This window comes from Cnephaeus nilssonii (genome assembly GCF_951640355.1).
Source record: "Cnephaeus nilssonii genome assembly, chromosome: 12".
In the NCBI taxonomy this organism is placed as follows: domain Eukaryota; kingdom Metazoa; phylum Chordata; class Mammalia; order Chiroptera; family Vespertilionidae; genus Cnephaeus; species Cnephaeus nilssonii.
The window spans coordinates 24,439,329-24,727,686 of NC_137083.1; the positions used below are offsets into that span (position 1 = coordinate 24,439,329).

Below are 288,358 nucleotides of genomic sequence, written 5' to 3' on the forward strand. Positions count from 1 at the left end.
TTGGCATAAAATTTCTGTTAACTATTTCCTGTTTTAGAAAAATAGCAAAGCTAGTTACATGTTCATGGAAACATGGAGATACATGGAAAATCAATTCTTCACCCCAAGATTTTCTCTTGTTAGATATGAGATGTAATTCATTTACAATAAAATCAGGAACAAAAGTGTTAATGAAGGTGCTACACAACATAGTTCAGGTTGGTACGGACTGGGACTTCCTATTTGCCATCTGAAGAAGCATTTTGTGGAGTTTGTGCTGGGTAGGTGGCAATTCATATTGCTCAAGAAATGAAATTAATTGCTGAAAAATGCCTCTCTTTAAATATTTACAATGGAACCACTGCCAAAATGTCTTTGTTTGAAAGGTAATATCCAAGTCATATAATTGATAATGCCATGAAGGAGGCAAGGGAGAGATTTTTAGCTCTTCCTGGGTATTGTTTGTTTGTGAATATTTAATTTCTTTCTTAGCGCATGATATAAAACAAGCCAAGTGTCCCTTTTTGAACCCTCCATAGTCTCATGAGCTACTGAAGTGCCTACTCCTGAATAGATCTAGCCTGCTTGAAGCCATCCTAGGCGAGCAAAGTTCATTAATTTCTGTATAGTCTGAAATCAGGCTGCAGAAAATTTTAGATATCTGTATCTATGTATGGTACATATAAACTGGTCAAATTTTATAATAAATTTTAAAGGTCTTTTTTATCCAGTCATGAAACAAAGCATGGTGTCCAAATGGAGAGCACTTCAATGTCGTTTTCTAAAACAGTTTTTGTTTACTTCTAGCCACTCTCTAGGTGAAAGTTATAAAACTAAATAGGAGGGCTACATTTTCTTTTTCTTTTAAAATATGTTTTATTGATTTTAGAGAGAGGAAGGAAGAGGGAGAGAGAGAGAAACATCAACAGGCTGACTCCTGCATGCCCCCTACTGTTGATCCTACAACCCCAGCATGTGCCAGAACTGGTGACCTTTTGGTGCATGGGACTGTGCACAACCACACCGGCCAGGGCGGAAGGGGTACATTTTCTTTTCATTATGAGCCTCATTTTGTTTTGCAGAGCACAGAACTGCTGCTAGCTTAAGTTCTGTTAATGAAAAGTAAGGAAGTGTAAAAAGGCAAATTCAGGAGTAGTTTGCTCTGGAAAACCCAAGTCAAAATTGATTACACTCAGAACAGAGCTGGTTTTCATTTTGCTTGGTTAGGAAAATAAGAGGGAAAAAATGTAATAACATAAGCCTCCAGCTCAATCGCTAATATGAATATTACAAAAGTGTTCATTACCTAACTAGAAATTTGCAAAAAATATATGTGGCTATGATACATTTCATATAGTTGAAATATAATTTTGATTTATTTTCCTATTTAATGCCAAATAAGAAACAGCAAATTAATAGACAGTACCTTTTTAAAATACAGCCTTATGTCAGTAAAAAATAATCTATTCATTGTATTGGAAATGTGAGTGTAAAAATAAGGGATTTTATTTTCTGGTTTATTTCTTTCACGTCCTTGAAAGCAGAATTGTTTCATGAACAGCAAAGACACAGGAGACAATGAAATACAAGTGCTGTGTAAAGACAGATATCTTCATTTAACAACCAGCTGCTATAAAAATAAATTATACTGTATGACTCAGGGAAGTTGTTAATAATTCTACTTTGTTTACATTATGCTTAGAAAGCAACATAGCTTAATGAGATCAGATATTCAGCTAACGGTGTATCTTGGAGTCATAATGTTTTCAAGCTCTGCCAAAACCGTAGGCAGATTGAATGTGGGTAGTTTTACTAATAGTGTTTTCAAAAGAGGAAATGATTAAGGCTCTGCTCGGTATAGGAGCTATGCATTCATTACCTAAGAAAGAGTATTAAGTACACACAAATTACTGAGCTGCTTACAAAGGACACAACTCCAACAATGTAATGGGAAAACATCCAAGAACCATGGAGATATTTTTATTTAAGAACTATGAATAATAATAATAATAATAATAATAATAAAAATCTATAGAAAGCCCACAATAACAATGACCAAGTATCTAAAAAGTTATGCTGTCATCTTCTAAAGCAGGTGAACAGTGTTTAGAATTCCAATTTCCTATGAAATTGCTGAAAAATGCCTATGAAATTAATTGCTGAAAAAATTTATTCCTACTCCCTGAGCTTTTGGATAGATTATTTACAATGAAGTGGGCTAGAGTCAGTGTTTCATTTTTCTGATTCAGAAAAACACTGAACTTCTTAACTTTGGAGTTGCCTACTTGATTTTTTAAAATAAATGTGATATTCAAGTAGAAAACACTCACTGTCATCCACCCCTTTTTGAAGGACATGGTTGATTGTTAATATGCTAGAGCAATTTCTCACTGTCTTAATGAAAAATGCAACAGTGAGTTTAGTTGCCTTTAATGTAACTTTAGTTGCCACAACCTGGATGTCTCTAGCACATAACATTTAATGAGCACAATCACTCCCAACAGCAGAATATATAACAGCAGATTCTTTGCATATTTTGTTTTACCAAAATTGACTTAGTATTATTTCCTCTCTCCTTCTACACCCATGCTTTGCAAAGTGCCAGAAAAAAAGTAACCCTGAACACCCACTTTGCCAAATTAGTGAGAAGGCAGGATCTGTGAAATGTAGAGATTATTCGCTTTGTACCAGTAGAACACATCAACTGTGTGCACTTAGCTACCATGTCAACATATGAGCCTTTTCTAAGCGAAAGGCACAGCATGTGTCAGTACATTCAGCTTTACATAAAAAAATAAATCTATAATAATAAAAGCATAATATGCAAATCGACCGAATGGCTGAACAGCAAAATGACCGTCTGGACAACCACGCTATGACACGCACTGGCGCCAGGCCAGCCAAGGCGGGTGCGATGCAATTGGTCAGGAGGCCCTGCCATCACCCCACAATCACCCTGCAAAGGGAGGCCCAGGCCACCAGGGTAATCAGTTGGGGCAGGGGGCTCTGCAATTGCCCCAAAGAGGGAGGCCCAGGCCACCCTCTGCAGGGCGATTGATGGGGGGGGGGGGGGGAGGGGGAGCTCCACGGAACCGGGAAACTGGAGGTGTGTGGCAGTGAATGTGGGCAGCGCCAGGCCAAGGCGGGTGCAGGTGGGAGGCAGGGCTGCGAAGCCAGGGCTGCGAAGGTGGCAGCTGGGGGAAGGAAGGCCTACCCTTGCACAAATTTTGTGCATTGGGCCTGTAGTACATTTATAAATAAATAAGACAAGGGCAATAAGAAAAACATATTTTGCAAAGCTTATTACTAACTAGTAAGGAGAGGATGTGATACTATTTTGTTCATGCATCCAGAAAGTGGCAGAATTTCTAGAGATGGAGGGAATATACATAGTATAATCTAAATTAGATCTAGATCCAGAATGGCATTGCCTACCTTAAAGATGATGCTATCAGGTGAGTATAAACTGGCAAAATCTGATGCTGTAAGGTATGTGTGTGGGTTATTAAGCCGTATTACCTCCCAATTTGTCTATGAAATGAATCCAAGTTAAAGGAGCAAAAGGAAGTGAGTATTATGGTGGTCAGTCATCATCCTTTCAATTCCTATCTAGCTAGCATTTATAGAAGCTTCTGAGAAATACATTCATAGGCTGTTTCTTCTGATATAAAGAACTGTGTCTGCTTTGGTTATTATTGCTGCATGACAAATCACCCCAGTAGTTTGGTGGTCAAAACAACAATAATCATATTATTATATTACTAGTGACCCGGTGCACGGATTCGTGCACGTTGAAAGGAAGTTAAGTAGAAGGTGGCCGGTGGGGCAGGACTGGGCGAGAAGGGCCAGACACGCGCTGGAGCCAACCTCCCTTGTTCCCTCCCCGGTGTCTGCAGAGTGAGCGGGGTCCCTCCAGCAGGTGGGGTCCCTCGGTCTGGCCTGCGGGGATCGGCCGAAACCGGCTCTCTGACATCTCCCAAGGGGTCCCAGAGTGTGAGAGGGCACTCTGCAAAGTTGCTGTCGTACAGGGTGTGGAACACAAATGCAAGTGTGCAGTAAACCAGATTGGGGGCCGACAGTGCCCAGCAACAACATAACCCACAGCCATGAAGGTGAATCGCGTGGCCCCATGAGGAATTGGGCTCCCTTCTCTTTGGTTTCAGGGTGCGTCACCTGAGAACCGCTGCTGCCAAGTCACTGCAGCTCGGCAGCTCCTGCGTTGAGCGTCTGCTCCCTGGTGGTCAGTGCATGTCATAGCAACCGGTCGGACAGAGGAGGGACACTTAGCATATTAGCCTTTTATATATATAGACAGTTTCTGTGGGTCACAAATTTGGGATGGGCTTAATTAGGAGGATGTAGTTTGGAGTCTTTTACAAGGTTATAGAGAATTAGTAGCTGGTGTGGAAACAGTGGTCTGGAGCAGTGGGGGCTAGCCAGGCATCTTTCCCTATCTTTCTATTTCTCCACCTATACATCTTCATACAGTGTCAGAGCTCTGTGTAGTCTCTGGGGGTGGGGGGTGGGGGGCTAGTTTGGGCTTCCCACAGTATGGTGGCCTCAGGAAAATTTGTTTGCATGGTGGCTCAGGATTTGGTATGTGTGCTCCATCAAGTAAGGTGGAAGATAAAACTTTTGTGTTTTTTTTTCCTGATCTAGGCTCTGTAGTCACATAGACTTCTACTCCATTTTACTGGTTACAAGAGGATAATTAGACTTTGCTTCTTAATTTGTTGTGGCAAGATTTAGAAGATCTTGAATGCCCATTAAGATGGCCATCTTTGGGAAATATCGCCACAGTGTATTTTACTCTGAAATGGTTATCTTTGCTAAATTGATGATGTGATATTTTGAGTAAAAATAAATGTATTCTTTGCTAGTAGACTATAGAGGATGAATTATGGCAAAAAATTAAATACTTTCTTGAATCCGTGAGGCAGGACATATTCTTTGTTAGTGATAACTCCATTCCATGGAATTCCAGTAGTTTCTCACACCATTAGTAGGTCTCTGTTATTTCTTCAGCTTCAGGCCTGCTAGGATGTTGAAACAGATTCACTTTTTTTAATTTTTAATAAATCTTTATTGTTCAGATTATTACAATTGTTTCTCCTTTTTTCCCCCCATATCTCCCCACCACCCGGTTCCAACCCCCCCCCCCCTCTGCTCTTACCTCCCCCCCGTTGTCCTTATCCATAGGTGTATGATTTTTGTCCAGTCTCTTCCCATACCCCACACACAGACACCCCTTTCCCCCTGAGAATTATCAATCAACTCCCATTCTATGCCTCTGATTCTATTATGTTCACCAGTTTATTCTGTTCCTCAGATTTTTAATTCACTTGATTTTTAGGATCACTTGTTGATAGATATGTATTTGTTGTTCATAATTTTTATCTTTACCTTTTTCTTCTTTTTCCTCTTTTTAAAGACTACCTTTCAGCATTTCATATAATACTGGTTTGGTGGTGATGAACTCCTTTAGCTTTTTCTTATCTGTGAAGCTCTTTATCTGCCCTTCAATTCTGAATGATAACTTTGCTGGGTAGAGTAGTCTTGGTTGTAGGTTCTTGCTATTCATCACTTTGAATATTTCTTGCCATTCCCGTCTGGCCTGCATAGTTTCTGTTGAGAAATCAGCTGACAAGTCATATGGGTGCTCCCTTGTAGGTAACTAACTGTTTTTCTCTTGCTGCTTGTAAGATTCTCTCTTTGTCTTTTGCCCTTGGCATTTTAATTATGATGTGTCTTGGTGTGGTCCTCTTTGGATTTCTCTTGTTTGGGGTTCTGTGTGCTTCCTGAACTTATAAGTCTATTTCTTTCACCAGGTGGGGGAAGTTTTCTGTCATTATTTCTTCAAATAGGTTTTCAGTATCTTGCTCTCTCTTTTCTTCTGGCACCCCAAAAATTCAGATATTGGTACACTTAAAGCCATCCCAGAGGCTCCTTACGCTATCCTCACACTTTTGGATTCTTCTTTCTTTCCGCCTCTCTGGTTGGGTGTTTTTTTCTTCCTCATATTCCAGATCTTTGGTTTGACTCTTCGGGTACAGTGGTCTACAGTTGAGTGCCTGTATATTCTTTATTTCAGACAGTGTATGCATAATTTCTGACTGGTCCTTTTCCATTTTTTTGGTATTCTCATTAAGGTCCTTGAAGGTCTCTTCAAGTTTCTCAGCGGTTTTTAGAAGATTCTTGAGTAACCTTATAAATGTGGTTCTGAACACTGTGTCATCCATTAGTTTGCTTTCCTCCATCTCTCCTACTCATGACATACTTCGGTGTCTCCGCATTTTGGCTGCCTCCCTGTGTTGATGGAGTGGCTTTCTGTGGTCAGTGACCTATAGGGGCCAGTAGCTCAGCTTCCCCAATCACTCTAGGTGGTCGCTCTTGGTACACCCCTTTGTGGGCTGAGTGGAAAATCTTGGTGTAGTTAAAAGCCTTGATTGCTGTTGGTATACTGGGAGGAATTGACCTCCAGGCCAATTGGTTGTGAGGACCTGCTGCGTCTATAATGGAAGAATTGCTGTGGAGACACAGTAGGGCTTTGGTGCTCACTGTGTCTGCCTCTTGAATGTGTCCCTTATGAGAGTGGTTGAAATCTGGTGTCGTCCACACCGACCACTAGATACCCTAGTGTCTGGATCTCCAATGGGGTGCAGGTCTGAGGCCTCCCAGCAGGAGCTACAGCAAGAGCTACAGTTTTCTCCTCTTTGCTTGCGTGGTTTTGGAGCAGTCTGACTGGAGCTACAGTTAATTTGGTTGAGCTGCCACAGAACAGGCCATTTATATGTAAAAGCCGCTGTGTGGAGCCTGGGCGGGTTTGTAGAATGTGCGGGGCGGGGTCTCAGGGCGTCACTAGGCTGGGGCGTGACGAAAGGCGATGGCTGCCGTCAGCTGTCTCTGCCTTTCTGCGTTTCCAAGTCCCCGTGTCCCACGCTCCAACGCAGCAAACCCTGATTGCTGGGCGCACCTCTGCAGAAAAGTCACTCTCACTCTCCGACCGATGGCCGAGAATCTAGCTTCTCTCCGTAGGCATCTGGGTCCCCCACAAGTCCTCAGAAACTGGAGTTCAGAGTGATCGGGAGTTTGTCTCCCTTTGGTTTGAAGAAAAGCCGCGCGCCCAGTCGCCCGCTGCCAGCCCGCTTTGCGCGCGCCTCCGTACCTCAGCTCTCCAGCGTTTGCGCTCCCTTCTCTTCTTAGTTGTAAATCTACCACTCAGCCAGCTTTCCCGTGGTTCTGGGTGGTAGACGTTTTGTTTTTTAGTTGTATTTTTGAAATTGTTGTGTGAGGCGGCAGTTTAGTTGTTTAACTTTGCCGCCATCTTGGTTCCTCAGATTCACTTTTATGACAAAGTTCCAGCAGGAGTGGGAATAACAAAAAGATGAAAGTCATTTGATTCAATTAGGTGAGAAAAGAGGAGAAAACTGATGCCAGCACTGAAATGACAGAGGGGCGGGGCTGTCTGAGGCCAGTCTGGTAATGCCTCCTGGTGTCACTGTCCCTTTCTGTGAACCAAAGGGGAGCAATCCAGACTTGCCTCACAGAACAGTGGTTAAGCAAAGCTAAGAAAAATATTTGGGAAACAATTTTCAAGGACATGATTATATCTGGATGTCAACAGAAAGATGCAATTATGACACCTGAGCTGGCCTGCCTACATGCCTATGGCATGGCCTTTGTCCTGGGAAGATGAGCCCATAGACCTATCACCCAGACAGTTGCTTTGAAAGTTTTTTTCTCTAGTCGGGATGGATTTCTTCTAAGCCACCCACATTCCTACCTGGTTGTGCCTGGAAAGGGCCAGCTCACCGATTTTAAAGCATTACAGAATATTTGAGTCAGAAGCCACCTCTCCAATACCATTAAGACTGACAAACTGAAGCCCTTCTGAATGTGATCTTCTGAGATGAACACTACTCCAAAATTGCAAATCTATAGTATATTTAAGGTATATTTACTATGAGGCCTCAGAGGCAGGTTGTGGTTGTGGTCATACTGCTTGGTGTTTAGATGAAGATGACCATTTATCTTGGATACTCTCAGCTACCTTTCTATACCCATTAAATAATTCCTGACTTTTGAGATACTGAGTTGGGGGTGATCAAACCCCAACTGATCTTTAAAAAGCAGATTAGAAATATAGCAATTATTGCCCAGTTAGGAGATAAGAAAAGTTTCTAACAACCCTTTAAGGCAAATTATTTACTTGCAAGAGGCTCACCTGTAAGGCAAGCACAGCTTGATGCTTTTGTAAAATCTCTTCTAAAAAGAAGCTGTATTTAAGCAATCATCCATTTATGCCATTTATACCGGCAGATAACTGCACACCACGCAACACTTTGTACTTCTCTGAGAAAATCTGAAAGAAACAGATTTTCCTAAAATGGGATTTCAGTGATATTTTGGGTTAAACACAGTGCTTCTATTGTTTTTGTAATTTAGAGTCTTTACTACCAGTGAGCAAAGAAAAGCAATGATTCCAGAGACTTTTGTAAGGCAGATAATATGGATGGTATTTCACACTCTTGTGTTATTCCTAGTAAATAACTTCCACTGAGCTAATTAGCCTTGGAAAGAATTTCAACTCTGTGTACTAACTACACTATTGAAAACTGGGCATAAGAACAAGTAAGATGCCCCTTGAATAAATAACATGCCATGAATTCAAGATGCATCAAAGTGGCATAACCCCAGACTGAAAGACTGAGCTGCTCCAAATAGAAAATTGATATAAAATGCAGGACTTTGAAACAAAAAACTCCTTCTGATTTTTTACTCAGCAATTGCTTGCTGTGGTTTCTCAATGTGAGCTTTGTATAAACAGATTAACTTCATTTTCTAAGTGTTTCCAAAGAGCCTGGAAATGAAGAATTAAGTACTGCTTCTGCCCATCCGTCAAAACCCAACAAACTCTTCCTCAAGCTCAACACCTGTTGTTGAAAATCTAACACACAGTGGCCTTCATCTTCTATGCCAACAGATGTGAAGATGCCCAGAGGTCCCTCAGATGTTTGTGCTTCTGAGCCTCGTGGGGGCACCAGGAAGGGGAGGGAAAATGATTCCGGAATTCCAAAGGTCACTGCTGGATTGAAATAATGAAAATTGCCCACATGTCGAAAAAAACTCAGATGTGATTACTGGAAAGTCTGGCAATTAGACCAAGAAGAAATGACTGGGCTAGAGTTTCATTTATACTTAAAATAAAATAAACGAGAAAAAGAAAGAAAAGGAAGATGTGCCTGGTGAGAGAGGAACAATTATTACATCCTCCAGCCTTTGGGCTACCACAATTAGCAAGTTCAAACATAAAAGTAATATTTACCTGTACCAAAAGGGGTCAAGTGTGAACTGTCATCTGAAAACAAGTCTAAGAATTTATTTTAGGTAATTAAAGAAAATAGAAATTAGGGTAGTTTTTTTACAACAAAAGAAGACGATATTTATTTGAATTTTCTTTCAAGGCATCTATGGTGTCCGATAACCATTTTATTACAACTATTTTATTCGAGGATAACTTTTCTTTCTAATGTATCTCTCCCTGCTCTTCACTCGAAGGTACTGGAACTCTGCCTGGTGATGCTTACATGATTATATGTGTAAAAATACCATGTACTTTCTACACCAAATAAACTTGAGAATTATGTGTCACAACCTCTGCTTTGCAATCTTTTCACTCTGGGTTAGTTAGTAGGTGACCTAGAGGCACCATGGGATACAGCCCATGTGGTTTTGAGACTCAGTCAGAGCTTGGTTCCAACTCCAGCTGTATGGTCTTGGGCACATTTTTCCTTTATTTGTTTATTCATTCACTTAAAGTGCAAGCAAGTATGGAGTTTAACTGGAAAGCGACAGGCTCTGGGTATGTGCTGTAGTTACACAGAAACTGACATCCTACCCTCCCAGAGCTTTTGGGCAATTTCATTTCATTGTGCTCCATTCTAGAACAGAAGTACAGCATGACCTGGGGACTTCGAGGAGGGGCCACCAACTGAGTGCTGAGGGTGGTGGTGTGCAGTGAGGCAGGGAGGTCAGGAGATGATCCTCAGAAGATTTAAGACCTGGACCAGAGGCTCAAGTAGGAGTTAGCCAGTGGAAGGGCAGAGAGGGGTTGTGGGAAGAGAGCTTTAGACAAAACTATGTGAAGACCCCAGAGGCACTGGGTCTGCAAATACTACTTTGGTGCCCTTTCAGTCCAATATATGTGTTTGGACACAGAGAAAAAAGCAGAGTTTTGTCTAGAGCTAGACTCCTTGGAGACAAATTGCAGAGATGATAAACTTGGTATAAAAATCACCTGGAGGTTTTGTTAAGTGCAGTTTCTCGTTCAGTAGGGTTAGGTGAGCCTGCGGTTCTCCATTTAAAGCTCCCAGGTGATTGCTGATTCCTGCGATTCAAGGACCCCACTTCAAATAGTCAGGTCTTAAAGCACTTAAGGGAAAGCCCAATTCAGGGAGATGAATTTCCTGAAAGTTTTAGTATTTTGAATTACTTAACTTCAAATACATTCTCTCATTCTCTCTCTCTCTTTTTCTCCCCACCCATACAAAGCTACACAAATTGTATAATAACTGATCAAATAATAGAGAATGTAGAACTATTCTGGTGATTGTTATCAGTGGAGACTGCAAATGGATTAAACACATAGTCTGTCCACCATGACCTTTTTAATGTTTAAGCACTTTTACATTTCTTTATATATATATATATATATATATATATATATATATTTGTATTGATTGCAGAGAGGAAGAGAGATGGGGAGAGAGAGAGAGAGAGAGAGAGAGAGAGAGAGAGAGAGAGAGAGAGAAACATCCATGAGGAGAGCGAATCATGGACCGGCTGCCTCCTGCACGCCCCCTACTGGGAATGGAGCCCACCACCCGGGCATGTGCCCTTGACCGGGAATCGAACCCAGGACCCTTCAGGTCCGCAGGCCGACGCTCTACCCAGTGAGCCACACCGGCCGGGGCAACTTTTACATTTCTTTTTGGTATGTTCCAGTCATTAGTGAAATTTCAGAGTAGCACACTCAAATATAAGCTGTCTTTAAAATCCAGGAAGGTCGACCTGGTGTTGTACATTTCCCTTCATGGGGAGAGGCTCAAGGTGCATCAGTAGGTCACTTCTTTAAAGGGAATATCTCAATATGCTCTTGAATACTTCCTCATGGGGCAGACCTCTGTACTTTCATAGGTTTATTTCTCTGTCCTGACAAATGACTTATGAAGATATCTGAGGTGCTTCCTTTTCCCCACTCATCAGATCCAGGTAGTGTAATGTCACCAGGTAATGGACTGGGGTAATGTTTTGTGGGATACCAATGCAATCAAAGTCCCTAAAAGAATGATTCAGAGGTATCTGGGGATTTAAAGCCATCACTTTGCTTATGTTTGTCCAAAAATCCCACCCCATTCACCAGAGCCCTACACTTTCCCAACCAGTCGCCTATCTTAGCAAAAGAGACCTGGTGGTCTAGTATATTCAAAGGAAATAGCAATTCCAACTGCTACGATCAAGCCTTGGCCTGATTCTCAGCCATATCTGCCCCGTGGCTACATGAGATAAGGAAATCTAAAGGCACCACAGAGGTTTTCTGGTTCTCCATCAATACCTTGGGTTGGAAATTCAAGGTTTGACACTTACCATTTTCTTCGCATGCATTTTTCAGAGCAATCATAAGTAGCCATTCCACCTCATCTTCGTAATCACCATCGTCACCATTGCAACTAAGCATCACAGTCTTTATCTGTCAGTGCCTTGACTTCTACCTTCACTCAGTGCCACCACTGGTGATCATCTGAGTGAACATGATGCCGCTGTTTGCCATGGAACACCAGAATCTGCTAGTGTCTTGGCACTCTGCGCACACTTCAAACAGAAGCAACCCAACCCCAGAATTCCATTTTGAGGGTCTATGTGTCATTCCCTATACCTGGTACCAACAACTATTTCAATCAGAGTCCCAGATGCAATCACAGCACACTCACAAGGTCTAACTCACAGTTGTCTCAAGTGATGCCCATCAATCTGTGCTGGCTGGAAAGAGCCTATATTTTCTTCTACTAACTATATATTACCTTTCATAGTGAGTTTTATAAACCATCTAGAATTTACCTCTGTATATTGTACAGATTTTTTTCTCCATAGAAGAAGTCAGTTTGCCATCAACCTTCCTAAAAATCCATTACTTCCCCACTGATTTGTGATATCACCTTTATTATATACTAGTAGCCCATTTGCAGGAAGAATCCTGCAAGTGGCCTCTACGGCCTCGTGTGCTGCAACTGCCTCCGTCATTATGGCCACCGCGCCTGCACCCGTGCGCCGCTGCCGCCTGCCTGGCTCCGCCCCGCCCCGCCCTTCCCTCTGGCAGCCACCTTGCTTTCCACTTTTCCTCCCTCTTCCTTCTAAATTGTCTTCATCTTCACTCCTCCCTCCCTCAGCATATGCAAATTAACCGCCATCTTTGTTGGGTAATTTGCATACACCCCCTGATTGGCTGGTGGGTGTGGCTTGGGCTGGTGGGCATGGCTTGGGCATAGCAAAGGTGCGGTCAATTTGCATATTACTATTTTATTAGGTAGGATCAAACTGCTATAGATGCAGATGTCTGTTTCTAGGCTCCACATTTTATTCCATCAGTCTATTTGTCCATTGTTTACATTATCCTGTGGTATGCCTGAATGTATGGTAGGCTACTCATGCACCTTATATTCATCCATATACATGTCCGATTCAGTTTATTAAGTTCTTCAAACAATCCTGCATGTTCAATTACCAAGAGATGATTTTAAACTGCCACCTAGGGAGGGTGAGTCTGGTTATCCTCTGTTTTTCTGAGCAAGGTGTACCATTCAAAGATAAACTGAATTACTCATTTGTCACTTGTGATTTTCCTTCTCCACCATTCCCCACACAGTGCTCCATCTCTCCTTATGAGCACTCTGGCTGGTTTGGCTCAGTGGATAGAGCGTCGGCCTATGGACTGAAAGGTCCCGGGTTCGATTCCGGCCAGGGGCACATGCCCAGGTTGTGGGCTCAATCCCCAGTAGGGGGAGTGCAGGAGGCAGCATATCAATGATTCTCTCTCATCATTGGTGTTTCTCTCTCTCTCTCCCTCTCCATTCCTCTCTGAAATAAATAAAAATATATTTTAAAAAATAAAATAAAAAAATATATTGAGCAGTTTTATGGTTGAATTATGTCTCACTCCAAATTCATATGTTGCAATCCTAACCCCCAGTATCCCAGAATGTGATACATTTGGAGATAAGGTCTTTAAAGAAGTAATTAGGATAAATGAGGTAATTAGGATGGGTCCTAATAAAATATTACTGGTGTCCCTATAAGAAAAGGAAATTTGGACAGAGACACAAGCAGAGGGAAGACCATGTGAAAACACAGGGAAAAGATGGCCATCTACAAGCCAAAGAGAGAGGCCTGAGGAAAACAAAACAAAACAGCCTGCCAACACCTTGATCTTGGACTTCTAGTTGCTAGAATTGTGAGAAAATAAATTTCTATTGCTTAAGCTACCCAGACTGTGATACTTTGTTATGGCAGCCCCAGCAAACTAATACAACCAGATATTCAAAGAATACTAATTGAAAGGGGTGCATTAAACTTTAGCCTAGCTCTCATGCCCCTATGCCTCAATATTGCTTTGCTCAAATCTGTGGCTTTATTTTTGGTCCTTTTAAAAAAATTTTTTTAAGGCATTGACCTGCTTGTCAACTGGTCTTCCTCTATGAATATCTATGTGGCACCTAAAGTTCAAATGCTCCAAATCTATGCCGTAACATTTTTCATCAATTCTGCCAATCTCTGCTGGCCTCTACCTTATATAATGGCCATGGCAAGACCTAGGAGTCACCTTAGACTTCTGCCCCCACCCTCCTACACATCCCTTTAAATACACATCAAAAGAGTCTATTTATCCTGATTATTTCAATCTCGAAATGCTTCTCGCCCCTGACCTCTTCCCATCTCAATTACCACTATGCTGGGTCAGGCCCTCATTATTTTTTGCCTGGGCTCTGCTAAAGATGTCTAATTGGTCTCCCCAACTGCATCATCTCCACTTCTCAATCTATTCTTTATATATCCCAATATCTTTTTAAAACATGTCTGATCATGTGACTCCACTCTTTCATGATTCCATTACTTAAATGAAAATGTTCTAATTCCTTAGCAGGGCATCCAATGCCTCTTATAATCTGGACTCAACCTACCAGTTTAACTTCTTTATTACTACATCTCACTCTTTCCAAGTACCTTTTAATACTGCCACACCAATCTATTTATACTTCCTCCAACACAAAACATACTCTCACACCTTCATGTCTTTGGTCATGTTAGTATCTTCCTGCAATGTCTTTCACCCCCATTCTATTGTTAAAACTCCACACATTCTTTGAGAACCCCCAAATTGGTATTTTTTTTTTCAGAAAAGTGTTTTTGGTACTGCCACTTGTGATTGACAGTTTCATACTTCATACCCCCCACCCCACAATGGTATTTTGGAATCCCCTTTCCTTCATATTTATCACATTTTGTTTTAGTCTTATGTCACTGGGCTTCCCCGGTAGGTGATAAGGTCTGTGAAGGCAGGGGCAATATTTTTGTTTATTTTCCTATACCCACCCAAAACATAGCAGAGGTTGTACATTACAGTTGATCTGTAAATAATCTGATGAATAAAGACAGTTTGCCAACTATCAATTCTATAAGACTTTTGGAATGTCACTAATTAATTTTAGTCCACTCATTTTGTGGAAAATAAGGCTTATTCATTCATCAACCCAAATTATTAAAAAGCTCATTTCTTTTTTGCTATAAAGTAGCATTTAGAAAATATTATGAAAAATGAAGTGCAAGTTAATCAGAATAGTGAAAACTAAATTTTCCCTGAAATGTCCTCAGAATTAAAATTCAGAGAAACCATTCAGAAGGCAAAAATGTGATTGCATTTGCCAAATTAAAAATATTTTTAGTAATATTTTATGGTGATTGCCAATCTTCTTGGGGCTTAGGCATAGACTATGGAAGTAGCAGGAACACTTTTCTAAATCTAGAGGCAAAGCATTGAAAATAGCCTTATAATTTGAAAGACTATATAGCAAAACATATAACATTTGAGAAGTAGTCAACACTAAATACACCCAAACCTTTCATTATCTTTACTTTCTTTCCCAATTATTACCATTTACTGCTCAGACAGGATCCTATGAAGTCCAGGCCCAATCCATTAAGTATTCCTAAGTGTGGTATCCTTCTGCCTTAGATTTTGTTTTTGTGTTTTGTTTCTTGCCTTTTTTGGTTTCTGATTCCACTTCTTATTGTAGAGTCCAGTTAGGGTTGGAGAAAACAGAGGCTGCTCAAATTTAAATATTTTATACAACTATAGTGTTTGCTTTTTACGGACTCCCCAGTGCTTCCTTGTAGAGACCTGGGACTTCAGAGTCCACAATTTGAAAATTGTTCACTTAATAACTGAATTCAGCTTTATGGAGGAAACATAATATTTGTTTTGCTCTGACAGCATGAGGTCTGAATGTCTGCACTTCGTAGTAGTTGATAAGCAACTCTTCACTTAATTTCTTAAAGCTCAACAAGGAGAGCCTCTCTCAGTGGTGCTTAAATGAAATCCAACCAGAAACTTTAGAGAAGGCAAAATATTTGGCATCCTCTACTTACTCAGTTATAATGCTCTCTGTAGATATGGATTCCAATTCTCCACCTGTGTCCATATAACCTATAGAATGAATAAGGGAAATCTTGATGAGAGAAAATTCAAATAACATTGTAATCTCATATGATCCCCACAAGAGCCCTAAGGGGCAGGATATTAGTAGGTAAAACCATGTGACACTGCCATTTGTACAAGTAAAAAAATGGTTGACATCAGCAATTTCATAGGATTTAAACTTTATTATGAATATCTTCATTTTACAGATGAGAAGCCTGATGTTTAAAGGTCAAGTAATGTACTAAGGTTACAGGGCTGTTAAGTTATAAAGGCAGACCTGGAACCTAGGAACGTAGTATGTATCCCAGAGCCTTGCTCTTTGCCAGACTATACTGCCAGGGAAGAAACACAATTAGGCTAAGAGAAAAAGATGCCCACTCCACCCCACCCCTACCCCTTGGCTCACTGACACAGCAGAGAGATGGGTAGCATTTCTTTATTGTAGTTATATTTATGACTCATAAACACAGATCCAGACTTGTGCAAGCATATACATTTTAGTTTCCTCCCCTGTGAGCTTTAACTGTGTTAAATAAACAATGGTTTTATAGCTCTTGATCCACGGGGATGAAATTGCCTAAGACATGGATGGCAATGGTTTTAAAATACGTAATGTTTTAAGTCGCCAAGGCTGTGACTGGCTGGAAGGCTCTCACACTGCCTTAGGGTTGTCTCATATGTTTTTCCTCTTAGATGGTAAACTGCTCAAGCACAGCTACCCATTATGTTTGAGACTCCCTCCCAGGCAGTATAAATCAGTGATTACTGACCTTTAGGACAATGGTATGGGACTGAAAACATTGGCCCAACCATAGACAAAAATATAGCTGCCTAGATAGAGCAGCTCAATCAAAAAGTTATCTGCACATACTCCTACTTTCTGTAGGGAATACCGCATGCTTCATTTCACTAGTTTTGCTTTCCTTTTTTGGAGGGTTGCTTTTTAAATATATATATATATATTTTAATACTTTTATTTTTAATTTAATTTCTTTATTGTTGAAAGTATTACATATGTCTCCTCCCCCCACCCCCATTAACCTCTCCCGGCCTGCTCCCACCTCCCAGTACATGCCTTCAACCCCCTACTGTCTGTGTCCATTGGTTATGCTTATATGCATGCTTATAAGTCTTTTGGTTGATCTCTTATCCCCCATCCCACCCTAGAGAGAAGGCAGGGAAGGTTGCTTTTAATTCCTTTCTCTTTTAGTTTGGCACTTTGTAGCTACAGTCAATCCTCTGCACCCCTGCCCCGGCCTACCAGAATGAGGGCACTTGATTTCTGCATCAAAAGTCCAATAGTATATAGAAAGTCATTCATTGAGAACTAAGGGGCCTGTTTAAACAGTGGTGGTCATGCAAATTAGTGTGATTGCTGGCCCAGGTCCTGAAAGGAATTAAGTTGAAATGAATAGAAACTAAACTATGAGAGAGTTTGATTTTAAATTAGGTTTGAAAGCATGTGTTTCCACCCTGTTACCAGTTGTTGTTTTTTCATGTCACTATCATGAATTTACCACCACCTTTTGCCTTTCTGAGGTAACCACCATTTTGAATATTGTGTTATTATATTCCTTGCTTTTCTTTATGGTTATATCACATATGTATGTATTCTTTTAAAATTTAATTTATTTTTTTCCATCACCACTTATTCTCTCTTCCACCAATACCTCCCTCCCCCTGCAAGCATAACACTGTTGTCCATGTTCATAAGTTCCATCGTTTTTTTCCTTTTTGCTCAATCCCTGCCCCTCCACCAACACTCCTCACCCCAACACTCCCCACCCCAACACACCCCACCCCAACAGAGCTGTATGCCTGCTCTCTGTCTGTGGTTTAGTCTTTACTTTGCTTGGTAATTCAGTTTGCTCATTAAATTCCACATATGTATTTTTAAATAAGTCACTGAATTTCATGAGCTTTTATGATTCAATTCATATGATCCTGTATGAACTGAATCATATCTACATTATGCTTCTGTGATTTGCCTTTTTTTGCTCAACATTATGGTTTTCAGATTAATCTGTGTTGTGTATAGCTGAGTTCTGTTTATTTTTATTATTGTGTAGTAGTCTATTATTTGAGCTCAATTTTTATATCCACACTCCTGTTGATGAATATGAGGGTTGTTAAATTTTATATTAATATTACATTAAGATATTAAATAGAAAATTTCTTAAAAAGCTATTTTTGAATTGTTTGATAAGATTCTCATTTTGTTTAAAATGGCTACACGCAATTCCTAATCAAGGCTTTGAAATTTAATCTCTTAAAATTCTTTATAGTCATCATCAACAAGAAATTGTCATAAATTTCCTGATAAAACTTTTCAACTTTTTTTGCAACAATATTATTTTAAGAATCTAGTAGCTATCATTTTCTTTCATGGACAAATGTAATACTGGAGTTCTTATTTTGTGGCAGTACAAAGGGATTTCTAATTCAACTGAAATTTTCTCACCTGTCAGAATGGCTATTATCAAAAAGTCAACAAATGACAAGTGTTGGTGATGATGTGGAGAAAAGGGAACCCTTAGTCACTGTTGGTGGGATTGTAAATTGGTGCAGCCCTTATGGAAAACAGTATGGAGATTCCTCAAGAAAATAAAAACAGAACAACCATACAACCCAGCAGTTACAACTTCTTAGCATTTATCCCAAGAAGATGAAAACACTAATTTGAAGAGATATATGCATCCCTATGTTTATTGTAGCATACATAGCCAACATATAAAAGCAACCTAGATATCCACTGACAGATGAATTGATATAGAAGATGAATTATATAATGTTGCTCAGCAATAAAGAGTAAAATCTTGCTATTTGCAACAACATGGACGGGCCTAGAGGATATTATGCTAAGTGATATGTCAGACAGAGAAAGTCCAATACCATATATGATCTAACTTTTATATAGAATTTTTAAAAGGAAAACCAAACAAAAACAAAAAGGACTCATAGAAACAGATCAAACTGATGGCTGCCAAAGGGGAGGGGAGAGGGATAGATGAAAAGATGAAGGGAAATATAGTCAATAATATTGTGGTAACTTTGCTGGGTGACAGATGGTTACTAGACTTAGTGTGGCAATCACATCGTAAGGTATATAAATGTTGAATCACTATGTTGTTCATTTGAACCTAACAATATTGTATACCAATTAAACTTAAATAAATAAATAATAAAAACAACAAAATAATATGATAGTTATGATACAACAAGGCCTCTGTGCTAAGAATTTTTAGGCAGGAAATTGTAGTATCATGAGGGTATAATCCACATGATACTAAGAAGGTGAACAAAGATGAGTTAGAGTATGAAAAAAAATTTTCTCACCTGTCAGAATGGCTATTATCAAAAAGTCAACAAATGACAAGTGTTGGTGATGATGTGGAGAAAAGGGAACCCTTAGTCACTGTTGGTGGGATTGTAAATTGGTGCAGCCCTTATGGAAAACAGTATGGAGATTCCTCATTACTAATGTATACTATTAGTATCCCATTTTACAGAGGAGAAAACTGATGCTTAAAGGTACATGTATAGTTCGTCTTAGGTCACACAGATAATCAATAGAATGAATTTGCATCAGCTCTTTTTAAATAGAAAACCTCCACTCTTACACACAAAGCTAGTGAGCATAAATTAGTGAGTAAGGGTGCATGGGAATCCTAGCATAGCATAAGGCCCAATAGGAAATAAAGGGTAATAGCAACAAACTCAGAAAGCCTAGAACAACATAAAATGAACTTATAGGAATTCAGAAGATGTTTAGGAAGATGTTTATTAATAAGTTATTAGCAAATAATGTCTTACTATGTAAGGCCAATTGTGGAACTCAAGGGTGATATAAAAGGAGCTCAGTGTCACCACTGAGACCTTGAGCCCCCATAGGGTGCTAGAAGAATTTAGCTGTCCCTTGCAAGGAAGTATTATTGGTTAATGAATAATCACACTTGTAATGAAGAAATGCATGTATTGTACACTATTAGCTGTGTGTGTTAATTCTTTAATTCAGTGGTCACCTTAGTAGGTAAGCCAGTGTACTACATCATGTTAGGAATCCAAAGACAATAGAATTGACTTAAGTCTAGCAGACTATATATACAAAGAATGTGTACATCCACATTAAGTATAAAAGAACTATTTATTAAACTACATTTCATTTTCAAAATTGAGCTATCAGCTGTTAAAGTGTGTTTACATTTTTGGGGACACCTTATATATAAACCAGAGAAGTATCTGCTAAGTTTGTTTGTAGTTTACAGATGGCATCATTTTTTGTTAACTTGGTCATGCATTTTTAAAGAAAGAATTCGTTTCCATTGTTGTTAAAGAGAAACATCTTAGATCTGGTTGTAGATTTGGTAAGGTTGGAGTTACACATGAATTAATCTGCCATTTACAAAGATGTCTATAACAGGGAATGCCCCCGCTTGAAGTATAGTCAGGCAACCTAATTTCATGCAGGCAGCTTCCTTTTCTGCTTGTGGGAAATGCAGGTGTTGGCTCTTGCATTATTTTTTAATGTTATTTCAAAAGCTATTTGTGTGCACCGTTGGGTGCACCATTGTTCAGTTGCTTTAACAATAAATAGCAAAGTTGTTGCTAACCTTATAGGAATGAGGGCTATTGCAACTTCGCTTTTCCAAACTAGAGGAACCAACTTCATTAAAGAAGAGAAACTAAAGGCTCCACTTCTCTCCTTCTTATCCCTCATCACTGCTGATCAAAGTCCTTTCTCCTATACCCGTGGTCAGCAAACTGCGGCTCACGAGCCACATGCGGCTCTTTGGCCCCTTGAGTGTGGCTCTTCCACAAAATACCACGGCCTGGGCGAGTCTATTTTGAAGAAGTGGCATTAGAAGGAGTTTAAGTTTAAAAAATTTGGCTCTCAAAAGAAATTTCAATCGTTGTACTGTTGATATTTGGCTCGGTTGACTAATGAGTTTGCCAACCATGTCCTATACAATCTACCAACAGAGACTGGTTTGCATGAAATTGTACAGTGACTGACAGGTCATTCTCTGCAACTCAAGCCCTGGCTTTGAAACTTACTAGCTCTGCTACCGTGGCAGGTTATTTCACTTTCCTCATGTATAAAAGTGGGTTCAGTAACATGTCTTACAGGAACAGAGTAAATATTAAATAGGATAATGCATGAAAAGTGATAAATGTATTATCTGGCATTAGTTTCATGTTAAACATTGAGATGAAGCTGAGATCCATCTGCTCCAGTCTTATAGCAGCAGAGCAAAACCAGGAAATTTGAAAAAAACAACAACGATATACTGGGTTCTTTATTTTTATTTAATGAGCCCCTTGAAGAGGACACATAGCTGTTAGCAACACTTATAAATCCCCTTTTCTCTCACATCCACTCGGTTACTTGACTCCCGCTCCACAAACCCTCCTTAAACTCCCTCTGCAGTCACAGGCAAAGAGCCTCTCCTCCTTTCAGTCTCCCCTCCGCTCTCAATTCTGAATCACAGAATCCCAAGGAAAGATGCATCTCTGGGGAGATCAGGGGAAGAAATGGATGGGCAAAGTAAAAATTCCCTTAGTGGTTAACTACTGTTTGATGGTGGTAAAATGGCCAGAACATTATTATACAAAAACCACTTTCCCCAATCATATTTTATCCGTCCTGATGCCCTTTTAAAAATTATCATTCATTCAAACATTATATAAGGTTCTGCAGCCAGATAATTGAATCACTAACCCGTCAAAGGAATGACAGTTTGAATGGTCATAGAGGCAGGTAATTTTGGGGCAGGATGCTCCAAATGCTAAGTAATAATGATAAAAAAAGTAATACTATTTAAAGCACGCTGTGCTTTCTTACTGCACTTTACAACTTGTTTTCACCTAAGTTATCTCATCTTATTTTCCCCCTCCCCCCAAATCTTATGAGGTTGGTGAGGTGAGCATAATTGTCTCCTTTTTAATAAATGAGGACACTGAACCAAAGGAGATGAGTATAATGTGAGGTGCTGCAGTGAGGGGCTTTAGACGTAGAGCCAGATGAGAGCCCTGGACACTGAGGAGGGAGATGGACAAAGTAGAGGTGGCAGAGAGGTGCAGGAGGAGAAGGTCCCTCCTAGTCTACCCTGCCATGGACCATGGGGAGGAGAACATCTCATTTGGTTCTGATGCCTTAGCTTGCTGATTTTGCCAGGTATTCTAACAGGCACTTTGTGTGCACCAGAATGGAAATTAATCTGCAAAACTCATTAGTTTAAGAGAAAAAAAATCTATTAACACTTGCCTTTCTTCTACTATGATATAAAAACGCAAATGAGTTCATCAAAGAAAAACTATATTTAAAAAAAAACACAGGAAAGATTTTCTTAGGTTGATTATTAATAACAAAGAATTGTTAAACATGTCTGTTGTGGTTTTAGAGCACAAGGACACCACAGTGAAGTAAGACCTTTTATCCCCCAGTAAAGAGCAATGGTACATTTTATTCAATACGTTAAATTACATAGACATTAGCCACAACATGTTGATTCAGCTTCACAGGAAATGAAAATCAATACCATCTGTGTGGACAGCCACTCCACATTACCCTAGCACACACTGTAGTGTGTTCACTGCGTCTCAGCTCCAAGACCTCACTTCACTAGAATGCCATTATTGTAAGTTTTTAAAAAGTCACTTTAATATGCATATAAAAATCCAAATCAAGAAGAGATTTTTGAATCAAGATTTCAGCAGCAACTTTTTTCAGCTGCTTTGAACTTGCCTAGTGTTTGATAAATTCTGAAATCATCAATGGATACAGACCTTAAAAGACTATGAGACATGGCCCACGTGCCTAGCATAGAGCCTGGATGCTCCTTTCAAATGTATTTGTCCTTTGTGGGCTTTGGAATTGTGGTGGTGTTATTAATATGTCAAATCTTTCAAATCCAGACATGGGATTTTTATTTATTTTTAAATTTATCTTTATTGTTGAAAGTATTACAGATGTCCCCTTCTTTTCCTCCATCGACCCCCTCTAACCCGGTCCTGCCCACTCCCCAGGCCTTCATGTGGGGGTTGGGGTGTGGGAAGAGATATTAACCAAAAAATTATATGTATATATGCAGACATGGGATTTAAATTGATTTTTTTTGGTAGGTTTTGATCTTTCTTTGAGTTACTCAACTTGTGATTATTGTCACATGCCTGTGCAGGATGGTTGGTGGGAAAGGGTGAACACTTGCCTCTAGGTAATTACATAGGGCCTCATTTCTGGTTCTTTAATCCAAATTTCTTAACCTACTCCTTTTGAATTGGATCATCGGTATAGCCATGACAATTCTACAGCTTAAAAACAAAGTCATTTTTAAGCTATTTGAACATGGCAAAAAAAAAAAAAAATCTGAACAATTTCTGAAAGCTCAAAGCAGGTACTTTCTTCACAATCAAGTAACGAAAATAACTGAAGAGATTTAGTTCAAATTGCAAATAAGTTTGCCTTTGAATTGAGATGAGGCAAGAGAAATATCACACTCAAAGGTCAAAAGGAACATTTTAGAGTAAGTTATAAATAGAAAAAAAGGGATTTAGAATGGAAAAGCTGAACTCAACAATAAGATGGGGTCATGACACCCTGGTAAGTATTTTTTATTATTTTTTAAAGCTCACTATGTTAACCCAGGACTTTATTTTCACTGACCTTAATTGAGAGTATTTTAGTGATTCTTATTCTCTTTCCCTCCCTCCTTCCCTCTCTCCCTGTGTGTGTGTGTTTAAAGGACCAGGGAATGATACTTCGTAGTTTGTTATGTCTTGGTTCATAGAAATTTAAAGCATATAAAAAGCTTGGGTCAGATATTATCACTTTATTCCATGCCTCTCCCTAGAACTTTTATTCTAAAACTTAATATTTCTTAGTGGAATTTGTTTGTGGCTGGTATGATCTCAAATTCACAGGAGAACTTTAGAGGAAGATAGCTTATGTCATATTTTAATTTTTTATTTAGAGCTTTCCCCAGTTTCTTTTGTAGTAGATTCCTCCTTTTCATGAACCAGAGAGCTCCCTATGTCCATTTATGTGTCGTTAAATGCAGAGGTTGCGGTTGTGAGTCTAGAAAGCAAGTCATCTCTTCCTGCTTTTAAAGCCAACAATTTATCATGTCCATACCCATATTATTCAGCATGAGTAGAGGGATCTGGGACCAGGGCATGGCTCTAGTACATCAGAGGAAAGAACCAAGAAGTCCCTTCATTTACTTGTTCTCTAATACTCTTCCGTTCTTTATATAGATGTGAGTTTCTGACCTATATCATTTTCCTTCTCTCTGAAGAATATCTTGTAATGTTTTGTGTGAGGCAGACCTACTGGTGACAAATTCCTCCAATTTTCGTTTGTCTGTGAAAGTATTTTTCTTTCACTCTTGAAGGATAATTTCACTGGGTACAGAATTCTAGGTTGGTGTTTGTGTTCTTTCCAGCTTGCATGGTTTCTGAAGGGAAGGCTAATGTAATTCTTATCCTTGTTCCTCTATAGATAAGATAAGATGTTTTTTCCTTCTTTGGCTTACTTCCAGATTTTCTTTTTGTCTCTGATTTTATGCATTTAGAACATGATATACCTAAGTATAAAGTTTTGGGTATTTGTCTACGTAGTGTTCTCTGAACTTCCTGGATCTACAATTTCATTTCTGTCATTGTTCTGATTTTTATTACAACTTTTAATCAGATTTAAGTTTTAAAAACATAACATATACAATTCATGGTTTTAAAAAACAATGATGGCACCTTATAACCCAATAATATTCTATAACATTTCATATTTAGCATTCTTTTGCAATGTTTTGAAGATCTCCTTCACATAAATATTTATAAAAACAGCAAATCTGCCTTTTTATTTCTCAAAAAAGAGTTCAAACTCTTATAGTAGTTAAATCTGAGTCACTCTTTCTATTACAAAATACAATTTTCACTATTTTGCAAAAGCCAAAAGAAAGAAAAAAAAGAAAAGAAAAGAAAGGCCTCCAGGCTCAAACTTGACTTAATTTTTTTTTTTTTTTTTTAGTTGCAAAAGAAAAGCTGCTATTTTTGTGCTGGCAAAATTAAAAAGAATCATTAAAATCAAGTTATTCTTATGTTTTTAAAACAATGTTTGTTTTTAATGTGCCAATAGCTGAATGGTGGGAAGCCCATGGGAGCAGGTATCAGAGTGGAGAGAGGTGGGCTCTTGTTTAGGTCTGTCCAAAGGAAAGTCTCCTCTCCGAGCTGTGGTTTTCTATCTGTAAAATATGCACAATGCCTGTTCTGACTGCTTCACAGAAAAAGAAAAGGGAAATCACAGATTTTTTAAACTGGAATAATCCTCAGAGATAATTCTGGTTTTTTTTACAAGAAGACAGAGGCCAGATTAGGTTGAAAATTTTGCTCAAGGTCAAATATCAAGGGGACACAAAAATCACTGTATTTACATTTGGCATTTACATTTACAGTGCTAAGCTAATATTTTTATTTTTATAACCCCAGTGAATTCTGTGTAAACTCGTTATAACAGTATGAGCCTTGTGGGCCACTTACTAGTACATTACAATAACATATTTCTGGGACAGTAATCTCTTGCTGGTATAGAAAATGACTGTTTTTTAAAGTGGGATCAATCTCTATCCCCACAAACTGTCCAATAACTGCATTAACAGTTACTACATGTTGCCTTTTCTGATAAGTTACCAAGTTATTTGAATGTAAAATCTATAAGCTGAGTCAGGGTCTAGTCTATGACCTGAAACTTAAAGATGTTGGAGTTAGCAAAATGAGTAGCAAGGATATTCTGGGCATAACAATCCCAATGGATGAAGGAACTGAGAAGTGAAAAAGTGATGTGTTCATGACATTACAAGTAATTTGCTATTGGGCTCATCCTCTTCCAATAAGCCATTTATCTGTGCTGTCCTTCTCAAAGGTAAAAGGAAGAATATGGAGGGTGGGCAGGGTATAGGGGGCATCTTTAATTTCTTACTCTTCTCACAGTTAATAGAAGTGCTACTGATTCTGCTAAGTGTTTTTGTGTGCACGTGTGTGTGTGTGTGTGTGTGTGTGTGTGTGTGTGTGTGTGTTGGGGGGTAACAGAAAATGAATGCAATACATAATTGATAATATAGTATGTTAGCAGATGGTAAGTGCTTTGAGAAATATTAAGCTGTAAATGGAAGAGGGGAATTCAGGGAGAGATGTTTTAAATATAGTGGTCAGAGTAGGTTCCACCCAGAAGATGACATTTCAGTAAAGAGTTGGATGAGGCGATGAAGGAAGCCCTTTGGTTATTTGGAGGAAGGATTTTCTAGGCAAAGGGAACAGCCAGTGCCAAAGCCTGGCATATTCAAGGAGCCGCAAGAAAGTTAGTGCAGTTGGAGCACAGTGAGTGAGGAGGACTCATAGAAGAGGACAGAGAAGTTCCTGGGGGACCCAATAACTGTCTAGGCCATGGTAAAGCCTTCAGTTTTTATGCTGAGAGAAAAGGGGAGCCTGTGAAGACTTTCGACCAGATGAGTGGCCTTATTTGACTAATGTCGGAGAAGGACCACTTTTTGTTGATAATAGAATACGTGGTGGAAAGAGAGGAAGCTGGGAGAGCAGCTATAAGGCTATTGTGATGATGCAGATGAGATAGATGGTGATTGCCTAGACCAGGGTGGCATGTAGGGGCTGATGAGGATTGGTCAGATTCTGGGAGTGTATACATTTATTTTTTGCAGTTAAACAATTTTAAACAAATTATTATAAAGTTTAGTCTTTTGGTATACAGGTCTAAGAATATCAACACTTGGATAGACTTATGTAGCCACCACCACAATCAGAATATAGAACAGTTCTCCAAACTCCCCAAACTCTCTCAACCTGTCAAACATTTTGCTCTCTGTCACTGTAGTCTGGTATTTTCAAGAGTGTCATATAAATGGAATCATGCAGTATGTAACATTTTGAGACTGGCTTCTTTCACTTGGTACAATGTTTTTGAGAGTTATCCAAGTGGTTGCTTGTGTCAATAGTTTGTTCCTTTTTATAAATGAGTAGTATTTCATTATATGGTTGCATCACAAATTGTTTATATATTCACTTGGTAAATGACAGTGGGTTTTTTCCAGTTTGGGGTGATTCTGAATACAGCTGCCAAAAAATTAGTGTACAGATTTTCAAGTGAACATGAACTTTCATTTCTAATATAAATGCTCAATAGTACAAGTGCTAGTCTTATGGTAACTGCATATTTAATTTTATGAGAAACTGCCAGATTATTTTTCAGTGGGGCTGTACCATGTATTTCCACTAGCAATGCATGAAAGTTCCAGTTGCTTTGAATCCTTTTCAGCATTTGTTGTTGTCAGTATTTTTTATTTTAGCCATTCTGATATGTGCACAGTAGTATTTCATCATGGTTTACATTTGCATCTATTACTTTGCATTTCCCTATGCACCTATGAGAATGGCTAATTATGTTGAACATCTTTTCATGGGCTTACCAGCATGGAAACCATTGTGATATTGACTATTCCCTTATAGAGATGTTTATTCACATAGAGAAGAGAAATCTTATAAATTCATCAAGGCAGTTAAAAGTTACAGATACAAAAATCTTAGCCCTTTGCGAGAGTTCCCACGCCCTGTAATGGCTGTGAAAACCACATTGAGAAAGCGATACTAATCATCCACAGTGGTCTAGATTGTAGGGAAAGTCAGCTAAGAAAGATGAATAAACCACAGTGTACTGCCAGGACGAATCCTAGAAGCTGAGCAAAAAGTGGGTCAAAAAATTGATCTTGACAGATGTGTCAATCAGATTGGAAGTACCTAAACAAGGGCAAAATAGAACCATAAGAAAATCATAAAAGAAAAGCTAAAAATCAAAAGGTTTTGAAAACCATACAGGATGCTGTAGAACAGAAAGGATATTAAATACAAAGGATGAGGCTGTTGAGCTGACCAAGATTACAAAGAAAATCTCTCTGGAGTGATAATAGTGAAAAGGGACACAAAGATTCGAGGAGATGGGCTCAGGGTACATAGTCGGGGGATTTCCAGTAAGCTCACCACATGCCGGGAATTAAAGGAGTGTGGTTGACAGAGAAGAATAAAATGTTATTAGGGAATGTGTCTCTTTGTGCCAAGTGCTATCTTCTGAAACCAAACAAGTGGATGAGTGAAGGGAAGATTTGCAGTTGGATGAAGAGCCTTTAAAAGGTACATGCCTGAATCACAGAAATCAGACCCTGGCAAAAATGCCTGTTGGGGGATGGAGTTCACTTTCTATCTCAGTGCGCTATCGCTCCCGGCAGGTGGTTGGCAAATGCCGTGTCCAGTCGGGTTCCAGGCTAGCAGAACAGTGTCTTGGGCACAGCAGGCAACCTTTCAATTACTATATAAAAACCCAGTCATTAATACTCATGTATTAACCATTTTTTGACAGACGGAAAAGGAACTGAGGCCCTTTGGAATAATAGTAGAGAGTCTCTGAGGAAAGTGCTCAGGAAGACAGTGTACATTTACTATAACTGGCAGTGAAAACAAATACAAGACCAGCAACAGAGGAGGATGCCTGCGGGCATGGTTAAGAACTAAGGGACTGTCCAATGCAGAGGTGCGTTGGTGAAACTATAAGTGGGTAGATGTTTGGTTCAGCAGAAACCACTGCATCAACACAGGTAAGTAACATGAATGAATGACTCACCCTCCAGTAAAATAAAATCTAATCTGGAATACTGATGAGTTCTATATTAGCTTGTCCAATCATATTTTGTATCATTAAAGAGGATTATTATGGTGTAGTATTTATTTAAAATGATGGTGGGGTGGGATCATTTGTAGAATTTAAGTTTTGTTCTAGAAACCACTCCCCTGCCCACCTCATGCCAAAGGTACAAAATAGAGCCTCTTGTATTTGTATAGGGAGAACACAGAAGGAAGTAGTTACAGCAGAACTCAGAACAAACCTAAGGCAACAAATAGAGTGCAGGCATTCTGGTTACTTTTTCTGAGGAAGTTGGGAAGAAGCAAACATCCTTAAGAGCCCTGCTTTAAGGGAACATGTAGCAACTTCAACTTCAATGACTGAGCAAACCCACCTATTGCCTTAAGAGCCCAATCAACAGAACCCAGAGAAAAAGACAACTCAGATCCCAGAGTATCCGTTTAAGAGTTTCACCATTTCCTCAGTGGAGAGCAGCATCTCATTTGAAGTAAAGCATCTGAAAATAATTATTCATAAGTAGTAGTATGTGGGTATGTATTATATATATATATATATATATATATATATATATATATATATATATATATATATATCACAGAATATGCATAGTTCTCATTCCTTATGATGAACATTTTTTGTTGTCTTCATAACAAAGTCATCTATTTCTAAAAATAAATATCTGAACTGGAAAAATTCTCAGTATAGCAGTCAAAATTTTTATATGTAAAGATGGAAAAGCTTAGTACCCTATGGTTAGACCTACTGGTTATACTGTGAAAAACTAACTAAATTCACAATCTTGCCAGTGGGAGGATTTTTTAGCAAAATACAGCCTATAGGTTTCTTGGAATTTTATCTGTATTAAAAATCACTGGCAGTTGAAACTCCTCCAGTCAGACAGACTAAAGCTTGTTGCAGAATTCTGTTGGTCATATCCCTACTTTGCTGGGTCCAATGGACTATTATTGGCCACACCCTTCATGAAGACATGAGCCTGTGGTCACAGCCGATTGTCTTGAGTCATGTGATCACACACTTTCTTCTTAGCTATCCTTCATAGTTGCTATGTAATAGGTGAAAAAGAATCTAAATGTGTGACTTACTTTATTTATTTGTTAACTAGATATAAGAAACTAGAGATCTCCCAGCTTTGGAAAGCTTCCATAAAGGCTAATAGGTAAATATAAAGCACCTTTAAATAGAATGAAAACAACCAGAATGATAAAAGAAATAGCAATGTGCCAAAGATGAAAACAAAACCAGAGAGTACTGTAACATTATATTCTTCAACTACAACAAAGAGGAAAATTTCACTTTTGTTCCTTTAACTGAGGAGGAACATTTCATCCTGAAAACTACGGATGCTTCCCCTGAAAGAAAGTCCCATGACTTGCAGGTTTAAAAGTTTTCTAAATTATTATATTAGCAGTAGTAACTAAAACACATCAAAGCTTGATCTTGTCAAGGTAGGTGATTCTACATGTATCTGCGAATATATTTATCAGAACTGGGCAGCTTAGCAGCACTTTCAAAACTGTGCCTTTCAAAATATGTCACATCACCAAGTTGATTTCTGATCTACACTAATAAAAGAGAAACATGCAAATTACTGTCACTCCAGTATGACCAACAGCCAATCAGAGTGAGTATGCAAATTAACCTGAAAAGATGGCGGCAGCCCTGCCCCACAGCCGCTCCGGGCCTGTGGGAGTCAGAGAAGTCTGGCACCAGCGCCTGAGGCTGGCTGCAGCCAGGGAAACCAAGAAGTCACCTGCCCCGTGATCCCAGGCCACAGCCAGCCACAGAAGGCGCCCACCCCACGTCCTCCTGCCCCATGTCCTGGGGAAGATGGAGAAACAGGGCCCCAGCACCTGAGGCTGGCTGCAGCCCGGGAGACAAAGAAGCCACCTGCCCCATGATCCCAGGCTGCAGACAGCAGCAGAAGCCTCACGTCCGCCCGCCCCACGTCCTGGGGGAGACAGAGAAACCTGGCCCTAGCACCTGAGGCTGGCTGAAGCACGGGAGACGAAGAAGCCACCTGCCCCGTGATCCCAGGCTGCAGACAGCCGGAGAAGTCGTCCACACTGCATCCCAGGGAAGACAGAGAAGCCGCCTGCCTGCGGTACAGGCACCAGCACCTGCGGCTGGCTACAGCCTGGTAGATGGAGAAGCTGCCCACCCTGCAGTCCCAGACACCAGTACCTGCGGCTGGCTGTGGCCCGGGAGATGGAAAAGCCGCCCACCCCATGGTCCCGGGTGCCAGTACTTGTGGCTGCAGCCCAGGTGAAGCTACCTGCCCACCATCCCCTGTGGCTGTAGCTGGCCTGGGCACCTATGGCTGACCAGAGGGAGGGAAGCCCGGATACCGGGTACCTGTGGTAGGCTGGAGGAGTGAATCCTAGGTCCCAGATGCGGGGCCGAGGCAGAGGTGGTTAGGGGCAATCAAGCCAGCAGGGGAGCAGTTAGGGACAATCAGGCAGGCAGGTGAGCAGTTAGGAGCCAGCAGTTCTGGATTGTGAGAGGGATGTCTGACTGCTGGTTATCCCCTGAGGGGTCCCAGATTGGAGAGGGTGTAGGCCGGGCTGAGGGACACCCTTCCCCCTCACCCCTTGCCCCCCTCCCCCTCCGTGCACGAATTTCATGCACCGGGCTACTAGTTTCATAATAAATGAGTGCAATTTACCTGGTCCTTTACCATTTTTGTTAATGTATGGCAGGCATTGTTGATATAAATCATAAAAATGTAACGATAACATCATGACTTGATTTTCTACACTTGTGTATATTATTTATTAACTTTAGGTTTCTAGATATAGTCATACCCACTTATAATATTTTAAATATAATAAATATTATGTAACACAGAATCTAACTGACTTCCCTGACTGGAAAATTCATCCTCAATTGGGAAATAGAGATTTAACATTGATAATAATAATGTAACCCTCATATGATCTGATTAGTTGACAATTCTGATCTTAAATATTCTGTCACATTAAGCCATAGTACTATTCACGTTCCTTCAATAAACTTTGCTTTTTGTTAGTTTTTCCATTTCAAAGGTCCTCTAGAATTTGTGAAAGAGGATGGGGAAAAGCATGTTTTCATAAGGAATCAGAACATCCTAATAAAAGAGTAATATGCAAATTAACCATCACTCTGCTATACTCACAAGCCATGCCCACCAGCCAATCAGGAGCGAGTATGCAAATTAACCCAACCAAGATGGCTGCGGCCACAGAGAGAGCAAGAGTCTTGGGTTTCCCAGGCAATGGAGGAAGCCAAGCTTTCCGCACACCCTGGCGGGCCCAGGCCTCCACTCAAGGCTACAAAGTTTCAATTATAGAAGATAAATAAATCCCAACAAAAATGGCGGAAGCCATGGAGCTGGAGAGAGCAGAAGGCTTGGGTTGCCCCCGGTGATGGAGGAAGCCAAGCTCCTGCAGCCCTGACCTGCCTTGGCCTCCGCTACAAAGTTTCATTTATAGAAGATAAATAAATCCCAGATACCAGGGCCTCCGCTTGGGTTGCTGGGGGGCATGGCTGGCCTGCAAACCACCACAGGCCCCTTGCCCAGGCCATCCCATGCCCCAAGGGAACCCTCACCCTGATCTGGGACACCTTTCAGGGCAAACCAGCTGGCCCCCACCCATGCACCAGGCCTCTATCCTATCTAATAAAAGATTAATATGCAAACTGACCATCACTCCAACACACAAGATGGCTGCCCCCCTGTGGTCAAAGATGGCTGCCCCCATGTGGACACAAGATGGCCACCACAAGATGGCCAGCAGGGGAGGGCAGTTGGGAGGGACCAGGTCTGCAAGGGAGGGCAGTTGTGGGCGATCAGTCCAGCAGGGGAGGGCAGTTGGGAGGGACCAGGCCTGCAAGGGAGGGCAGTTGGGGGCGATCAAGCCTGCAGGGGAGGGCAGTTAGGGGGGACCCAGGTCTGCAGGGGAGAGCAGTTAGGGGTGACCAGGCCTACAGGGGAGGGCAGTTAGGGGTGACCAGGCCTGCAGGGGAGGGCAGTTAGGCATCAATCAGGCTGGCAGGCAGAAGCGGTTAGGGGCAATCAGGAAGGCAGGCAGGCAAGCAGTTGGGAGCGAGTAGTCCTGGATTGTGAGAGGGCAGTAGGACATCCCTCGAGGGGTCCCATATTGGAGAGGGTGCAGGCTGGGCTGAGGGACACACACCCCGTGCACAAATTTCATGCACTGGGCCTCTAGTGAATTAATAGTCTTCTTTTGTTCCCAGAAAACTTCAAGAAAATCACAAAGATAGATACAGCAAGATAACAATTTAGTGAGAAAGCCACAATGAAAAGATAGAAACAGTTAACAAAATGAACTAGGAACCAAAACATTCACTGTTAAGCCCTATTTTATTGTGAAAGATGGTGTCAAGTTAGGTTCCATGCTTTTGAATGAATGACCAATGCAAAGAAGAAAATGCCCTCAGCTGTGTGCACTGCAGGGTCTTTATGGTAAATGGAAATAGAGTGTCTCAGAAAAGCACAACTATTTCACATTCTAGGACTAGAAAGAAGTTTCTCAAAGAGTCTGCACAGAAACCGTCCTGAACAACATGCTCACATCAATCCCAGGAACAAGTTTCCCAGGACTGTTCCTTAAAACACCCAATGGAATCAATTTAGTAAAAGCAATTTTATAGAGGAGATGAGTAATGGGGGGTTAGTTTACCGGGATCCACTTCCTCAGACCTGTGAAGGCTTACAAAAATAATTGCTATATAAACATAAGGATATGAATTCTCACTAATGATAGTCTTATAAAATAACAGTAAAACAGCTTCCTAGCACATGAGTTATATTTAATATTCACTTTAAAATAGTAAGTGCTTCCATTATCCTTGTTGAAAAGCTCAAAATACAAATTTTGGCTTTTTCATATATTACCTAATTGTAAGAAATTATTTATAATAATTCCTTAAAAATAAACAACTGAGTTCTTGTAACTCTCCTTGATTTTAAAATGTTCCCATTTTCCTAAATATACAGAGAGTTAGGGTTAGGTTAAATAATCTTTAAGATATTTTTAGTTTCAAACGTAATGGCTTCAATATATATCATGATGTCCCTTTCTTCTTCTTTTTTTTAAGCAAAGAACCATTCTTATTTTCTCAGAAACCTCAAAAGGCAAAGGAAAAATCAGTATATTGATCCCTGCAATGGACTCCAATGTTGTCCTAGCTTCAGAAGGTGTCCAGTTACAGAGAAACATTTTAGTAATCGTAAGGTTCAGACAGACCTTATGTGACCCTATTCATTCCTGACCAGCAAATAGTTTTTGTTTAACTTCGAAAGAAACCAGACAAACTCTGCAAGGTTACTTGTAATCATGACACCATTCTTAGAATTGCCATGTGCTGGGAACATGCCTTCTCGCTTCCTCGTTCTATCTACAGTATAAATCTGAAGGACTTTGTTATGGCTCTTACACTTGGCACATCTTAGGCCTATTTAGAACATCAACACCATCAATCACAAAATATGGGGCCGACCAGCTGGATGAACCCTGGCTATCATGCAGGGGTTATTTGTCATCTGGGCATGTCTGTTTGGTATATAACACTCCTTCAGTCCCAGAACAATTTTCCCCCTCCAAAAATATTCTCTTTGATTCAGGAAACACGTGATTAATAAAGGACAAGGGTTTAAAGCCAGAGGTCAAGGCTAAAAGTCTTAACCAAACAAGTGCATTGCTTACTAACGTTTGCATCAGCAGTCAAAAATTTCCTTGAAGAGCTCCTGCTCTGAAGAAACACACGTCTATTCTTAAATGCTGTAAATTTCAAGGGACTCCAGCAACTATGTTCATCTTGGGGGATTTATTTTAAAATAATGTTGCACATTTGAGAAATGTTTTGCTGCAGAATAATAACACTGCATCAAGCATTTAAAAGACCCATTACAAACATTTACAATTTAATATAAGAAATTAAAGTTGAACACACATAGTTAAAACAATAAGATGTATAAAGAAAATTTGTACTATAACATCAGAACAATTTGCATTAAAATAGTTTTCAACGATGTCTATTTATACTAAAATGGATTTAAAAGCAACACTCCTTCATACTTTTTTGTCTTATTTATATGCCATCTACAATACTTTTCCATTAGACAGTTGTTGTTTTTTTATTCATGTTTCCCCTCCTTCCACCCAAAGAACCTTGTTTCATGTTTATAGAATATCGGGCTTTCTTCTTTCTGGGCAATTGTTAGAGTTCTATTCTGTAATAATATTTATTTGATATTTATGAATTGTTTTTATGTCTGTGATGACAGGAAAAAGAGCAAATTTTCACAACATAAATAAAATTATTGGTCAAGCTTTACAATTATCATAACATTGACTTACGATAATTGTAAAGTGACTCCATTTCTCAGTATGGAAGAAGGGATTGAATGTTTATTTTACTGGAATTCTAAAAGGAGTCACAAATCCCTACTGGAAATAAACAGTTTCCAGAAGAAAACTGATAAGTAGATTGCATGATGGTGTTGATGATGTTACAAGGCCTAAGGAGCACATGTCAGTCATCGCTTTATTTAACTTGTACAAACATCTAAATTCTCGCACACACGCTACCTGAGGTAACCAGACTCACTAGAATTCAGCTTTCTTTACCTCTCTGCCAAATGCCAAAGGAATACAAGTAGAAACTCAGTACAAAACATACTGTATTAAAACTATGAAATCCACACTGGCAATCCATTTATCCTGTAGGCTGCCTTATAATCACGGCCTGGGGCATGAAGGGGCTTTTGATGCCATCAGGTCTGACTTCTTAGCCTATTGCTGGAGAAACTGAGCCTTCAGAGGGGAAGTGGCAGAGGTCAGGCCAGAACATTTCCCTGTACAGTGTCCCATGTGCCATGGTATAAATCCTTCTTACGGCTCAACTATTGGTACAGAGTATTGGGATAAATCTAACATGGTCACAGCTGGGCCATCTGTTGCTCCACTACTTATGCTAATATGATAACATTGTGCATTTGACTGCTGATGGGGTCTTCTTGGCACTGCACATGCATAATGTTCTCAGTTAACTCAGTTGACCCTGTTAAACAATGACAATGTGTGTGAGGCCCGAATTTGTTAGCATTCATTGTTACAAAAACAGGGTTACTGACCTTGTCATATTTAACAGCGTTGAGCAGACACAGCACTGCGGATCCTGAGGGCAAATAAAGAATTTCCAGTGGTGATGTAAGACCTATGCTAATTAGTTTCTCCCTTCATTCTGCTTCTAGGCACCGGAAAACTGTACAGTTTGGCTAGAAGACTCACTAAGCCCTGAAGTAATAAAACGCAAGAATTTTTATAAATAATAATAAAAAATGTGTTTCAACATGCCATTTCCTTTCTGTATAAGAGTTGCTTTTGCAGAACAGTGTGCCTGGGGTGATCACTCTATTTTTGCTCTTCCACATTCTGTCCCCAATAGAACTGAAACAACAATGTAGTTTGATAACCACCCCCCCACTGCCACCATCAAAAAAGCATAAAAATAATCATCTGTCTATCTATATCCCCTTAAAATTATTTTCCTAGAAAGGAGTTCTTAAAAAGTGCTACCATACTGTGACTAAGATGAGAACTGTATATGAGGCCTAGTTTATATAGCTAAGCATTTGGATATGGGTATTCTTGCCTCAGTAGAAAAGCAAGCTAAGTTAATTTTTAACAATGCAATACTGCCTTGGTACATCTTGTTCTCTCTTTCCCTCAGGCTCTTACACGAATGAATCAGAAAATTGCTCCCTTATGTTAGGCTTGAAGTCTGCACCTGTGATAAATTCACATGGAACTGGAATTGGGGGTGTGGGGGTGGGGATAAATGTCAGCAAAACTAATAGGATGATATATCTGAGTTTGAATTCTCAAATGGACTAGCTAATGCAGAGACCATCAACGGGAACGTTTTCGTAGGCATATTGTTTCACATCTAAAACTGAAATTAGGATATATAATCATGTTGATCAGCTGTCCTCAACTTCTGAGTTTTTGATTAGAAGCATCTGGCTCCAGATTTTAGGAAACTCAGATTATCAGACATTCTGGAAATTTTGGCATGCCAAATTTTTTACTTTACCTTCTTTGGGTATCCTGGATCACTTGCCAAGTATTAAAACAATCTCCATGTTTTAGACATGTTAAGAGAGATCATGAAAAGTAAGCAAGTCATTGAAGCAAAATATAGAAAGCAATAAAGAGTTGAAAGAAAGGGAGAGATTAATGACTTCTGGATTTGCAAAAACAAGCAGAGTTTTTGATGTTCTAGACAAGTGGGTGAGTGCGAGGTGGAGAGAGCACAGGTCAGTATAAAAGTGGGAAGTATAATATAGTGAGGAAAACAGATACGTAGAGTTGTGTCCAGGTTCTGAGATGGCTTTTCATTCATGAATGGAGTGGTTGGAACTAGTCAGGCTGCCTCACAATGAAGCAAACTTGTTTATGAACTTTCACATCTGCTTGATTTATATTGTGCAGTATGGCACTGATGTTTTACGGCAATATTGGCAGACATGTGAGCTGCATTCTAGATGAAGACATCTGTCTATTTCAAAGATTTTGCTATCAGAGGAAGGAAAAAAAATGAGAAAGAAGTTTGGGGCTCTGAGAATAAGACACCTCGGTTTTATCAGCCATGAAGTACACACCAAAGGAGGGCAATTATTTGCATATTGCAATGGAGACTGGTTAAAATCCAATCAATTGAATCCAGATGTGGGTTTCTTCTGAGATTTTTTTTTAAAGTGAGGGTTGCCAAAACTTCATGGGAGCAGAGACCACAAGCTAACATAAGCCAACGGACTCTCAAAGTACAAGGAACATTTTTGGCTTATGAGAAATCTTACTTCTTTAAGCTTGGTGGCTGAAATAATAGAATAAACTGGTCTATGATAAATTAGACCAATGGCTAGCCCTTGCCTAAACAAAATCTTCCAAAAATAACTCTACAAAAAGTGTTCCTGATATGATGTTCAATCACATATTTAAAGAACACCATAACTGGTAGTTTATGCTCTTTTGAAAGGAAGTAACCTCCAGGAAAGGAATCCATGAAAATCCATCTCCTGGCACATGGGGATAATAAATGGAATTTGAATAAAATGTCAAAGGTGTGTTTTTTAAAATTTTTAATTGCTCATAGAAATGTCACACCCCTTAAGAACCTAACAGGAAAGTTCTTTAACTTTAGAAACTGATTAGTTAAAAAATATTAGAAAATAATTTTTAGGGAATTCTATTGTTCTTACGTTTTCTTTTCAAATGTGACTAATTTTGATGAGTCAAAAATCTTACCTTTCCCTTATGACCAGTATTCTTGAAATAATTACTTGAGAACTAATGTAAATAGCAGTATGAGTAAAAACATTCTCTTAGTCAATTTTCTAAATGTATTGAACACTTAAGAGTAAATAAAAGGAATAATTTTTCCTTATCATCTTGGCAAATCAATGTGTTTTCATATTTCTACATTCTCTTAAATTACATATACGTACATTTTAAAGGATATTACAGGTATGCTAGAATATACTTTCCCCCCTAAATAATAACTTAATGGAAGTCTTTTCATGTGACTGTTTAGGTATCCTTGAATGTCCTGGATTTATGGAATTCAATTTATGTATTTATTAATCTGGCTAATTATTTGATAAGAACATTTTTTGTTTGTGTTGAACTAGAACTTTCCCCCCGAAACCTCAAATAAAACACAGAACTTGTTTAAACTCCTTTTAGAGCTCTGACTTTTTTCCTGTACTTGTTTTAGATCACTTAGTGTTACTTAAAAAATGTACAACCAAATTTGAGAATGAGAAACTCAGAAATTAGAAAAGTGCTTCCTTAGAATGAATCCAATCCACTTCAATTTCACTGAATTCAAGTCAACCCTAAGCTTGTTTTCATTGTGGTAGGTATTATAAAGGACACAATTTACTTTTGTTTGGCTCCTTTGATAAATGAATCTTGATAAATGACATTAGTCCTCTGAAGGCAGTGAATTAGGCAAGAGTGAGTTTAAGCTTCCTTTAATGAGTGGAAATAGAGAGAGAACTCTTTCTGGACTCATACCATGTATCACAGGCTCTGTGCCACATTAAGTCTTTCTTAGGCTATTTAGCGGTGAGCAGAGGGGCTTCCTGGGCATCTGATCAGTGCATTTGCACAGGACACTGCACTCAGGGGGTTTAATGCTCTGCAGTTACTGTCTGGAAATTCTTAATAATTGCAGCTTTGATTTTGTGTTTTGAAGGTGCAGTCCAATAGGATAATGGAGCATGCATTGGGGCTTGAAGCCTTGACTTACATGCTGACCCATGTCTTGCCACCTCCACACTTCCCTGGACAGGCTCTCAGTCTCCCCCACACTCCCCACCACCAGGAGCTGCATGCTCTGCCTGACCTTCCTTCCCTCATCTCCACCCTGCACATAGAAAATAAGCCACCCTCCTCCTGATGTACAACCAACACAGGAGGGAGGCCTGTGTTCCATCATTGCCATTCATACCTGACGGGGACCTAGGCATGAGCATGGGGAGGGAGAGGGTCAGGTGTGCATTTCTCGGGGACATCCTAGTGCAGGGCAAGATGGTAGCTGGCAGCACTATAGCACAATTGGGATGACTGGCCGAATTCCTTTCCCCATCTCTAATCCAGATACTACCTATATTCCAACACAGAGCTTACAATCCCTTGGGGGTTGTCCATTTGTCCATAAATTGGGGAGATCTACATACCCACCCCATCCAGGGCCCCACAGTTCCATTTTTCACTGAGGTTGAAAATCATGCAACTGCCTCTGACCTTGAGGCAGGTATTACTGCCCTCCTATTACTGATGGGAAACAGGAGACTAGAGAAGGGCTGGTAAGTGGCAGGGCAGGTGTTCTCACTCTAAAGCCCATTCTCTCTCCACCATGGTGTGCTGTACCACCTCCCTTGAGAAGCAGCTGGGTGAGTGAGAGGGGCCTCAGAGTGCTGACTTCCCCAGGCATGCCCTTTCCTCTGGGGTGGCCTGGAGGTGACCAGGAGGCCTCTCTTAAGAACACAGACCTGTACTTTAAAGGACAGTTTCTCTATGGTTTCTTTTAGTGGACAACTGTCAGCACTTCAAGGAAACTCAGAGCTCCAGGCTCACTGTTATGATTGAATTGTGCCCTTCTCCCCAAATTGATATCTTAAAACCCTAACTCCCAGTTCCTCAGAATGTGACTGTATTTGAAGATATGGCTTTTAAAGAGATGATTATGCTCTTAGCATATAATGGAGTCAAGACAGTCTCTTCAATAAATGGTGTTGGGAAAATTGGACAGATACATGCAAAAAAATTAAATTAGACCAACTTACACCATACACAAAAATAAACTCAAAATGGATAAAGAACTTAAACATAAGATGGGAAATCATAAAAATCTTAGAGGAATCCATAGGCAGCAAAATTTCAGACATATGCCAAAGCAATAACTTCACCAATACAGCTCCTAGGGCAATGGAAACTAAAGAGAAAATAAACAAATGTGACTACATCAAAATAAAAAGCTTCTGCACAGCAAAAGAAACTACCAACAAAACTACAAGAAAGCCCACTGCATGGGAGAACATATTTGCCAATGTTATCTCTAATAAGGATTTAATCTCCAACATTTACATGGAACTCATACAACTTAACAAAAGGAAGATAAACAATCCAATCAAAAAATGGGCAACGGACCTAAATAGATACTTTTCAAAAGAGGACATACAGAAGGCTGAGAGACATATGAAAACATGCTCAGAGTCACTAATCATCCGAGAGATACAAATCAAAATGACAATGAGGTACCATCTCACACCTGTCAGAATGGCTATCATCAACAAACCAACAAATGACAAGTGCTGGCGAGGATGTGGAGAAAAAGGAACCCTCGTGCACTGCTGGTGAGAATGCAGACTGGTACAGCCACTGTGGAGAACAGTATGGAGTTTCCTCAAAAAACTAAAAATGGAACTCCCATTTGACCCAGTGATCCCACTTCTAGGAATATATCCCAAGAAACTAGAAACACCAATCAGAAATGATATATGCACCCCTATGTTCATAGCAGCACAATTCACCATAGCTAAGATTTGGAAACAGCCTAAGTGCCCATCAGCAGATGAGTAGATTAAAAAACTGTGGTACATCTACACAATGGAATACTACGCTACGGTAAAAAAGAAGGAGTTCTTACCATTTGCAACAGCATGGATGGAACTGGAGAGCATTATGCTAGGTGAAATAAGCCAGTCAGAGAAAGATAAATATCACATGATATCACTCAATTGTGGAATATAGTGAACAACATAAACTGATGAACAAAAATGGATCCAGAGACAGAGAAGCATCAATAAGACCGTCAAACCTCAGAAGGAAGGCAGGGGAGGGTGGAAGAAAGGGGGAGAGATCAACCAAAGGACTTGTATGCATACATATAAGCATAACCAATGGACACAGACACTAGCGAGGTGAGGGCACGAGCGGGGAGGCGGCAATGGGGGGGATAAGGACACATATGTAATACCTTAATCAATAAAGAAAAATTAAATTAAATTAAAAATAAACAGATGATTATGTTAAACTGAGGCTGTCAGGGTGGCCCCTAATTGAACCTGACTCTATAAGTAGAGGAAATTTGGACACACAAATTGACACCAGGGATGGGCTTACACAGAGATAGACCATGTAAGAACAAAGTGAGAAGGTGTTTATCTACAAGCCAAGGAGGGAGGCCTCAGAAGAAACCAAACCTACCAACCCCTGAACTTGGACTTTTGGACTCCATAACTGAGAAAGTAAATTTCAGTTAAGTCACCCACTCAGTGTTATTTTGTTATGGCAGCCCTAGCAAACTGTAGACCCACTAAAACCCTGATATATTAATACATCAATGTTCTGATGGCCTAAGCAGTACAACATGATTCTACTAAGCACTATAAAAATGAAGAGCTATCTATAAAACCCATTGGACAGGACTTGAAAATTCTGTAGGGCAGAATTTTACAATACCAGGATAGGGGAATGAGAAAGAGAAAATGGAATGAAGAAAAAAGAAAAAAAATTAGGACACTGTATGTAAGGAACCATTTAGCTATTGTCTCACTTTTTTTAAAAACATAAACAAGTAATACATGAATAGTACATGTTCATTGTAAAAACATTTTTTAAAAGTCTAAATCAGTGGAGTAAAATATCTGTGTCTTTCTTTACCTCTTCATTCCCTATCTCAATTCCCACCTCAGTAGTAATTACTGATTGGTATACTGTCTCAGACTATTTAAAAAATGCATTGAAGGATATATGTACAATATTTCTATATATGCTTAATTTTGATTATAAGATAAATGTGGTTATATAATATGTATTGCTTTGTGATTTGCTTTTCCATTTAGCAGTATGTGTTAGGAATTTTTCTATACCTATCACATACCTTTATCTTACATAATTTATTATGGAATTCAGAAAACTCCACAGTATGGATGCTATATAATTTATTTAACCATTTCCTTACTGATATATATTCAAGATGTTTTCAATTTCTTATGATTACAAAAAATAGTGCAATGAACATTTTTGTATATATATATTATGACATTTAGATTTCTTCTTGCTATATTTCTTAGTCACTCCCCTTACTCCACTTCTACTTCTGGATTCCTTTTTGGAATGTCTGGCTAAGACTATCTTTTCCTATCTGGATTGGGTATATAAAAATAGGCTGAGATGCTTTGTCTTGAATGCCTGCATAACCAAGGTTATGTATGATTTCCTGTTTCCAGGGTAGAACACGAAGAAAGTGCTTTAACTGTTGAAGCCACGCAGCATGCCACCCCTGGAGCCAGGCAGATGCAGGCCACAGAGGAAAGCTTAAGCTGTTGAGCTTAACACTTTAAACTCACTGTGGTTTCAGCGGGAAAGCCCATACAGCTGTGGGCTGAGGCATGACTCAGTGTCCTCCCTGCACCCAAGGGGACAGTGCCAACTCAAGGGTCAGTGCCAACTCAGGGTGCCCATCTCTCTGGGATGGACATGCATGGATGGTTTTGACCAATGAGGCGGGGTAGGAATACCCTGATAAAGGCTGGGCAGCACTTCCCTATTTGGATGCTCCAGTTCAAGGGGCCTCGTCTGGTGAATAATGGTGCCTTATGTTATGGCTGCATAAAGCATCTAGTGAGACTTTCCTAAGAATAGCCAAGTTAGTTTTACTGTGGTTCCGTAAATACAGTCTTTTGCTTAAAGAAATAAATACCTGGAATGATTTATTCTAATAGCCTAATGGGTAAAGAGGCACACATGTTAAAGAACAGTATTTAAAAGTTTAAGCATTTCAAGATGGGTTAAATATATTCTATCACTAGACTTTGGGCCTTCCTTCCTAACCTTGAAAGCATTCTGAATCCCTTCTAGTGTCTGAAACCTTCCAGCCTCTGTTCTGTTTGGCAGAACTTCATGCCTCTTGGCTTCAGGCAGCAATTTGTCAAGAAAGCTTGCCATTTTGGCTTACTTCACCTTTATTTCTTGTTTCCTCCATCCACTCAGGCTTCAAAAGCTTCTAATGAGCTGTTTACCTTAATTATTCCAGCAAGGACTTCATCTGGTCTCGGGTTCTCCCACTTCTGAGGATCCAAAGTGCCTACATCTTTCCTATTAGGAGAATCTTTCTATTTTTCAGAAAAATTCATTTCCTCACTTCCAGTCTGTGGCTTCCATAGTTGGGGTTGGGGCAGGGGGTGAAAAGAAAACTGGCAGTAGTCTTGGGCATCTGATTCTGAGCCACATCTATTACATTTGAAGAAAAATAAAATTTCTAGCCCTGGCCGAGTGGCTCAGTTGGTTGGAGCATCATCCCATACACCAAAAGGTTGTGGGTTTGATTCCTGGTCAGGGCACATACCTAGATAGTGGGTTTGGTCCCTGGTTGGGGTGCATATAGGAGGCAATTAATCAATGTTTCTCTCTCACATTGATGTTCCTCTCTCTCTCTGAAAAAAAAAATCAATAGAAAAACATATCCTTGGGTGAGGATTAAAATAAATAAAATAAAGAAAACTAAAATTTCTTACAGAGCAAAGAGAATTCTTAGGCCAGAATTCACAGACCAGCTACTGAGGCAAACACAAGATTTCAACACAGTCTGGGCTTAGCTCAACTCTACAATTCTCAAGACTTCAGAGGGATAGTGAGTTGGCATCCTTTTCCTTTGCCCTTTTTCATTTTCTATCACATCTTTTAGCTCATGAGCATATGCAGGCAACTTAAGCTGCCAGGTAACTTGAGGACAAAGTCTAGTCGTTGTGAACATGATTTAGGTTAAAACACAATCATGAATAGATAGGTTCCCTGTGGGGCCTGGCTTCTTACTTACCAATAATTAAACAAGTGATTCTGAGTTTCCCTATGCTATCCATGGAATAAAGATTCATTATTTTATACAGATACATTGTTTACTAATGAATTAAATGCTAGCACCTCGATGAATAGCATTCTTTGTATTTAAATTTTTTACTTATGAAAATGTTTCAGCAAAAGCTAGTGTCACTAGCTTGTGCCCTGCTGAACCTAAGAACTACCTTTCTCAGTAGGTGCCATTATGAGTGACACAGCCTGGCCACTTACAGAAGTTTCTACCATAAAGATTTGAGCACCTTGGTATTAAATTTGAATTTGGAATTGGCTAAGCCCTAGGCTTTCCAAGCCTCACAAGATACAGTATGAAATGCATCACTTAGACCTCCTTAGTTGTCATGGAGCATGAGTCCTATTTGCTACCTTTAAAACAGAGTTACCTTTAAAAGTAGACCAACTACTTAGTCCACTGTGAGACTGTCCAGCCTGAGCATTCTGAAGGGTGGTCTGCCAATTACACAAAAAGGAAAGACTCCGAGGATTATTTTAAGCACGATGGTTTGTTTTACTTGGAAGTTTTCTACCACTACGTTCTTTAAAAATCCTCATACATTTTTAAATTTACTTAAAATTCTGCTTTTCTATTTCTCATTTCTATCACTGCTTTAATTAGCCATAACAGATTGAAATGAGGTATCATAGAAAAACTTTGCATGTTGAGACTAACAATACTGCAATTTATTCCACGTGATGATTCCTACCTTCCCCCTTCTCCCCCCGCCCCCCCTCCCCGTAACTGTCTGAGTCACCAGGCATAAATAAATATGTAAAGAACAGGCTTTTATATTTCTGGATTCTTAGATTCTGAAATAAGAATATTAGTCATTTAGTTCCAATATTTGTGAATTAACCCAAGTGTAGTAGTCTTTATTTTGCACTACTGACTGAAAAGCAAGTTCTGGTGTGCCGCTGAAGAAGCACTCCATAAAAGTACTGGTGTGGATAAAAAAATAAATCAATAAAATGAAAGTATATGCCACCAACTATTTGCATATGATAATCTCACAAAACGTTCCCCTTGAGAAATACCTGAGTGAAATTAATTCACAATCAGCAGGAACCCAGTGGGAATGTGTTCATCAAAATAAATAATCCAAAATTATTCTTGGGTTGTGAAGTTTGTTTACTGCCTTAACTGAAGTGTGTATCAAACATAAGTGCATTAGCATTGGCTGTGGGTTAGGGGAATCAGGCATAGCCTTCCCTTCCAGTGTTTTTCATCCATTCTGCTGTTTATATTTCTTGGCAAAAGGTCCAAGCCACAAAGGTGTTAGTCCCAATATTGTGAGAGTGTGTGTGTGTGTGTGTGTGTGTGTGTGTGTGTGTGTGTACGTGAATGCATGTATTTTTGGGCATTGCTCCTTCTCAAGAGGAGCCTGAAATGTACAGTTGAAATCTTGAAAACTCGATAAGAATTTGTTTTTTGTTTTTTAAATTCAATACCCCTATATAGGTGAAGAGCAATGAGTATTCTTAGTCACAGAAATAATCAAAGAGCAATGAATATTCTTAATCACAGAAATAAAGAACATTTCTTCACACTAAGAAATTCCCAGGGCTGATGACCAATCTTCAACCTGTCCATACCTATATGTATGAAAGTCTTATTTATTGAACACCTTTTGCTTGGCATTGGGCTAGAAAGAACTGGACAGACATTGTTTCATGGAATTCTCACAACAACCCTGCAAGGGATATATCATTGTTTCCATTTGAGAACAGGCTCAGAAAAGTTAAGTTCCTTGCCTATGGTCTTGCAGCTATAAAATGTCAAAAGCTGGATTTAAGCCCAAGTGTGTCTGGATTCCAGAGCCAGTGTTCTTAGCCACGATACCCTCCTTCCTTCCTTGTACTCCTCTTGGACTGCATAATTCTCTTTCAGAACTCTTTCCCTCTTAGTTGTCTTTCCCTTCAAGGCTACTTCAATGTGCATTCTAACTGGATTTGGCCTGTATAAAAATGTTGCTGGGTGGCCCTGGCCAGTGTGGCTCCAGTGCACAGAAGAGGGAGGGAGGGAGGAAGAGAGGGAGGGAGGGAGGGAGGGAGGGAGGGAGGGAGGGAGGGAGGAAGGAAGGAAGGAAGGAAGGAAGGAAGGAAGGAAGGAAGGAAGGAAGGAAGGAAGGAAGGAAGGAAGCCCTAGTCCTTTTGGCTCAGTGGATAGAACATTGACCTGTGGACCAAATGGTCCCAGGTTCAATTCCAGTCAAGGGCATGTATCTAGACTACAGGCTCCTCCCTGGCCTGTGCCCTGGTCGGGGCTCATGCAGGAGGCAAGCAATTGATGTGTTTTTCTCACATGATATTTCTCTCTGTCTTTCCCTCTCTCTTCCACTCTCTCTAAAAAGGCAGGGGAAGGTTGAAGAGAGGGGGGTAAGAGATCAACCAAAGGACTTATATGCATGCATATAAGCATAACCAAAGGACACAGACAGTAGGGAGGAGAGAACATGTGCTGGGGGAGGGGGGGTTCAACCGGGGAGAGGTCAATGGGGGAAAAAGGAGACATATGTAATACTTTCAACAATAAATAATTTAAATTAAAAATAATAAATAAATACAATGACAGAAAAAAATCAATGGAAAAATATCCTCGGGTGAGGATAAAAATAAATAAATAAATAAATAAATAAATAAATAAATAAATAAATAAAATGGATTCTTAAAAAAAAGAGATAAAGAGGGAGGGAGGGAAAGAAAAAAGAAAAATGCTAGAGGGCCACTTAGCAGAGAGCTTGAAAGGAGAGAGGAGAGTCTAAAGCATCGTTAAGTTTCTGTATAGCCTCTAATGTAAATTGCTCAGAAATACACAGTATTTGTAAGTGATACTACCTATGTGTTTCCACAATGACACCCTCCTAGTTATCAGAAGACTCTAAAAGGAAAACCAACACCCACTGATACAAGCCATTAATCTTTCTTCTTTGTTATTCCTAGCAGGTCTTTCTCCAAATCATAAACTTCCATTCGATCTAATAAAAGAACTAGGTACTACTACTTAAACCCAACATCTCAAATATAAAAAACTATCTAAATTTGCCATTTGGAAGCCTGGGAGGCATTAGAAAATATCCTCTGGGTGCTTTACTCTTACTGTAATTTAGTTAAACTCAACACTGTGAAAAGGATAAGGAAATCACATTAACATATTTTTGTAAATATGATTGTCCACAAATCAATGGAAAACTACATTTAGACCAATTTCACTAAATGGTTCTCTTTTCTGCTAGTGTCTATTACAAATCTAAGTAGCGAAAATGGGGAAAAAAAGAAAGATGGAAAAAGAGTTTTTTTTTAAGACAATTGCATGATTAGGATTTTTCTATAAGACTGCACAAAGAAGCTTCTTCAGTTAATTCATGTCTCTACTATAGCTTTACTCAATCATGTGAAAAAGCAACATCATTAATTACACAAGTGAAAGGAGGCATAGAAAAAAGACTGCATCCTTTCATTAGCTTACAAAAATACAATTAGTAATTATTAGTGATTTCCTGGAGAAAGTCCAGAGCTGAATTAAAAATATCACTAACCACAGAGGTCTTCATTGGCCCCGTAGAGAAAAAAAAAATGCACTGCTATAAAGCTAATCTGCTGTACTTGATTTTAAAACATTAAAGGATTAATTCATAAAACAGCTACATAACATTTGTCAAGCTTTTAATTTTCTTTTGTGATCTCTGGGAAACATGAAGAAAATCCCTCTTTCTAAGTAAAATGACCTATACCAGTTAGTCTAGAATGACAATGGTTATTTCTTCATTCAGAAGTCATGGATGTCCTACCCTCAAAATGAGATAGGGTTTTTTTTAAAGGCTTATTCTCTATGTCAATTTTGACACAGCTTATTTTAATGGACATGTTTATGCTGATTCCAGAAAGATGGGAACAAATTTTCTAAAACTATCTAGAATCTCTAGGTCAATTTTACTACTGTGTCAAATATTATTCAGCATCTTGGTATCCAAATATGTTTAAATTATTAAAATGGGTTGTTAAGTTCAACTTGCTGGGGTTGTGGAGACAGGCTCCTGGGTATCCAGGAGGTGCTTCCATGTTGATTTTTTGGGACTGTCCCTCCTTGTGTCCCTGTTTGAAGAGACATATCGTGCCGACCTTCCTCCAGGTGTGAGTATGGTGAGGGATGAACTCGTCCTGTCAAACATGTGGCTCTTTGAAGGCAGGTGTGTTTTGAGTGGGAAGAAGCAGGGTCAGAAGAGCTCTCCGCTGGCATCAGGCAGAAGGGGAAGGAGGCCCAGTTTGGGGAACATGTGGAGCAGGACCCAGGGGATTCTCTTATTCATATTCATCTGCTTGCTATTTATACACAATTTCAATTTGTTTGATGATTGTTCTCCCTTTTCTCTATTGTTTTTAACTTTTTTTTTGGTAAAAACAATAAACTCAGTGTTGGGAAACTGCTAAACAACTGTAAAATTTGTTCAATTCTTGATTTTTTCAGAATGAAGGTGATCTGATTGGCTTTTTCTCTGGCATCAGGTTTTAGTCCCAGTTTATATTCTACTGTCTGTCCACTTCCCTGATCCATCCCTTCTGTTGGGGTTTGAACACTTAATTTAAGGTGACACCAATAATTGTCAGGATGTTAGTCTGCTACTCAAAAAAAAAAAAAAAAAAAAAAAAGAATGTGACAGGATGCCCTTCACCCACTTCCTCCCCTCCCCTCTGTGTGGAGGAGTCATTTAGTCAGCTCTGCTGAACACGCGTCTTCCCAATTAAGACACACCTGCCTCAAAGAGCCATATGTGTGATAGAGAGTGCTCATCCCTCACCACACCCGGAGGAAGAATGGTATTGTATGTCTCTTCAAACAGGAGTGCAAGGGGGGACAGTCCCAAAACATCAGCATGAATGGGTCTACTGGATACCCAGGGGCCTGTCTACACAACCTCAGACAGTTGAAATTAACAACCAATTTAATAATTTAAACATACTTGGATACCAAGATGCTGAATAATATTTGACACAGTAGTAAAATTATCTATATAATACATGGATGTGGTCCCTATGGGAGCCCATCAGTCTTAGTAGAATGGTTCATTTTGTAAATCATTCACTCTGAGTCATTTTAAGTTTCCAGAACCTCTCCAGGAAGGAATCAGAAGCACTGACCTCCATGGTCTTGAGCATGTGAGGTAGCTGCAGGAAGGAAACAAAAATGATGGACCAATTATGGGCCATGGTGGAGAGGTAGGAAATTGAAGAGGGGAGAAGACCAGGAAGATGGGACACCTGGGAACCAGTCTGAGGACAACTTGGTATGAGCCTAACGGTAAACCTGTGGAGCGTTTACACTATTTTGTGGGTAATTTGTGCACTGGGACTGCACCTTCATGTACCTACAGACATTGAAGGCATTGATGCAGGTATAGATATATATTCAACCTAAGATCCAAGTGAAAATATCTGGTATTATTTGTTTTCCACTTGACTATGCTGGCAGGGAATTTAATAGTTAAAAGTTAAATCTGTGCTAAGCTATGTTACAAATACCCTGAACAAAATGAGATGCAACATCAAATGGTCAGGGTTGGGATTCTCCAGTCAGGTCTGAAAGCGACAGAATCACCCACTGCCCCAGAGTGCCTACCTCACAGGTCTAGACACAGTTGCTGGCAGGCTAGCAAGAGTGGAGAGGTGCAGAGTGCATTCAGAACAAAGGCCTGTTTGAAACCACAGGGTTGTGTTTTTTTTTTTTTTAATTTAATTCTAGAGACCAAAATTAAAGCTTCCTTAGAGTAGTTTTACAATTCTGAAAAGAACTGGTTGTTCTAAAGCCACACCTTGGTTACTTCCTCAGCAATTATTACAATGAAAGATCATTGTCAGATGCATGTTTAGGAAAAGGAAAGATACCCACACTGTAGTTTGCCTGATTCCACAGGGGCTGGGGTTTGGGGCAGCCTGTTTATAGACCTGGCACAGTCCTGTGGGCATATCTCACAGTGAGGGTCTGCCCTGCAGCCTATAGATCCTTTTCAGTTTCAGAAATGGGGAGGAAGGTAAGGAGCTTAGCCATTTTTGTGACACACACACACACGCACACACACACACACACACGTGCACATGCATAGACACTTCCAACTGCTCTTAATGGGGAAAACATTTATTTTTATCATGTAGACATGGCCAAAATTGTCTGAACCCAATACAGAACATATAAGAAGATGTAGCCCCTTCTTAAGAAGTATCTGTTATTTTTTTATTGTCCAATGGAGATAAGTACATACAAGGATCCTGAAAATGATATGACTTGGATGCAAGTCCCTGCTTGGAATAACTACTGGTTTTCAGGAAATGGAAGAAATACTATAAAACGGAAGTAAATTTAAACTTTCTATGTGGGTCTTGATGAAAAAAAGTGCCCGAAATGGACACACTTACTCTAGACTTCAGTTTAAGTATCAGTTCTACAATGAACTGATTGTAAATGTGTTTTTTTAAAAAAATCTTCCTTTGATATTTATCTGTAAAATGGGCACATCAATAACCATTTAGCTACTGCCTAAAGTTTTCATGAGGGTCAAGTGCAGACCCTGAATTAGTCAGGGTTCTTCAGAGAAACAGAACCAATAGGAGATATTATAACTAGAGGCCCGATGCACAAAAATTCGTGCAAGAGTAGGCCTTCCTTCCCCCTGCTGCCGGTACCGGTTTCTCTCCAGCCCCCACCACCAGACACCCGGGCCCGGGCTTCACTCCAGCCCTGGCTTCATCCGGAAGGACATCCAGAATGACGCCCAGAAGGACATTCTGTCTAATTAGCATATTACTCTTTTATTATTATAGATGAGAAATTGGCTCCTGAGACTCAGGAAAGTCAGTGCTGTAATCCAGTCATAATCCAAAGGCCTAAGCCCGGATAGCCTATAGTGTAAATTCCCTCAAAGGACAGGAGAGGATCAGTGTCCCACCTCAAGTAGGCAGGCAGCAAGGAAAAGGGACACATTTATTCTTCCTCTGCCTCTTGTTCTGTTCAGGCCCTTAACAGATTAGATATTGCCCACCCACACTTAGGAGGGTAATTTAATCTACTGAGTCCACAGATTCAAATGCTAATTTCATCCAGAAACACCCTCATAGACATACCTGAAAATAATGTTTAATCTGGCCACCCCATGGTGCAGTCAAGATAAAATTAACCACCACAACTATTATAGGAGGTACATGAAAGTAAAATATTGGTGTATAAACTATGCAGGTGAACAAGAAATAAACATTATATTTAAGCTACAATACATTTTTGGGATGTACAATTTGTTTTAGCATGTTTGCCCACACCAACGTGGTGTACTGTCTATTTTCTTCCCAGTCTATCATTTGTAGCTGACCACACATCCACAGTATGTTTTTGAAAGGCTGCTCAGAGAAAGATGTACATGCAAAGAAGTCTCAGAAGAGAGGCCAGAAAATTTGGAGTAAAACTAAGGCAATGTGGCATCAAGGAAGCTGAGGGAAGACAGTGCTTTAAGAAACTTCTGTCTGACAAATTGAAAGAGGCTGAGACCAGTGCTGAATTTGCAGAGAGAACGGTTGCAAAACTGGAAAATTGAATTGATGACCTGGAAGAAAATCTTGACCAGGCCAGAGAAGAGAATGTTGGCTTACATCAGACACTAAATGAACTTAAATGTACACAACCAAAACAGAAGAATCTCGTTCCAGTAGAAGCTCCTGACTGCTGTGACTTTCTATTCTCTTGTAAGAAGTTTCTTTTGTTACTGCAGATGCGCAAATTATAAATATGTGACCAGTCCTGGCTGGGTGGCTCAGTTGGGTGGAGCATGGTTCTGTACACCAAGAAGATTGTGGGTTCGATTCTTAGCCAGGGCACATACCTAGGTTGAGGTTTCGATTCCTGGTTGGGGTGTGTACTGGAGGCAACTGATCAATGTTTCTCTCTCATGTCAATGTTTTTTTCTCTCTCTTCCTTTCTCCCCCTTCCTCTCTCTCTAAAATCAACAAAAAACGTATTTTGTATCAGAGAAACTTTGAGCACTAGTTAAATCTAATTCCTTCCTTTTTTTTCAAATGGCAAATATAAGAAAAATAAATAAACAAGGCACAATCAGTCATATTTCATACTATTGAGAGGTCTAATTGAAAGAGGCCTGAAAAATAACAGGTGCTTGATGATTTGTTGGTGCTAAGATGTCTCCGGAAGCAGGATTCCACAAAAGAAGTATTAGAAAATTTTTGTCTGATAAAGACAACTTATTGGAAAGTGCTGGCCTAAATGTCCATCTTCTGCTAACAAGTGTGTCAAGTCTGTGACAAATTTGGAAGATGCCCACCTATACCCTTGAACAACAGCAAAGCACAGTTCAGTCCTGAAATGTTGATCCATACATGTATGTAGGCCTGAACATCTGGGTGATTCCAGCTCAGCCCACTAGGATTTATCAGCAGGCAGGTCCTACAAACCTCTGTTAGTAAGTGTAGAGAGCCTACATGGCCATTCAAACCTGAACTAACTGCCCTTCCTAAAAGGCACAACATTTCCAAGCCTACTAGTTAGTCCCTGCTGTCTGAACATGACATATCAGCTTACCATTTCTCACCTATACCTTATTCAACTCTCCTGTTTTCTCAGGTAAGCCTCTAAAAATTACTTCTAGGAACAGAACATTCTGTGTTACTGAAGGTCAGGACAAATAAATTCTCTTGCTTACAAGAAAAACATAGTAGAATTCTATTGCACAATCCCAGCTAAAGGATTAAAATAAAGAAAAAAAACCATATTAATTCTTTAAATTAAATGGACATGGAGATAATTTACCCACAATAAAAGTGAGAGATGGGAAGATATTCAGACATGTTGAAGGACATCAATACATGTACTCATTAAACGTATATGGTGCTGTACTTTAAAAACCTGGAACTAATGGTGACTTTTCTAATTATCCATGACATGTGAAGTCAATTGTCCTTAATACATTGGAATGACACATTACGAATGAATAGATATTAGAGTTTTCTGCTCTGCTGCTCATAGGAACATCTGCTGAAGAAAGGACAAGCACTTGGATATGTCACCTTATGTATTATGGGAAAAAGATAATAGGAAAAGTTAGAGTCATTCTGTGCTACTTGCTTTGGGTAATTCTGAGCATGAAATTATTCTCTGAAGAAAAATTTTGTTTCTTAAATTACAGTATATATTAAGTTTGAACTACAGAGTTAAAAAATTATGTATTACTTGATTCAAAATGCTTATTAGTTCCTGGCAATTAAACAGCATACATGCTAACCATTTTAAGGTAATTTATCTCTAGTTTCTTTTTATGAACATATTTAGAAAACCATCTAGAATAAAAGTAGGGTCTACTCACTTATTCCTGCCTGTTATATACTATCAAAATTATAAGGTATCTGTTTTCTTCCATAATCATTCTATATTTTTTCCTATTGTTAACTAACAAATTAAGGGAATATTCACATTTTGAACAGTGGGGATTATCCAGAATTCTAAGACTTGCTTCTTTTATATAATTTTGAATTGATCACACAAAAGTTGCTTTGCTTTTGCATCTACAGGATGTCCATACAATATGACTGGCAAATAATCCTGATGTCATCAATACTTTCAATTTGTAAAAAAAATAAAATACTATTACCTATGTTTCTACACTTTATGGACATCCCACACATTTGATCAGACCTTCTGTATAAAACAGAAAGTCATGGAAGCTGAAAACACGACAATCTGTTGAGTCTAGTTCTGACACATGTACCATATTGGTACATAAATACTGTCTTATGAACTCCACCACACTCCTCTCTTCTCTTGCAGTGATTGTTACTATCCACTTGGTAGTCTTGTCATTGCCAAATGTCTCTCCCTGACTCTGGAGAGTGAGTTCTTCTAAATAGACCCCTGTTTAACTTTTTGCTGGGTCCTCCAAGTGCATTGTGTATAGTTGGCTTTCAGCACATTTTTGCTGAATGACTTCCAAGTGATATAAAGCATATTCCATTTTGCTTTAAAAAATTAATACATATAGTTTTTTATATGAACATTTTCCAATAATTTTCCTAGATGATGTAATAAAACACTGTATGTAGCCCCAGTTAATTGGATTAGGAACAAGGGGGGAAATCTTAGTAAATAATTAGATATTATTAGCTTTGACACCAGAGTGGAGAACAGTTTACATCTTACCTTATAATAGACAAATATGCAAATTGACCGCACCTTCGCTACGCTCAAGCCACGCCCACCAACCAAACCACGCCCACCAACCACGCCCACCAGGAAACCGTTGCAGGGACGCTGGGGTGTGGCGGAGCCCAAGGCCGGGAAAGCCTCAGGCGGAGGCTTTCCCGGCCTTGGGCACCAGCGGGAAGCCTGCACGGATCGCAGGAAACCATTGGGGGTCAGCTCCTGCGATCCTTAGCAGGGATGTTGGGTGCGGCCGAGCCCAAGGCCACCGCCCGGGGCCAAGCCCTGACCCTGAAAGAAGGCAGAAGGCGGTGGCCACAGCCAAGGCCTGGGTCCCGGTGCTGGCAGAAAACTGGTGCAGGCAGCCAGGTGAATGAAGGTCTATTGCACGAATCTTCGTGCAAACGGGCTACTAGTAGTATTATATAGGAACATAACGATGGAGCTGATTTTGTCAATAGTTTTTACGTTTCCACATTAGCCTTTAAAAAAATCATGAACCAGTATGCACAGTACACGTGGCTATTTTTTTATGGTGTGTGGTGGTTTTCTCAAATTCTTCGCTAACATATTAGTGGTGTTTGTATACATGTACTCATAATAACAATATAATGTGTTCCTATTTAATATAATTCCTATGTGTTTTCCTACTCTCTCCTGGGTCAGAATATATCTCTGACTCTATCTCTATATGTTTAACTTTCCTAGCACTCCTCCCCACCAAAATCCATTACAGTCCTCTGTAACTTATGGAGGTTTTCTAAAAATATCGCAACTAATTGGTTTATGTAATTGAATGCTATTCCTGATGTTACTATTCTAAAATTTTAGTTATTCCCCTTATGCCTTAATAAGTTCTTTGTAGTACCCCTTTTGTAGGGATACATACTATCTATATATATAAAAGCCTAAGCAACCGAAAGACCAGTCGACTGTTCGCTATGACATGCACTGACCACAGGGGGCAGACACTCAACGCAGGAGCTGCCCCCTGGTGGTTAGTGCACTCCCACAGCCAACCTCCCGCGGCTGGCCAACCTCCTGCGGTCCCTCACCCCAGCCGGCCAGCCCAAATGGCCCCGATCAGAACCTCCCACAACCCCTCCCCCTGGCCGGCCCCGATGACCCTGATTGGCCGGCTGGCCAACCTCCCCTGGTTCCTCCCCCAGCCAGCCAACCTCCCACAGTCCCTCCCCCCGCTGGCCAACCTCCTGTGGCCCCTATTGGCCCTGATTGCTGGCCAGGCCGAGGGACCCCACCTGTGCACGAATTCGTGCACCAGGCCTCTAGTATATAATAAACTCCTTTCCAACACTTCTAAATAAAGCCCATTGGATGGCTCCCTATAAAGATGTTGTCATATTGTGCCAAATTTCATTCCATGACAAATTATGATGCAGTAAAGCTTTGTTGGTTTTTTTTTCATCATAAAACCATTAGTATTCTTTTTGTATGACTGAAACCTCATGTTGGTGGCCTTGAAACTATTTTCCTCAGCAACATTAATAAGTTGTAAGGACACCCTATGGAATTGTGATGATTCATTTCATGTCAGCTTGATTGGATTAAGGGATGCCCAGATAGTTGGCAAAACATTACTTCTGGGTGTGTCCGTCTGTGAGGGTGCTTCCAGAAGAGATTAGCGTTTGAATCCATACACTGAGTAAAGAAGATCCACCCTCACCAATGTAGGCTGGCATTATCTAAACTGTTGAGAACCCAAATAGAACAAGAAGACAGAGGAAGGGCAAATTCTCTTGCTCTCTTCTTGAACTAGGATGTCTATCTTTTCCTGCCCTTGGACATCAGAGTTCCAGGTTCTTGGGCCTTTGAACTCTAGAACGTGCACCAGCACCACCCTTACCTCCACAGGTCTCTGTAATTGGTATGGGAATTACACTATCAGCTCTGCTGGCTCTCAGGCCTTCAGACTAAGACTGAATTACTCCATTAGCTTATAGATGGCACATCATAGCATATCTCAGCCACCATAATCCTGTGAGCCAGTTCCTAGAATAAATCTCCTCTTATTTATCTCTAATATATCCTCTGGAGAATCTTGACTAATACAGGAATTCCAAGCTATTGATTCTACAGTTGAGCCTCTGGGAAGTAAATTGATCACCAGTGGCTGTGAATTATGTCATTCTTTTGTGCATCTTTAATAGCCTCAAAGCTCATACAATAACAGGCCTGAATGGAATCTTGAAGGTCATAGATTCACTCCACCTAATGCTTGAATAATCCAATTTTCACATGCCAGTCCCATTTTTAAAGTATTCAAAGATATCATGTTATGCCATCCTCCCCAAAGACTATGCCAATTCAGATTAAGGAGTTAAACTTGATGACTTTTCCTCATGTGATATAGTTTCAAATCTCCTTAACCAGCTGGGTTACTGTCACTGGAAAGTTCTCTAGTTCATGTTAGAACAGCATAGTCTAGAAAACTTGTAGTGCCTTCACTTGTTCTTGATAACCACATTCATTTGTCCAATCAACAGCTACTGAGAGTTTACTGTGTTCCAGGCACGGTGCTGAACATTGTAGAGAGGCAGGTAAACACAACAGATACAGCCCCTGCCCTCCCAGAGCCTGCCACCTGTATATGGTCAATCTGTTAATATAGGGCAAGAGGTAAGTCAAATTTTGGCCAACACACACACACACACACACACACACACACACACACACACACAAAAGTACCTTGGGTATTAAATAGTAAGTATAATAGAGTAGAAAGAACAAAGGCCTTAAAGTCAGACAGATAGACCTGGATTTGGATGCTAGCTCTATAGTTTATTATATATTTCTTTATTATAAATTATATATGTAAAACAGGATATGCTTTAAAAATACTGTGAACCTCAAAGTATTTCTTAACCTGTTAAATGGGTATAGTAATACTTACCTCATAAGGTTGTTAGGACTAATTAAAATAATCAATGCACATCGTTGGTGCATAGTAAGTATTCATTTTCATCCTGCTTTTTTCAGTGATTTGTAGAATGCTAGTGTTTCATGAAGAAGGGTGTTGTGGTCAAAGAAATAGAATTAAGCAAAGCTACATAGGTTTTCTTTTTAATTGATCTTAGAGAAAAGGGAAGGAGAGAGAGAGAGAGAGAGAGAGAGAGAGAGGGAGAGAGAGAGAGAGAGAGAGGGAGGGAGGGAGGGAGGGAGGGAGGGAGGGAGAGAGAGAGAGAGAGAAACATTGATGTGAGAGAGACACATCGATCAGTTGCTTCCCCCATGCTTCCAGACAGGGGATTGAACCTGAAACCTGAGCATATGCCCTGACCAGGAATCAAAACCACCACCTTTTGGTGTATGAGACAACACTCCAACCAACTGAGTCACACTGGCCAGGGCACTTAGCTTTCTTATTAATTAAGAGCATTTCACGTGTTAACATGCTTTGTGAATCTCTAAGAGGATATGATTTGCTACAGTTCCCAAACTCATATGACCACAGAATCCTTCTTGGGTAGTACACAGAATAACATCTTGTGCTTTTTTTCTGAACATGGTTTGAGAAATGTTTTCCTATTGGGATCTCTGGATATGTCTCTCTGTCCCCTGGGTCGGCATGCCTGAAAGCATGATCGTCCCTCTGGATCCTGGGAGTGGCCCATGCAGGACAGTTTATTCTGAGCAAGCACAAAGAGGGCAAATACGTATTTTCCCTCTGCTTCAAGTGAGAAAATGGAGTCAGCAATGAAGCAAAGGCTTAAGTCTTTTTGTCTCATCTACGATGTTTAGGTATAGTCCTCAGGTTTGGGAAACCCTGAGGAATTACTCTAATGAAAATACTATAAGAAATAAATTACCAGGAAGAAGGAAAACTGAAGACATTATGTGGTGGGCTGGGCACAGTCAAGCATGCTGTCCCCTTTCATGAAATTAAATATTGCTGTTTATATGATGGAAAATCTGTGTTGATTCATTCTCATTAAGGCTCCAGCAAGTTCATCAGAAAAACTTTATAGAGACCTTGGGGAAAACTCAACAGGGGGAATTTCCTGTTGGGGGCTGGAAGTGGGGATAGAGTATTTTCCCTTTATTGAGGTTTGCTTTGTTAATTGGTGTTTGAAGAAACCCCATTTATTTCATAGTTGAAGCTAAGCAGAATTAATGTTAATTAAAAAATCATGTTAGTGTTCCCAGAGCACATTCAAGCTGTTATTTGGGAAAAGCCTTGTTCAAAATACTCTTCTCATACCTTTGTTTGCATGGGGAACGGAAGGGTGAGCAGTTTCAACAGGGCAGGAGAAGGAGCTGCCAGTTTATTTCTAGAACACAGCCGGGTGTGTTTCAAATGACACACAAAATAAAGAACACGCTAAAAAGTACCAAAAATGATCTTTTTTTTCTCCACTAGGGATAGAGTCAACTTTGAGACTTGTAAAACAGAATGGTGTAGAGTGTGTGTTGCAATTGGTGGCAATGGGTGGGGAAAGGTGTACTGGTATTCTTGATGCGTGATTTACAGCCTTATTAGTTAGTTGAAGTAGACTGTATTTTCTTTTGCTTGCATAAATCTGTACAGGGGTCTTTCCATTGAATATTCTTTAAAGGACTATATTGCTTCACCCACAGAGGACTTCAATAAATAAGTACGTTGCCATCAAATCTCTGAGGTCTATAAACTTCCTTTGGGTATAATTAAGTTGGATGGCTCACTAGATCTAAACAATTACCTCAGACAGTACAAGGGGGAAAAGTGAAATACTGTATATCTTTTTCTGCAAATTCTGGAACCCTCTGATTATTTTTGTAAGGTGTGAGTTACATGCTATAGAATAAGAATGTCAAAAATTGAGTTACACTTGGGTACAAGTAAACTATCACTAACAGAAATTCTGAAACATGAAATGACTTTCAAATTCAATGAAAATAATTATTAGGCTGTTTATTTATGTATTTCTCATTTCTTTCTTAAAACAAATGAAGTGGTTTATAACCAAGATCACAAATAAGTTTGATAAAATAAACCCAGGAATTAGAAATGGGTTCCACAAAAAGGGGCAAAAGCTAAATATGCTAACCTCACAGGCTCATAGAGCTCTTTTGACTGAGAATCAGTCAGATTCTGAGCTTCCAGAAAGGCAGAATTCAAAGGGAAGCATCAGAATTATTATCATTAGAAATGAGGAAGCATATAAACAAATTCCTTTTTGAAGGCAAAGTTTTTCTGGCACTAAATTTTAAAGGAATTACTCTGCATGTGCTTTTCTTTCAGGACATAATTTCTCTTTTCAAAATTATTTTTTAGGCAGACAAATGATTCACGGGTATATTTAAACAATACAGAAGCACACACATTAAAAAGTTCAAGTTCTCCTTTACTCTTTCAAACTCACTCTCCCACCTGGAGGAGACTTCTACTAAAAGTCTGGTGTGTACCATTCCTGACCTTCGTCTAAGACCTCGTTTCTCCCTCCCCTCCTCCATGTATAAGATGAGATCATATATATATGGATTATTCTTTGTTTGCTTTTTTTATCTTTATATCGGGAAGATCATTCATATCAATATAAATAGTTCTATTTTGTTTTGTAAAACTACTGTATGGATGTTCTAAAATTTATCAAAACCTTCTCCTATGTTTGAGTTGCTTCCAGTTTTTTTTAATATTACAAACAATAGTATGATAAACACCATATGCACATTTAAATATTTTTGTGCAGTGGATATGACCTATACTTAGAAGTAAAAAAAATTGGGTCTGAGGGCATGTGTGTAACAAAATCCATAATTCTCAAACTTTGGTGTGGGTGTTGTTGTTGAAGGTGTTAGTGCTCTTTGGGGAACCTTCTTACATATTGTTGAAGATAATTCTATCATACGAACACTTTTCCTATCATATGACAACATTCTATGTAGATGATCTGATAACACACCAGGATCTCACATGTCAAAAAGTCAAGTGGCATTCAAGGACCAGCTGTTTCTGAGGATTTTTGTTTCTAATGTTTTGCAAGCTTGTCCATTTATTTCTTTCCCCCCACTTTTATTAAGATACTAGAGGCCTGGTGCATGAAAATTCATGCACTGGAGGGTGGGTCCCTCAGCCTGGCCTGCCCCCTCTCACAGTCCAGGAGGCGAGAGGTGACCCAGCGATCAGGGGAAGGCAACACCCCCATCACACCTCTGCTGCTGCCACTGCAAGCAGCACAAGCCTCAGCCGGCCCTGGTTACCTGAGCCTTGGGCAGCCCTGGGTGGCTAGACAGGTGCCATCTGAGGCTTTCCTGCACCTCGGGCCAGCCCTACGTGGCTGCGGGGCTGAGGGGACTGGGGGACTCTGGATGCAGGCACGTGGAGCAGCTGGACCCACCTGGGGGCGGGCCTGGCTGTGCTGTGCACCTGCCACCCCGGCAGGGCTGAGGGGACTGGGTGCTGCCATCTTGTGGCTGTGGGTGCCGCCATCTTTGAGGGCGTGTCAGTCAATTAGCATATTCCCTCTTTATTATATAGGACTAGAGGCCCAGTGCACGAAATTCGTGCACTCAAGGGTATCCCTCAGCCCAGCCTATGCCCACGTGCAGTCTGGGAGCCCTCAGAGGATGTCCTACTGCCGTGGAGGCAGGAGAGGCTCCCGCCACCACTGCTGCATTCACCAGCCTTGACCCTGGCTTCTGGCTGAGTGGTGCTCCCCCTGTGGGAGCACACTGACCACTAGGGGGCAGCTCCTGTGTTGAGTGTCTGCCCCCTGGTGGTCAGTGTGCATCATAATAACCAATCGTTTTGCTGTTGGGTCGATTTGCACATTAGCCTTTTATTATATAGGATAATTGATATATAGCATTGTGTATGTTTAAGGTGCCCAAAGTAATGATTTAATACACATATTTGTTGTGAAGTAATTATGACAATAAGGTTGGTTAACACGTCCAGTATCTCACATGTTATGTGTGTGTGATAAGAACATTTAAGAATTACTTTCAGCAACTTTCAAGTATACAATACAGTATTGTTAACTACAGTCACCATGGTGTACATTAGCTCCCCAGAACTTATTCATCCTATAACTGAAAGTTTGTATCCTTTGACCAATATCTTCCTATTTCTCTCACTCCCTCCTCAACTAACCCCCAGCAACCAATTCTACTCTCTGTTCCTATGAGTTCAGCATTTTTATATTCCATACATAAGCATATCATACAGTATTTGTCTTTCTCTGTCTGACTTATTGCACTTACCATAATGCTCTCAAAGTCCATTCATTTTGTCACAAATGGGAGAATTTCCTTCTTTCTCATGGCTGAATAATATTACATTCTATATAAGTAAACTAGATTTTCCTTACCTATTTCATCTATTAAATATGTTCATCTATTTTTTGACATCATTCATGAACAGATAAACAATATTTGTAAATAAATAAGGAATAATTTGAGTAATTTTTTCATTCAGAGTGAAAAGTCTAAGTAGAAAAATCTAGAGGCCCAGTGCACAAAATTCGTGCACTCGGGGAGGTGGGTGTCCCTCAGCCCAGCCTGTGCCTCTCGCAGTCCAGGAGCCCTTGGGGGATGTCTGACTGTCAGCTTAGGCATGCTCCCCAGGGAGTGGGCCTAAGCCAGCAGTCAGACATCCTTAGTGCTGCCATGGAGGTGGGAGAGGCTCCCGCTGCCGCTGCTGTGCTCACCAGCCATGAGCTTGGCTTCTGGATGAGCAGTGCTCCCCCCATGGGAGTGAACTGACCACCATGGGGGAGCTGCTGCATTAACCGTCTGCCCCCTGGTGGTCAGTGTGAGTCATAGGAACCAGTCATTCCACCCTCAGGCCAAAACTGGCTCTCCAACATCCCCGGAGGGGTCCTAGATTGCGAGAGGGTGCAGGCCAGGCCGAGGGACCCCACTGGTGCATGATTGGGGCCGGGGAGGGACGCAGGAGGTTGGCCAGCTGGGGAGGGACTGCAGGAGGGCTCCAGGGAGTGTCTGGCCCATCTTGCTCAGTCTTGATCTGCCAGATCCCAGCAGCAAGCTAATCTACCAGTCAGAGCATCTGCCCTCTGGTGGTCAGTGTACATCATAGCGACTGGTCGACTGTCTGCCCCCTGGTGGTCAGTGCATGCCAACACAAGCAGTTGAGCGGCTTTAGCATATCATTAGCATATTACGCTTTGATTGGTTGAACAGATGACCAGACGACCGGACACTTAGCATATTAGGCTTTTATTATATAGGATGTTAGATGAATCCCAGACTGATAATATTGTAGATATTTTCTTAGTTGTTTATATAGTACCTAAAAACAGCAAAACATCCAACAAGGGTTAACCAGAAGAAGAAAAAATCTAGATTCAAAGCATCTGCTGAAGTTCTCTGAGGCAGATTTACAGTGCTGGCTCATTTCCTATTCTCTCTTCCATCCTTGAGTTCTGATTCTTCTTAAGTAAGACTACTGACTCTCAACCCCATCACCATCTAATTAACTGTCTACTCCAAATTACCTCTGGGGGGAACACAAACTGGTCTGAATCCATAGAGTGAAAGTGAAGCTAACTTTGGACTTGGTACAATCGTTATGAGTAGAAAGCCGTTAGGAATGATACAGTAGACTGGCCTCCCTCCAACAGTTTTTATAAAAGGTCCCTTTCATATCACCTTGATATACTCACAGCACCTGGCCCAGTACATTGTGCATATCTGAATGGTTTGGGCCAATCTCCAACAGTACAACTTACAAGGTAGACTAGGGAAGTGTTTACTTGGTCAGACAAAAGTCCAGTTTCTGAGATACAACCTCAGCCTGCTGGGCATCCAGTTCAATCCCATAAAATCCTTATCCTCCTCAGTTTTAAGGTCTAACGTGCTCCAGCAAGTTCTGGATTTCATTGACTCATGTGAATAGTTCCTATCTCACTTCTTCATGATTACATTCCTCAGGATAAGAATTATGCTTTTTCTGGGCAGTCCACGCCTGGCTGCATCTGAAGACCTAAAGAATCTGTGCCTCAAACTCATTCCTTTTCTATGACCATCTGCAATACTTCTTGGTAAAAGTCTATAGTTCTAACTTGGTAGCATGAGGAGTATATATAACTCACTTTCAATCTTCTTATGAATTCTTTTCCCATCACTTTATCCTTTAAAAAAAAAAGTGACCTTATTTGAAAATAGGGTTATTGCAAAAGTAATCAAGTTAAGATTTAGGGTGGGCCCTAAACTTACATTTTGGCCACCTGGAATACTAGCATTCCTTCTCCAGAAAATCTTCCTGACACCTACTCTCACTTACTTTTCTGTTGTATCACCTCTATGCTTTATTCTTGTTTTAACTTCCGACCTCAGCATACTACAGATATCTGTCTTAAAGTCTGCCCCATTTAGCCACTTCTTCCTTTTCACTTTGTTACTTCCCATTCCTCCTTCATATTCCAATTAGTCTCTGGCTTAATCTCTGCTTTTCCCACAATCAATCTAAGCAAAAAGTCCCAAAGATCAAAATTAAACCAGGTCCCCTTCCTATTTGGTGACCCTTTGTGTTATCAGCTTATTTTTCAGCATAGTCATAGAAAAGAACCTCAAAGATATGTCCCCATTTCATAGTTTGTATTATCCATTGCCTTGAACCTAGACAGGCTCTCTCTGAGCCAAACACACTTATCTTTGACCTGAGGCACTATACTCTAGTTGCTGCTTGGAATATGATTAGAGAAGTTGGGACTAACTACATGAAAGGCAGTCTTCTATTTTTATGTTTGTTCTTTTGCATTACAAATCCTAAGGGATGGTCTGTTCATGCCTCACTGGGCCCATAATTGAAATACCACTGGGAGATTTCCCCATATTTACTGACAGTTAGATTAACTGCTGTCTATTTCTGGCTCTGAAATGACTTTTTCTTTCTGTGAACTTGAACAAATAGTGTTATAACTCTTTTCCTTTCGTTATAAAATGATATGCTTATTGCCTATGGATGCTGTTAGGCTTAACAAGGTTGTTACCATTATATATTAATCTAAATTCTAAAGCATTTCATACTTATTTTTATTAGTTGTGCTGCAATACACTTCAATTCAGAAGGCATTTATTTATTTATTGGACACCTGCTATTTACTAGCATAGTGCTACATACTATTAGTAATCTATAGCTCCTTAATCAAATAGTAAATGTCCAATATATATATTAGATTGATGAAAGTATAAGATAGGGTTCCTGTTTTTAAGGAATCCAGAGTTTCTGTAGTCAGGAATACTTTGCTTATTTTGGGCAAAAAGCAATTTACATAAAAATGTTTTCAGGCAAGTATAGGGATTAGTGAGGATAGGAGCAAAGGAAAGGACAAGGAACTAATATTTATTTAGTACTTAATATATACTAAACACTTTACTAACATTATTTTTCGTTTTATTATGGTAAGAATACTTAAAATAAGCACTAATCTCTTAAATTTTTAAGTAATTTTTAAGTTTGCAGTACTGCTGACTAGAGGTACAATGTTGTAAAGCAGATCTCTAGAAGATAACAATTTTTCTTAATTGAAATTTTAGGCCTGTTGATTACTCACATTTTATCCTTCCCGTGATTTTGCATCCTGCAACTTTATTGAATTCATTTATTAGTTCTAACAGTTTTTTAAATGTAGTCTTTAGAATTTTCTACATGTAAGATCACATCATCTGCAAAAAGGCACATTATTACTTCTTCCTTTCCATTTTAGATGCCAGTTTTTTTCTTGCCGAAGTGCTCTGGCTAGGACTTCAAGAAGTATGTTAAATATAAGTGATGAGAGTGGGCATCCTTGATGTTCCTGATCTTTGCAGAAAAGCTTTCAGTTTTTTACTATTGAGTATGATGTTAGATGTGGGATATATATATATACATACATATATATATATATATATATATATATATATATATATATATATATATATATATATATTTAGAGAGAGAGAGAGAGAGAGAGAGAGAGAGAGAGAGAGAGAGAGAGAGAGAGAGAGGTCCGGTGCATGAAATTCATGCACGGGTAGGATCCCTAGGCCTATATATACACCCACGTAGATGCCTAGCAGCTAGCAAATCCTTTTATCCTCTCTGTTAAGATGTATCCTGGTTTCAAAAATGTTAAAATTTGGAGAAAGGAGTATGTCTACAAATGGAGGAAATACAGTACTTTGAGTACCATTGAGGACTACTGCAGAAGTGTTTGTAACAGGCAATTTTGGAAAAACAGAACGAAACTCAAATACATCCTCTGTCTCATTCCGCCCCTGTTATTTGAGCAGGTAGATCGCTCCACAGCGACCAGGTCCAGTGTATCTGGGACCCCAAAATCAGTCCTAGCTCCCTGGAAAGGAAGCCGACCCAACTTTTTGAAGTTTTGGGGGAAGTGTATGTGGTTAATGGGCATCTCATTTTTCAGCTGTGACTGGTGCAGAGCAAGGGGCTGCATCCTACCAATTGGAGCATGTGGGAAATATCCTGCTTCTGAATATATAAATAGTAAATGTCTTGTTACCAAAGTGGAGAAATTTATGAAATGGTTAATGACAGAGAAGCTTCTTTTAGAAGATGCCCCTTCTCACTATTCCCAGACATGGCTCCCTCAGACTGACGACAGGCAGGGTGGCCTCCTACTCACCAGATCTGCCTTGGACACTGGTAGGACCAGAGATGGGGGCGTGAGAGCACTCGCTCTTGAGGCTTTCAACTCCAGAAGGTGTCTGTTTGGAGGAGGACTGATAACAGATTTTGTTCTTTCTCAGCCTTCTACAGACAAACCATATTCCCAAGCAAAACAATCATTCTTCAAAAGATGCCCAACGTTCACGTTGGCCTCCGGACGGGAAGTGGGTCTTCTCCAGATTCCCAAGAAGAAGCGACCTAGGGTGGGTCTGCTGCTCCTGATCAACCAACGTGGCCTTTCCCCGCCGCACCTCTTGGAGCTGGGCTCTGGGCCCGCAAAGGGAGAGGTTCCCTGAACCCACTTCCCGCACTCCTAGGCTAGGATACATCTTGTAGGAGGCGGCTTCAGTGCCAGGGCGGCGGCCAGGTCCTCTGGTGCCCTGCCTCCTGGGCTGCAGTCCGACGTCTCCCAGCGCCCAGCCTCGGACATGCCCCTGCAGTTGCCTGCACCACCGGTCGCCTCAGCACAAGCCCCAGCAGCCCGGGGTACGGCCCACCCAAGATGGCCACCTGGCAGCCCGGCCACCATGCCCACCACTGCTGGTAGCTCTCGCTGCTCGCTCACTGCTGTGCCTTGTCCACTGGGGTGGGGGCGTGCTCCGAGCCACTCCGCCCCTGGTGTGCACCTGCTGCCCAGAGGCCCTCCCTCCCTCTGTGGCTGGTTTCGTGGCTATGGGTGCCGCCATCTTTGTGGCGGAGTGATGGTTAATTTGCATATTACTCTTTTATTAGATTAGATGGTCTTTAGTATGTTAAGATACCTTCCTTCTTCCCCTAGTTTGTTGAGAGTTTTTAATTATGAAAGAATGTTGAATTTTGTAAAATGCTATTTCTGTATCTATTGAAATGGTCGTGTGATTTTTATGTTTTATTCTGTTAGTGTAGTGCATCACATAAATTGATTTTCATTTGTTGAACTATCTTTGTATTCCAGGGATAAATCCCACTTGGTCATGGCGTATAATCCTTTTACTGTTGGGTTCTGTTTGCTAGTATATTACTTTGTTGAGAATTTTTTGCATCTGTATTTATCAGGGATATTGGCCTGTAGTTTTCTTGTGGCATCACTGGCTTTGTTATCAGGATAATGCTGGTCTCACAAAAAGAGTTTAGAAGTATTCCCTTCTCTTCAAGTTTTTGGAAGAGTATGAAAATGCCAGGCATTAATTCTTTATATGTGTGATAGAATTCACCAGTAAAGCCATCTGGTCCTCAGCTTTTCTTTGTTGTTGTTCAGAAGTTTTTTTATTATGGATTCAGTCACTATATTAGTTATAGGTCTGTTCATACTTACTATTCCTTCATGATTTAGTCTTGGTAGGTTCTATGCTGCTATGAATTTATCCATTTCTTCTAGGTTAGCCAGTTTGTTGGTGAATAATTGTTCATAGTAGTTTTTATGATCCTTTTTTATTTCTATGGCATCAGTTATAATGTATTCTCTTCCATTTCTGATTTTATTGAGTCTTCTATCTTTTTTTCTTAGTCTAGGCAAGGGTTTGTTATTTCCTTCCTTCTGCTAACTTTGGGCTTAGTTTGTTCTTTTTCTAGCTTTATTCATAAAGTTTATTTGAGATATTTTTCAATATAGGTGTTTGTTGTAAAAAACTTTCCCTTAGTACTGCTTTTGCAGCATCCCATAAATTTTGGCATGTTATGGTTTTGTTTTTATTTGTCTAATGTATTTTCTAATTCTCTTTGTGATTTCTTCTTTGATCCAACGGTTGTTGAAAAGTGTGTTAATTTCCACATATTGTGAATTTCCAGTTTTTGTTTCTGCTACTGATTTATAGTTTCATTCCACTGTAGTAAAAATAATGTGGAAAAGATACTTGATATAATTTCAATCCCCTTAAATTTGTTAAGACATTTTGTGACCTAACATGTGATCTATCCTAGAGAAAATTCTGAGTGCACTTCACTCATTCAACCAGTCACCTATAGAGTCTACCTGTGTCATCCCCCTAACCATCCTCTCCTATGTCTTCACTGCTCTTGCCTCAGTCTAGGTTCTCACTACCCATCACTTGAACAATAAGAGCTTCCTAATGGGAATCTCTGGTTCAAGTCCCTTCCTGTTCTATTTCACCATCCCCCAATTCCACCTCCCAACATTGCTATCCTGGCTTTTATTATAGAACCTTGTCTAAGTTGATTTCAATCAGTTGTACCATCTTAAAAACTCATTTCTACCCTGAGAGTTCTAGGCTACAATAAAGCCAATTTTTCTTGTTATTCATTAAAGGTACCAAACTTTTTTGCACCTTAATCTTTATACAAACTTCTCAGCTTCAAATAAATACCCCTTTTTTATTTTTCTCCTAAATAAATGTCTACATACCCTCAGAGAATGAACTCAAATGCAGTCACCTAGTGAGCTCTTCCTTAACTCCTTGAGACAGAATTATTTATACCTTCTTCTGTGTTCACCTTCCCACCTCATATATGTACCTATTATTACTTTTAATGCACTGTGAAAATTTTGTTGTTCATACTAATGATACTCCTTTAATTTGAGGGCTTCTTTTAAAAAAATGTTTTAACTGATTTATTTTGAGAGGGAGGGGGGGAGAGAGAGAGAGAGAGAGAGAGAGAGAGAGAGAGAGAGAGAGAGAAACATTGATTGGTTGCCTCCTACATGCCCCCTACTGGGGAACAAGCCCACGACCTCTTGGTGCATAGGACAATGTTCCACTAACAGAGCCACACTGGCCAGGCTTGAGTGCTTCTTAACAGCAAGGCCATTTCTTAGCATCTGTTTTATCCTAAAATATTTTAAATATTCACAAAAGCATAGTTAATAATATAATAAACACCCATCGACTCACCTTTTGGCTTTGTCATGTTTGCTTCAGATCTTTTTTTTTTTCTTCAGATCTTTTTTAATAAATAGGATATTACAGATATATTGAAGACCTCTGTGTACCTTCTCTCATCCCATTCCCTGTCTTGCTATAAGTATCCACCACTCTGAATGTGCTATCTCTCATGCCCACACATGTTTTTATGTTTGCTACATATGTATGTATCCATAAACAATAAATTTGCAAGCTTTTAAAAAAAGCTTTTTTAAAAAAATGGTATCATCCTATGTGTATCCTTCCGCAATTTAATTTTTTTTTACTCATTATTGTGTTTGGGGGATTTAGCCACATAGGTAGATGTTGTATTCCTTCATTAATTTTAACTAGTACATAGTACTGTTTTATGAGCATAGCCTGACTTATCTGTTTTTCATTGATCTTTAGGCCTTTGTAATTTTTAATATCTGTCTCCTTGAGGACATACAATGGTTTCTCTAGAGTATAGAAGTGTTGGGTCGCAGAATATGAACATCTTTCACCTCAGGACATATGGCCACATTGCTGGTCACAGTAATTACACTTATTTAGGCTCCTCAGCGTAGAGAATTCCTCTTGCTCCATTTTTTCCCTATTGCCTAACAAGAGTCTGGCACACAGGAGAGGCACTACATCTGCTAATAGTCACTGAACAAAAAGTAAATGATGCTTGAATTTATAGAAAGTGAGCTAGAAGTAACAGAAATACAAGTATAGTACTTTTAAGTGAACCACCAACAATAGAAGGTCTAGATGTGTGCTATTTAAATGTAAATTAATTAAAATCAAATTAAATTAAAATTCAGTTCCTCAGTTATACTAGCCACATTCAAATGCATGATTGCCACATGTGGCTGTTGGTTGTTGGCTACCACACTTGGCAGCATATATAGAGAACCTTTCCACCAGGACAGAAAGTACTATTGGACAGTGCTGATAGAACAATAGGTCTTTCTCCTTTCCTCTCTTTCCCTATCTCTCACTCTCCACCCTCCTCAAGCACCTAGGACTTGTACAGTATCTTCCGAATATCTCGAATTCTCACCAAGCATGCCTTCTTGGGTTGAAATCCTGTAAGTCATAATCTGTCATCTGATTTTTTCATTTTGAAAAATTATGATAAATATATAGAAATCAAATTTACCACTTAAACTATTTTCAAGTGTACAGTTCAATAGTATTAAGTACATTCACAATGTTGTACAACCATTACCACCATCGATCTCCAGAACTTTTTCATCTTCCTCACTGAACGTCTATAATCATTAAACAATAATAACCCATGTCTCCTTTCCCCCAGCCCCTGACAACTACCATTCTACTTTCTCTCTCTATGAATTTGACTCCTCTAGACACCTCATATAAGTGGAATCATACAATATTTTTTCTTTTGTATCTGACTTATCCCAGTTAGCATAATTTCTTCAAGGTTCATCCATGTTGTATCATGTGTCAGAATTTCATTCCTTTTAAAGGCAGAATAATATTCCATTTATGTATATACAACTTAACATGATCAAAGCCATGATTTGTAACTTGTGGTACCAACATTATATGGATCCTGCTGGGTAACTAGTATGCCCCACTAGGTCCCCAGTCCTGGCCCCTTGCTCAGCGTGGAAAGCATACTTGACAACTCTATCATGACTCTGGAAGAACCAACCTTCACTCCCCCTGTTAGTTAGCAGTGTGTTTTCCTTTCTCAGGCTTTAGGTAGCCGTTTCATTTCTAAGACAAGGGGGAGAAAAGACTTCTGAGACTCAGTTTGCAGCAGGGGGAATTGCTCTACAAGCAGAGTGGGGGTGGGGAAGAACTTTTCTGGAAAACAATGATTCTATTTGGCTTTTTCAAAAGTACGTATTACCATAACAAGAATGACTCAGCTGCTAACAAAAATACAGTCACAGAGAAGAACCTGATTGAAGCATAATTGATTATATTGGACAATTACAAATGCCCTTATTAAATAATTACATTTAAACCACATGATAGTTTTATAACTGATTTATAAAAACAAAATTGTGAAAGTTTAAGTGACATAATTGTTCTCAGTATCACTACAATTTTCAAATGAAGCAATTTAGCCTTAGGAGCAATTTCACTTTTCATTGTGATGTTATTTTGGTGTCAGGCTGCAAGCTTTTGTTCCACTTGAGTTCTAGGAATGAGGATTAACCCTTCCCTCTCCTTGGCTGAGGCAAGATTGCATTTTTCTAATGTACCAGTCCTTCACATTTTGCTGCAGACCCAGTAGATTATAAAAAGAATGATTTGCAGGCCTCCAACCATTTATATGATTTTCATTTAATGAGAATGTGGTAGCTTCTGTATGGATGTAGGAAATAGAAATCTTTCTTAGATTAGGGGTATCTGTGAACTCAGAACAAAAATGGCAAAAACAAATTATCTTCTATTTTAAGGTATCAAATAATGATAAGACTGCAAGGTTTTCTCTAAAAATTACGTCCCCACTGGAAACAGTATGGGAAATGGTCCAGTATCTCTGGTACATCTCCTAGAATGTTAATCAAAGGTCTGTATTTTCAGATGCATGAATAAAGGGCCTCAGAACATTCAACAGATAAAAGTCAATACCATTAACATTCCTTTATTTAATTTCTGTGAATTAAATCATTTTATATAGCTACTGTCTCCATATCACACACAACTCCCAAGGCATGTTCTACACAGGTAATAAGAGCTAAACCTGCTGTATTTCATTTCAGTCTTGTTGATAGCATTTATCAGCAAAATCTGGCTAAAAACAGAATATGCAACTTAAGCCTGATCATAACTGGGCTGCAGAGGAGGAGAGTGGGGGATTATCCAGAGACTGGAGCACAAATATAAGATTGTATTGTCATTGTGTGCTATAGGCCTTTGGCAAACAGTAGTGTAAGCCCCAGCTGACAGGCCTTTTCACAACTGACAGAGGAAAATATGAAATTTAAATTCTTCATGACAGATAAATCTGCTGAATGAAAGGAAGACCAATAGGATAACAGTGGGACAAAAAACATATTGCTTTTGGGTAACTCCCTTAAATCTACCTCTTTTGTAAACATACAAAATAGGCATTCAATGAATATCTTCTAAACTCCTACCTATCAGCTTTGCTAAGCAAGCTGTTAAGTTGGAATGATAAAATAAGCATCTTTTCTTCAGCAGATGAATACAAAGTCTTATAAAACAGGGGTGGCAGATTAAATTTAATATGTGGGCATGAAAGACATTTCCTGAATGACTATCAACTGGAGTGGATTTCTTGAACCAAAGTTGACATGTTACTATTGTAGAAGGCTTATTAATTGAGATATTAAATTTACCTAATCTACCATGATTGGGATCTTTGTCAAATTAAAAAAATATATGACTATAAGTAATTGCTCTTTTCTGTCAGTGGGTTGGTCCCAAGTCCATGAAATGTAACCAGAGACCATCGCTTAGGATTAATATCATTGGTCTTTCTATTGGTGATACATACCTTCTACCCTTGTCAAGGGCCCTGGGGCCTCCAGGGGTCTAGTGTTCTTTGCCTTTCCCATGCTCATTTAGCATTGGCATTTTTCCCTAGGAAAATTCATTCTGGTTGGCTATACTAGTTCTGTCCAAGTCCAGTGGCAGCCTCAAATCACGAGACACCATATGAAACTAAGGAAGGTTTCTTGAGTAGCTTTTTAAAAATTCTTGCAGCTATTTGGCTATTTATTATGTAACCGCACTGCTCTTTGGTATCTCCTGGAGGAAGCTTTCTGAGCAGCACTACTTCTAGGGGGAGGAGAGGGATTAATACAGACTTCTTAATGCAGCCTGCCTCCTTTATTAATGAATGGCTGGACTGCCTTGGCAAATCCCAGGGAAAGTTGATAAGTAACGTCTGGTTAAGATAGCCCAAAGCAAGTTTCAGGACCTAAGAGCAGATCTGCCTTGAACTGTCAGTTTCCTTGGCTGCCATGTAATTCATAGCTAATCTCCAGCACAAAAATCAAGGTGAGAATGAGAGACAGTGAGGGGGTGGGGTGGGGGTAAGAACAAGAAGGAGGAGAAGGAGGAGGAGGAGGAGAAGGAGGAGGAGGAGGAGGAGGAGGAGAAGGAGGAGGAGAAGGAGGAGGAGGAGGAGGAGGAGGAGGAGGAGGAGGAGGGGAAGGAAAGGACAGGGGTAAGGGAGGAAGGGAAAGTGGGAAGGAGGAACATAGAAAGAATGAATGGATGAAAGGAAAAATGAAGCAGATAAGGCTGCTGAGGGTCCTTTTTCTCTGAGACTTCAAGCTCTAACCAGTGTGGGTTCTTCCTCCAGCCAGACACTCTCAGAATGACTGGCAGCAGGACTAGGGCACAGTCTCAGGCCATGGGAGTCTCTCAGCAGCCACAGGAGGAAGAAAGACAATGAGAGACCCAGAGTTAGAGACTATGAAAAGGAGGAAAAAGAGGAGGTGGGGGGTGAGGGGGGAAGGGGGCGGGGGGAAGGGGAGGAGAAGGGGAGCCAGCCTGGAGTCTGAGAGAAGAATCCAGGCGCCACAATGTGTGTAACAGCTGCCTCAGGTATGCTAGCCAGTCTCAGCTCGTTCCCAGCTCTTTCTGGCAAGCCCGAGGCTCAGGCGTGCGCGCGCACACACACACACACACACACACACACACACACACACACCACACACACACAGAACTGTGTCGGTTGTAAGAAAGTTTTTGGCCTGTCCGCAACAGTGCCTTTCAGATTCTCACTGAGAGACCTGGGCTTGCTGGGCACTGCTTTGCATGATTGTGGTAAAATTGCCTAAGACCTTGGTAAATAACAAAATCTACTCAAATACAAAGGGATTTAACTTACTCTAAAGATTATTATGTTTTGTCTGCTGGATTAAAATTGCTTCCAAAGTTATTAGAGAAACTCAACATTAGCACTTACCTTTCTATAAAGAAACAAACCACACACACACAAAAGTCCAGCATTATACGGTAATTATCCAAAATGCTACCCCTTGGAATAATAAGGATGCTGTGTGTTTACACTGCATCTTTCTTTTCCAAAGAATTCAAAGAGCTTCACCACCCATATCCCATTATTCCTATCAACAATCTTCAATGAGCTATGCGGGTGGCAAGGATAATTATCCGCATTACATGAGAGTAACTGAGGCACAGAGGGACATTCAGGATCATACAGTAAAGATATAGCAATTTTGGACTTAGCATATAAAATATTAATTATCAAGTGTTTTGCTATTTAAATATATGCTCCTCTTTTCCATCATGATTTTCTAAAAAACAATTTGCAGGGTTTCCTTTTCTAGGGATTTGTCTCTGACCTCGATTTGGTGTAATCTCTACCTTAGCATTTTTCAGTGTGTTGTAATACTTCATTTCTTTACCTGCCTCTTTCCTGAAGTTATATTCTTCTTGAGGTCTGGGACTTGCTCATCTGTGTATTTCCAGTGCTTGGAACATGACTGATGCTGCTTAAATGCCTGTTGGTTGAATGAATGAAAGAAAAAGAATAAATGAATGAATGGACAATCTTCTAAGAAGAGTTCTTGACAAGGTAACAATAAATGCGAATTTGAGCTTAAACTAAGTATCTCCCATCTGATTTTATCTTTGCTGTGACAAATATGTCCACCTCACAGGCCTTCATTTCAAAATCCATTGAATACATTTAGAGCTAATTCCTTCCCTGCCTGGGCTGTTTGGTTTATTGTTTGGAACAATAAACTAAGACTCATGGAAATACTAGGGCTCCAGATGGTCTATTGTAATTATTTCCCCCATAGCCTTCTTTTTTGATGTCTAAGGGAAAGCATTTAGGTGTAAAGGTTTGGGGAAGTATTAATATATAGTTATTATGCTGTCCTCCAAACCCTTTCCTCTGGGTATTGAAATTTAAAGCCAGGTTGTTATTTGGAGTGAGGAGGGGGTATGGACCCCAAAATAACAATGGAAACAATGATTACTCTTCAAGGAGACTACAAATTTAACTCTCTTTTATACATTTTTTTCAGTGATCAATACAAAAAAGGCAGGGTAATGTATGTTAATCTTTACCAGATGTACTTTATGTATCCCCTTACATTGGAAGCCTAGCAGGAGTAGAATGTCACAACAGACATTTACTGAAATACCTGGGGAAATGTAACAAAAAGTGTTAGAGGAAAATGGTCTTTCAGCTAAATTACCTAATATATTTGCTAATGGTATCTGATTTAAAAGCCATAAAAATAACAAGTTAAAAGCACATTAGAAGATGTGTTATATTTATAAGTGTTTGTCACCTTGGCAACAAAAGCTATATTCCAAATCTAACACTAGCTATGATGGGCCAAGACCTTTTAAAATTGGTAAATACTTCTTTATGGCAATGATCTGCATTCAGCTACTGAATGTGAGAGCTAGAAAAGGCAAGTTCTTCATGGCATAGTAAGCTGTTTGCTAGCTTTCGACTATGGATAAGCTTTTTCTTTCTATTAGCAACTGGTTTATTCTGAACAAGAAAAACAATGCATTTTCAAATAAAGCATCAATCTTAATTATTCCTTTCTTGCACTAAAAAATGCAGATATAATAGCTTGGAGATTCCTAAAGGTAGAGTTTATTTATCAACCTTACACTTCAATTTATCAACCATAACCTGATCTTTGTTCATGGATGAAATACCACACGTGCATAATATAAAATCGACCTTATGGTACAAAAATTCATTCTCCTAAGTATCTAGATGGAATATGTCTAGTTAAATAGGGATCATGCACTAAGTAAGTTTTCACATACATTTATCTCCCAAGTGAGATGCACAGGACTGAAAAATTATCTTTTACTACGTCTCACTAAAATTCTGCTTCCTATTGTTGCATTTAGTGAACATGATGATTTGGTGATGGGACCCATGATTTCAAAGGTGGATTGTGGATACACTTGAAATAGCTTTAGAGTTGGACTCTTACTATTTCCCCTAATTTTTAAAGCTCCAATCTGATTTCCAAATCCTATAAAAATAGTTTGGGTTACGTGCCAGTCAAAGATTATAATTCGAAGAGTCTAACTAGATTCCCATGCGGTTGAACCAATTTTTAGAAGTAAACCATGGAAAAGGTCTGGGTAAACACATATTCTCTGTGGGCTGTCGCTGTTCACTTGGAGCCCAGACAAGTTGTCTCTGCAGCCAGCTTGGGAAAACTCACGCCCAAACTTGTGATCTGTGATCACGCTCAGCAGGTTCTCAGATAGATGGGCCACTGGAAGGGCCTAAGACCATCACCCACAAGCCACTTTCTCTAACACAAGGAGGGTATTAGAAGAAATTAATAAAAATTCCCTACCACATCTGTCCACACTAAATATCTCCAGGAAGTATGTCATTCTAAGAAAATAAAATAGTGCGCTAGAAGAATGTTCTATTAGAGCAGTGGTCGGCAAACTGCGGCTTGCGAGCCACATGCGGCTCTTTGGCCCCTTGAGTTTTTAGCAAAGGCCAGCTTACAAGTACCCTAATTAAGTTAATAACAATGTGCCTACCTATATAGTTTAAGTTTAAAAAATTTGGCTCTCAAAAGAAATTTCAGTCATTGTACTGTTGATATTTGGCTCTGTTGACTAATGAGTTTGCCGACCACTGTATTAGAGGACAGAATTGGCTTCCAGCTTAGAATTAATAAACAAAAGTACTAGCTTTGAGTTCAGTTATAAACCATGTGAACAGAACTGGCAAAATACATTCAAACATAAGTTAACCAGATTTACCTTCCATTGACTGAGGTCAAGAATTACATGGATTGACAGGTATTCCAACACTTAAACATAATTTTCATTTGATTGATAAATGTAACTAATCTTTTGAGATTGTGTTCCAGTTAAGTCTCCTTACCAGTAAGCCCTTTGCTTAACTCCTAATGAATCAAACTATCAAGCCATAATTTGTTGAAAAACAAAAAAAAACATTTTTGCCTTAAAATGAATTTTAAATAAGCCTAGATGAAAATTATTGCATCTGGTTTAAAATTAATCACATACCATATTATTTAAAGCAGTGACTACATCGTTTCATCTTACCGTCCAGAAAGATGAAGACTATCTATAGCCTGAATTTCACCAAATATAGAGAAGCAGGATACTTCATATTAACTATCTTAGCTGACTAAAAAAATCCAACACGCATCATCACTCAAATTTCTTCCTTAGGGAATAATAAGCCCATGAGGGAAAAGATTGATTTTTCTCAACTTTATATCCTCTGCATAGTAAGTAAACAATAAATATTTGTAGAATTGAAAATAAATGTTATATAAATGAACTTCAGTAGGACTCTTTTATGCATTAGCCATGATACCTACAAGTTAAGAATGACTAACTACTAAATATGTAGCCAAGAAGAGATGTAAGAAGTAGGAGTAAAACAAAATAACATGATCCATTTCCATTTTGTTGATGCTTATGTGTAGACATATTTACCTTTTATATTTTAAATATATTTTATTGATTTTAGAGAGGAAGGGAGAGGGAGAAAGAGATAGAAACATCAATGATGGAGAGAATCATTGATCGGCTGCCTCCTGCACACCCCATACTGGGGATTGAGTCTGCAACCTGGGCATGTGTCCTGATCAGGAATCAAATCGTGACCTCCTGGTTCATAGGTCAATGTTCAAAGGTAAGTATGTTGCTACAACGGCTGGGTAAATATATTACAGATTTAGAAGATGAGTAAAAATTAGGTAAGGTGCATGGAGCCACTGGAGTGAAAGTTGTAGGTTTAAGTGAGTAGGAAACATAGTTAAGTAGGTAGGGTGGGGCCAATTGTAGACAAAGGAAACTAACATTTGAGGAGTACCAGGCCTTGCATTCTGTTTCCCTCTGATTATTCCTCATGACAAGACTGGTCATACCATGAAGTGGGCATGGGCACGATCATCTTTACTTATAGAAGGGAAAGAGTCTCAGAAAGTTCAGAAGCCTGACTCAGTGGCTCTCAGCAAGTGCACAGCAAAGATGAGATACAATCCAACATTCTTTCCCCTCCACTATATTGTATTGAAAACCAGGCAGGAGGATATAGAAATTAACTCACATAGTAGCAATGGCATATAAACCAAGTATAGAAAAGTTGAATCTAAATAAACAATTTTAAAATACAAATGGCTCAACAGGACCCTTAACTTCCCAGGGATTTTTCTATGTGTGAAATGAGCTACACTATCACATAATCATGTTCTTAGCCTCAACAGGGCGACCGGATTAATTTTCAGTTACAAATTTCAAAGTGGTACTGATTAAGATTTTGCTGCTTCGGGTGTTACTGTTCATCATTCCAGAAAACCCCAGGTCTGATTTCAAAAACATAAAATATTCCAAAGGCTGATCTCATTATGGGAATTTAGACATTGTCTTTTATTGGCCATCTGACAAATATGCTGCTACCCGCCTCCTTTTGTGGTTTACATGCTGCTTCCGTGTACACAGTACTGGCATCCCATTCGGAAGTCGATTGTTGTGCTTTGGTTTATGTTTCATACAACAACTGCCCTGAGCCACTTCTAAGAGATGATAATAATGACAAATTCGAAATTTTCTCTCCAGGAAAGGAGGCTGTGGTGAAAATGTGAGATGGCATTTAAGCAACTACCATTAAAGGCCTTTTAATTTCCTGTTGACAAACACGATTTTCCAAATGAGTTAGAGTGAAGTTTCTGGGCTGACAGCCATGCAGCCTATCTAGGACTGTGTTTTCTGGTTCCATGAAAGTGCTAATGAAATCTCTCTTCTTCTGTTGCTTATTTTTCAGAGAGAAGCTTACTGCCTTGAAAACCACAGTGCTATTTGGCTGGGTTCTGATTCCTCAGTTTCCATTCTCACCTTCCTCTAGAGTTCCTTGCCCACATCTCCAAGACTAGGCTCTCCTAATCCCAAACACCACTTTTAGACTGTAAGGAGCACTGACTCCACACTCAGCAGCCTATGTATCATTTCAGGGAAAGCAGCCTAGTTCTTAGGCCCCTGCCCTGTAACCTGGAGTTTTACCTTGTTCAGGTGATTCAGTCTCCACCTCGGTCTCCACTAACTTTAGTAAATGTTTTCCTGTCTTGGATGCTGCCTATCTTTTTAGCTTGCTCAATATCCGCCTCTCTTAAGAGTGGATCTCTGTCGAGCTCTTGTTAACATTTCCTCTCTGGCCTCCTATTATACTCAGAGTCTGGGACTTTCCTGGGGCTCAACACCTGCTTTTCTGCTTGTCTGGATTTTTAGCTTTGTTTTCAATATCATTTAGTACAATGCCCTCATTTTCCAGACAAGACAATAAAAATGTAAGAAAGTTTGGGGATTTGTCCAAGGTCTCAACACTAATCACTGTAACCATTGGCTAAAGTTATTAGATGCCTCCTCTCAAGAGATTTTTATTTAATATGTCAAGAAATCTTATAGAACGTTCTCCCCCAACTTCTTAAAAATGTTAAATAAAAGTAAAATACCTATTCTTGTTCAAAGGTAAGAAACACATTTAAAAAATGCTAACATTGTTTTATCAGTTATCCCATTTCTAAACTGATATTATGATAGACCTCCATTTTATTAAAATTGTCTCTTTCTCTTCAGAAGAATTTTTGCTGTAGTATAAAAATGAGGATTTTTTCCACTTCAAATACTTGGTTTTTGCTATTCTGGCTTATGAATTCTAGCTGAGAACTTGATCATTTTATTTCTCAATTTCTATGTTTTACCTCCATCCCAATTTTAACAGTCCTTTAATTCCTGGGAAAGAATCGTTCACCATTTTCCCCCCTAGGCCTTTACCATATCAATAGTCTTTTGATAAGTCTATTACATTTGAAAACAACTTATATTAAAATATAAACTCTCAGTGATTTTTAAAAAATCAATACTGTCTTGTGTTTTACATGCATATATGGGGACTAGAGATATTATGTCTTCTACAAAGGTTTTCATTTAATAGAATTTATAGTAAGTAAAGCAATAAAACCCTATCACTATGGATAACCTAATAGAAAATGGAAATGATAAGACATTACAATGAGATCGGATGTGCTGAGAATCTGCGTTCAATTTTATCCGCCCATCCCTCCTGCTTTCTTCTAGAATGCTAAAAGATCTTCCTTATGTGCCACTCACCTGGTCACTCTCACACCTGCTCTACATAACACCTGTTAGTTCATAACTCTGTGTTCCTTTTATGTCCCAATCATTTGGATGTGACTCTGTGGCCATATGCACGGCATCAGGACGGACCAATCTCAGAGGCATCTGACTTTTATCTGACTGTAACTTTGTCTTTCAGGAACTAACTGCAGTCAAAGACAAGGCCAGTCTTTAGTTGTTTTGTTTGTTTTCTTGTTTAAGAATGTCTTCCCTATGTAACCCTACCCAAAAGCCTTAAAGCTATATTTTCTTCACAAAGTCTTAAAATTTGGAAGTTTTGCCATTCATAGCTACATCACTAAACCATTTTGAATTGTGTGTGTGTGACAATAAAGTGCAATAGGCTTTTTTTTCTTTCCATAACTAGTTTTATCAGCATATCAAAGAGACCAGCCCACTCTTTCCTCACTGGTCCTCATTGCCAGCCCAATTATACATGAAGTTTCCATTTCTATGTGAGTCTCTACCTGGATATTCCATTCTGTTCTGTTGGTTTCCCCAAAGTAACACTTACTTTACCTTCTTTATCATTGCTTTAGAATAAATTGATATATTATTCTACTAGTACTTCAGGGGTATCTTGACTTTTCTTAGTTTTTATCCTTCCAAATATATTTTAAAATCAACTTTTCAATTAAAACAGTTTGCTATATCAATATCAAACAAAAATTATTATAGGAAAATCTCTTTGATTCCTTGTAAAATTTGAATTCTTATGACAAATTGTATTACTCCTGTATTCTTGATGACATCAGTACAGTGCTAGAGATACAAATTTACAGGGGAGAGAGTCTCATTGCCCCAGTTAAGGTCAAATGGCTGCTTCAGCCATGGTGTTAGTCATGGGAGGGCATGGTCCCATGATTGACCTTTCCCAGAAACTCCTAAAGTAGAGAAGCAGTAGATGTCCAAAGGACAGAGTGCGAGGCAAACAAAATATATCAATTGTTTGTTCCAGTGCACTGGTCTGATCCTAACCTTGCCTCAAAGCCCTATCTTTTGGAATGAATACTTATGCCATAAATCTTATGTAAAACCCTAAAAGTAAAACATACTTGGTTTTGTCAAAATTATAGATCTTTCAGTTATATAGGTAAATTTTGCTACATGTTTTAAATATCTAATTTTACAGGTATAGAAAATGAGGTTCTTTAAGGAATATAAAGGGTTTCCTTTGCATTATATCACACAAATGAATATAGGACCATATCTGTCGGCCTGTCTTCTGGAAGTGTTCCTTTATATGCTTTAATAATTAGAGTGTTCTTTAACTAGCTTTCTTATATAGGAAGTAATTTTGGATCCTCATCCATATATAGCACTACGCACAGCACATTTCAGAGAGCAGCCTGACTTACACCTACCTGCCTTATCTGATGTTTGCATCTGTAAGGCCCCTGAGCTGTCACAATGACAATGTTATTTAAACTTAATGACAAATGGAAAGTCACAGGCCCCCAGAATATAAACTTTCTCTCATACTGCTCAGGAAAAACTTCAGGTCAAGATACTGGAAAGAAAGTTGCTGCTAAGGTGAGATTGTGACCCACAACTTCCCCAAAGTAACCAAGGGCTTAAACTATTACCAATGTGAATTACTCATTTGCTTGGCCAGGGTTTGAGGATGATCGAAAGAAATTCTTTATTTCTAGGTCTCTCTCTCATTCTCACTTTTCCTTCCCCTTGCACCTCCAGTTATGATGGTGTTACTAATTACAGTTCTTTACTCTCTCCAAGGTCTCCTACTCCCCTGGCCCACCAATGCCCAGGCCATGTGACCTCCTTTGACCAGCTGGATGCTTACACATGTCATGGACACTTAGGCTTGAAATATGTTGGTGCATTGGAGCTTGCTCTCTCTTGGGCCTCTGTCTTTGCCATGAGAAAAGCTAATCGAGGAAAATGGGGACCAGAGCATCCAGACTGCATCGGAAAGAGAAGCCCAGGTGATCTCAGTCAGGCTGGGGCATCTGACTTCCCTCCTGATTTGCATATGCATGAGTAAGCCTAGAGAAGAGCAGAGCTGAGTCACAGATGTGTGATAAGTATGTGCTTATTGTTGTATGCCAGAGATTTTGTGATTGTTTAGTATTTGGCACTAGAGGCCCGGTGCACAGATTCGTGCACCAGTGGGGTCCCTCAGCCTGGCCTGTGCCCTCTTGCAATCCCCTCTCATAATCCGGGACCCCTCAGGGGATGTAGCAGTGCTGAAGTGGCAGGCAGCCAGGGAGGAGCCCTAGCTGGGGCCCCCGCCGCACCACTCCTGTTCATCCCGGCCCTGCTGTGCCTGCCTCCGCTGCAGCTTGGTAGTGATGCCACAGAGGCGGGAGAGGCTCCTGCCGCCGCAGCTGTGCTCGACAGCCATGAGCCCGGTGTCTGGTGCCCGACAGTCAGCTGAGCAGCGCTTCCCCTGTGGGAGCATACTGACCAACAGGGGGCAGCTCCTGCATCGAGTGTCTGCCCCCTGGTGGTCAGTGTGCATCATAGTGACTGGCCGACTGGTCATTGGGTCATTGGGTCGCTTAGGCTTTTATATATATAGATTATTACAGTGGTGGCTAATGGATTCACTCCCAATTCCCCACTCCTCTCTCTTCCTCTTTCTCTTCCTCTCACTGTTTTTCCCGGTGTGTCTCATCTTTGATCCTGGTCCCTTTGGTATACCAGTTGTCCACTAGATAGTAACATAAATCTCAGGTGATCTACATTTGAAGTTTATCACAACAAAGAAAAGGAGCCCATATAAAAGGATTTGAGTAGGCGATTCTTGTTAGCAATGTCTCTTCTCTAGCAGGCATTTCTGAAATATTTTAATTATTCACTTGTATATGTCACTATCATTGTGAGTAATTTTTACTATAACACCACATATGACAAATCAAGGTATATAAAAAATGGTATTGAGGGTAACTCTGACTTGTAAGCCATTTATCATCCCAAACATATTATGGGATTTCCCAGGAAATAATTAATAATGGGAGGAATCTCAAAAAAATCTAAACCCCTATATGGTATATATATAACATCTTTTCTTCCCCTTGGTCTCTTGTTTATTTTTTTCTTTCTTCCTCACTCTCTCCCCAGCCTGCAGCCTGTCTACTAAGGAGCAGTTTGCCAGGCATAGACTTACCATTCCTTTTTCTCCTTTACCATGTAAATGTCAGCTGAAAATATTCCAAATTCCAGATACAATATAATCATAATACTACCACTGTGCTTCTGGATGAATTAATCATAATGAATGAAATTTTTCTTGATTTTTGTATTCCAAGCCTGGAAGCATAATTCAATTTCATCTTTGACTTCTGTAGCCTGAAGCAACCACTTAAAACTCAGCTGTCATAAAGCTTTTGGAGAGAGATCAAAAAACATTAAATAAAAAAAAGATCTAACTTGCACAAAGGCATAAGAGGAAGTAGAAAAATATATCAAAAGAAGAGCATGTATATATGTATAAAAGAAGGGCACAATAAAATATTGTTTGTTTTCAAATATGAAAATAAAATGTGATAACACTGCCTTAAAGAAATTTTTTTACCTCCCAAACCATCTGGAAATAGTGTTAGACATAGACAAAACACACATTGAAACACTGAATGGGGACATTGAAAGTCTCAGTGAAAACTAAACTAATTTGAAATCTATCAGAACTTGTTTTCACCTTCAGAACTAGTAAGTCATTATGAAAACTTCTAAGTTATTCCTCTTGAAATCATATAACTATAACATGAACTTTTTGTTCTCTTTGTTTCTAATATAAGGCCTTTCCCCTTGGGGGCCCTCTATGTATGAAGTCAAATTGCTTGCGGTTTAATTTGTAATATGTAGTACTTATTGTTTTCATTCATTGTCAAAATAAAGATAACCATACAGAAAAAATATAAGAATCTTCTGTAATCCCAGCATCTAGAGATTATCAGCTAATGTTTGGTATATATAATTTCACTAGAGGCCCGGTGCATGGATTCATGAATGGGTGGGGTCCCTCACCCTGGCCTGCGCCCTCCCGCAATCCAGGACCCCAGGGGAGATTCTGGCCTGTCGGGATCAGGCAGAAACCAGCAGGCCAACATCCCCCAAGGGATGTAGCAGTGCCAAAGTGGCAGGCAGCCAGGGAGGAGCCCGAGCTGGGGCTGACGCCATGCCACTCCCGCTCATCTCAGCCCCACTGTGCCTACCGCCGCAGCTGGCTCACCAGCCATGAGCCTGGCTTCTGGCTGAGCGGTGCTCCCCCTATGGGAGTGCACTGACCACCAGGGGACAGCTTCTGCATTGAGTGTCTGCTCCCTGGTGGTCAGTGTGCATCATAGCGACCGGTCATTCCGGTCGTTCAGTTGTAATGGTTGCTTAAGCTTTCATATATATAGATTATTTGTTCCCTGAGTTGTGTGTGTGTGTGCATGTGACAAAATTGGATCATATAATACATACACATTGTATTTATGTTTAAGAAGATATCAGAAAGTTTTCATAATGTTCAACTTTTTCCAATTAATGGCTATATATTTCAAAGGACTGAAAACTGAAATATGCTCAGAAAGAAATAGATACTATTGATGGACATCTAGCAGAGAACAGGATACTGGAATAGCCTCAGGGATGAGCTCAGTTTGTGCTTGTACTTTGAGAATATACCTTAGATCTCTAATATTCTTTGAATGACAGCTATGCAATCTTCTGTGTGTGTGCATGTACGTGTGTGTGTGTGTGTGTGTGTGTGTGTGTGTGTGTATTAGAACTATTTTAATATAATTATACATATCTGCCAAGTCCAGGAAGAAAAAGTTTATGCATATATAACTTTTCCAGTTAACATTGATCTCAGTTTATAAATTCATCAGGGTCAGAGCAATTGATCAATGTATCTTTACTGCTAGGCTTACCAACAGTAAATTACAGATGAATTAGTGTCCTTTCATTTCTCTTCTCTCACTCTCCTTGTCCAGACATTTTGTTGTAAAGTTTCAGTACAGCTCTCCTCCAGCCAAAGGTAATCTTTTTAGATAAGCATTCGGTTGCTTTGAATTTTGCTTATAGTTATAACCTATTTAATCACAGAAGAACCCCTGTAGAGGTGGAGTTCAAGGTTGCATACAATAACAGGAGATCACAGTTTTGAAGTCTAGCACAGATTAAAAACCACTGATGTACCATTTATATAAGACGCACACTGATTGTCTCTTAAACTACATATTGCTCCTTATGAATATTAGTTTTTAAATAAAGTAGTGCATCTAGGACAATCAGTCGCACAATTCACACAGTCCTGAAAAAATTTTCAGTGCCAACTAACAATTGGTCATAAAATGTGAGTGAATTTGAGACACAGTCCATTCCTAAGATTCAACCAAGGATTGGCTAAACCACTGGAATATCTCTGCTTAAGAAGGCCATGTCCTTCCCTCCTTTACTTCATTATTTAGTTTTGCTTATTTTGGTGGTGTTTGGTTGCACATGGCTAGAATGCTTTTGATCACTTTGAGAACCAAGAAAACCAATGATCTAAAACTATGACAGGATCTTAGATTGGTTTGTCCATTTCAGATTGCTGGTCAGTGGGCCCCTCTAAGGACCTTCATATTTCCTTCTATGCCTCCTGGAACATTGATCAGAAGATGAGTCTGAGTATCATCTCATCTAACTCTTTTAACCAATACCTGGCTAAAACTGGAATGTCCAGCTCAGTATAATTAAAAATCACCCACAAAAAGAGGTTCTACAGGTCTTCACAAAACCTGGAATTTCCACAAGAATGTCTGATCTTTATAATCCAAGCAGTCAGCATCGAAGTTAAGCTTCTAAGAGGCAGTTTGGTCCTTACAATCGAAGCAATAAGTGGTTAACTTAAAACCTAAGCTTGAAGCTCCATATCCCTGGGTAGAAAGAGAAGCTGGGAACTGATTGAGATGGCTGGTAATTGCATTGGTACCCATAAGGCTGAGTGTGGTCCCTGGTCTGGGAAGCTGGTGCTACATAGGGGTCAAATAAGATCCATAGTCCATGCCCTCAAAGTAGCAAGTTGAGCCAGCATATCCTTGACTATAACCTGAAGCCTGAGTATAGGTCATTGGATAGGACCTCTGCATGCAGGAAGAGGAGGTGGACAAGGGATCTGACAGTGAGGAGATGGAGGCTGGGCTCCAGATAGACACAGGAGCACTGCTGCTGGAAATGGCTGGCACTGCGGTGCTAGAGCAGGGAGTGAATTGGCCACTTGTTCTACTCTCTGAACTCACTTCCGGAGCTGGAGATAGCTTTTGTTTATAGGCCTCACTTTGTTTTGACCTCCATTCTGTTGTTGCTGCTGCTGTTGGTGGCACTTAGCTCTTTGATTCTTAAACCACTACCTGCACCCTGGACTCAGGCAAGTTGATTTTTAGTGCCACCTCCTCCCGCATGAAGATACCTCGGTACCAGGTCTTAGCAAACAGTGCTTCCAGCACTTCTAGCTGCTCCTGGGTGCACGATGTCATCTCCCGGCACTGTTTCTGCGGGGTGGCTGCGGGACAAGAAGCCCAGGGCCCCGGGTAGCCCACCGAGGGGTGCAGCAAATCCATGCCCAAAGTGGTCAGACTCAGTCCACTGACTGGGTAAGGCAGTTGCTTAAGATAAGACATCATGCTAAGGTTGCTAGGAGGCACAAAGTCAGCCCAAATCAGGGGCGCCCAGCCAGAAGGTCCTGCTTCAACTGGGGTGGACAGATTCAGGGTCCTTGGTGGGTGGGTTTGGAGTGGTAGAACTTACAGCTGCATGGGAGGTTATAAAAAAAATTAAATTATCCTTCAAAATTCCAAATAGCCAGCTAGCAAAGTAGACGTAATGAGGGCTGCTCTAGCAATTTTTATTTTTAATAACAGTGGAGGCTGAGTTGGAGCTGAGGTCAGTTCTGTTCTCAAGGAGCTTTGCTCTGAAATCTTAAACTTCATGCTCATTCACCATGATTATAAGTCCCTGAACCCTAGAAAATGGTGAGCCTATTTTTTTCTGGGAAAATGGTTCCACTCTGAGGAGGCTTTTTCTGTATCCTCTGAGGAGGTATTTCTGTATTCACCACCTTGCTGCTGACACAAGTTAGACATAGCTTTCAATGTTACTCATAGTATCCACCCAATCATAGGCATCCATTCCATTGGGACATGACAGGAGCCTAGTGATTTAAAAGAACATTTCCATGCTTTTTAGTGGCAAAATCTGGAGAAAGGCAGCAATAAAGCAGCTGACAATACACAAAAAACACATTGAACAGTCAATACCTTCTATTCACCCATACAATAATTCCTGGGCGGAATTAGCAGGGAGGAGTCAAGAAGGAGCGGAGCTCATGCAAGTCTAAATCCACAACAAAAGAGATGATGCAAAGAAGCCTGAGCAAGAGGGATGGGAATAATTATTTGATCAGAACTATGAAAATATAACACAAAAGCCACAGGAATCTATTGAGGTTGAAGGGGAGAAAGTGTAAAAGAACCAAATGTGTTACATTACAGGAACAGGCCTCAATCCAGAGATGAAAGGTGCTTTGGTGGTAACTGAGGACCCCCAGTGAAGCAAATCCACTTAATCTTTGATCACCTCTAGCCACAGTAGACTAACTGTGGGTTTAATTTTAGGTTGAGTCTATGACCTCAGGAGAATATTTGTTTTATATGTTCACCCCATAGAGATTTTTAATAATAATTTTATAAAATGCTATCAGCATTGCTCAAACCCATTCTCCACTAATACTAGGTACACAAAGCGCTGTATATAGTAGACATTTATTTACTCATACTTCTTAAAAAATGAAAAACTAAATATCATACTAGTTATAGTTACATATGTGTCCAATTTTCCAAGAAAAAAAAATCCTACTGGTTTGTAAATTGGGAAACAACCATTGTGATGACATTTCCCACCCATCCACCCCAAAGTAGCTGTGAACCAACTCATTGTTCATTTGATGTGGCAATTTTCACAATACAGAATCCCGTGGAAATCTGGAACTGATTTCCAGTGATACCCACCTTATGACTCCATGAATCTCTAAACAAGTCCCAAAGGACACTGTTAAGGATTAGAAAAGTCTTCCTCTGCCTCAGGATACCATTATTTATTTACACAGAGGTTTCTATCTATTTCCAGTAGAAAATAGCAGCCAACAGGGCTGTTGAGCGACAGTGTGGTCCTATGCAAGGTCTTTCTGCTATAGCACTTTTCGAAGCATTTCTGAGAGATTACACTCATAACTGAACAGGAGAACCATGATGAATGTTTGGTAACAGCTCTAGCTCTGTGTTCCCATAAGACTCAGCAACAATGTCAGGTGACAGAAATCTACTCTAGTCTCACACATGGTTGCAGGAACCACTTCCCTTTCCCTAGGAATAAACTTACAGAGTGCTCTCTTTTTGGACTTTCTAGAGAATTGGACTTTTTAAATTATATTTCTTTTTAAATGGAATTTCACCTGTCTAAGTTCTTCAAGGACAGGTGCCACAGCATACGTTTTCCAGCTACAATGGTTGGCGTGGGCCAACTGACTTACAATACACTCATTGTGATTACTCAATGATGATAAGACTTACTGCAATGTCTCCCTTCAGCATCCCTTTCTCTGCCCATCCTGGGAAAAGCAATGCTTGTTAGATGCTAGATAAGTTGCTCTTTACTGTTTCTGTCAGGTATCATTCACTGGCGGACAGTAATGTGCCTTATGGAGATATGGTGAATTGCCTGTTTCATGGCACTAATCTGAAAGCATCCTTGAATTCAATTCAACAGCCTGACTGCCAGATGGCTCTCAAAACTATGTTAAAAAAAAAATAAAAAGAATGGGATTCTTATCTGGGAAGTGCCATACTGTAAAACTATAAGGATGGAATGCTGACTGACTGATGGGTAGATAATGTTAAAACAGGAAAAGCAAAAATAGATTTGCTTGGAGGGAAAAGAATTACTTAATTTATCAAATTTGCCTTCTTGTATGCTTCCTAGATTTTTAAATAGAATTTATCCATTTTTGTTAAAAGGATAAATGGTCTCACCCAAACATAATTATAAAGTAGTTGAATCTACGTCTCTCACTCATCCCTTTTCTAACCTCTCTCCCACTCACAGAAGCCACTTGTCCACACCATGTTGCCTGTGGTCCTCCCATTTTACCTCTGCCTCTCCCAGTTAAGTATCATTTGAGAGAAGAATCTGATACTTTCATTCACATGGAATATAACATCTCCATCAGAATGTGAGCTTTGCAGAGCAGATAGGTGTTTTTTTTTTGTTTGTTTGTTTGTTTGTTTGTTTGTTTGTTTTTGTCTATTTTGTTCATCGGTGGATCCCAAGCACCTAGACAGGACCTGGCATATAGTAAATACTCAATAAATACTTGTTGTTGAGTGATAAGACTCAATGCTTTTCTAGATCTAGAAGTAAACTTAGTTTTTAGTATATATTCTCATGTGTGTGTGAGCGTGCATGTGCATGTGTGTGGCGAAGAGAAAGAGATCAAGTGTGCTATAGAAGCCGAAGGCTTCAATATCTTGAATTTCATACCTTTAGAAGTAAGGGCAATATGTACAAGACAAAACTGTGGAAATACTCTCTTCTATAGTCTCTTCTCCTGCTACTCTTGAGTGGGAGAGAAGGCTGCCTTAAGGGTACCCCTGTGAGAAGGTGAGGCTATGGTGAGAAGCTATAAGGCAACCAACTTTGTTATGGGCTTGTTCACACCCAATAAAGAAGGTGATGCCTGCCGAAACCGGTTTGGCTCAGTGGATAGAGCGTTGGCCTGCAGACTCAAGGGTCCCAGGTTCGATTCTGGTCAAGGGCATGTACCTTGGTTGCGGGCACATCCCCAGTAGGATGTGCAAGAGGCAGCTGATCGATGTTTCTCTCTCATCGATGTTTCTAACTCTCTATCCCTCTCTCTTCCTCTCTGTAAAAAATCAATAAAATATATTTTTAAAAAAGAAAAAGAAGGTGATGCCTGAGATTATGTCAAAGGCTGAACTTCATCTTCAGTATACATGGCCCAGTAGAGCCAGAAGCCCAACGCCAATCACCTGGAGAATAAAAAATAGTTTTCTGGAAAAATTCTTTGGTACCACCTAGAACTTAATTTCTGACATTGCTCTTCTTGGTTCCTGAGTCAGTTTCCCTCTGAACTTTGGATTTCTAGAACAACACTGGATAGAGCAGACCAATTTTCTATGAATCCCCTTCCTTTTCTTATGTCTTTGCTTCCCAGATTACAAATGTAACCTGACCCTGGTCATACAGGTGTCATTTTATTATAATTACTAAAGGCCCAGCACACAAAATCACGTGAAACCCAGACCTGCCCGGCCGGCGGGACCCCAGACCCACCGTGAGCGAGTAGCTCGCCACTGCAAGCCACCACGCCGCGTGAACCCCGCCTCGCCGCGTGAGCCGCGAGCCCAGCCCCGCTGCCACGAGCAGCTCGCGGGCCAGGGGGAGGGACTGAGAGGTGCTCCATGCACCTCCTGGCGACTGGTCGTTTGGTCATCCTGGCGTTCCGGCCATTGGTCTTTTATAATATAGATTTGTAAGATTATTAATGATTTCAATGTAAAAGGAAAAGACAGGTAAACAAAAACTAATAAATTAATAAATATAATAAAAATTACTGCAACAAAAAATTTACGAAAGACTTATAAGAACAATTCATAGAATGTCCTCTCTTTTATAGAATCTTTTCCAATTCCCACAGCAGAGTATGGCTTTGTCTACCCAGCATCACTTGTCTTGGGTAACTGAACAATCTTTGCCCCTTCTTTTGGGGGAGCTGCCCCTCCCATACAAAGGACTCAGAATAATACATACAGTTATTGCTTAAGTCCCTAATATGACCCCAGCAACCCCAACACAGCACTTCCCAGAGGTTCCATTTACTCTTTAGATTCCCTGCATAGGAGCTTTTCTACAAGCTGGAAATTTGTTTTATCTTTGTTGCCTTAGTGCAGGGGTGGGGAACCTTTTTTCTGCCAAGGGCCATTTGGATATTTATAACATCATTTGCAGGCCATACAAAATTATCAACTTAAAAATTAGCCGGCTATATTTGGTCAAACATTTTATTAACTCACCCCTAATGCCTTGGCAGGGGCAGACTAAATGATTTGGGGGGCCTTACATGGCCCACGGGCTGGACGTTCCCCACCCTTGCCTTAGTGCTTACTAGAGTGCCTGGCACATAATAGGTACTCAATAAACACTTGTTAAATAAATGAATGAATTCAGAGAGAGTCCCATTACTTTAAAAAGATGGTGTGATGTTGTTAAGTTCTAGGGAGAAAGCAGAATTAGTTTATTCTTAATTTTTATCTTTCTTGGCAAGAATGATTTCCAAACAAAGTGGTAGATAGACATTATAGAGTAGTGGTTCTCAAAATGTGATCACTGGACTAGCAGCATCAGCATTACCTGGGAACTTGGTAAAAATGCAAATTCTTGGGCCCCAACTCATTCTATTGAATCAGAAACTTGGAGGAAGGGCCCAGAAAAGTATGCTTTAAAAAGCTCTGCAGATGATTCTTAGGATGCTAATTTGATGACCAGTGGTCTTTAGAAGTAACAGAAGCAGTAAAAGAATATAGCTCTTTCCATTTTGATAAGCAAATGTAACTAGTCCAAGATACTTTATTTTCCAATGTAGTGAAAGAACTTGCTGGTATGATCTTCAAGCCAGCATTAATTTTGGGGGGGACATAGAAAATAAGAGAGAGCCCTAAAGGGTATTTTAAAAGAAGGATGGAGGAGATAATTTTCAGAAATTATATACAATCTGAGGTTGATTTCTGGCAAAATGTTGAAGTTGTTTGCTAAACAGATGATGTATGAGCATTTGGAAAATGATGCAGGGATCACTAGAACTCAACTTGGATTAACTAGGAAACCTGATGCCTCAGTCATTATTTATCCTGTTTTAAAATATACTTTTATTGATTTCAGAGAGGGAGGGAGGGGGAGAGAGAGATAGAAACATCAATGATGAGAGAGAATCATTGATTGGCTGCCTCCTGCACAACCCACACTGGGGATTGAGCCCGCAACCCGGGTATGTGCCCTTGGCCAGAATCAAACCTGGGACCCTTCAGTTTGCAGGCCAACGCTGTATCCATTGAGCCAAACAGACTAGGGCTATCCTGTTTTAATAGGGTAAAATACATTGTTAGTTTACAGACCAATTTTTTTTTAGCAGTAGGTATGCCAAATAAGATGATTATTGTCCCTCTTATCACACTTTATTTTCATCTTTTTTGTTGCACGTCTCTCTTCTCTACGACACTCTAAGCTTCTTTGTAGCCCCAATGCTAGCACAATTTCTGGTACATAATTTCACATTCAAAATTTCTACATAAATTGAATCAGGAGATATCCTTGGATAGAAGATAAAAAGAATATGGGCTGGATAATAATAAATGTAACTGGATTTTAAGCTGATTAAACAATAATAACCAAGAGTATTAATAAATGTAATTTTTATGTTTGGCACCTCGTTAGTATTTGATAAATAATTGTTGAATGAAATTATGTCAACATGAAGCCAGTTGAGTGTCACAACAATTTTTGGTCAGGTATTACTCAATATTTACACTGTAACCTAGTTATAGATGATCAACTTCTCCAATAGCTTAATGCAAGTTATTTATAAACTGACAGAATAACAATTCAAATTTATCTCAACATCCTTGAATGCTAGTAGAAAACCAAGCAGGTAAAATTGAATAAGGATATATGTAAATAGGTTTTTGGGACAACTTGGCTCAGTAACAAATGTAAAATATCAGGTGGCAGTTATAGACATTTGTCACTTTGCCTTCTCTCATTGATTCTCTATGGGAACTATCCCTTTCCACTCTCAATGTGGTTAGGGTGGGGCTGAATCTCCCCTCAATTTCAGGATTGACTAAAACTTGGGCCTTGCCCATGAGAACACTCCAGCCTCCCAGCTTTTATATTTGGATCAGGAATAGGCTCATGACCTAAGCCAGGCCAGTGAAAATTTGGCTGGGATTCTTAATGAAACTGTATCAACCATCATGGTGCCCTAGGTTGGAAAGGACAAAGGACAAAAGTTCAATTTTTCATAATGATCACCATGCTCTGCTACTAGTTGTACATTCTTTTCTTTTGGGATGATGTGCTCAGGGATGCTCATCTAACAAGTGGCAGAGGTTCTTAAGCTCATTTCCTAATAAAACCATCCCTTAGCCCTTTTTAGATACAAATGTATGTGACTCTAAGGGTAAAGGGAATAAAGTATTGGGAGATGTGTGTGTGTGTGTGTGTGTGTGTGTGTGTGTGTGTAGAGAGAGAAAGAGAGAGGGAGGGAGAGGGAGAGAGAGAGAAATTGAGAGATCACTTATGCCATCATATGACCACCTGAAACCAGGCATATCTGGAATCTTTCCCTGGACATTTCATTTACACACAGAGCCTCCATAGAATTGCACAGGATGTGTACTGCACAGCCGGCACAATTATATGTGGCAATCCTAATTATATAAGACAATAAATTGTCCTTTTTTTTTCTTTGACAATATGTAAAGTTGTAGTGTGTCTAAGAAATGAGGCTCATTACAATGTCTTGCTAAGCAGCAGCTACCTAAGAACCACCTTACTCTAGGTATACACTGATGTCCAAAAAGACATTGGTGGATGAGTTCCAGTCAAGATGACAGAAAAATAATATTAATGTCAACTGTAATTTTAAAATTAAAAAAAACAACACAGACAAGGTAGAAGCCATGAAACTTGAGTTTTGTCTTTTTTCAGGAGTTTTGTCTTTGCATTGGATTAGGTCAAATTCTGGAGCAAATCTTCTCCTATCTCCTCCCCCTAACCTTCATTCCTCCCCATCTCTCTAAGAGGAGGGGGACAGTAAAATAAATAGATAATTATCTGTCCAGAGCAAATTTCCAGAGAATGAGACTAAGAGTGAAGTGCTACCTTGGTTATCCCCTGAAAGATTCATATTGGGGAAGCTATTCCTATTTATAGGCCTGAAAAAGAAGCTACTGAGAACCAGGGTGGAGAGAAGTGAGGAATCTATCCATCTGACATTTAAGTCAACTCCAGGTTTAAAGAACATATCTGAAGATTTAAAATAAGTGGTAATCCAAGCTTCAGTACAGAACAGCTTACAGATGATTGTGATTTCATCTGACATTTGAGTGACTTATTTACCTAAGGAAAAACAAAGGTGGAGGAGAGAAAATGCAATACCATCTGCCTGATAAACTCTACCCCTCTCATTCTTAATCTAATTCCCCGAGGACATTACCCTCACCTCTGAAAATTCCAAAACCCAAATTTCAATTCTTTTTCTACCAAAATACCCTTCAATTGGACTTTTTAGAGTTCTATTTTAATAAATAATGAAAGCAAATTTCTGAGGTTACTCTCCTTAACTTGAGGGTAAGGAGCCCCCAAAATGTTTACCTTAGCATCTTTACCCCCACCCCAGTGCCATATCCATAACAGAAACTCAGTAAATGTGTAGCCAATGCAGGAAAACTCTTTCTATTTAGCTACACAGCTTCTTGTAGCGCCAATGATTTCTTGAAATGTTTTAGCTATCATCACCATTTTTCTTATTTTTACAGGCTTAGTACATTTATTTCATCACAATGCCAGCTAGCTTTGGGGAGTCTAGGCCCCAATACGTTACAGAACTGGAATGATCTATCCCTGCCAGATATAGAAACCAGAGGTTTGCAGTTACAAATGAATACAAGTCTCTTGGTGTTGAAATGCATTTACACTTGGCAAATCATTGCTTCTTGTTTTTAGAATAAAAGTTTCTTTAAAAGGCTCAAAAAGCTTCTTTGACATCAGTTAACCTGTAAAAAACACCATTTTGATTATTTAAATTTAAATGAATAAAAAACACATAGGTTAAATTTCCCTTAAAATACAGATGGTTTTTTTAAAATCAGAAGGAAAAGGTGCTTGACAAAAAGCAGGTTAGATTTTATTGAACCTCAGACTTTTAAACAATAGTGTAAGTTGCGTGCTGAGCCCAAACCATGGTTATTAAAAATATGATTTAAAAAAATAAAAGCCAAAAAAGATATTTAACATAAATACTCAAATTCTCACCTATAAAATATTGTTAACTATTTTGACTTTAAGAAAGTCAACTTAATGGATTCTACAGACTTATAAAATTCTTTGAAATTATAACCCAAGCATGTGGCCTAATCCTTTCAGACCTGTTCTTTTTATGAGCTACAGATCATCTTTAGCCTCTTTAAAGCTGGGTGACATGCATTATTATTAGAAATGTTCCCAGATAATTTTGACACTTTGTTAAACAATAATGTTAGCTATTATGTTTTGTTGTCATCTTTTTATTTTCCCCCAAAACACACAATTAATCCATATTGCTTGGCTGGTACCATCCAGTTTTCATTATCCTTCCCCACCTTTCCCATCCCTTTTTGTACCCCCTAACTGAAGAGTCTCTTAGAATATTTTCTCTAGGAAAATATGCATGGTGTTAATTTCATGACTATATCACAATTTAGGGAAAACAATGCCTCAGTTTTCTATGGCCAGTACCATTATCAGTCATCTATTTGTCCAGGCATAATTAATTAAATATATATCATTTTCAGTATTGGGCTAGGCCTATTAGTGGAACGCAGATAGGTACAATCATTCAATTTCTCACAGGGCTTACTAAGTGAAATTTGAATGAACCATGGGCTCTCAAAAATGGCAAGAAGTAATCTGGAGGTAGACTCAGAGATCCGATCTTTTCCACCTACCGACAGCATCCTCTTTCTTACCTTTCCCTGCCTTTCACCCTCCCAGTTGAAATTACTTTGAGAAGACAAGAACCCTAGCGATGGCCAACAAAAGCCCCATATTTTGGAGAGTATCACTGTGTGCGTGTGTAATGTATATATACCTGTCTATATTGGCTTAGCTTAAGTTATGCTGCAATAAAGAGCAACCTTAAAATCTCAGTGACTTAGTTTCCCCAAAAGAAAGGTTTCTTTCTTCCTTAAACTATTCATCTGTCACTGGCCACATGCAGCTCTGAACTTTATTGTCTGCCTTATGGGACCCCAACTGAAGGAACAATTCCTCACCTGGGACATTACATAGTCTGTGGTACAAAAAAAAAGAAAAAAGGCTCTTAAAGTTTTTTTGTGTTTTTTTTTAAAGATATGGCACATATCATTTTTGCCTGTTTCATTGACCAAAGTGGATCACCTGACCAGGTCTGACATCAAATTCCATAGGGAGGGGGTATTTTGAACAGTGATGTACCTACTATACCACATGGAGACCCAGGTGTCAGAGTTAAAATTTATCTTTTAAAACTAAGTCAAAATCTCCTTTTGGGGTTAAGTGAATGAAATGCTATTGAGCTGTCCCTGGCCAGTGTTGCTTGGTGGTTGGAGTGTCGGCTGGTGCACTGGGGTCCTTGGTTTGATCCAGTCAAGGGCATGTATCTGGGTTTCAGGTTCGCTCCCAGCCCCCAGTCGGGCACGTGATGGAGGCAACCAGTAGATGTGTCTCTCTTACCTCCATGTTCCCTCTCTCTCTCTTCTAACCCGCCCCCTCCTGTAACTCAATAAGGCATAACAGATTCTATTCATTTGCCTTGAAAAAAAAACAACCTCATCTTTTGGCTTAAACCCAGCATGAAAAATTTTAGCCCCAAAGGAATAATTTGGAAGACAGTTGTATAAACAAAAGAAAAAAGGACTTGGATTAGAAAGACTTTCACCATTTTACTACAGGCTTGCTAAGGTAGGACCACAAAATAAATATAGAGAATATTAGTTTGTTCTTAGTGATAATAATAATAGCAAACAATATATATAACAGTATGAATAATGATAAAGTAGCTAACTTTTATTGCACACTTAGTATGTGCCAATTCTAGCTATATTACATCATTTAATCTCACATCAATCATATGATGTAGGTACCATAATTGTCCCTATTTAACAAAAAAGGAAACCAAAGCTTAGAGAGGTCAAGAAATGCAACCAAGATCTCAAGGTTCATATATGACTGAGTAGGTTTAAATAACTCTAGAATCTAAAACTAACCACTATCCCAGTGATCCTCCAGTGTGGTCCCTGGAGCAGCAGCACCTGGGACCTTACTAGAAATTCACATTCTCAGGCTCAAAAAATGACCGAGCAATCAGGAATTCTAGGGGTTGGTCCAGCAATCTGTGCTTTAATAATACAAGCCTTCCAGATAATCCTGAAAGTTTGATACACAATGAATTATCCTATGCTTCCTCCAACAATAATTTTTACCAAAACAATTGTCTTCCTTCCTTTTACTATTTTATTGAGTTATAACATATATACAATAAAGAGTGTAGAGTATACTATCTCTTGATTTTGGCATGTGTAAGAGTTTTTGTTTATTTGCTGGTTATTGTGGATGTTACATTGTTTAGCATTGGATTTTGTTGCCTTTTTTAGGCAAATGTGGTGATAAATTTATTTATTTTTTACTTTTTATTGAATTTATTGAGGTAACATCCTATATAATAAAAGGCTAATATGCAAATATACCAAATGGCGGAACAACCGGAACAACAGAACAACTGGTCGCTATGACGTGCACTGACCACCAGGGGACATGCATGGAACATGGCAGACATCAGCCACGGTGGGATGGTGGAGCAGGCGAGTGGGGGCACCAGACCAAGGCGGGGCGCCAGTTGCTGTCATCAGGTGAGCCTCTGGTAGTTACTGAAAATTCTTTGCTCCCACACACCACAGTCCCGCCTGGTGCTTGCACCCCCTGTTGGCACCGGTCCCAATCGCTTCGTGCCTTCAGCGGGTGTGAGTGGGGACGGTGCCATCAGCATGTGGGAGTGGGGGCTGCTAGCAGACAGGTGACAGAAGGCTGCGGCAGGAGGGGCTGGGCGGGGGCGCAAAGGGTGGGCCAAGACCCACCCCTGTGCCCACCCCAGACTCTCAGCCCACAGTTCCTTTCAAGGTGCATGAATTTGTGCACTGGGCCCCTAGTTGGTTAATAAGATCATATAGGTTTCAAGTGTACAATTCTGTAATACATTATTTAGATAATGTATTGTGTGTCCACTATCCAAATTCAAGTCTCTTTCCATCACTATTTATCCCTCCTTTACTCTCTTATACTCCCCCATCCCCTTTCCCTCTCAGAATCATCATACTTTTTTTTTTAATCCTCACCCAAGGATATATATTTTTTTTTCATTGATTTTCAGAAAGAGGTAAAGACAGAGAGGAACACTGATGTGAGAGAAACACATTGATTGGTTGCCTCCTGCATGATCCCTGACCAGGACCCGGGCCAGGGAGGAGCCTGTAACCTAGATACATGCCCTTAGCCGGAATCAAACCCAGGACCCTTCGGTCTGCAGGCCGACACTCTATCCACTGAGCCAAATTGGCTAGGCCAGAATCATCATACTTTTATTAGTGTCTATGAGTTGTTGTTTTTTGCTTAATCCCTTTACCTTTTTCACACAGACCCCAACCCCCCTCCCCTATGACAGTTGTCAGTCTGTTTTCTGTATCTATGCGTCTGTTTCTATTTTGCTTGTTTGTTTATTTAGATTCCACATATAAGTGAAATCATATGGTATTTATCTTTCTCCGACTGTCTTATTTTACTTAGCACAATACTCTCTAGGTCCATCCATGCTCCCACAAAAGGTTAGATTTCCTTCTTTTTTTATGGCTGAGTAAAATTCCACTGTATATATGTACCATGGCTTTTTTTATCCACTCATCTGCTGATGGGCACTTGGGCTGCTTCCAAATCTTGGCTATTGTAAATAATGCTGCAATGAACATAGGGGTGCAAATATTCTTTTGAATTAGTGTTTTGGGTTTCTTCAGATATACTAGTACCCAGGAGTGGAATCACTGGGTCATAAGGCAGTTCCATTTTTAATTTTTGAGGTAACTTCATATTGTTTTTCACAATGGCTGCACTGATCTGCATTCCTACCAACAGTGCACTAGGGTTCCCTTTTCTCCACGTCCTCGCCAGCACTTGTTGAAGAGCCATTCTGACAGGTGTGAGGTGATATCTCATTGTGATTTTGATTGATGCTTTTCTTTAAAGACAGTTGGATTAGTTTTGATAGACTGTTAAGTTACTTTAGTTTGATTGTTTTAAAGAATTTGTAGAGTGGTTCTAGAGTAGCTATTATGGTAGGGATAGTTTAGCCCCCACTACAAAAAGAATGTGACCTTCTGGGATGTCTATTGAATGATCTGATTAACCAATGAGGAATCTCCAATTTGGCTGGTGAGAACTCAAACAATTCCAAGCCCTGTGTGAATAATGAGCAATTAGCTCATGATTCTGGTACTCTCTGCCTGAACTCAGAGAGTTTTGCTCTATGTGTGCAGGTCTTAGTGTTCAGCAAAAACCCAAGGGGAACTCTACACAGTTTTCTGAAGCTCTTTTTCTATTTAACTGCCTCCCTTCTGGAACTTCTAGCCACCTCAGATTCTTTAAACTCTCATCTCTATCTCTTCAACTCAGCAAAGTTGTTGTGTTCTCCTTGACAATCTTCTTCCTGTTCCACAAGTCAGAATGTGCCTCAAAGCAGTAAGCTGAGGTGATCATATGGCTCAGGTTACTTCCCTTCTCTTGGGGGAAATAACAGGTCTGTTATGTCTGTTGTCCAGTGTCTGAAAAAATGTGTATGTATCTTGTAAGCTTTTCCATGTGCTTTAGATGAAAAGGTAAATCTAGTCCCTATTACTCCATCATGGCCAGAGGTGAAATTTCACCACGCATTTTTAGGAAGAAATTGGCAAGCTAATTCCAAAATTTATTGTAAAAGCAAAGGATATAGAACAACCAATATAATTTGAAGGACTTATACTACCATATTTCAAGATGGGCTGCTAATCTGCAATGTGGTATAGTACACGAGTAAACAATGCATTCTCAATGGGAGTGATATCACCCCCAAGGGGGTGGAAATTGGTTTTGGGAGGAAATTTTAAAAATTATTTTAATATAAAAAGCACATTTGTACATATAGTACATAAACAGTTGTATAATATACCTTTGATATTAAAAGTTCATGGGGAAAGGGACAATTAGGAATAAAAATATCTAGAAAGGCTCTTCAGGGGTATGATAATGAAAGATGTGGAAAAACACTGGAATAGACAATCAGATAAATAAAAGACAATTAGATAAGTAAGTAAACAGAAGAGTAAGTCCAGCAATAAGCTCACAAATTCGTCAATTGAATTTTAGTTAAGCCAACAATGAAGAGAGTCTTAACAAATAGTGATGTAACAACTAATATTCAGAAATAAACATGAGAAAGAAAATGAACCTCAACTTCTCTCTTACTCCACTCAGAAAAATATACTCACAATGGCTCATGGTTCAAAATACAAAACCTGGGAATCCAGACTTTCTCTAAGAAAACACTGGAGAATATCTACACAAACTTGGGAAAATAAAAACAAAGTTATTTTTTAGAACACTAACCATAAAGGAAAATACTTATAAATTAAATACTTAATGTCTTCAAAAGACACCATTAAGAGAGTGAATAAATAGGCAGTGCCATGGCGTCAGCAAGAACAAGCACCTCACACAAGGTGGTAAAATAGGAGCCAGTAAGAAAGTGGTTGGTCCATTTTCTAAGAAAGATCGGAGGCATGTGAAAGCACCAGCTATGTTCAGCATAGAACAGTTAGAAAAACAGTGGTCACAAGAATGCAAGGAATCAAAATTGCATCTGATGGTCTCAAGAGTCATGTTTTTGAAGTGAGCCTAACTGATCTGCAGAATAATGAAGTTGCATTTAGGAAATTCAAGCTAATTAGTGAGGATGTTCCATGGCATGATCTTACCCATGACAAAATATGCTCCAGGGTAAAAAAATGACAGACCACGATTGAAGCTCATGTTGATGTCAAAACTACCGATGGTTATTTGCTTCATCTATTCTGTGTTGGTTTTAATAAAAAAAATGCAACAATCAGTTTCAGAAGATCTCTTATGGTCAGCATCAACAGGTCCATCAAGTCCAAAAGAAGATGATGGAAATCATGACCAGAGAGGTACAGATAGATGACTTGAAAGAAATGGTCAATAAATTGACTCCAGATAGCATTGGAAAAGACATAGAAAAACTTGTCAACCTATTTATCCACTCCATGATGTCTTTGTTGGAAAAGTCAAAATCCTGAAGAAGCCCAAGTTTGAACTGGGAAAACTCATGAAACTTCATGGTGAAGGTTAGCAGTTCTGGAAAAGCTACTGGGGGGATGAGACAGCTGCCAAAGTTGAATGAGCTGATGGATATGAAGCCCCAGAATCTGTTTAAAATTCAGACTTTTAATGGTGACAAATTTTTTTTAATTTCATTTGTAAAAAAAAAAGAAGAGAGAAAGTGAATAAACATGCCAAAGATTGAGAAAAAAGTCTGCAACACATATATCTGATGAGTAAGTCATATACAGAATATATAAAGAGCTCCTACAAAAACAACAATTAAAAGAACGATAATTTTAAAAAACAACAACACTGAACAGTCACCTTAAAAAAAGGCAAATATATAGTATGGAACCAAGATGGCAGCGTAGGTAAAAGCCCATACTCGTTGCCTCCCACAACCACATCAAAATTACAACTGAGATACAGGACAACCATCATCAAGAAGTGCCAGAAAGCTGGCTGAATGGAAGTCCTACACTAGAGAAGTAAAGAAAAAAAGCACACTGAGACTAGTAGGAGGTGCAGAGGCTGATCCGGCACCCACATGTGCTGCTTTTTTAATCGGGAGGGAAATCATCTCTACAGAGGCCGCCCATGAGGAGCAAGGGGGTCCCAGCCACACACCAGAAGCCCAGCCCAGGGTCCCAGAGCTGGGAAAAGAAGTCCCCATAACTACGGGCGGTAAAAACCAGTTAGGATTGGGGCTCAGTGAAGCAGAAGGGGCTGGAGATCTAGCTGTTCCTCTTATAAGCCTGGCTCCACGAACTGAACTAACAAGGTCCCGCTTCCTCTGAGCTCCAGCACTAGGGTGAGGCTCTGGGGGACACAGACACATTCGAGGAAGAACTGGATTGTCTGGCATCGGGGCAGGAACTCGGGGACAGCTTTCTCCCAGATGGAGGTGCTCGCAGGGATCATTGTTCCTGTGTTGAGACCTCCCTGGTTGCAGGGCTGACTGGCAGCCATTTCTGTTTGCTCTGCCCTGGTGGTTCCCTAAGACCCCCCTCATCCAATTTACAACCCCACCCAAACTGTGAGCAGCAGCTTTTGCATATGAATGGCCTGTCCTTGCTCAGACTAAAATCTCTCCAACAAGCTGCAGCTGGGTCAGGGAGCTCCAAACCTATCAATAAAAGGCCCAAGACTCACACCAACACCAGCCTGCCTTGCTTCATAGCTAGGCTTCATCTGGGCACTTCCAAACCCGATACAAAGAGGAAGAATCTACAGATCTGGTGATTGCACCTCCCTGGAGACCCAAGAACCAGTGTATCCAGTGGTCAGTGTCAGACCATACCAGATTACAACTCTACACTTCCATAAGTGACACACTCAAAGGGAAGACTCAGTGAGCACCAAACCCCCACTGAAGCAAGTCCTGCTCCATAAGGGTGTCTCCTGCATAGTAGCTCTCCCACTATAGTCACAGCTGGTCCTCACAGCCAATTGGCCTGGAGGTCAAGTCCTCCCAGTGACACCATGACAATTTGTGTGGCAGCCAGGGAGGCTCCCTACTTACATATCTCCCTTCAAGAAGCAGCTTCCCATTTCCCATTCATCTTCAGGGAATGCAGTTAGTTAACAGATTTTAGGGGTTCCTGTGAGAGATTCTGCCTTTTTTTTTTCCAGAGGGAGAGCTCAGAAGGGTCCTTAGGCATGGATTATGAATCTTATATAATGGGTCTGTCTTGTACATGAATCCTCAGCTCTCTTCCCAAAGACTACATTTTATTTTACCTGAGTCAATTTACAGCTGCATAGCCCCTAAATTAATATCTCTGCCCATTATGCTACAAAACCACTCTCGTTGGCTGGGAACCTGTTGAGTTTTTAGTTTCTCTCCATAGGAAGGCTTTTCTTTTTTGAAGGAAGGAAGGAAGGAAGGAAGGAAGGAAGGAAGGAAGGAAGGAAGGAAGGAAGGAAGGAAGGAAGGAAGGAAAGAAAAGTACTGCCAATCCTTTGTGTTTGGTTTGAGTTGTAAGGCTGAGATTAAGAAAGAAAAAAATAGTTTTTTGTCCCTTCAAAGTTTTTTTTTCTTCAATGAAATATGTTGTTTGGAGGCTTTTGTCCAAATATCTGGGTCTACAGAAGTAAAGGATTTCTGGATTTCTCATCTCTCACTGATTTTTCTGAAAATGCCCAAAATATATATAGTGCTTCTTATTTAGACTCTAACAACATTGCCATGCTCTCCCTCCATTCCTGTGTGGTCTTTTCAGGAAAGGGTAATTGCCCTGCGGCTTCCCCACTACCATTCATTCATTCAACAAATATTTATTCAATATGTACCATGTGCCAGGCATTTTAATGCATATTTCATTTTATTAGACAAAATAAAACTAAAGAGTAAAGTTAAAGCAAAGCAGAATTGTCGTGTGAATTTTAAAACTTGGAATAAAAAAGGTTTTTTGTTCTGTTTTCTAGCAATAGGTCAATGGAAGGTTGTGTTAAAAAAGGGGAGAAGAATTAGATAATCTGTTGTGCTCTTAACCCTCTGTAGTACAGTGGAAGCATCTATCCCAAGCTGCATCTCAAACCACCTATATGTGCATCCTCAGCCTCCTTCTCTCACACAATCCCTCATTTTAGTAAATGTCAACCCTATTCTTTCAGTTGCTTAGGTAAAACTCCTTAAAGTCCTTCTTGACTCTTCTTTTACATCCCATATCCAGTCCATCAGGAAATCCTACTGACTTAACTTTCAAAAAATATCCAGACTCTAACCACTTATCAATGTCCCATGACACTGTAGTCACTATCATTTTCCCCTGGGTTATTGCCATACCCTTCTAACTGATTTTCCTGCATCTGCCCCTGGCACCTACAGTCTACTTGTAGGGGTACCCTGAGTGCTACAGGGTTACCCCTCTACTTAAAACTGAAGATAAAGCCTTCTAATGATGTTCATGATCTGCCCTCATTTTCAATCTAACCTTTCCCCCTATTCTCTTCTATTCATTCATTCTGCTCTCCCCTACCAACCCTCTCAGTCACTGAGCATGTACCTGTCTCCCGGGCCTTTGCACTTGCTAATCCCTCTGCCTGGACCAATCTTCCCACAGAGATTCATATGGCTTTCTTCCTTAACTTTCAGAGCTTACTCATATTTCACTTTTTCAATTAGGCCTCCTCTAGTCACTCTGACTAAACTTGTACACAACCTCTCCCTTTCCTCCAGTCATATATATCTGATCTACGTTTCTCTTTCAGTTTTTTTCCTTAGCATTGATATCTATCTAAAAACCTGTATATTTTACTATTTTATCTCACTTACTGATGAATAAGATTGTAAGCTTCATGTTGCATGAGATTTTATCTCTTTTGTTCAGTCCTGTATCCCCAGCACCTAGAACACTTTTTAGTACATAGTTGGCACTCAAAATATGTTTGTTGAATGAACAAATCTAAGATAATATTAACAAAATTCCAGAGTGAAATGTATTTTGTTTCTGTACTGCAAATTCAAAATTGTATTTTTGTTTTTGTTTATAAACAAAATAAAAATCAATGGTGTATAAAGCTTATATGCATAGCACTTTAATTGATATATGTCTTTTTTATTTTTATTTTTTTAAAATATACTTTTATTGATTTCAGAGAGGGAAAGGGAGAGAAAGATAGAAACATCAATGTTGAGAGAGAATCATTGATTGGCTGCCTCCTGCAGGAACCACACTGAGGATTGAGTCCACAACCCAAGCATGTGCCCTGACTGGGAATTGAACCATGACCTCCTGGTTCATAGGTCATCGCTCAACCACGGAGCCACACCGGCCAGGCTGTATTTGTATCTTTTAAAGGGTCACACTTCAACCATATGCAAAAAGTTCTACTTTTAAAGGTCTCTATAGAAGGAGATTTCACAATTTGCTTAATAAGTCTAATATTTAATTCTCATCATCAAAACCTCCTTTTTATTCCAGCCCATTTGCTATGGTCTGAATGTTTGTGCCCCTCAAAATTCATATGATGGAATCCTAATGCCCAATGTGATGGCATTAGGAGGTAGGGCCTTTGGGAAGTGCTTAGGTTTATAATAGTGTATGGTATTTTGTTATAGCAAGTCTGAATGGACTAAAACACTAAGACCTTTAAGCCTTTATTTAGACTTATTTCTTTGTGTCTGTTTTCAGTGAAAATGGATGGAATTGGAACCTTTGTGAATTGTTTTCTTCTCCAAATCAAACTCCTCCTCCAAAGTTGGATTCACCAATTCTTTAGTTGGTTCTTCTATCAATCATATTCAAGATTGGTATCCTTTTTAGTGAGGAATTCTCTCTTGGCCACTTTAGTGAGACAAATGGAAAAAACTAACACTCTTTATTTGCCACTGCAATCTAGCCTCATAATTAATACAATGATTGGGAATTTGCTTTATATCAATTAGGAACACAAGTTTAAATTTATGCCAAAGCACATGCATAAATATTATAAAACAGCTCCATCTGTACCATCACTGTCCTTACTCAGTCCCCAGACTCCCCTGAGCTGACTTCTACAGCAGCCCCCCTAATAGTCTTATCTCACCACAATCCCTTCAAATTCTCCTCCACAATGACCACAATCAGTCAGAAGAAAATCTAGATTCTTCAGGGTGGCAGAGAAGGCCTTTCTTGATCTGGCCTCTGTGTTCCTGTCCAGCCTAACTCATCACCTAAAACTCCTAGGCCTGTACTTTAGATTCTGCTTACTGAATTAACTAGAGTTTCCTATGTCTCCACAGCCTCATAATTCCTTGTTTCTGTTTCTGATGTTTCCTTTGCCTAGACTGTCCTCTCCCAATTATCTGCCTAACTCCCAATCATCTCTTGGCAGAGGGATCTTTGAAGGGACACAATTCAGAATATCCCTCTTCCCCATCTCAGTTCTGAATAAATTGAAAATCGAAGTAAAAGATGAGGGGTTTGATAGCACTTGGATTACTCTTGGAGCCCAGATTGGAGGTCGTGGCGTTAGCTCTGTGAACACAGTGGGCATACTGATAAAGAACCCCAGAGTTGGGCAGCCCACCAACCCACTGCAGCAGCACTGGGTGGGACTAAGTCTTGCATAGTGGCTGAGGGGGAGCCAATCATTTCCTTTTCACAGAGGGACAGAGTGGGTAAGAAGCAATGAGAGGCCAGTTGTTTGTTGCATACTAATCCTATACCTCTTACTTTGTTTTCAAATGTTGTTTGGCCAGAACTTCTGGCATTATATCAAATATTATGATATAGCAGCCAACCTTTAACGTTTCTCTGTAAGGTAAAATATAGGCTGTAAATTATTAGTGCATAGGCTTTATCTAGGGGAAAATTTTCTAACTTTTAGTAAGTTTATAAAAATAGTCTTTTATAAATTTCTTTTTTCATAGCTTTTTGAATAACTGACTTTTTTCTTTTAGTCACTTACTGTGTAGATTTTCTTATGTTAAATCACCTATGCATTTTCAAGAGAAAAAACTTCTAGATCATATTGCTGTTTTATAAAATACATTGATTGATTCCATTAGCTAATAATTTTATTCAGAATTTTCTCATTTATGAGTCATGTAGATCTACATATTTTTTCTTTCTTATATTGTTTTCATCTGGATTTAAAATTAAGGGTTGACTGGCTTTATAAAGTTACTTAGGCAGCATTCCCTTTTTTCTGTTTTCTTTTTGGGGGGGGGGATAACTCATATAAAGTTCAACAGTCCCTTAATAACTTAGTAAAATTCAGCTATAAAATTGTAGAAATGCTTTGATTACTATGAAAATTTTAATGTACTACTCTGTTAAACTTTTCTATTTCTTCTTGGGCCAATTATACATTTTATATATTTTTTCTCAAAATTCACATTTTACCTTGGTTTTCTTGTGGTTATTCTCTTTTTCATTGTTTTATTTTAACTTTAATATCCTCTCTCCCCTTTTTTTCTTTGAGATTACTCTGTTGTCCTTCTTTTATAACTTTCTTGGTTGAAATCCTGGCTCATTTGTTTTCAGACGTTCTTGTTTTTTGATAAATATATGTAAATCTTTTGAATTCCTCTACATTCCAATTAGCTGTGTTTTGATTGACTTAGAGTCACCCCCAGTGATGATGTGGCTGAATACAGGAGGTCTGACATCGGTCAGATGAGACTGACAGCAGTGTGTTAGTCACATATACTCATAGTCCAGGAGAGGAGAGTACCATACACCATGGAGGACCAGTAGAGTTGTGCTTGGTAATAGAGTGAATGAGCCCAGTCAGCCGGAGGCTGGCTTTATAGCAGCAAGGGGTTCTGGAAGGAGGATATGTGATTGGCTTCCTTGAATATTTCCATGAGCTGTCAGGGGAGTGAAACCCATCTGGCTGAGGACAAGGTGAGGAGCAGCTATTCCAGGTGATAGGGGAACAAGCCAGGAGGGGAACCTTTCCCATTGCATCTTATCTGGTGAGTGTAGGGAAACTCATGGTTAGGCCTTTTGAGGCCCTCTCCCTTTCAGATGTCAAGGTAGCACATAATAGTGAATATTAAATTCAGACCTCACACCACAAGCTAAATCCCAGAAATTCTGATATATAATGCTTTCTATTTATTTTATATACTTTTCTATGATTACCTCTTTAACTTAAACGTTATTTAGTAATCTATATCTATACTATCTATCTAGTTTCCACACATATAGCACTTTTATTATTTATTTATTTATTTATTTATTTATTTATTTATTCATTTTTAAATAAAAATGTCCATACTACCCAAAGCTATTTAATGATTCAATGCAATTCCTATCTCCTTTCCCATGGGATAGGCAGTTGCAATTCAGAGAGACAGTTCTTAACAAAGAGTAGTGACACAGGCCAAGGTATAGGAGAAGGGGAGAGGGAGGAAAAAATGCTTAAGGGCTAGTCTACTGAATGTGGCTTTTATCACTTTCCACCCAATCTAGACTGATGATCCAGGGCACAAAATGGCCCTCTTCTCTGGGCTGCCATGCCCCTCACACCTGGACCTAACCGCCTCTGTCCTCCAGGAGCTTCTCAGAGTTTCAATGGCAGATTCTAGGGTCCCATGACCTTTTTCTTTTTCTTTTCACCTCAACAGGAGTGAGTTAGGAGAAAGCCAGCACCTAGAGATAGTTCACTCTCTTGACAGAACCAGCCAAGCACTTCCTAGGTACTACCAACTGTATCCCAGTCTTCACTTATAAAATGTGTCTAAGAAAACATGTATGCCCAGCCATATTTGTTAAGGCTGAGTCTTTCACCCAGAAAGTTTGAGCTCTACAATGATAGAAGAGGGAATTTCACAGACTTGAGGTGGCAATCTTGTGCCATGGTGTGTAGCTTTTAGAAAGAATATAGCCCTGGCTGGGGTGGATCAGTTGGTTGAGCATCACATAGTGCACTGAAAGGTCACTGGTTTGATTCCCCGTCAGAGCATATGCCCAGATTGTGGGCTCAATCCTCAGCAGGAGGCAACTGATCGATGTGTCTCTCTCACATCTATGTTTCTCTGTCTTTCTCCCTCTCCCTTCCTCTCTAAAAAAGAAAAAAAATCAATAAAAATATTTTTAAAAGAAATAAGATAACCAGGGGAAGATGGTATGATCTTGACAAGTACATATACCTCAGCCATATTTATTGGCTTTCAATAACCCTGTAGAGAACTTTTCATTCATTTTCCTCTTTCTTTGATTCTTTTATTTCCCTCTCCCTACTCTTCTCCCTCTCTCTTTCTCTCTTTCCCGCCTGCCCTCCCTCTCTCTGCATGTAAAATAATCAAAATCTGCTTGCCCATGGGAATGTGAATCCACGCAGTGGGACTCAGGTGAAGCAGATTTGCAGCAGGAAGTTTGGTGGAGGGGCAAAGAGAAACACTTTCCTCCATGGTCAGAGGTTTAAATCTAGACTAGGATGACCGATTTGACTTCAACATTCAAATGTTGTAATGAGATTTTTCCAACAACAATGGATGATTCTTATAAGCAAAAAATTATATGGTTCTTCTTTGCTCTTCTATTTGTAATGTCCCCTCTGATTTCTACCACTAACATATTTCTTGCCAGAAGCAAGACAGATAATTGGGTAAAGACAGCTGGATTAGTCACTTCAAATTACCTATAGTCTACAAAAGAAAAAATTACTAGAAAGCTGCAGTCAATTTTTATTTTCCCCCAAAGTGAAAATGTGCAGGGGACTATTCAGAAAATGTTATTTTATTTGCATTCTACATTTATGTAAATCCACAAGAATATATGGATTTCAATGACATCATCCTCCCTCCTTTGTAAGTAGATAATTAACTGGCTGGTATACTTTCCAAAAGAAGGATTTCACCAATTAAGTGAATGTAAATGCATAAAGCATACACTTGTTGAATAGAAAAATAAATCACCCCCAAAAGAGAAAGAATATACCTGAGCAACTGCTTCTTAAGAATAATGATGTTATTCATTTACTTCAGATTTTCTTGTTCAGAAATTCTCAATTTATTCAATTAAAAAATCATTTTTAAAGCTATTCTTTTTTTGTTAATTATCCCCAGAGAATGAGACAGAAGAAGGGGGGAGAAAGAGAGAGAGAAACATTTATGTGAGAGAGAGACATATTGATTGGTTGCCTCCTGCACATGCCCCAACAGGAGCCAGGGATTGAACCTGCAACCCAGGTAAGTTCCCTTGACCGGGAATCAAATCAGTGACCATTCAGTGCATGGAAAGATGCTCTAACCACTTAGAAACACCAGCCAGGACTATTCTTTTGCATTTTTAACCTCTAAATTTCATTGTGACCAGAACTTATTTCAGCTTATTAATTTTTCCTTCAAAGTATGTTCTAGTAATTCCTTCCTCTCTATACCACTATCACATCTTCTGTATCAGTTACTATTACTACCAGAAATACCCTAAAATTCAATGGCTTAAAGCAATTATTTTGCATTTATCATGTATTTGTGGGCTGGCTGCTCCTCTCTCTCTCTCTCTCTCTCTCTCTCTCTCTCTCTCTCTCCCTCCCTCCCTCTCTCTCTCTCTAGGCTACTAGGACATGTTCTTCTCTTGCAGAAGCAAGTCCAATCACACAAGTGCTTCTTAAGTTCCCAATGACATTCTATCCAGAGCCAGAGGATGGGGGATAAAGAGTGGGAGAGAAAGGGAGTAAATATTTGAAACAGTTATTTAACTTACGACATCTCCTTATTCATATATTATGGCACACCAACCTCTTAGTTGCTTTTGATACCTGCAGAATTCTTGTATACATTTCCCACATTAGTCTTCCTTAAAATCATGAATGGGTCATAATTTCTAGCTGTACTATGACTAAAGTCTTCCTATCTTTCAACATCTTTCATGATTTGGCCATTCTTCATTTTCTGAACATACATCCGCCACTCCAATGACTCCAGACTTAAATATTTCACAAACTTCCTATGCCTATTCTCATCTAGGTACCTTTGTTCATACAGCTCCTCTCACCCTAAATGCCAACTTCTCTGCCCAGTCTTAATTACATCTCCTCTACAAAGTTCCCTAGGTCAGTGGTTGGCAAACTCATTAGTCAACAGAGCGGCAAACAGCAGCTCGCGAGCCGCATGTGGCTCGTGAGCCGCAGTTTGCCGAACACTGCCCTAGGTAATTTTCCCTACTAGTCTCCTAGTAGCCTAGGTAATTTTCCCTAACTAGTCTCCCTTTTATGCTATTGAATCAATGTTTTATTTCTCCCATGGGAAGATTTGCTATTCATTTATTGATTCAACAATGTTTTACATTGTATTTACTAGGTGCCAAGCATTGTAGAAGATGTTGAAGATAACACAGTGAAAAAGACCCAGTCCCTGTCCATCATGCTGGTTGATAATTTCTTAAGGAATATTAGTGTGTGATAGAGCTGCAGAGAAGTGAACATAGGGGGCCTGGAAGTACACAGGAGGGGTATTTAATCCTGTCTTGGGACACTATAAAAATATTTGGAGAACAAGTTGTCTATGGTTAAATTTGTATGATGAGAGTTATTCAGGTGAAACAGGGCTATTAGAAAGCATTAAGGATAGAAGGAACTAAGGCAAGGAAGAAAGAGCCAGTGTATTTGGAGAGCTGCCCATAATCCAGGATGGCTGGGGTGCTGAATGTGAGACAGAGAGGAGGGAAATAAGGCTGGAGAGGGCTCTGTATAAGGAATCTGAAACTCATATGAAGGCAGCAGGAAAGTAGGTAGTGCATTTAAATAGGGGCATGACATAATCAGACTAGTGTCTGGATTTTTCAAAATTGAGATATAATTGAAATATAACATATTTGTTTTGGGTATACAACATGATTCAATATTTGTATACTAGAGGCTCGATGTAAGAAATTCATGCCAGAGTAGGCCTTCCTTCCCCTGGCTGCCGGCACCAGCTTCCCTCTGGCACCCAGGACCTGGGCTTCCCTCACAGCCCTGGCTTTGTCCGGAAGGTCATCGGGTCTAATTAGTATATTACACTTTTATTATTACAGACTAGAGGCCCAGCGCACGATTCAATCGTGCGGGTAGGGTCCCTAGGCCTAGCCTCCTGCGATCAGGGCCATCTTCTGCCTGTTCGCCAGTCCCCAGGCCCAATGCTGCCTCCACCGCCGCCACTGAGCTGCCAGGCTGTTGGGATCACCAGCTCATCCCCAGCCGCTGCTGCTGGGGCTTGAGGCGCTGTCAAAGGGGAGCACGGCAGGGGATCCGGGTGCGGACAACCGGCTCCCCGCCTCCGATGGCAGCGGAGCTGGGCAGGGGATCCGGGTGCGGACAACCAGCTCCCCGTCTCCGATGGCAGCGGAGCTGGGTGTCCAGGGTGTCCGAGGCAGCCCCCCTCAGCGGCCGCCAATCCAGCCGTTGAGAGGCGGGGGGGGGGGGGGGGGGGGGCGGGGCGGGAGTCCCGCGCCTCTCAATGGCCGGATATGCCACCCCGAGTCCCGCCCCCCAGCCTCCCACCGCCCAATCGTGGGCGTAGCGGAGTGATGGTTATTTGCATATTGCCTTTTTATTATGAAGGATGCTCTGAAATGAGCACCACAGTCTAGTTAACATCCATCAGCACACCGAGTTACAAATTTTTTTCTTGTGATGAGAATGTTTAAGCTCTAATTTTTTAGTAACTTTCAAATATACAATAAGGTTTTATTAACTATAGTCACTATGTTGTAAATTACATTCCCAGGATTTATTTATTTTATAACTGAAAGTTTTTATCCTTCACCAGTTTTGCCCACCTCCCCATCCTGCCTCTGGCAAACACTTATCTGTTCTCTGTATCTATGAGTTTGTTTTATTGTTGTTGATTTTCAGATTAGATTCCACATAAAGGTGAGATTATATGGTATTTGGCTTTCTCTGACTTATTTCACTTAGCATAATGCCCTCAAGGTCCATCCATGTTGTCAAAAATGGCAACATTTCCTTCTTTTTTTACTGCTGAATAATATCCCAGTACTCTCTTTCTTTCATACACACACTCACACACACCATTTTCTTTATCCATTCATCAATTGATGGCCACTTAGGTTGTTTGCATATCTTGACTACTGTCATAATGCTGTAATAAATATAGGGGTGCAGATATCTTTTCAAGTTCGTGTTTTTGTTTCCTTCAAATGAATATCCATAAGCAGACTGCTGAATCATATGGTAGTTCTATTTTTAATTTTTTGAGGAACCTCCATAGTGTTTTCCAGAGTGGCTGCACCAATTTACATTCTCACCAACAGTGCATAAGGATTCCCTTTTCTTCCCATATCCTCTCCTTTTTAAATCTTTTAGGACAGATTAGTGCTTGAAGAGATCACTTTAGCTGCTCTATGAACCATGGATTAAAGAGAGGTAAGAAGAGAAACAAATCAGTTCAGGAGACAGTTATAATAATCTGGGAGGTAGATGAGTATAGATCAAACCAAGGTAGTGAGAAAAGTAAATTATATCAGAGATATTTGGAGGTGGATTTGGCTATTAAATGAAATAAGGGTGCAAAGCAAATAATGGAAACTAAAATTACTGTTTATTCTTTATATCTTGAGAAATAAAATGTTCCTTTTTGGAAAAATAATTTATACATAACATACACACACATATATATATATATTATGTGTATATTATACTAGTATATATGTGTGTATATATGTAAAATAAAGGCAGAGTTACAGTTTTTATATTAATATAAGTGATATTGGAAAGTTGCCCCAAAAGAAATAGTGTCCATAGAAATGACAGCTACACACTCAAGGGAAGGAACTGTGTACTTGATGGTTTGCAACGTATTCAATTACTGGGCAGATTAGCGACTCGAGACCCTTAGCAGTGAAAAAGCTCTTAGATCACCCCATCACATCCCATTCCACACTGGGGCAGGATTCTTTTCTCTATAATGTTCATAGGACTCTGTTCAGTCTCATTTAAAAAGTTTTAAGCTTGGAGTTTTTAATCACCTCCTTTAGAAGACTCTTCCCTTCTATCCTAGGAAGTATGTCCTTAAGGGAAATTCACTGATACTTAACCCATATTTTACTTGTTATAATTTCCTATTACCCTAATTAATACCTTTCTGAGCCTTTCCTTGTGACTCATCCACAAAATATCACCTCTCCCTCTGTGGTATTTTCGCCATTCAGATCCCTTGCATGTGGACAGTTATCCTGAGTCTCTAGTCAGTCTTAATAGTTAGGAAATGTTTAAGCCTGTAGTACTAATAAATCAGCTCAAGGTATAATTAGAGGCTTAACTCTGTGAAGAGAAGATGTAACCCATTTGTTAATAACATCACTTACGTCTTTTGAAAACAGTCTTGCCTAAAATAACTGAGTCAAAATAAGAACTAGCCTTAAACAAAAAATCAAAATAATGGCCTTCTAGAATATTATAAGCCCAATTCTTTCACTGAAAGTGTAGCTTTCTGCTAGTTGTCCCAGAGCCATGTTGACCCCTAACTTCTCCAAAGTCGATTAAAATTCAGATGTAATTAGCATTCATTGATGTATTAGATGCTTTTATTTAATCCCCACATTATACTCATTTTATAGGCAACTACAACAAGGCTAATGGATCTTAAGTAAGTGCCCAAGGCCACACAGTAGAAAGTGACAGACTCAGGATAGACCCAGGTCTTTTGACTCCAAATCCTGAGCTCTTCAAATTTTATTCAGCTGATTGCAAGATGGTAAAATGATTACTTAATGAGCTTGTGTCTCCACTACACCAACAGGCATTAGCAAAATATTTGCTTTGTGTTTTCTGTTGTGCCATAAAGCATATGGGCATTAAGAACAAATATGTTTATGGATATATAAGAGCCATGAAGTTCATATTCTCTTCCTTGTACTAATACATACCTCCTTACCCAACCTACTTCACATTGCTCCTGTTCTGTTCTTTTACATTTCGGCCACTGCCCTTTGTTATTGATGAAGTGCTCCGAAAAGTTTTGCAAAATGGCACAGTAGAAAGTGGCTAAGCTCAAAATCAAACACAGTCTCTGGCTCAAAAGCCTTTCCTTTGTTGAAAGTGAACCAAGGAAGCTCTATTTTGCTTCCTCGTAGGGATGTTGGGGGAAAAATAACTGAGTGGTTGCAACATGTTTTGCAGAGTAAAATGTGCTAGTGAAGAACTGATAGTATCGGCTTGCTCCATAGGAATTGTACTTATGATGAGATTTAAGGCTCACTAAACCAGTTTTTCTGTTGTGTAACTCCTCCTCCTGACACTCTCCGAAATATGCAATGTCATCTCTTATGTATTGTAATCTGTTCAGTGGTAGTTAGTGCTAATTCTACTGCTGTCTGGAAAACTTTAAAATTAAAGTTAACCTTTGTAATGAAGAGATCATTCTGTATAATTATATAAAATTTCAAAAGAGCATGTAACCTGACAAACACTACCTCAGTTAGGTGATCAAAGTCAACATCAACAGTGGTAAGTTATGTTAATAGCACCCTTGGTATCATGGGATGCAAATGGCATTTTATCTCTGTGGTCTTGCTCCCAAAAATTGTAACTCCAGTCTAATCCTGAGAAAAACATTAGAAAAATATCAATAGAGGAACATTCTACAAAATACCTAATAGAGATAGAGAAAGAGATAGAGATAGAGATAGAGATAGAGATAGAGATAGAGATAGAGATAGAGATAGGTAGAGGTAGAGATAGAGATAGAGATAGAGATAGAGATAGAGATAGAGATAGAGATAGAGATAGAGCTAACACCAAAATACACATCAAAAACCAAGAAAGTCTAAGAAATTATCACTGTCAAAAGAAGCCCAAGGAGACATGATGACTAAATGTAATATGATATCCTAAATGGGATCCTGGAACAGAAAAAGGACATTAGGTAAAAACTATGGAAATCTGAATAAAGTATAAACTTTAACAATAATGTATTGATATTGGTTCATTAATTTTGACAAACAGACCATACATACTAACATGGTACTAATAGTGGAAATGAGGTGGAGGGTATATGGGGCTCTTCATGCTAGCTTCATAAGTTTTCTACAAACATAAAACTTTTAAAAAAATAAAGTTTATTAATAGAAACAAAAGAGCATATAAATAAAATTTTGCTTTGAATAAATTCCTTAAAATGTATATTTTTCCTTCTGCTCCCACATTTCTTTAAAAATTGCAAGGATGCATAAAGAACAGCATTTTTAAAGAAATTCACAGGAAATGTGTTTATCATGGAAATGTAATAAATCACTTTTCCCATTCTACCACCATAAATAGAGATTAATATTTTAGGGTTATTTTTCTTTAGCTTTATTATTAATTATGATCTTAAGTAATTTTTCCTTTTGTAAAATAGATAAAATCCTACATTGAAGGAGGTTTATAAAGCTTAATGAAATGAAATAGATTAGTACCTAAAAAATTACTTTAGAGCTAACATTCTAATATCAGAGCTTTTTAGAATGATTCATTGTTATCCATTTTCACAGCTCACTAGAAGATTTGACTCTCCTGTCAGTGAAGAGTCCGAGGCCTATAATAATTTTATTCCTTTGTTAGATTTTCTTCATACAAGTGAAGACTACATGGACTCTGCTTAAATACCAGGACATGCTGTCACAAGCCGGGGGCAGAATTGCACAGATGGTCCACACCCTGGCTCCGGCTCAGATTTTAGAATCCAGGACACAGTGTAACCAAGCAAGTCACTGTTTTATGAATCAGCCCCTCCACATGAGGGGAAGATTCCTTGGCAACCTGGCAGTGCTGCTCTAAGGGAAGAGAAGTGATTGCCTAGGGAGAAGACATCAAGACTACCACACGTATAGGCTTGCTCTACCCAGGACGTGGGGAATTTTGTTTCGCTTGGAATCAGCCCCAGAACTCAGAAGTAAGCTAACTACAGCTTGCTTTTTAATATCCTAAAAAATGCAATCTTTTCATAAGACCCTAGGTACTGGCTTTCATATTTGTGCTGGCTTTGTCTCAGCTTGCTATCCTAGAGCCCTTGGGGTTAACACCATTGCTTGATCTCATCAGGTAATGTGAGACAGAGTGAGGCAATCAGCTGTTCAATGCAGTCACAAGTGTGTATGTAGCAACAACCCCACATGTAATCAGAAGTCACGAGACAGTAAGGGTGACTGCAGGTTCTGAAAGAAGACCTGATTAGGTCAATGCCAGAAACTAAGCAGCCTGGGTGGGGTACGGTCATCACCTCTGTGGTGTCTGTTGTTCTCATGGTTTCTGCTATCAGTGCCTGATTCAAGAGAAGTTCACCTGGTGGGACCACCAGGAAATAGGCAAGCTCTTCTCCCATGGAACTGCTGGGTCCAGTCTTTGGACCAAGGTAATTTTCAAGTGCTCCTTTCTTTCTCTCATCCAGGCTCATGGGACTCATGGTAATAAAGACTTATGACTCATGGTAGCTACTGACAAGAGTTTTATGGAACATAAATTCACCAGGCTCTGTAGCTTGACTTTTAATACTATATGACTTGAAAATTGTACGGCTGAATCCCATAACCTGTATTCCTTTTCTCTTTAATACCGTTCCCATTGCATCTCTCCCTAGATATTCCTCTCTTCTCATCTCCAAGGCTGCTGTGACTCATATACTCCTTAAGTCTTTCCTGTTAACTGCATAGACATGCACTCCATTTCTGCTTACGAATTTTAGACTGAATATGATAGGAATGCTGACACCAAAAAAGAATGTAATAAGCATGGGGAAAGTTGTTAAAGCTAAAAATTGTTTAAAAATCTTCCACTCATATTCTCTAATTTGAAGTTGTATGATGATACCCTTTGGCTTTTAGTTCTTACTCAGAAGAAATTTTTTAAAAATGTTGATCAGGTTCTTATTTGTGGCTAATATTTATTTTTCAGGAACTTTCAGATGCATGTAACCAAATTCAGTGGGCATTTTCACAACACAAGAACCATTCCCATGAATATATTATTGGGATATGTAAATCTCTACCCAGAATTCTCTGAGTGCTAAGAAGCTATTCAGTTAATACACTAAAAAAAAAAAAAAAAAGAAAAAAAAAAAAAGAAAGGTGGTGGTGGGGGATTTGGCTTCAAATTTTATTTCTATTATTTGACTCATGAAAGTAACTATTTGGACAATGTGTTTGACATTCCATTTATCTGACTCCCTATGGAAAAAAAATACCTATGTATATTAATTGCTGTCAGTCCCACAGTAGGACCTGCATTTTAAAAATATTTTTTGTTTATTTTCTAGCATTCATCTTATTTTGCTCTGTTTTCAATTACTATAATAGCATATGGGAATAACCCACCACATTTCAAATTTGTATTTCTATCATCAATTTAATGGGTACCATGAGCATAAATAAGAGCAAACTGGTATTATAAGATCACAAAGGAGCATCATACAGGATAAACACTGCTTTGTTCCTCATCCTGTATGTGTAATGGGAGAATTAATATATGATAAAATGGTGGGAATCTTGGTACTTAAATATATAACAATAAATGAGGGAGTTTGATTGAATAAACCTATCTTATTGTGGTCAGTCATTACTGACTTGAGGTTTTAACTCAGAGGACATTTGCTTTGTTCTAAATATAATGCTGACAAAGCTTTGATAGAATAGCAGGGAAGCACTTCAGGGGGGGAAAAGTATTGTAAAAAATAAACATATTGCAATTAATACAGCCTCTGAAGTATTTTTACCTAAATTTTAGAAAGATCTTGTGATCAACAAATGGTGTTGGGATAACTGGATATCCACATGAAAATGAAGTTGCACCTTTATTTCACACAACATATAAAAATTACTAGAAATGGATCATATACTTAAATGGTCATGACCTTGGGTTAAGCAATGGTTTCTAGATGTGACCCAACAGCATAAATGATAAAGGAAAAACAGATATGGATTTCATCAAGATTAAAAGCTTTTTAATGTTAATTATGTGAGGAGATATGTTAATTACCTTAACTGTAGTAATCAATTCACAATGCATATGTATATCAAATTGTACACCTTAAATATACACAATTTTTATTTAAAAGATATATAAATTAAAAATATTTAAAACTTTTTGCTTCAGTGGACACCAAAGTGAAAAGACAACTCACATAATGGGAGAAATTGCCAATCATATATATCTGATAAGGGACTTGTACCCAGAACATGCAAAGAACTCATACTCAACAATAAATAAAACAAATAACCCAATTTAAAAATAGGCAAGGGATTTGAATAGACATTTCTTTAAAGAAGATATGCAGCCCAGCCGGTGTGGCTCAGTGGCTGAGCATAGTCCTATGAAACAGAAGGTCACCGTTCAATTCTGGTCAGGGCACATGCCCAGGTTTCGGGCTCAATCCTGGTAGGGGGGTGTGCAGGAGGCAGCTGATCAATGATTCGCTTTCATCATTGATGTTTCTAGCTCTCTATCCCTCTCCCTTCCTCTCTGAAATCAATATATATATTTATATATATAAAGAAGATATACAAATAGCCAATAAGCATTGATAAGATGAACAACATCATTAGTCACTAGGCATGTACAAATCAAAACCACAATAAAATATACTGGGGGGAAAAAGCCTAACAAAATATACCTAAGCCATAAAAAATAACAACAACAAATGAGATACCACTTCATACCCACTAAGATGGCTATAATCAAAATGACCAGACAATGACAAGTGTTGGCAATGTTGTAGAGAAACTGGAACCCTCATATATTGCTAATGTGAATGTAAAATGGTATAGTGCCTTGGAAACAGTTTGATAGTTCCTCAAAAAATTAAACATTGAGTTAGCATATGAGCCAGCAATTGCACTCCTACTGGATCTACTCCTAGTTACTATATCCCAAGAAAAATGAAAACATACATCCACACAAATTCATAACCCAAGAGAAACAACCGAAATATGCATCAACTGATAAATAAACAAAATGTGGAGTGCCCACACAATCTTACTTATTTAACTATAAAATGGAATGAAGTATTGACACGTTATAACATGGATGAGTCTTGAAACCATTATGCTAAGAAATCAGACACAAAGGACCACATATTATATGACTTTATTTGTATGAAATGTCTAAAATAGGCAAATCTATAAAGTAGATTAGTGGTTGCCAGGGTGTGGGGGAAGAGAAAATGGGGAGTGACTGCTAATGGGTATTGGGTTTCTTTCTGGAGTGGTGGGAATGTTCCATAATTAGATAGTGATGATAGTTGCAAAACTGTGAATATACTAAAAAACATGTGAAATGTTAAATTTAATGGTATGCGAGTTAGGTTTATGAAATATTCATACTTTAAGGTAAAGAAACTTGGTTCAAAAAGACTGAGGACTTCATTAAGATTGGAGGTAGGTTGTATTAGATCAATAGTTCTGAAATTGGTGTGCAAATCAGCAGGCATCAACGTCACCTGGAAACTTGTTAGAGATGCACATTCTCAGGTTACACCCCAGATCAAATGAGTCAGAACCCCTGGAGGTGGAGCTCAGTATTCTGTTTTAACAAGCCTTGCAGGTGATAGAACACAGGTTTGAGAGCCTTGGGATTAGTTAGTTTTAAAGCCTCATTGCTCTTCCATTCACTAGATTTGTAGCCTTTGGCAAGTTTCTTGACCTTTCTGTGCCTCAAATTATTCATCTGGAGAAATGGTTCCTTAACAGGGTTATTATGAGGATTAAATGTTTAATCACAAGTATTGTGCTTGGAAGAGAGATTTCCATTAATGAGTTGAATACTCAATAAGAGTCAGCCATTATTTATGCAATAGCACTGAGCTGACCTGGGAATCAAATGCACATCCCCTAAATGGGCAGATTTGGGGCCACATGTATAAGTTAAATTTCCTAGTAGATACATTAAAAAAGTAAAAAGAAACAAGATAAATTAACATTAGCATTTCAACACGCAATCAATATAAAACTTTTTGAAGTAGTTTACATTCTCTGTTTCATACTGAGTCATCAAAATCCAGTACATTTTGTCTCAATTCGGACTAACTGCATTTGATAGTCACCTGTAACTAGCAGCTGTAGTACTGGACAATGCACCTAGAATTCAAATGCTGTGCTCTTTTCCCTCTCTAAAGTTCCTGAGCATTCAGCTTGCAGTCTCGGTCTGAGGATTTTCAGAGTGGATGACAAGATGGGGACAGGTCATCAAGCATCCTTTCCTGACCAGTCCCATCTTAATAGGTGATGCTGGGTTGCAGATGGAACCTCCAACCCACATTCTTAACTACATATTATAACAGAGGGATGACCTGATAAAATGCCTGAGGTGAATCTTAATAGAGTAACATATTAGACTAGAGGCTCAGGGCATGAAATTTGTGCCCGGGTAGGGTCCCTAGCGGCTGCTGGCTGCGGGCCGGGGCCTTCCTTCATTCCGTGCCGCCCCCTGGTGGTCAGTGCACATCATAGCGAGTGATCGAACTCCTAGTTGGTCGAACTCCCAAGGGGACCCTTTGCATATTAGGCTTTTATATATATAGATTGCAGGGTCTCATATGGTGTTCACTGTTCTAGCTATAGTGTCTAGAAAACATACCTGGCACATAACAGAAGCTCAACAACTTCTTTTTTTTTCCCCCCCCAAGTAATTAATAAACATTAACAGTACTTTTCTAACTTAACTTCTAATTTTATAATGATTTTTTCCAGATCATTTAATATTGCCTTTACTTCTCACAAGCAGATCCATTTTTGTCTTCAAAATTGATTTTCAAGCTCCTCCTTAACTTTAAATATTTATCAAGCCCCAAGTAAAGATTAGGTTTCATAGAGCAGGCCAGGCCAAGGGACCCCACTGGTGCCTGAATTCGTGCACCGGGCCTCTCATATAAGAATAAATACAAGCAAATATCCATATTTCTAAAATAGATGGTTCTTCCTCATTCTCAGTAGCAATAACTGTAGGACACATGAACACATTAAGGGACACACTGACCAGTTTGAAGGAGCACACGGAAACACTGCCGATGTGTGGGTGGAATGGTTTCCCAGGAAGGTTGATATCTACTGTGAATTAGTTTCTTCACTGAGTTCCTAGGATTCTTGATTTGAGATGTTGTGGGTAGTTTACTCAGATGGAGTAAAAGATGAGGTCCTAGTAGCCCACAAGGCCTTTCTGACCATACTCATAGTAGTCTTCCCCATGCCACAGGGACCTCCTTCCTGTTCCTCAGACACACCAGGTTTGTTCCAACCTTGCAGCTGCACTCTATGGTTCCCTCAGCTTGGAATGCTCCTCCTCCAAAATCTACTTGGTTACCTCCTTTCACTTCCTTCAAATCCTGTTCAGATGTATATCCTTCTCCATGAGTTCTATTCTGATTGCACTATTAAATACAATCAGCTGCCCAGATTCCAACTCCCCTTCACCTTTTAAAAATATATATATATTATTGATTTTAGAGAGGAAGGGAGAGGGAGAGAGAGATAGAAACATCAATGATGAGAGAGAATCATTGATTGGCTGCCTCCTGCACGCCCCCTACTGGGGATCAAGCCCGCAACCCAGGCATGTGCCTTTGGCTGGAATCAAACCTGGGACCCTTCAGTCCACAGGCTGACGCTCTATCCATTGAGCCAAACCAGGTAGGGCCCCTTCACCTTCTTTACCTTGTTTTCTAGCACTTACCACTCCTTAACTTATGATATATTATCCTGTCCTGTTATGATATATTATATTGTTCTTCACACTAAAATGTAAGTGCTACAAGAGCAGATTTCTTGTCTGTCTTGTTTACCCATTTACCCTACCCTAGAGCACTGCTGGCCTATACTAGGTGCTCCATAAATCTGTGTAGAATGAATAAATGAATTAGTTCACTCATAGGCCAGGCTCCTTCATAGATTTCTTTTCACTTTCACTCTTAAGCCTAGTATTAAGATCAACTGGGAGGTTTTGTAAGCTTATCTCAGAAGTTGAAATCTCCCAACCTGTTGTTGCGCTTGCTCACTGAAGGATCCTATCTTTGGAATTTATTCCTCTGGGCAGGTTGCCAGAGCCTGAATTTGTTTTCTTTGGGGTATGATGCAAGATTTTGGAGATTTTTTTTTTCTTTTAGAGGGGCGTGTTTTCAATTTTGGCTGATAGTGTTTTTTCGTCTGGGGTTTTAGTCTTGTGTTGAGTTTTGTCTAGATTGATCAAGCAATTTAGCAACTATTCTTCACAGAGCTATGGAACAGTAGAAATTAGAGCTGGAAAAGACCTCATGGTTCAGCCAGTCCATCCCCCTTGCCATTGAAGTGTTGCTCTCCACAATATAATGTCCACAGCTTTGTTCAATGAGGTTTTAAATGTCTTCATTGGGCATCTATGTGTCCAATTAGGTTAGTATTAGGTAACCTAACGCTTTTGACAATTAACAAAAATTCCCAATGTTTGTCTAAACTTTCCCTTTATTTCTCCTATTTGTAGTCCAAGGTAGCAAGCCTTTTCTCTTTTGGGATTTTATGCCTTTTTTGCTCTATTGGTTCTTTAGTTAAACTATATATGCGTTCCTACTTTAATCTTTCTTCATTCTGTTTAATTTTGGTTTTGGTTTATTCAATTCCTTCCAATTCTTCCCCTTGATTTTTTTTAGCACATGTAGTTTCACTAGTGGTCTATCGAACAACTGTAACACAGTGCTTGCCCTTCTGAAACTTTAAGACAAAGCACTGCCATCCTAAGTAGCAAATATAGCCAATTCATTGGCATAATCAGCCTAGGGTATTTTTATTTTGTTTATCAGAATACTGAAGTTCTAGGCAATGCTCTTCATGTAACTGGACTTTAAAATTTTGCTGGTAATTGTGTAACATCAGATATCTCACTCAAGCACTGTTGTTTTTATATCTGCAAATGAGAGACTATCCACTTCAGCCTCTTTTGCTGTAACCTTATGGAAATAAGTATATTTTTCTAGGGCTAGAACGAGATCTTTCAGAGACAAAAATCCTTCACTTCCCAGCTTTCAGATAGAATCACATGGGATAAATTATTTTCAATACTGCAAAGTTCAAATGGCTTTTTCCCCCCATGGCTTATAGTAGTTTATATTAGATCAATGCACCTCAAACTAATTGTAGCAAAGGACAAACTTTTACAATTCCCAAATGCCGTGGACTGATTTTTGTAAAATACAAAATCACAGGGTTAGATGATGTGACAATGTCAAATTAAAGTTCCTAAATGCTACGTTCACGCTTTGTATTTATCTTGTCTCAGATGGGCACTGGTCCATACACTCTACTTTGAGTAGCCCTGATAGTCCTCACCTTCAGATTCAGATACTTTGCAAGATAAATTTTCTATTCTGAAGATTAATATACTTGATTTTATTTTTCAGCTTCACTTCAAAATCAACTTTTATACAGCATAGTAAATACTAGTACTAGTATAGTTAATAATATTGAAATAACACTGTATGGTGCCAGGTGTGTACTTGAAATGTCAGGGGAACACTTTGTAAAGTATATGATTGTCTAACCACTATGCTGTACACCTGAAATTAATACAAAATGTTGTTGAATATAAACTATAATTAAAAATGAAATTTAAAATTTTTAATTAAAAAACAAAATGAACTTTTAAAAATAGAAGAGCCAAGCAATCATTTCCCCAAAATATTTGGTTACATGTTTCCCACAAGTATTTATCTTTCTATTTTTCAAAGTATAATAACCACTAATTTGTTTCATAAAATCAAACCTGAATAAAAAATGCTTTTAAGAAAGAAAAGAACATTTTCTTGGAGTTTATACCAGGTCAGTGAGTCACAGGATGGTCTCTTGGTCACACAATGCCAGCAGCTCCACTTCTCAAACTGCCATCATTAGTTTCTAGCAAACCTGACCTCAGCCAGGACCACACTGATCATGGGCAGAAATCCACCAACCCAAGAAAGGTAAAAAAAATAAAATAAAATAAATTACTTTTTCCACCCTGCTTGGTAGTCTGCCATCAACCTGTACATTTTGGATTTAAGACACAGATTATATGTCAGCAATAACTGGAGTAGCTATTACATAAGCTGGTTATGGGATGCCATGTGCTTTCTACCGACATCTTTTACAGTTTGAGTATAACAAAATTTTAGTTTTAGCACTTTTTTCTGAAATAGGCTTCTCTTATTTTTAGTGGGTTTTAATTACTTTGAGAAGGAATTAAATTAAAATATACCAAAATATCTTTTCTCCAGGGAATTAAAAAAATAAAGTTTATGAGAAAACATGAAATGTGGGGAAATATTAAATATAGTAAACTGCACAAATGTAAGATATAAGTTACATGCTGGGCTTTTTATGATCTAAAAATCTATTCCAAGAAAAAGAAAAATTGAAATACAAAGACTTACGAGCTTGTTTCAAAAAATAAGTTCCAGCTGGTGAGAACATGGTAAAGGTACAACACAATACCAGGTAAATAATAGCACAGGATAGGTGAGGCATTGGTAGAGGGTTACTTTAAATGCAGAACATTTTACACTGCTTTTAAAAGGGGTTTTTACAAAAGTAAGAAAACATAAATATATGTGTGTGCGCGTATTTGTGTTTGTATATGTGTGTGTGTGTTTGTGTTTGTATATGTGTGTGTGTGTGTTTGTGTGTGTGTATATATATATGCAGAAAATGTATTGAAACAATATATCAGATGAAGTTTTCTTTACACAATTTTCCAAGCAAAATACATGGCCAGTGTGGATTAATCACTAATGAATTCTTAAAAAGTGAACAGATTACTAGCTCCTAAAGCTGGTTATTTTGTTTTCAAATGTTTCAATGAGCCAGGTGTTTCATAAAAATAGTTTTTATTATTTCAAATGACTTATGTAGCTAGAATGCCCAACTTTTATTTCCGTATTAAAATTTAAGAGTTAAAAACCGTTAACAAACGAATATGCAGTTCAGTTAGCAGTCACTGAATGTGAAAAGAGTTCTTAAAACGCTCTTCTTCAGAGCCATTCCCGTTCCCATAGAAACCAATGTGAGATTCTGGAAAACAAGGTAAGTTCTAAAATAATCACCATTATAAATACCCATTATATAAATGTAAATACAGGCAATTGAAATGATTTAGATGATTTTGAAATTGCATATCATTTCCCAAACCATAATGATTCCTTCTGAGTGGTTCTTGTCTGTCATATAAATATAGCATTTACAAAATTTTTAAAATTCTTATGATTTACTTGTGAGACCATAATCGCCTTTTCAAACAAGTCTTGGGCATGCAAATATAGATTTCTGAACATGAATTCTGGTGCAAGATGGCTGGGCTTTTACTTTGTGGTAGATTAAGTACTTATCATTAGCATTTGGATTTTATATAACTGTTTCTTTATTCATTATAAATTGCTCTGCATGAGACTAGATATTTTAAAGTATTATTTTACAATTATGATTTTTCACATTTCTATTTGCCCAAGGATTTTGTCATGATAAAAGAGCCAAGAAATCTTCTTTTATTGGGTTTGTAATTCCTTTCAAAGTCTAGAATTGATCGCTGAGTATAGACTACTCATAATACTAAATGAAGCTGTGAGTTGTTCACAGAGATATATTTCTCTAAGAAGAGCTAAGCCCCTAATGTTTAAGAAGCAAGAATATATCAGAGGAAAAATTCCAATTGTGAGAAGCAAACATTTGAATTGGGTATAGATGTTGAAGGAGTTCTGGGCATGCCATCCCCAAATATGCTGCTTTAGTATATTGATTACTCTGAGCTGAAGGTACTTGAAAAACAACAAATGCAGGGAGATATTTTCTCATCCTATTTGCCTAAAGACAGATCCTCCAAAAGAACCTCAATTGTCATAAAACTCCTCCCCAGGACTGACTCATCACTGGGAAGGAGACGAGAAGTCGACTCCACATCCAGACACATTTTTCCACAAACTCGGATTGTTACCCTCATATCTAGCTAGCTAATATTAACAGGAAAGGAGCAGAGGGGAGGCCATAAGCATGGTCATCCACGCAGCTTCACCAGGAAGCTGCCACTTTACACTCCCGGGAGCCACCAGTCCACCCTCTGCAGATCACTGCAGAGGGGGTCCAACAAAAGGGAAGAGGCAGCCGGTGCAGTAAAGTCAGGGTGACGTCAGTCCAACTTGGGAACAAAGATCATTGGCTAGAGGGGTGGAGCTAATGCAATCCTGCAAAAATTGGGGAATACATAATCCCAGACAAAGGAATTCTCTCCTTCTGGTTCCTCTTGCTTTGCTCCTGCTTCAGGGCACTCGCCGGGCGCTAGCCTGCCATGTGGCCCTAGAAACTGCATGGCCAATGACCATGCAGACCCCCACATGCAATGGACTGCCGCTGGGAACACAAGCTAAAGTAGCCAAATGCTGGACTGGACTATGCATCTATGGAACAAAAACTCTGGGCAATGGCTTTGATCTTAGCCCTGCCAAAGACAAAATGGGACTGTTTCCATGGCAGGATAGAGGGAGATGTGACCTTGGAAACTCAGGGGTTTCATTCCACAGAAATAAAGCTTTCCACAATACCTCGTCCTCTCATGGGGGCCTCAGGAAATTCTCATTCCTGCAGCACCCCAAGAAGCCCACTTCTCCCAGCAACAGGCGGGGACACAGAGGATACCCCACCAATAACAATATCTCCAACTTTTCTAACAGCCCATTCATTTTTTCCTAAAAACTATTTACTCTCCCCTAAATCATTTATATCCTCCCTTCCCCTTAACACGTGAGAATAAACAAGTCATGTTTTCTGTCAAAGAACAGTTTAGACAGCCGCCATTTTGGACTGCGTGACTTGGCAGCCACTATGTCGGCCGCATGGCTTGCAGCTCCCTGGGGGCCACCATCTTGAACCAGCAAAGGCCAACCTCTCCCTTTGAATTAGCCAATTGCGAAAGACTGCGTGCCTGAGCTCCAATCAAGAGTGAGGAACAGGTCACGTGTGTCAGGGATTATAAAGCCAAGCAGACCACCAGCTCAGTGTGTGCGTGCTTCCAGACCAGTGCTGTGCACTCTTCTAGGTAGAAGTAAAGATATTTGCCTTCCTGCCTGGCTCCCGAGTATGTTTTGTGTTCTACCAGGACCCCTGAATTTGGGGGCTCACCCTATTTCTTACATACAGTAATAAACTCTCAAATCTCACTGATATAGGGGATATTCACTTTTTTGTTCCTGTGATGCACCAGTGTGCATATTAAAAATTAATAAATTTGTTTACTTTTCCTCTGATTAATCTTCTTGTTATCAATTTATTTTATAGACCCAGTTATTAAACCTAGGAGAGCAGGGAAAGTCTTTCCTTTCCTACACTGTTAAAGGAGCCACAACAAGTTATACACTGGTCATGCAGTGCTATTAACTACATCAATTTTCAGAAACTCAGGTATTTTCTCTTACTTCCATTTCATCTAAACCTTTGCTTCTTCAGATGTGGTCTCCAGACCAGCAATATTGACATCACCTGGGAGCTTATTCAAAACATAGAATTTCAGGCCTTAGGTAGACCAACTGAATCAGAATTTGATTTTAATAAGATCACCAGAGATTTGGATGCACATTAAGGTTTACAACACAGCGAGTCCCAAATATTTGCTCCAGAAAAATTTTAGAAGCTTTATTCCAGGTGGACTGATGGAAGCTAAAGAACCTACTGGGGTATAAACTCTGAGAGGGGAGGAACCTTGTCTGCACATGGTACCCGGACAGCATGTATTTCAGAGCCGAATCCATAAACAATGTTAAATCATTTTGAGACAAGAGAATGAAAAATATCTCCTTATATCAAAGGTGACATATTTTCAAGTGTTATGTTTTTAAAAAAAACCTGTTTTTATATTTTATTTTATTTTTATCATTCCCCTATAAGCCAAACCATTAAACATATATCACACATATATTAAACACACACACACACACACACACACACACACACACACACACCACCGCCTTTGCCATATGGCACATTTAATTGGAGCATCATCCTATACACCAGAAGGTTGTGGGTTCAATTCTTCGTCAAGATACATACCTACGTTGTGAGTTCATTCCCTGGTCAGGGCATGTACGGGAGGCAACTGATCAATGTTTCTCTCTCTCTCTCTTCTCTCTCTCCCTAAATATATTCTTGGTTGAGGATTTAAAAAATATAGCCTGGTCAGGTGTGGCTCAGAGGTTGAGTGTCGACCTATGCACCAGGAGGTCACTAGTTCAATTCCCAGTCAGTGCACATGCCCAGGTTGCTGGCTTGACTCGATCCCCAGTAGGGGGCATGCAGTAGGCAGCAGACTGATGTTTATCTCTTATCGATGTTTCTCTCACTCTCTCTTCCTTCCTCTCTCTGAAATCAATAAAATGTTTAAAAATAAAATATAAAATAAACACAAAATAGATTAAAAATTTAGATATAGGACCTGAAGCTATAGAACTCCTAGAAGAAAACATAAGGAAGAGCTTCATAACATTGGTCTAGGCACTGATTTCTTGGGTATGACACCAAAACTACAAGCAACAAAAGCAAAAGAAAGGCAAATGGAACTACATCAAACTAAAGAATTCTGTACAGCAAAATAAACAAACAACAGAGTGAAAAGGCAACATATAGAATGGGAGAAAAATAAACTATACATAACTGATAAGGGGCTAATCTCCAAAATATATAAGAAAATCCTATAACTCAATAGCAAAAAAACTAATGGCCCAATTAGAAAATGGGCAAAGAACTTGAATAGACATTTCTCCCAAGAAGACATACAAATGTCTAACAAGTGTGCAAAAGATACTCGATATCATGAATCAGCAGGGAAATGTGAATCAAAACCACAATGAGATATCACCTCATATCTATCAGAACGGGTATTAGAAAACAAACAACCAAAACCAAAATGTAACAAAACCCTAAAAGGTAACATGTACTGGTGAGGATGTGGAGAATATGTAACTCTTATATACTGTTGGTGACAATGAAAAATAGTGTAGCCACTATGGAAAATAGCATGAAAGTGTGTCAAAAAATACAACCAGAATGACTATGTCATCCAGCAATCCCTTCTGTGCATTTATCCAAAAGAATTGAAATCAGGATCTTGAAAAGATATCTGCGCTCCCATGTTCATTGCATCATTATTTACAATAACCAAGATATGAAAACAATCTAAATGTCCATTGACAGGTGAAGGACAAAGAAAATGTGATCTATACATACAATGGATTACTCAGCCTTTTAAAAGAAGGCAATTCTGTGCTAGTCAACAACATGGATGAACCGGGAGAACATTATGCTAAATGAAATAACCTGGTCACAGAAGGACATAAGTAAGCACAACCAAAGTCACTCAAGTAGATGATTCTACTTTGAGTGACTTTGGAGCCTAAGCTTTTCATCGTCCCTGAAAGGACATCATAGCATTGCGTTCTCAGTTTTTCATGGCTGGCTAATTACCTGTGTCCTCCAGAAGTCAAAACGAAGATGCCTTTGAAATTGGTCCTTTCTCCAGATATCGGCCATTAAACAGCCCCTCACCATTTCTTCCTGGATAGAGATGGATACAGAAAGGTCAGTCTCATGTGATCCATCCTGCCTAGTTATGGAATGGTTACTCCACAGCAAACAAAGATTTGGGTATGTATTTGTGATGTAACTAATACCATGTGGATCCCAAATACAACTTCTAAAAAGAAAAAGATTCGCCTGAGACAAATGGAATCATCTACTATAAAATCTGCTACTAATTTGATTTCCTTTGAAGTTTCATATAATCAGCCAATTACAGACATGTTCTGATATGAAGGTAAAGGCACAGTTTTTACTCCAATGCTTCTCACTAGAATTGTGGATGGTTCCTGGCCATGGAGAACTATGTCAACCCCAAGGTTTGATTTTCTCCTTTATTCTACCTGTTTGCCCTTTGCACTTCTGTCTACATTTAAATGTTTTGCCATTTTCCCACGTGTATACCTTTAGTAGTGTTAGAAAGAAATGATTCAGGAGATTTGTGTGTGAACTGTTCGCCTTTCCACACAATGAGATGGTTTGTTTCCTATCTTTAACAAAGTCCTTAGGATATAATAGCTCCACCACTTACTTCCCTCAAATATAAAACAAATTTAAATTTTAAGTACTCACTTAATAGGACTGTTGTGAGGAAGATTCAATAAGTAAACATACAGAAAGGGTGTGGCATAGTGCCTGATACAAAGTAAGCACTAAATACATGTTGGCTATTGTTATTTATATTATTATTAACTTGTGGAGGGACTGACTTCCTCACAAAGTATCACCAAGATGTCATCTAAGAAACAAAATCCACATTTAGAGATTTTTAGGATTGGTATGAAAGATCTGAGATAGTTAATAATAACTAACATGTATTGATCACATTACACTATGTACATCATATAATCTCATTTAATCTTCACTATAACTCTGCAAGTAACCAAAATATACTTTAGAGAAATTAAGTAATTTGCCTAAAATCCCTCTTTGGTAGGAATTCAGCATGGATTTATAGCCTGGTCCATCAAATATGTATTCTTATATGCTCAATGTAATGAAGCAATAATGCATCCAATGCCTCACACATTAATAGCTATCACTTCTCAAAGTTTTTCCCTGTGCCATAACGATGAAAATGAGAAGTCACTCAGTTTAACCATGTGCCACGATGGCTAAAATGAGAGGTTATCCAGTCAGTGGTTCCAACATTTTGTATTTAATGAACTAATAAAATAAACGGGGACTAAACATGAGGTTGTTTCTCAATTATTCCTTTAAAAGGAATACATTCAGTTTCAGAGAAGAAAATCACTATATTGCTATTGTTTTTTTCTTTTGCTAAGAATTAATAAATCAAATAATAGGCCCAGGAAGTAGAATTTGGGATTCTTGACTCCTTGGACTATTTTTTTAATAGCATTTTCAATATTAAAATATACTTCACATAACATAAAATTCACCATTTCAGTGGTGTTCAGTATATTCCTTCTGTTTTGCAACCATCATCACTATCTGCCATTACTATCCTCAATCATCATCATATTAGCAGTTAGTTCCATCTCCTTGCAGCCATTAATCTTTCTGTCTCTATAAACTTGTCCTTGGGCAAATCTTTTATCTCTGCATAAGATGACTGCTCGGATATGTGATTTGTTTTTTATTCTTTGACGTCAAAATCCAACTGCCTGCCCCAAGCTTCAACTTGGTGTGTGGTTCTAGTGGTATATGTAATATGTATGATGGAAAGTATGATAGAGAGTATAAATCTCTTAAAAGAGCTCATCAAGGTTAGCAAATGCTGCCATTAAATGGACTTTAATATGAAGAATATACTACATACTTTCTACATATGAAGAAATGTACTGCATACTTTCTGCATTTCTACTGTCTACATTCATTACCAACTTTAGATTTTCCTCATAGTCTCTCTTCTTTCATTAATTTGGTACTTACTAATGTAGCATACCAAATTACATATACTTGAAACTTAATTTGAAGACTGTCAATGTTTTCAATAATCAAATCAAATTAGTATTATGAAGGGTCATCTTATTTTGTTAGAAGTTACATCTAATTGTAGGTTCCCAAATTCTGATCCAAATATGTGCTCTACTTAGTTGCTCCATTCTCCATACACTCATGTTCTTTGTTCACTTCTTAGGCAATTTTAGTCGAAAATAGAGCTCCAAATGTATTATTGTGTCATTGTGACCCATCTGTTTCCATGCCTCTGAGTGGACTATGAGCTACTTGAGGACAAGGACCTTGTCTTCACGTTTGACTTTCCAGCACAGTCCCTGGTACATGGAATAAACTAATGCTGTTGAAGAAATGGGATTTCAACACATAAACAAACACATGTAACAAAGTTTACCATTATTAATGTACATTTAATTATATTACTCAATATTCAATTATATTACATATAGATGAGATAGTTTTATGTAGATCACTACATTCCAAATATTAGATATCTTAAAAATTCAAAATGACATATTCTGAACGCCACAGGATGCTATGTATCTCGCTTTTATGTAGCATTATTTTGTAATAACCTGTAAAGTAGTTATTACACACACTCGCTACTAATAGGGCATTCACCACAGTGTAATGTAACTACAAGATGGGAGGAACACTGAATGGGAAAATTTGGAGATTAAAGTCAGGTGACCCAATCTGCCTTTGGGCTAACACTGCCTGAACGCCTTTGGCCATTTCCAAATCTGAATATTCGGGATGTGCATGTATTTAATACCATGCCTAGCGAACTGGTTTAAGGATGGAGCTAACCTAAGCTAAGGGCCCGGCCTTTAGCAGGCCGTTCATGAATCCTGGCGGACGCCTCAGCCCTCAGGTTTGAATTTTGTTTTTACACATTATGAGTCTTTTCCAGTCACGGAAACCTACCCTGACATCCAGTTTGTCCCTTCAGAGACTCGTGGTAAGGCCGCAGAGGTACAACAGACACAACATCAGCAACCTTCCAAACGGAAGGGCTGCTAAACCCGCAGGAGGCGCGCGGCCGGCCTCCAGCATCCCAGCATTCCCCGCGCCGCCCCGGTCGCTCTTCTCCCGCGTCTCTATGGTAGAGCGCGCTCGGAGGCGGCAGCGGCGGCCGTGGTGCGGGCGAGTGGGTCCAACTTTCCAGCTGGCCTGAGCGGGTCGGGGCGCGGAGGGGCGCGATGTCCGAGAAGAAGCAGCCGGTAGACTTGGGTCTCCTGGAGGAGGACGACGAGTTCGAGGAGTTTCCTGCGGAAGGTGAGCGGCGGGGCCTCGGCCTCGCGGACGGTGACTCAGGCTTCGGGATGGAGGAAGCGGGGCAGCGAGGGCCCCGGGCCCAGGGGCGCCCGCGGGAAGTTTGGACCCAGCGGCCGGCCCTGGAGGCTCTGCGAGTGCGACCCTCCGTGCCCCCGGCTTCGGGCTCGTCGCGTCCGGGTGGGGGCTCGCCGGGGAGGCTGAATGCCTCCTGCTTCCTCCTTGGGCCCCCCCGACGCCGGTGTCCGGGAGGGTTGGTCCTTTTCCTCTTCAGCCGGCTGCCTCGTTCGTGACTCCATCTCTTTTCCCCTTGATTTTCTTTGGTTTAGCCGCCCTCCTTGGCCTTCTCACCTTCCAGAGTTGTCGTTCCTGGGTAGGCCAGTGCTGTGACTTTTAGGACGTTACAGATGAAGTCTAAATGCATGTTAATACGTAGGGTGGGAGGGTCAGGTGTTGGTGCTTAATACACGTGTTACTGTTTTACTCTTGTTCCTCACTCATTTTTGATTACTTAACTTTGACCTAATCTAAGTTTATAAGGATTTTTTTAGGACCCTACAATTCTATATTTTTGTGAGTTTCATGGTTACCTAGAGGAACGAATCCATTTTCACAAATCTAGCCAGAAGGTACTGATACTTACAATTTTTCAGAGAGACACCGAAGCTTGGAACAGTTGAGAAACTTCCCAGTGTCACAGAACTGGCCAGCATTGATGGGCAGCTGGTCCATTTGACACCAGAGTTCTTCAACTCTTTCGCTGTTTATTTAGTAGATTTGGTTCTGTTTGTTTGTTAGATCGTTGTGGCTACTTAGATTTTTTTTCAAAATTATTTACTTTATTGGCTAAATGTTATAGTTAGGATAGATATTTGTCTCATAAGAAAAGGAGGTTACTATTGGGTAGTCTTTCTGAAGGTGGTAGAAAGAATTGTGGTTAATGGTGTACACATTTGTTACCTTAAGCAATTATTTGCATCACTAAAATTGTCCTAAGTTATACCCATCGTGATTCTATTAAATCATAAAACCACACAGCTGGAACATTTGTTCTTTGTATATATAGTGCACTCAGTTGTTGTTTTTTAATGGAAGAAGAAAGACATTAGTGTACAGACTACACAAATTCATAAACTAGCCCAAGCACATTTCTTTTTCAATTCTGGGATTCATTATACATTGTGGGGATTGTTTGTCTTCTGTTTTGATAGTAGCTTTATCTTCAGACATGTTTTCTTTACCTCACTTTCAAGTTGGTTCATAGTCCTCCAGCTTGGAACTAACTATGCAGTAGAAAACTGGCTTATTTAGGGCAGGATCCATTTCTTACTTAAATTTCATATTTCAAAATAGCATTTATTCATTGTTTATCATATACAAGGTGCAATATTAGGCCCTTTATTTAAATTAGTCTAATTATCACCACAGTCCCGAAGCTCAAAGATTTTAAAAGCTTGCCATTTAGTGGTTAGTCTCAACCAAGCTTTATTCTTAACATTTATCAAAGTGCCTGGTACTTTTTAGATGTTCAATAAATGCTTGTTGAATGAATGAATCTGTATTTAAAATAAGTAGCTGAAAATTGACTGCTTAAAAAGGATTTCGAGATAATTGTGTACCTGATGATATACATGATTTTTCTCAACAACTTTCATCTTACCAGCTTTTGCAGAATATGAAGTTTGTTCCTGTTCTATGTTTATGTTGTGAGCAGCAATTTGTTGAAAATGTTTGTAGTTACATAGTAAAAAATCTCATTAAAGATAAAAGGAAAACCAACGAATATTTTTTGTGAAGAAAAAGGCCTTCACAATAGACTGGTTTATTAGTATTAAGTAATTCACCATTTATTGTTCAACTTACAGAATATTTGTGGTCTTCAAGTTTGAATGTGTAGAACCAACCTACTTTCATTCAGGAAACTCCATTTAGAATGACAAAAACATTTGAAATTACTTTGTTTTGTTCAGGTTTCTGTATGTTTCTTCTTTGGTTTATAATTCAGTTTTTCTTACATGTTAATTTGAATTAGTAAGATTTTTCTGGATACAAAATTACTTTGGAGGTGAAATCAAATATTTACTAATAAAAACTTCAATAAGTAACAAAACTAAGTATCCGTCCAGAAGTTATATATACATATGTATATAATTTGTGTGTGTTTATATTTTTTAAATACAGAGAACTATATTTTATATAACATTTCTTCTACTTGACTTTTATATTTTATGTCTTAGGCACATGTTTACACATTAATGTAAAACTTTACCTTATGCTTTTTAATAGTTGTGCACTACTAGTCTCTTGTATGCATGTTAAGTAAGCTACTTAGCTTTTGTGTTTATCAGATAAACTTTTAGAGAAGGATTTGCTAGATCAAATTGGCAGGTGCATTTATATTTTTTAATATAATTTTTTACTTTTAAATAATTACAAACTTACAGAGTAATTGAAAGTTCATTCTTTTTTTCCCTAAACCATTTGAGAGTAAGTTGCCAACCTGATGCCCATCACCCTTGCGTATTCTAATTGGAATTTCCTACAAAGACATTATCACAGTACAACCATCAAAATTGGAAATTAATACACCAATACATTACTATCATCCACAAATCAACTTCAGGTTTCTCTAATTGTCTCAAAAATGTCTTGATTTAGAATCATGGATCACTACATTCAGTTGTCATGTCCCTTTAGTCTTCTTCAGTCTAGAGCGATCTCAGTTTGTCTTCAACTTTCGTGATTTTGACACTTTTGAAGATTATAGGCCAGTTATTTTATAGAATGTACCTTAACTTTGACTTGTTTCATGTGTCCACATGATTAGATTCAGGTTCTGCACATTGGCAGGAATATCAAAGTCATGATGCTGTGTTCTTATTGCACCTTGTCAGGGAGAACATGTTTTTCATTTGTTCCATTACTGATGATGTTCATTTTTATCACTTTATTAAGGTAGTGTCTGAGAGAGTTTTCCATTGTTAGATTACTAATTTTCCCTTCATAGTTAACTGGTATTTTGTGAAGAGGGATTTTTAAACCATGTAAATACAGTATTCCATTTATCATCAAACTTTCAGTTTGTTCATTTGCTTATTCATATCAGTACAGATTCATGGATTCTCAGTCAGTGGGTTACAGTTTATTACTATTATTTACTTTCATCCTCAGATTGTCCCATATTTGAACATTGGGAAGCCCTTCAAGCTATCTTTGACCTTTTGACATTAGTACTACACTAATCTTTGTGTAGTACCTTCAATACCTTCTGGTACAACGACGTATTCCAAGCTAATCTTGTACTTTCCCTGCTCCATTCCTGGAATCAGCTATTTATCCAAGGCACATTCCTTTTATTGGAGAACTAGTAGCCCTGCGCCCGCATGCGTGAGTAGCTCGCTGCACCGCCCTCCTGTAGCTCTCCGAGGCTCGTAGGTCGTAGGTCATTGCCCCGCTCTCCTGCTGTTTGGTTGTTACGCGTCAAGGTGTAACGACCATTTGCATATTACCTCTTTATTATATAGGATGATATTTAGAAGGCAATATCTTAATTCCAGTTATGCTAATTGCTTTTGGGACCATCTCAGTAGAAGGAGCTAGGAAATGTACAAATGTGTGTATACATATATACACTTTTATATCTATATTGTATGTGTTTGTATAAAATTATGATTTCACACAGAGATCTCCAGTATCTGTTTGTCACGGGGTTTATTCTGTGTTTTTTTGCCCCCCTTTCCATATTCATAGTACCTTTCCCAACAGTGAGATAGATACCTGGCTTCCATTACCATAAGTATATTGTCTATTTGGTCATCCTCCTCCCTAACCAATCTTTGTTGCCCCCTGCACACAGAGATGCCCTCCTCATTCCACTTGGGTATCAACATCCTATGTCAGGCCACCCTCTCCCCTCCTCCCTCCAGTATTGGATGACTTCTTCACCCTGTTCAGGCTCTGACATACCAACCAAGCAGTGCTACTCCTCCACAGGCATGCTACCCCTCCAAGCTCTGCTTGGGCTCTGACACCTCATCAGGGCTAGGTACATTTTGAAATTTGATGTATATTTTCAAATTGCCTTTGAGAATGATTACAGTAATTAACAGTCCCATCTACAGTTCACCTTTTTCCTCATTAGGTTGTCTATTTATAATAATAAGAGCATAATATGCTGATTAGACCGGACAGCTGAATGACCTTCCTGACATCCTTCTGGGCAAAGCCGTGGCTGCAAAGGTCGAGTCCCTTGCACGAATTTTGTGCATCAAGCCTCTAGTATTCCATATTAAACATTTTAGGCATTGCAGACCTGATGTATGAAAAATAGTGCATCATTTTGATTTGGATTGATTTCTTTGTATGAGATTGACCATTATGTTTTTCATTGAACTGTACCTTCTCCTTAATTGCCAGTTTCTTTATAACTAGAGGCCCAGTTCATGCACTAGTGGGGTCCCTCAGCCTGGCCTGCGGAGATCGGGCCGAAACCGGCTCTCTGACATCCCCCAAGAGGTCCCAGATTGCAAGAGGGTGGTTCTTGGGTGACACACCCCAGAATTGGGCTCCCTCCTCTCTGATTCTGGGTGTGTCACCCGAGAACCACTGCTGCCAAGTGACCGCAGTTTAGCAGCTACTGCATTAAGCGTCTGCCCCTGGTGGTCAGTGTGCATCATAGCTACTGGCCTGTCAGCCAGTTGCTTAGACTTTTATATATATAGACTAGAGGCCTGGTGTACGAAATTCATGCATGAGGGGGGGTGTCCCTCAGCCCAGCCTGCACCCTCTCCAATCTGGGACTCCTTGAGGGATGTCCGACTGCCCGTTTAGGCCCGATCCCACTGGGCAGTCGGACATCCCTCTCACAATCCAGGACTGCCAGCTCTCAACTGCTCGCCTGCCTGCCTTCCTGATGGCCCATAACCACTTCTGCCTGCCAGCCTGATCACCTCCTAACCACTCCCCTGCCAGCCTGATTGATGCCTAACTGCTCCCCTGCCAGCCTGTTTGCCCCTAACTGCCCTCCCCTGCAGGCCTGGTCACCCCTAACTGCCCTCCCCTGCAGGCTTGATCACCCCCAACTGCCCTCCCTTGCAGGCCTGGTCCCTCCCAACTGCCCTCCCCTGCTGGCCATCTTGTGATGGCCATCTTGTGTCCACATGGGGGCAGGATCTTTGACCACATGGGGGCAGCCATCTTGTGTGTTGGAGTGATGGTCAATCTGCATATCACTCTTTTATTAGATAGGATAGAGGCCTGGTGCATGGGTGGGGGCCGGCTGGTTTGCTCTGAAGGATGTCCCGGATCAGGGTGGGGGTTCCCTTGGGGCATGGGGCGGCCTGGGCAAGGGGCCTCTGGTGGTTTGCAGGCCGGCCACGCCCCCTCGCGACCCAAGCGGAGGCCCTGGTATCTGGGGTTTATTTATCTTCTACAATTGAAACTTTGTAGCCTGGAGCAGAGCCAAGCCTTCTGCTTGCTCCATAGTGGCAGCCATTTCTGTTGGGATTTATGTATCTTCTATAATTGGAACTTTGTAGCCTTAAGCGGAGGCCTGGGCCGGCCAGGGTGTGCAGAAAGTTTGTCTTCCTCCATCGCCGGGGGCAACCCAAGCCTCCCACCTGCTCTCTCCAGCTCCGTGGCTGCCGCCATTTCTGTTTGGATTTATGTATCTTCCATCATTGAAACTTTGTAGCCTTGAGTGGAGTCCTAGGCCGGCAAGGGCAGGCGGAAAGCTTGGCTTTCTCCATTGCTGGGGAAACCCAAGCCTCCCTCCTGCTCTCTGTGGCCGTAGCCATCTTGGTTGAGTTTATTTGCATACTTGCTCCTGATTGACTGGTGGGCATGGCTGGTGGGTGTGGCTGGTGGGTGTAGTGGAGTGATGGTTAATTTGCGTATTACTCTTTTATTAGATAGGATTTTTGGATACTAATTAGAGTCATATGAGGATAGCATGGTTGTATTAGTCTGCTCAAGCTGCCATAACAAAATTCCATATTCTGAGTGGCTTAAACAACAGCAATGTATTTTGTCACTTTTCTAGAGCCTGCAAAGTCCAAGGTCAAGATTATCGCTGATTCATTTCCTGGTCAGTGCTCTCTTTCTGGCTTTCAGACTGTTGCCTTCTCACTATGCCCTTTCAAGGTGACGACAGCAAGCTTTCTGGTGTTTTATTTTTCTATAATGGCACTAATAGTTTCATCATGAGGACTCCACTCTCATGATTTCATAGGATCCTAATTACCTCCAAAAGGCCTCATCTTCAAATAGCATCAAATTAGGGGTTAGGGCTTCAACATAAGAATTTGGGGCTTGGGGGACACAGACATTCAGTCCATAACAATGATACGTGTAAGTGCATAGCATAGAGTTTGGCATAAAGTTGGTATTCAATGAATATTAGAGGCCTTTCTCTTCTCTCCCCAATCTGTTTAGGGCTTTGGATTTTGGATGATGTTTGATATTTAATTTACTTAGAATTTGAACTATTTTTGACAAATATTTTATTTGTAATTTTAGGTATATATGCAATTAAGCTTGTTGAGTTTATGGGTTATTTGATAATTTATTTTCTAGTATTAAAATTTTTAAATTAAAAAATATTGTTAATTTTTTTCCAAAAGTACTTTTTAAAATAGTGTGATTATTTATATAAAATATTATAATACATAGAACAGTAGCATACATTGTTTAAGGTTGTATACAATTGGACAACAGGTATAAAAAAATACAGGGGAGTGAAAACCTTCCAAATCAAGATATTGGTGCTTGAGAGGGGATAGTGAGAGGTGTGACCAGTATATTATGCAGTAAAAACTGCTTAGAAAAATTATTTGATTAGCTCTTTCACTGATTCTGAAAAGAATGAACAAGCAATAAGCAATCCTGATTTACACCACTCATTGAAAGATGTGGACTGTGAAAACATTTAGGGGAAAATGAAAGTTTTAGAAGTTATATTTTTCTTCTGAGGTACTAAAAATTCACCAAATAACATTACCTCTCCAGTTTTGTGTTCTGTTGTATGTGTAATGCTTGGTAGAAATGGTGTTGTCTTTGTTCTGGGACATGTTTCTTTTATCTCTATCACCCTTCAAGTTCCCTGGCAGTGATTAGCATATAATAAATTACTTATTCATTGGATATATATATTTGTTGAGTGCTTCCTGTAAATCTGGCACTGAGTAGTGCAGAGAGAGAATGCTACCAACTGACATTTTTCAATACTAAATGTTTCAGATACACAGCAGCCTTATGGTTTTATATTTGGGGCTCAGGAAAAGACCAAGGTTACAGTTAACTAGAGGCTGCACTTAACCAAATTTGATTCCTTAGATAGATATTTGTCTTTGGACTTAATGATATAAATGTCAGTGGAGATGATGGCTCAATAGTTTTCATACCAAGCTTGAGCCTTTCAGTATTTTGCAGGTGCTTATCTGGAATGTGGGTCTCCAAATCCTTTCCTCCCTACCTTCAATTAAACCATCCTAGCTTTGCATTTGACTGTCTTTATCTGTTGGGCTTCTGGTTGGAGGTCCTTTGGTTTCCTTTCAATTACTGCTGCTGGGGGAGTGAGGAGGGTGATTAATCAATTGATAAAGTACAACAGCAGTTGAAAAGAAGGGGGAATTATTTCTAGTTGTGTACTACCTGAGATAGCAACATTTGAACAGAGTTTTCAAAATACAGAAATGTAGGAAAGGAGTTTCCAAAAGAAGGGCAAAGAAGTAGATGCTTGGAGGTGGAAAATCAGTGTGTAAATTTTGGCTATGACATAGTGGTTGCAAAGCAGGTAGTTTGGGGCCTAACATGGAAGGCTTTAGCCAAATGACCAGTTTGGACTTTATCCTTAGGTAGGTGGGACGTGGATTTTTTTGTTTGATATGTGTGTGTTTTCCTTCAGATAAGCAGTTTGGGGAAAATTAACCCAGAAAAATTAATTTGAAAAGATGGAAAGAGATAGAGTCAAGGAAGCTAATTAGTAATAGCTTAGGTGAAGAGTAAGGGCCTGAAATAGATTATTATTAGAAAAGAAGTGAGGAGAGTGATGGAAGAATAACAAGGGAGCTTTGGCAACTAGTTTGATAATGGAGTGTTGGTAGTAAGAAGAAATCAAGTTTGTGATTTTGCACTTGGCATATCTAATGTATGACAGATGGTGGAGTTCACATTGGATACTCTTGTTTCAGTAGTATGGAGGATCAGAATGAGGGAAATGATGAGTATAGGATATGAGGGTTTGGGAAAGATGAGAGTAATGGCTTTGGAGAATTTTTTAAGAGAGAATTAAAAATCATCGATTAACAAAGGTAACCGAAGTCAATATGACTTTGTAGTGGAATCATTCTGCCAGATATATATTTTTAAAAATTATTTATGAAAGGAATTGTTTGAATTTCCTTTTGTTAAATTATAAGAAAAATTATAAATGGTTATATAAGTTATTTTGAGCTTCTTTTCAGACTCCTGGCAACAAATGACTAAAAGGTCACCAGTAGTCTGGTACCAACATCATTTATTACTTGCTTTTAGGTTGCTGCTCTGAAGTTCTTCATTGACATTTTGGTTCTTGTTAGAGAAAATATAGTAGTGCAGTGGTGCTATGCTAGCTATTGGTTTCTTAGCCACTGAATATCGACATTAGATCTCTAGGGTATAGATATTTTTGTATCACAATAACCTACAAAAGTGACATTTAAGAAAAAAGTTTTAACTTATTTTATACAGCTTAAACAGAAATACATGTAAATTTATCTCAGAATGACTAGATATAGTGTGGCTAATCATATTCATGAGCATAATGATGCTATTTGCAAGTATTGCTGTTATTTTTTACACTCATCTGTGATGGTGAGTGTACAATTTACAACTTTTCTAACTTCATCTGTCTCATTTTTCTTTATACATGCACTTTTTTTTATTTGAAGAATCTTTGTTGGAGATTAGTTTGTTTATATTCAGAGTAGCTTTGCTATTAAGGAATAATGATAATTTGATGCTCCTGAAAACTGGTATAGATTAGAACAGCGGTCGGCAAACTGCGGCTCTGTTGACTAATGAGTTTGCGACCACTGGGATAGGGGCTTAATCACAAGGAACAACAGCCTGTAATTATTGGAATCGAGAGTCTAAACATTTGCAACCCTATTTGGTATAAATTGAATTTCCTCTTTACTTTTCTCCAAAATGGTATCCTTCATACTTTTAAGGTATTTTGTATGTTGGAGGGTGGGGAGAATAAGTAATCTTAAGAACAGAGAGAGAAAAATCTTTTCCCTCTTTAATGTCAAGGTGACACTTAGATAAAGTATATGGGATCTTTGATAGCTCAGATTTTTGAAATTTAAAGCCTAGTCACAGATGTAATTCTCACTGACAAATGTGAACAAAGCCATATTTGAGGGCAAAGTCTTAAATAATTTAGAATTGCTAGAAACTTATGTATTAGGCATCTGTTATTGGTTATTTCTAATTCTGACTTCTTAAAATATGATAATTTTTTTACCAGTACACATCTGGAGGCCTGCACACTGAAGTCAACACAGATGTCGTTATTTAAACGATTAATCACAATCCTGGCAATGCATTTAGTGTTGAAGATAACATGTATACTTTTTAACTCATCCACATGTTGAAGGAAGGCATAAGCTATGAATCTGTTATCCTTGTTTGATTTTGTTGTTTTGACCTCTTAAAAAAAGATATTTCTGGGTTTAAGGCTTCAAAATAAGTGATTAAATAAAATTGCATGATTATCAGTGTTAGGTTGTAATTGAAAATTAAAACACAATTCAGTCAGTGATATATTGCAAGAGATGTCAGCCAAATCCTAGAGATTAAAATAGTCACAGCTTGTTTATGTTACGTGTTCACTTAGTAGAGTTTACATATAACTTACATATATTGTAACATATATGCATATGGAGAATTTGTAAGTGTTGAAAATAATATTTAGGGTTCTTATACCTGTCACTTAAACTTTTTACTTAATATAGTTTAATACATTCCTAGTTAATATAGAAAATCTTAAAAGTTTCTACCTAAAATAGATTATAGATTCTGGTTTTTCACTGTGAACACTAAGTTTCTTAATGGTACTTTTGTTAAATAATTTAAAATACTTAAGTGGTAGTTCAAACAGTTAATTATTGTCCTGAATTCTTCATCTATGGTGGTTGGAAGGATAGCATGGCATGGGGCTTCTGTGCATCTTACTCCTAGGATAAGACATTAAGGTTAAAAAGTATATTCAAATTTATGTGATGATTAATGAATTTAACTAGCTTTTCCATTTTTTGTATCCTTGTATACTCAGGAGTGTCATAATTATGAAATTCTGTATAATAATACCAAAGAAATATAGAACTATTGTCAAGTCTTTTTTTTATGTGTGTGTATGTGCTCTACCTAGAATTTTCCCCTCTTTCATAAGGCATTTTCTTTTTTGGGGGGACTTTATTTCTACCTTCTTTCTTTTCCTTTCTTGCCATTAAAGTAGAATTAGGTGGTTGTTAAAGGAGGGAAGAGATGCTTTGTCCTTATGCATTAAATGACCATCAGAATTCAGCTCAATAAACTAAAAATTATACCACTCTTGAAATTTAAAAAAACACACAAACTGTTCAAAGTAGTATCTCTGTATTATGTTAAGAATTTTTACTTTTTCTAGCCTTTTTAGAATTAAGGATTGGGGCTTCTACAAAAAAAAGTTATGAAATACATATGTTTCTGCCACTCTGAAGCAGTTGGGTACAAATTAACAAGTATTTTTTTTTTTTAGTCTCTCAAAGTTAAAAGAAATAAAGCTAACTTGAAGACATGTGAATTCATCAACTAATAACAATGTTGAAATCAAAGTTTTGAATCAAGTCATAATTAGATTAAAAATTCCTGGAGGGCCTGTGTCTTTATTGTTCTGAAAAGGTTAGTCGGAGATATGTGAAAAAAATATTCTTACTATTTTATATTTCTAACTTGAATCTTTTGAAACATTACATTTCCTTTTTAGAGACCAGTGTAGATGGAAACCATGTAGTGAACAATTTAGGAAGCTGGTTAGTTGTTCAGACTGATGTGAGGTTTGGTGTCTTATAACCTTGACACAATTCATTTGTGACTTGAGTTATATTATCCCTTTTACTCAAGAACGTATTATCCAGCAATAATGAATTCAGATTGTTTTGTGGAACATTAAACTTCATTAGGTAGCTTTATAAAGACTCCTTAAAATATCAGTAAAACAAATATTTAATTTGACAATTTCTATTTCTAGACTTATCCCAAATATATTTAGAGTCTAGGATTTGATATCATGAAATAATGGTAGAAAAAGTTACTAAATATTTTCTTGTAAGGCAGTCTTCATTTTCTCTATTTTTTGGCAGTAGTAATGGTGGTGGTTTTCAAACAAAGAAGGGTATAATGTACACTGATCTGTAAGGCTTTTTCTGTCTCCAAAATTCTGTAATTTTAAACAAGTCCTCAGTCTTAGCCATTTTATAAAAACTTGAAGTCTAAAGCCAAAAACCTGCTACACTGCAGTTTATTGAAATTGTTTTATGTGAAATTTTTATATGGAAGGCCTTAATGTCATTAAAATAAAACAAAAAAAATCCTAAATTGTCCATTAATACTATTAGGCAGCTCTAGAGCTATAGATTATAATAACTGGAGGGAATGTGGAGTAATAGTATTATAGTTATTGTTCACTTGCTGTAAAAGGGGTAATGGATTTAGTTGTTTCATTACAAGTTCAACATACAGGAATATAAACTTCTATAAAAGATACGTTTGAGATTATTTGAAGTGTTTTATTCAGTTTTAAAATTATTTAGTTGATTTTTAATGATATAATATTACAGAGAAATATATCTACTGTTTGAAATGGGGCTTCTTTGATATTTAAAATTTTCTCTTAGGATACACCTCATATTACCTTTTCTTAATGTCCCCCTCTTGTATCCTTAATATTGCGATTTCTGCCCCATTTATTTTTACCCTATAATAGTTCACTTCTTTCTTATTGAAATGTCTATTTTTAGAAGAACAAAAAAAGAAAGTTTATATAGAATATTATAATGTACAGTTATAATGTACATAGTAAACAGTTTGTTATTTATTGCAATGGCACTATGAGAATAACAGTACTGTTTAGTCCCTATACCTAATGATTAACTTTGGCTTAACTAAGAAACTTTTCTAGTTTATAAAAGTGTAGAAATGTTAGTCTTTCGGTTTATCTTTAGCTTTGGGAATAGCTATATCTATTAAATTGGTTTATAGTAGCTGTCTGATCACTCTTCCTTAGACTGAGGAAAATCCTGAATATGGTTTCCTTTTCTTTAACTTCTTAATGTACTCTTCATTAAAAATATAGTTAATTTCACACACAGAATAATAAAATTTTTCAGTTCAAGTTTTAAGATACTTCTACAAGAAAAGAGTAAATGTAAGAATATATTTAGCTCAGCCAACTTAATTTTGAGATGTAATTAGTACTTACTATTATTGAGTATTGCTATTGTTAAGGACCTCAGAGAATAGGATTTCAGTTTAGGTAATAGCAATATTCCCTCTTTGAGAACAATAATATTACTAGGAGATATAAAAAATATATGCAGGTAAAAATTCATATTTTTTATTATTGAGAGTTTTTACTAATGAATATACATTCACTGCCCTATACAATGATTAAAGTTAGCCATACATTTGACTGTATGTTATTGCTTCTTAGCACCCTGAAATAAATTGCCTCGGAAATTTTTTCATATTTTTTTAGGCACTCTGGCCTTAAAAGATAGTTCCCACATGGTCTCAGGATCATTGAATGAAGTGATCACATTTCTCAGAAGCAGTCTTAAGTATAATTGAGAATTTTACCTAACTCATTTATAATACACTTAGAAGCCCGTTGCACGAAATTTCGTGCAATAGACCTTCCTTCACCTGGCTGCTGGCACCAGTTTTCCGCCAGCACCAGTTTTCCTCTGGCCACCCGCTGATCGGAGCGCCTCCCGCCAGTGGCCAGAGGAAAACTGGTGCTGGCGGAAAACTGGTGCCGGCAGCCACGCAATCTGCCACCCCGAGTTCCCGCCACCGGCGCCTTCTGCTGGCCCCATGGGTCCTCCCGCAGCGCCTAGAGGAACGCAGCCACCCCGAGTCCCGCCCCCAGCCTCCCACCGGCCCAATCGTGGGCGTAGCGGAGTGATGGTTATTTGCATACTTCCCTTTTATTAGGTAGGATGATATTGTTGATATCTTCTATCTTGAATTATGTACTCTTGGCTTTACTGAAGCCATCACTAACCTCTGTTTTCTTCATATTGACAACTCAGGAAGGGAACTTAAGAAGTATAGTTTCTAAATGGAACTACAGCATTTTATTAAGTTTCTACTATGTGCCCAACACCCAGCTGTAGGCATTAGAATTACAAATGTAATAAAATGCCATTCCTACCTGAAGGTGTTGAACAGTATCCACAGGAATGGCGGGGGTTGTTTTAGGCATCTTTGGTGGATGGGTATATACTGTGTACGATTGGAGAGGAGGGAACAGAAAGGGCCACAGTAATAGTCCGTGAAGGGAAAAATTACTCCTCAATTAACATAGTGGCAGTAAGAATAGGGAGGGGGAGACTAAACTCTGGAGATAGTTGGGAGTTGGAAAGGATAATGACCATGATAGTTGAAGGAGAAAGAGTAGCTAAGATACCTCTCATGATTCTGCTTTGGGGGACCTGGTAAATGGAGGTACTTCTATTCATAAATCATAACGAAGACATATCACATTTAAAAATTTTTGCTGCCGAAACCGGTTTGGCTCAGTGGATAGAGCATCGGTCTGCGGACTGGAAGGTCCCAGGTTCGATTCCGGTCAAGGGCATGTACATTGGTTGCGGGCACATCTCCTGGTGGGGGATGTGCAGGAGGCAGCTGGTCGATGTCTCTCTCTCATCGATGTTTCTGGCTCTCTATCCCTCTCCCTTCCTCCCTGTGAAAAATCAATAAAATATATTTTAAAAAAAAACAAATAAAAATTTTTGCTGATGCATAATGTAACAAATAAAATGCGCATAATGTAACAAATAAAATGCTTATAGTATGTGTCATTGCTGAATAGCTTTAAATCTAAATGTGCATTATAAGAAAAGCCTAACTCACATGTTTTGTTATTTAATTATTTTTCTTTTTAGGTTTAAATGTTCTTAGCCATGTTTCTAATAGGTATCTACTAAGATGAAGCTAATGGCTAGGACCTATTTAAGAGAGAATGTAATTCATAATTACTGATTTTGAAGGGAAGGGATTCAAACAAAAATTTACAAGATCTGATTTAGAGTTCTGTTGTGTGTTTCACAGCTATTTGTTGTACATATGCTAGGTACTGTTTGAGTTTAAGAATACAAAAATAAAATATAGTTGTTACTCTTGAGCTCAGACACTCATAATATGATTGTACAGTATGTAAGTGCTGTGATAGAGATATACACAAAAGAAGGGATCTAATCTCTAAAGGTAAGGAGGAGGAGAAGGGAATATGGAAGGCTTCCAGAGGTAATTTCCAAACCGATTTTTAAAAAACTATTTTTCTGACATTTTAATTTTGAAACTTTCAACCCTGAAAAAAAGTTTAAAATAGAGGGCAAGTGGGGCATGGTGGTGGTGAATTGAGTGAAGGGGTCAGAAGGTATAAACTTCCAGTTATAAAATAAATAAGTCATGAGGATATCATATACAGCAATGATGACTCTAGTCAATAATGCCATACTGCATATTTGAAAGGTGCTGAGAGTAGATCTTAAAAGTCTTCATTACAAGAAAAAAATGTAACTGTATAGTGATGATATTAACTAGTCTTGTGATCATTTTACAATATACATAAATATCAAATCATTGTGTTGTACACCTAAAACTAATGTAACATGTTAATTATACCTCATTTTTTAAAAGAGGTATGTTTATTTCTATCATGTATATCATATATGATATATATAAAATATATATTGAGAACCATTTGTAAGTAAGTTGTTGATAAAATAACACTTAACTCTTAAAATTTCAGTGTACATGTCTTAAGGAATAAAGACATTCTCCTCTAAAACAATCAAATTTAAGAAAATATTTAGTCTACTTTTTATTATCTATGCATGAGTTACCTTTTTCATGTGTAGCAGTTTTGAATTTCAGGCTGATATCTTCCTGTTACTCAGCTTACCTTAGTGTTTTTAATGCTATGTTTTGAAAGATTGTGAAATAGACCTTATAAAAGTTGGTCCAAGGAGAAATCAGGAAAGTAAATATCCTCCTGAAATTAAAATAAATTTTCATGGCAAATATAATTTGTGTATTAACTTCTGTTTTAGATTATCTGCAAATTCAAGAACTGAGAGAACATATGTGACAGCATAAATTGAGTTTTAAAGAGGAAGATTACCATTTCTCATTCTAGTATATATGGTATTAGATGTTTTGAATTGTTCGAGTTTTCGGGGCAAAGTTTCTGAAGTTCTTGTATTTATGGAAATAATATATGAGAACTATTTAGACAGCATCTGTTTCTGTTTTCAGACTGGACTGGTTTAGATGAAGATGAAGATGCACATGTCTGGGAGGATAATTGGGATGATGACAATGTAGAGGATGACTTCTCCAATCAGTTACGGTAAACTTTAAGCCAGATTTTTATATAACTTAGTATTAATTGTAAGCACAGAATATGTCATCTACACATGATAATTGAGCTCTTAAAAGATAATTAATGTTTGAAATACATTTTTGGATTCTAAAAAGTAAGACATATTGCCTTCATTTCTTGTGTTTCTAAATATGAATACTTTGTGTAAGTGAGTGCCTAGAACTTTTGTTCTTTCTAGGCTCTTGGCAAAAGTGGTTAAATAGAAGCATATTTGCAATTTCTTATCCTTGTGGGTTTAATTCTGTTGAAGTTAATTTTCTGCCAATATTGAATAACTCGGTAGAAATTAGAATTGTAGTATTCCAATGTGTAAATGTACCATAGTTGTTTTATCCTCTCATCTGCTGATGGATACTTTGGCTGTTTCCAGATCTTGGCTATTGTAAATAATGCTGCAAGGAGTATATAGGTGCATTTATTCTTTTGAATTAGTGTTTCGGGTTTCTTTGGATATATTCCCAGAAGTGGGATCACTGGGTCAAAAGGTTCCATTTTTAATTTTTTGAGGAAACTCCATTCTGTTTTTCACAGTGGCTGCACCAGTCTACATTCCCACCAACACATGCCTGAGGGTTCCCTTTTCTTCACATCCTGGCCAGTAATTGTTGTTTGTTGATTTATTGATGATAGCCATTTTGATAGGCATGAGGTGATATCTCATTGTGGTTTTAATTTGCATCTTTATGATGATTAGTGACCTTGAGAACATCTTTAAGTCAGATTTCTCCCAAGTCTCTTCTGACTTTCATTAGTCAGAAAGTAGCACTTTTCTTTTAAAAATTAAATCAGGACATTATTGCATGCTACGAATTTATTGGGAACTTTTAATAAATGTATTTATAATTGGAATTCTTGTCACTACCACATTTTGCCTTTTTACTAGTTTGGAAATAGAGTATTATCCATATGTTCTTTGTGGCTGGTTGTTTTCATAATACACCTCCACAGTGCTCTTATGTTCTCTGTTGAGTTTCTGCCTTTAGGTTTGTGGATTTCCATAGTGTATAAATCTTGGTATCTCCATTAGTGAATAATATATTTCTCTTTATTTTCCTGTTTGAGTCATGAGTATTGTTCCCCACAAGGTTGTTCATATGTCACCAGCTTTGTCAAATAGAACGTATTATTGTGATGGAAGTGTTCTGTAACCCATTAGTGTGATTATTGAGCACATGAAATGTGGCTAGTGCAGCTAATGAACTACATTTAATGAACTAAATAGCCACATGTGAATACTATATTGGACAGCATAGCCTCAGATAATATTTATATTTCTGCTTTGAAAGACTTGTCTTGATTAACAAGTCTCCAGCAAAGATGCTCTTCCTAGTCTTTGTAAAATGCATTGATGCCTTTAGTGTGGTATTGTAAACCATGGTAAAAAACATGCTTTTCTATCTTCTGATGTTATTTGGTCCTAATCCCATCTAATTTTGGAGAGGCAGTTGTACTTTAGTCAGTCATATTCCCTGAGTTCTAACTCCAAACCTGTCTTCAGCAACGGCCTAGCATAAACTTTCCATGTTTCTTTCTCTTTTAGTGTAGTTACCTTTAGCAAGTAGAAGTAGAAAGAAAAAAGATATCTGTGTCTCCAAGTAACTAAAAGTCCTTTTGTTTTTGCTATTTCTGATATATTTGTTTCTCTGTATATCAGAAGTAGGTAGGATTATCAGATTTTCCTGACCCTGCATCACATTTTACATAAAAACTATGTTCTTGATTTACTAGTACTGTGTCAGTATGTCAGATATAGCCACTGGCATATAACAGTAGTTTTTTTGGATAGTAAGAGGTGTTCCCAAACCTACTAGTGGCTATTAGTCTTCTTCTGTTGTAAAAGGAATGATGTTTTTTTGTTTGTTTGTTTCAAATAGTATGTATTCACTATGTGTGTCTCATTTCTTCTCTTTGCTGGATTTTTCCATTTAACAGGCTTTTGATATTAGTGTTTTTATATTGTTTTATGTTTTGTGATTAATGGCCTTGATTTCTTTTCCTTTTGATTTCTTATATATCCTAAATTTTAGCAAAGAAGTTTCATGTTCTCTAAGAATTTAGCTAATAGGGAAGTATATCATTATTTTGTATTTGTAAACAATTTATAAATGTTATTGGTTACTACCTCCTGTTAGGAAGTCAGATGGGTGTTTTGTTTTGTTTTGTTTTTGTCATTGTTGTTAAAATAAGAGAAAGTAAATAATATACATTAATTGTGTTGAAGGCATCAGAAAACTTATTTAAGAAACTTTTAAAATTAATTTAATTTTAAATAGGAAACATATGAAGGATAGGCATTATAATTTTAAACTTCCTGGGTGGGAGGGCAAAAGAAACATTTTAATTAAATTTAGCAAAGGAAGGGGTAGAGTCAGAAACTTGTGCTGATCTTTATACCCCTACTCTAGCATTTTACCACTAGTCCATACTGCCCTCTACACCTGAGCAGAAGAAAGATGATTCATATGAATAATCTCTGGCCTTAATATTAGTCATGGACTTTAGGTTAGTATCCTCCTACATAATAAAAAGGCAATATGCAAATTCATCACTCCGCTACGCCCACGATTGGGCCGGCTGGAGGCGCGGGGGGCGGGACTCAGGGTGGCCGATTGGCTGGCGGTAGGAGCGGGGGGCGGGGACTCGCGAGTCCCCGCCCCCCGCTCCTACCGCCAGACTAAACGGCCGACGCTGTGGAAGACGCTGGTGGTGGCCGATTGCCTGGCTGCTGGCAGCAGTTTTCCGCTGGCCACCTGCCGATCGGAGCGCCTCCCGGATCGGAGTTCCTCTCGGGGTGGCTGATCGCACTGGCGGGAGGCGCTCTGATCGGCGGGTGGTCAGAGGAAAACTGCTGCTGGCAGAAAACTGGTGCCGGCAGCCAGGTGAAAGTCTATTGCACGAAGCTTCGTGCAACAGGTTTCTAGTTTATTATAAGTAACTATTATAATAAATAAATATAATAATATTATAAGTAACTAAAATTTTTAGGAAATTGAAGGAGTTTGAGGAAATGAATAATAAATATTATACATCATTCCCACCATGTGCTTTTTACATTGTTTTTACACTGGATAGTATGATAGTGGCTAAGCTAAATTACACTTGAGGACAAATGATGTAGGGCACATTAATCATACTTTACATTTATATTATGTTTTATCATGGATTGGCCCTCAAATAATTTTGTGGTCAACTATTATAAAGTCAGAATTATGGCAGGTAAGTTGCTGGTGATATTTGGAATGGTAGTTTAAATAGCTGAAATTCATTATAGAACTAAACTTTATTGTGCAAATGTTTTATGTAAGGCTGATCAACTATTGCAGTTGACATTTTCAGAAACTTCAGGTTGAATAAATTATTTAAAATGATAAAAAATGTCTTTTTAAACTGTGTATTCCAATATAACTTTTGAGATTTTTTTAATTCACGTTAAAAATTAGGAAAGTAAAGTCTCATTTAATAGTTTATAACTTACCCTAATATATAAAAAGCCAGGGGCCATCACGACCGAAACAACCAGACAAACGACTGAACAGCAGGCTGCGTGGGGCAACCAGGCCAGTAGGGAGACAATTGGGGGCGACCAGGCCAGCAGGGGGGCACTTGGGGGCGACCAGGCCAGCAGGGGGGCAATTGGGGGCGACCAGGCCAGCAGGGGGGGAAGCTGGGGGCAACCAGGACAGCAGGGGGGGGACAGTTAGGGGCAACCAGGTTGGCAGAGGGGGGCAGTTGGGGGTGACCATGCTGGCAGGGGGGGCATTAGAGGCCCGGTGCATGAATTTGTGCATGGGTGGGGGCCGGCCTGCCTGCTGGTCGAACTCCTGGTCGAGGGGACAATTTGCATATTAGCCTTTTATTTATAGGATATACACTGAGTGGCCAGATTATTATGTGTCCAGAGATCATAATAATCTGGCCACTCAGTGTATGTAAATATGGAAAGCAATCTGTTCCATCTTTTATGTGTAAATAACAGTAATACCTATTGTGATGATTATGAAATCCCTAAAGATTGATATCAATGTCTTGTGTTCTTAACTATATGGTTAATGATTCTTAAAATTTATTTAAATATTTATTATTAACATTTTATGGTATTTGGAAGATAGTGAATTTCTTATATTTCTTCTATAAATAGATTATCAGAAAATTAAGGAATATGAAATACTAATGGGAAATTAAAATTTTATTAGCATTGTGTTGATTCACATCCAATTTCTTATATAGATTTATTTCTAGGGACTAAAATAATTTGGTAGTATTTTTAATTGGTGCCTAGATTTAGCTCATTTTTAATTTATTGCATTATTTCTAAAAACCACCTGTTTCTTTAATCTATCATAAAGAATGTCTAGTGATATTATATTTTTGTGTTTTATTTTAGAGCTGAACTAGAGAAACATGGTTATAAGATGGAGACTTCATAGTATCCAGAAGAAGTGTTGAAGCAACCTAAAGTTGAACTATTGACTGAATTCTAGGGCACAGAATCCAGGATGAATAAACTTAAAAAATGTTTATTTCATTACTTGCTTGGCTTTATTTTTGCTTTTGTAACACAAAAAATAAATGTTTTGATCTAATTTTGGTTTGGTTCAGAAGTCTTAATTTTTGCCTCTAATAATTAACTTTTTCATAGTATTCATGATTTTCCAGGACTTGATTATATAGTGAGAGTAAATTTTCCTATTATGATTTTTTGTTTTAATGTTAACTGAGGCTCAGAGAGGTTAAAATGAAATGAGGCTATAATCCATATCCCCAATTCAGTAGTTTAACCATGTCAATTAAATATTAGTCTTATTCATAAGGTATTCTTTTAAGTTACTTTTAAACTTAATCTCATCTGTATTTTTAAAGCTTAGACATTTATTCACATTTTTAAGATGATTCTTCAAAACCTGTGTTTTAAGATATTAATCATTTTAAATTATTTAATATACTTTTCTGAGTGGGAGATTTAATTTGGTTGGTAAATGATTCTTTCTGATAAGACTTAGAATGGGGCTGTTATACAGTTTTTATTAGGAATATTTTCAGACTTGAATGTGTTACTATTTAGAAGTAGAATCACTGGTGCTGTTGAATAATTTAAAATGTAAAATTTATTTAACATGATGTAGTATGAACACCAAAAGAAGTTGGGCACCGGAAATATAAGTTATGCCTCGAAATGATTTTGAACATAAGTTTTTTCCTCCTAAGACAGGCATAAATCTATCTGCCTTACCTACCTGACAGAACTACTAGATGATCAGATGGAATAAAAGTAATAAAAAACTTTGGAAAGTGTAAGAAGACCTTACGTTTTTGTAACCATATAGTTACAAAATGTAGCATGTAAAGAAATATTTTGATGGGTATTTTTTCAATATTCTGGTCAGTGGTTATAAGGTCATCTTTAGACTCCATTATCATGGGTTACCTTGAGAGTCTCAGACAAGTTCCCAGGTGAATGGCCACTTCATGTGACTTTTAAATAGGTGAGGTACAATTTTGAAACCTCGTAGGAATTGAACAGGGACTTGAATGGGTTATCTCTACTTAAAGTCAGTATTTTGTCCTTAAAGAAATTTTAAATTTCAGTTTAGGTGGTTTTCTCTGTTAAGAAGTAAGTACCTAAAAATTGGTATTTGGCATCAAGATGATGAAGCACATCGATGGTGGAAAGTGAGACTAGTCTAACTTAAGAAAATTAAGGGATTTTACAGTTAATAGATTTCTTTAACTTTGACCTTGTGAAGCAGGCAAGAAAGACGTGTTTATTATAAATATTTCATCAAATAGAAAACTGAATCTCAGAGAAAATAAATTAAGAAAGTGAAAGCATCCAAGGTTGCATAGCTAATAGGTGTCAGATACAGATTTGAATCCAGGTTTTTTCCCCTTGTAATTTTCCATAATACCATTTGAAATAGTTTTAAATTCAAATTGTAGATGTAATAATGGTCAACATTTTTCATGAGGCCTTGGATTGGAATTGTTGCCATTAGATGCCATGTCCTTTCATCCTGTTCCCACTAAATGTTTAATTTAGAGGACTGTGATAATAAGCCAGTTCTCTTTTGAAAGATTGTATGATGTATTAATGCCTTTTTATAGCATGTCATGATCTACCCTGTATTTTTTAAAGATACTCATATCCTTTCTGTCTCACACTTACCAAGTTGAAAGCGAACATCTCCCACCCTTATGGCAGAGAGTCAACAATTTTACTGCTCAGTGTACCCCCACACATATGATGCTGGGGAGTTGCACTGAAGTTTTTAGCTATCTTAATGGCTCCTGCTGTATTCCACCATGAGCCAAGCTGGCATGGGTCAGTAGTTGAGTGTCGACTTATGAACCAGGAGGTCAGGGTTCGACTCCCGGTCAGGGCATATGCCCAGGTTGCAGGCTCGGTCCCCAGTGGGGTGTGTGTAGGAGGCAGCCCATCAATTATTCTCTCTCATCATTGATGTTTCTCCCTCTCCCTTCCTCTGAAGTCAATAAAATATGTATTTTTTAAAATCTTTTTTAAAATGAGTCTACACTCTGCTTTGGGTTCAATTCTTGCTTTGTTCATAATTCTTCTCTCAGTTGCTTTGTATTAAAAAAAACTATTATTTATATGTATATCAATGTATATTATTTCATTTCCTATTCTCAGTTTTGGACTCTCCTTGAAACCTCATACTCCTATACCTAACAACTCTTATCACCTGCACCAGTTGTTCCCTGAATGCTTACTCTGCTCATCCTCAAAAGGTCTTTCCTGATCACTCAGTCTAAGGTATCCACTCAGTCACTCCACACATGTTGCCTTCTAAAAAATGCTCTGAAATAATACCTGATTTTTTAAAATTAATGTTGCATTGCAAATGATCAACTCCCTGCATATCAGAAACCAATTGCGAACGATGGCCAGAATATTGATTTGGTTTTGCTGTCTATATAGTTGCTGTGGGGACTGATGGACTGTCAAAAAGTTAATGTAAGGATAAAATTCATTTTATAGGAGCTATAGTTTGAATTAACTTGTCAAGTGAAATCATTATTTTGTTACTCCAGTGTTCTCTTCCTTTTGTTCCATAGCTGTCATGGATTTAGTCAAGTTTATACTCCTACCTTCTTTGTTACCCTTTGGCTACAGTCTATTATCCAGGTAGTAGTAGAACAGTATCAGTGTTGGCTACAAGGTAGGGTGACATCTTAGAGTAAGGAGACTAATATTGCATATTTTTATTTTTGGTATTGATTTTGTCTTTTTATTATTGGTCTCCTGTTCTAGATTGTGAATTCTTGGAAGATAAAATCCCTATTGTATTCATCATTATACCTCCTCCTCTTAGTCTGGGTTCCCTTTGCAGACCTAGAGATAAGAATTTAAGTGTGAGTAGTTTATTACAGATGTGATAGGGGAATGGGGAAGTGAGGCAAATAATACAGGGAAACTAGTAAAGAGTATATATATCAAGCAAATAACCACTGGGCAGTTAGATCTTAACTCTATCTAGGAACTCTGGGAGGCCATATACAACATACCTCAGAATTACCTGAACCAAGGTGCTGAGGGCTAGAATATCCAGTCCAGGGCTAGGATATCCAGCCGTGGCCCCCAGCACGTTGGTTGAGAGTTAGTCTGAGAGAGGGAAATCTTTAATTCCCAGTAACTTGGTCTGGCCCATGTGCATGCAGAGTAGGTTCTGGCTGCCAGAGAAAGCCTTCAAGCTGCTGGGAGCAGGAAGTGAGGCTGTCCTGTCTGGAAATGGTAAGTAATGAAGTGATAGAGTCAGGGCACCAACAGCATCTGCACATCCCTACGCTATACTTAGTATTTCTTAAATATTTATGATAAAGTGAATTTTGAAACCATTGATCAGGAGATCAGAAGGATTGGAATAATCAGCATAGACTAGGAAGTAGAGACGTTTTTAAACAATGAGAGATGACTTGATTTTCTTCTTGGTTATAAGGCACAAACAAATCCATTTAATAAGCCATGCCATGTAATTGTTGTACCTGGACAATTCAAACCTTATATTCTGCCAAGAGAGGTCAGCAGGTAACCAATGACTGTAAAATATACCTTTAATTGTTGCCTGCAGTGAAAATGTATTACAGAAAAATCTTTTATAACTTTTTGCTTTGATCAGAACATGGCATCATTATAGTTCAGTAACTTCAATAAATTGACCACATAATCCTGTTTATATTTTCTAGATTAGTCCATTATTTAAGCTAACATGATGGCTGTTATCTACATAGGTGTTAGTAAATGAAGATCACTTTAATAAGGATGTTTGAATTTTTCAAACCTCATACTCTATGATTTATGGTTGGCATTTTATGGGTAGAAACCTGTGGTTCAAGATAAGATGCATCTTAATGATTTTTTTATATTTCCAAGAAAAGAAATGGACTACTTTTATGAGAAGAACAATTGCTTCTCTTTGCTAAGGCTAAGAAGGTTAACATTGTTAACCATAAGGATGACAGTTTTTATGTCATTTATCTAGAGGCCCAGTGTACGGAATTCATGCACTCAGTGCGGGGAGCCCTCAGCCTGGCCTGCACCCTCTCACTGTCTGGGAGCCCTCAGGGCCTAAGCCGTCAGTCAGACATCCTTAGAGCTGCCCTCACCAGCCGTGAGCCCAGCTCACTGCTTCTGGCTGAGTGGCGCTCCCCCTGTGGGAGCGCACTGACCACCAGGGGACAGCTCCTGGGTTGAGTGTCTGCCCCCTGGTGGTCAGTGCATGTCATAGCAACTGGTTGTTCTGCCATTCAGTCAATTTGCATATTAGCCTTTTATTATACAGGAAGGATATGTTTTCAATAATCTCACTTTTGGTGATTAAAGAAAAGGGCATTTGCTAAATTACTTAGGCTTTGGTGACATATGTATTTTTCCACTGAAATGGAATGTAGGAAAAAATTGTATAGGAAGTATCTTCTAAAATTAGAATTATAAGTAAAGTTTTAAATGGTATTGATTTATATATTGGAGAGTCCTCATATTTTACAAATTAGCTGTTAAATAAGTAGAAAAATGTTTTGGAAGCTAAATTTTCAGTTTGATACAATAGGCCTAGACTATATATTACTAGTTGTCAATAGTATAGGGCAGTGGTCGGCAAACCGGCTCGCGAGCTGCGGTTTGCCGCTCTGTTGACTAATGAGTTTGCTGACCACTGACCTAGACTCTCGATTCCAATAATTACAGGCTGTTGTTGTTCCTTGTGATTAAGCCCCTACCTATCTCAGTGGTCGGCAAGCTCATTAGTCAACAGAGCGGCGAGCCGAAGTTTGCCGACCACTGGTATAGGGGATTAATTAGTGGCTGTTAGATTTTTTTCAAATTAAAATTGTTAATAGACTAACAAATTATCTAAGTCTTTTTAATGTCATTGAAAGAGAATATATACTTGCCTGTGGAAAATATTTTTTTCCTACCTGAATAAAATTGCTAATCTCATTTTACTATCACAAGATACAAAAAAGTCTAGGGATATTCTATCAGGAATTAGATGAGCAATGTCAAATGGTGTTTCTAGGAGTCTGTGGGAGACGGTGCGAGGATGGGGATCCATACATCACTCTTTGTTTCAGTCAGAGTTTTTTTACTTTTGTTTTAGACATTGGGATTCAATGTAAGATTTCATTTGAAAAGTTGATTCTGCTGCCTTTCTTTTAAAGTTTGATAACAGTGATCTAGATATTTTACAATATTGGCAATTTCTCCTAAATGCTACCAGGTAAGTTAGGTTTTACTTTCTGTCCAGATTTAGGGTAGAGCCACCTCATACTGTGAAAATTATAAACATTTTTTCTAAGTTATCTGAGTCTCTGTCATCTATGTATTTGTGACCATGATGTTAGACTTACAGAATTGGGCAGGTTCTTAAAGAGCATCTATCTCTACCACTTCATTTTACAGGTGGAGAAATAAACTCAAAGCACTTGGGACCTGTGCCCAAGGTCACATTGGGCAGAAGTAAGAAAAGATTCTATTCCACTACTCTTTTTACTGCATTGAACTGTCTCTTTTACGGGAATATTTGTTAAATGTTAGGACATATAAAAGACAAAAAAGAAAGGATGAGAACAAATAAAAATGTAGAGAAGTTCACCCATTAAAGAAAAAATTGAGCAGCTACTGTGCATCAGGCACCAGGTTCTTTACGGAAACTAGCCTGTTAGCTTTCATACCGAAAATATACATGTGCTCTATGTGGTGTTAATGTAAGTTGAGTAGATGGCTCCTGGCCTTTAGAGTTAAAGCTATTGCTGGACATTAGCTACATCTTGGCTATCCAGGATACATAGCTTCTGAAATTGAAAATAACACTCAGATTTCCTTATGGGTAATTAACACCAACACCTCCCCACCTCCACCCCACATTCCTTTCTTGCAATCTTCATAGAGCCAAAAATCAAGGTCCCCGGTCCAGCCCTACCTAAAGGGGTGACAAAATATGGCAAATTAAACTTTTTCCTGGCACTTTGAGCGGTACAAAGATGGGGAAACTGTCAGAATTCATTTAGTAGTCCTGACCGCTGAATAGTTCCTGCTTCAGAGACCCTACCTGAGCCTCTTGGACTCTACCTTTTTAAGGCCTGGCACTTCAGCCTTATCTTTGATTCTTATAATTCTCACCTTTTTCCACTAAATTCCCTTTTGCTTAAGTAAATCAAAGTGGTGTGTTTTTTTTTTTTGTTGTTTGTTTGTTTGTTTGTTTTTGTCAGAACTAGTAATCCCAACTGATATCTATGTCTGTGAAAGATTTTTCAAGTCTTCATTGAACTTAACAACACAAACTGCTAGAGAAGACCAGGACCCATGTAAGGTTAGGTTCTTTGTCTCCAAGTTCAAAATCTCAGTCCTTGTACCACGAAATGATGACCCTAACCCCCCAATGAACCGTTTAGCTCTTTGTTACATTAACAAACGTTGGTATCAGGAGAGCTGATATGCAATAAAATTAATTCCCTTCACTCACTTATCTTTCTCTTCCCCGCTAGAGGTGACTGCCTAAGAAGCCGTACTGGGCCTCTCCGGGGTGTGAAGCACTGTCATCCTTTTTCCAATCTTCATTTTGATCTGCTCAAGTACCATTGCGCTGGCCCTCTGCGGAGTGCTGTTGACCTTGTTCACTGATTGCTTTTAGTGATTCCCTTCAGTGATTGGTGGGACGCATGGACAGTAATGAAAACAGCTGCTTCACTTTGTTGTAGCAGAAGTAAAGCCTGAAAACAAATCTAATTTTCTTTTATGGGGAGGGGAGGTAAGAACAAAAGATTTTGATTAGCCTCCTAAAGTAACATGAAAGGAGGACTGGGGGACTTAATATGGTAAAAGGAAACTTTGTAAAGGAAAGGAGGCATAACTGCTCAGACTCCTAATGGAAGGAGTGGCGATGCTCTAATTTTCTTTAACAATAAATGCCATTCACATGCTAGGAATGGTATATACACTGGCCCACAGACCCTTCAAATAAATGTACGATCTAAATTGGGAGAAAAAAGACATGTGGAAATGTAAAACAATCATGGGAAAATCGAAGAGATTAGAATAGAGTTTTGGCTACCAGACTTTGAGATCTTTCCTTTTTCATATGTCTATCAAATTGAGAAAATCTAGCTTGTAGGAAACTAAGAATACTTGGAAAGTTCTTGAGTTCTTTGAGTTGTTTTTCTGCCAGTAATGAATATAAAGGGTTAACTATTAAAAGCCACAGTATAGTACAGAATGTTAGAAGTTTGTAAATATCTTTTAAATTAAAATCCCAATCCTTTTAATACTTGTAGGCAAATTACAGCTACCTGGATTGCAAAAAGTTTCTTCTCCTTTCACATTTTCCCTGAGGAATAAATAGATGGTTCAATCTCTAGGTAGAAAGGCAACAGAATAGTCCAATGCAATGTCATTGCAATACTTTAATCAATTTAGATGTCAGTGACCAGGCCTCTATTTTAAACAGAAAGATGGTATGTTTCAGTCAGAGGCAGGGCCACTGCCCACCAATAAAATGTCTCAGGTGGAAGTGCATAGTGAAATACTAAAAAGTAATGTGAGTTCATTATTCCTCTTGGATCTTTGTAATGTGCCCCATACTGAGTACAAGAAGGCGGTTTTCTCCAGAGAAATAAAGAAAGCCCTAATTTTTATCTTCCTTTCTCTTACAGCTAGAAATTATGTATTTTTTGTCTTTTTCCCTTCCTCCCTCCCTCCATTCCTTCCCTTTATTTTGGAATGGTCATACAATAAATAGCAAGGAAATGGCCCTTACAATCAATGTAATTGCTGGGGGTGGGGTGAGGCACTGTGTCACATGCTCCTGTAAGACCCAGAACCCTCCACATGATCTTGTCCCCACACCCTTCTGTGAAGGACCACTGGTGTTTGTGGACAGGATTACCAGAATGGGAGAAAGTGTAACAGCAATTCTGATTTTTGGTTCTTGCCCAAGACTTTCTGTTGATTTTTCACATAGAAAATCATGCCCCAGAGTTTCTTCTGTGTACAAAACTGTTTTGTTATCAAGTTTTTGTACAAATTTCTGGCCCAGCAAGTAGTCTAGTGGAATTTGTCTTTCTCCTAATGCCATTGTCTATTTTATGAAACAGCAAACATCCTGCTACTTTATATAGTATATACTTCTCCTGGTGGATTAGTGTTTATTAATTTTAAAAAATACTAATACTGTTCTAAAACCTAGTGATGTTCTAAGTCCTAGTTTATCTATTTTTATTGGTAAATATAACCTACATGATCTTATAGATTCCTTGTGTAGTTACAGTCTAGTGGTGGAGGCAAGGAAAAAACAAGTGGACACATGTAAATATGTAATTACAAATTATGAGGGAAGTAATTTTAAAGCTAAAACGGCTCAATATAATAGAGAATAGCAAGGGTGGGATCTACTTAAGAAGGGGTTCTCTGAGGATCAGTTCCTGCCACCTCCTGTAGCTGTGTAGCAGTTGCACATGAAGAGTGACACCATTTGCTGTTCCATTTACCAGAGTTCAGTGGAAAGTCCTGTCTTTTTAAATTATTATTATTTAGTTACCATGTCCTTTATATTAAAACATTTTATTGAATTTATTGAGGTGACATACTATCTAATAAAAGAGTAATATGCAAATTGACCATACCTCTGCTATACCCACAAGCCACACCCACCAGCCAATCAGGAGAGATGCAAATTAACCCAACCAAGATGACTGCGGTCATGGAGCAAGCAAGAGGCTTGGGTTTCCCCAGCAATGGAGGAAGGCAAACTTCCCGCACACCCTGGCCAGCCTTGGACTCCACTCAAGGTTACAAAGTTTCAATTATAGAAGATAAATAAATCCCAACAAAAATGGCAGCAGCCATGGAGCTGGAGAGAGCAGGAGGCTTGGGTTGCCCCCGGCGATGGAGGAAGCCAAGCTTTCCATCTGCTCTGGCCTGCCCTGGCCTCCGCTCCAGGCTACAAAGTTTCAATTATAGAAGATAAATAAATCCCAGATACCAGGGCCTCCGCTTGGGTCGCCGGGAGGTGTGGCCGGCCTGCAAACCACCACAGGCCCCTCACCCAGGCCACCCCATGCTCCAAGGGAACTCCCACCCTGATCCGGGACACCCTTCAGGGCAAACCAGCCGGCCCCCACCTGTGCACCAGGCCTCTATCCTATCTAATAAAAGAATAATATGCAAATTGACCATCACTCCAACACATAAGATGGCTGCCCCCATGTGGACACAAGATGACTGCCACAAGATAGCCAGCAGGGGAGGACAGTTGGGAGGGACAAGGTCTGCAAGGGAGGGCAGTTGTGGGTGATCAAGCCTGCAGGGGAGGGCAGTTAAGGGTGACCAGGCTGGCAGAGGAGGGAAGTTGGGGGTGACTGGGCCTGCAGGGAAGGGCAGTTGGAGGGGACCCAGGCCTGCAGGGGAGAGCAGTTGTGGGGACCAGGCCTGTAGGGGAGGGCAGTTAGGGGCAATCAGGCTGGAATGGGAGCAGGTAGGCATCAATCAGGCAGGCAGGCGAGCAGTTGGGAGCCAGCAGTCCTGGATTGTGAGTCCAGATCGGGCCTAAACGGGCAGTCAGACATCCTTCGAAGGGTCCCAAATTGGAGAGGGTGCAGGCTGGGCTGAGGGACACACCCCCATGCACGAATTTTGTGCACCAGGCCTCTAGTTGGTTAATAAAATTATGTAGGCTTCAGGTTTACAATTCTATAATAGATCATCTGTATATTGCATTGTGTGTTCACCACCCAAAGTCAAATCTCTTTTTGTCACATTTATTCCCCTTTTACCCTCGTTTACCTGCCCCGCCCCCCTTTTCCCTCTGGTAATCACCATACTATTGTCTGTGTCTATGAGTTTGGTTTTTTTGCTAATCCCTTCACCTATTTCACACACACCAACCTCTCTCCCCTTTGACAGCTGTCAGTCTGTTCTCTATGAGTCTGCTTCTAAAGTCATGGCTTTCATTAAAAAAAAAAAAATGGTTTCCAAACTTTAGAGTCCTAGATGGGAAACAGATAACTACAAATAATTATTAATCATATATTATATGTGCTAAATATAGCATATGCATTTTCTTATTTAGTTTTAAGTACTATTATTATTCCCACTCTACAGATGAGGAAACAGATACAAAGAGACTATTATTTATTAGTGTTGCACAGCTAGTAATAGAGCTGGTATACAAATGCAGGCCATCTGACTCAGGGCCTATTTAACCACTAAACTCTAATGCGATCAATAATGTTTTCTTGGGCCCGGCCAGTGTGGCTCAATAGTTGAGCATCGACCTGTGAACCAGGAGGTCATGGTTCGATTCTTGGTCAGAGCACATGTCCGGTTGTGGGCTCGATCCCAGTAGGGGGTGTGCAGGAGGCAGCTGATCAATGATTCTCATCATTGATGTTTCTATCTTTCCCTCTCCCTTCCTCTCTGAAATTATATATATTTTTAAGTGTTTTCTTGGTCTTGGCCAGGAAGGGCATTGTCTGACTCTGTAGAAGGGAGTGTTACTGCATCTCACAGGGCAGGACAGAGAACAGAAGAAAGGAATGAGTTAAGGTACTAATGAAGTTGCATTGCCTTTTCAAGTTAGTGTTTATCCTAAGAATCCAATTTTGGATGGTGAGAAACCAGTACTTTGTTAGTTTAATTAGAGATTGTCTTTCCAGTATTCTTTTTAAAAATATATAATTTTATTGATTTTTTACAGAGAGGAAAGGAGAGGGATAGAGAATTAGAAACATCAATCAGCTGCCTCCTGCACACCCCCTCCTGGGAATGCGCCTGCAACCAAGGTATATGCCTTTGACCGGAATCGAACCTGGGACCCTTCACTCGGCAGGCTGATGCTCTATCCACTGAACCAAACCAGTCAGGGCTTTCCAGTATTCTTGTTCTTTCATACTGTATTTGGAAACTTCAGCCTCACGCAGTTGGATAACCAAAGGTACCCTGTACTGCCCTAGTGGTCCAAGTCATAGAGGCACCATGGGGCGGGGAGGGGAGGGGAGGGTGAGGAAGCACAAAAACTCAATGGGGAGGAAGCTGGAGGTTCTTGGACAACTGCCTTCCCCCACCCAGAGTGTCTGCCTTCAAGGCTAAAACTTAGGTGGGTCTGAATTTATTTTAATAATGGAGGTTGTTCTTTCCAAACTTTTGGGTGGCTGCCTGCCAAATTCCACAGTTTGGCACCCAATAGTGACCTTGGGTCAGAGAGGGCTCCCCTCTTGGTTTCCTGCCCACTGTTGTTCATTCCTTTTACCAAGCAACTCTGGGGTAGAAATGCAAAGTACTACCTAAGGAGCCCTGAAAAGAAATGATGTGTGTGCAGGATGTTCAGTAAATAATTTTCAGGGAATTGTACTTGAGAGGCCATTGAGTTTCTATTTGTTTTACCTGGAGTCACAGGAAGTTTCACCCAATCATTGCACTGACCAGGAAACAGGCATGAGCCATGTCACCAACCACAAGACCAAGGGAGTATTGTGATTTTCTAAAATTAAATCCATGTTTATAAAAGACAGTTCTAGGACCAAATTCTCCATCCTGATTCAGGCATCATATTGTAACAAAAGATGTCCCCGTTACAGTGTACACTGTGAATTTAAAGCTATTAGGAATATTGTCCAGACACTTAATTTTTTCCATTTCGGAAGACCATGAATTGAGGGTTTCAGGTTAGTAGTTATGCTTTCTCTCCCTGGAGCATGGTTCCTGGCATATTCTGTGATCTCTCCTGCCTCTTGGTTTTGCTCATGAAGTTTCTCCAAGCCACGGTTCCCTTTCCTCCTTTCTTCAATTGGATAAAGCCCCGTTACCCTTCAGGACTCATTTTAGGCATCATTCCCTCCTGGAATCCCTTTTTGGACTCCCAGGTTGACTCAGTACCCTCTTCCAGCTTCCCAGTGCATTCAATACCCTTATCTTATTCTTTAGCTTCATTTAATTGAAATGATCTGCTTTGAGAGTTTTTTCCTCTGTCATTAGAATTTCAAGTCCTCATGGGTGGGTTCTGTCTTTATTTAGCCTTTTCACCTCTAAATCTAGTAAAGTCCTTAATAAATGTCTTTTGAGGTAAGTTAAATGGGCAAAAGCTGGTTTCCAATAAGAGGCAGTCAGAGTCCTATAAGACTTTTGGAAGGAGAGCTGATTCTGGATAGCCATCATTGAAACGATGAAACTAAAATGCAGCTCCATATCCAGCCATCTCCGAGAAGGTAACTAGAAGACACTGAAGCTGGACTTGAATCTTATTGCTGGCTTCTAATTCTAACTGGCTTTGAATCTAATTGTTTGCTCTGTCTTAATTTGCACAACTGCAAAATAGCTGTGAATATTGCGTTCATAGAAACCTGTGGGGCCTCTATTGAGCCACTGGAAGTCAACCCACCAGGAATGCAGTGCCTTATTCCAAAAACAAAGCACATGCAGCCTAATCGATGCAGAAGCGAAGACCAACAGTCATGGAGCAGTTGTGCTGACCTGACATTTTCCTGGAATCGACAAGGAGAAGGTATTTCCATGAGGGAAGCTACTGGGTTCCCCCTCCCCTGCCCATATTTCAAGTTATAAACACTCTCCTCATTGACATTTATTAGAAAGTAACGCAGAGCAGATTGCTAGATTTGTACTCTGCAGACATTTTATATTGGGCGTATCATACGCTTTCTGTGTGCCAGGCATGATGGCATCCTTGGAGGCTAAGCCTTCAAATCCTGTTCTACCATTTTAATAATTTCGTTGACTTAACCTTTATATAGACGAAGTGTACACTTTTCTCTAAGGAACTTTGCTGCTCTATGCTTGCCACAAGAATGCTTCAGGTTAGAAATTCAGTCTATGGTCTGTCAGATGAAGATGCAAAAGGTTTAACTTACACACAAACACTAGGTCATAGAAGGGCCGGATCCAGATAGGTTTGTATTCCTCCATCCTCATGTCCCTGGCATCTCCACCCTTCTCTTTTCTGCCTCTGTCAATACACTTGAATGAGAAACATAAATACAAATGCTATCAATAGTAAATGTGTTGGGGTTTTTTTTTCCACCTTCCCTTTCATTGGCTGGTAAGATAACAGTCTATATAGTAAAAGCCCAGTGACATTTACGGCAGAACGACCAGAACAACCAGCCGCTATGATGCACTCTGACCACCAGAGGGCAGATGCTCCATGCAGGACCTGCCCCCTGGTGGTCAGTGCGCTCCCACAGCTGGAGTGCTGCTCAGCCAGAAGCAGGTCTCACAGTTGGCGAGCACAGTGGCAAGCCAAGCGGTAAGGAGCAAGCAGGCGGGCAGTTAGGAGTGAGGGGTCCTGGATTGCAAGAGGGTGCAGGCCAGGCTGAGGGACCCCTCCCTTTGTCCCTGCATGAATTTCATGCACCAGGCCTCTAGTTTCCAAATAAAGTCACATTCTGAGGTACTAAGAGTTAGGATATCAACATACCTTTTTATTTTTGAGGGGAGGAGGGAGATAAAATTCAACCATAACTATCAGGAGACTAGATCCCAAAATCATGAAGGAATTCACCCAGAGTCACAAATAGAGTTAGTGGCAGAACCAAAACAAGACTTTGACGTTGTACAAGATGTCAATTTCTAATTGATGACTAATCTTTCTACTAGTAAATTACAATAGTAATATGGGTTTAAAGTGAATTACTCTCCCCCATATAAATGTATATGCAATACAGAACTTTTTGGAGTTCTTGTTAGTGTGTATATATATATATATATATATATATATATATATATACGCATATATATACATACACACACGTCTATATATACATATATATATTTAAGCACTAATAATGGAACACTAAAGTTGTGAACCCTAATTAGCTAAAATATCCAGTATTATAATTTTTATTTATTTATAGCAGGAGAGAACAAGTGTGAAGAGTTTTTTTTTCTCTCTCTATCTCGGTTGTTAGCTAACTATTCTAGAAAACAGGATAGAATGTATTCATAATCTACAATATGTGGTGATACTTTAATATTCTGCTAAATTATCAAAGTTTACATTCTTATTCAGAAGTGACATGCACACAAAACAATACTAAAGAGGAAAAATCAGTAATATAAATAATACTTTAAGTTCTTTAGAAAATAACCTATTTGCTAACAGTATAATTTTCTTCTTTTTCCAACGGCTATCACTTTTATCAACTATAAGAGCTCAAGCTTAAATTTATTTCGTAAGCCAGTCAGAGAAAAATAAGTATCACGTGATCTCACTCATATGGGGAATCTAATGAATAAAATAATCTGATGAACAAAATAGATCCAGAGACATAGAAGCATGGAACAGACTGTCAAACCTCAGAGGGAAGGCAGGGGAGAGTGGGTGGGTGGGAAGAAATCAACCAAAGAACTTTATTTTTGAGGGGAGGAGGGAGATAAAATTCAACCATAACTATCAGGAAACTAGATCCCAAAAACATGAAGGAATTCACCCAGAGTCACAAATAGAGTTAGTGGCAGAACCAAAACAAGACTTGGAAGTTGTACAAGATGTCAATTTCTAATTGATGACTAATCTTTTTACTAGTAAATTACAATAGTAATATTGGTTTAAAGTGAATTACTGTATTCCTCCATCTAGTAGTTGCATAACCCATGGACACAGACAATAGGGTGGTGAAGGCCTGGGGGTGCGGGGGGCGGGGTGGGCTAGAGGACATCAATGGGGGGAAAAAGGGGACATATTTAATACTTTTAACAATTAAGAATACAGATACTATCTTATAAAAGAGTAATATGCAAATTGACCATCACTCCAACACACAAGATGGCTGCCCCCATGTGGTCAAAGATGGCCACCACAAGATGGCCAGGAGGGGCGGGCAGTTGGGAGGGATGAGGCCTGCAAGGGAGGGCAGTTGTGGGCGATCAAGCCTGCAGGGGAGGGCAGTTAGGGGTGACTAGGCTGGCAGAGGAGGGAAGTTGGGGATGACTGGGCCTGCAGGGAAGGGCAGTTGGGGGGGACCCAGGCCTGCAGGGGAGAGCAGTTGGGGGGGGGCCCAGGCCTGCAGGGGATGGCAGTTAGGGGTGACCAGGCTGGCAGGGGAGCAGTTAGGCATCAATCAGGCTGGCAGGGGAGTGGTTGGGGGGTGATCAGGCTGGCAGGCAGAAGCGGTTAGGGGCAATCAGGAAGGCAGGCAGGCGAGCAGTTTGGAGCCAGCAGTCCTGGATTGTGAGAGGGATGTCCGGCTGCCCATTTAGGCCCGATCCTACATTGGGATCGGGCCTAAATGAGCAGTTGGACATCCCTTGAAGGGTCCCAGATTAGAGAGGGTGCAGACTGGGCTGAGGGACACACCCCCCCCCCCATGCACAAATTTTGTGCACTGGGCCTCTAGTATATATATAAAAGGTATGCACAATTAAGTCTTTCTGAACAATTACCCTTTCTATAGTATTAAACCATTTTCAAAGTGGAAAAAAAAAGTGATTTCTTTTGTAAAGCTACTCTGAAAGTAGTATTTGTAAGTGGATTCTCACCTCCACAGGTCTGTTAATGGTTGTATGCAAGGAGCTAATAGAATTTATCAGTGTTAAAATATCATTAAAATAGAGTGTGGTAAAGAGGATCCCTTTAGAACTAAAAATAATAATTACATGGCAAATAATGAAATATATTGGTGTCACACAAGGACAGGAAGCAGAGATGGTAATCTTCACCAGGCCTTAATTACCTATATTCTTCAGAATATTTTTCAAATGGTGTCAGATGGTTTTATTATGGGGAAGCCTGAGCACTTGGGACTAAAGAAAGCCACCAATGTGGTTTAGCAATGCTGTTCTCTTGAGCTGAACACAGGCTTTTTGGTTTGATGTTTTGGAAGATGCTGCTGCCTCCATCGCCAGAACTAAGGAAATTGGGTATGTGGCTCGGTAACCCTAGAGAAAAATACCCCTGAATGGACCTCCATTCAGACATCCAAACCCTAAAGTATCCTAAGATTAAATTATTATATTTTGAAGGAAAAAGCTGACAATAGCTTTGTTACTGCGTACAAAGTCCCAGGTTTACTGTGGCCGTGGGGTAATTGTCATGACATACGCCTTTGAAGTAGCTGGAAAAAAGGAAAAATTACCCCATTTGACTGATAGAAAAACTGAGACAAGGGCAGCTTACTTGCTTGTGGTTACCCAGAGAATAGTTGGCTGAGACTCCAGGATTCTTGACTCCAAATTCATTGCCGTAACCACCAGACTGAAACCAGCTGCCAAAGGCTGCAATTTGGTCTTGAGGCCGTGGCCATAGTTTAGAACCACAATAGTGAGGGAAACACACTTTAAGGAGGACCTTGAAAATCTTTCAAGGGAATTATGCTTCTTTATCTATGTTGATTATGCAACGATTGGTGTAAGTGAGGGTTCTGGCCCCAACATGTTTGTGGCTTTGGGTTAGGCTGGGGTCCCTTCAGGAAACTGGGAAGGTTTGCCTCAACCTGGAGCCCACATTTTTAAGCCAATTGTGTTGAGTTTGTGATGAACAAATCAATGTATTAACATTATGATTTTTATTTGGCAGAAGTCATCATATGGTTTGCCATGGATATAGCAAGATGGGCCAGGGAGGAGAGGATTGAAAAGTTGGAGACCGAGAAAGCATACTTCTTGGGGGCCATACAGTGATCTGGAAAGACCCCAAGGTGAGTGATCTGCAGGGATCTGAATAGGTGGGTATAGGCTTTGCATTGAGAAAATGCTCAGTGTCTCCAGGAGGCAGAGCATAGTATAGGTTTTGTCTCTGGGCACTAGTCTGAAGTTCTGGAAGCAAACCTCAGGCATCACGGGGATTGGGCTGTACTTCTTTGGGGTTAAGGCTCAAAGAATGGGTTTCAGTAGAAACATTCAAACTATTTTTGAGAGAGTAAAGCCATACAATTCCATTGAAACCAGTGGTACCAGGTAATTAGAATCATCATGTTAATATAAATAATAACTATAGTGCATCTACTCTTTATTTAGTACCTACTATGGGCTGCAAGTTACGTAAGCTTTTTATATTTACCTTGTTCATTTTTTACTACAGCCCTGAAATATAGGTTTTACATTTTACGTTTTATAGATGTGGAAATTGAGACTCAGACCCAAAGTCACAAGGATACATGGGATGGGGAAGGGATTTGAATCCAATACTCTAATCCCACTGCCCATGCTTTATGGGCAGAGTGATTGTCTCAAGTATCACAGCTCAACCATGGTTGTTGACTAGTTAGTGTAATGGTCAAGGTGGACTTGCCATAAAAAGATATGTATTGTGATCTTTAAATCATTCTGACCAATAATTTTTAAAGGTATCATTGGGCCTAGAAACAGTTGACATAACTGTTAGAACAGACTGGTTATTAAAAGAGCACAGAATTGAATGAAAGTAGGGTGACTGTCCTGGTCTGACAGGTATAATTTAATTACAAATAGGGTTCCCTCCCATTCTCAAAGGTATTCTGATTTGGCCAAAAAATTATATGGCACCTTCTGTATAAGAGCCTTGGAGTTCCATATTCTTCTAAATTGGAACTGGCCACATTAACTATACCAATAGACTTAATTAGAATTGCAGGAATTAGTGTCTGACTACCTTTGAGGATAAAGGTAAAATTATTCACCAAAAATTATTCATCATTTCTGAGGGAGCAACTTGTTCCACAAGTTGAAAGCTCTGTGTAGCCAAATAGGTGGTAGAAGCAAAGTGACAGCAGAAGTTCAGTTCAGTTCCTTTGGTCAAATTTATTATTTCTGTGCCAGCATCACATCACCGTAATTAATACAGTATATAATAGGTCTTTATATCTGATGGGGCAAGTTATCTCATCTTATTTTTCTTCTCCAGGAATACCTTAGCATTGACCGTTTGTTCTTTTAATATAAATTTTAGCATCACTCTGTTGAATTCCTAGAAGCAACTTGTTCAGATTTGATTGAAATTGCATTGAATTTAAGGAAAAATTTGGGGGGAGAATTGATATTTTAATGACTTGAATTCCTTCTAATCAGTAGTGTGGCGTTTCCATTGATTTATTAGGTCTGAATGTCTTTCAATAAAGCTTTATGGGTTTCCCCAGAAAAATCTTGCATAACTTTTGAGAAGTAGTTAAGAGTAAGGGCTAAGAGTATGAAATCTGGCACTGGAAGGCCTGGGTTTGAATCCTGCCATTTATACACTTGTGTAAACTTATGTAACCTCTCTGTGCCTCAGTTTCTTCATCTTTAAAATGGGGATAATAATTATGCTCACTTCAAAGGGCTATTGTTAATAGTAAATAAATTAATATGTAAAGCAAATAGGAATATGTCTGGGAAATGATAAAAATATTTAAGTATTTGCTGCTAGTATTATTTATTCCTAGGTGCCTTTGAAATGAAATAGAATAACTCTTCTTGGTAATTACATTTTTCTATTTCTGTATATAGACATGCAATTGACTTCTTACTTTTATATATTGGTTTTAAACTTAATTCTGTGGTGGTCAGATATCATTTGTTAGAAACTTCTTGATAATTACTCTATGGCCTATATTTGATCAGTTTTCATAAATATTTCATTAGTTCTTTGGAAGAATATATATTTTTAAGTTATTAGATTCAGATTTCTCTATATGTTCAGTAAATCAAATTTATGAAGTATGTTATCCAAATCATCTCTGTTAATAAGTGTATTGGTTTCACTAGATCAGTGGATAAAATTGAGTTAGTAATATAGTAGATCTCTAAATAGTTTTAAAATTTTTAAATGCCTACTGTAAATTATACAACCACTCTGAGGCTTCTCAGCTAGATAAAGCATAAGTTCATAAAGCATAAGAATTAATTTAAATGGGTGGCCAGTGTCAGATGGGGACAAATCAATTCTTGGAATCAGAACAATCTCTCCCTCTGCAGATCCTGTTAATATTTCAGCTTTGATAATGTTAGGTCGCAATCTTTTGATAATAAATCTGGTACCATTACAAAGACCCCATTTACTATTAAGATTTCTCAATAGCATGATGATTGCACCCACTTTCAATTTTAATTTATGACACGGCATTCCAGAAGGAGTAATACTATTAAGAAATTCAATAGGAAAATTTTCCTTTTCAGCATCATCTGTTGAGTCAATGGAATCATCACTCAAATAGGCATGAAAATCTCCATCAAGTATATCCAAAATTTCTTCATTTAATTTTTGAACGTGCTCATTTTTTGAACAAAGAATTGCATGTTTAGATATATTTTTAATATTATCTATAGATATACTATTTCCAAAGGTGGCTTTAATAATAGATCCATTAAAAATCATTTCATGGGGAATTTCAATAATATCCATTCCTAAATGAAAACTGCTATCAAGTTTGCCTTCTCCAAGTTTTACTAACCATTCACTATAAGCAGAATCCTCTGATCTCATATTTGTTTTAAGAGACAACTGTCTGAAACATCCCCAAACACTACAGTACTTTAAAACTTATTTGTATTATGGCCAATCGTATAGCATGGCAACACAAAAATCCCCTCTGAAAAGAACTTTCCCACCAAATGCAACATTCAAATTAGCGCCAGTGAGAGCTTTATATGTATGGCACGTGTGCGAGTCAAAGTTTATTTTTATATTTCCAGTGCGTCATATGTACCGGTTGGTCGGACGGATGGACAAATGTCGGTCACTTAGCCTTTTATCTATACAGATTATGAGTCATGATTTTAACTTTTTAAAAAATTATCCTTTAATACCTCCAAAGCACAATGAGTAAGAATCTGAAGGTTTATGTGGCTTCTATTTGGTTTCTAGGACAAAGTTCTTTCCTTTACCCACCACTCACTTCTCTCCTTTTACTCTTGAATGTTAATTCCAACATAATTTTTGTAACACCTCTTGAAAAGGATCCCACCAAGTTTTTGATAGTCCACATGATAAAACTTACAGAAAAATACAGCATGAGACTCTCATTCTCTCACTAAGTTCTTCATATAACTGTAATTCCTCAGCCTCTAAAGAATGAAAAAGGAAAATAAAAGTGCCTTCTCTCATTCCAAGGCCTTTCTCAGTCAGGCAACCACAAAAAGAAAGAATGATCCTACAATGCATGCCATGTAATCTCTATCAGGCATAATTCAAATCAAATCCCATCATGCAAAGTCTGGGATAATTAAAATGTATAAGAGAACAGTGGTGACCTGGGGGAGAACTTATGAAACCTTGTCTCCTGCTTTTGCTGACTATTCTTTTCGTAATGCTAGACTCCAAGTCCCTATCGGGGACCTGGTCAGGCGGCTGTGGGTGCTAACCCACGCCACCTGGATCCGTGATCGGGGACCTGGGCAGGCGGCTGCGGGTGCTAACCCATGCTGCCTGCCCTGGTCCGTGATCCGTGCTCGTGGACCTGGGCAGCCTGCTGCAGGCATTAACCCACGCTGCCTGCCCTCGTCCGAGATCGGTGATGGCGGACCTGGGCAGGCAGGTACGGGCGCTAACCCACGCCGCCTGCCCTGGTCTGAGATCGGTGATGGCGGATCTGGGCAGGCGGCTGCGGGTGTTAACCCACACCGCCTGCCATGCTCTGAGATCGGTGATCACGGACCTGGGCAGCCGGCTGTGGGCTTTAACCCATGCTGCCTGCCCTGGTCCATGATTCCTGATACGGGCTTTGAGTCAGCCACTGCCAGCGGCGGCTGACTCGAAGCCCTTATCCGGGACCTGGTCAGGCGGCTGCAGGTGCTAACCCATGCCAACTGCCCTGGTCCATGATCGGTGATGGCGGACCTGGTCAGCCGGCTGCCGGCGCTAACCGCCTGCCCCAGTCCACCATCATAGCTTGGATCTCACTGGCATGGGTGCTGCCCTCTCCCCCCTCCATCTTTGCTGGTTTAACATGTATATTTGCTCCTGATTGGCTGGTGGGCGTGGATGGTGGGCATGGCTGGTGGGCGTGGCTGGTGGGTGTAGCGAAGGTATGGTTAATTTGCATATTACTGTTTTATTAGGTAGGATAGATAGATAGATAGATATGCAATTTTAGAACTGTTATATCTTCCTTGGGAGTTGAAACTTTTGTCATTATGTTGGGATGCTCTCTAGGCATAAGAATGTGTTGTTGTTTTTTTGGTCTCAAACTCTATCTCATTCTCTATTATTATGACTATTCCAACTCTTTTAATTAGTATTTGCATGGTGAAACATAGTTTTCTTTTTCTTATACTTTCATTTTGCATTGTTCCATGTTATTAGGTATGTTTTTATTATACTGCTTTTAAGTAACATAGAGTTGGATTTTATTTGTTTATTTTTAAATATTTTTATTGATTTCAGAGAAGGGAGTGGGGGAGAAAGATAGAAACATCAATGATGAGAGAGAATCATTGATTGGCTGCCTCCTGCTCGCCCCCTACTGGGGATCAAGCCTGCTACCTGGGCACGTGCCCTGACTGGGAATCCAACCCGAAACCTTTCAGTGCAGGAGACAATGCCCAACCAACTCAGGAGACGATGCCCAACCAACTGAGCCACACTGGCGAGGGCTACCAACCATTTTTTTTCTTTCTTTATTGATTAAGGTATTACATATGTGTCCTTATCCCCCCATTGCCTCCTCCCTTCCCCACTCATGCTCTTACCCCCTTGGTGTCTGTGTCCACTACCAACTATTTTTAATGAAATTGCTGTATTGTTAGAAGTGGGTCAGAGACAGCTACACTGATGCAACTAGGCACAGCTACCAGGCCTCTGCTAGATGGAATGGTACCTTTGTGCAAATTAGAAAAGAGCGACCCCTTCAGGAGGATATGGGGTATTTGATTTAGTGAGCAGAGAACATGGCCCGGAGAGCGGGGCTCAGGGTGGGTTTTAGTCACTTGGTTGCACCCTTAGATGGGTGCTTTCCACCAATCATAGCACCCCTGAAATGGTAAGACCTGTGGTGGCAGGGCTCAGTGTCAGGACCCGAGGCGGGGGAGGGCGTTTAAAACGGCTTTAGGACAACAGAGACTCTTCATGTTGTGCATTAGGGAAAGCCCATGGTGCTTTAGGAAACGCCAGCTTGTTGATAAGCTGGTCTCTTCAACCACACTTGTACACAGAGACTCTGCCCCATATTTGGATCACTGTCTAATATACAGACAACTTATGGATCCTGTCTCCTAGGAATTGCATATGAACTTAACCTTTATTTCTTTTTACATGCTCTCTTTCTCAGAAGGCATGTGTTCACATAAGAACAAATTTTTACTGTTGAAAAACATCCATGTGGTTTAACCATTTGAATCAATAAAGAAATGAAAGGACTGTACATTAGAGATATTCAGCATTTTTTATTATGTAAAATATGTACATCATGCATTCCTGGCCACCCAAGTGGGAGCTTAGATACTAACCAAACCCAGAGAAAAGATAGGCATTGAGATTTATACTGAGCCTTTTTTTTTTTTTTCAGTGGGTGTCCACTATGTGCCCAGGACTGGGCTGGCACCAATCATTGTATTTACAAAGGTACAAAGGGAGTATTAGCAAAATGCTAACATGGCAATCCCCGGGCCCTGAAGCCGGGAGAGTTGCACTCCACTGAATCACACATAGCATCCTCTGATTTCACTTGGGATCCATCAGCCTAAATAACCTAATTGAGTGTCATAATTGACTTGGGAGACTCATTTCCTTCCCTGGAAATCATTAAAGGTGGCCACGGCTTGCTTGAAGCAGCACTTTCTCTAATGGAATCCCCTGGACCAGTTTATGAGGAAGAAAGGCCCTGTCAGCAGGCGGCTGCTGAGCCCTGCTGGCCGGAGGCTTGCCCAGACCTGCCCTCTCCACAAAGGCGGCCAGTAGCTCCTCAGGCCTCCCCCCAGGGCGCCTTTCAGAGTGCACAAAAAGGGCATATTGCCATTCCTAGTAGAAGCAGCCACCCTGGGCAAAGGGCTGGCCATTGACAGTCCTCTTGGCCATCACCCCAATTAGCGAGACACATGGCTTGCCACTAAGGAATTTTCAGCAGGAAACTCTTTTGTGAGTGGCTCGACTTCTCCCTTGTTTGAAATACCTAGATATTGTGACTTCTTTTTCGAAGCCAAAGTTAAATTCCTCATTAAATCCTTACCTTTGAGGTTTTTCCAACCAACTGAGAAAACCCGCTAGAGGTGTGGCCCTAAAGAATTTGCAGTTCCTTGTTTGATTTCAGCAGTGAGAGGGGAAGCTGGGAGCTCTCCTCTCACAAGAGGTGGAACTCGCAAGAGATGGTTCTCCTTTCCCTAGATTTTGATCCCTCTTGTACTTAGTTTAGGGTAGATATAGCCTGAGCCAAACTATGAAAGAGTGGCATCAAATCCTGATAAAAATGCTCACATATTGGGTCACAAACGGAAAGATGTCTGAGATTTAGTTTTGTGACATTCATTCATCTCAGTAAGAACCTTTTTCCTAAGATTCATCTCTGTCTGCAGTGGAAATTTCCATTTGAAATACAGCCCCTACAGGTAGAAGCCAACCCCAATTTAGAATCATCTCCATGGCCCTGAGATAGTTTCAAGTCTATAAGTGACATTTCTAAAGTCATCTAAGAAAAAATGTCCCTGTCATTGGTGAGATGGAAAGGTTGCCCGAGCCTGCTCTTTGGTTTAACCATTCTCACTATTCTTCAATGCACCCAATTTAAATTTTCTTCCTGCCATTTAAATTTCTTGTCTCTGTGAAGATGAATAACAGATGCTTCATATTTTTCAGGGCTTAAAGACAATATTTCTTTAAGGTATATAATCACAATTTTATACTGTGGACTGCATATTTTTGTAGTCACCGCTACAGCTTAATTTATAAATTCACCCAACTTATAAATAAGCCCAACTTATATATTTTATATTTTTTAAAATTTATTTTTATATGTAATATATTTATAACATGTGCATTCTTCATCTGGGGTACATCAGCCCCAATAGTTGAAGAATGTGCATGTTAAAAGTGCTAAAGTATGGCATTCTGTTCATCCCATTCTCACAGATTTTATGAGATTCAGGGGTTATTTTTGCCAATTCATCTAACATCACTAACTAAATAAATATAGATGATTTTTGATGTACAAAGATAGATTTCTAAACACTAATCCTGCACTTAGATGAAAGAATCCTACTAAGTCTAAACTGACTCTTGAAGACTAAAGAAAAAAAGCATAATTTTTCGTGGAAGCTGCTTAAATGCAAAATTAATTAGGCCAGGGGAGGATGGACATGGGGATTAAACTGTCATGCTAGGATTTGGATGGTCGGTGACAGACCAGGTGGGCTCGGGAAGTCAGATTGGGGTGGGGGTTGACGTGTTCAGTATATCAGAAGCAGCAAGAGGGAATTCGGTGGAAGCAGTGATGGTCAGGCAAGGGAGTGAAGCTTGGGGAGATGAGCCAAGCTGGGAGAGAAGAATGCTTAGGCAGTAGGAATGGAGTACTTTGGTTAAGAGAGTGGGGACTAGGAGGTTTGGGCAACCAAAGGCCAGGAGCTGCGACTCTTGACCTATCTTTTTGCATCGTAAAACCCTTTTGTCGTCTTATTCTTCATCAGCCCTGTATACATGTTGAAGCTTCTTTTTTTAGTCTTGATGATCATAAGAGTTATTATCCATGAGCAGAGACTCTGGCTTCCACTATGACCTGGTTCTTGACTATGTCTGTTTTTTTCTCTCAAGTCCACCTAACATGAATTACATTTGATATTCCAGGAAGACCTCCTCAATTATTATACTTATTTTAAGTAACAAAACTTATCTTTGAAAAAATATCATCTGCCATTTTAATAAGGCATGGAAATTTACACACACACACACACACACACACACACACACACACACACACACATATATATATATATATATATATATATATATATATATATATATATAATAGTTTTTAAAATAGGATTCTTAAAGGAAGAGCCTAACACCTTTTCCAGTGTGGAATTTTACATTCTCTTGATTCCTAGTTTATTACCACTGTGGCCACAGAGGTGACATTTCCTTCGAGGTTTAGGAAATTTATGGCCCTACTAATAAAAACCAATTCTTGACTTGCCACCCACGTGCTGCTTGAAGCTGTTCTTCTGGAGGACCTGGAGACTGTGGCATCTTAGATTCCTGACTTTGCTGTTATTCATCCCACCCACCTTTCATTTTTCTCCATGAGTAACTGCTTTCCTCTCAGTCCTAGTAACCCAGAGGCATTGAAGTCCAAAGGCAACACTCAAATGGAAACATAAATCCTAGAACCTCACACCTGAACACACCAGAGGCAAACTTACTGCCAGACTAACTCTGGGAAGCAATTGCTATCAAATTGCATGGATGAGACTAGCTTTATACAAAAAAATAAAATAAAAACAGGTCACTCCCTAAAAAATAGAGAAAACAAACAAACCAGAAATTTATGTATTTTGAAATGATTATAGCTGTCAGGCTAGTTTTTTAATTGGTGAGAATATTACATCTTATTTGTAGTTTTCTGTAGAGGGCCGCCTGGGAAGGCACATGGGCATTTTCCTTAATTATCGTCAGCTGAACTCAGGGCGTAGGCAGAGTCACACCCTGGGAACATGCTTCCCCAATGAGGCTGGACATGTTAATCAGTTCTGACTTTATAGCAGCCCAGGTGTCGGCAGGGGCGGGACTAGATATGTAAATCTAGGCCTATAAAAATAAACGCACGCTGCGTGGCTCGGGTCGTCCTCATGCTGCCTCTCCATCAGAGAGAACGGCGGCATCCCACCCAGCTCCCAGCTTTCAAATCTATCTCTGTGTCTTCTCTCTTTATTTCTAATATTTCTCAGTCCCTGGCCTCCTCCATTTGGAACAGGTTGGTTCATCTCTCTTTCCGCTCGGGACGTGGAAAAGGGAGATCCCCGCCATGTCTGGCCCCTGCCGCATCAGGCCCCCGCAGTTTTCAGTGTGTGTGTAGTTCTGAGTGTATGAGTTCTTCCATTTGTTTTGTTTTGTTTTGTTTTGTTTTGTTTTGTTTTGTTTTCATTTAGAAAACAGTGGTCCTCATTGGAATTCTAAGTAATGCCTTTCAGAACAACCCTACAATGTTATGATTGTTACTTACAATTGTTGTTGTTGATTTTCTTCAGTGTTTGAAATCTTTCTATCCTTTCATGGGAAAGCTGTCAGAAAAGTCCTGAACTTAGTCTCCCCAAATGGCTGTGCCTCCTGGCAACGGATTGGTACAACCAAGTCAGATGTAGGACCCGCTGGCAAAGTGGCTCCCCCACTGCCTGCAGGGCTTGCCTAGGAGGTTGGACTCTTTTCATCACCTTGGCAGTAATGTAACACGCCAGGCCAGTGGGGACTTTCTGACAGCTGGTGAATGAGGACTGTATGGAGTCTTATGTAGCAGAGTTTCCCACCGTTTGTTTTGTGGATCCTTAGTTTTGCAAGATGACCATAGGAAAAATATTTTTGTGGTCAAGTCAGTTATGGAAACCTCTGCCTTTGAGCTGTTTATAGATTCACAATGCACGTTAGCATGAACATGTTCGAGACTTCCTGTGCTTATAAAAAACTCTAACTTTGTTTAGTTTAGTGATTTCCAAATTTGTTTGACCACAGAATATTTCTTTTGGAAATATTATTAATATTGCATGGACCTGCCAGGCTATAGAAAACACACAGGATGGACAGTGTTAGGAAGATGGATAAAATGCATAATGGAAAGAAGGATGAATTTGGAGTCACAGATCTATATTCAAATCAATCTGCTGTTTACCAAAAAACAAAAACAAAAAAAACCAACACTTTTAAATTTAGATCTCTAGACCTTTTTCATCTTTGGTCTCCTCATCTGAAAATTGGAAATAGGAATACTATTTACTACACACAGTGCTGTTGGCATCAAAGCAGGCAGTGTGTGAGAGGACTCGGGATTAGTACTTGGTACATTTTTAGTTGAATCTGACTCTTAAGGAATGAACACTGGGGCCAAATGATACAATGGAATATATGGCACAGAGTGATTTGCAGAGGCTCCACTTACATGTGTGCCCTTGGTGATGCCTTCATGCAGGGTAGAGCTAGATGTAGTTAAAAAGGATATGGGTAGCCCTGACTGGGTGGCTCAGTTGGTTAGAGCAGTATCCCATACAACAAAAGGTTGCAGGTTTGATTCCCGGTCAGGGCATATACCTAGGATGCGGGTTCTGTCCCTGGTCAGGGACCCTACGGGAGGCAACCAATTGATGTTTCTCTCTCACAGTGGTCTCTCTCTCTCTCTCTCTCTCTCTCTCTCTCTCTCTCTCTCTCTCCCCTGTTCCCCCATTTCTCTCTCTAAAAACTTTTTTTTTTTTTTTTGTGAAGATTTAAAAAAAGAAAAAGGATATGGGCATTTCTATGGCACCAAGTTGGCCACCTTCAGAGTTGGTAGAGATTGGCCATCTTACATTACAAAAGATCAAACTAACTGCTCTCACAATACTGGACCAACTGTATGTTTCACTAAAGGCCAGCAAAATGATTGAGTGTGCAGATTTGGTGGCCTCTTTCTCAGGAGAAAATTCACAGCTTTGTTTATGATATTTTTATTGTACAAGCAGCCACCATTGACAAGGAAATATTTTTTTTTAATGATTTTGTGACTTTTTCATAGTTTGGAGAATTTTTTAAAAATATATTTTATTGATTTTTTACAGAGAGGAAGGGAGAGGGATAGAGAGTTAGAAATATCGATGAGACAGAAACATTGATCAGCTGCCTCCTGCACACCCCCCACTGGGGATGTGCCCGCAACCAAGGTACATGCCCCTGACCGGAATCGAACCTGGGACATTTCAGTCCACAGGCCGACGCTCTATCCACTGAGCCAAACCGGTTTCGGCTGGAGAATATTTTTATCTGAGTATTTTGTTGCACTTCAAAAAATTATCTTAGTTTTCTAACCTCTAATTTAAATAAAAACATTAGTTAACAAGCTATCTCTACACTACAACATATGTATACATGAGTCCATAGTTAGATCTCTCTGCTAAAAATCCTTTCACCTTCATTAATGGATGCTTTAATTAGAAGTCCTCAAAGAGCCTCACAAATGAATTACGGTAAACATGAAGCTTCACTGCCCAGAGCCTCCCTTGAGGATGTGCTGCTCTCCAACATTGAGGAGGGCCACCAGCAGAGTCCTCCTGAAGAGTCCACCTCAGCTGCTGAGACGCATCTTTATGGAGGTTAGACCCCTTTAAGATTTTTCCACATCCAATGACTGATCCAGGCAGGGCTAATGAAACTCACCATCTTGGTGCCTAATGTAGGACCACTCTGAGGGCCAATATGAGTTTTAGTGCCTCCTGTTGGGTAGGCCAAGGCTTTGATCAGGCCTGAATTATAGTTCTACCCACAGTGTTCTGCAAAAAAAAAAAAAAAATGGACAGGCAAAAATAATTGCAGTTGACCTCTGCTCAATCCTACTTCCTTCACCTTCTTTCCACAGGCAGAGATTCCCAAGATCTTAGCATCTGCTTTTGGAGAAGCCAATCTGTACCAGAAGTTGGCACTTCTTCTCTGTATCTCCTAAATATCCGTTTGGTGTTTCATGAATACAGCATTCACTCTCTAACTTGATTATTATCTCTTTGTGGGTTAGAAATATATAGAAACTTCTACATATATGCCACAGTTTTTATTGTTGTGCCATAGACATGGAAGATAGCTGTTAAGTATATTATGAATGAAATGATATGTATTTTATGCAGATGGATAGCATACTTCCATTGTAGAGATACTTCTGTACTGATCAAATGGTCACAAATTAAGAGAGCCATGTTAGAACTCTGGAAATTCTGTCAGTCCTATTCAGTCTTTTTAGTGGCTCGCTCAATGTCCACTTACTCTGTGGAAATTTCCAGTCTGAGGTTCTCTCTTTCTTCCCTCTTCCTTTCCTTTCTGTGTCCAGAGTTAACACTGATGTCCAGAATTCTTCCACCTGTATCCTTTCACATTCTTCTTGATAGCTGAAATTATATTTTTCTTTATGAATTGTTATTCACAGCAACCTTCTTGACTAATGCATTCAAAAATTGTGAATGCCATTTCCCCTATAAATAGGCCCATTTAGACAAATAACTGCTAAGCATTTTTTTCCTGTGAATATGTAAATAGGTTAAAAATGAAGATGCAGGCAGTGTTGTGTGAATATTATTCCAACATTACACTTAAGATCCTTTCAGCACCATTTGCTAACATTTTGTACTCCTAGCCAAAGTGCCAAAAATTGCTCTCTCCTCATGCAATTTTCAAAAATTTCGCTGGCACAAAATGAAGTAAAATCTCTATCTGCAGGAGAGAGCAAACTTCATTTAGCATGTTTTACAAAGTGCTAAATAGGTTTTCTATTTTGGGAGCGGAGTGGCAGGATGTGTGCTTCCTGCTATCCTGATCAAACATTGGCAATGCCGTTCCCCACGAAGTGCACATTCTAGGTTGTCTTTGGGTATATTAACATAATACTTGTTATTTTATTCAAAAGAAAAGGAAAAAATTACAGTGTGTTCAAGGAATGTGATGTCAGTATTGGAAGGTCTTTTTCCTTGTCTTTAATTTTTTTTTATGATTTAAAATAAAATAATGATTATGGTCCCAGTGAGAGGCTTTTGTGTTCAAATGGTTTCAAAGTTGGAGCTCTAATTTTCTATTTTCTAGGGCATCAACCAAAAAAGAAAAAGTGTCATGGTCTCACTGCTGAGAAATGTATGACCCTGGATTACTAGCATTATTTCAAGTAGTCCATCATATCTGCCTGAATGAAAGCATACTTGACTAAATAGTCACTGAATATATTTTCTAGGAAAAAAGTACTTGTCTCACAACATAATAATAACAACAATAGTAACTAATACGGATTGATTGCTCATAATTTTCCAGGCATTATTCTAACCTGTATTATCTCATGGAGTCTGGACATCCAGCCTCTGAAGGCAGGCCTGTTAGTATCCCCATTTTATAGATGAAAAACTAAGACCAGGAAGTTAAGGAACTTAGTTTGACTCCAGACCCTGCATTTAGAACTTAGTTTGACTCCAGACCCTGCATTTTTTACTACTGTGCACGAATAAAAAGAGTGTGCAATGATAGGACCTTACACCCCTAGTGGAATTTGCCATTCAGTCCATAAGCAAACTTGGCTGAGGAGCATGAAAACAAAGAATGAAGGGAGGAAGCTGGAGAGCACACAAGACATAGAAATACGTGACTTTTTGGTAAACACCTCCATCTTTACACCATAAAACACATATGCTGAGAATACTTGACACTTGCAGCTTTTCCCAATGCTTGTTTGTGGCTTTTGTCAATACCCAGCTATTGTTTGAAAGGAAAGTTCCTTCAATGCCAATGAAGGTTGAAGAATTGACAGCAATTAGTTTTTGGAGAATTAATGATGCTAGTGAGCATGAGTCCTTTCTTTACAGATATCTGCTAATGTATTCACCTTTTCAGAACCAGTAACAGAAAGAAGAGATGAGTCATGAGACAGAGGACCAGAGCTTGCTCCTGCTAGACATTGTGGAGGCACAGCTCCACAACACAGTTGCCGCTTCTGGAAGCTTCCTGAGCATTGCCCAAGCTGACTTCTACCCCTCCGAGTCGTTTAGAGGAAACCATGGCTTGTTACACTTTAGGAGGTGGAGTCATCACAAGGTGGTGGGGGATAAGGAAGGAGAGAGACTGTTAAAACCTGGAATTGGACTTGGGACAGTAAACATTCTCACCCAGGATTCCAACTGGAGATATAGATATTTGCAGCTAACTAGGAAAAAGAGATGAGCAAAAGGCAATCTCTTATAGTTAAATACAAGCTTTTTATTGTTCTTACCTTATTTAAGGATAACTATAAAAATATAGAGTCCATGGGAAAAATAGTGAAAAAAAGTGTCATGCTGAGGACTTGAAAGAACAGAGACTGCTTATCACTGAAAATGAGCCATTGTAGGATCCTGGAATAAGAAGTTCTGACCATTGTTTGGAATTCCCAGTTAAAATCAAGAAAACATAGCCTCTATGAAATAGGAAGTAAAAGTAATAAAGAGAAAACAGATGAAGAAAAACAGATAGCAGGATGAGATCAAGAAGTAGATGAATCTTATGAGAAGGAATTATAAGAACTAATAAAACAATGGTGGGATTGTTTATTATATATATATATATATATATAATTACAGAAAAAACCCACAAAACTTAATCTGGTACACAGGAAATAAACTCAGTGATGTGAAGGATTATCTTGAGATTCATTCCTGAAATGGTAAAATAAGAAACAAAGGTGAAAATGATCTGAGAAAAAAAGGAGAGGAAACAGAAACCCAAACCGAAGAAGCAGCTAGAATTGTGGGAGGAAAGAAAACAATTTCTAAGGACGTAATTGAAGAAAGTTTTCCTGAACTGAGACCACTTTGCATGTGCAAATTGATATTCTAAACTGAAATCTACATAATTACAAAGTGACATTTAAAAATTTTATAAACTGTAGGTAGAAAACATTTATTCTATAAAGGAGTAAAGGACAGGCATTTTCAACCTTCTCTGAATTCTAGAAGGCAGTGGATCAATGTCTAGCCTTAGTACGGTCCAGTAGCACTCCCTGTGATAAGAGAACTGCTCTGTATCTGTGCTATAGAGTATGGTAGCCATTAGACATAAGTCTGTATTGTGCCTAGTGAGCTGAAATTTTAATTTATTTAATTTTAATTAATTTAAATGTAAATAATCCCATGTGGATTATCACAAGAAGGAACCTCCATTCTCTGCCGAGTCGGATGCAGAAATCCAGCTCCTTCTCACCTTTGTAACATGCAGTTCTAGGTGGACTTGAACATGAGCAATGGACTAATCCCGTGACTCTCCTCAACCCACAGCAGACACAGCCTCAAAGGGAAGTCAAGAGAGGAGTGGTGTCTCCACCCAACTCCAGTTCAGAAGTCTTCATCTTGTGGCCTCTTTCTCCAGCCACATTTCTTCAAATGTAATCAGGGCTAACCTTTCTCTAGTCAGACTCGGATAGGCTACTTGAGCACTGGAAACAGATTCAGAAAGAACCTGGACAGTAGAAGTTTAGAGTTTTGAGGTTAGGATTGTGACTTAGATTTTTATTCCCATCAAGGTGGTCTGTTTCATATGAAGAAAATTGAAGAGCTTTTCTGCATATTCATGAACTGAGAAAATATACCACCCATGAACTTTGACAAAAATCTTCAAAGATTACTCAAACTGTAATAAAAATAAAGAAAAGTTAAGATAGTAAGAACGGAGAAGCTTTATTATACAAGGCCTAGTGGTGACCACTAAAAATAGAAAACATAAAACCTGAATAATCAAGACAATGACCTGTACCTGCATCTCCAAATTATGTTAGCAAAAGCAGAAATGAGTTTGAGGTGTACTAAATTCTTTTTTTTAAAGATGTAATTTTCTTCTTAATCAGACAAGAAGAGAAATATGAAATGGCTTTGCATTTGTACAAACTGAGTTTAAAACATAACTATAAAAAACTGGAGAAGATAAAAGTAAAGAAATATATTCTTCTGCACTCAGAGAAGAATCCATAGCATTCAATGCTTTCATCCTATATTATAAAGAGGTAATATGCAAATTGACCATCACAAGATGGTGGCGCCCACAGCGGGGGTCAGGCCGGCCGCTCCGCACGCCTGTCACCGGAGTCACCTCAGCCCTGCCAGAGGCCTCGGGTCCTACTGCACCCCCACTAACTGACAGCTCTCCCAGGCTCCTCCAACGAACTGCCCATCCCTCTTTTCCTCCCTCCTCCGAAGTTGAAGCCTGACTGTGGTGTCCAACAAATTGGAAGTTATAACTCAAGTCATTGAGAGTATCCTCCATTCCTCAGCCGGGGCCAGCTGCTCCGCGCGCCTGCTGCTGGAGTCCCCTCAGCCCCACCGGGGGTCTCAGGTCCTCCTGTACCCCCCACTGACTGAGGCTCAGGTAAGCAGGGCCAGCCAAGGTGCAGGCAAGCCTTGGATGGTGGCTGCCCAGCCGCCCAGGGCTGGCCCGAGGCTTAGGTAACCAAGGCCGGCTGAGGCTTACACTGCTGGCAGTGGCAGCAGCAGAGGTGTGATGGGGGTGTCACCTTCCCCTGATCACTGAGTCACCTCCCGCCCCTGAGGGCTCCCGGACTGTGGGAGGGGGTAGGCCGGGCTAAGGGACCGCCCCTCCAGTGCATGAATTTTCATGCACTGGGCCTCTAGTTATTAAAGAACAAAGAAAAAATAAATAAGTTAGGGAATGTACAATAAAGGAACTTTAAGAAAATCAGAAGACAGAAATATTAAATTATTAAAGCAATAATTAATATACCAGAAAATAGATGATGGGATGAAAATAAACCTGAGTTGGTTGTTTGGGGAAAAATAACTAATAAATAAATCTCTAGCTAAGTTAATCAAAGAAAAAAAGAATCCAAACAGCCGAAATTATGAATGGGAAATGAAATATGATGGTGGGGATAAAATAGATTTATATTTAAGGAAAGAGATAGTAATACATTAAAACCTTAAGAGTTATAACACAAAGGTAAAGCCACACAAACACCTAAGAGAAGTCAAGAGAAAAGTGTATTACTCCTGGTTACTGATCATCTAGTAAAACTCTGAAAATTAAAGGGTTTGACAAAATGGAAGATCATGGTGATTGGATCATTATGAGCAGTATCATTGTGGTAGGAAGGCAGAATTTGTACCTCATTGAGCAACTACAGGAGAAATCCACAGGACATGGTAACTGACCAGTGGTTTCCCTGAGGGCTTGTCAGGGGCTGTTGGATTAGGGGAGAAACTCAAAAGGATTCCTTCTTTTCCCCTCAGGAATGTTTACTCATCAAATGAATAGAGGATAAGAAGTAGCATGTACTAGCATACAACCCAGGACCTCTAAGGTGTGTGCACGAGCGTGTGTGGATCCCCAGTCACCCTGGGAGATCTTAGTCAGTTATTTATAAACAGCCCTGGGTTCTTTCTGAATCTGTTTCCAGTGCTCAAGTAGCCCATCCGAGTCTGATTAGAGAAGGGTTAGCCCTGATTACATTTGAAGAAATGTGGCTGGAGAAAGAGGCCACAAGATGAAGACTTCTGAACTGGAGTTGGGTGGAGACACCACTCCTCTCTTGACTTCCCTTGGAGGCTGTGTCTGCTGTGGGTTGAGGAGAGTCACAGGATTAGTCCATTGCTCATGTTCAAGTCCACCTAGAACTGCATGTTACAAAGGTATTACAAATCAGCTATTCAGATAATTTAGGTAAGTAATTTATTTATTTATTTCATAAATACATAAATTTTCTTGAATTTAGCAGACAGTACTCGTATTATTTATATTTTATAGTGGCGGCAAAAAGTCTAGCGCCGGCCTTGAAAGTGACACTTACGACACGGCAAATTCATGACCTTTTAAACAACATCACAATCTACTAAAAAAAATTCACTCAAATGAGAAATATGCCAAAGAATAAAATAATACTATACATAATTTTTTTATTTATTATATTTGTAAATTGTGCTTATGTTGAAATTTAAATAAAAAAATATTACAATACTATTTTTGCATTCTATGAAAATTTTTGTTGCTCCATATAGACCAAATTTTTCATCAAGACTCCCCCCCCCCACCCCCCACCCCCGGGTCAATGGTGTCCCGCTTTACCAATGTTAAAATCTGGTCACCTTAGTCTAAGTCTATTGTTAGCTACTGTCCCTGGCTCTTCAGAGTTCCTAGGTGAGTGCAACGGAGGAATCGATCTGATGTGGAGAGGGTATGACTGCCCGCTGCTATCAGGAAACCCAGGAGGTCACCAGCGTGTACTTAGGCACAGAAAAAGAACAGTTTTAAATGTCACTGGTGTTACTCACATGTCTTTTCTGGATGTCTCAGTGCATTCTTCATCTTCACACAAAGATTGACACACATTTCCCTTGTCCCTGATCAAAAAAAAATAGAAGGCACTTCTCATTCTGTCTCTCAAAGCATCCAACAGTGACTCCCAAGCTTTTGTGATCTTCAATTTACAACCTGAAGCCAGCACAGCAAGGTGTTGTCTGGGTGCTTTTAACATGTTAGAACTTTCACTATTTAACTTTTCCCCCCTTGAGATGCATCTCATTGGTGGCAAGCCCTTTTTTTCTGCTGATTTTGATGCCAATGGTATGTGCTTGCTTGTATTTGCTGTTTCATTTCAGGATGTTGGGCTCTTAGCAAAGCAGAATGAGGATCCCCGTTCGCCCTCAGTTCAAGTGCTGGGTCATGTGCTTCCGCGTAAGATGAAAGCGATGCCTCTCCTGTGGTTGTCCTCAGCCTAGTTATTCTGCAGTGAACCAGCTGGACATGAGCAAATGGCCCCTGTTTGAACCACGCACTCCCTTCCTTTCTCTGGCTATCATCCCTTCCTCTTATCAGCCTGGCTAATTCTTACTCTGATTCCTGAATGTTACCTTGGGTTGTCTGTGTTTGCTGGATTTATTCAGATTGTCTTCTCCAATTCAACAGCCTGCCTTTTCCCTACCTCTCTTAGCTCCCAAGGGGAACAGCAAGCTCTTCTATGTATTTCTCTTCTAGCAGCCGGTCACAGAGATCACCGCTAACAGCTACAAATGAACAGTACAATAGCAGACACTGTCTGCACTTGATGTTTGGGCTGGCCGCCTCATCATTTGCTAATTTTAAATATCCTCATGTGTCATTGTTTCCAAACTCAGTGTTTAATGAGTTCTACTTAGCCACATTCCTCCAATCTACCTGTTCCCAGATAACTTGTGACCATGACTTTTCTTAGTACCTTGCAGAGAAGACCAAAGACAAGAATTCCTATTTAATTGGTACTTACCTTTATTTCTTGAACATCCCTTTTGCTCTGTCATTTTCATGTGGTGACACAAATTCCCCTCTCTTCTAGGACACAAAATAACCTTTTCTTATTGGAGAAACACAAAAGATGATCTATAAATTCTTACACTTCCTCATTCTTACTTTACATTTGACCTACCATATGTTTCTTCTTATTTAGGCAAGCTTTGCTTTTTAAGCGATAAGTGTTTTTCTAATTACAAAATAAATACATATGTGATAAGCTCAGAAAATATAGAGAATATCCAGTGAAGAGATGTGAAATCACCTATAATCTCCCCAATTATTATTTACTATTCAGTTTATATCCTCCTAACCCCTTCTCTACGTAGTAACACAATTAGGATCATATTGTACATACTCTTTGTATTTCATTTTCACTTAACAATCCATCATTAGTATTTCCCCATAGTAAAAAATATAACACATTATGATTGTTAATGACTACATAGGATACAATACTCCCTAATTTAATAAACCAGATCCCAAATGAATATGTTAATTAACTTGATTATGGTAATGATTTCATAATATATATCAAATCATCATGTTGTATACTTTAAATATGTATAATTTTACTTGTCAATTATATCTTAATATGGTTGAGGTTAAAAGGAAACCAAACAACAAAAGTAAATGAAATTTCCTATTATTGAACATCTATATTTCCAATTTATTAATATTATAGACAATGCTTGAATGAGTATCTCTGCCCATACCTTTTGTATTCATCCTTAATTCCATTGAGCCACTATTTTCTCATGGAGTCAAGCTTCATGTTGTCCTCTCTAGTGTCCTCATTTACTTTGCCATTTCAGTGGACAGTACTTTGGTACTCATGTTTATATTCAACGTAGGCATGCCTATTTGGGGTACACACACAAAGGTTGTTTTTAAACAGTCTCCAGGATTTCTTATTGTAATTCACCTGCCCACAATTGGGTAACTACATGATGACTGTTTTAAGCTTTCTCCTCATTAGAGTTTGGTACTTATGGTCTTAATTATATAATGATCATGATTATAAACTGGTTTACATAGAAATTTGGCCTGTACCAATTTCTGCCTACACCATTCTTTAGAGCCAAGTATAGGATATGCCTTTACACATGTATTCAAAGAGCACTTAAGCCAGAGACTGTAGTGTTTCCCATTCAAACCTCATATTCACAGTTCATCCCCATGATGGGCTCTGTCAATTTGGATGTGAGTACTGATGAGATCCCAATTTTGAAGCCTCCCAATGTCACTCGATATTTCCAGGCCTGTCTTGTGATTTGCCCTCCTACCTTTAATAGTGTAATATATCGTCATTACTTCCGTACTTTATTGTTTCAGTATGGAGTCCATCCAAGAAATATTGCCTTTACTGATAGGCCATTAATTATTGATCTTATACCCACTACAAGTGTAAAACACTGTGCTGTTTCTAAACTCTTCAAATAATCAGATTAAAGGCAGGGGTGGGGATAAGGTTTAAACATGGATATACTAATTCAAACCCATGCTTAATCCCACCATCATCTACCCCAAAGTAAGAATTATTATTACAAAATACCAAAGCAAGTAGTTGTTGTACTATATATGTGTATTCATAAACATTATATTTTCTTCACTAAGCTATGTCTACTCCTTCTAAGAAGATGTTTCTAAGTCCTTCTTGCAACATCTATAATAGTGATTCTGAACCTGGGTGCATATAGGAATCAACTGAGATTTGAAATATTCCAATGTCTGGGCCCTCCAATTAAATCTGGATGTCCATGAGTGTGCCCCAAGCAGTGTTATTTATTACTTAAAAGCTATTCATAAAATTCTAACACTCAGCCAGTACAGTCACTTGGTATTGAACCAAACACTTTGAATCTGGCCCCCCATGCCTCAAGAAAATCAACTATATACCACTGGTTCTCAAACTTCGCTGAAGATTAGAAACACTGGGGAATTTTTTAAAAAGTCTGATACCTAGGTCATACTCAAGAAAAAATAAGAATCTCTGGGATATCAGTCTTATTTTATACTCTCCTGGTAAGTCCAAAGTATAGCCAAATTTGAGAACTGGCTCTATACCCACATCACCTGGGAGCTTATTAGTAATGCTAGGTCTCAGTTCTACTGTTACTGAATTCAAGGGGTCCACCATTTGGGGTGCTCTATTCAAGAACAAGATGTGGATATCACAACGTAGATTTATTTACTTGCAGCAAGTAAAAGAGAACAGGGGATTCATATCCAAAGCTCTGCCTCCTGGACAAGGGGGTTAGCCATTGCTTATATACACTATTTTGGTCAGTTACACTTTGATTTCTTCTTTGCAGTTGACTACTTTTATTCAGTTGAGTTCCTGTCAGCTCATCCTGTTGATCTGTAAAATATTGTGCTATATTTTAACATTTAGCAAGAAGTAACATTTAGAACTGCCCAGACGCTGAGACCCTTGTACTAGCTAACACCATCATGTGTGCGGATGATTTTTGTGATACTAAGTTTTGGTGGCATTGTTTATAGAACGTAGTACCTCAACTTTGAGACGTGTTCTATTCGTCATTTTAATTCATTTAGTGGGAAGTAGAAAGTGTCAACACAAGGGAGTGTGGTTGCAAAGATTTGTTTCAAGAAAGCTTCTGGACCTTTTTAGGGAGCTGTATGTCTCCTTGGCATTTCATTCCTTTTTGCCTTTGCTGGTTTCATCTTTAAGATTTTGTTGCAGTTCTTTCATTTCTTTTTTTCATGGTCTTTCAATGTTCAGTGACTGCGAGCGGTTGAGAGAAAGTATGATGCTAAGTGAGAAGTGAAGGAAGCAAAAGCCTTCATGCTCTCGATCTAAAAAAGAAATGACACTCTAAATGTGAAGTGTGAGTTGCCTGGAGAAGGAACACTGATACCTGAAGTGTGGGAGGAGGAGGCAGCAGCCACAGCACTCCAGCTGAGGTGGGCTAGGTCCACACCCTGCTGGAACAGCGGGGTTCCCTAACTGCAGAATCACTCCTGAACCTCCTCCTACACTCCACGAGCAGCAACCCCTTCACGAGGCAGAGGGAGTTGCTTTAAATAAATGTTTCGGCATGAAGAGAGTCCTGAGAAATAACTTTTTCAGTTAGGATGAGTCATAGTCACTTAGCATTGCAGCAGTTTCCTAGATATAATAAGTACTTTGGGAATTTGCATTAACTCCTTCAGCATCGTAGTTCATAATTGGGCTCTGAACAATGGCTGGCAGGCATTGCCTAAAAATCTACAGGAGTTGCCCTTGCTTTTTTAATCTTCTTGTCTCCTCGGTCATTGCCTCACTCTTTCCCTCAGGCCTGTGCAACTACCTTACTCCCTGCATCCCTTCCTGCTCCCCACACCCTAAAACACACGCATACACGCTCACTGTAGACCCCCTGTGTCTCCTTCCTAATAGTGTTTCTCTTAACGAATGTGAGTCTTTTAAACCTGCAAGGAATGTTTTTTTGCAGTAGATACTAGGATAAAATGTAAACACCTCTCCCTGTACCCCAAAGAGGGGTAATTGTACTTTAACAAAGTCAAATCTTTAAAAGTAGAAATCCCACAAAAGTCAACATAATAATGAATATAGCCAGACACTTCTATTTGCCAGGTAGCTCATGAACAGTGTTTCATTTAATCTCACAACTGTCCAAAGTTAGTATTATTTCCACTTTATAGATGAAAAACTAAGTAATTGGCTCAAGACCCTACGGCTAGTAAATGCCAAGCCTGGCAGAATGCAAACCCAGGCATTCTGACCCCAGGGCCCATGCTCCTCTCTCCTACACTGAAATAACTCCCTAAGTGAGGTTCTGTTGACAAAATGAAGAATTTAAATTTGGTTTATGATAAAATGTTTAAGGATACAAAAATTAGAAAAAATAGTGTAATGAATTTCCATATACCTACCACCTGGATTTATCAGTAATTAACCCTATGTCTTATTTCATCCACATTTATATTTATTGAATCATTTCAGGTTGGCAGGGGGAAAGGTACAGATGACCAGGCCAGCAGGGGGGGCAGTTAGGGGTGAGTACACCTGCAGAGGGGCAGTTGGGGGTGACCAGGCCAGCGGGGGGGAGGGGGGGCAGTTAGGTGTGATCAGGCAGGCAGGTAGGTGGGCAGTTAGGAGCCAGTGGTCCCAGATTGTGAGAGGGATGTCTGAATGCCAGTTTAGGCCCGATCCGGCAGTCAGACATCCCCTGAGGGGTCCTGGATTGGAGAGGGTGCAGGCTTGGCTAAGGGGACCCCGCATGCACAAATTTTGTGCACCGTGCCTCTAGTTACCTTATATGGTAAAAGATTGAATGTTACCTTGGTTGGTAAAGGGTCTTGGAAGATGTAATTCACTTAAAGATCTTGAAAGGAGATCATTCTGGATTACCTTATGGGGCCCTATATTCATAGACATGCGTGTTTATAGAGAAAAGCAGAGGGAGACTTGACAGAGACAGTAGAGAAGAAGGCAAAGGCCACATGATGAGGCAAAGGCCACATGAAGATGGGAGGCAGAGATGGGCGTCACACAGCCACAAGACAAGGAATGCCTACAGCTGCCAGAAGCTAGAATAAGCAAGGAAGGATCCTCCCCTAGAACCATCAAAGGGAGAACAGCCCAGCCAACACCTGGATTTCTGTTGTTTTACGCTATCAAGTTTGTGATGAGTTATGATGGCAGCCCTAAGAAGCTAGTACAACCCCTAAATACTTTATATGCATCATCAAAAATATAAGGATAGCCCAGCCAGTGTGACTCAGAGATTGAGCATCAATCTATGAACCAGGAGGTCATGGTTCAATTCCTGGTCAGGGCACATGCCCGGGTTGTGGGCTCGATCACTAGTAGCGAGTGTGCAGGAGGCAGCCGATCAATTATTCTCTCTCATCATTTATGTTTCTATCTCTCTCTTCCTCTGCCTTCCTCTCTGAAATCAATAAAATATTTTAAAAAGTGAATGTTTTAAAAAATAAATAAGAATATGCTCCTACATGGCCATAATACAATGATCACTCCTAACAAAATTAACACTAACTCATTAATAACTTCTAATGTATAGTTTATATTCAAATTTTACTATTCTTCCAGAGGTCTTTTACGGTTGTTTTGTTCAGATAGGGTCCAACGAAGGGGCCATAGGTTACATTTGGTTTTTGTTCCTTGTAAGTCCATTTTGATTTAGGAAAGTGTTCTCTTCACTCCTCCTGCCCCCGCCCCCTCCAGGTATTAACTTATGGAAGAGCCTGTAGAATGACTCATATTCTGGACTTGTCTAATTGCTAGAGTGGGGAGCTTTTACAGGTTAGGATTATGCCTGGCAAAGATTTTTCTCAAAACCCTCTGGGACCCTGGTCTGCTCATAGCACCTGCTCATGGGCAGAGCTGACGGGAGGCAGTGACAGAGTGGGGCAATGTGCTCCACCAGCTGCATGTTCCTGGGGCCCTTCAGTGTGCTCACGCCTCTCCTTTCTTACATAGAACGATGTCAGAGTTGGATGCTCCTCCCGGAGAAAAGGTGGACCAGGGCTCTTTCTCCGGGATCTGGGTTGATTTGTGGCAGCCTGGAGGGGTAGGTATTTTCATTTTCAGGGACATCACTGCCACTGTATTCCATGCAGGGCACAGTGAAGCTGGAAGTCCACCTTTTGAAATGCATCTGTTTATGTAAATAGTGCTTGCTCCCTTTGAAAATGAACAGTAGAGGTCCTACAGGAAAATGCATTAGATTGCTAATACAGTGGTATGAATTATTATATTGGCTTCCCCACCCATCAGGTAGTCAAGGGGGATTTGAGGCTGATGGACGTTGGACAAAGAAAACCTTCACCTACTTTCTAATTCTGCCTGTGGCTGGATACCCTGCCCTGGAAGACTGGGTGGGAGAATTGCCAGTTCCCAGGAGGCAGGCTTCACATTGGTCATGCGGCTAATGAGAAGGAAGCCAGAGGTACCTTGCCACGTGCTGTATGATTGCTTCCATCAACTCTGGTAGAACACCGAAAGGAAGATGACATCCCCTGTTTAAAAGCTGCCACTGGTGTCTCTTGATGGTCAGGCTACTTCTGAATCGTCTGCTATTTCCCCCCAGCAATTCAAAACCAAGGAAATGTTTTCTTATCATGGTGCGTCTCTAAGTTCTGACATAAGGCATCCTTTCCTGTCTTTTATTTGATTTAAGGTCTGCTTCAGGCATTTACTGATTAGCACATTAGTTTTATTATCCTCTTCCATGTCCTTTTATGTTCTGGTGAGTTTATTAGGTGAGGTTGGTTTCCTTCTGAGAGTTTAATCCAAAGGACTTTACTAGAAGAAGGCTAGCATATTTCCTTTTCTCATAAAGATAAGAAAACATCAGCAGGCACAACAAAGATAGCAGATGTCTGAGCCTGAGTTATGGAAAAGGCTTCGCGCCAAGCTTCCCATGAGATTGACTTCAACACTCACTGACGGACCTTTCCTGGTACCTGGTTCACAGCTGGGACAGTTTATTCCATGAAGGGAGAACTGGTCGTGTTGCATTGCTTATTCATGGATTCTGGTTTTTAGGGTTTTTGGTAGAAAAGACATGGAAAGTGAGGAAAAGAGAGAAGTCAAGGATGTCCCTAAAATTTTTGACTTGACCCTAAAATGGTTGACTTGAGCAAGGCGAAGGGACAGGATTTCCATTTGCTGGCATGGAGTAGAATACTAGAAGAAAGTCATGTAGGGGAAGAAGGGTACAGGGGAAATGTCAGGGATTTGACATTCAATGTTAAATGTTAATTTTGAGAAGCCTAACAGAGATATACAGCTAAGTAAACAAGACGGAAGTTCATGGAATTACCATGATTTAACTAGTATTTAATGCCATGTAAGGAAGAGTAGATAAATAAAAGAGGCTTTCTTTTGTTCATAGTAGGGGGCCAGCAATCTTTTTCTGTAAAAGATCAGACCAAAAATATTTTAGGTTTTGCAGGCTGCATGGTCTCTGTTGCAATTACCTACTTGTACCTTTGCAGTGAAAGCAGCCCTATGCAATGGATGTGATTGTGTTCCAATAAAGCTTTACTTAAAGAAATAGTTATCAGCCCAGATTTGGTCCAAGAGCTGTAATTTGCTGACCCTTGGTTTAGAGGTCAGACTCATGAGCTCATAAGAAGGAACAATGCAAATTCTGAGCTTATACTTTAAAACTGTTTTCTCTTCAAACAAAGCAATTGTGTGAGTGTGTGTGTGTGTGTGTGTGTGTGTGTGTGTGAGAGAGAGAAAGAGAGAGAGAGAGAGAGAGAGAGAGAGAGAGAGAGAGAGAGAGAGAGGGAGAGAGAGAGAGAGAGAGAGAGAGGAAGAGAGAGAGAGAGAGAGGAAGAGAGAGAGAGAGAGATTTGTGTAACAGGCGAAATGAATATCTCTGTGGACCAGAAATGGACCAGAAACCTAAAGCTCTAAGTTAGGCTGAAGCACATGAACTGGGTCTCATGTGCAGAGGAGATAAAGGCAGCCACATTTCTGTAACCATAAGATTGTAGAGAACCCAAAGTTTCCCATGCATGTGAGAGACCTGACAAAACCAGGAGCTGGGCAGGGCTGCCCTGCCTGAGAAAGGAAGGCTGAAAAAGAAGTGATACTACTGTCTTTGAATATGGTTTGCATAAAGTTTAAGTTGTGGCAAGAAGAAGCGAAAAATGTCATTCAGAAAGTTAAGGGTCTGGACAGAGCTTCCTGCTATTTTTGACTCTGTGGGTCATCTGGTCTCCGTTGTAACTTCTCAACTGTGCTAATTTTATCAAGATAGCAGCTAAAGGTGATATATAAACAAATGAGAGTGGCTGTGTTTCAATAAAACTTTATTTATGGACACTGACATTTGAATTTTATATCATTTTGATGTCATGAACTATTGTTCTTTAAAAAAAAATTTTAAAATGTGAAAATCATTCTTAGCTCATAAGCTATACAAAAAACAGGTGGTAGGCAGGATTTGGCCTGCTACCTATAGTTTGCTGACCCTGGGTCTAGACAAGGAAAATGGACAGTGTGAGAGGTAGGAAAAAGGGGGCTATTTAATGGGTAGTTTGAGGAGACTAGAGATGCTAAATATCTATAATCGTTATTTGAAAAATTTAAGAATAACCTCTGAAATATTAGGAATACTATCCGTAACTTTAAAACCAGCAAAGGAAAAAAAGTGAAATAAAGATTACTTATAAATACCATAGAAAGTAAGAAATGAGATAAATTACAAAACACAATAAAACACACCACAAAAGGAATTGGTATTAGTAAGTCTAAATATATTAATTAGGATGACTATAAGTGGATTAGATGCACCTAAAAAGGGCAATATGATTTGATTTTTTAAAAAGCCAGCTATATCTGTTTACAAAATACTTAAAAGGACATAGATAGGTTGAAAATAAAAAATAGGGAAAGGTGTATAGAAACACTAAACAAAAGAAAACTAATAATAACATTAGGCACCATGGAATTTAACCTTTTGCACTCGGATGTCCAGTGTGACTCGACACAGTTAGCATTAGAATAAAGGAATCGAGAAAAAAGCAAGCGAGTGCAAAGGGTTAAGGGAAAAGCACTAATCCCTATAATAGTATTAATGAAAATAAAGAGGAACATTATATAATAAGAAAAACAGCATGCACCAGTAGATAAAATAATCATAAATTCATATGCACCTAACAACATAGCCCAGAAAAACTGACATTATAAAAGAAATGTATAATCACAATGGGTGATTTTAATAGTTCTGTCTCAAATGTACCAAGCAAAGCAAAAGTTTATGCCAACTTTTTTGCCCATACAGAATATATATACCAAATGGAACATATATAGAAAATGCTTGAGACTCATAAAGTAAGCCTTATGCATTTCTAAGATCAAATCTAATGTAAATCACATTTCCTAAAACAATGCAATTATATTACAACTCATAAAAGTAGTAGCAAAAATCAACCCATGTACAGGGTGTCCCCCAAAAATGTATATATACTTTAAGGCTGGTAGCTCTATTTTGAAAATGAAATGTATTTTAATAAACACTGCCTTTATAATTACTCAAAGTGTGTGTATACATTTCTTGGGAAACCCTATACTTGGAAACTAAAATATACTCTTAAAGAATTCATTGTGTTAAGCAAGAAATCAAAACAAACAATTGCAAAATATCATAATTGAACAACAAAGTAGAATATTTCAAAACATGAGGGCATAGTTATTATACAGTGTGTAAACAATGAAAGCAAGTAGAAGGAAGGAAATAATTAAGATAATAACAGAAGTTAATAACATTATAAAGCAAGTCTACAAACACAGAAATAATAGAAGCAATTAGCACAATCAAGCATTTATTTCTAGGGAAAGAAATAAAAAAAGTCAAGTGAAGAAAACATAGAGAAGACAAAAATAAGCAATTTAAGGAATGAAAAAAGTGGGCATACCTAGTATACAGTAAAGAAAAAAAGATCAGTATAGAAAACTGAAAAACTTGAGGCCAGAACATTGGGATGCAAATAGAATAGACATTTTTTAGAAGAATAAATTATCAAATTAGTCTCAAAAAGAAATAGGGCCTAGCCGGTGTGGCTCAGTGGTTGAGCATTGACCCAGGAGGTCAGGGTTCAATTCCCAATCAGGGCACATGCCCAGGTTGTGGGCTGGATCCCCAGTGTGGGGCATGCAGGATGCAGTTGATCAACGATTCTCTCTCATCATTGATGTTTCTATCTCTCTCTCCCTCTCCCTCTCCCTTCCTCTCTAAAATCAATAAACAATTATTTTAAAAAAGAAAAGAAAAGAAATAGAAAAACAAAGTGCACCACTGGCCATTAAAGATACTACTGATTACATATATCAGCATGAAGAGGTCTCACATATTTATTAAGTTAAAAATAAATTACAGATTGTCACATAGAGTATTGTACTAGTTAAATCTGTTTTTAAGATTAATATGTTATTTTGAGTATGTATGTAGTTAAGAAAAATATAAAGGCATAACTTGGATCCACACCAAATTCATGACAGAGGTTGCCTCTAAGGAGAGGAGGAGGAAAGGAGCAAAATGAGGCCAAAAGGGAAAATCTGGTATAAATTAACATTTTTCTGTAAGGATTATTTCTTTAAAAAAAAAGATCCGAGAAAACTGTTAAAAGATAATTTTCAAAACACTATGAAATCCTGACTCTCATATAGGTATTATATGAACGCATGTTATTTTGAACCTAATCCATGAGTGAGCTAGGCAGGTGTTATATTGGGTTCAAAAGAGAATCCATGAACTGACTCATTTTAGATCAGGAATATTGACATGTGTGTACTAGTAAGATTGTTTCCCAGGGTAAAAGGAAGAGACAGGATTGGTATGGCTATGACAAGAATAATTTTGCATTGCAATCAGTTATTTTCAAAATAAGGCTCGTACAATAGCTCCCATAGAATCGGAATCTGATTACCCTGATAGTCATCCTCCAGAGTATAGACAATATAGGTCCATCTATGCACAGCTTTTTCTCTGCACAGCCATGACAAATGCTAATATTGCTCATTTTAGTTTCCAGGTACATGTGTTTTTGTTTACAGCAGCCCATCCTGTACCCAGATAGGCAGGATGCATATATCAGGAGCCAGGCATTTTTTATAGATGAATTTACCACTTTCATGGGGCAGAATTAGAGCAACAGTCATGTAGTACAATGTCTGGGCAGGTCTATTAATTGCTCTGAACCTCTTCTCTCATTTTAAGAAAGGATCATAATCTGTGTCCTGCCTACCACGAAGAGCTACTAGGAGAAGGTATTTGGAGTTGCTTTATGAATTGTAAAGAGATATGCAACTGAAAATATTACAGTAATGCTTATTCAGAGTGGTCATAAGGGAGAGAGCGAGATCGAAACATCACTGATGAGAGATAATCATTGATTGGCTGCCTCCTGCACACCTCCTTCTGGGGATTGAGCCCACAACCCGGGCATGTGCCCTTTACTGGAATCGAACCAGGGACCCTTCAGTTCACAGGCCGATGCTCTATCCATTGAGCAAAACCAGCTAGGGCCAAAGTGGTCATAAGTTTGACAAACCAGTTACACATATCAGAGTAGAGATTGTACTATATATTTTTTGAGGCAAAAGGGTTAAAGGAAAAAAAGAGGCTCTTTCTGTCAGCACAGAAATGTATTTGAAAAAAACTAGCAAAACCCATGAGTCATGAAGTGACCTGTGATAGTAGATCTGATGAACTTAGGGACCCAATGATGCAAACAAGACAGTAATTTCTGTTGAAATAGAGTGAGGGTCAGTGAGCCCCGGATGGAAAAGCTCTCACTTGATAGGAGCTGCTCAAGAGTAGAATGGGATCAAATTGTTTAAACAGGGGATTCTGTGATTGCTTTGCAGGTTAGGCTGACCCAAAAGTTCTTATGAGAAGAAACAAGTAAAATCCTCAAAAAACAGATGGTACTCACTGAACTCATCTCTCTGACCTCTCATTTTCTTTCTCTGTGTTTATCTGAATCCTACTTCATTCCTCTGTGGATCTTTGCCCACTGTAATTCACAACTCTTTCTCACTCTTCTGAACTCCAAGCAGCACCTCTGGTCTCCATCACTCATATGGTTTTTGGCTCATATTTTATGATATCACTGTTGTGGATGACCTGCCAGTCCTTTTACCTATTTTGCCGCTTTCTCCTGAGATGATAAGCACCCTAAGGCCAATAACAGTGCTGTGTACATCTTAGGGTTTCTATATCCTCAGCCCAGTATTTTTATACAAAGGATTGTATACTCTGGCAACCTCTCTAAATTATGTGAACCATTTACTGAGAATCCAGAAACGCTGAATCCTGTATTGGAAGAGGATGAGACATACAGTTTTTGTAAGGTTTATGGCAAAGATTAATTTTAGGAATTCACTTGATCTTTTATATTTTTAAAAAAATCTTGTCACTGATGTCCAGAACAACTAAAGTCAGAGATTTGAGCACAGCCAGGACTTGGCCTCTCTTACTCTCCTCTTATCTAATGTATTTTTGGTATCCATATTCTTCATCTTCGTAGCAGACAATTCTCTTTCACATGATCAGAAACCTGATTATCAAAAGCTGCTGGAATTTATAACTTATAACTTCCATCAAAGGGAAGGGATTGACATCGCTTTTACTTTCTCAAGTTCACAGTTTCTGGGAAAAGTCTTTAATTGGTCCAGTTTGGGTCAGGTGATTGTGTCTACATCAATCTATCTTCTTTGGAGTGAAGGTACAGTCACATTAAAACATGGTTTTTCCCATCTGAACTTAGTGATTAGAAAGGGAGGAGGAACAATTTCTAAGAGGAGGGTGGAGGGTATTGTTTTTCAAAAAATAAACAACAGGTGTCAATCACACTTTCAAATTTCATATCCAGCCCCCTTATTGTTAGCTTACATGTCTTTCTGTTTTCTGCCTGTGTCCTTTTCATCTTTAGACTACCTTCCTGTTTTATATGGCCTTGAGGCTCTTCTTCCAGGACGATCACCCTGCCTCCATCCTCTGGTATCAATTACTTTTGTACAAGAATTTCCATTAAATGATGTATCATAATGCCATGGTATTGTCATTAAAATTAGGGGACTTACATTTAGGTCCTTATCCTGAGATTTGCTAGCTATATGACTGTGCAAATCCCCTAACTTCTCAGGGCCTCAGTTTCCCCTTCTGTAATAGTACCTATGTCACATATGCATCATATACATTTAAGTGAAATAGTGCATGAAAATTACTTTGTAAATTACTCTAGAGATAGGAGGTATTTTTATATCTCTGCCCATGGTGGAGAAAGGGTGTTTGATACAGAGGCTCACCCTGGGACATGTGGTAAGACATTTCTGGAGCCAAGTATGTCTGGCCTTAAATCCAGGCTCCCAGCATTGGGCCCAAGGGACACCACTGCCATCTCCATCATGGTTCAGACAATGTTAGCCTCACTGGATTAAGAGGTAGTGGCATGCTAATGGGTAATGAGTGCATGAAAAGACACTCAACAACATCAGCTATTAAGGAAATGTAAGTAGAAGCTGCAATGATATTCCACTTTACACCTCCTAGCCTGGCTATAATGAAAAAGACAAACAATAACAAGTGCTGACAAGGATGTGTTGACACAGGCACTCTCATATATTGTTGACTGAGATGTAAAATGGTCCAGCCACTTTGGCAAGCACTGTGCAAGTTATCCAAAAAGTTAGTCATAGAGTTACTGTATGAACCAGCAATTCTCTCTGTAGGAGCGCTGGCGAGAGCTCTTTCACAAATATCCATATCTTTTGTTCCATGCTTTGCTCAGCTTGACATCTTCTTCCCTGTTGATCACCTAGTGAATTCCTATTTGTCCTCTAAGAATCATCCCAGCTCTCCAGTCTCTGTGAATTCTTTCCTACAACCTCTCTTCCAGACAATGGCAACAGCCTCCTCCCCGTCCGTTCCCATAGCCTCCTACACATACTACTGTTAGGGTGTTGATCCGTTCCTCTATGATTTCTACAGGCACATCTCCATATTAGGTTCTGATCTCCTCAATGGCAGAAGCAATTCCTTCATTATTTTTAATATTCCCAGCACCTGACATGAAGACTGATTCAAGTAGATGCTCAATACATGTTTGATAAATGGACCAAAAAAAAAGGGCAGGTGTCCCAGAAGTAGCTGAAACCCTAGATCAAGATTTAGATCCAGAACTCAGAAACAAAGGTAAAAGCCAGAATCGCCCTGGGAAAGCTGTGCGGGAAGCTGACTGTCAATACAATGGCTGGGTAGGGAGTGGGCCAGGGTGACTCAGAGAACAAGGCGGGACTCCAGTGAGCAGCACTGCAGGAAGTTCGGTGGGCCCAATCGTGGGCAGCTGCAGATGGCATAAAATACATGAGGTGGGCACTACTGGCTTCGATTATTACCTGGTTGTTTATTGCTTTACTCAATTAAATTATAAAGTTGTTAAGGGCAGGACTATAATTTCTTCTTTTACGTGTTTCACAATACTCCACAAATGTTTGTTAAATGAACTAATTTTACCCTAAACATCTTCTCCTGAAACAGAGTGAATATTACATTTTTCTTTTCGCCGATTCATTATCTAACTCTTTAAAAAAAACACACAAAAAAAACAGCCCAACCAGTGTGGCTCAGTGGTTGAGCATTAACCTATGCACCGGGAGGTCATGGTTCAATTCCCGGTCAGGGCACATGCCTGGGTTGTGGGCTCGATCCCCAGCGTGGGGCGTGCAGGAGGCAGCCCATCAATAAGTCTCTTGCATCATTGATGTTTCTATCTCTCTCTCCCTCTCCCTTCCTCTCTGAAATCAATAAAAATGTATTAAATAAATAAATAACATAACATAACATAAAACAAAGGAAAGTGATTCTCTTCCGATTTGGGATAGATACTGCTGTTTTTTTGGGGAAATATATATTGTTGAAGAACTAACTCATATTGTGATAGTAAGTGAAGGGGAAAACAGTGCCTCTATTGTAGCAACAAGACATATCATACATTTATTTATTATGGCTTATCTTTCCACATTAACACGTAAGTTCTGTGAGAGCCAAGATTGTTATCTGTTTGGCTTGCTGCGGTATCCTGAGCATTTGAACAGTTTCTGGCACATAACAGGAACTTCATAAATAAATATTTGCTGATAGAGGGAGACAGGTAAAGAGGAAGGGAAGGACTGAGGGAAAGACTTTTATGAATGGAAATGTGTAAACACCAGGAATTAGTGCTGGATCAATCTTAGTTGTTATAAGTGATCCGAAAAAAATGCCTGCTAGGATGAGATTTTCTGCAAAGCTCTCTGTGTAATGACATACTGAGGCAATAAGAATAAATTGAAAAAGGAAATAACTTAGCCATATGAGTGGGCAGAAAAATGGCAAATAAGCTCCATGTAGACTGATGTAAGATGATAACACATTATGGGAAAATGGTACAAATGTGCCTATAAGATAATGGTTTCTAACTATCAGATCTGAACCAGGAGAGACTCCGAATAGTTGTTGAATGCAACCTACTTTATGCCCAGGGGTTGCTCTTCAACTTCAATGCAGTGAAAGGAATAAGTTCCACATTATTTTAATTATGCATCTCAGGACTTGGGTGAAAAATGTCTGTAGAAAGTAAATAAATGTTTTGTAATGGTTGTGTCACAATTTTCTCTCTACTCTCTCTATGTCCTCCATTCTAGCCTGTTGTCTATGGACGTTGGCCTATTTTTTCTTGCCAAAAAGGCAGGTATAACCTTAGTTCAGGTGACACAGTTAGGGTCCTGCTCCGCAGGAAGGGCTTCCCCAGCTCTTGCTAAGGTAGGCTCAGCTGCTTTGAATAAGATGGACCCCCCTGCCCTCCTGGCTATTAACTAGAGTCTGAGAAGCATTTACTATCCACATTTTTTGGCCCTTATGCCCTGTATAAACCTAATTTACTCAAAGTTGGCTTGAGTAGGTTTCCACTTATTACAGTCAAAGAAACCCCAGGTGTCAATAGGAAGTGTATTTCTGGAGGGGGAAAAATATATTCCCTATCCCATCTGCATAAAACCCAATGCAAATCAATTCAATTGGTAAAGAGGCTTGGAAGCAGGTGCTGGAAAGGACTGAATAGTTTACCCAGGTTGGAAGCAATCCTAACTCATGTACCTTGGCCTATATCTGGAGAGCCTTTGTTTATTATTCAATTGGGACATGGTGAGGTATGAGGAGTACTCTTAGCCAGCTCCACAAGCATTGCTATCTAATTTCCAGTGTGAAAAATAGAGTTGCTTTTGGATCAATAGACTATAACCTCCAAATCTAGGCCTTTTTATAGTTTTACTGTTGTTTTCCATTCTCCAGAGAAACAGAACAAATTGGATCTATCTATCTATCTATCTACTATCTATCTATCTATCTATCATCTATCTATCATCTAGAGAGATTTATTAAGGGGTATTGTCTCATGTGATTATGGAGGCTGAGAAATTCCATGATCTGCCATCTACAAGCTAGAGATCCAGCAAAGCCAATAATGTTGTTCAAAGGCCCAAGAGCCAGAGAGCTGATGAGAGTAGATTCCATCACTGACTGATGGCATGAGAACCAGGAGCTCAGAGGGCTCATAGAAGATCTATGTTCCAGGCAGAGAGTGAATTCAGCCTTCCTCCACCTTTTTATTCTGTTCAAGTCCTCATGGATGGGAGATGCCCACCCATCCTGGGGATGACCATTTGCATTTCTCAGTCCACCAACTCAAATGCTGTTCTCTTCTGAAAACACCTTCTGAGACACACCCATAAATAATGTTTAACTAGTTAACTGGGCATCCCTTGGCTCAGTCAAGTTGATACATAAAATTAACCATAATAGTTTTCCTGGTAAATATTTATTTTGGAAAAAAAATCAAAACACCATAATTCATTTTAATTTAGTTCCAGTCTTTACACCTCATAAATGACTATATAGGACTGAAGACTGGAGAAATTGATGGTCTCCCACACTGGGGTAGTTTTATTTTTTTTTATTTTTGGGGGGGGTAGTTTTATTTTAAAGTGGAATTGTAACATGAAGAGGCAAATATTAAAAGGGTTTATTATTAAAACCAATAAGTTAATAAATTAATATGTATTTTATATTGTTTAACTTATTTAATTCTCCTAACAATACCCTAACAAAAATACTATTATTATCCCCTTTCAAATATGAGAGGTAAAGTAATTTGCCTAAGATCTCATAGTGGCAAAGTTGGGATTTGATTCTAGCCAATCCGGCACCAGTTTATGATCTTAACCACCACACTAGATGGTCTCTGATTATACTAAAATTAAACTCAATCTTGGAATACTTATAAAACATATAGAACTCTTTATACCAAGATGTTGCAATGGCTGCAAATATAAATAAGCATGAGTGCTAATTTATGAATGTTAAATGCATAATGTAACATGAAAGGACAATGGGAAAATTGGAGGGTATCAACCTGTAGGTGCCGACGAACTGGGGGCAACCATAAAGTCTTCCCAAACTCTGCCTAAGAAACTCTGCTTCAGACAAACCAGAGGGGCATGTGGAAGCCAACTCTAATCCAGTACAAAAAGTCTAATGCTCCTACTGTGTCATAATAGCTACGGAAAGAATGTGTTAAAGATCTTAAGGGTCCTCCTGCAGGTGGCCACTCCCATTGCTGCTGATGGAAAGCGTGGCACAGTTAGTAGGAAAGTCCTGGTGGCTTTCTCATGCTTGTATTCATGCAGGACATCCTCCTCCTGCTTTACCTCTTTGCTGAGTGAAATGATGGCTTGTTCCTGTCTTGGTTTTTAAATCCCATTTGTCATCTACTGAATACATCATAACCAAAATTAAAATGGAAAAATCTACTTAAAAGAACTTTTTCTTTAATAAAATTTTTATTTATTATCAAGTATGATGATCTTACAATTCACATGCAGCCACAAATACTAAATTGATGGTACCTGGGTGGCCCTGAGACCTCTCTGTATTGAAAAAGCTGTCCTATAAATTTGAATGTCCATTAAATATAAGTTTAGTGGATGAGTTTGAAAAATCTCTCAACTTACACAAACACATTGATGTAAAAGACTGAAAAGATTTTTTTAAAAATATCACTGAGGTGGGGCTGGAGGGAGGAAGAAAACCTGTTGGGAGAGATTTCACTTGGTAACTGTTGCTATAGGAACCATTTTCCAGTTGCTCAAGATATCAGTTCCTAAAGAAGACAGAAGTAGCAAACAAAATAAAACCAACAAATGGAGAAAACAAAAGGATCTGGTACTAGAAAATATTGAACACCTTTTTATGTGCATGCATTTAAAAAGCTGGTATTTTCTCAGAGAGTGAGGGCAGGGTGGGGAGATGTCCAAAATGTGGTGGTCATTTCTTTTTCAAAGACCAGGTAGTAACGTGTTAGGAAGAAGGCCTTGACTGGCTGCTGCATTCTCCTCCAAAGCTCACTCCCACTCCATGAGTCAGAAATCTCAGCCACAATTCCTGTGGTTTTTGTTTTTTAACCAGCCTGCAGAACTACATAGTAGGCATTTAGTATGTTTGTCGACTGGCCAACCACTCTCCTACTTAGAAGTTTCTTATGACTGCTTTTAAGGCCAACGAAGACAGACTCTCAGCTCAGGGCCGAGATTTGAAATCTCAAAGGAGAAAAGAATTTTTTTGTTGTGAGCCTGACAGCAAAGCACATTACTTTGAAGTTATGGCTCATTTGCAATTTCCTATTCACTCAACACATAGAGCTACATTCCAAGTGAATTGGCAGGTTAAAAACTAAACTTGATTTTTTATTTTCCAATTAATACACACTTTTATGCTGCTATGAAGGCAAAGTCAACATACTTGATGCCTAGGGACCGAACCTTTCAGTGTTAACTGGACATCTAATCCTGATTATTCATCAATCCATCCTTCTTTCCTTGATTGCTTTGCCTTCTCACTACCTGTGCATGACCTTCCGTTTTATCATTTCTAAGATTTTTGCTGCCATTTCAAAGCTGACCAAGACTGAGGTAGTACTTTGAGTTCCTAAATGGGAGAAAAGTTTGAAATACTCACCAGTTCGTTCTTTGTATATCATTCCTGGTACCATCTTTTTCCTAATTTCTCTAGGTAAGAATGTCAGACTCGGATTTACCAATAGGCCAGATATCTTCTCATGGAGATGCTGGCTGGATTTCCCAAATACAATTAGGGAAAAAGCTAGATTGGTTCAAAGTAGAGGGGTTATTACCCCTAGGTGAGAGGTAGAAAAATTAGTACTATCTGTTTATAGGTCTACACCAGAATTGGCAAACTCAAAAGACCCCAGAGTCTAGGCAGGTGATAGAACGAGTAAGCCCAGCCTGGTGAAGATGATGGTGAGCTGGAGAGTACATACCCTGTCCAAATGGACCCGGCTAGAGGAGGGTAGAGAGAATGCTCAGCAATTATTCAGCTCCAGTGGATTTACGACATGCAGATATGTGGGTTCAGAGTTGCCACATCATCCAGTTTTTAAGAGAAGATGGAAATCTGGATATTTTTGAAACATTTCTCCATTTTCCAAATTTACTAACATTAGAGTTTTGGTCCTTTTCCTTCTTCATTCATTCTTTTGCAACATCATTCAGGCTCATGTCTTTGAACCATCTCTTGTCAATGGCTTCCAAATTTATGTCTTCAGCTCAGACCACGTTCTTGAACTCTGACTTGCATATCCACCTGTCTCTTTGACATCTCCATTGGGATGTCTGATAGACATCACCGACATAACAGACAAAACCGAACTCTTGATCTTTCCTACAAAGCCTGCTCTGCCCACAGTTTTCCCCATCTCATTAATGACAGTGTCATTCTCAGGCCAGAAACCTCACAGTCAGTTTTTTTTGTTGTTGTTTTTTTTTGTGTTTTTTTTTTTTGTGTGTGTGTTTTTAATTGAAATACATTTTTTTATTTATTTTTTAAATATATTTTATTGATTTTTTTACAGAGAGGAAGGGAGAGGGATAGAGAGTTAGAAACATCCATGAGAGAGAAACATCGGTCAGCTGCCTCTTGCACACCCCCTACTGGGGATGTGCCCGCAACCAAGGTACATGCCTTGACCGGAATTGAACCTGGGACCTTTCAATTCACAGGCCAACGCTCTATCCACTGAGCCAAACCGGTTTCGGCTGAAATACATTTTTAATTCCTAAATGTAATTCATTATTTTTATTTGAATATCTTATGCTTTCCTGTAATTATAACCCCTACTTTTTTCAGATTTAGTTGCTTTTTAAATTTTTTTAATTGTGGTAAAGTACATGTAACATAAAATTTTCCATCTTAACTATTTTTAAGTATAGAGTTCAGTAGTGTTAAGTACATTCACATTTTTGTGCAATCAATCTTTAGAACTCTTTTCATCTAAACAAATTCTGTATTCATTAAATAACAACTTCCTATTCTCCCTTCCCCCAAGCCCCTGAAAACCACCATCTTCCTTTTGTAAATTTAACTACTCTAAGTACCTCATGTAAGCGGAATCATACAGTATTTGTCTTTGCATGACTGGCTTATTTCATTTAGCATCATATCCTTAAAGTTCATCCATGTAGTAGTATGTGTCAGAATTTCCTTCCTTTTTAAGTCTAAATAATATTCCATTGTATGTATTTACCACACTTTGTTTATCCATTATTCATTAATGGATATTTAGTTTGACTATTGTGAATAATGCTGCTGTGAACATGGGTGTATAAATATCTCTTCAAGATCCTGTTTTTAATTATTTTAGGCCTATACCCAGAAATGGAATTGCTGCGTCATATGGTAATTCTTTTTGTAATTTTTTGAGGAACTTCCATACTGTTTTTGATAGAGGCTATACCATTTTACCTTTCCAACAACAGTGCAAAAGGATTCTAATTTCTCCCCATCCTCGCCAACACATTACCTTGCAGTCATGTTTTACCTTTCTTCATATCCAATCTAATAGGATATCTCATTGCTTTAACCTTCAGAACATTTGCACAGTCTGTTCCCTAACCAACATTTTTCTCATCGGGAGTACTTCAAAAGCGTCCTAACTGCTCTTCCTGAGAATATCCTTACCTCCTCTCTACGGGCTATTCTCAAAACAGAAATCAAAATGATTTTCAAATATAAGTTAAAGTATGTCACTCCTCTGCTCAAACCCCTGCATGGCTCCCCATTTTAATGGAGTAAAAGTCAGTCCTTGCAAAAGCTTGTAAGCCCCACATCATGCAAGCCTTCATCAGTTCTCTCGCCTTGTTTCTTACTACCTCTTCATGGGCTCACACCCAACCAAGCCTCCTCGCCTCCTTGTTAGTCCTCAGATAAGCACACCTGCTTGCACCCTGAGGACGCTGGCTGACTTATTCCCTGAGCCTGGACCATTCCTTGCACCCTCATGTTCACATGGTTAACTCTGTGTCTCCCTGCAAGTGTGTGTTCCAATGGCACTTACTCCATGAGGCCAACACCCACCCACCTTTCTTCTAACCCCCCATTACCCTAAGTTACTTTTCTTAACTCTTATTTCCTAAGATACTCTATGTTAATAACTTATTATGTTCATTATTCATTATCTCTCCCAGCAAGAATGTACGTTCCAAGAGGGCATCTTTGTCTGTTTGGTTCCTTGATGAATCCTAAGTTCTCAAACAGTGCCAGGCACAAGCCCAATAGATATTTGTGGAATGAATTTTTAAATGTTGGCAACTATTGGAACAAATACTGTGTGGACTAAATAAAACAACATACAGGCCAAGCCTGTGTGCAGCCTGGTAGTGGCCTCGGGTCATGAGAAGCAATGTAGCCCATACATTCTCTTCCCCCAGTGCCCCTGGTCTACCAGTCAGTACAAGTACCTCTTCTATCCCAAACTGTCAAAAGCAGATAGTAAACAAAACTTAGTATATGGAGGGGGTTCTAGACACATCTCTGGCTTTATCTCTACCTCCTGTCTCTTCCATTGCTCTCTCCAAACTTGGTCTATTCAGAGTACAGCATTGCAGACTCCAACCTGCCAACAAAGGACCTATGGAGAAATCCAGGAAGAACGTTACATACCCACTGTGATACCTGCCTACCCACCTCCTCAACTAGTCAAGGCCAGAACTGAGCACCAGGAGCCATGCACTCACACAACAAAAGGACATTGCTTGTTGCTTTAAGTCATGTTTTATAATAACTTCACGAAAACAGAGATGGCATGGCATGGTGAGCTCCCGAGCAGATGGAATTGAAATTATGAGTTAAAATCCTGGCTCTGCCCCTTACGCTGGCCACTTTACTAAACCTCAATGAGTTGTAGATTCCCTGTCTGTTAAATGGGAGTCATCACATTTGTTTGAGGATTAAATGGGATAATAAATGCCAAATGCTTGGCATACAGTGGGTGTTCCACTGATGATTGCTTCCTTTCCTTCCTCCAAGATGAATGTTTGCTAAAACCATCCTAGGGAATTTGGTTCTTCAGCCCTTCTCTTAAATTGCTTTCAGCATTACCTTACTCCTTTTGAACATATTATTTTCAAAATATTATGATTCTCCTTCAACCTACTGTCCATACCATAAGTATTTCTTAGATTTTTGAATTCTTTCCAACACATTTTTAAAAATTCTGTGTTTCTCTCTCACTTAAAAAAAAAAAAAAGTTGCCCTCTGAATGCAGTGGGCATAAAAAACAACAACACTATTGCCGTTGCTACATGAGAATTAATCTTTCGGTCTTTATTTTCAAAGACTTTAATGGTTTCTGTATATTTGCTACCTAAGACGTCAGCAGAAAAGCCAATAATATAAATTGATTAAAATAAAACAAAAGCAGGAATGGCATTTGAAAGTATGTCAATTCACATCTTTAGTTCCTTAAACATGGACTAATTTTTCAACATTCTCTGCCTCACCTCAGAATGTTTGGTCACTGGTTTTTGTCTAAATGCATCCAGTAGCGACAGACTTGCATGTTCCTATGTGACCTGGAAATTCCCAAGTAATCGCTTTTGAGTAGCAGATGTTTAGATAAGCTAACAAGTTCTTAGGGAAATAAATCCTTTTATGACCATTTCAGGAGGGATCTGTATGTTTGCTTCAGTACTTATAGTGGAACTGCATTCTCAACAGGTGAAAATAAACACATGCAGAGCCAGCGCTTAAACCAAGAGAAGGGGATCTGGCACCTATTTTCTAGTGACTATATAAAGACAGGCCAGGGGGCTGACCCCAGGATGGGTGTGGGTCAGAAGGGCAGGAAGGGAATCTGCTAGTCCTCTTGTTCTCTTTTAAAGCCTTGTAAGGGCAAAATACATGCAATTTTTAAAAGGGGGGCAGGGGAAAGAAGCATTGTAAGAAACTTAATATTTATGATACTTACAAAGATGATATTTTCATGTCATGAGTAGAACCAAGTGGAGAAATCATATCACCGGTTATTAGTAACACCAGCAGATATTTATTTCATATCCTTTAGGGTGAGGCAAGTAGGAGGAGCTTGGCATATGGACACATAAGGGGGTGTTGGAGTGACCGGCATATATTTAGGTAAATATGTGAGCAGGGAACTGTTTATTACTCTGATTACTCTGGAGTTTTGGGGTTGCCTTTTTTTTTTTTTTTGTCTTTTCTTTCATTTTCTGTAGTAAAAAGGCTTTGAGCCACCAATACACTTTAAAAAACAAAAAGAGAGAACATTACTTATTAGTTTTTCCTTCAGGCAAAACCAAGTGTTTATGCTTTAGCACTTACCCATGATAAAGTCCGAAATTTTCCCTTTTAATAAAGGCAACCTGAGTTACAAGGCCTTTCTTCCTTCCTTCTTTCCTTCCTTTCTTCTTTCATCCCTCCCTTCTTTCCTTCCTTCCTCCCTCCCTTCCTCCTTCCCTCCCTCCCTTCCTTCCTTCCTTCCTTCCTTCCTTCCTTCCTTCCTTCCTTCCTTCCTTCCTTCCTTCCTTCCTTCCTCCCTCCCTCCCTCCCTCCCTTCCTTCCTTCTCTCCCTACCTCTCTCCCTCCTCCCTTCTTCCCTCCCTCCTTCCTTCTTTCCTTCCTTCCTTCCTTCCCTCCCTACCTCTCTCCCTTCCTTCCTTCCTTCCTTCCTTCCTTCCTTCCTTCCTTCCTTCCTTCCTTCCTTCCTTCCTCCCTCCCTCCCTCCCTCCCTCCTTCCCTGCCTTCCTCCTTCCCTCCCTCCCTTCCTTCCTTCCTTCCTTCCTTCCTTCCTTCCTTCCTTCCTTCCTTCCTTCCTTCCGTCCTTCTTTCCTTCCTTCCTTCCTTCCTCTTTCTTTCCTTTTCTGTTTTTCTTGCTCTCTGATAGCACAGTTTCACTCTTGGTTATATTTCTCTGTTTGAACTTTTCTAATACTCCAGGGTTATCCATAAATTATGCAGTTCCTTCAAAGAGGGACAAATTATATTAATCTCAATAAGAGACTGCACATGCCTACACAATATTATCCACATCAGAATGGAGGTTTAACAAGAAAACAAAACAAAAACCCCTTAATTTTAATAGGCAAACAACTGCAACCAAGATCATAGACCCTACATTTTTCACGCAGTGAACATATAAACTCAGTGGTCTGGGGCCCATGGTCAAAAAGACATCATAGTTCTACACTCTTCAGATCTTTCCAATTAGAACTTGAAAGCCCATTTTCCTCCCAGAGAAATGCCAGATGCATTCTTCTTTAATGAGCTTAGGACCAAAACTGCAATATGATCTCCTACTTCAGGTGGAACATGGATAACAACTTAGAAAGAAAGGAGAATGGAGTCTGGAAGAGGATGTAGATTGAAGGATTACCTTAATTAAATGTAAAAGTAGGATCAGAGAGGTAGAAAGACCTTAAAGAAACACTAGTTCTGTGGTCTGATAGACAAAGCCCTGAAGGGCAGCTGTTACCATGTTTGGAAAAAATCAAAGTAATTCTGGATGTTTATACAATATTCAAAGAAAATAAGGTGGGCATGACAAACACCCCATAGAATATAGGCAACCCAGACAAAAGCCTACTAAGAAGTAATATCTTAAATGTTTTTAGTTGAGTCTATGTTCTAATTCCATGCATTTTATCTAACTCAAATTCATAAATTGTGTTATTCTTTCAAATCATCCCTGACTCCATAGGCCCACTATATTTTTTTCCAGAGTATTGCAAATTCAGGCTACAGGCAAGTAAAAATTTAATTTGAAGTTCAATATAAATGAAAGTTCATGGAGCTTGTCACATCACATTTTTTATGGTGTTTCTAAGGGTGACCAGGACTTTAAAATGCTGCACTTTGGATTAAATACATTATAATCCATTCAAACAATGAGATATTATGCAGCTATAAGAATGAATGAGGAAATCATGTACTAAGATTTTTAAAAATCTCCAAGTTATAGTATTAAGTGAAAAAGTAAGATACAGAGCAGTGTTCAGAGTATATTGATTTTGCAGAAAAATAGATGAGAAGAATATTTATGTATGTATTTGGATATAAAGAAAATAAATAGGAAGAATACACAAGAAACTAATAACTGGTTATTTAGGGCAGAGAGAGTACTTAGAGGGTAACTGGATTGATATGGGAGTAGGGGTCAGGAGACATTGTACTGCATACAGTTTTTATACTGTTAGATCCTTGAACCATGTGACTATATTAGCTATATATGTATAATTTTAAAGGTTTTTTTTTATCATACCATAAATATAATACAATGCAGCTACAGTCCAAGAGAAAATTTCAGCCCATGAATCTGTAGGGGTGTCTGTATTTCTGACCTGTGTTTGATTTGCTGGCTGTTAACTTGTGCCTTGCTAATATCTCAAGGATAAGCTCCCAGATGCCTAGAGTCTGACCCCTGGGTAAAAGGAGAGCCCAGGAGACGGCAGAAAGCACAACCACCCGATAATCTTCTTAGAAGCATTGGGAACTGCTCAGTGAGGCATGAATGTCAGTCAAGGCAACACTCTGGTATGGCTCTTCCAGGTTTCCTATAAATCTCTATCTAAGGTAAAAACTGTGGGTCAGTAAGAAATACCTGTGGCCCTAACTGGTTTGGCTCAGTGGATAGAGCGTCAGCCTGTGGACTGAAGGGTCCCGGGTTCGATTCCGGTCAAGGGCACATACCTGGGTTGCTGGTTTGATACCCAGTAGGGGGCGTGCATGAGGCAGCCGATCAACGGTTCTGTTTCATCATTGATATTTCTAACTCTCCCTTTCCCTTACTCTCTGAAATCAATGAAAATATATTAAAAAAATACTTGTGATCTTTGTTTTACGTGTGTGTTTTAGAGGCATTATGTCACGTATTTTCCTAATAGTTCGAGAAATATACAGCATTTCTAATATATTTTCATAAGCAGAGGTGTTGAGGCATTGAACAGCCATCCCTGACCCTGGCAGTGTGTTCTGTGGAAAAGGCCAGCACATGTTTGTTTTGATTCCTAGCCATACAATTACAAAGATTCACAGGCTTCTCCCCCCACCCCCGCCACCCCCTGCCCCCTGCAAAAAAAAAAAAAAAAAAAAAATCCCTCATTCTCCCATCCCTATGCCAGCTCCAGTGTCATTTTAAGCTCATTTCTATGTACCTAGATTCCTTTCTTTTCTTCAGGTGGCATTTTCGCCTCTATCTGATGATATCTGGAGAACGCTTATCATTGGCATTATTAAATGTACAAGCTGACACAACAAACCAGCAATTTGTTATTTTGATGAAAATATTTTTGTATTTTCAGCAGATGGCGAAAACCGTTGCCTTTGTTATACCTTTTTGTTTTGACAAAGACCAAAATAAGAGAAAAAGAAAGCTCTGGATTATTTTTCCTATGAAACTTAATCTAAAACCAAACAATTTGGCGCGTGACTTCTGAGCGTGTTCCACGTTTCGTTTCTAGAGCCAATTTCCCTGGCAACCTCCACCCTCTCCCAGCTGTACAGGTCCACACAATAGACTTGTCACAGGTTTTAAGTCGGGTAACCACTTTTAATTTGGAGAAATTATTACCCGGGGAGAAAATAGGCTGGTCCTGTACTTCAAAGAAAAAAATTAGAAATCAAGATGCACACAGCCTCCCAAATTGGACTGACTCTTAACGTTGCGTGTGCCTCCTAAGCAGCTGTTCAAATAAGTAGCTGCCCGAGGAAATGTATATTCAAATGCTCCTTGTCATTTGCCTCTCCTGGCTTCACACCTAAAAGCCAGATGCAAGCTCTTCCAGGGCTAACAAATAGATGCCTTCTGGTGGCTCATTATGGTAATTACTGACCATATATTACTGCCATGTGAAAAGGGTTGTGAGGCAGGCCAGCCCAGGGGTATTTACAAGTGGTTTATTTGTGTTGAGCTATTAAGAAGCCTGGAGTTATCAGATCAACCACTGCTCTTTGGGTTTTACAAGCAAGTTGTTCCTTAACAATCTGATCCTTCATCTGCTACCTTTGGGATATGTTTAAGCAGCACTTAGGGAGCTAACATACTGCTTAGGAAGGTTCCTTTACCTGTTTACATAGTGGCTCAAGTCCACTGCATCCAGTGCACGTTTTCTGCCTGGCTCCTTTCCAACATCCAGAATCCCCACCCCCCTCCGCCCCCCATCTCTCCAAAGGCTGCAATGCTTTCTTCATTCTTTGATCTTCAGGAGAGCTACACACCTCTTTGATGGCCACAAACACCTTTTTGATGTAAATGAGTTGATGCAACTGAGCTTTATGAGTTTGGACAAGTAGGGTTGAATCCAGGTTACCAAGGGTCTGAAGCCCATGCAAGTTGCGGGAGGCCCTCTTTAACAAAAAGAATAGAGCATTTATGAATATAAAATTCGGTACAAAAATGAGTATTTGGAATGAGACAAATGACAAAGCTTAGAAAGCTGACAAATCTACAAACATCACGAAGTCAAAAAAACAAGAACAAAAACATGACTAAGATCAACTGCCTAAGAATTGCATGGGAAATATAGTCAATAATATTGTAATAACTATGTATGGTGCCAGGTGGGTACTGGAAATATCAGGGGGAACACTTTTTTTTTTTAATTGAGGTATTATATGTGTACATATCTTACCATTACCCCCCCACCCCACACCCACACATGCCCTCACCCCCCAGAGTTTTGCGTCCATTGCAGGGGAACACTTTGTAAAGTATATGATTGTCTAACCACTATACTGTACACCTGAAACGAATACAAAATAATATTGAATGTGAACTGTAATTTTAAAAATTTAATAAATAAATATATAAATAAAATCAACTGATTGACTAAACTGTTTTTCTTGCTTCAGGGGGAGGGGACCACGGACTGATTGCGTCTTCATATGACAATGGTTTTATAATGTTTTATGGAGAGAAAAGAAATTAAGTCTTTCCTCTAGTAACATTGATTGAAAAAAGTTTATTACTTAGCTTAAGAAGTTTCTTTCAGCTTTATTTTGTGACTGGTTATATCATGTAAATTTTAAAAATTCTCAGATTCTGAAAAAATGTTTATTAAACTTTTTCATATGAGCTGTAATATTTCAGAGTATTTCAGGTTTTGTTTAAAATAATCTTAAATACATTTTTATTTGAAATATATTCATTAACCAGCTTGTTGTAGATGACACCATTCAAATATATCTTTCTTAATTACTGATTTTGTTTTAATTTCAAAGTTTTTTGTTTATCTTGTTTGTGTCAGAGTAATTTCTATTGACTTCATCACTCATTTTTATTGCTTTTAATTTAGAATTCCCTTAAATTTTTTCTGAATTTTCTTTTAGCTTTTAATTTTGAGAGAGAGAGAAAAACAGAGAAACATTCATTTATTGTTCCATTTATTTATGCAGTCATAAGTTGTTTCTTGTATGTGCCCTGACTGGGGATCGGACCTGCAACCTTGGCATATCAGGGTAACGTTCTAACCAACTGAGCCACCTGGCCAGGGCCAATTTCCTTTTAGTTTTTAAATACATTTACAGTTGACAAAAATGGCACCTTTCATAAACATTCAAATCAGAACACTATTCATAAATTTTCACTTGTTTTATCAAAGCATTCCAAAACATCTTTCCAAATGTGTTCCTCCATGTTAGAATAATTTTGCAAAAATTTTAAAAATTTTTTGAAAGATGCCTATGCAGGTAACAAGCCATGATGCGCCTGGCCGGTGTGGCTCAGTGGTTGGGGTTGCCGGTTCGGTTCCTGGATGGGACACATGCCAGGTTGTGGGCTCAATCCCCAGCAGGAGGCGTGCAGGAGGCAGCCAATCGATAATTCTCTCTCATCATTGATGTTTCTATCCCCCTCTCCCTCTCCCTTTCTCTCTCTGAAATCAATAAAAACATTTAAAAAATTTTTTTAAAAGAGGCCATGATGCTTAAGTTTCAGTAGAGTCATGACAAATCTGCCTTTAAGCCTCCCTAAGAGTTGACCCAATAGGTGTGACTCCATGTGCTGTTGGGAATAAGTCTAAGTCATGCCTCAGTCTTCAGTGCATCTCTGCTCAGTGCAGTGTAGGGCTGCATACATAGCTTACACAGCATACATAAATGTGAATTTAAATTAACAGAGAGCTTCAAGCTAACTTGGGGGGAGGGGGCAGGGTGTGTTTATGGGTGAGGAAATCTCTCACATCCCCAGAATCTTCAGAGGATAGGACTGGGGAATGGAGTAGGAAGGAGGTCTTGGATGGGAGGCAAGGAAACGAGAAGGAATGGCTCTTGGGGACCAGGCCCCTTTCAGCCTGGTGTTGGGACCCATAAGCTTATTTACAAACTACGTCTAATAGCAGGCATTTGGTTGTTGCAGTTGTATGAATCCTCTTCACACAAGAGATAGGCCATTCAGCATGTTCTTTTTGGCTGACATTATCTCACTCATTATAATTGCAAAATCGGAAATAACCTAAATATTTAAGAGTCAGGTGTTGGTTAAATACATTATTACACCTCCACACAACAGATGCACATAACATCTAAAAATGTTCCATTCCGGCATATGTATCGATTTGAAAATTGGTTACAATATGTTTTCACATGAAGCAATCAGGATACAATCAATAGGAATGGTAAATTCCCAGTTTTGCTTAAAAAAATAATCTCTGTATCTACAAACGCAGGTATGGATATATATGTACCAAGGTGTTGACAGTAGTTGTCCTTGGGCAGGTATAATTGTAAGATTTGAATTTTTATTAAAAAGATTTGTATCATTAAATTTTTTTTATTTTGATAATAAAATATTTTTAATGAAAAAAGAGAAAATATCACTTTGACATTGGATTTCTTTAATCCTTCCCAATAAAATAATGGCCTGAAATGTCAACATATACATGCCATTCAATATTCATGTTAAAACTCCATTTCCAAGAATCACTAACCTATTTCTAAGGAGCACTCTCCGGGATTTACTATAGCGCTGGGAGACAGGTCAATGTCCCACAGGGCACATTGGGGTCTGCAAATTCCATACCTGTGGTTGGGAATTAGCAACGTACCAAAAAAACTAGCTCCAGGGGGCTGTTCTCTGGGAAAGGTTATGTCCATTCCTCCACACTTATGTGTATTATTAGGTAAGTACAGCGTCCCTTTAGAAATTTGGGTTATCTATATATATAAAAGCCTAAGGGGCCGAACTACAGGTCGCTATGATGCGCACTGACCACCAGGGGGCAGACGCTCAATGCAGGAGCTGCCCCCTGGTGGTCAGTGCGTTCCCACAGCAGGAGCGCTGCACAGCTGACTGATGGGTGCCAGACACAGGGCTCACGGCTGGCAAGTGCAGCTGCGGTGGCGTGAGCCACTCCTGCCTCTGTGGCAGCGCTACCAGGTGGTGGTGGCAGGCATAGCTGGGCTAGGATGAGCGGGAGTGGTGTGGTGTCCGGCCTGGGCTCAGGCTCCTCCCAACCGCCTGCTGCTTCGAGCACTACTACATCCCTCCGGGGATGTCGGACTGCCGGTTTCAACCCGATCCCCGCAAGCCAGCCTGGGACCCCACTAGTGCACGAATCGGTGTACCAGGCCTCTAGTATTGTAGATAAATTCCATTACTTTAGTTGCCATCAAGCAGTATTTGTTATGAATGCCATGTGAAGCAGCACTTAGAATACACAAAGCTCCGAACATATTTCTTTACATAACATCACTCTTACAATGGTTCTCAATTCTTGGTGTACAAAAGAAACACCTGAGGAAACTTGGCAACATGCAGATTCCAAGGCCCCCTTCCCAGCTCTTCTGATCGAATAGAGCTGGGATGGGACCCATGAGTGGGCAACTGAAACCCGGGCCCAGCTTAGAGAAATACTATTTTAAGAAGGTGTGCCTCTTTTCATACTGGGGAAATTATAGCAGAGAGCAAGCAAAAAAGATCTGCCGTGTGTGATGTATGGAAAACAGTTGACAAACATTGCCTCGGCTCCTAACTGCTTTCTCCATCCCTCTTTCTTTAGCTGACCAACGTGCCCCTGAGCTGTGTAATGTGAACCCTTTGACCAAAATTAACCAATGCCTCAAAACTGGTCCTTTTTCCTCCGAGTGGCTTGAAACCTTATTAAGATAACGACTTGGGCCTCACTTAAAAACCTGCTGCATTCAACCTTCTAAATCCACGCTCCTACAGATCGCTGCCCGGAGTCCACGTGCTTTGTCTCCACTGGTGCTAATGGTTTTTGTACGTTCTGCTCTAGACACGTGACAGCCCGGTGTCATAGTGCTGCTGAAAAATGCATTCTCCGTGCCCAGGAAGAACCTGTATAAATATTCTCAATAAATAAATAACAGTTGTCATTTTCAGAATATGACAATCTCCAGCTGCCTGTGCTTAAAGTGAGCGACGTGTCATTTATCCTAATAGATGTGAATGCGTGTATTGTACATAGCAGTGAGTCACCTAATTCTTATTCACTGCAGCCTTGGTCTCAGTCGGGGGCAAGTGCCTCTCACAGGGGATGGCTGGATCAAATCACAAGCTGAAAAATCTTGGTCAATTATAGAAGCCTGAGGCTAAGAAGGGAGTTGTCTTTTCAGACCTCGAGGACCCCTCCTCTTCCCAGGCTTACTGAAGATGCCAGTCAACCTCCCATCTGTGGAATTTCTGGGACTCTTTCTCCCCCCTGTAATTTAATGTGACTCAGTTGTTCTCTGGCCTGATAATACAAGTGGTGAGAAAGTCGCCTAATCCTGCTGGCATCCCCTCTTGTCAGCACCTCTTTATTTCCCTCTTTAAAGGCTCAACATGTTTTGATTTACAAGCCTCACCAAGATAACTGCAGGTGCCCTCTCTAAAGAGCAAGGTTAACTCACCTGAGATGAATTCTTTTATGGCAAACAAAAGCAACACATGAGCAGGAAGTACAATTAATACAGGTGCTTCCCTGAAACTTAGCAAATGCCTGTTGTCTTGAAAGGAAAAAAAAAAAAAATCTTCGCCAAGATCCCGAGGTTCCTTTCACACTATTTCCGTGAAGGAATGGTTTGAATTAGAATACATTTGAAGGGAAAAGGAATAGCCCTTTATGTTCAGGAGAAGTCCCAAGAAAAACCCCAGCAAAGGAGCTGTAAATCATTTAAGGACTCCGGTTATTCAGGGTGAGTAAAGTGTTGAACAAAATTGACCCTAATGTCAACATTTTGGGGCAAAATGCATCCAATGAAACCATCAGTTTTGTATAGGGTGCCTGTTTAGAGTTATATTCTTGTTAAATAACTTTTTTTGAATTCCAGCTAAGGTAAGCTTTGTGGAACTTGTCATTTGATTCTCCTTGAAAATATATGGTGCATTTATTAATTCTAGGCAAACGTTTTGCATTCTGTTACATGGAAGAAGATGTGCTAACTTGGTCTTAAGTTTGTTTGAGGTTCAGCATTAACTATTCTGATGGTTGATAGTTTATTACTTTAAAATGTCAGAAGCTAGTTGAAAGTCTTTTATTGTGAAATGTATATAAATTGTTTCGGGTGATGTTAAAGATATTTGCTGTTCATGTTAAGAAATGATCAAAAAGGAAATCAAGCAAAATAAATGCTTCAGTCCTACCAAATAGCTTAATTTTGTAAATCTTGCGTAAAGAAAATTAACATAAGAAGCCATGAAAAAAAAACAAAAGGGGGAAATGATAGACTTAACAACAACACCTGGCAATTGTCAAGTATTAAATTGGCAAGTATTGCTACTTATTTTTAAAATCTCGATCACTCTGTAAACAAGTTGTGTGCCTTCTCTCTTTATATTCCTGGTACTGATATGCATTTAATTTGGATAGTTTCATCAAGTAGAGGGCTACTTTTCAGCCTTGATCAGGGATTTTTCTATTAGTTCATCTAGGGGCCACATTCCTGTGTTTTCCACCTGGACGCCCCCTCTGACATCTCCTCCTTCCCCAGAGCACAACAAAATGGGTTTTCAACAAATGCTTTTGGTGTGGTCATGCTGCCCCAATGGCAGAATCTGCCTTTTCTCCAATGACATGATGACAAGACTGCATGCTCAATTACACCTGCTCCCCTTTTAACTAATTGCCTTAGATCTTACCAAATTAGGTGCTGGTTTTCTCAGGCATTCGAATTTAAATTAGAATGAAGGTGCTAAACTTTTTTTAATTACTACAACCTAATTGTTTGAAGCATTTTTTGTTTGTTTCCTAGAATTCTGCTATCTCTTTCATGACCCAATTAAAAATAGCTAAAGATTCCTGTTCTTTTGAACCCTTTTGTATGTTATCATTGTTTCCTTCAGCATATTCTATATATGAAACTAATTTCCTATGTCTAGATTTTTATGTAAAAAAAAAAGTGATACTTTGTGGAATTTTCTATGACTTGTAGAAATAAAAGCAATAAAGGAGTGAGGTGAGGCCAAATTTAGCAAGTAAAAATACAACATGCCTAGTTGAATCTGAACTTCAGATACATAAGGAATTATGTGTTAATATCAGTATGTCTCATGCAATATTTGGGATATAATTATACTTTAAAAATTATTTTGTTTACCTGGAACTCAAATTTAACCAGGTGCCCTATGTTTTATCTGGCAACCCTATAAGATCAATAGAGCCAAAATTGGTTTATATATGTGTGTTTTCTATGAGTCACATTTTATTGGGAATCAAAGGAATGAATTACATTTCAATTTTGGTATTGGGGGCATATGAGATCAATTTAAATAATAGGTTAAAATAAGATATTATTGGCAAGAAATATTAACATGATTGGGGGTTTGGTGCCTTTTTTCACATTATAGTAAAATATAGACTTTGTGTTCATAAATATGAAACTCCATTGTTTTCTGCCTGAATTAGCATTTGCTGGTTTTTGTACATAACCCTCTAAACTCCATTACTCAAGTCATCTGCAGTCACTCAGAACTGGTGAAGCCTTATAAGAATAGCAAACAGGAGAACAGTAGTATGATTAAAACTAACTTAGTTCAAGGAAGAAGGAACTCTGGTTTATATTACACTGTCATAAGCAAAATATTAGAAAACAAATATTTCAGATAACTTTCAGGTTCCAAGAAATATATACTAAAGACATTTTCTTTTAAAAATTATAATTGCAGTAGCAACATATTCTAATTTTTACTTTCATGGCTCAATATTATTAGCAAAACAATTGCGAAACCAGTTGAACATGAGTGTCATGATTTCCTTCATCACAAATTCTATAATATAAGCCAATTTAAAAATGTTTGTTAATAAAGAAATGTACTACCAATTATGTTGATTAATATCAGAATATTGCATATTTAAAATTTCTAAAATGTGTGCTAATATTCATACTGTGTATGAATTGAAATATATTCCTAATCTTATAATTAAATTTTTTTCTTTGTATTATCTTTAGCCTCACTCTGCTATTGATAATTTCCACTTTTCCCCCCATTTCTTACTCTTAAAATAAGTATACTTCAAAATGAAAAGAAGAGACAGTTTGGTACTTCTATTATTACATTGGAATGGGCTTTTATTATCAAGTAACAAACCTATCCTGTTGAACCTAATATTGCTATTATATTCTGAAGTTTCTAAAATGAAATACCCTTTTAGAAATTGGCTTGATCGCCCCAGCCAGTGTTTCTCAGTGGTTAGAGCATTGGCCTGCGCACTAAAGAGTCTCGGGTTCCATTCCTGGTCAAGGACATGCACCTGGGTTGCAGGTTCAATCTCCAGCCCCTGTCTGGGTATGTGGGAGAGGCAACCAATGATGTGTCTCTCTCTCACATCGATGTTTCACTCTCTCTCTCCTGCCCTCTCTTCCACTCTCTCTAAAAATCAATGGAAAAAAATATTCTCGGGTGAGGTTTAAAAAATAAATTGGCTTGATGAAATGTAAGGCAATAACAAGCATTTTTTTTTTCTGGTGCTTTAAAGGGTGAACAATGAGCTTATAACATGTAGTACTTTTTAGTTAATATGACAAAGTACAGATACTGGATCTATTGGTATAAAAGTTTTCTAAACCATCATTTTATCTAGCTTTCCAGTGTTGAATATTTTGTGTTCACTATCTCTTCAATGACTAAAGGAAAATGCTAAATTTATAGTGCAAGTTTCTAATAAAAGCAAATATGTAATATATACTAATCTGATATATGTAAAGGACCTGTTAATTTACCATAAACTATCCAGCTCTCTGGTGTTATCAATACCAGTAAAATAACAGAATTCAGAATGTCTATTTTTCTGAAAAACAAAAACAAAAAAATGAGAAGCTCTTGGTTCTAAAGTGATAGAAAAAATAGCCAAAAGAGTCCACAATGGGCCCTGGCCAGTTGCTCAATGGTTAGAGGGTTGGCCTATTGGCCCACAGGGTCTGGGTTTGATTCCCGGTCAAGGACATGTACATGGGTTGCAGGCCTGATCCTGGCCTCCGTCAGCGCATGTACAGGAAGCAACTAATCGATGTGTCTCTCACATCAATGTTTCTCTCTCTCTCTCTCCCTCCATCCATTTCTACTTTCTCTAAAAAAAAAAAAAAATCAATGGAAAAAAATAGCCTTGGGGTGGGTTCAAATCCCAGGTCTTTTACTTGCCTCAGCAAGGCCCCTGACTTCTTTAAGCCTCAGTTCCCTCCAATGATAATAGGGCTTATTTCATAGGTTGTTGGTGGAGGGGGTTGGAGGGGGGCAGTTATCTCCTCCTCTTTGAATTCTCTAAGCAGAGTGTTTATCTGGCTACTCAGATGTTTTTTAGAGATTAAAGATTAAATGTATGTAGAATTGAACAAAACAACATGATGTCTCAGCCTATGTATGGTCAAATGTAATTAAGTATGATCTTACCTGTGGTTAGTTGAGAGGCTTGAGTGAGATGATTTGCATAAGGGGCTTAGTGATTTGATGGGCAGTAGCAGGTATGCCTATTTAATTGGGGCAGAGATGAAATGACAGGCAATATAAATGAGATGAGCTGGGTCTCTTGGCTCCTTATACTGCTCTTTCCACAAGCTCTCAATATCTGCTTTGCTAAGATATATACAGGCTATGGGATTTGCGTCTGTGGGTTCAGGTGGGAAGAATTTTTCTTACCACTGGCAGTGATATTATGAAGGAATGATGGGACCATCTGGGGGAGGTGGTGAACCCCGAGAATGGAGATCAGAAGGTCAAGCCTGCACAGAATTTTTCCCAAGGTTGGAAAAAAATAAACCCCCATCTTCATCATTTTTAAAATTGAGAGGTGAGGAAATAGGTTTTTAAAAACCTTTTATTGAGAAATAATTACAGATACATAGGAAGCTGCTTTTATAACAGGAGGTAGGCCTGAGCAAAAAGTAGTTACTGGAGGGTTTTGATAGAACAATTCAAGGTTTTTTATAGGATTCTGAACATTTCTTCTCTGATTGCAATGTGCGACCCCTCTTTGTAAGTCTGGCCATCATATGTAAATACTTTGGGAAGTAACTTTACATTCTAATTCAGTTCCTTCTCCTCTGTCATCATTTATGATTGCATTGGCGGAAAAGTATGTGTTCCACAAAAAGCAAAATGTGCTGAAGAAAGGCCAAATGGTGAAACAGATCCCATTTTAAAAAGTCATAAACAAGCTTACAGCGGTAAGTGGTGACATGAATAAATTGCTTTTGCAAGAAAATTCAGACTTAATATCATTACTAAGCCACAGCTGAAAGGCATAACTATATTTCAACTGGTAGTAATGACTGGCACCACCGGGTTAGAAATGATCTCATGATGGCATCATAATGACTTTCTTATTCAAATAAAAAAAAAAAAAGAAATTTTTGAATTTTATCGTGGTAGTTAAGGAAGTAAAAATTCAATGATGACATAATTGATTTTATACTATGTTCTTTGCTATGTTCTCCTCTGATCTCTAATAAAAATAGGTCAAGATTTAAGAGACTGATTCTCATAGTTTTGGTATAGCTACGGCTCTCAGTTTGTTAGAAGGCATACCCATGACATTTGTAGCTCAACAAATTGATCTCCAGACCAATGAACACTATTATAATCAATAATGTTATCCATAAAATGAATATTTTACAGTAAGTGGAGAATAAAGTCTTGTTGCAACAGTGACGCTGGGTGGGCACCTGTACTCACTAACCACACCAGCAAAGAGGCTGGCTCTGGCACACCACCTGGCATGGATTAGCAGCATTTGCCTGAGTGTGTCTGATAAAATAGGATAGTCTCCTAATAGGCTTTGTGAACTCTTATTTTTAACATCACAACCAAGACATGATTGTTTTTAATACAATACAAAGCTACTTACATGTTTACCAATATCTCTTAGCATTCCTTCTTTTATCTCAGCTGTTCCTTTGGGGATTACATTTCTTTGTCTCAAAGTTCTTAAGACATTTCACTTTGTGGGAAATGTGTGAGTTTCACCGTGGAAGATGTTTCACTGGCTATGTAACTAAAGGCTCACAGTTATTCTCTCTTACTATTTTGAAGTTATTATCCCATATTCTGATGGCTTCAATCAAATTGTCATAATTTTTTAAGTTATCTTTGGTGATGGTGGTGTTTTTTGTTGGTTTGTTTTTAGTTTTAAAAAGATTTAATTCTTCGAAATTAAGACTTTCCCAGTCAGAAACCAGGGAAGGGTAGGAAGGGCTGGCTATACCTCAAAATCCACTTTTCCTTTTGCTACACAAAATCCACAGAATGAAAAAGTACAACACAGGACAAGAATTATGACCTGAGTAAGAGCTAGAATATACATCAGTGAGATTGATCCACTTGGCAGTTAGCATATTTTCAGTAAGAAATAAGTTCCTCACAAAGACGGGATTCCATATAAAACACTCCTCCAGACAGAATACCAGTCTTGAGTGCACGTGCCCTCACATAAGTTATCTGTGTTTTTTACTGTCTAACTCCTTTTAAGAACTTCTTTTTGTCTTTGGCAATATGCTGTTTCATTGTGTATTTAGGTGTCTTTTTCTTTGTCTTATTTGAATTACATTGGGGTTATGAATCTGAGGGTTCGTGTTTTCATCATTTTGCAAAATTCTCAGCCAATTGTCATTTTGAATGTTGCCTTTCCCTAATTCTATTATCTCCTTCAGGAAATCTGATTAGACTTCTGTTAAACCTCCTTGCTCTACCCTCCATGTTCACTGACTTTCTCTCCAGTATTTTCAGTCAGCTGTTAGAGTCCAACTACTATTTAGCACACTGAATTTCTAATTTGATTTCTGAAAGCTCTTTGGTCCATTTTTTATTTTGCCTGGTCATTTTTCATAGTCTTTTGATTCTTAGTTATATTTGAGGCTTGTATTTCTTTAAGCATATCAAGCATACTTATTTTGTATCCTGTATGTGATAATTTCTAATCCTGTGGTCTTAATGGATCTAATACACAGGGTTTTTGTTTTCATTCTGTTGACTTGCTCATAGTGGTTTATTTTCTCACTTAATACGATATTTTTCATTCAGAACTCATGTTCTTTGGAATTTTGGCTGTGGGAATATTTTGAGGCTCAAGTTTAAAGTGTTTTCTTTTACATATTATTTATTTTTTCCTCTGACAGTCATCTAGGGGCATTACCTAGCCAGGACCAGTTCAAATTAAATTCTTAGCTTTTGGTTTTTCAGGGCACTGAATTTTTTGAAATTCATCCTCAAACACATGGAAAGACTTGCTATGGCTTTAAATTCTCAGGGAAAATTTTTTCCAAACCCCCTTTTTTAGAATCAAGTCTAGGACAGCTAAACATTTATTTCTTAATTCTCTCCTGGGTGTTTTATTTTGTTGTGTCACTTAATTAATAGGCTATTCATTAATAATTTATAGTCACTTTGGGAGTTTCTGGACTCATGCTGGAGTCTCTCATTCCAAACCTCTCTCGTAGTCTTCAATCCCACAAACACAAGTAGCCCATTAAGGCCCAAGCTCTAGGCCACCAGCAAATATCGGATGCTCCCAGAGCAGCTGCCAGTGCAGTACTATGTTTACTGTCTGGGGCTATCTTTTCTTGTGGTTAGGGGCTCAATTTCTTGACCGTTCAGTTATTCATTTAAAGATTAAATATTGTACCCAGCATTTCTAATTGTTTTGTATTGGAAATGTTTTTAGGATAGCTTGTTTGCCATATTATCTAAAATAATAAAGAGTCAAGTAGACCAAAAGAAATAAAAAGATAAAATAAATAACAAAATCAATACAGTAGGTCTGCTTGATATATGTTAAGCTCCTTATAAGGAATATGCTTTCTTTTTAAATACACATAGAATTATTTTTAAAGAATAAGCATTTAATAGGCCATAAAGATCTGAAACCATTTCAAATTTGTAAGAGTTTTATTTTGTTTTGTTCTTCCCAAAATGAAATAAAACTAGTAATTAATACCTATTTATTAAAATAAAAAACCTTAGGGCCCCCTCTAAAAAGTTTAATCTCTTTTAAAACATTTCAGATTAAAGAAATCAAAAACACTGAAAACATCTCATATTGAAACCTGTAAGGTAAAAATAAGAGGGTGATTAGAAGAAAAACCAAACTTCAAAAAAAATTATGAAATAAGAAGGAATAAAAGTAACTAAATTAAACATTCATGGCCTGTCTCATCTATCCACCCCCCCCCACCCCACCCCAGTTTCCTAACTCATACCTTACCCAGATTCCATTCTATGGTCCAACAGTAAAATCATCCTCTTGCATAAATTATCAACTCCCTTGTTTTTCTCTGGCTTTGACAAATGTCAATCTTGGTAAATTCCAGATTTTCGGTATTCTCCATGTATAGCTGAATTTGGCTAGAGAAAAACACATCCATATTGTGTGGTCTCATTTTTAATTTATGAACATTAATATTAACAGGATTTTTTGCTGTTGCCTGGCAATCATATTACATTTCCTAAGACCATATATGTTCCTAATCCCAAAATTTTTCCCTTTCCTCAAACTTCCAGCACATCCTTCCCCATCCTCATTCTCCATGCTGACCTAGCTTCCTATTCCATTGAGAAAATAGAAGCAATCCGAATAGACCTTCCAAACTTTCCAGTGCTACTTCACTTATCTAGTTGAATATAGACTAGTCTGTTTTTCTTCCTGTCAGGAACAAACAGTCTGCTCTAAGGCCATCCTTTGCGTACAACCTCTTGTCTGCTCAGGAGCATCCCTCCAACAACTTTCCCCCCTCCTCAGCATCGTCATTTTCCCCTTTCACAACTCCATCATTTCAATCTTGCCTCTTTTAATTCAGTCAGAGCACTATAAATGTAAATCAGAATGTCTCACTCAACTGTTTACAATCCTCCAATGGCCTTTCTTCATACTTGATACAAAATTTAAACTCCTTAATCTAGTTTGCAAAGTCCCTGTGATTTGGCCCCTAACTATCTATTGAAACTCATCTTGTATCATGCTCCATCTTGTTCACTATATTCCAGTCACAGTGACCTTACAAAATTCGCCAAACTTCTCCCCACTGTATGGCTTTTTTCCAGTTTTTCTATCTACTTGTAAGACTCTTCTTGATATTCATATGGATATCTCCCCTTTTCATTCACATTTTGACTTAAAGTCATGTTCACAGAGAAATTCCATGACCATCCAATCCAAAGGAGACAAGGTCTATCATATTTCTCTATTTTAATTCTTAGTATAACACTTATCACTCAGTGTGATCATTTTCTTATTGTTCATCAATTTTTAAATCTCTCACTAAACTTCTAGTATTATAGCATGAACTTTCACCCTGCAATATATTCCTAGCACTATATTCTTAGCACATAGAATGATACTTTATATTAGACATTTAATAAAAATGAATGAATGATAAGTAACTGAATGGAAAACCTTTTAAACTTATTTCTAACAAATTCTCATCAAGATGTGTTCGATTGCCTTGCTTTGACAAATTAATGTGAATTTTTATTTGTATTGAATATATTTTAAAATTCATTACAACTAGGAAAAGATGACTTTCCAGTTAACTCTCTCTAAACTTTAATTTGACTAAAAAATTGCCTGTGGTCCATAAGGAATCACATTAATGAAGTGACTTGTATCTAAACTTGAATTTACCAGGAAGGTGCATTCACTAAGTAGCAATAACTGGGCCTTCCTAAGTTCATGCTATAGATGTAAAAAGAGGTAAATGTTCTATCCCTTTTAGTGAACAACGATAATCAAATGTACCAGACATAGTTACAAGGATGGATTCCATACCTTTCCATCTCAGATGCTGAGGACATGGAAATGTTAACTTGAGAAATTCAGACCACCACAGAGCTTTCTCCTTCTTCCCGGGAAAAGTGAGTCTCCACACACGTGTCACCTCTCCATCTATAGCACATCCTTAATGTGCACATTTTCTATTCTCTTCAGCTGAGTATGGAAATGGTTAGTTACTTAAATGGTTCCAAAGCTACTGTTAAGTGAAAATACTTAAATGCAGAACAGATGTTCAAGCAATAAAGATATTACTTAGGTTGGTTGAAAAGCAGATAAAAGAGTAGGGGAGATCAACTCGTGATGGATGAGCACCTACAGCTGAAGCAACTGCAATGAGAAGCAGCAGAAGGGTATAGGCAACCAAAGGTGTGGGAGCCTCTGCCATGTTGTAAGGAGACCAAGGCCATAAGTACTGAAAAAAGACCATGAGCCGCCTCTGTTTCTGATTGCCCATGACCTTTGCTGATGGGATAAGATGTCCTTTAGAGCAGAAGCAATCTTCAGAGCAGTGGTTTCTCTAGTTATTCCTTAAAAAGTTGCAGCAGGGATCCAGTGGGTAGACAAATAGATGGGATGTTAAGCTCCCCACCTGTGTTTCCACTGCATTAACCTGAGCAGTTCTATAGATGTTTTCTTTCTATTTTATTTCTCACCCAACGATATGTTTACTGACTTTGGAGAGGGAGGATGAGAGAGAGAGAAACATAGATGTGAGATAGAAACATCAATCGGTTGTCTCCCATATACACCCAGACTGCGGATAGAATGTACAAACCAGGCATGTTCCCTGACCAGAAATCAAACCCACGCCCCTTCAATGCATGAGAAGATCCTCCAACCAACTGAGCCACCTGACCAGGGCCAGAATTATCCCTTTGAATAATTAAGTATTTGGTTATATGGAACTTTACAAATTTATTTTAGTTATTTTGAAGAATTAATGTATTAATATAGCTATGAAAGTTCCAATTTTTAAAAAAATATATTTTTATTGATTTCAGAGAGGAAGAGAGAAAGAGAAAAACATCAATGATGAGAGAGAATCATTGATCAGCGGCCTCCTGCATGCCCCCTACTGGGGATTGAGTCCACCACCCAGACATGTGCCCTTGACCGGAAATGAAACTGAGACCCTTCAGTCAGCAGGCAGATGCTCTATCCACTGAGTAAAACCAGCTAGGGACCAATTTTTTTTTTTTAATGAGTAACTAAACCTATAATAAAATAGCATATACTAGCTTAGAAAGAGATAGCAAGATCAATTAAATAAGAAGTACAGAAACATATCCTATATAATAAAAGGCTAATATGCAAATCGACCAATTGGCAGAACAACTGGTTGCTGTGATGCACACTGACCACCAAGGGGCAGACGCTCAATGCAGGAGCTGCCCCCTGGTGGTCAGTGAGCTCCCATAGGGGGAGCGCTGCTCAACCAGAAGCCAGGCTCATGACTGGCGAGTGCAGCGGCAGTGGCGGGAGCCTCTCCTGCCTCTGCGACAGCACTAAGGCTGTCCGACTGATGGCTTTGCCCACTCCCCATGGGGAGCCGTCAGTCAGACATCCCTTGAGGGCTCTCGGATTGCGAGAGGGTACAGGCTGGGCTGAGGTACCCCCCTGAGTGCACAAATTTCGTGCACCAGGCCTCTAGTTAAAATATAAAAATTTATGTATGATAAGGCATTTTTAAAATCAAATGGAAATGATAGGGCTCCTATATCATATATTGAATAATCTATCATACATAGGAACCTGCCAGACAGGGTTAATAATTTCACTATGAAAAATAAAATCCTATAAGTACTTGGATAAAATATAGGTGAATATTTTTTTTAAAAACTTGAGATGGAAAGGATTAGGAAACTAATCAGAACACCAAAACCAAAGTCAGAAAGAAAACTCACTAATTTTAATGATGAAAAAAGTAAAGATGCCCATGTGCAAAACATTAAAAGTAAGATTTTAAAAAAATAAGATCCAAAAATAAACAACAAACAAGGAAAATATTTGGAACATAAAGAGAGGGGGTTGATATTCTTGACATGTCAAATACTATTAGTACTACAAAACAGCCAAATAGAAAAATATACTATAAGGCAGTAATTGCACTTTACTAAAGATATTTGAATGGCCAATAAATATATGGCAAACTTAACCTTTTGCACTCGGATGTCGAGTATGACTCGACATGGTTAGCATTAGAATAAAGGAATCGAGAAAAAAGCAAGTGAGTACAAAGGGTTAAACCTCATTAACAGACATTAATTTTTTAAAATTTGGTGAATAACACACAGTTTGTCAAACATCTATATATATAAAAGCCTAAGCAACTGTCCAACCATTTGACCATCCAACCTGTAGCTATGACGCACAATGACCACCAGGGGGCAGAACAGTAGCTCTGACTGGCAGCCATTTCTGTTGGGGTTTATTCACCTTCTATAATTGAAACTTTGTAGCCTGGAGTGGAGGCCTAGGCTGGCCAGGGCAGGTGGAAAGCTTGGCTTCCTCCATCGCCGGGGTAACCCAAGTCTCCCTCCTGCTCTCTCCATGGCCGCAGCCATCTTGGTGGGGTTAATTTGCATAATCACTCCTGATTGGCTGGTGGGCATGGCTTGTGGGTGTAGCAGAGTGATGGTTAATTTGCATATTACTCTTTTGTTAGATAGGATAAGGAGCATGCTATTTAGAACTGGTAGACCCTTGTAGCCCTACTTATTGACTGATGCTGGGTAAGCCACTTAAATTGTGAGCTAGATTTTCATGTGTTAAATAGGGACAGTAGAATCTTTTTTAAAAAAAACCTTTATCATTGAAAGTATTACATATGTCCCCTTTTCCCCCCCATTGGCCCCTCTAGCCACCTCTACCCCCCACCCCAGGCCTCTACCACCCTATTGTCTGTGTCCATAAGTTATGCATGTATGCATACCAGTTCTGTCAGAAAGGATTAAGGAGCCAGTGTATGTTTGTGCACAGTGTACTAGTAAAGTAATGTGCTCCACTATGCTGAGTTACTATGCCTTGTGGAGACACATGCCATCATCTCAGTTTAAGTTATAAATATTAGCACTATGTAGGGCAGGTAGGCTCAGAATGGGCATCGCTCTATGTTACCTGGAGAATTCTGGGTGTCAGATGGGGTTTGGGATTGAAAATTAAAAGCATAGAAACTCCTGAGAGGATAGGGTATTTTTTTTAAAAAGCCATAGCATGTCATCACCTCTCATCTACCTGCAAACATTAAGTGCTGGCATTTGCTGCATTCAGGCTTCATCTTGGTTCTTTAAAACCATGGTTCGAAAGTGAACCAAACACAGCCCTCTTGTTCTGCCTACCACACCTCCCACCTCAACTTTGATCTAACATGTCATTTGCAAATAGAAAAATTGATAAACAACAGGATTGTGGGGAGTACAAGTGGACTGCTCTGCAATCTCCATAGGACATGTCTTGCCAGGAGCAAATGCCTTTGTGACCCCTTTGGCACGGGGCTGTGAGAAACAGCATTAGGGTAGCCGTGAGTAAGCGAGAATCCTATGTGTGTGGAGGATCCGGGCTGCTGTGGCTCACCTAGGTACCACTTTACAACTTCCATCATCACATCAGCAGAACCACAACAAGATCCGTGCACGCCAAAGGGGAAAGCGTCTTTGTAAAACTGAAGACAGCTGCTTCCATAATAGAACTAATTGCACGCTGCATCACAGAACTAAATTAGTAGTGAAAACAGTTATAAAAACTGACAGACAGTGAAGCATGACTCACTGAGCAACTGCTGCCAGCCAGGCACATTGTCCTTGGCCACTGTTCAAAAACCCACACCTGCATGTTTTGAATAGTAAACATATAAGAAGTAATTACTAGGAAAACATATGCCACTCTTCAAATGTGACAACACTACAATTTTTTTTTCCTTGGGACTGTGAGCGGCATGGGACTAAACTGACCACAGTACTTATTCATCCCCGGGAGTCTTAGCGGATGAACTAAAGCAGAACCGAAGGCTATAAACCCCCATTCATACATAAAAGACTAGCTTTAGCTTAAGCAGCTCTAAGGGCTATGTTTTGCTGACAGGATTCCTAGAGTCTTCTGGACTGTCAATCAAGGAAAAATTAACATAGAGATGCAAGACACATCAGTTCTAAAATGCATATGAATGTATGGCTCAGCTTAAGTATTCCAGCTTCAGTGAGCTGGGGTGTCTTCCCTGGCTTTCCTCACAGCTATAGAGTAATCGCTGTCTCAATAAAAACCAGATGTTCGGAGAAGACTTCATCTGTTCCTGCAGACTAAACTCACAATTCTGCCTCCTCGGCTGCAATCTGCTGTAGAGACTTTGAAGGTTCTCCACACTGTACATATATACTTTGTGCCAGGTACGGCTGAAAGTGTGTTCGCTTGCCATGGGTAGGTGGTTACTAGTGATAACAAACTCCTTGGCTTCTGACCAACAAAGTGGAGGGTAATGACCACCGGGCATGGCAGTTTATCCTTAGTCAACAGCTCACACCCCCGTCAAAGGTTTTTAAGTATTCAAATTGTGTTGAACCACATTTATCAGCAAAGCAGGGTGAATAGAATCTCATTCAGAAACAAACCACAGGACAGAATCTGTTCAATGTCCTCCTGAAGTGCGTGCCTGTGGAATGTTCTAGCTTTCGTAACAGAGCCTTGGGGTTGTTGGTGAGTTGTAAAAACTATATGGTGACTAATTCTTCTTTCTCCTGCTCATTGATTAGTCAAAAACCAGACATAAATCCAAAAACACTTGAGAGAACTCTGCTGGTTTTTGTCGGTGCATACTAAAACCAATCAGCGTTTTCTTCATGTGAAAGACAGCAGAGAATTATATAAATATTTTTCAAAGGTCATATTACTTCACAAGTTCTAGAGATCCTGTATAAGCAACAGGAGGAATGGGACAATTGGTTTGAGATTGTGAGCAGTATGTACTCAGTTCTAGATGAGAAACCTGTGGATAGCCTTTATAATTTGTATTGCAATTATTTACTAATTTTTAAATTGAGATGTAATTGACATATCACATTTTATTAATTTTAGGTGTACAATATAATGACTTGAAATACGTATATATTGTGAAATGATTACCATAAGAAGGTTAACATCCATCACCATACATAGTTACAATTGTTTTTCTTGTGATGAGAACTTTTAAGATCTACTCTCTTATCAACTTCCAAATATATGATACAGTATTATTAACTGTAGTCACCAAACCGTATATTGTGTCCCCAGGACTTATTTTTCTTGTAAGTGGAAACTTGTACCCTTTGACAACCTTCACCCATTTCACCATCTCTTACTCATCTCCCATATTATTCACTTTTGAATCTCCACCACTTAGCAGTAGGACCGATAAATCTTGGCATTTGTAGGGTCCTCCGTATCTGAATTTGCCTCTTTGGTCACTTCAAAATTCAACATGATTGACAGGCTTGGCTAAGGAACAACTTCCTGCCCCAGAAGCCAGAGCAAGCTGTTTCTCCTCAGAGCAACAGAGAAGTCTGCAGAGCAGCTGTCATCCTACACAGGCTGATTCAAAGGATGAGGCACAAATGTGCAAGCTAATTAGATTCTCAGGTCTCATTCTTCAAGGGCTGTTTCTGAAGGAGGCAGGAAGAGGATCCGTTAAGCTTAAGTGTCTTGTCGGTCAATAGCATTCATTGCTAGACCAGTCATCGGTATTAAGCATGACAATTTGGATCACAAATCTCTTTTTAGCTTTATTAGTTGTTGCAGAGTCAAAATGTTAAGCTGGAGGATTAGAGCAGAGAATAGAAACATTCATCCTATTTGTGTTTAACTGCATGGGCCAAATGTAGATAGCCTTTGGAATGTGTAAGCATTAAATAGTGAAAGTTCAGGGTTGTAGGCATGGCTCTAAAAATAACTAAGATATATGTTTAAGAAGCCTAGATTATCTGGAAATATCAAACATGGAAGTATAAAACACTAAGGAGTAAATGTACATATTTGCCAACATTGAAAATCTTTCAGAAATCATGTTATCAGCTTCTTGTTAGCAATAACATAAAACATAGTGCCAGCCAAGTGCTAACAAATAGTCTTTTATACTGGCAGCACACTAATTCTTTGGTCTTAAAATTTTTTCCCCTCTCATATGGCAATATTTTAGCAAGCTGTTGAGTTTTACTACTTCAGCTTTAGGAACTAAGCATCAGGAGCTCTGAGTAGCTTGGGATTTCCTTCATTTAATTTTTGTGTGTCCCCTCAAAACATATGAACTATTACTACTCTTTAAATAAAATTAGTAAAAAAAATTAGAAAACATTGGGCTAAATTTTTAAAAATATCAATTCAATAAAAGAACAGCACCTCTGCGACTATGTGGGAGTCAGATTTCCTTTGGAATCATTTTTTAAAAGCCCCAAATGCCATGAAAGAAGTATATCCATTTCCTGACTCTCCTCCATCCCAGAGGTTCCAGTGGGACCAGGGAAGGTCCTGCAAGAGAATGACTCCATGGTAAGTTATGAAACAGACACAGGAGATTTTAAGGCTAGCACGGGGTGGCGATGGAGCCGAGGGTGAGCCTGACCCTGCAGACTGCTCAGCAGTTTCTAACATGTGTTCCTGCCCTAAGTGAGTGATAAGATCCCGCTATCCCCTTTCCCAGTCTCTGTCCTCTATAGTGCTGCCAAAACAATTTTTCTAAAATCAAGTCTGGCCCAGCCGGCGTGGCTCAGTGGTTGAGTGTTGACCTATGACCCAGGAGATCACGGTTTGATTCCCGGTTAGGGCACCTGCCCGGGTTGCGGGCTCGATCCCCAGTGGAGGGCGTGCAGGAAGCAGCTGATCAATGATTCTCTCTCATCGTTGATGCTTCTCTCTCACTTCCCCTCTGAAATCAATAAAATATATATATATATTTAAAAAAAATAAAAATAAAAGCAAGTCTGACTATGTCACTTCCTGGTTTAAAACTCCTCCGTGGCTCCTCATTACCCAAAGGAAACTTCCAAGCTCCTGAACATGGTGCACAACTGGTGCAGGCCCTCTTCTCTCCCTGACACCCACATCTCCAGCGCTTCAGCAGTGCAGGTATGCAGCCTGCCCCACACATTCATCATGTCTTTTAGGTCTTCATGGCTTCTCACTGCCGTCTCCTCTGCCTAGAAAGCCTTTCCTCAGGAATGCTGATCCAGGATGAACCTGGAATATGAACCAGGAGTAAATTATTCTCCTGAGTTCATGCTCTGATGCACAAATCATTACATTTAAGCAAGAGTGGCAAAAGAAAATTAAGAAAGTATTCAAATCCACATGGATAAAAAACAATAAACATAATATAGTTTGCATTTAAAGACTTAAAATTTATTATGAAAGTGGTACATATTTTATTTATTTATTTATTTTAAATATATTTTATTGATTTTTTACAGAGAGGAAGGGAGAGGGATAGAGAGTTAGAAACATCGACGAGAGAGAAACATCGATCAGCTGCCTCCTGCACATTCCCTACTGGGTATGTGCCCGCAACCAAGGTACATGCCCTTGACCGGAATCGAACCTGGGACCCTTGAGGGGCCAATGCTCTATCCACTGAGCCAAACCAGTTTGGGAAAAAAAGGGGTACATATTTTATAGACATTTTAAAAATTGGCCTAAACAGTAAACAAGAAAGTGCAAATTGCCCATAATTTCACCGTTTGGAAGATCACTGGCAGCATTTTGGTGTTTGCAACAGTTTCTTCCTCTTACCTCTGGGTATCTATAGTATATTGTATATGTATACTGTATGTATTGGTCTAGTTTTCCTAACACCATTTATGAAAAAGACTGACCTTTCCTAATTGTATATTCTTATGTCCTTTGTCATGGATTAACTGACCATATATAAGCATGGGTTAATATCTGGGCTTTCTAGTATGTTCCATTGAACTATTTGTCTCTTTTTGTGCTAGTACCATACTGTTTTGATTACTATAGCTTAGTAGTATAGTTTTAAATCAGGAAGTGTGATACATCCAACGTTGTTCTTCTTTCTCAAGATTGGTTTGGTTATTCCGGGTCTTTTATGGTTCCATATAAATTTTAGGATTATTTGTTCTACTTCTGTGAAAAAATATAATATTTTGATAGGAATTGCATTAAATCTGTACATTTCTTTTGTATATATGGACATTTTAACAATATTAATTTTTCCAATTTATGAGCACAATCTATCATTTCCACTTGTGTCATCTTCAATTTCTTTCATCAATGTCTTATAGTTTCAGAGTACACATCTTTTGCCTCCTTGGTTAAATTTATTCCTAGGTATTTTATTATTTTTGATGCAAGTATAAATGGATGGTTTCTTAATTTTTCTTTCTGATATGTCATTGTTAGTGTACAGAAATTCCACAGATTTCTGTATATAAAATTTTTACCTGCAAATTCACTGATTTATTAATTCTAGTAATTTTTTGTCGGGGTCTTTAGTGTTTTCTCTACATAGTATCATGTCATCTGCAAATAGTGACAGTTTTACATCTTCTTTTCCAATTTATATGCCTTTTATTTATTTTTCTTATCTGATTGCTATGGCTAGGATTTCCAATACTGTGGTGAATAAAGGTGATGAGTGGGCATCCATTCTTGTTCCTAATCTTAAGGGGGAAAGCTTTCGGCTTTTCACCATTGAGTATGATATACGTTTTTCTTCAGATCACATGGGACAGTCACTAAATTATTTTGGAACCATAAAGAACATAAAAGTATAGAGATCATAAAAAGTCTGATCTCAAATCACAATAGAATTAAAATAGAAATCAATAACAGGCAGATATCTGGGAAATATTCCTAAATATTTGGAAATTAACACACTTTTTAATAGTACATGAGTTAAAGAATTCTCAAAAGAGAAATTTAAAAATATTTTGTATTAAATGAAAATGAAAATATGACATCAAATTATGTAGGAGGCAGCAAATGCAATGCTTAGGAGACAACTTATAGCATTAAATGTCCATAGGAAAGACCTTAATTTAGCCATGTCTGCCTTTGTTAAATGAATGATTTTTATTTATAAAAATGATTATTTTAAATACACTGAAAAAATGTAGTGGTCTAGGACAGATGTTCCTGGGTTTACAATGATTTCACAAATTCAACTTTGATCAAGTATTAAAGTACATAATAAAAATTTCAAAATTTAGTCTACACTGAGTGGCCAGATTATTATTATGATCTCTGAATGCATAATAATCTGGCCACTCAGTATATATATATATTAGAGGCCCGGTGCATGAATTCGTGCATGGGTGGGATCCGGCCAGCCTGGCCAGGGGGAGGGGACATGGGCGGTTGGCCGGCCTGCCTGCTGGTCGAACTCCTGGTCAAGGGGACAATTTGCATATTAGCCTTTTATTATATAGGATATACACTGAGTGGCCAGATTATTATGCATTCAGAGATCATAATAATCTGGCCACTCAGTGTATGTGGAAATAGCTACCTTGAAATGAGAACATAAGTTAGATAATAGCCATCATAATTTTTTATCTTACATCCCTTTGCACTCTTAAAACTTATTGATAATCCCAAAGAAATTGTATTTATATGAGTTATAATGATTAATACCTGTATTAATAGTAATTATTATCATAGTAATACATTTTTAAAAATTGTTTATTAATGTATTGTTCAATAACAATAATAAACCCACAACATGTTAATGTAAGAAACATATATTAATGCCAACTAACTCTCTTTTCAAAACCAAAAACATTTAGCAAGTGACGTTTTTAATTTTTACAAATCTCTTCAATATCTTAATACAAAATAACTAGATTCTCATATGTTTCTGCATTCAATCTGTTGTGGTATATTGTGAAGTATATAAAGGAAATGCAGCCTCATATAGATATGTAATTGGAACAGGGAAGAATATTTTAATAGCCTTTTTAGATCATTGTGATTATTCTTTGACACTACTCTAAAACTCAGTAAGTGTCCATTTCTTAAAGGATACAGAGTGGAATCTGAAACCCTGTCAATGAACTTCCTTGCTTTTTATACCAGGCAATTAAAATCAGTTTTTCTATTTTGTACTTCAGATGGATCTTTTCCTCATGTCTGATTTTGTATTGGTCATTTGGAAAATGTTGCTTCACTGAGTTATACAGATTTTCTAAATGTTGAGACATTTCATAATACAGTATCAACAAATCACGTTCATTAATATCACACCAGTCTTATTAGGAAAGCCTGTAAGTATTGTACATATTGGGAAGCTGTCAGGCTCACAGTGGCAGATACAAATTTTCCAAAATTCTAACTTTTGTTTGATAGTTCAAATTTTATTGTCGGCAACAAATACTGTCAGTTGTCTTTCTTAAAGTGACAAGCTCACTTTGTTCATTTTTGACAAAATCTCTGCCAAATACCCAAATCTGAACAAGTCATTCGTTCAAGCAAAAACAAAATGTCATTCTATGAAAATAAAACAAAAAACAGCTACTCTAGCTCTCCACTCAATCTGTACAGACACATACCATACTTTAGCATGCAGCAATAGTGCTTTATATACACTCCCCATTTTGTCACACTGAAAAGAAGTATATTCAAGGGTTGAGGTCTAATAAAGTAATTTTCACTCCGCCCTGGCCAGTGTGGCTCTGTTGGTTGGAATTTCATCCCAAGCACCAAAAATTTGCAGGTTTTATTCCTGGTCAGGGCACATACCCAGGTTGTAGGTTTGATTTGGGGTGCATGTGGGAGGCAACCAAATGATGTTTCTCTCTCACATCAGTGTTTCTCCTTCTCTCTCTTTCTCTCTCTCTAAAAATCAATAAAATTTTTTAAAAATAATAATTTTCACTCCGTCAAAGACATTCTTAAATGACACCAGTCTTTTTTATTTTCTATGTGTGTGTCGTGATAAAAAATACAACCATTAGCAGTTTTGTGTCACTACCTTTAGACTAAGGCACTGCCACGTTTACCCACTATTGCTTTTGTATCATCAGCACAGTAAAAAAGGCAGACAGTGCCTTCTTATTTTTATGAAAATAGTTTTGAAGCCATAGACTTCTTGAAGGGGACCCCTCAGACTTTGAAATTTGATGTGTAGGGAGATATATGACAAAAATAAAGAGGCCTTTGTCATTCATGGTCAAATAACTCCATGCCTGCTGCATCTGCCACCGTCCTAAGGATATTATAATCTTTTGAGGTAGCACCTATACGCATGGTAGAATGAAAAGGCTAAATATGAAGTAACTGTAATACATGGACTTGGGAGATTCTAATTTTATCAGAGAGAAATTGTGAGTGTAGTATTTAAACAGCCTAGGATTCAGGTCACTACACAGTATGGTGATTTTACAGGTGACTATTCTAGAAGGTGGCAGCAGGTAATGATAATTGTAACTATTGTGGATTGATGGAGACGGTGGGGCGAGTCAACTGCTTCTCAGGGGAAATGTGGGAAAGATCAACTAGCAATGGAGCTGAGGCCAGCGCAGGGCCTGCCATTCCTGAGAGCACACACAGAACCAGCAATGAATGAAATGTTGGGCACAACTTCACTTTGATGAAAAGGGAGGTAAGCACATCTGAGTTGACATGACAATATTAAGGAACGGCTTGCTCAGATATCTGTGGTTTTGGGTATCAGCTTGTTTTGCTCTTACAGTCATGTAGCTGCATCTGTAAGAAATGTAACCTCTGCTCAGGAAGGAGTACGTTCAAGGCCAGTGAAAGACATCCGTGCATTCTGGATGTCTGAGGAGTCCATTAGCACAGAAAGTGATACCCATCTAGACCCAGAGCAAAGGCCTTTTCTTAGTAACAAATGCAGTTGAGGGGATGGATATTCACCAATCCCACAGCCTCCTGCAGTCAACTGCTTTAATCCTCCTCCTCAGTTGTATGGGGGGAGAAATTCTTCCGGGGACTGAAGTAAAAGCAGAAGTGGATGTAAACAAAATTAAGAAGTCAGGTTTTCAGGCTGTATCTGTAATAAGCTTTCAGCTGAAATGAAATGTAATTAGCAAGCACGATAATGCAGTTTGCTCCATTTAGCTCTTCAGTGGTTTATAAACAAATTCTGCCGGTTAACTTGTAAAACAGATGCATCCACTACACTCTCGCTAAGTACGTTAGAGAAGACAGCCTCACGCAGGTGCAAGGAATACAACAGGATGATTCACTTATCGATTTACCAGTCGGGAATGTTGGCAACAATGAACATGCACCATTTTAAAATGCTCCCCAGTACAGAAGGTTAAGGAGTATTTCCTCTGAGAGATCGTGAAAGAAAAGTGGGGGAGCAGCACACCAAATCCTCAAAGTAAACGTTTGTCTCTTCATTCAGGTACAATAAATTAGGGAGTTAGCACATTGAAGGGCAGAACATAGTCACCGCTATTTTGTAGAGGGGAAAAATCAAGAAATATTAAGAGACTGGGGATTTTCCCCTTTGATACACCAGAAGACCACTTAGAAGATGTGGCTGGCCTAAAAGAAAAACTTGTTTGTCTTTGTTTTGCCAAGCCCCCTAAAAAATTAGGTCAAATTTTAACTCTTCTAACTCCTCCAACTTCCACCAACTCTCATTCTCACTTTCTCCTCTGAAATTACTGTCCTTATGGCCCTTAACCTGTTTCCCCTGTCTTACTTGTGGGCATGCTCCATCTCCCTAACAGAATGGCGCAGAAACCATTACTTATGTCTCTTGGTATTCTTACTAGCTAGCACCATGGTCTATGATAGAGAACTCAAATATACAGTGATGAAGAGATAAGAGAAGGGAGTGTGTGTGTATCTGAAGGACTGGCTCATAGACATGGGAACTGATTTTTGACAGAGTGGACTTCTTTACCAAAATTTTGCAACAAAACAGACGCTATAAATGCAGATCATATCTTTGTCTCAGTGGATTTAGCCTTCATAATGGCTGTAAAACGGCAAGTACTAAATAATAATTATGCTGTATTTATGTGAAAACCTCCAACTAAACACCCTTAGAAAACCACCCTTACAAGAGAAAATATGGCACCCAAGGGTGTCAGCCTAAAAATAGTTAATCAGAAATAAATATTATTTTAAAAATTTATATTAGCTCTGTCCTATGAAACATCTACATAAAAATATATGGCCTTAGAATTGTAACAACTAATGTTGGATGTGTCTTATCTTCTGACACTTGGTGCCTATCTTGAAGGTGGTCAGGTCCATCTCTTCTGTAAGCCACTAATGTACAAGTCTATAAACTTTAAGTCTACTTTCCTCAGCCAACAAAACAAGCACAAATGCTTTTGACCAGGTCCTTATTCATTACATTTACTCAACGAATATGCATTGAGCATCTACTATGTGCCTACTCCAGTTTTAGACATTTAGAACATAGAAGTGAACAAAACAAGAAAAAAAAATCTCTTGCCCTCATAGTGTTCATATTCTATTGAGGAAGACAAACAATGAGCAGACACTGGAAAAATAGGACAGGGTGAGAGAGGATTGGGAGTAGGGGGGTTAGGGTAGGGTGTTCAATTTTAGTGGGGGTGCTCAAGATAGTAAGATAATGACATTTAAACCAACACTTGAAGGAGGAGGAAGTTAGCCATGAAAATAGCTTCCCCAATCTTCTAATAGTATTTGAAATTTTACATTTGGTTCAGGCATTGAGTCTATGCAGTTGGGCTCATTTAGCACACACATCTCACATTCTCAACTTGTTGTTTTATTCATTGATTTAACAAATATTTTTTTATTACATAGGGTGTGCCACGTACTGCCAGGCTTTAAGGATATATTAACATCATCCCTGTATCAAGGAGCTCAAAACCAAACGGGTGAGGCAGACAAGTGGGTAAATAACTTACAATGCTACAAGAGAGACCTAAGCAGAAACATGAGGTCCAGAGAAAGGGGAGATTAATTTCTCAAAAGAATTAAGGAGATCTTCACAGAGGGGATGATGGCATTTCAATTAGGTTTCTAAAAACACTTATAAAAATCTCAGGTGATAAAAATATTAGAAATTAACTAGTATTTGATTCTAATAGACATAGAAGGTATATAGGATTAGCCATTCATAATATTTTCTAGAAATGCTGAAATGTCTGGATTCTTACCATATTAACTATCAGTAATAACAGGGTATATGTAAAACTTTCTTTAACACTGAGCATCTTCATGTTCTGATCCTTGTCATGGATTCTTATTTCAACTCTCAGGCAGTTTTCTTTCAAAGATTGATAGACATATGAACAATTATTGTGCATTTTCAAGCAAAGCCATTAGACTGGATCTCACACAAAGAAACTTCACTTAATATTTTTCCTAACAGAGGATACATTGTCATATATGTATTCCATATTTATAATTTTAAAGTGCTTTCATGTTGTATTATTAGGCCATCTTTTTTATCCCTTATGACTACTTTACACACAATAATATCTCCAATGTGTCTTTCAGCTCCAAGATAATAAAATCTCTCCAAGATAGGCTTTTTCTCTACCCTCATAGCTAAGGTTTATGATGCACATTATAGATCCAGATTATAGCAACAGCTTTGCCTATTGTGGGCATCTAGATGGGTGCCTAAAAACAATCCATGTGCTAAATAAATGTTCCTTTTCCCGTCAGCCTATGGTCCTGCATTCTTTAAGACGCAGCTCAACTTAGCGGAACTAGGAATCTTTTTAGATTGTTCTCTAAAGTTCACCTCTTTGCAAATGCTCTTGCCCAGTGACTGTCCCATCTCAGGTTTTTCGAGTCTACCCCTGGGTATCCTACAGGGCCTATAATAGACCAATATTCCTCCAACTCCATCAGGAGTTTGGGTGGAATTCAAGAGGATGACATCTGCTTAGGAATGCTTCATTGAATTGTTTCTGGCCTTTGGCCATTGGAGAAAGCAGGTCACTGGAAATAAGGGATCGCTGTATTTTTTTGTACTCATTAGGACCCTCATACTCCCAAGCCTCCTCCTGGGGTTTGTTTGTTCTCCTTTTTGTTCTCCCCAGGCCCCAACTAAGAACATGCTCTGTCTCCCCACCATGATCCTGAACAGATGGACGAAAACCACGCCATGGATCACAGCACTCATCCTAACTCCATCCAGCAATCTTGGACCTGGTTTCAGTTCCCAGGTTTCCTGGATAAGACCTCGGTGGTACCTAACCTGTAATGGATGTGGGCAAGCTCTGCTACTACCTGGGCACTGTGTTATACTGCAGCCCACCCTGACCCTGACCAGAGCAGCAACTCTGTCCCCATGTTCTCTTAAGTTCTTGCTAATTCCCTCCCTGCTGTCTTCCTCCCACCACCATCCACCCACTGCAACCCTACCCTGTCCTTCCCCTCCCCTCCTAGTGTCTCTCAGTCCAGACAAGCTAAGGGGGAGCCTTGCCTTGCAAGCCTGCCTGTACTCGGCACTAGATGCCAACCCCACCAAGATCTTGGTCTTTTCTCAATCGCCATGCTGCATTGTAAGCATCAGCTAGAGCCATGAAGAGCAGTCACCATAGAAGCAACTCTAAAACAAGTCAAGTCTTGATGTCCATAGATACCCATGTATATTCATTGAGAGTTTTGCTTTAGTAAAGTAATGTCTTCGGCAAAGGAGGGAGCAGAACAACCATTTTTATGCCAGGATGGAGGGATCCCTAGAGCTCCTCCACAGCAATTCAGAATGCATTAGTATCACAGTGAAAGCTCTTCCTGTACATATCACCAAGGAAGTTTTTAAACCCAAGGGTGTATTTGTTTTTAGAAGAAGATCACAGTTACTATACATGAAAAACATTTTATTTGTATCTCCCCAAGATGGGTGAAGTTAGTGTAAAGCACCCGGAAAACTATTTCTGTAAAGTGATGGTCCTTTTTTAGAAATGCTACCTTTTTGTGCTTAAAATAATTCTAAGTGGAAACCCTTTTTCAGGAACTGCAATTTCTTTTGCCAAGAACTAAAGCCATGTAAATTCTTTCCTAATGCAAGGAATTTTAGCACACTTATGATTATTAAAGTGTCAAATTATTTGGCATTTTATGAGTTAGGGAGTGAATATTGGTTTTTCTTAATCTGAGATAAAAATTGAAAGAGAATTGTCGTTGTAATATGCAAAAGTACTCTGTGACTGTGATCCACCAAATAATTACACAATGGTGCTATCCGGAGAAGCTGCCCCTACAATAGACTACTGTTGAAATTCAAGGAGGCCTTCATGGTAGGGACGAAAGTGGATTTGAAATTGGCATTTGTTTGCTTTACAAATTAATATTTTTAATTAAAAAATTTTCCTCTATGCAATATTTCATCTTTTTCTTTTTTCCTAGAAAAGAATTTTTGTGGGGAAGGGATATTGGCAAGCCACTATGTGCTGATGACTTTCTCATTATGCAACATTAGCAGTCCCTGGGGCATGGAGTAAAAAGGTGACTGTATCATAGGAGAGGAGGGCAGTTATCTAATGGCTGTCCAACACACTTCATTGTTTCCTCCAAACCAGCGTGAGTTGCAGAGTAGACCATCTTGGCAACAGATGTTGCATTTTCATTTGTGTTATTTTGAGATAGATATTGGGTAAGTTGCATTAAATTTCTTCAGCTTGGGGATATATATTAGAAAAAATTTCTAAGTTTGTCAATGTATTTCAGGGTGTGGTGCAGAAAATCATGGTGGCAGGATGCTGTGGTAGGGTGGCATGAGAAGGCATCGCTCTCTCTTCCTCAACACTCGAGCAGCGCTCCTCAGTGTCTCATGTGCATACAGATCAGCTGGGGATGTTGATGAAGTGCAGATTCTGATTAAGTAGGTCTGGGATGGGTTTGATAGTCGGTATTTCTAACAAGCTCCAGGTGATGCCAATGCTGCTGGTCTAGGGACCACACTTTGAGTAGTAAGGCTTAAGAGCCAAAATTGTTTTACCCGAGTGTTAGGGTAAATTTTGCTCATTTCAGTTGTCTTCTCAAATTTGTCCAAAATTATTGGGCAAATGAGCATATATACAATTGGCAGTTGATTTTTTAATAACATGGGGTCAGTCTGACTGCACAAAACTCCTCTATCTATACCAGGAATTGTTCCTGAGGGATAAAGAGCTGTTGTGATTCCAATGGATTTAAACCGGGGAGTCTGAATTTTGCAAATCATTTAAGCGCAGGGAAACTACCTGGGAAGGAGCTGACATCATGAACCATACTTACTTATATTGTGAGAATTATTGGCAAAAGCAAAAGGAAATCGAAAATTCTTTGTAGATTTTAATGATTTCCAAAGAGTAATAAACAAAAATAACTCAAAACATGCCATCTGGACAAATGAGGTTTGCTTTCTAAGAATGGGGTTCAGGAGCCAGTTAAGCAGGGTGTAACTGAGAGAGAACAGCCCGCACATTCTGCTACCCCATGAAAAGCATAATTTACAGAGTCATGGTAATAATAACAATGATAACGATGCGAATTAATAAACTCACCAGTGAAACCACCGTTCAAATACATGTTGGGTAATTTAATTAGCCTTGGCTGCACTTTCTCTGTCAATCCCAAACTTACGGGGATTGAATTGTTAAGTACATTTTTCACTCTGTGATTCGGAGAAGTTTATTTTTACCTGGCAAATTATTTTAAACGTGAGACAAAGCAGGGCCGCGGTGGTGAAATCACATAGGAAGTCTGCGTTCCTGCTCCCCCGGCCTGGGCCCTGGCTGCTCCGGACCCCGTGCACAAAAAGCTGGTGTGAATTTCAGATCCTGGGTCTGCTCTAAATCACGGGAACCGGAGAAATTAGAAATGACACCATTTACCCAGGGGCCTCTGCCGAGGAGTATTTTTTTTGGAACTTTTACATCAGTCTCAGAACTCACTGGCTTCATTAAGTCACGTGGGTCATTGTGTTAGGAAGGAAGGAAAGAACATGTTATTAGCTAGGGATTTTTTTCCCTTTGCCCTTCACCACCCTCCTTACTCATTTCATTTCATGGCATGAGGTATTTTCCTCCCCAGCCAAGGTATCGATTATATCTGTTGTCTCAAGATTCTCTATGCGGCAACCCTTCTTAGTGAATGCTCTCAAGAATTCTATTTCTTCATGTGCCCGTGATTTTGGAAGCAAACTCCATGCAACCGGTTTAGAGGTGGTTCTATGGGTCATTATTAAACCTCCCTGCTGATACAGTCCTTTTCTTCTCTTACCCACATCTTTTTTTTTTTTTTTTCTTTCCCTTTAAAACTTACATTTTCAGAGCAAGGGAGGAAATCAGGAGAAATCACATGTGGGTTTAGGAGAAGGATTGTCGTTGAAACTGATACGTCTAGTCGATAACAAAAACTGTCCTAGCCTCGCAGGGAAGACAAGCCCCCAGGGCTGAGAAGAACAAAGCCATCCTTACAGACAGTGGGGCGGGGTGGGGGTGGGGGGTCACGCTCAGCCTCTCATCCCTGTGGCACCAGCCGGAGCCCACAAACCGCTTTCTCATCCTCTGGCCCTAGGAGATCAAGGAAGGTGCAGTTTGGAAAGTTCCCTTCAGGGCTGAGTTACCGATTCCAGTCTTTTGTTTGTCCTAGTGGCTTTCCCCTGCCTTTTCCTGGGATACTCAGCATAGTCTGAGTCCAAGGAAGTTCCTGGGCCCCATTTTCCCTCTTTTTGGTTTGGTTTGGGTGGAGGCCTTCCTTGCATATTCCTTGACCTGCTCCGGATGTCCCTCTTCCCTGTGCGAAAGTGGATCTTTTGGGAGTAAGGAGAGATCTCTTTCTCTTTTCATTGAGGACCCAGTTCACCTCCAGGTCAAATGCACCTTTGACTATTGTTTTCAGAAAGGCCCTGGACGGCTTGTGAAAACTTTGCCTACTCTCTGTATTTTGGACACTGGGGGGGAAAAAAAAGTTTTAGGCCTAGGGAAGTAATTATGAGCGAGAGATATTTTATTATTGCCCAAATTAATATGAATGTCTGAAAAATATATTTCACCTAAATATGTTGTGGTTAATGATATTATTTCTTAAATTGCCAGTAATAAAATGTCCATCTAAAAAAATAATACAAGTCTGGGGAAAGGTTGGGGCAGTGGAAATAGGTATGAGCTTTCTTTCTGGAGTGATTGATGAAAGTTATAAAAATTGATTGAGGTGATGGTTGCACAATTCTGTGAGAATACTAAAACATATTTAATGGTGTACTTTATAGGATCACCTAGCGAGCTTTTACAATTTACTAAAGTCCAAATAAAACAAAATGGGGGTGGGAAAGAACCCATCAGTATATTGTAAATATCCTCCCTTTTTAAAAAAACTTGCGTTGAGTGTTCAACCTAAATGATTCTAAAATCCTAATAATGTAAAAAAGTCTCACTTGTAGCCTTCTATCCATCCACCTTGTCCCTGCCCCCACACCATACAGAGGCAACTACTTTGATTGTTTTTTGTGTATCTTTCAAGTGCATTTGTCTATAAACTAGTGGTTCTCAAACAAGTGTGCATCGGGGTCACCTGGAGGCCTTGTGGAAACACAGATAGCCGGGCCCCACCCCAGGGCCTCTGATTCAGTAGGTGAGGGATGAGTCTGAGAAGTATATTGCTAACACGTTGTGAGGTGATGCTGATGCTTCTGGCCCATAGAACCACTGGTACAAAAAAAGGACAAGGAGACACCACTGATGGGAATGAGAATGGAGGGTAGGGGAACTAGTAAATTAAGCAAGATCCTGAGGTTGGTAGGGAGGGTTTAGAGAAGCAATGAGGATAGGGTGGTCAAGGAAGATGTGTCTGCATTAGACAACCTAGTGAAGGAAGAGCAAGACTCAAGATATTGAGAGACTGGAGGCTGGAGAGAACATCCCATCATCTATTCTGCACTATCCGAGATGGCAGCCGCTAGCCACTTGTGGTTACTGAGCATTTGAAATGTGGCCAATGTTTTTTTTTATAATTTTATTTAGTTTTAATTAGTTGAAATTGAAAACAAAATGCTGGTACTTGATTTAGTGAATGGAAAACTTTTACGTCTGGAACAACGTGGTATGTGAATCTATTGGAAGTGTAGCTATGAAGCTCTCACTGAAGCAAGGCAGTTGAAGGTTGACAGAGATACAATGACAGCATGTCAAGGGACTCTACCTGGGACACAAGTGCATTACTTAATTTAATATGCAGGGTGGTGACAGGCAGGGTGGATTCATGACGAAGAAGAATGGTGTGAGCATCTCGGTGTCATGCCCATGGCATCTTTTTGCACAAGGCACTGCTCAGCTCTGCGGAAGTCCCAGGCTGGGGTGCCAAAAGTGCAATGCAGAAGATGAGATAAACATGGAGAGGCAGGAAGGAGAGCGGTGAGCCTCACTATCCTGGTCCTCAGACCAGTGCCCCAGAGTTGATGTGATTGTTCCGTCGTTAGAGCAAACTAAAAATCTGAGAACCCAGAGAGCCAGATAAAAGAAGTTACCATCCTACATAAGGACAGCAGTTTGAACCCTGTGGCTGCTATTTTAATCCCTCAGTTCCCAGAGGCCCGTGCTTTACGTGCCGGGAATGGATCAATTACGCAAATATAATGGTAATGGGGAGCATGTGCTTGGAGCCATGTGTCAGTCCGTGTCACACTGGATGTCCCAGGGACTGCACGTGACATAGGCCAGCACATCCGAAATGCTAACATTGACTTCCTCCTGACTGAACTTCATAGCCTTTCGAGGATAATTAACAATTTGGTGAAATTGAGTTTGGAAAGAGGGGAAACACAAAGACAAAATTTTATTTACTCTTTTCCTTCTCTCCCCCTAAGATCTGTTTCCCTCTGTGCTCCTTGCAGTTCAAGTTCATTCTGTAAACAATCGACTCTTATTTTACTCTTGAATTTGGGGGTAACTTTTTAATTTTAAGGCCTTCTGTGATCCCCCCATCTACGTTTGCAGAACCTGGACCATCCGCAGGAAAATGCAGCCTCGTGGATTGTGCGTGGGGCTCTGGAAAGAGCGTGGCCGCACTTGGGCGGTGCAATGGAAAAACTGTGTTGGCCCGGAGAGGCCTCCATTTGGGGCTGCACATTCAGATATTTGGAGCCAAATCCTCATTCCATGTGACTCCAGGGGAGCTTTGGTCAGTGTGTAATTCAGTGTGGGTTGGGCAAGGAAAAGACAGAAGACGACGAAACTGCCAAGTTTGAGGCCTATTACGCAGTTGTGACCTGACCTAGAATACGGTGCCGAGTTGTGTGTGGGTAACTCAACCATAAAAAGGCAGCTGTGGTCTTATTAGTCGTGAACTTGAGATCATGTTAGTTGAAGACGAATTGCCCCTCAATGATTGATCTGGTATTTGGAGGAAATGCTGTTCTCTCTGCTTCTCCCGAATGGAGACACTAACCAGACCCTCGTCCCACACCCAGCACCTTATTTGTGGTGTGGCTCATCCCAGGGCCTGCTGGGGAGTGATGACCTTGGACTGACAGTTCCCCTTTCAGTAGCAAACTTATGTTTTTCATCTTAACTTGATATGCCAGAGGCATTGAATAACAACCTATATCCTTCCACACACCACATGTCTGTGCCAGGTTTAAGCTGATAAAAGCCGGAGGGAGTGTTTTCTGAGTGGTCTGACTGAGGCTGCAAATGGGGATATTCAATAAGAGACAGAAAGCCCTCCTTTCCTGCCCGTAGGCCCCCTTGAAGAAAATCATAGAGATGCTCTGTGCGCTTGGACTCAAAGTAGCTTAAAATTTCAAGCCAAGGGAAATGTCCCTCCCTCTTCTTTGTGAGGTTTTTGCAGCAAGATGACCTGTTTGCTGGAGAGATTAGATTTGTCAGCTTCAGCATTGCATGGGAAGGTCTGACCTTGGGAATTACGGGGCTCTCAGGAAAATCAGCAGCGGAGGAGAAAAGCCAGCTGAGATCGCCTGGCCCACGCTCACGTCTGTTAAGAACCCGGAAGAGGGGAGCGGGGGCAAAGGGGAGCCCAGCCTACCAGCTTCTGACTTCTTCAGAGTCACAGAAAAATCAATATCTGAGACAGACGTGAAGGACTCTGCCTAAACATGGCACCCTTTTATTTCTGTTTCCGAGGAAAAAGAGGTAGAGAGTGGCTTGCCTTTCTACACTCCTTCCTAACCGATACTTGGGTGCTAGATTTGCTTCTGATCCTTCTCCCTACCCTTCAGCCATGCTGGTCTTTGTGGGGGAGATTGGAGAGTAAACCAGCAGGACTGAGGTTCCTTTTGTCCTGAAAATGCAGATTATTTCCAGATGTGAGCTCAAAGGAATCAAAGGTTATATCAGGTATTTGATGAGACTAAAAGCCTTGGGAATACTATCTTCTGTCAAGATAGCATTTGATTACTTACAGAGCAGTGGCCCCTGTTACTTCATTTGATTCTCACGAAAGCCAGATGCAGTGGACCGGCCAGGTGCTGTTATTTCCCAATTCTACAGATGAAGAAACTGAGCGCCCAGCTGGCTCTGTAACTAGCTAGAAATCCCGGAAGTACGTGGCAGAGCAGGTGTGGTCTGGAGATCTTGTCATTCCACCCAGTTACCTGCCAAAGTCTTATCTCAGGCTGCAAAATAACAAGAGATGATGAGTGACTCATGGCATCCTCTGGTGTCATGCATTCATCTGTGACCCCTGCTTCCCCTGTGGTCCCCTCAACTGGGGTAATAATAACATCTTCCTTCTGGCTATAAAGCCTCACCCCCAGCATCCATCAAAATCCTTTCTAGCGGGATCTTCTTGGCAGACCATATTGGACTGGAGTTGATTTCATTTTCCATGTGATACAAGCCAAACTGCTAATTAAGAAGTTGACCAAGAGGTCTCTTCTTCCCCACCTGTCTCCTTTCCTCGCGGGTACACACTGTCAGGTGATGCTTTTCACTACCAGCCATTCAATAACCTTGCTCTTTTTAGTCTCTGCGTGTGATCTAAACCTGGAAATAACCGTCCATTACCTGGGTGGATAAGTGTACATCTGTACATACCTTTACTTTTTGGGCTAGCTTAGGGAGGCTTGGGGGATCCTGAGAAAACAGTCTGTTTTAAACACAGAAAACTTCCATACTCACAGATATGCAAGGGGCTTCTACTGGTGGGTTTCTCTGCCTCCACATGCCCAAGTGGCTCTCCCCCCTCACCTCCTGCTTGTCTTCACTCCAAATGAGCCCTTTTACCCCAACACCAGCCTATTTAGAAATCTCAACCCACCCACCCCTACTCTATATCGAGCCCACTTACCTTGCTATACCCTTTCTTTTTCCATAGCATGTATCACCTTCTAAAAATAAGTAAAATATATTTGACTTATTTAGTGTGTCTGTTATTTATGGTCTGTCTCCTCTTGCCAGAGTCAAGTTCTAAGAGGGAAGGAAGTTGGGTTTTTATTGCTCATTGTTGACTCAGATGGGTGAAGCAGTGCCTGGCTCATAGTAAGTGCTCAAAGAGTTTTTATTGAAACTAATCTCCTTCCTCTGTACATCTTACCGCTCTTCTTTAGCTTTCAAGATTGTTCACATGAAAGCCTTCCTTGGTTACTAGTTTCTTTACACCAAATATTCATATGTGTAGTATCTATCATGCGTATGAATGACAGTGCCATTGGGGCTAAATGGGTCATTTATGAGGGGCATCAAATGACCGGAATGTATTTCGGTTCTGCAGGTATAGGAGTTTTTCGTTCTGCCGCCTTTGCTTAGGCCTTGGAAAAACTGCTTGTGGGGCCCCAAGTCACATGATAGCAAGAATTATTCTTTCCAGCGCGTAAAAAACTAGGTGCCAGTTTTCATATCTTGATAAACTATGATGTGCTTTCACCTCCTCCATCCTTCATGACCCTTCTCCCTCTCCTCTACTTTCTTTCACAATAATTGCCAGCACACGTGTGTTACAAGGATTGCCAGTGTAGGTCAGTGGATATTAGTGGGTAAACATACGAAAAAGCAAGCTATTCGACGTTTGTTACCACAAAGACAGAATACTATGGATGGAGGCATGTGGACGATGGAGACACATAGACCATGTGGGCCATTGTCTCTATTCCTTGTAAACTTTTTTCCTTCTAAATGAAACTACGAGGAACTTGGTTGTGTTTGACTGGCAGCAGTGATATCCCAACTCCAATAACCAGAGAAATGGACAGTGGCCCAGATGTTCACACTGGGGTTTACTTGGTATGTTGACAACTGACACAGACGCAGTGGCATGGACTTCCAACATTAACTCTTTTGTTCTTGACCTAATGTAGTCATCACTCTTCCTCATTTTTTTAAAATGTATCTTTATTGTTGAAAGTATTACAGATGTCCCCTTTTCCTCTCCACTGACTGCTTCCACCCTGTACCCACTGCCCCCTACTCAGGCCTTCCCCACACTATTGTCTGTGTCCATGGATTATGCATATCCATATAAGTTCTTTGGTTAATCTCTCCCCACCCACCCATCTACCCCTTCCCTCTGAGATTCATAAGTCTGTTCTTTTTCTCTGGTTCTATTTTGTTCATCAGTTGATTTTGTTCATTAGATCCTACTTATGGTTGAAATCATGTGATACTTGTCTTTCTCTGACTGGCTTATTTCTCCAGGTCCCTCCATGCTGTTGCAAAGGGTAAGAAATCCTTTGATCTGGAAATTGGGTTTTCTGAATTGTTTTTACTGCATAATTAGTGCTGTGGGTTGAATTGTGTTCCCCCTGAAAGCTGTTGTCATAGTACCTGAGCTCCTCACTCCACACTAACTTCTTCCACTGCCTTCTATGTTTCCGTTAATGGCTCCTTTGTGAGACAGTATCAATACCTGGTGCCTTTTTTTCACTCGTTCTCCTGCCCTTTCCTGTCACCAGCTACCCATCCCATCAAGTGTAACAGCTCATTTATGCCTTTTTGCTAGCAAATTCTTGATCACAAACCTCCAAGCCTCCCTAAGCTAGCCCATGAGTGTACAAGACACAAGAATTTTTGTCAATAATTAGGGGGGAAGTTTGGAGCATCTGCACTTCTCTTCTCGTAAGGGTCTCAGGTCAAGAAATAATACATGCATTTCAGCTCCTTGGAAAGCTTTACTCAAGCCTGTTTCCCTTTTCTCACTAATCCCTCATAATGCCCCAGTTTCATAATGTGATTTAGTGAAATTAAACCTGAACAGCCCCAAATTATATAATTAATTACATTTGGCTTCAATTACATTGACTAATTGATCCAAGCCTGCTCCAGGCTACCTGCAGCCTGAGGTGGAACGAGGCAGGTGGTGAGGGCTCATTAGCTTAGTAGTTCATGTGTGCTAGCTAATTTGATTTTTAAAATTGTTATAAATCTCAGATGGATCATACCATAAGTCAGGTGCATCTCCCTTGTTCCAAGCGCTCCATGTTCCATAGGTTTTTGTGATCCCTCATCAAGAAGCCCTCATCATCTCTCACCTGGGCCATAGCCCCTGCAGTTAGGTCCTTCCTACTCTAACCATTCTACCAAAGTCCCATTCATTTTTCTGACACAGAACACCAATCAGTGGGGATCCTGACCTGGGACTGAGGAGAGGGAGCAGTTGTGGGTGCAGGAGGAAGGATTGTGTGCCCCCCTGAGCACAACCACCAAAAGTTGTGTCTTTTCAACAATGTATTAGGGAGTAGGTGGATGAGATGACTATTCAGAACTTACGACTCTAAGGATATGACACTGAAGCCAAGTTCCTCAGAGTGTCCTCCCAGGAGCAGCAGCACCTGGTAGTTTTCTAGGAACACAGAATTGCGGGCCTCATCCAAGCCTATTGAATCAGAGTCTGAATTTTAACAGGATTCTTGGGTGATCTGTAAGCATCTAACATTTTTTGAGCGTCCCTGTTCTAAAAAGTTTTGTGAAAGCAAGGGTCTGTTTGTTCACATGTGATTCTTGTGTTAGTGGTCAGACTGTGAGAGCCACAGAGAAAGCAATGAAAGAGAGTAGTGTCTGTTATATGCACTTACTCTCCACGTCACCATCCACTTACAACCCCTCTTCCAGGTTTGCTCCCTGATGTAAAAACTTGGCTGTGCTTCTATAATCACCCCTCTTTTCACAAACTCTGTGTATCCCCCCTCCCCAAATCTTCAATCTGACATTCTATATTATGTCCCAGCCTATCTTTCTCACTGTATTGGCTCTTCAGTTTTTAGTGTATACTTTAGCCCATAGGTATATTCCTTGGACAATATGGACAAACACCATGTATTTCTCCTTATTGGATTTACTGGTGTAGCCTTCTCACACGCTCTCCTAATTGTGATATCCCTTTCTATAAAGCCTTTTTAAAAATTCCCCAATCAAAAATGGTCTCTCTTTGAACCCTTATGAAATTATACACATCTCTTAAACTGGTCATATTGTCTTTATTATAAGTATTGTTTCTCCACTAGATTGGACCATCACAGTGCCCAATACATAATATGGTAGTCGACTAATAATATAATCAGATGACTGATTGACTAAATTAATGAATCTGTGAAGTCAGGGTCTTACCAGGTTATTCCGTAAGAACTATGATTCTATTTGCTTTCTAATTTCCAAGCTGTTAATATTCATCTCCTCACATATCACTCTCAGGCAGTGATTAGACTCTACCAAGGACACTTGCTTAAATAAAAACACAAGATAATGTCAGTCTTTTTCAGCCTATATGAAGTCCAGTCTGATGGTGGCTCCAATGGCTATAGGCTTTCCTAGGCAGAAGCAATCTTAGTGTGGTTTGTATATCAAGAGTCCTCCTAGCCTTAGCCGTTTTGTCTCAGTGGTTAGAGAGTTGGCCCAAGGACTGCAGAGTCCCGGGTTTGATTCCAGTCAAGGGCACATACCTCAGTTGCAGGCTCCATCCCTTGCCCTGATCAGGGCTCATAAGGGAGGCAACCAATCAATGTGTCTCTCTCACATCGATGTTTCTCCCCCTCCCACGGTCTCTCCCCTTCCCTTCCATTCCCTCTAAAAAAATCAATGGAAAAAAATATCCTTGGGTGAGGATTAAAAACAACAAAAGAGTCATTCTAGCTCACCCAGATACTGCAGGCCAATCATCTTTCAGGACATAACTTTACTCAAATAATACTTAATTCAGAAAAGATCTCAAAGGAGCGTTGATGGGAAGAGGACAAGATGTTTCTAGCCAGAGCCAAGCATGACCACTTCCAGAACTTCTCATTTGGACTTTAAAAATAACGTTTCCAGGCATGAACCTCAGGAACAGACCTTATTTTATAAAATTACATCATGTTAATTTCACCTTCCCTGATATGAGCATGCTATGTCATAGTCCATATTATACCATTTGAATTCTGACCCAACTCCTAGCTTCTCATTTAAAAATTGTTAGTATTTGTTTCCTTTGCTTAAGCAAAACTTCAAAAGCTATATAACTATTAAGAAACTATTTGTAATGTGAATGTTAATATCATAAATAGTTAAATCACATTTTATGTGGAGAGATCAAGAGTTTATACATTTAAATTAAAGGTGCTTGATAAAAATGTAGCTTAAGAGTTTTTATACTGTGGTAACCTGTACATAACATAAAATTTACCATTTTAATAATCTTTAAGTGTATAGTTCAGTGGCATTAAGTACATTCCCATTGCCATGTAATCAATACCACCATCCATGTGTAAAACTTTTTTATCTTTCCCAACTGGAACTCTGTACCCCTTAAACACTAACTCCCTATTCCCCTCTTCTCCACCCTCTGGAAAACACCATTCTACTTTCTGTCTCTATGAATATGATTACTCCAGGTACCTCATAAAAGTGGAATCATACAATATTCATTCTTTTGTGACTGGCTTATTTCACTTAGCACAATGTCTTTAAGGTTCATCCATGTTATAGTATGTATCAACATGTCCTTGCTTTTCAAGGCTGGATAATGTTCCATTGTATGTCTATGCCACATTTTGTTTATCCATTCATCCAATGAAGGACACCTGGGTTGCTTCCACCTTTGGTCTCTTGTACATAATGCTGCTATGAACATGGGTGTACAAGTGGTAATTAGGTTTCCAAGACAAACTAACACTTTGAACAAGGAGTCAATGTGCTTTCAGGAGAAACACGAGCTATAGAGTTTATAGTCCATTGATTCAATGTCAAAACTTACATCGATGCTGATCACTGATCATGTGCAAATAATTCTAATGATCAGTTCTCCAGGCTATATGGCATATATTACCCATTAATGTGAAAAGGAAACCTAAGCAATATAAATGGGATTGCGCGGATTTCACTTGAGCACTGAAGATAGTAAAGATGATCCCTTCTAGCAAAGATTGGCATTTAATTTCAAAATAGATTTCTAATCAAATCATCACACTTAATCCTACATGATTTAGAGTTACCAAAGCTGAACACATCTCAATTTAAAATCACTTTTCTCAGTTTTCCTTTTGACTTCCTGAAGATTCTTCACAGTAGCACTACCTTGGAATGAGGGCAATTTTCTTTGACCACATTCTATATCATATTTATCCACCTTATGCCACTAGATTTGTTCAAAAAGTGGATGTGGTATTAATGGGATGCAGTCCTATTGACAATAGTAACAGCATGGATTGCTAACCACATGATAAGCTCAAGATGCATGTTTGAATTGGCTGTATTTATGTTCCAGATGCAAGATGATTATCTGACAACAGAGGCAACATGATTTAATACATAAGGCCCAGGGGCAGGAATTAGGAAATCTGGGTTTTATTCCTGGCTTCATCACTTAGGTCATGTATACATGAATGGAGTATTTTGTAATTGCATTGTTCTTGTTGACTCCAAACTGTTTCCTGCCCTGCTCCTGCCACCAAAAGTGTTTTACTTTGTTTAGTTGTAAGACCATTGCTTCTCTTCCTTTTCCTTCTACTTCTTTTCTCTTTCCTCTCCCTCCCTACTTCTTACTAAATTGTATGAACTTTGTGTTATATAAGTAATACATAAATGCATTTTATTATTTTTGTAAAAGTTATAGATAATGTTGATTCTCTCTTAATGTTCTTTTTTTTTTTTTTTAATCCCAGGCAGCTCTCCATTTCCTGCTTCTAATTTTGTTCCTTTTCCCTTCTGCTTTTATTTTACTCACTAGAGGCCCGATGCATGAAATTCATGTAAGGTCCTTGGCCCCAGCCCCCGCCACTGCACTGCAGCCTGGGCGGGCGGCCTCTGCTGCCTCTGCCGCAGCCCCCACCCACTGAGGCTTTGTCCAGAAGGAAGGACGTCCGGTCTAATTAGCATATTACGCTTTTTATCATTATCGCTTTTCTGATTATAGAGACTCATCTCGTTTCTAGCCCACCCTATTTTTCATATCTACACCAGCTTGAGTTCCACATACCACCATAAAATACCCTTCTAAATCACACCATGGCACACTTCCTGTTTCCAGTCCAGCATGTAAGAAGTTTGGAAGTTGTCACTCTATCCTGACAACAAGTCAAAAGTTAGACAAACTGAAAATTTAAGAACTTTTCTTAAATCCATCAGAGAAATGAGGTCATAGGGCAAATCACTGCCCCCCACATTGGAGAGACAAACAAGCAATTACAGAAAATCCCAACTTGAGCAGAATTCCACATACAGCCACATCCATAGGAACCAGGGATGGGTAGGGGACCTGTAATTAATGAATTGATGGAGGCTCTGTGTGTGTAAATAACTCTTGAGATTTAAATTTAAGGGGGCCCAGTCATAGAGGATCCCCCATACTTTGTGAGTTTTACCCCCAGAAGCTCTACCAGCACCTTACAGGAAAAAAAATCCCCTCATGTTTCCAACAGGAGGAGAGGAAAAGGAACTTTGTCTTTTTTTGCCATGTACTGTGTGTTTTTTTCCTTTTTTTAAAAAATATATTTTATTGATTTTTTACAGAGAGGAAGAGAAAGGGCTAGAGAGTTAGAAACATCAATCAGCTGCCTCCTGCACCGCCCCCCCTGGGGATGTGCCCGCAACCAAGGTACATGCCCTTGACCAGAATCGAACCTGGGACCCTTGAGTCTGCAGGCCGACGCTCTATCCACTGAGCCAAACCGATTTCGGCTGTTTTTTTCCTTTTTAACTTTATTGTTGAAAGTATTTCATATGTCCCCCTTCCCCACCCCCCCACCCCCATTGACCCCTTCTAGTCTGCCTGGGGCCACCTCCCTCCCCAGTACCTCACCCCAGGACATCACCAGCCTATTGTCTGTGTCCTTGGGCTATGCATATATACTTTTAAGTTCTTTGGTTGATCACTTCCTACCTACCACCCTCCCCCACGTTCCCTCAGAGATTCCTCAGTCTGAAGAGAAACCATTTTGAAATACAGCCAGAGATTCTATTCTTCTTAACAAGCTTTGCCCACAGAAGCAACTATTTCACCAGAGCCTAGCCTGCTAGGGTTTTATCAGAAACTAACATACCTGGGGTCAGGGAAGTACCCAACTCCTGCTGTATCTAGCCTTTCATGAGGAGTAAGGGAAATACTCAACTCCAGCCCCTTCTAGCCTTCCATGTGGAAATTCCAAGGTGAGGCTGGAGAACTGAGAAGCATGTATAGAGTTTACAGTCCAAAGGCATAGGCTCACTAAAGACTGAGACCTAATCACTTCCCTCCTCGCGCACATAACATCACTAAAGGCTTATTTTCAGCAGTTCTTTTTGCCCAGTATAACATATCTGGCTATAAAAAAAAATACAAGACATACAAAAAATGCAAAAAACTGAGTTTAAAGAGACAGAGGAAGCACATCAAAAGCAGGCTCACATAGCCCAGCCGGCGTGGCTCAATGGTTGAGCGTTGACCTATGAACCAGGAGGTCACGGTTTGAGTCCTGGTCATACGCCCAGGTTGCGAGCTCCATCCCCAGTGTGGGGTGTGCAGGAGGCAGCCAATCACTGATTCTCTCTCATCATTGATGTTTCTTTCTATCTTTCCCTCTCCCTTCCTCTCTGAAATCAATAAAAATATATTTAAAAAACAAAACAAAACAGGCTCATATATGGCAGGAATGTTAAAATTATCAGACCAGGAATTTAAAACAACTATAATTAATGGATAAAGTAGACAGCATGCAAGAACAGATGGACAATGAAAGCAAGAAGTGGGAATTCTACGAACTAAAAAGAAATGAATTCATCTAACAGATAACAGTTTATTCAAAATAATAACAACTATCTGTTTGATTATTGTGATTATATATATACTCATGTATGCTGATGTATAAATAAAATGAAAGACAAAAATGATGCAAGGATCGGAAGGAGAAATTAGGATGATTTTATTATAAGGTATTCACGGCACCCATGAATAGAGTGCTATGTGGAAGTGAATTTGTATTAGATGTAAATGTATACTGAAAACCCTAGGGCAACCAATAAAAAAGTAAAAAAAAAAAAAAGTACAACTGATTTGCTAAGAAAGGAGAGAAAATGGAATCACATAAAATGCTCAATTAAAATCACAAAAGGTAGAAAAAGTGTGGAAGACAAAATAATAAAGGAAAAGAACAACTAATAGAATACAATAAGAATTATGGTAGATATTAATCAAACTAAATCAGTAATCACTTCAGGTTTTTCGTTAATCCTCACCCAAGGATATTTTCCCATTGATTGATTTTTTTTTTTATTTTTGATTTTTTTTAGAGAGAGTGGAAGGGAGAGGGAGAGACAGAGAGAAACATTGATGTGCCAGTGCCTGGGAACCTGCAACCAAGGTACGTGCTCTTGACTGGAATCAAACCCAGGACCCTTCAGTACACTCTATTCACTGAGCGAAATGGGCTAGAGCAGTAATCACTTTGAATATCAATGGTCTAAATGCTCCAATAAAAACACAAAGGTTGTCAAAACAGATTTAAAAAAACACAAGAGTAGCAAGTGAACAAAAGCCTTGTTTAAAATCTGCATTTACTTTGTGAGGCCATTTCAAGGAAAATTTTCTTTATGGTAGAGATGCAATATAGTAGAGTGGCCTAGAGTTCAGCTATTGGAATCAGGAGTTTCAACTGTGGCTCAGCCAGTGACCCTGAGCAGGTTACAAAACCTCTGTAAGCTGACTTTAGTACCTGTCTCAGAGAACATTTCTGAGGATTAAATGAAATAATCGATGTCAGGCATTTAGTACAATATTTGACACACACAAAATAGTAATAGTAATAAGTTATTCTCATTAGTATTTGCTATGTAGTTACTAAACATCCAATAAATTTTAGTTAGAACAGTTCAGTGTGTTCAATGTCCACCATGTTTGGATAGTTTTTAGTCTTTTCTTAGAAAGGGTGTACTTATCAGTGAATTTAAGGTCTTCATGGAGCAATCCTCATTAACTTTAAACTAATGGTTAATCTAAAATGATGAAAGGTCCATATGAAACTAAGATGCCCTAGTCAGAGAGTTAAGAAGGCTATCCCACTAAGCTTTGCTTATACACATTTCTGTTAACTGGGAGTTAATATTACTAAGTGACCTGTATGGAAACATCTCAAGATCTGCCTTAACTATTTCTTCCCATACAGCGAAGTGGACTTAAGTGCACTCTGATGTTGTCATGATAGGCATGCTGGACCTCTATGGCAGGGCAGGATGGACAAAGATATAACTCAGGACTACAGGGGAAAAAGTAGCCCTACTGAGGAACTAAGGATCTTGGCCAATACTTAAAATTAGGATGTGACCAGCAGGAATGGTGACCCCAGGTTTGATTTCAACTTATCAAGGCAATGGAATTTAGGCAGAAGTAACATGCAAAGGTCAGCTGACAGCATCTTGGTTCTTTGCATCCCATAATAAGAGTGAGACTGTTCTTTCACAACATCCAGTTGGAGCTGAATATAAACCTATGGTAAGGGAACAGGAAAAAGATCCAGACATGGAGGAAAATATGGTAAGAGCTAGATGGATTGTCAGGGCTTCAGTCAAATGCAATCCATGCCTGGCAGGAAGCTGGAAGGTGTGGAAACCAGTAGCCAAGATGCAAATCTAACCTCCAGTCCAGGAACATGTTTTGGGGGGTAGGAGGGAAGGCTGCAGCCAAGATAGTGATAAAGGACTTCCTGGGTGTCATATGGAAACTAAAACAGTATAGGGAAGTGCTCTCCCTCCAGGGAGCATGCCCATTCCATTCTCTACCCCATCTCCTTCCTTCACAGGCACATATCTCCTAACCTCTAAGGGACTCCATGAGACTTGCAACCAAGCGAACAATGGGCAGCGGCAGCTTGTCCTGGGCTAACCCCTGGAACCTGTCTCCAAGGCCCCCTTTTCTTTGATTCCCCAGTGAGCCAAAGCAGCCCAACCTACGCTCCCCTATTGCTTCTTCTATGCCCTTCCTGATTTCACTGTTCTAAGTATATTTTGCTACAGTCAATAAATTCTTGCTTGCTTTGCCAAACAAAACAATAAAATAAAAACAATATAGGGAAGCATAGATACCTTGGAATAATAGTGGTGAACACTTCATGTTACTTCATACACTAAAGCTGAGATCTCTAAACTGGGATCCATTTGTGGGCTTCAGGGTTCCCCCAGAATATATGCAAAATTATTTGTGTATATGCATATATGCAGCTTTATAAAAGGAAAGTCCATAGCTTTCATCTGATTTTCAAAGTAGTTCGTGATCCTAAAAAGTGTTTATAACCACTGCACTGAGTGAAGTCCATAGACTTTATTATTTAGTACTTATGATAATGAGACAGAGATATACCCCGTATTTACTACCTTTAACCTCAAGAATAATACAGGTAGTGAATAATGAAATCACAGCATTTCTATATGTTGCTAATCTTAATTTCCAAAGAGGACCCGTTTGGCAGTGAGAACCACCTGTCTTCAATGTCACCACCAAAGAGGCAACTGGCCATCCTTCAAGTCTGCCTCCTGGTATGTGGTTGCTCCTCTCTTTTCTTAGTCTCATGTTCCTATAACTGATACTAAAATGTATCCACAGAAGTGGTTCTTAAAGTCCTATTTGCAAAGGAGTGCCCGTCTGATAGGGTTTTCTGGTCCAGATCGAAATGAGGACACCAGGGAAAATGTAATGAGTTTTCTTTCACAAAGCTAAATTAATTCCATTGAAATAAGCACCCTATTATTCTGATATGGAAAAAAATGATGCCCTTACTATTTATTTGGTATTAAACAAAATCATTTCTTGTGTGTGTTTATTGATGGTGATTGTTGATGGTGGTTTGCCCTTTGGTTTTTACTCTGCTTGATCTAGGTTGGTCCTCAATTTTATAAAAACGTTTTCTAGGCCATGAAATCAATATTGTGGGGATTGGTTCCTAATCGACTCAACAGCAAGTTAATGCTACAATCATATCAAGTGGTTGTTTTTCCTATCCCCTGACTCATGACTACTCATTTGACTGATTTTCCAGAGTAGAATTGGAACTAAAATAGGCAGGACACGCTGGCTTATTTACCATATTTTCTGGCGTATAAGACAACTTTTTAACCCAGGAAAATCTTCTATACGCCCAGTCGTCTAATACGCTGGAAAATACGGTATTTGTTAAATAGCTATCTGGATTAGACAACTAGAATAGCATCTGGAACTTTGTAGGTGCTCAATAAATGCTTGTTGAAATGGAATTAAATTGAACTGTGCAAGGTATATAAGAAGCCCACACCCAGTTCCCTCGTGACCACTGCGAGTTATGCCCAGATGACTGCCACCCAGCAGAGGGCTACACACTTCCCATGAGTGGACAGTGGCTTTTATAAAGGGGTGAGGCATTAGAGCGAGAATCGATGTATGAGAATCTTAGTTCTGATTTTATTATTGACTTACTTGTTTTCTGAACTGACATAGTCATCCAAGTGGACTTTCCAACCTTCTTGCAAGGAGAGAAAAGGTGTCAAATTTGCCTCTGTTGCTTAACAGTCTTGTTCTGAGGACTTTAGGGCTCATTAGTATATGGATGTTATTCAGGGGAAAAAAATTCCTTAACATAATAACAAACTCCAGCAATCGTGAAGCCAAAACATTTTTATCTTATGATAGAAGCATTTATTTAAGTTAATGTACTTTTGAGAATGAATATGATTATTTATTGATGGCATTCATACCAGTATATTAAGACATTTTAGTCTTTTTAAATCTATGTGCTTTCATTCTTTATCAGTTGGATAGTATGTTGATTATAGCTAATGCTAGTTTATTCAATAGCCTTTATCTATAAAATCATATTATAAGGAAAACATTAAAATAAATGTCTTCTGCCTTAGTTAGTTTTGCTCAGTGGTTAGAGCGTCAGCCCATGAACTGAAGGGTCATAGGTTCAATTCCTGGTCAAGGGCAGGTACCTGGGTTGTAGGTTCAATCCCCAGCCCCAGTCAGGGCACATGCGGGGAGGCAGCCAATAGATATATCTCACATTGATGTTTCTCTCTCTGTGTCTCTCCTCTTCCCTTCCACTCTCTCTAAAATTCAATGGCAAAAAATATCCTTGGGTGAGGATTAGCAAAAAATAAATAAATAAAGTAAACATATTCTATAGAAAGTTGTAATGGGATAGGAATGATTATTAAACTCCTTTACAAAGATGATTCTATACAAGAAATACTTTGTACCACCTTTGTCCATGTAACCCTGGGTAGGTTATATAACCCCTCTTTGCTCCTCAATTCTATAAATAAGACTAGAATCTACCTCAAAGGACATTAAGTATTAACTGTGATAATGAGTGTGCCTTAGCATGACACATGAAAATTATTTAATAAATTTTACCTAATATAATTATATTCTTCTTACTATTATTGCCACATTTTAATTGACATGCCAATACTTCAATAGCAAAAAAAAAGAGCTATGAAGAATCTCACATTGTTTTATTCTATTATTAAATTACAAGTTCCCTTCAACTTATCTCCATCATATATTTTTAATAAAAAATAGTAGGATATAAGTAAGTTCAATATTCTCCATCTCAAAATACAACACTCTCAGAAAAATCTATCTGTCCTCCAATAAATCTACACCTAGATCATGAAGGCATGCGTGCACACATGCTCACATACACAAAATAAATGTCATATTTAATGAGATCCTTGAAGGATTTCAGTCCACTTCCCCAGATGAGGCTCATTCTTTAAACTGAGTTACAGTTTATTACTAACAGTGCTATAAACAATATGGAATGTTGCATAAAAGCATGAGCCTTGGAAGTGGGCTACCTGGTTTCACGTTTCAACTCTGTGATCATGTACAATTATTTATCCTTTCTAATCCTCAATTTCCTCATCTTTAACCCCCACTTTATTGAGGTGAGGCTCAAGTTAAATGAGATACTGCATATAAAATAGCCCGGTGCCTGTCACCTGGTAAATGCTCATTAAGTTTTAGCTAGTATTACTTTTCATTATGGATGTTGTATTTTCATCTCTAGAAGTTCTAGTTGGATCTTATAACGATATCTTCCATTTCTGTCCTCATTATGCGTATGTTTTCCTCTAGATTCTTGAGACTATAGAGAACATAGTATTTGTTTAAAGTCCTTGTCTGCTAGTTCCATCATTTTTGTCATTTCTAAATCTGTTTCTACTAATTGATCCCCCCTCAGTCCATGGTTCGTATTTTCCTGCTTTATGCACACCTGGTAAATTTTTATTGCATGCGAGGCATTGTAAATTTTGTCTTTGATTGCTGGATGTTGTTATATTCCTTAATTACTGTTGAATTTCAATTTGGCATGCAGCTAAGTTACTTGGAATAGGTTGAGTCTTTTCAAAGCTTGCTTTTAAACTTTGTTGGAGTGGGTTCAGTGAAACTGGTCTACAGCTAATTTAGCCTCCAATGAAGGCAATATCTTTCTAAGGATTCTTTCTATCTCTAGCTGGTGGGACCACAATTCCTACCCCTACTGGTCTCTCTACTCCTTTCCAGTAGTTTTCCCCTTGTCTAATAGATTACTCTCATGCATATACAAATTAATTCTCAGCTAAAGACTCAAGGGAACCCCTCTGCAGATCTCCAGAGCTCTTTCCCTTCCCTTCCCTTCCCTTCCCTTCCCTTCCCTTCCCTTCCCTTCCCTTCCCTTCCCTTCCCTTCCCTTCCCTTCCCTGTCCTTCCCTTCCCTTCCCTTCCCTTCCCTTCCCTTCCCTTCCCTTCCCTTCCCTTCCCTTCCCTTCCCTTCCCTTCCCTTCCCTTCCCTTCCTTTCCCTTCCCCTCCCTTTGCCTCTCCTTCTCTATCTACCTGTATAGCCCCCTCACTCCAATACACTTGCCTCACAAACTCTAGATGTCTTGGCCACCAGACCCTGAGTTTCCCCTCCCTGTGCTACAGCCTGGAAACTGAGTTCAGTCATTTAGCTGGAACTATCATGGACTCACCTTGTTTGCTTCCCTTCTCTCAGGGATAACTGACTGTGCTCCCTGTTGGCTATAGCGTGAAAATCATTATTTCACATGTTTTGTCCAGTTTTCAACTTGCTCCAGGTGGGAGGTCAGTCCAGTCCTTGTCATTTCATCTTAGCCAGAATTGGGAGTCCTTGGCTATTATCTCTGTGAACGCCAGTTTTAGAAATAAAACAGCCCTCAGGTACAAGTCAGGTTACAAATGTACAACAACTGTGATACATCACAGACTGCACAGGTTTGTGTATGTGGTTACAGGATGTTGTTATTAGATACATGAACAAATCTCAGTCTGAAATTTCTTGTTTTTTTCTTCTTATAATGTTTGGCTTTTGGATTATTGGCAATGGTCCAATTATTATGTAAAAGTCACAACTTAGGAAGCTTTTATATAATTTAAAGTCCTGCTTGAGGTATGATTAAAGCTTTTATGAATGACAAAAAATTAAATTCAAATTTTCCCTAAAAGAAAATTTGATTTTTTAAAAACATTTTGGTTTACTGTGAATATTGACACCATGCAGTCCTCTAATATTGGATATTAGACTGCTCCTACATAGATACCTTACAATAATAATTAAGCATACATATGAAGCTGAAGTATGGGAATCCTTCCCCATGCGATTAATTTTCATTATATAGCCACATTCTATCATTAAGCAATATCACATTGTCCAACATTAGATGATCATGTGTGTGTGTGTGTGTGTGTGTGTATGTGTAGGAGACAAAGAATATGCATACATGATAGAGAGTGAATTAAACTACATTTCTGGTTTAAATAAATATTTTATACTTGTTAAAGCATATTTAATCTGCCGACTGAGAATTATAAATCCATTGAGGAACTCAGACTTAACAAAAATTACCCTAGAAATTTAATCACTACATTTTGAGGCATATAAAATGTACTACAAGAAGTGAAATGACTACAATTTGTTCATTACATAGAAGTTGTTCAAATGAGAAACACCTCCCAGATCCACAAACTGTAGTATATATGTCTTATAAAAATTACTCTTAAATCTTACATTTCCCCTTTGAGACATTTATTGTTGCTGGAGAAGGCAGTATGTTTTTTTTTCCTTATTCCTAAATCTGTCTTCGATTAAACTAGAGAACTCTATAAATCAATAATAACCTTTTAGATATCAACCCCTTCATAATTATGCCCTCCAAATCCAGGTAATTGTTTGCATGCTTTACACAGAAATAAATGGGGGAAAACATGTGTTCCATTTGATTTGGGGGGTAATAAAGATTTTTTTTTTTTAGCATTTGTGAAGTTTGGCTTTATTCTTGTTTATATTACATTTGAAAAATTATTTATTTTTTCACAGAGAAACAAATAGATCAGGTAATGCTACGCAGCTCTGGAGGGGAAAAAAAATCTTGCCTGTTAGGAACCAATATGGATTTTATCATAGTATGGCTTTCATTAAATATAATACTATACAACCAGTGAGTTGAAAGGAATGCTTTACTTTAGTCAAATCCATCTCTGGGTATCTTTCTGATACTCTGGTACATTTCCCAACAGGAAGTGGCTGAACACCCAAACGGCAGTGATCTCAGATTAAGAAACAACGCAGGCCTCCTGAAGGCTCCCTATTTGTGGAATGAAATGACAGCAAGCAGAGAGGCCTGAGGCTGTTTTCCTAGATGCCTACTCGGGGTGCCAGCCATCTGTGTTCATTTAGATGGTGTGTGTGTGTGTGTGTGTGTGTGTGTGTGTGTGTGTGTGTGTGTAGGTGGGAAGGGGGTGAGGGCCAGAGCTCAGGTTGCAGGTCTGAGTGTGGGCTGTGATACAGAATGAACCTTCTGCCTAATGCTTCTCAAACAAGACCCCTCATCTGCCGGTCCCTCCAGAGAAGTAATTTCACCAATACCAGCTGCAAGGGGAATGTTTTGTGTTTTCTTTATTCAAAGTGAAAGATGTTAAACAGAAATTTTCAGAAGCACTTTTGTTTGGAAAAGGGGAAAGGAAGATCATGGAAACTGGAAAACATCCATGAAATTAGCCCCAAATCATGGCCAATACTGATCATTTCCTGACAAGCTGTCTATCAGCAAAGCCACAACAATCATTTATTCAGGGCCTTCTGGTGCCAACAGTGATATCACGTTGCTAATTAAATATTGGTGCAATTGTGAATATTTTTTAAATTTTAACTTTCATAACTATGATAGTGGGTAAAATAGCACTTTGCTCTTAGGAGTCTTCTAAACTTACCTTTGTTAATATGCCTCTCTTGTGGATTGCTTTAGCCAGAATTAGAAGAATGTCAGTTTAAAGTAAAGGTCCGGTGTGCCTCTTTAACTCAAGAATAATGAAAGGGAAGAAGACAGAAAGTAGGGATGCACTTGGCTATGTTATCTCCAACTTTGGTATCTATTTGTGGAAAAAAATAAACACCTATTTAAATATAACGTCTACAAATAGGAGGTGATTGTATGATTTTATTTATTCATTATTCATAACCAACAAATTCTGATTGCCTTTAATTGATGTACTTTTCTATAAAATTTTTCAATATTTCTATAGCCAGAAATATCATTGCAATTTTCTTCCAATGTTATATTCTCTTCCTCTCTTTACCTGTCTCTGTCTATTTCTCAGTTTCTCTAGTTGTTGTTTAACTGACCTCCCTTGACATATTCTATTCTTAAACATACTTTGGTCAGTGTGAAATTGTCCCTCTTAAGACCTTCTCCAGGGGAAAAATTTCTGTTTATTAACTCTACTTAAAAGCCCATTTTGAAAATAGCCCCTCCACCAAAGAAAGAAAGAAAGGAAGAAAGAAAGAAAGAAAGAAAGAGAAAAAAAGAAAGAAAGAAAGAAAGAAAGAAAGAAAGAAAGAAAGAAAGAAAGAAAGAAAAAGAAATGGGGTTGGGGGGATGAGAAGAGATAAATCAAAGAACTTATATACTTACTAGCGTTCCTGTTGCAGGAAAAATCCTGCAATAGGGTTTCCTGCTGCACTCTACCCCACCCTGCCTCCGCTCCTCCCTTGTCCCCCGGCCCGCCTTCTCCGCCAGCCCACCCCGCTCTCCTTCCTTCTCCCCTGGCCCCGCCTCCGCTCCTCCCTTGTCCTCCCCTCCGGCTTGCTTGCTTCTCCGCAGCTTTGCTCCCTTCAGCATCTCTTGGCTTCTTTCTAGGCTGTCTTGATATGCAAATTAGCCGCCATCTTTGTTGGTGTAATTTGCATACTTGTCCTGATTGGTTGGTGGGTGTGGCTTGGTTGGTGGGCGTGGTGAAGGTGCGGTCAATTTGCATATTTGTCTATTATTAGGTAGGATATGCATAGCCCATGGACATGAGCAATAGGGTAGTCAAGACCTGGGTGGAGGAGAGTAGGGACTGGGAGGAGAAGGGGGAAGGGAAGGAAAAATGGAAGATATCTGTAATATTATCAACAATAAAAAGTATATTTAAAAAGAAAAAACAAAACAAGAAAGAAAGAAAGAAAGGAAGGAAGGAAGAAAGCAAGCTCCCAAACTTTGTAGTAGTAAGAACATTTCAGATGTCCTAGACTGGTGTGTGTCTAGGATTGGATATTGTCTGGACCCTTAGGAGAAGTGAGGGAGCACTTATTGAGTATTTCACATATTTTGAGAATTATTTAAAATGAAAAACAGACTCACCTAGATAGAATTCACTGGCCCGAGTTTGCATACCACAATGCAAAAGTTGCATAAGGAGCTAGTTAAATAGCTTCTCTCTTGCTATTCTGGTATTTGACAACTTCTATGAGAGATTTCTTCCTGGGTGCAAAGCATTTTCTTCCTAAAGACTCTGATTAAAAAAAAAAAGTCTCCACATTTTTTAATTTTTATGTTCCTTCTACTTTGTCTTATTTCATAAACCAGCAAGCACTTATCTGCCCCAAATTATAGGATTTTCACAAAATTACAGGACAAAGATCCTGTACTTAAGAAACTTAGCATGTGGTTGCGGAAAGCAAAAACTTATAAACATAGTAAATAAATGGAGACCATATATGTTTTGAAGCACAATAGTGAATGGTTTTGCAAGGAGGTTAGGTGAAGACAAAGCCAGCTCAGAGAAAGACCTTGCTTGGTAAGGATAACATTGAAAAGCCCTTGGAGCAGAGAAGAATGCAGGGAAGAGGATGAAATAATGTTTCAGGAGAGGAGATCAGGTAATTTACTGCCTTTAAAGAATGCCAAAGAATCCTGAACTTAATGCCACTGTAGAATATTGAACAGGAAGTGACATGAGGCAATCAGAAATCACTCTGACAATGAAGTTGGAGGGTTGATGGAAGCATGGAGCAGTTGGAGTCATTCACAGTGATCAGACTGAGGTGAAGGTCATGGCAGAGTTAATGAATCAACACAATCCATAGATACTTAGTGGGGTTTGTTGTGTGTGTGTGTGTGTGTGTGTGTGTTTGTGTGTGTTTTAATCCTCACCTGAGGATATGTGATTGAAAAATAACATTTTTTTAAATGTGAAAAAAAAAAACACAATAATGCAAAAAGCAGTGCTTAGCACAGGGTTTGATAAGCTATTGATAAATACTTATTAAAAACATTGGAAATTATTATTATTGAGTGTGTGGCTATAAATATTTTTAAAAACAACATAAATGTTATAAAATAACTTATATATTCTCATAACTTCTAAACTTTGCCTTGTTCCTGGTTAATGTGAGAAGGAATTTTCTTTCATAAAGGGTGTCAAAACCAGAAACAGGCTAATAGAAAATACTTCCAAAATTCTAAATAAGTAACCAAGTCTCTCAGCTTGCTTTTTTAAAGATACCTCCATAATGTAGGCACAGCAACACGAGGCAGGGCACACAAGCTCAGATATGTTATTAATTACATTGCATCCCTGACATCAACATACTTAAAAATCGCAAAGAACCTCTCCATAGAGCCGAACCAGAATCCAGGGTCTCCATTCTCAGCTCAGTCTATGTCCCGCTATATACATTGCTGTTCCTAGGGGTCACAGAGCAGCGTTCTTACAACCCCTGACCTGACACGGGCATAACAGAGCTAATGTCAACTCGGAGCCATTTGGACTACTCTGACGGTGATCCTCAGATGCCATCTCGTCCAAAACAAACCTTCCTTCATCGTCCTCTAATTTCCAACTGTGCTTAGAACATACATCACAGCTCCCAACATGTGACCACACTCTGCACGCCTCGCCAATGCTGAAGTTCAGGCTGAAGTTCAGGCGACAGGTATCTTGTCTCCTGCTTTGCCTTACAGGCATTTTAAAGAGACACCCCTATGATCTTAATTCATGGAAAATGATCATTCCACTGTACAACAGTTAAAAAAACCTAAGGAGGCAGTTTAGTAAGTTAGCATTTTTGTTTCATGTGAAAATATGTTTCCAAGTTTATAATGGGAAGTTCAAAAACATTGTTTATTTTCGTTAAAAGCTTTCAGAAGTGTGTAATCTGGACTCTTTATAGGTATGTTCCCTATAAAATGCCCTGAGGAACAGTATACTGGTCTTTCTACAAATAAATGCCTTCAATATCTTCAGTTGCTTAAGGAAAAGGCTCTTTAATTTAGAGCTAAATTAGTCATATAGATAAACACTTTAAAGTCCTTGGAATCGGTAGTTAGTTTTAACAAGCTTTTAAGAGTGTGTTGTATCTGTTATGTTGTGACATCTGTGAATTAGAAGAAAAGAATACACGGGCTCATCCATTCACAATTTGTTTGGGGGGGGTGTCATCATATTCTGTACTAGACTCTTTTTAAAAAATATATATTTTATTGATTTTTTACAGAGAGGAAGGGAGAAGGAGAGAGAGTTAGAAACATTGATGAGAGAGAAATATCAATCAGCTGCCTCCTGCACACACCCCCTACTGGGGATGTGCCCGCAACCAAGGTACATGCCCTTGACCGGAATCGAACCTGGGACCCTTGAGTTCGCAGGCCGATGCTCTATCCACTGAGCCAAACCGGTTAGGGCTGTACTAGACTCTTTACTTAAGTTGGATAATATATGACTCTTGCCCTGAGGGATCTTCCAATTAAGTGAGGGCCCTGTACAGAATTGAATAGTGTCCTCCCCCCAAATTTATGTTCACCCCGAATCTCAGAATGTGGCTTTATTTGAAATAGGGTCTTTGCAGATATAATTAAGATATAAGATAAGATAAGGTCATATTGGGTTGGGATGGGCCATAGATCCAAGCTCTGGTGTCCTTATAAGAAGAGAAAAAGGCACACAAGAGGAGGCCGTGGGAAGGTAAGAGCTGAGGCTGGAGTGATGCTTCTACAAAAAATGCCAAGGATTGCTGGCAACAACCAGAAACCAGGAGAAGCCCCTTGCCTAAACCAGTGGTGGGCAAACTCATGAGTCAACAGAGCCAAATATCAACAGTACAACGATTGAAATTTCTTTTGAGAGCCAAATTTTTTAAACTTAAACTTCTTCTAACGCCACTTCTTCAAAATAGATTAGCCCAGGCCGTGGTATTTTGTGGAAGAGCCACACTCAAGGGGCCAAAGAGCCGCATGTGGCTAGCGAGCCGCAGTTTGATGACCACTGGCCTAGACCCTTTGAGGGTCCATGGCTTTGCCAATACCCTATGTGGAACTTCTGGGCCTCAGAACTGTGAGAGAATAATTTTGTTTGTAAGAAGCTGCCTGGTTTGTGGTCATTTCTTACAGCAACCCTAAGAAACTAATACAAGCCCCCTCTCCATAGAGTCTTAGTTGGTCTGGGGTGGACTTGGGCAGCAGTATTTTTATAAATAATCCCAGGTGATGGCATGTATGAGAACCATCACTCCAGTTTGGTGATTTTCAAAGTCTCCCGGACAGCAGCAATAGTAGCAACAAATTCAACTGGGAGCTTAATAAAAATGCAGACTTTCAAGCTTTACACAGCCCTTCGGAATCAGAAATTCTAGGGGTGGGGCCCAAACATTTGTAGTTTATCAAGCTCTCCAGGTGATCACGATGCCACTGACGTTTGAGCACCAACTTTTCTAGTTGATAAGGGAGGCTAGGAGCAATGGAAGATAAAGAACGAGCATTGAGAAAGGCAACAGGCAGGAATATCTTAGAAAGTAAGGGAAGTGTTTGTATGTTGGGCAGCACTAAGACAGTGCAGCTGAACCTCGACATTGACCATGCAAAGGCCTGGTCCCTCCCAACTGCCCTCCCCTGCTGGCCATCTTGTGGTGGCTATCTTATGTCCAAATGGGGGAAGCCATCTTTGACCACATGGGGGCAGCCATCTTGTGTGTTGGAGTGATGGTCAATTTGCATATTACTCTTTTATTAGATAGGATATGCATAACTCATAGACACTGACAGTATTATGGTGAAGGCCTGGGGAAGAGAGGGTTGTGGAGGGGATCAATTGGGGGTGGGGGTGGGGAATGACATCTGTAATACTTTCAGATATAATAAAGATAAAAAAAATTTTAGAAGGTTTGACATAAGTACGAATTTATTGACATCAATTCCTTAAACTATTATTCCAACACAGAGAGAGTGCTGAAGAGCTGAAGACAATGATAATAAATCCATGAGATCTGAAGTTTTCAAGGCTCATTCCCTCTAAGATAGATAGATAGATAGATAGATAGATAGATAGATAGATAGATAGATTTTAAAAAGATTATCTGAATAAAAAATGGCAGAGTAGCATACCCCAACCTTGTCACCCTTAAAGATCAATAATTAGACAATTATCCACAATTATCCACAACTGAAATAGTTCTGGGGGAGCCCAGAAGACCACTTAAGAAACATTGGCAGCATAGTGAAACAAAAAGCCTGAGAATAACCTCACAAAAGGGAAGTCAGAACAGCTTCACTTTGCTTGCATCATCCCTTCCCCCAGGGCAGCACTGCTCAGCACCAAGAGGGAATTCCCATCTAGAGAGAGTTCCACACTATAAGAGAGAGGGATGAACAACCAGCCTCCCCAGTCTTCAGATTAAATAATAAAGGGTCAGTTCCTCCAGAGGACATAACAATTACAAGTGTATATGCATCCAACATTGGCACACCTAAATATGTTATGCAAATACTAACAGATATAAAGGGTACAATCCTTCCTATATAATAAAAGACTAGTCATCTGGTCATCCCTTCAACCAATCAAAGTGTAATATGCTAACGATATGCTAAGGATGCTCAACCACTCATTATGATGTGCACTGACCACCAGGGGGCAGATGCTCCGACTGGTAGGTTAGCTTGCTATTGGGGTCTGGCCAATCGGGACAGAGTGAGATGGGCCAGATATGCCCTAGAGACTTCCCGCAGCCCCTCCCTGGCTGACCAACCTCCCACGTCCCTCCCTGGCCTGATCATGCACTGGTAGGGTCCCTCAGCCTCGCCTGAGCCCTCTCGCAATCTGGGACCCCTCGGGGGATGTCAGAGAGCCATTTTTGGCCTGACCCCTCAGGCCAGGCCGAGGGACCTCACTGGTGCATGAATCCGTGCACCGGGCCTCTAGCAGACAATATAATAATAGCACAGGATTTCAATATCCCACTTTCAACAATGGATAGATACTACACATTAAAAAATCAGCAAGGAAATATTGGAATTGAACAATTCTTTAGACTAAATTGACCTAACAGACATCCAGAGTTTATTCCATCCAACATCAGCAGAGCACACATTCTTCTCAAGTCCACACAGAACATTCTCCAGACAGATCATATGATAGGACACAAAACAAGTCTTAGAAAATTTAAGATTGAAACAATACCAAATACCTTTTCAAACCACAATAGTATGAAACTAGAAATCAATAATAGGAGGAAAGCTGGAATATTTGCAAATATGTGGAAATTAAATAACACTCCTGAACAACCAAAGGGTCAAAGATGAAATCAAAAGGAAAATCAAACAATATATTGAAACAAATGAAAATGAAACCACAACAGACCAAGCCTTAGATGATGCAGCAAAAGCGATGTTAACAGGGAAGTTTATAATAATGAATGCCTACATTTAAAAATATTTAAAAAAAAAACCCACAACCTAACTTCACACCTCAAGAAACTAAAAAAAGAACAAACTAAACCCAAAGTTAGCAGAAGGAAGAAAATAATAAAGATCAGAGCAGAAGTACATAAAATAGAGGCCAGAAAAACAATAGAAAGATTAGTGAAATTAATAGTTGTTTTTAAAATGATAAACATAATTGACTAACCTTTAGCTAGCCTTATCAAAAAAAAGAGAGAGAGCATTCAAATAAAATTAGAAATGAAAGAGGAGAAATTACAACTGATATCACAGAAATACAAAGGATCGTAAGAGATTACTATGAACAATTACATGCCAACAAATTGAACACCCTAGAACAGTGGTCGGCAAACTGTGGCTCGTGAGCCACAGGCGGCTCTTTGGCCCCTTGAGTGTGGCTCTTCCACAAAATACCATGGCCTGGGTGAGTCTACTTTAAAGAAGTGGCGTTAGAAGAAGTTTAAAAAATTTGGCTCTCAAAAGAATTTTCAATTGTTGTACTGTTGATATTTGGCTCTGTTGACTAATGAGTTTGCCGACCACTGCCCTAGAAGAAATGGATAAATTCCTAGAAATATACAAACTACTAAGGCTAACTCATGAAGAAACCGAAAATCTGAATAGACCAATAACAAGGAGATTAAATCTGTAATCAAAAACCTCCCAACACAGGAAAACCCAGGACTAGATGGCTTTAGAATTTGATAAATTCTAGCGAACATTTAAAGAAGAATTAATGTCAATTCATCTCAAACTCTTCCAAAAACAAAAAACAAAAAAAAACAGGAGAGGAGGAACACTTCAAAGTTATTTTACAAGGCCAACATTACCTTGATGCCAAAGCCAGATAACAATCCTACAAGAAAGCTATAGGCCAAAACCCTGATCAATATAAATGCAAAAATCCTCAACAAGATACTAGCAAACCAAATTCAACAATATAGTTAAAGAATCATACACCATAGTCAAGTGAGATTTATACGTGAATGCAAGAATAGTTCAATATACACAAATCAATAAATGTGATACACCACATTAATAGAATGAAAGACAAAAACCATATGATCATCTCAGATGCTGAAAGAGTCTTTAACAAAATTCAACATTCTTTCATGATAAAAACTTAACAAATGGAATATAGAGGGGATATACTTCAACATAATAAAGGCCACATATGATGAGCCCACAGCTAATATCAGACTCAACAGTGAAAGGTTGAAAACTTTCCCTCTAAAATCAGGAACAAGACAAGGTGCCTACTCTCACCACTTCTATTCAGCATAGTACTGGAAGTCCTACCAAGCAATCAGGGAAGAAAAAGATATAAAAGGCATCCAAATCGAAAAGGAAGAAGTGAAATTTTCTCTGTTTGCTGATGACATTATCGTGTATGAAGACAATTCTAAGTACTCCACCAAAAGAACCCCCACTCAAACACAGCCACCTGTTAGAAGTAATACATGAATTCAGTAAATTTGCAGGATACAAAATCAACATACAAGAATCAGTTGCATTTCTATACACTAACAATGAACTCTCTAAAAAATAAATAAAGAAAACAATCCCATTTATAAAAGCATCAAAAACAACAAAGTACTTAGAAACAAATTTTAACCGAGGAAGTGAAAAATCTATACACCAAAAACTATAGGATATCGATAAAAGAAATTGAAAAAGACACAAATAAGTGGATGGATATCTCGTGCTCATGGATTGGAAGAGTTAAATAAAAAACTTCCATCAAGCCCTGGCTGGTGTTCCTAAGTAGTTGGAGCATCAGCTAGTAAACCAAAGGGTCACAGGTTTGATTCCCAGTCAAGAGCAGGTACCTGGGTTGTAGGTTCAATCCCCGGCCCCAGTCGGCGTGCATGTTGAGAGGCAACCAATCCATGTATGTCTCTCACATCAATGTTTCTCGCTGTCTCTGTCTCTGTCTCCCCCACCTCCCCAACTCTCTCTCTAAAGGTCAATGGAAAAAATATCCTTGGGTAAGGATTAACCAAAAAAAAGAAAAACTTCTATCGAATCAACTTTTAAACTTCAATTATTAGACAAGCAGCTCCCTTTGCCATTTCTTTTACCCGCAGCCCAAAGAACAAGACAAGGCAATAAATTTTATTTCGGTATGAAATTCTGCTCCTTGCCATAAAGCTTTGCGAGGCTGTAGTAAACTGCTAAGGTCGGAGTAACTGGAAAACCTAGATGAAAAGGTTTGGTAAAATCCACATAGCTAGCACTTGATAGAAAAGAAAGTATCAACTGTTTCTTTTCTTTTCTTTCTTTTTTCTTTCTTCCTTCAGAAATGAATAGTTTAAGAATCCAATTTAAATATTTTTGTTTGCTTAATTTTCATGCTTCTGACCTCAGGCAAAAAGCCTTCACTGGCAAGATTCTTTTTCAAGTTGCTTTCATTGTAGCCACATATTCAGCTCAACTTTTCCTAAGGTTTTATGGCCTGATAACACATTTACAGCTTAAGTTACCATTTCCACAAGCACTGAGGTAAAGAATACAATTTTTTTTTCTTGCAACTCTTTCTCTCACTTGATCCCAATTTAGAAACTGTCCTGACAAAAAGAGTTAACTTTCTCTCAGCCCTAACCAGCACTGGCAAATTTATTAAGCAGACCAAGTCTGTCTTTGAGGTCACATTCCCTCTCCGTTTCGGGGACTCCTCCCAGGTGTGCAGTGCCCTGCAGACCTGTCATTGCTCAAGGACCGCATCCAATAGGAGTGGTCGCCATCCTTCTGCTCCCTTGCCTCAAAGTGCACCAGTTCTGTGCATTAAGAGCCCGCTTTCTCTCAGTTAACTGGAGTGATTAATGGTTGTTATTTGCTAACTAGCTGTGGTTATCCTTACTAAATAACATAATATTTTAACTGAAATGAAGTGCAGTATCTTTTTGATAAGCAGAAATGTTAATGATCAGAACTTCAAGCTCTTGCCGCCGTGCCTGTGCAGTGATTAGCCTGCGGCATCTGCCTGGAGTCCTGACAGAGTTGCCCCATCAATGATCCATGGCTCACTGAAATCAAAACCACATTGTGTGAGTATTAAACACTGCCAATTCCTGCCCAGCCAGCATGGCTCAGTGGTTGAGTGTCAACCTATGAACCAGGAGGTCATGGTTCGATTCCCTGTCAGGGCACATGTCCCGGTTGCAGGGTTGCAGGCTTGATCCCCAGTAGGAGGTGTGCAGGAGGCAGCCAATCAATGATTCTCATCATTGATGTTTCTATCTCTCTCTTCCTCTCCCTTCCTCTCTGAATAATATATATATATATATATATATATATATATATATATATATATATATATATATTTAAACAAACAAACAAAATAACGCTGCCAATTCTGTGCCCTACACCAGACTGTCAGAATCTGAGTCTCCATGGTTGGGAACTCAGGAATCTGGATTTCAGCAATTTTAGATGATTTTTTTGGTGCACTGGAGATTGAATCTTTGATGTCACAGGAAGAGCCCTAGATTTGGAGTCAGCAGGTCTGAATTTTAGTCTCTTGTTCAATATGTACATGTAGTCCTGCGTCGTTGATGTTACCTGTTTTGAGACTTAGTTCCCTCACTGTCAAATGCAGATAATGATACTTGCCTTGCCCACTTTACAGGGAAGTCATGGGGCTCAAATGAGATAAAGCCCCCAAACTGCTATATTTACCTCAGGGCTGGGACTAGGGTGAGGAGAGTGAGGCACTTGCCTCAGGGCACAAAATTTAAGGGGACGCAGAAAACCCAGATAATGAAAAAAATATTTTAATGCAACATTTTTTTAAAATAAGAATCAACGCCAAAAAAATAAAAAATAAAAAAAAAAGAAAATCCATGATGAGCAAAACATCCAAGTTTCCAATACAGACAGGATCAGTATTACTGAATGTTCCTTTGGGCTCTAGCACAAACGTGGTATAGCAGTGACATTGCTGCTGATCCCATCTTGATTTAAAATGTTGATGTTTTGTTCATCGAGGGGGGGTTTGTATTAATTTTGATTTTTAGTAAATACTCCATCAAGATATTATTTTTCTTGATCACTGTGTGGAGCCAGTTTAAATTTTGTGCCTGAGGCCAGTACCTCTCAGGCCTCACCCGCCTCACCTGCCTCACCCGAGTCCGGGCCCAGTGGGCTGGAATGGGCTGTGTTGATGCAGGTTATCATTTGTATGTGGCTCCGACTCTCCCAGCTCCAGATTCCTCTCAAACAGTTGCACGCACAGGTCAAAAGATGCCAGCCTGCTGGCACTTTGTCTCAGTTCTGACTGTGGAGCGGTGGAAACAGGGTCCCCAAAGCAGAAGGCAGGACTGCCCTCAGGGCGCTGCAGGGGGCTCCCTTCCCAGGGCACTAGGAGTGTGAACCCCTCTAACACGAGTGGCTGGAAAACCTGTCCTGGCTTCAGGAAGAACTCCTCCAGCAGCTACACACCCTTCCCTAGGCCGTTTAGATTTTCAAATTGCCTCATCCACAGCTTCCTATTTTATTTATTTATTTTAAAAATATATTTTTATTGATTTCAGAGAAGAAGGGAGAGGGAGAGAGAGATAAAAACATCAGTGATGAGAGAATCATTGATCGGCTGCCTCGTGCACGCCCCCTACTGGGGATCAAGCCTGCAACCCAGGCATGTGCCCTTGACCAGAATAAAACCCAGGACCCTTCAGTCCTCAGGCTGACACTCTATCCACTGAGCCAAACCAGCTAGGGCCACAGCTTTCTATTTTAGAGGCTGTTGGTATATACAAAGGGCGGTTTTTTAGAGTAGTCCACATACCTCAATCACTCACAAATAAATTTATTAAAAACATATGGGTGTCTCTATCCCTCAGGGTCTGGCCCTCAGCAGGCACAGTGCAGCCCATAATGCTTACCATCCACTTTCATGCCCACACTGCTTGGGCCCCAGGGAAATGAATCCCCATATCTCTTGCCCTATACCCACCCACGAAAGAAAGGGTGACAGGATTGGAAAGCTGTGAAGGATCATGGGTAATGGTGATGATATTGCACTGGAATTCTTGGAGAATTGGAGAGTGCTGGCTTAAGAGAAAAGTCAACCTTGTTGGATTCCCCCTCTAAGATAATATGAAGGCAATAGATATTTTTCATAACAAAGTATCATTTCTCAGTAATGCCAACGATCCTTTTTCTTGCTTCTCTTTTTGTTCTAATTTTTGGTTCCTATGGTATTCAATGAGGACACTATTTCACAAAAGTTGCCAATGGTGGCTTAAAAGCATTTTGAATTTTAACTTTTCGCATTGCTTTTGGTACTGATTCTCTTTTTAAATTGCTCTTGATACTGATTCTCTTTTTAAATTGAGGTAACATTGCTGTATAACATTATATAAGTTTCAGGTGTACAACATTATAATTAGATAAGTAATTATAGTTTAGTTTCCATCCCCCACCAAACTATTGACACTCCTTCCCCCCCCCCCCCCGCTTTATCCATTTCACCTCCCCACCCCTCGTTCCCTCTGGTAACCACCAATCTGTTTCTGTATCTGTGAGTCTGTTTCTCTTTTGTTTTGTTTGTTCATTTGTTTTGTTTTTTAGATTCCACATATAAGTGAAATCATATGGTATTTGTCTTTCTCTGTCTGGCTTATTTCACTTAGCATAACCCACAAGATCCATCAATGTTGTTGCAAATGTCACTATCTCATCTTCTTTATGGCTGAGGAGTATTCCCTTGTATATATGTACAATATCTTCTTTATCCACCCATCTGGCAATGGACACTTAGGTTGTTTCTATATCTTGGCCATTATAAATAAAGCTGAAATGAACATGGGGATGCATATATCTTTTTGAATTAGTGTTTTCTTTTTTTTTTTTCAGATAAATATGATACTGATTTTTTATATTGGCCACAAAATGAAGATAAAATGTTTAAATTGTGAATAGTTGTAGCTTTATAAAAATCCTACCTAATAAAAAGGTAATATGCAAATTGACCGTACCATCGACACACCCACAAGCCACACCCACCAACCATGCCCACCAGCCAATCAGAGCAAGTATGAAAATTAACCCAACCAAGATGGCTACAGCCACAGAGAGCAAGGTTTCCCAGGTAACAGAGCAAGCCAAGCTTTCCTCGAGCTGTTGCAGGCCTAAGCCTCCACTCAAGCTACAAAGTTTCAATTATAGAAGGTAAACAAATTCAAACAGAAATGGCGGCAGAACGGAGCTTGAGAGAGTAAGCCAGGGTTGCCGGCGGCAACAGGGGAAGCAAAGCTTTCTGTACACCCTGTCCAGGCCCAGCGTCCGCTTAAGGCTACAAAGTTTCAATTATAGAAGGTGAATTAACTGCCACAGAAATGGCTGCCGGCTGCGGAGGGAGCAGCAGGCTTGGCTCCGCTCCAGGCGACAAAGTTTCAATTGTAGAAGGAAAATAAATTCCAGATACCAGGGCCTCTGCTTGGGTTGCCAGGGGGTGTGGCTGGCCTGCAAACCACCACAGGCCCCTTGCTCAGGCCGCCCCACGCCCCAAGGGAACCCCCACCCTGATCTGGGACACCCTTCAGGGCAAACCAGCTGGCCCCCACTCCTGCACCAGGCCTCTATCCTATCTAATAAAAGAGTAATATGCAGATTGACCATGACTCCAACACACAATATGTCTGCCCCCATGTGGTCAAAGATCCTGCCCCCATGTGGACACAAGATGGCCACTACAAGATGGCCAGCAGGAGAGGGCAGTTGAGAGGCACCCGGCCTGCAAGGGAGGGCAGTTGAGAGGGACCAGGTCTGCAAGGGAGGGCAGTTGAGAGGGACCAGGCTTGCAAGGGAGGGCAGTTGGAGGTGATCAACCCTGCAGGAGAGGGCAGTTAGGGGTGACCAGGCCGGCAGAGGAGGGAAGTTGGGGGCAAACAGGCTGGCAGGGGAGCAGTTAAGCATCAACCAGGCAGGCAGGCAGAAGTGGTTAGGGGCAATCAGGAAGGCAGGCAGGCAAGCAGTTGGGAGCCAGCAGTCCTGGATTGTGAGAGGGATGTCCGACTGCCCGTTTAGGCCCAATCCCTAAACGGGCAGTCGGACATCCCTCCAGGGGTCCCAGATTGGAGAGGGTACAGGCTGGGCTAAGGGACAACACCCCCTCCATGCACGAATTTCGTGCACCGGGCTTCTAGTCCTATATAATAAAAGCCTAGGTGGCGTCACACCCTCGAGTGATGCCCTCATGCGATGTCGTCACCAGATGGCCGCCACAAGATGGCTGCCACAAGATGGCCACGTGCACGGTGGAGGCGGGGCCCAGTGACCGCTCCTTGCGGTGAGGTCTGGGGGTCCCGTGGCTCTGCACGGCACAGAGGAGGCCAGCCCTGGTGTCTCCGCCACCTCACACAGAGGAGGCAGGTCACAGCAGGGGAGGGCAGTTGGGGGCAATCAGGCTGGCAGGGGAGCGGTTAAGGGGGTGATAAGGCTGGCAGACAGAAGTGATTAGGGGCAATCAGGCAGGCAGGCAGATGAGCAGTTAGGAGCCAACGGTCCCAAATTGGAAAGTGTACAGGTTGGGTTGAGGGACCAACTCCCCCCACCCCACCCCACCCGCATGAATTTCATACACCAGGCCTCTAGTAATAAATAAGATTTAATTAAAATGTTAACATATAATAAATTTTGGCTTCTATTAATTATAATTTGTAGTTTACTTTTAAAACTTTTGAATATTTTAAAAGAAAAATTTTAGAGATATGTAACTTTTATATTTTATATTTTTATGCTTAATTTATATGTTCTTTTACAAGTACAATTTTTGAAACCCTTCAGATCATTACTATGAGTTGAAAACAAATATGTAAACATCTTGAATATAACAAGATTAGTGATTTTGCTGAAATAAGGTGAGAAAAATAATTTTATGGAACAAATACATAATCCATAAGTTACATAAATCTTTATCACACATTCAGCTATCACCAGCCCATTGACAAATGAGCCAGATGTGTACAGTGCAGTAATAATTAAATTTAGTAGACTGATATTTTTGCCAGACCTCAGACACATAAAAACTATAGCTTTACACATACCCTTTGTTATTGTTTTTTCGTGACAAGGGTATATTTGTTCAGATAGGAGGATAGTATATATTTCATTTACCAGTTGGTAATAAAGAACTAAAATCCCCCCCTGGGGTGCCAGCTGCAACCACCCCTCTGGGCCTGCTTGTTCATGAGTGTCCATCCACTTTCCCATGCCAGACAAGATATGATGAAAGCCAGGTGGACGATCCCCAAATGGGAGTACCCCAGACCCCCTGGCAGAACAGGAAGAAGGCACCTGGAGAAAGTGACTGATTCACCCAGAAACAGTGGCGTCACCAAAACAGACCCTGCCCAGCTGCGCCAGGCCAGATTAGAAAGTGCTTTGGGAGCCATGCCCACAGGGACAGGGACAATTATGGCCTCAGACTGACATGGTAAGAAAGTAGCAGCAAGTGTTTGTGGGGGAAATTGAGCCCCACAAATACTGTCTCTTGTGCTGAGCTCCCTTTGTTTCCTCAGCCCCAACACTCAGATATGCTTAAGATAGAAAAGTGCTTGAACTTGACAGACAGCTAACAGCACCGATTGTCTCCAGAGCCGAGATTCCTTGGAAACGATAAGGTGCAAACACTGTCAAATGGCTGCCTCTGCATCGCACTGCAATCTCCAGACATAAAGGCTGCCGGACCAGCAGGGGCAAAGCTCCCGGCCGGGGCCGTCCCTCAAAACACCAGGCTCTGGCCATCTGAGGGCTCCTGGACTCCACAATGACAGAGGCTTGAGCATCCCGGGTTGGGACGTGTTCGTTCAGGGAAATCTCCAGCCCTGGTCCTCACATGGATAAGCTGGCCCTGGGGGATGTTGCGTGGTCCTGATGAGGAAGATGAGCCAGCTGGGCCTCTCTGGCTTTTTCTCCTCTGAGCTTAGCCAGGCAGCGAGCTCACTGCAGAAGCCAGGGTGGGCGCATGAGTTGGTTGGTACCTTCTCCTGGGAGCATGCTGCTGGGGATGTCTCCCTAAGAGAAATGATGGGTTTTCTGGACTCCCCAGGATCCTAGACTGTCTGGAAGGGACCAGTGCGACCTGGGAGGATTCTGATGTCAAGTGCCCGGAGAGAATTTCTCTGGGAAGAAGATAGGATCGAACACTGCTCGTACTTCACGAAGGAGCTCACACTTGAGAAAGCCTGTCGTACTCTACCCTGATGTGCCACGTACATATGTTCATAAAATATCAGCATTCTTGTAGCATAATCGTTAACATGATTCATTCCTGCACTATTTTAACAAGTACCCGTTTAGAGCCAGCTATGTGCCAGAGGATCAATACCCAGGAATGCTAATAATCACAATATTGTTGAGCCCTTAGATGTTTTGTTTTTTAATCTTCACCTAGGGATATGATTTTCATTGATTTTCTAGAGAAAGGGAGGGAGAGGGGGAGACAGAGAGAGAAACATCAATGAGAGAAATAAACATCGATTTGTTGCCTCCCACAGGCACCCCAACTGAGGACTGTGATTCCACTATTCTGGAAGATTCTCAGATGTTATCACTTCAGATATTGCCTTTTCTCCATCCTCTAAGACACCCATTAGACATATGTCAGAACTTCTTGCTCAATGCCTGGTATTTTTCATATTTTTAACCTCTAAGATATACAATGATAGTCTTCTCAGTTGGAGTTTCTGTTTACAATTTTTCCTTCATTATTTCCTTATTCTGGTGCTTATTTCGTTGTGTATCTAATTATTGTATGTTTACTTTCTAGAAATTTTATTTGGTTCTTTTTAAAATCAGCATGGTGCTTTTTATAGTCTCTGTGTTTTAGGTCATATTTTTAGGAGTTTGTTTTATTTATTTAAATGTATTTTGCACAATTGTTTTACATATGTATTCAGTAATTTTAGTATCTGTGGCATTTATTGTTTCTGCTAATTTTTTAAAAATTTTATTTATTTAAAAATATTTTTATTGATTTCAGAGAGAAAGGGAGAGGGAGAGACAGAAACATCATTCATGACAGAGAATCATTGATCAGCTGTCTCCTGCATGCCCCACACCAGGGATCGAGCCCACAAAGTGGGCATGTGCTCTGACTGGGAATCAAACCGTGATCTCCTGGTTCATAGGTTGACACTCAACCACTGAGCCACGTCAGCCGGGCTCTGCTAACTTTTTAATTGTAGCTTATTTCCTCATATATTTTTTAATCTTGCTTGTGAGCTCATATTTCTGAAAATGGTACTTCTCTGAAGCCTACGTTTAAGGTGTGTTCACATTGACTTCTGCTTGTCCATACTATTCTCTCTCCAGAGATGGGTAATAAACAAGCAGATGGAGAAATTACAAGAGACCCAACTTTATTTAAAATTACAAAACATTCCAGTGTCAAGAATATCACAATTTATCCATTCTATGCCCCTCCTGATGTATCTCAGGGTCATTTGGACAGTACCTGTCAAATGTGAGACCATTGACATAGGTCAGGTACTTTTCTGCAAAAGCTGCTCAGTTATTGCAAACCAATAAAGTAAGGTTAAATGGTGTGTGTGTGTGTGTGTGTGTGTGTGTGTGTGTGTGTAAGGAATTTTGGCAACATTTTAGAGATTCTAGACTTGGATCCTTTTCTTCACTCAGTTTACCTACCAGTGTTTGAACAGTCACCCATAATTTTAAATTTTCAAATAAAGCTTTCATTCAACAAACATTTTGTAAGTACTTAAGTTACAAAAGTGGCTAACATACTTTTTCCCTTGTGATGCTCGCAGTGTACTGCAAGAGAACATGTTAACAATTACATTACAGCATGATTAGAGCTGCAATAGAGAAATACACCTCGTACAGTGAGAATGGCGGTAAGTGAACAAAGCACTAGAGGAGTGAGAAGGGGACACGGAAGGCATCACAGAGCCCTGGAGGCCCATGGGTCGATGTGGGGATAGGGGGGGAAATCTGGACAAAAGGCATGAAAGCGCACAGCACATTCTGGAAATGCGACTAATTCTCTGTGGTTTGGGCAGAAAGGAAAATGGAAGGCCTGCAGGTAAAAAGCAGCACCTGTGGAAAGAAGTAGAGACCCAAAATCTTATTTGAAGAGATGGTGAAAAAATCGGTTCATCTGGAGAAGATGGTTTGGGGGAGGGAAGTAGAGATAAAAGAATTTAGGAAGATAGAAGATATCATACTTCATGATTATTGCAAAAAGAGAAACATGCAAACTCTCTTGTGCCACAGATTTATTATTTAGACCAATGCTTCCAAATGTTAATGTGCATACAAATTCACCTTAGGTGATGGTTGATTCTGATTCAGTAGGGTGGGGCGTGGTCCCAAGACTGTGTCTCTAATAAGCTCGCAAGTGAGGGAGAGAGAGAGAAAGACATAGATGTGAGAGTGAAACATCGATCAGCTGCCTCTTGCATGCCCTCCACCAGGGATCAAGCCCATAACTCAGGCACGTGCCCTGCCTGACCGGGAACTGAACTGGCAACCTTTCGGTGCATGGGACGATGCCCAACCAACTGAGCCATACCAGCCGGGGCCAAAGAGCCTACTTTTTTTTAAAGCTTCATGTAAGATGTTCCTAGAATTAGAGAAAAAGAAACCCTATGTCTTTCTCTTCCTTCAGGCTGTTGACTCTCATTTTCTCTTTTACCAAATGCAGCATCTCTTCCAAACGACCATTTAATAACGGAGTTCTCTAACTTTATGAACATTTTATGCCTACATCACATAGTCCCATTAACAGAGAAGCCTTAAAACTAAGTAAACTATAAATTATTTGAGATCTGTAATTAGATTTCAGAGAAGTTTGTTTCTTCCGTAGTACCTAGCATAGGACTTTGTACACAGTGGATGCT

At 39.4% G+C, this 288,358-nt stretch overlaps 1 protein-coding gene, 1 long non-coding RNA gene and 2 pseudogenes across 4 annotated transcripts; 2 read left to right on the forward strand and 2 right to left on the reverse strand.

Annotated features, from left to right (window-relative positions):
• Positions 1-15,603: 15,603 nt before the first annotated feature.
• On the reverse strand, positions 15,604-132,795 carry LOC307108646. Its single transcript, XR_013814327.1, has 4 exons — positions 132,713-132,795; positions 129,752-129,841; positions 73,907-74,002; positions 15,604-15,736 (listed from the first exon to the last, which is right to left on the reverse strand). It is a non-coding gene; the product is annotated as an uncharacterized lncRNA (long non-coding RNA).
• Positions 85,403-86,296, reverse strand: LOC307107932 (homeobox protein OTX2-like; annotated as a pseudogene). Its single transcript has one exon. The product of its transcript is annotated as a homeobox protein OTX2-like (transcript).
• LOC307108601 (small ribosomal subunit protein eS1-like) lies at positions 99,817-100,980 on the forward strand (annotated as a pseudogene). Its single transcript has 2 exons — positions 99,817-99,869; positions 100,242-100,980. The product of its transcript is annotated as a small ribosomal subunit protein eS1-like (transcript).
• A 79-nt stretch (positions 132,796-132,874) lies between the features above and the next one.
• On the forward strand, positions 132,875-153,337 carry SEM1 (SEM1 26S proteasome subunit). The gene is made up of 3 exons (XM_079786799.1): positions 132,875-133,063; positions 148,628-148,721; positions 153,139-153,337. Exons 1-3 carry the CDS (start codon positions 132,988-132,990, stop codon positions 153,179-153,181), a joined length of 213 nt encoding a protein of 70 aa, XP_079642925.1. The 5' UTR covers positions 132,875-132,987; the 3' UTR covers positions 153,182-153,337.
• Positions 153,338-288,358: the final 135,021 nt, after the last annotated feature.

Excerpts from the sequence above, each read along its gene's own strand:
- SEM1 (XM_079786799.1), top strand. The coding sequence starts at position 132,988 with ATGTCCGAGAAGAAGCAGCCGGTAGACTTGGGTCTCCTGGAGGAGGAC. Across the intron at positions 133,064-148,627 it reads CGAGGAGTTTCCTGCGGAAG|ACTGGACTGGTTTAGATGAA; the intron begins GTGAGCGGCGGG and ends TTCTGTTTTCAG. Across the intron at positions 148,722-153,138 it reads GACTTCTCCAATCAGTTACG|AGCTGAACTAGAGAAACATG; the intron begins GTAAACTTTAAG and ends GTTTTATTTTAG.